This window comes from Chiloscyllium punctatum, chromosome 48 (genome assembly GCF_047496795.1).
Source record: "Chiloscyllium punctatum isolate Juve2018m chromosome 48, sChiPun1.3, whole genome shotgun sequence".
Classification (NCBI taxonomy): Eukaryota; Metazoa; Chordata; class Chondrichthyes; order Orectolobiformes; family Hemiscylliidae; genus Chiloscyllium; species Chiloscyllium punctatum.
Window position 1 is genome coordinate 61,366,597 of NC_092786.1, and position 288,358 is coordinate 61,654,954.

The following is a 288,358-nucleotide window of genomic DNA, read 5'->3' on the forward strand; positions in this document are numbered from 1 at the left end:
GCACACAGAGACAGGGTACAGGGTGCACACAGGGACAGGGGACAGAGCACACACAGGGACAGGGGACAGAGCGCACACAGGGACAGGGAACAGAGCGCACTCAGGGACAGGGGACAGACCGCACACAAGGACAGCCTGCATAGTGCACAGAGTCAGTGGAAAGAGCGCACACAGAGACAGAGTACAGTGCACACACAGGGACAGGGGACAGACCGCACACAGGGACAGGGAACAGAGCGCGCACAGAGAAGCGTACAGAGTGCACACAGAGACAGAGTACAGTGCACACACAGCGACAGGGGACAGAGCGCACACAGAGACAGAGTACAGTGCACACACAGCGACAGGGGACAGAGCACACACAAGGACAGGGGACAGAGCACACACAGGGACAGGGAATAGAGCGCGCACAGAGACAGGGTACAGAGTGCACACTGGGACAGGGGACAGAGTGCACAGAGACAGGGTACAGTGTGCACACAGAGACAGGGTACAGAGTGCACACAGGGACAGGGGACAGAGCACACACAGAGACGGGGACAGAGCGCACACAGGTACAGGGGACAGAGTGCACACAGAGACAGGGGACAGAGCGCACACAGGAACAGGGGACAGAGCACACACAGGAACAGGGGACAGAGCACACACAGAGACAGGGTACAGAGTGCACACAGAGACAGGGTACAGAGCGCACACAAGGACAGGGGACAGAGCACACACAGAGACAGGGTACAGAGCGCACACAAGGACAGGGGACAGAGCACACACAGAGACAGGGGACAGAGCGCACACAGGAACAGGGGACAGAGCACACACAGGAACAGGGGACAGAGTGCACACAGAGACAGGGTACAGAGTGCACACAGAGACAGGGTACAGAGTGCACACTGGGACAGGGGACAGAGTGCACAGAGACAGGGTATAGAGTGCACACAGAGACAGGGGACAGAGCGCACACAGGGACAGGGGACAGAGCGCACACAGGGACATGGGACAGAGCGCACACAGAGTCATGGGACAGAGCACACACAGTGACAGGGGACAGAGCACACACAGAGACAGGGGACAGAGCGCACACAGAGACGGGGACAAAGCGCACACAGGGACAGGGGACAGAGCACACACAGGGACAGGGGACAGAGCGCACACAGAGACAGAGTACAGTGCACACACAGCGACAGGGGACAGAGCGCACACAGGGACAGGGGACAGAGCGCACACAGGGACAGGGGACAGAGCGCACACAGAGACGGGGACAGAGCGCACACAGAGACAGGGGACAGAGCGCCCACAGGGACAGGGGACAGAGCGCACACAAGGACAGAGGACAGAGCACACACAGGGACAGGGGACAGAGCGCGCACAGAGACAGCGTACAGAGTGCACACAGGGACAGGGGACAGAGCGCACACAGAGACAGGGTACAGAGTGCACACAGGGACAGGGTACAGAGCGCACACAGAGACGGGGCAGAGCGCGCACAGAGACAGCGTACAGAGTGCACACAGGGACAGGGGACAGAGCGCACACAGAGACAGAGTACAGTGCACACACACCGACAGGGGACAGAGCGCACACAGGGACAGGGGACAGAGCGCACACAGGGACAGGGGACAGAGCGCACACAGAGACGGGGACAGAGCGCACACAGAGACAGGGGACAGAGCGCCCACAGGGACAGGGGACAGAGCGCACACAGAGACAGGGTACAGAGTGCACACAGGGACAGGGTACAGAGCGCACACAAGGACAGAGGACAGAGCACACACAGGGACAGGGGACAGAGCGCACACAAGGACAGAGGACAGAGCACACACAGGGACAGGGGACAGAGCGCGCACAGAGACAGCGTACAGAGTGCACACAGGGACAGGGGACAGAGCGCACACAGAGACAGGGTACAGAGTGCACACAGGGACAGGGTACAGAGCGCACACAGAGACGGGGACAGAGCATGCACAGAGACAGCGTACAGAGTGCACACAGGGACAGGGGACAGAGTGCACACAGAGACAGGGTACAGAGTGCACACAGAGACCAGGAGACAGAGTGCACACAGGGACAGGGGACAGACCGCACACAGAGACAGGGGACAGAAAACACACACAGAGACAGCATACAGAGCGCACCCCGAGACAGGGTACACAGCGCACACAGAGACCAGGGTACAGAGTGCACACAGGGACAGGGGACAGAGCGCACACAGGGACCAGGGTACAGAGTGCACACAGGGACAGGGGACAGAGCGCACACAGGGACAGGGTACAGAGTGCACACAGGGACAGGGTACAGAGTGCACACAGGGACAGGGGACAGAGCGCACACAGGAACAGGGGACAGAGCGCACACAGGGACAGGTCACAGAGCGCACTCAGGGACATGCGACAGAGCACACACAGGGACAGGGAACAGAGCGCACACAGGAACAGGGGACAGAGCGCACACAGGGACAGGTCACAGAGCGCACACAGAGACGGGGACAGAGCGCACACAGGAACAGGGGACAGAGCGCACACAGAGACAGGGTACAGGGTGCACACAGGGACAGGGGACAGAGCACACACAGGGACAGGGGACAGAGCGCACACAGGGACAGGGAACAGAGCGCACTCAGGGACAGGGGACAGACCGCACACAAGGACAGCCTGCATAGTGCACAGAGTCAGTGGAAAGAGCGCACACAGAGACAGAGTACAGTGCACACACAGGGACAGGGGACAGACCGCACACAGGGACAGGGAACAGAGCGCGCACAGAGAAGCGTACAGAGTGCACACAGAGACAGAGTACAGTGCACACACAGCGACAGGGGACAGAGCGCACACAGAGACAGAGTACAGTGCACACACAGCGACAGGGGACAGAGCACACACAAGGACAGGGGACAGAGCACACACAGGGACAGGGAATAGAGCGCGCACAGAGACAGGGTACAGAGTGCACACTGGGACAGGGGACAGAGTGCACAGAGACAGGGTACAGTGTGCACACAGAGACAGGGTACAGAGTGCACACAGGGACAGGGGACAGAGCACACACAGAGACGGGGACAGAGCGCACACAGGTACAGGGGACAGAGTGCACACAGAGACAGGGGACAGAGCGCACACAGGAACAGGGGACAGAGCACACACAGGAACAGGGGACAGAGCACACACAGAGACAGGGTACAGAGTGCACACAGAGACAGGGTACAGAGCGCACACAAGGACAGGGGACAGAGCACACACAGGGACAGGGAACAGAGCGCGCACAGAGAAGCGTACAGAGTGCACACAGAGACAGGGTACAGAGTGCACACAGAGACAGGGTACAGAGTGCACACTGGGACAGGGGACAGAGTGCACAGAGACAGGGTATAGAGTGCACACAGAGACAGGGGACAGAGCGCACACAGGGACATGGGACAGAGCGCACACAGAGTCATGGGACAGAGCACACACAGTGACAGGGGACAGAGCACACACAGAGACAGGGGACAGAGCGCACACAGAGACGGGGACAAAGCGCACACAGGGACAGGGGACAGAGCACACACAGGGACAGGGGACAGAGCGCACACAGAGACAGAGTACAGTGCACACACAGCGACAGGGGACAGAGCGCACACAGGGACAGGGGACAGAGCGCACACAGGGACAGGGGATAGAGCGCACACAGAGACGGGGACAGAGCGCACACAGAGACAGGGGACAGAGCGCCCACAGGGACAGGGGACAGAGCGCACACAAGGACAGAGGACAGAGCACACACAGGGACAGGGGACAGAGCGCGCACAGAGACAGCGTACAGAGTGCACACAGGGACAGGGGACAGAGCGCACACAGAGACAGGGTACAGAGTGCACACAGGGACAGGGTACAGAGCGCACACAGAGACGGGGCAGAGCGCGCACAGAGACAGCGTACAGAGTGCACACAGGGACAGGGGACAGAGCGCACACAGAGACAGAGTACAGTGCACACACACCGACAGGGGACAGAGCGCACACAGGGACAGGGGACAGAGCGCACACAGGGACAGGGGACAGAGCGCACACAGAGACGGGGACAGAGCGCACACAAGGACAGAGGACAGAGCACACACAGGGACAGGGGACAGAGCGCGCACAGAGACAGCGTACAGAGTGCACACAGGGACAGGGGACAGAGCGCACACAGAGACAGGGTACAGAGTGCACACAGGGACAGGGTACAGAGCGCACACAGAGACGGGGACAGAGCACGCACAGAGACAGCGTACAGAGTGCACACAGGGACAGGGGACAGAGCGCACACAGAGACAGGGTACAGAGTGCACACAGGGACAGGGGACAGAGCGCACACAGGGATATGGGACAGAGCGCACACAGGGACAGGGGACAGAGCGCACACAGAGACATGGTACAGAGTGCACACAGGGACAGGGGACAGGGCGCACACAGGGACATGGGACAGAGTGCACACAGGGACAGGGGACAGGGCGCACACAGAGACGGGGACAGAGCGCACACAAGGACAGAGGACAGAGCACACACAGGGACAGGGGACAGAGCGCGCACAGAGACAGCGTACAGAGTGCACACAGGGACAGGGGACAGAGCGCACACAGAGACAGGGTACAGAGTGCACACAGGGACAGGGTACAGAGCGCACACAGAGACGGGGACAGAGCACGCACAGAGACAGCGTACAGAGTGCACACAGGGACAGGGGACAGAGCGCACACAGAGACAGGGTACAGAGTGCACACAGGGACAGGGGACAGAGCGCACACAGGGATATGGGACAGAGCGCACACAGGGACAGGGGACAGAGCGCACACAGAGACATGGTACAGAGTGCACACAGGGACAGGGGACAGGGCGCACACAGGGACATGGGACAGAGTGCACACAGGGACAGGGGACAGGGCGCACACAGGGACATGGGACAGAGCGCACACAGGGACAGGGGACAGGGCGCACACAGGGACATGGTACAGAGTGCACACAGGGACAGGGGACAGGGCGCACACAGGGACATGGGACAGAGCGCACACAGAGACATGGTACAGAGTGCACACAGGGACAGGGGACAGGGCGCACACAGAGACATGGGACAGAGCGCAAACAGGGACAGGGGACAGACCGCACACAGGGACAGGGGACAGAGCGCACTCAGGGACAGCGACAGAGCACACACAGGGACAGGGAACAGAGCGCACACAGGGACAGGGGACAGAGCACACACAGTGACAGAGTACAGTGCACACACAGGGACAGGGGACAGACCGCACACAGGGACAGGGAACAGAGTGCACACAGAGACAGGGTACAGAGTGCACACTGGGACAGGGGACAGAGTGCACAGAGACAGGGTATAGAGTGCACACAGAGACAGGGGACAGAGCGCACACAGGGACAGGGGACAGAGTGCACACAGGGACAGGGGACAGAGCGCACACAGAGTCATGGGACAGAGCACACACAGTGACAGGGGACAGAGCACACACAGAGACAGGGGACAGAGCGCATAAAGGGACATGGGACAGAGCGCACACAGAGACGGGGACAAAGCGCACACAGGGACAGGGGACAGAGCACACACAGGGACAGGGGACAGAGCGCACACAGAGACAGAGTACAGTGCACACACAGCGACAGGGGACAGAGCGCACACAGGGACAGGGGACAGAGCGCACACAGGGACAGGGGACAGAGTGCAAACAGGGACAGGGGACAGAGCGCACACAGGGACAGGGGACAGAGCGCACACAGAGACGGGGACAGAGCGCACACAGGGAAAGGGGACAGAGCGCACACAAGGACAGAGGACAGAGCACACACAGAGACAGCGTACAGAGTGCACACAGGGACAGGGGACAGAGCGCACACAGAGACAGCTTACAGAGTGCACACAGGGACAGGGGACAGAGCGCACACAGGGATAGGGGACAGACCGCACACAGAGACAGGGACAGAGCACACACAGGGACAGGGGACAGAGCACACACAGAGACAGGGGACAGACCGCACACAGGGACAGGGGACAGAGCGCACACAGGGACAGGGGACAGAGCGCACACAGGGACATGGGACAGAGCGCACACAGAGACCAGGGTACAGAGTGCACACAGGGACAGGGGACAGAGCGCACACAGGGACAGGGTACAGAGTGTACACAGGGACAGGGGACAGAGTGCACACAGGGACAGGGGACAGAGCGCACACTGAGACAGGGTACAGAGTGCACACAGGGACAGGGGACAGAGCGCACACAGGGACAGGGGACAGAGCGCACACAGGGACAGGGGACAGAGCGCACTCAGGGACATGCGACAGAGCACACACAGGGACAGGGAACAGAGCGCACACAGGGACAGGGGACAGAGCACACACAGAGACAGGGGACAGAGTGCACACAGGGACAGGGGACAGAGCACACACAGAGACAGGGGACAGAGTGCACACAGGGACAGGGGACAGAGCACACACAGGGACAGGGGACAGAGCACACACAGGGACAGGGGACAGAGCGCACACAGGGACATGCGACAGAGCACACACAGGGACAGGGAACAGAGCGCACACAGGGACAGGGGACAGAGCGCACACAGGGACAGGGGACAGAGCGCACACAGGGACAGGGGACAGACCGCACACAAGGACAGCCTGCATAGTGCACAGAGTCAGTGGAAAGAGCGCACACAGAGACAGAGTACAGTGCACACACAGAGACAGGGGACAGACCTCACACAGGGACAGGGAACAGAGCGCGCACAGAGAAGCGTACAGAGTGCACACAGAGACAGAGTACAGTGCACACACAGCGACAGGGGACAGAGCGCACACAGAGACAGAGTACAGTGCACACACAGCGACAGGGGACAGAGCACACACAAGGACAGGGGACAGAGCACACACAGGGACAGGGAATAGAGCGCGCACAGAGACAGGGTACAGAGTGCACACTGGGCCCGGGGACAGAGTGCACAGAGACAGGGTACAGTGTGCACACAGAGACAGGGTACAGAGTGCACACAGGGACAGGGGACAGAGCACACACAGAGACAGGGGACAGAGCGCACACAGGAACAGGGGGCAGAGCACACACAGGAACAGGGGACAGAGCGCACACAGAGACAGGGTACAGAGTGCACACAAGGACAGGGGACAGAGCACACACAGGGACAGGGAACAGAGCGCGCACAGAGAAGCGTACAGAGTGCACACAGAGACAGGGTACAGAGTGCACACAGAGACAGGGTACAGAGTGCACACTGGGACAGGGGACAGAGTGCACAGAGACAGGGTATAGAGTGCACACAGAGACAGGGGACAGAGCGCACACAGGGACAGGGGACAGAGCGCACACAGGGACATGGGACAGAGCGCACACAGAGTCATGGGACAGAGCACACACAGTGACAGGGGACAGAGCACACACAGAGACAGGGGACAGAGCGCACACAGAGACGGGGACAGAGCGCACACAGGGACAGGGGACAGAGCACACACAGGGACAGGGGACAGAGCGCACACAGAGACAGAGTACAGTGCACACACAGCGACAGGGGACAGAGCGCACACAGGGACAGGGGACAGAGCGCACACAGGGACAGGGGACAGAGCGCACACAGGGACAGGGGACAGAGCGCACACAGAGACAGGGGACAGAGCGCCCACAGGGACAGGGGACAGAGCGCACACAAGGACAGAGGACAGAGCACACACAGGGACAGGGGACAGACCGCACACAGGGACAGGGGACAGAGCGCACACAGAGACAGGGTACAGAGTGCACACAGGGACAGGGTACAGAGCGCACACAGAGACGGGGACAGAGCGCGCACAGAGACAGCGTACAGAGTGCACACAGGGACAGGGGACAGAGCGCACACAGAGACAGAGTACAGTGCACACACACCGACAGGGGACAGAGCGCACACAGGGACAGGGGACAGAGCGCACACAGGGACAGGGGACAGAGCGCACACAGAGACGGGGACAGAGCGCACACAGGGACAGGGGACAGAGCGCCCACAGGGACAGGGGACAGAGCGCACACAAGGACAGAGGACAGAGCACACACAGGGACAGGGGACAGAGCGCGCACAGAGACAGCGTACAGAGTGCACACAGGGACAGGGGACAGAGCGCACACAGAGACAGGGTACAGAGTGCACACAGGGACAGGGTACAGAGCGCACACAGAGACGGGGACAGAGCGCGCACAGAGACAGCGTACAGAGTGCACACAGGGACAGGGGACAGAGCGCACACAGAGACAGGGTACAGAGTGCACACAGGGACAGGGGACAGAGCGCACACAGGGATATGGGACAGAGCGCACACAGGGACAGGGGACAGAGCGCACACAGAGACATGGTACAGAGTGCACACAGGGACAGGGGACAGGGCGCACACAGGGACATGGGACAGAGCGCAAACAGGGACAGGGGACAGACCGCACACAGGGACAGGGGACAGAGCGCACTCAGGGACAGCGACAGAGCACACACAGGGACAGGGAACAGAGCGCACACAGGGACAGGGGACAGACCACACACAGAGACAGGGGACAGACCGCACACAAGGACAGCCTGCATAGTGCACAGAGTCAGTGGACAGAGCGCACACAGAGACAGAGTACAGTGCACACACAGGGACAGGGGACAGACCGCACACAGGGACAGGGAACAGAGTGCACACAGAGACAGGGTACAGAGTGCACACTGGGACAGGGGACAGAGTGCACAGAGACAGGGTATAGAGTGCACACTGGGACAGGTGACAGAGTGCACAGAGACAGGGTATAGAGTGCACACAGAGACAGGGGACAGAGTGCACACTGGGACAGGGGACAGAGTGCACAGAGACAGGGTATAGAGTGCACACAGAGACAGGGGACAGAGTGCACACTGGGACAGGGGACAGAGTGCACAGAGACAGGGTATAGAGTGCACACAGAGTCATGGGACAGAGCACACACAGTGACAGGGGACAGAGCACACACAGAGACAGGGGACAGAGCGCATAAAGGGACATGGGACAGAGCGCACACAGAGACGGGGACAAAGCGCACACAGGGACAGGGGACAGAGCACACACAGGGACAGGGGACAGAGCGCACACAGGGACAGGGGACAGAGCGCACACAGAGACAGAGTACAGTGCACACACAGCGACAGGGGACAGAGCGCACACAGGGACAGGGGACAGAGCGCACACAGGGACAGGGGACAGAGTGCAAACAGGGACAGGGGACAGAGCGCACACAGGGACAGGGGACAGAGCGCACACAGAGACGGGGACAGAGCGCACACAGAGACAGGGGACAGAGCGCCCACAGGGACAGGGGACAGAGCGCACACAAGGACAGAGGACAGAGCACACACAGGGACAGGGGACAGAGCGCGCACAGAGACAGCGTACAGAGTGCACACAGGGACAGGGGACAGAGCGCACACAGAGACAGCGTACAGAGTGCACACAGGGACAGGGTACAGAGCGCACACAGAGACGGGGACAGAGCGCGCACAGAGACAGCGTACAGAGTGCAGACAGGGACAGGGGACAGAGCGCACACAGAGACAGGGTACAGAGTGCACACAGGGACAGGGGACAGAGTGCACACAGGGATATGGGACAGAGCGCACACAGGGACAGGGGACAGGGCGCACACATGGACATGGTTCAGAGCACACACAGAGACAGGGGACAGACCGCACACAGGGACAGGGGACAGAGTGCACACAAGGACAGGGGACAGAGCACACACAGGGACAGCATACAGAGCGCACCCAGAGACAGGGTACAGAGCGCACACAGAGACCAGGGTACAGAGCGCACACAGAGACCAGGGTACAGAGCGTACACAGGGACAGGGGACAGAGCGCACACAGGGACAGGTGACAGAGCGCACTCAGGGACATGCGACAGAGCACACACAGGGACAGGGAACAGAGTGCACACAGGGACAGGGGACAGAGCGCACACAGGGATATGGGACAGAGCGCACTCAGGGACATGCGACAGAGCACACACAGGGACAGGGAACAGAGTGCACACAGGGACAGGGGACAGAGCGCACACAGGGATATGGGACAGAGCGCACACAGGGACAGGGGACAGGGCGCACACAGGGACATGGGACAGAGCACACACAGAGACAGGGGACAGACCGCACACAGGGACAGGGGACAGAGTGCACACAAGGACAGGGGACAGAGCACACACAGGGACAGCATACAGAGCGCACCCAGAGACAGGGTACAGAGCGCACACAGAGACCAGGGTACAGAGCGCACACAGAGACCAGGGTACAGAGTGCACACAGGGACAGGGGACAGAGAGCACACAGGGACAGGGCACAGAGTGCACACAGGGACAGGGGACAGAGCGCACACAGGGACAGGGGACAGAGCGTACACAGGGACAGGGGACAGAGCGCACACAGGGACAGGGGACAGAGCGCACTCAGGGACATGCGACAGAGCACACACAGGGACAGGGAACAGAGCGCACACAGGGACAGGGGACAGACCACACACAGAGACAGGGGACAGAGCGCACACAGGGACAGGGGACAGGGCGCACACAGGGACATGGGACAGAGCACACACAGAGACAGGGGACAGACCGCACACAAGGACAGGGTGCATAGTGCACAGAGTCAGTGGACAGAGCGCACACAGAGACAGAGTACAGTGCACACACAGCGACAGGGGACAGAGCGCACACAGGGACAGGGGGACAGAGCGCACTCAGGGACAGGTGACAGAGCGCACACAGAGACGGGGACAGAGCGCACACAGGAACAGGGGACAGAGCGCACACAGGGACAGGTGACAGAGCGCACACAGAGACGGGGACAGAGCGCACACAGGAACAGGGGACAGAGCGCACACAGAGACAGGGTACAGGGTGCACACAGGGACAGGGTACAGAGTGCACACAGCAACATAAGAGATCGCACACAGAGACAGGGTACAGAGCGCACACAAGGACAGGGGACAGAGCACACACAGGGACAGGGAATAGAGCGCGCACAGAGACAGCGTACAGAGTGCACACTGGGACAGGGGACAGAGTGCACAGAGACAGGGTACAGTGTGCACACAGAGACAGGGTACAGAGTGCACACAGGTACAGGGGACAGAGTGCACACAGAGACAGGGGACAGAGCGCACACAGCGACATAAGAGATCGCACACAGAGACAGGGTACAGAGCGCACACAAGGACAGGGGACAGAGCACACACAGGGACAGGTAACAGAGCGCGCACAGAGAAGCGTACAGAGTGCACACAGAGACAGGGTACAGAGTGCACACTGGGACAGGGGACAGAGTGCACAGAGACAGGGTATAGAGTGCACACAGAGACAGGGGACAGAGCGCACACAGGGACAGGGGACAGAGCGCACACAGGTACATGGGACAGAGCGCACACAGAGTCATGGGACAGAGCACACACAGTGACAGGGGACAGAGCACACACAGAGACAGGGGACAGAGCGCATAAAGGGACATGGGACAGAGCGCACACAGAGACGGGGACAAAGCGCACACAGGGACAGGGGACAGAGCACACACAGGGACAGGGGACAGAGCGCACACAGAGACAGAGTACAGTGCACACACAGCGACAGGGGACAGAGCGCACACAGGGACAGGGGACAGAGCGCACACAGGGACAGGGGACAGAGCGCACACAGGGACAGGGGACAGAGCGCACACAGGGACAGGGGACAGAGCGCACACAGGGACAGGGGACAGAGCGCACACAGAGACGGGGACAGAGCGCACACAGAGGCAGGGGACAGAGCGCCCACAAGGACAGGGGACAGAGTGCACACAGAGGCAGGGGACAGAGCGCCCACAAGGACAGGGTACAGAGCGCACACAAGGATAGAGGACAGAGCACACACAGGGACAGGGGACAGAGCGCGCACAGAGACAGCGTACAGAGTGCACACAGGGACAGGGGACAGAGCGCACACAGAGACAGCGTACAGAGTGCACACAGGGACAGGGTACAGAGCGCACACAGAGACGGGGACAGAGCGCGCACAGAGACAGCGTACAGAGTGCAGACAGGGACAGGGGACAGAGCGCACACAGAGACAGGGTACAGAGTGCACACAGGGACAGGGGACAGAGTGCACACAGGGATATGGGACAGAGCGCACACAGGGACAGGGGACAGGGCGCACACATGGACATGGTTCAGAGCACACACAGAGACAGGGGACAGACCGCACACAGGGACAGGGGACAGAGTGCACACAAGGACAGGGGACAGAGCACACACAGGGACAGCATACAGAGCGCACCCAGAGACAGGGTACAGAGCACACACAGAGACCAGGGTACAGAGCGCACACAGAGACCAGGGTACAGAGCGTACACAGGGACAGGGGACAGAGCGCACACAGGGACAGGTGACAGAGCGCACTCAGGGACATGCGACAGAGCACACACAGGGACAGGGAACAGAGTGCACACAGGGACAGGGGACAGAGCGCACACAGGGATATGGGACAGAGCGCACTCAGGGACATGCGACAGAGCACACACAGGGACAGGGAACAGAGTGCACACAGGGACAGGGGACAGAGCGCACACAGAGTCATGGGACAGAGCACACACAGTGACAGGGGACAGAGCACACACAGAGACAGGGGACAGAGCGCATAAAGGGACATGGGACAGAGCGCACACAGAGACGGGGACAAAGCGCACACAGGGACAGGGGACAGAGCACACACAGGGACAGGGGACAGAGCGCACACAGAGACAGAGTACAGTGCACACACAGCGACAGGGGACAGAGCGCACACAGGGACAGGGGACAGAGCGCACACAGGGACAGGGGACAGAGCGCACACAGAGACGGGGACAGAGCGCACACAGAGACAGGGGACAGAGCGCGCACAGAGACAGCGTACAGAGTGCAGACAGGGACAGGGGACAGAGCGCACACAGAGACAGGGTACAGAGTGCACACAGGGACAGGGGACAGAGTGCACACAGGGATATGGGACAGAGCGCACACAGGGACAGGGGACAGAGCGCACACAGGGACAGGGGACAGAGCGCACACAGAGACAGAGTACAGTGCACACACAGCGACAGGGGACAGAGCGCACACAGGGACAGGGGACAGAGCGCACACAGGGACAGGGGACAGAGTGCAAACAGGGACAGGGGACAGAGCGCACACAGGGACAGGGGACAGAGCGCACACAGAGACGGGGACAGAGCGCACACAGAGACAGGGGACAGAGCGCCCACAGGGACAGGGGACAGAGCGCACACAAGGACAGAGGACAGAGCACACACAGGGACAGGGGACAGAGCGCGCACAGAGACAGCGTACAGAGTGCACACAGGGACAGGGGACAGAGCGCACACAGAGACAGCGTACAGAGTGCACACAGGGACAGGGTACAGAGCGCACACAGAGACGGGGACAGAGCGCGCACAGAGACAGCGTACAGAGTGCAGACAGGGACAGGGGACAGAGCGCACACAGAGACAGGGTACAGAGTGCACACAGGGACAGGGGACAGAGTGCACACAGGGATATGGGACAGAGCGCACACAGGGACAGGGGACAGGGCGCACACATGGACATGGTTCAGAGCACACACAGAGACAGGGGACAGACCGCACACAGGGACAGGGGACAGAGTGCACACAAGGACAGGGGACAGAGCACACACAGGGACAGCATACAGAGCGCACCCAGAGACAGGGTACAGAGCGCACACAGAGACCAGGGTACAGAGCGCACACAGAGACCAGGGTACAGAGCGTACACAGGGACAGGGGACAGAGCGCACACAGGGACAGGTGACAGAGCGCACTCAGGGACATGCGACAGAGCACACACAGGGACAGGGAACAGAGTGCACACAGGGACAGGGGACAGAGCGCACACAGGGATATGGGACAGAGCGCACTCAGGGACATGCGACAGAGCACACACAGGGACAGGGAACAGAGTGCACACAGGGACAGGGGACAGAGCGCACACAGGGATATGGGACAGAGCGCACACAGGGACAGGGGACAGGGCGCACACAGGGACATGGGACAGAGCACACACAGAGACAGGGGACAGACCGCACACAGGGACAGGGGACAGAGTGCACACAAGGACAGGGGACAGAGCACACACAGGGACAGCATACAGAGCGCACCCAGAGACAGGGTACAGAGCGCACACAGAGACCAGGGTACAGAGCGCACACAGAGACCAGGGTACAGAGTGCACACAGGGACAGGGGACAGAGAGCACACAGGGACAGGGCACAGAGTGCACACAGGGACAGGGGACAGAGCGCACACAGGGACAGGGGACAGAGCGTACACAGGGACAGGGGACAGAGCGCACACAGGGACAGGGGACAGAGCGCACTCAGGGACATGCGACAGAGCACACACAGGGACAGGGAACAGAGCGCACACAGGGACAGGGGACAGACCACACACAGAGACAGGGGACAGAGCGCACACAGGGACAGGGGACAGGGCGCACACAGGGACATGGGACAGAGCACACACAGAGACAGGGGACAGACCGCACACAAGGACAGGGTGCATAGTGCACAGAGTCAGTGGACAGAGCGCACACAGAGACAGAGTACAGTGCACACACAGCGACAGGGGACAGAGCGCACACAGGGACAGGGGGACAGAGCGCACTCAGGGACAGGGGACAGAGCGCACACAGAGACGGGGACAGAGCGCACACAGGAACAGGGGACAGAGCGCACACAGGGACAGGTGACAGAGCGCACACAGAGACGGGGACAGAGCGCACACAGGAACAGGGGACAGAGCGCACACAGAGACAGGGTACAGGGTGCACACAGGGACAGGGTACAGAGTGCACACAGCAACATAAGAGATCGCACACAGAGACAGGGTACAGAGCGCACACAAGGACAGGGGACAGAGCACACACAGGGACAGGGAATAGAGCGCGCACAGAGACAGCGTACAGAGTGCACACTGGGACAGGGGACAGAGTGCACAGAGACAGGGTACAGTGTGCACACAGAGACAGGGTACAGAGTGCACACAGGTACAGGGGACAGAGTGCACACAGAGACAGGGGACAGAGCGCACACAGCGACATAAGAGATCGCACACAGAGACAGGGTACAGAGCGCACACAAGGACAGGGGACAGAGCACACACAGGGACAGGTAACAGAGCGCGCACAGAGAAGCGTACAGAGTGCACACAGAGACAGGGTACAGAGTGCACACTGGGACAGGGGACAGAGTGCACAGAGACAGGGTATAGAGTGCACACAGAGACAGGGGACAGAGCGCACACAGGGACAGGGGACAGAGCGCACACAGGTACATGGGACAGAGCGCACACAGAGTCATGGGACAGAGCACACACAGTGACAGGGGACAGAGCACACACAGAGACAGGGGACAGAGCGCATAAAGGGACATGGGACAGAGCGCACACAGAGACGGGGACAAAGCGCACACAGGGACAGGGGACAGAGCACACACAGGGACAGGGGACAGAGCGCACACAGAGACAGAGTACAGTGCACACACAGCGACAGGGGACAGAGCGCACACAGGGACAGGGGACAGAGCGCACACAGGGACAGGGGACAGAGCGCACACAGGGACAGGGGACAGAGCGCACACAGGGACAGGGGACAGAGCGCACACAGAGGCAGGGGACAGAGCGCCCACAAGGACAGAGGACAGAGCACACACAGGGACAGGGGACAGAGCGCACACAGGGACAGGGGACAGAGCGCGCACAGAGACAGCGTACAGAGTGCACACAGGGACAGGGCACAGAGCGCACACAGAGACGGGGACAGAGCGCGCACAGAGACAGCGTACAGAGTGCACACAGGGACAGGGGACAGAGCGCACACAGAGACAGGGTACAGATTGCACACAGGGACAGGGGACAGACCGCACACAGGGACATGGGACAGAGCGCAAACAGGGACAGGGGACAGACCGCACACAGGGACATGGGACAGAGCGCAAACAGGGACATGGGACAGATCACACACAGAGACAGGGGACAGACCGCACACAGGGACAGGGGACAGAGCGCACATAGAGACCAGGGTACAGAGCGCACACAGAGACCAGGGTACAGAGCGCACACAGAGACCAGGGTACAGAGTGCACATAGAGACCAGGGTACAGAGCGCACACAGAGACCAGGGTACAGAGCGCACACAGAGACCAGGGTACAGAGTGCACACAGGGACAGGGGACAGAGAGCACACAGGGACAGGGCACAGAGTGCACACAGGGACAGGGGACAGAGCGCACACAGGGACAGGGGACAGAGCGTACACAGGGACAGGGGACAGAGCGCACACAGGGACAGGGGACAGAGCGCACTCAGGGACATGCGACAGCGCACACACAGGGACAGGGAACAGAGCGCACACAGGGACAGGGGACAGACCACACACAGAGACAGGGGACAGAGCGCACACAGGGACAGGGGACAGGGCGCACACAGGGACATGGGACAGAGCACACACAGAGACAGGGGACAGACCGCACACAAGGACAGGGTGCATAGTGCACAGAGTCAGTGGACAGAGCGCACACAGAGACAGAGTACAGTGCACACACAGCGACAGGGGACAGAGCGCACACAGGGACAGGGGGACAGAGCGCACTCAGGGACAGGGGACAGAGCGCACACAGAGACGGGGACAGAGCGCACACAGGAACAGGGGACAGAGCGCACACAGGGACAGGTGACAGAGCGCACACAGAGACGGGGACAGAGCGCACACAGGAACAGGGGACAGAGCGCACACAGAGACAGGGTACAGGGTGCACACAGGGACAGGGTACAGAGTGCACACAGCAACATAAGAGATCGCACACAGAGACAGGGTACAGAGCGCACACAAGGACAGGGGACAGAGCACACACAGGGACAGGGAATAGAGCGCGCACAGAGACAGCGTACAGAGTGCACACTGGGACAGGGGACAGAGTGCACAGAGACAGGGTACAGTGTGCACACAGAGACAGGGTACAGAGTGCACACAGGTACAGGGGACAGAGTGCACACAGAGACAGGGGACAGAGCGCACACAGCGACATAAGAGATCGCACACAGAGACAGGGTACAGAGCGCACACAAGGACAGGGGACAGAGCACACACAGGGACAGGTAACAGAGCGCGCACAGAGAAGCGTACAGAGTGCACACAGAGACAGGGTACAGAGTGCACACTGGGACAGGGGACAGAGTGCACAGAGACAGGGTATAGAGTGCACACAGAGACAGGGGACAGAGCGCACACAGGGACAGGGGACAGAGCGCACACAGGTACATGGGACAGAGCGCACACAGAGTCATGGGACAGAGCACACACAGTGACAGGGGACAGAGCACACACAGAGACAGGGGACAGAGCGCATAAAGGGACATGGGACAGAGCGCACACAGAGACGGGGACAAAGCGCACACAGGGACAGGGGACAGAGCACACACAGGGACAGGGGACAGAGCGCACACAGAGACAGAGTACAGTGCACACACAGCGACAGGGGACAGAGCGCACACAGGGACAGGGGACAGAGCGCACACAGGGACAGGGGACAGAGCGCACACAGGGACAGGGGACAGAGCGCACACAGGGACAGGGGACAGAGCGCACACAGAGGCAGGGGACAGAGCGCCCACAAGGACAGAGGACAGAGCACACACAGGGACAGGGGACAGAGCGCACACAGGGACAGGGGACAGAGCGCGCACAGAGACAGCGTACAGAGTGCACACAGGGACAGGGCACAGAGCGCACACAGAGACGGGGACAGAGCGCGCACAGAGACAGCGTACAGAGTGCACACAGGGACAGGGGACAGAGCGCACACAGAGACAGGGTACAGATTGCACACAGGGACAGGGGACAGACCGCACACAGGGACATGGGACAGAGCGCAAACAGGGACAGGGGACAGACCGCACACAGGGACATGGGACAGAGCGCAAACAGGGACATGGGACAGATCACACACAGAGACAGGGGACAGACCGCACACAGGGACAGGGGACAGAGCGCACATAGAGACCAGGGTACAGAGCGCACACAGAGACCAGGGTACAGAGCGCACACAGAGACCAGGGTACAGAGTGCACATAGAGACCAGGGTACAGAGCGCACACAGAGACCAGGGTACAGAGTGCACATAGAGACCAGGGTACAGAGTGCACATAGAGACCAGGGTACAGAGCGCACACAGGGACAGGGGACAGAGTGCACACAGGGACAGGGGACAGAGCGCACACAGAGACCAGGGTACAGAGCGCACACAGAGACCAGGGTACAGAGTGCACACAGGGACAGGGGACAGAGAGCACACAGGGACAGGGGACAGAGCGCACACACGGACAGGGGACAGAGCGCACACAGGACAGGGAACAGAGCGCACACAGGGACAGGGGACAGACCACACACAGAGACAGGGGACAGACCGCACACAAGGACAGCCTGCATAGTGCACAGAGTCAGTGGACAGAGCGCACACAGAGACAGAGTACAGTGCACACACAGGGACAGGGGACAGACCGCACACAGGGACAGGGAACAGAGCGCGCACAGAGAAGCGTACAGAGTGCACACAGGGACAGGGGACAGAGCGCACACAGAGACAGGGTACAGAGTGCACACAGGGACAGGGTACAGAGCGCACACAGAGACGGGGACAGAGCGCGCACAGAGACAGCGTACAGAGTGCACACAGGGACGGGGACAGAGCGCACACAGAGACAGGGTACAGAGTGCACACAGGGACAGGGGACAGAGCGCACACAGGGATATGGGACAGAGCGCACACAGGGACAGGGGACAGGGCGCACACAGGGACAGGGGACAGAGCACACACAGAGACAGGGGACAGAGCGCACACAGAGACAGGGTACAGAGTGCACACAGGGACAGGGGACAGACGCACACCGGGACAGGGTACAGAGCGCACACCGGGACGGGAACAGAGCGCGCACAGAGACAGCGTACAGAGTGCACACAGGGACAGGGGACAGAGCGCACACAGAGACAGAGTACAGTGCACACACACCGACAGGGGACAGAGCGCACACAGGGACAGGGGACAGAGCGCACACAGGGACAGGGGACAGAGCGCACACAGAGACGGGGACAGAGCGCACACAGAGACAGGGGACAGAGCACACACAGGGACAGGGGACAGAGCGCGCACAGAGACAGCGTACAGAGTGCACACAGGGACAGGGGACAGAGCGCACACAGAGACAGGGTACAGAGTGCACACAGGGACAGGGTACAGAGCGCACACAGAGACGGGGACAGAGCGCGCACAGAGACAGCGTACAGAGTGCACACAGGGACAGGGGACAGAGCGCACACAGAGACAGGGTACAGAGTGCACACAGGGACAGGGGACAGAGCGCACACAGGGATATGGGACAGAGCGCACACAGGGACAGGGGACAGAGCGCACACAGAGACATGGTACAGAGCGCACACAGGGACAGGGGACAGGGCGCACACAGGGACATGGGACAGAGCGCAAACAGGGACAGGGGACAGACCGCACACAGGGACAGGGGACAGAGCGCATAAAGGGACAGCGACAGAGCACACACAGGGACAGGGGACAGAGCGCACACAGGGACAGGGGACAGAGCGCACACAGTGACAGGGGACAGAGCACACACAGTGACAGGGGACAGACCGCACACAGGGACAGGGGACAGAGCGCATAAAGGGACAGCGACAGAGCACACACAGGGACAGGGGACAGAGCGCACACAGGTACATGGGACAGAGCGCACACAGTGACAGGGGACAGAGCACACACAGAGACAGGGGACAGAGCGCACACAGAGACGGGGACAAAGCGCACACAGGGACAGGGGACAGAGCACACACAGGGACAGGGGACAGAGCGCACACAGAGACAGAGTACAGTGCACACACAGCGACAGGGGACAGAGCGCACACAGGGACAGGGGACAGAGCGCACACAGGGACAGGGGACAGAGCGCACACAGGGACAGGGGACAGACCACACACAGAGGCAGGGGACAGAGCGCCCACAAGGACAGAGGACAGAGCACACACAGGGACAGGGGACAGAGCGCGCACAGAGACAGCGTACAGAGTGCACACAGGGACAGGGGACAGAGCGCACACAGAGACAGGGTACAGAGTGTACACAGGGACAGGGCACAGAGCGCACACAGAGACGGGGACAGAGCGCGCACAGAGACAGCGTACAGAGTGCACACAGGGACAGGGGACAGAGCGCACACAGAGACAGGGGACAGATTGCACACAGGGACAGGGGACAGACCGCACACAGGGACATGGGACCGAGCGCAAACAGGGACAGGGGACAGACCGCACACAGGGACATGGGACAGAGCGCAAACAGGGACATGGGACAGATCACACACAGAGACAGGGGACAGACCGCACACAGGGACAGGGGACAGAGCGCACATAGAGACCAGGGTACAGAGCGCACACAGAGACCAGGGTACAGAGCGCACACAGAGACCAGGGTACAGAGTGCACATAGAGACCAGGGTACAGAGCGCACACAGAGACCAGGGTACAGAGCGCACACAGGGACAGGGGACAGAGTGCACACAGGGACAGGGGACAGAGCGCACACAGAGACCAGGGTACAGAGCGCACACAGAGACCAGGGTACAGAGTGCACACAGGGACAGGGGACAGAGAGCACACAGGGACAGGGGACAGAGCGCACACAGGGACAGGGGACAGAGCGCACACAGGACAGGGGACAGACCGCACACAGGGACAGGGGACAGAGCGCACTCAGGGACATGCGACAGAGCACACACAGGGACAGGGAGCAGAGCGCACACAGGGACAGGGGACAGAGCACACACAGAGACAGGGGACAGACCACACACAGAGACAGGGGACAGACCGCACACAAGGACAGCCTGCATAGTGCACAGAGTCAGTGGACAGAGCGCACACAGAGACAGAGTACAGTGCACACACAGGGACAGGGGACAGACCGCACACAGGGACAGGGAACAGAGCGCGCACAGAGAAGCGTACAGAGTGCACACAGGGACAGGGGACAGAGCGCACACAGAGACAGGGTACAGAGTGCACACAGGGACAGGGTACAGAGCGCACACAGAGACGGGGACAGAGCGCGCACAGAGACAGCGTACAGAGTGCACACAGGGACAGGGGACAGAGTGCACACAGAGACAGGGTACAGAGTGCACACAGGGACAGGGGACAGAGCGCACACAGGTACATGGGACAGAGCGCACACAGTGACAGGGGACAGAGCACACACAGAGACAGGGGACAGAGCGCATAAAGGGACATGGGACAGAGCGCACACAGAGACGGGGACAAAGCGCACACAGGGACAGGGGACAGAGCACACACAGCGACAGGGGACAGAGCGCACACAGGGACAGGGGACAGAGCGCACACAGGGACAGGGGACAGAGCGCACACAGGGACAGGGGACAGAGCGCACACAGAGACGGGGACAGAGCGCACACAGAGGCAGGGGACAGAGCGCCCACAAGGACAGAGGACAGAGCACACACAGGGACAGGGGACAGAGCGCGCACAGAGACAGCGTACAGAGTGCACACAGGGACAGGGGACAGAGCGCACACAGAGACAGGGTACAGAGTGTACACAGGGACAGGGCACAGAGCGCACACAGAGACGGGGACAGAGCGCGCACAGAGACAGCGTACAGAGTGCACACAGGGACAGGGGACAGAGCGCACACAGAGACAGGGGACAGATTGCACACAGGGACAGGGGACAGACCGCACACAGGGACATGGGACCGAGCGCAAACAGGGACAGGGGACAGACCGCACACAGGGACATGGGACAGAGCGCAAACAGGGACATGGGACAGATCACACACAGAGACAGGGGACAGACCGCACACAGGGACAGGGGACAGAGCGCACATAGAGACCAGGGTACAGAGCGCACACAGAGACCAGGGTACAGAGTGCACATAGAGACCAGGGTACAGAGCGCACACAGAGACCAGGGTACAGAGCGCACACAGGGACAGGGGACAGAGTGCACACAGGGACAGGGGACAGAGCGCACACAGAGACCAGGGTACAGAGCGCACATAGAGACCAGGGTACAGAGCGCACACAGAGACCAGGGTACAGAGTGCACATAGAGACCAGGGTACAGAGCGCACACAGAGACCAGGGTACAGAGCGCACACAGGGACAGGGGACAGAGTGCACACAGGGACAGGGGACAGAGCGCACACAGAGACCAGGGTACAGAGCGCACACAGAGACCAGGGTACAGAGTGCACACAGGGACAGGGGACAGAGAGCACACAGGGACAGGGGACAGAGCGCACACAGGGACAGGGGACAGAGCGCACACAGGACAGGGGACAGACCGCACACAGGGACAGGGGACAGAGCGCACTCAGGGACATGCGACAGAGCACACACAGGGACAGGGAGCAGAGCGCACACAGGGACAGGGGACAGAGCACACACAGAGACAGGGGACAGACCACACACAGAGACAGGGGACAGACCGCACACAAGGACAGCCTGCATAGTGCACAGAGTCAGTGGACAGAGCGCACACAGAGACAGAGTACAGTGCACACACAGGGACAGGGGACAGACCGCACACAGGGACAGGGAACAGAGCGCGCACAGAGAAGCGTACAGAGTGCACACAGGGACAGGGGACAGAGCGCACACAGAGACAGGGTACAGAGTGCACACAGGGACAGGGTACAGAGCGCACACAGAGACGGGGACAGAGCGCGCACAGAGACAGCGTACAGAGTGCACACAGGGACAGGGGACAGAGTGCACACAGAGACAGGGTACAGAGTGCACACAGGGACAGGGGACAGAGCGCACACAGGGATATGGGACAGAGCGCACACAGGGACAGGGGACAGGGCGCACACAGGGACATGGGACAGAGCACACACAGAGACAGGGGACAGAGCGCACACAGAGACAGGGTACAGAGTGCACACAGGGACAGGGGACAGAGCACACACCGGGACAGGGGACAGAGTGCACACAAGGACAGGGGACAGAGCGCGCACAGAGACAGCGTACAGAGTGCACACAGGGACAGGGGACAGAGCGCACACAGAGACAGGGTACAGAGTGCACACAGGGACAGGGTACAGAGCGCACACAGAGACGGGGACAGAGCGCGCACAGAGACAGCGTACAGAGTGCACACAGGGACAGGGGACAGAGCGCACACAGAGACAGGGTACAGAGTGCACACAGGGACAGGGGACAGAGCGCACACAGGGATATGGGACAGAGCGCACACAGGGACAGGGGACAGGGCGCACACAGGGACATGGGACAGAGCACACACAGAGACAGGGGACAGAGCGCACACAGAGACAGGGTACAGAGTGCACACAGGGACAGGGGACAGAGCGCACACCGGGACAGGGGACAGAGTGCACACAAGGACAGGGGACAGAGCACACACAGGGACAGCATACAGAGCGCACCCAGAGACAGGGTACAGAGCGCACACAGAGACCAGGGTACAGAGCGCACACAGAGACCAGGGTACAGAGAGCACACAGGGACAGGGGACAGAGAGCACACAGGGACAGGGCACAGAGTGCACACAGGGACAGGGTACAGAGCGCACACCGGGACGGGAACAGAGCGCGCACAGAGACAGCGTACAGAGTGCACACAGGGACAGGGGACAGAGCGCACACAGAGACAGAGTACAGTGCACACACACCGACAGGGGACAGAGCGCACACAGGGACAGGGGACAGAGCGCACACAGGGACAGGGGACAGAGCGCACACAGAGACGGGGACAGAGCGCACACAGAGACAGGGGACAGAGCACACACAGGGACAGGGGACAGAGCGCGCACAGAGACAGCGTACAGAGTGCACACAGGGACAGGGGACAGAGCGCACACAGAGACAGGGTACAGAGTGCACACAGGGACAGGGTACAGAGCGCACACAGAGACGGGGACAGAGCGCGCACAGAGACAGCGTACAGAGTGCACACAGGGACAGGGGACAGAGCGCACACAGAGACAGGGTACAGAGTGCACACAGGGACAGGGGACAGAGCGCACACAGGGATATGGGACAGAGCGCACACAGGGACAGGGGACAGAGCGCACACAGAGACATGGTACAGAGTGCACACAGGGACAGGGGACAGGGCGCACACAGGGACATGGGACAGAGCGCAAACAGGGACAGGGGACAGACCGCACACAGGGACAGGGGACAGAGCGCATAAAGGGACAGCGACAGAGCACACACAGGGACAGGGGACAGAGCGCACACAGGTACATGGGACAGAGCGCACACAGTGACAGGGGACAGAGCACACACAGAGACAGGGGACAGAGCGCATAAAGGGACATGGGACAGAGCGCACACAGAGACGGGGACAAAGCGCACACAGGGACAGGGGACAGAGCACACACAGCGACAGGGGACAGAGCGCACACAGGGACAGGGGACAGAGCGCACACAGGGACAGGGGACAGAGCGCACACAGGGACAGGGGACAGAGCGCACACAGAGACGGGGACAGAGCGCACACAGAGGCAGGGGACAGAGCGCCCACAAGGACAGAGGACAGAGCACACACAGGGACAGGGGACAGAGCGCGCACAGAGACAGCGTACAGAGTGCACACAGGGACAGGGGACAGAGCGCACACAGAGACAGGGTACAGAGTGTACACAGGGACAGGGCACAGAGCGCACACAGAGACGGGGACAGAGCGCGCACAGAGACAGCGTACAGAGTGCACACAGGGACAGGGGACAGAGCGCACACAGAGACAGGGGACAGATTGCACACAGGGACAGGGGACAGACCGCACACAGGGACATGGGACCGAGCGCAAACAGGGACAGGGGACAGACCGCACACAGGGACATGGGACAGAGCGCAAACAGGGACATGGGACAGATCACACACAGAGACAGGGGACAGACCGCACACAGGGACAGGGGACAGAGCGCACATAGAGACCAGGGTACAGAGCGCACACAGAGACCAGGGTACAGAGCGCACACAGAGACCAGGGTACAGAGTGCACATAGAGACCAGGGTACAGAGCGCACACAGAGACCAGGGTACAGAGCGCACACAGGGACAGGGGACAGAGTGCACACAGGGACAGGGGACAGAGCGCACACAGAGACCAGGGTACAGAGCGCACACAGAGACCAGGGTACAGAGTGCACACAGGGACAGGGGACAGAGAGCACACAGGGACAGGGGACAGAGCGCACACAGGGACAGGGGACAGAGCGCACACAGGACAGGGGACAGACCGCACACAGGGACAGGGGACAGAGCGCACTCAGGGACATGCGACAGAGCACACACAGGGACAGGGAGCAGAGCGCACACAGGGACAGGGGACAGAGCACACACAGAGACAGGGGACAGACCACACACAGAGACAGGGGACAGACCGCACACAAGGACAGCCTGCATAGTGCACAGAGTCAGTGGACAGAGCGCACACAGAGACAGAGTACAGTGCACACACAGGGACAGGGGACAGACCGCACACAGGGACAGGGAACAGAGCGCGCACAGAGAAGCGTACAGAGTGCACACAGGGACAGGGGACAGAGCGCACACAGAGACAGGGTACAGAGTGCACACAGGGACAGGGTACAGAGCGCACACAGAGACGGGGACAGAGCGCGCACAGAGACAGCGTACAGAGTGCACACAGGGACAGGGGACAGAGTGCACACAGAGACAGGGTACAGAGTGCACACAGGGACAGGGGACAGAGCGCACACAGGGATATGGGACAGAGCGCACACAGGGACAGGGGACAGGGCGCACACAGGGACATGGGACAGAGCACACACAGAGACAGGGGACAGAGCGCACACAGAGACAGGGTACAGAGTGCACACAGGGACAGGGGACAGAGCACACACCGGGACAGGGGACAGAGTGCACACAAGGACAGGGGACAGAGCGCGCACAGAGACAGCGTACAGAGTGCACACAGGGACAGGGGACAGAGCGCACACAGAGACAGGGTACAGAGTGCACACAGGGACAGGGTACAGAGCGCACACAGAGACGGGGACAGAGCGCGCACAGAGACAGCGTACAGAGTGCACACAGGGACAGGGGACAGAGCGCACACAGAGACAGGGTACAGAGTGCACACAGGGACAGGGGACAGAGTGCACACAGGGATATGGGACAGAGCGCACACAGGGACAGGGGACAGGGCGCACACAGGGACATGGGACAGAGCACACACAGAGACAGGGGACAGAGCGCACACAGAGACAGGGTACAGAGTGCACACAGGGACAGGGGACAGAGCGCACACCGGGACAGGGGACAGAGTGCACACAAGGACAGGGGACAGAGCACACACAGGGACAGCATACAGAGCGCACCCAGAGACAGGGTACAGAGCGCACACAGAGACCAGGGTACAGAGCGCACACAGAGACCAGGGTACAGAGAGCACACAGGGACAGGGGACAGAGAGCAGACAGGGACAGGGCACAGAGTGCACACAGGGACAGGGTACAGAGCGCACACCGGGACGGGAACAGAGCGCGCACAGAGACAGCGTACAGAGTGCACACAGGGACAGGGGACAGAGCGCACACAGAGACAGAGTACAGTGCACACACACCGACAGGGGACAGAGCGCACACAGGGACAGGGGACAGAGCGCACACAGGGACAGGGGACAGAGCGCACACAGAGACGGGGTCAGAGCGCACACAGAGACAGGGGACAGAGCACACACAGGGACAGGGGACAGAGCGCGCACAGAGACAGCGTACAGAGTGCACACAGGGACAGGGGACAGAGCGCACACAGAGACAGGGTACAGAGTGCACACAGGGACAGGGTACAGAGCGCACACAGAGACGGGGACAGAGCGCGCACAGAGACAGCGTACAGAGTGCACACAGGGACAGGGGACAGAGCGCACACAGAGACAGGGTACAGAGTGCACACAGGGACAGGGGACAGAGCGCACACAGGGATATGGGACAGAGCGCACACAGGGACAGGGGACAGAGCGCACACAGAGACATGGTACAGAGTGCACACAGGGACAGGGGACAGGGCGCACACAGGGACATGGGACAGAGCGCAAACAGGGACAGGGGACAGACCGCACACAGGGACAGGGGACAGAGCGCATAAAGGGACAGCGACAGAGCACACACAGGGACAGGGGACAGAGCGCACACAGGTACATGGGACAGAGCGCACACAGTGACAGGGGACAGAGCACACACAGAGACAGGGGACAGAGCGCATAAAGGGACATGGGACAGAGCGCACACAGAGACGGGGACAAAGCGCACACAGGGACAGGGGACAGAGCACACACAGGGACAGGGGACAGAGCGCACACAGAGACAGAGTACAGTGCACACACAGCGACAGGGGACAGAGCGCACACAGGGACAGGGGACAGAGCGCACACAGGGACAGGGGACAGAGCGCACACAGGGACAGGGGACAGAGCGCACACAGAGACGGGGACAGAGCGCACACAGAGGCAGGGGACAGAGCGCCCACAAGGACAGAGGACAGAGCACACACAGGGACAGGGGACAGAGCGCGCACAGAGACAGCGTACAGAGTGCACACAGGGACAGGGGACAGAGCGCACACAGAGACAGGGTACAGAGTGTACACAGGGACAGGGCACAGAGCGCACACAGAGACGGGGACAGAGCGCGCACAGAGACAGCGTACAGAGTGCACACAGGGACAGGGGACAGAGCGCACACAGAGACAGGGGACAGATTGCACACAGGGACAGGGGACAGACCGCACACAGGGACATGGGACCGAGCGCAAACAGGGACAGGGGACAGACCGCACACAGGGACATGGGACAGAGCGCAAACAGGGACATGGGACAGATCACACACAGAGACAGGGGACAGACCGCACACAGGGACAGGGGACAGAGCGCACATAGAGACCAGGGTACAGAGCGCACACAGAGACCAGGGTACAGAGCGCACACAGAGACCAGGGTACAGAGTGCACATAGAGACCAGGGTACAGAGCGCACACAGAGACCAGGGTACAGAGCGCACACAGGGACAGGGGACAGAGTGCACACAGGGACAGGGGACAGAGCGCACACAGAGACCAGGGTACAGAGCGCACACAGAGACCAGGGTACAGAGTGCACACAGGGACAGGGGACAGAGAGCACACAGGGACAGGGGACAGAGCGCACACAGGGACAGGGGACAGAGCGCACACAGGACAGGGGACAGACCGCACACAGGGACAGGGGACAGAGCGCACTCAGGGACATGCGACAGAGCACACACAGGGACAGGGAGCAGAGCGCACACAGGGACAGGGGACAGAGCACACACAGAGACAGGGGACAGACCACACACAGAGACAGGGGACAGACCGCACACAAGGACAGCCTGCATAGTGCACAGAGTCAGTGGACAGAGCGCACACAGAGACAGAGTACAGTGCACACACAGGGACAGGGGACAGACCGCACACAGGGACAGGGAACAGAGCGCGCACAGAGAAGCGTACAGAGTGCACACAGGGACAGGGGACAGAGCGCACACAGAGACAGGGTACAGAGTGCACACAGGGACAGGGTACAGAGCGCACACAGAGACGGGGACAGAGCGCGCACAGAGACAGCGTACAGAGTGCACACAGGGACAGGGGACAGAGTGCACACAGAGACAGGGTACAGAGTGCACACAGGGACAGGGGACAGAGCGCACACAGGGATATGGGACAGAGCGCACACAGGGACAGGGGACAGGGCGCACACAGGGACATGGGACAGAGCACACACAGAGACAGGGGACAGAGCGCACACAGAGACAGGGTACAGAGTGCACACAGGGACAGGGGACAGAGCACACACCGGGACAGGGGACAGAGTGCACACAAGGACAGGGGACAGAGCGCGCACAGAGACAGCGTACAGAGTGCACACAGGGACAGGGGACAGAGCGCACACAGAGACAGGGTACAGAGTGCACACAGGGACAGGGTACAGAGCGCACACAGAGACGGGGACAGAGCGCGCACAGAGACAGCGTACAGAGTGCACACAGGGACAGGGGACAGAGCGCACACAGAGACAGGGTACAGAGTGCACACAGGGACAGGGGACAGAGCGCACACAGGGATATGGGACAGAGCGCACACAGGGACAGGGGACAGGGCGCACACAGGGACATGGGACAGAGCACACACAGAGACAGGGGACAGAGCGCACACAGAGACAGGGTACAGAGTGCACACAGGGACAGGGGACAGAGCGCACACCGGGACAGGGGACAGAGTGCACACAAGGACAGGGGACAGAGCACACACAGGGACAGCATACAGAGCGCACCCAGAGACAGGGTACAGAGCGCACACAGAGACCAGGGTACAGAGCGCACACAGAGACCAGGGTACAGAGAGCACACAGGGACAGGGGACAGAGAGCACACAGGGACAGGGCACAGAGTGCACACAGGGACAGGGGACAGAGCGCACACAGGGACAGGGGACAGACCACACACAGAGACAGGGGACAGACCGCACACAAGGACAGCCTGCATAGTGCACAGAGTCAGTGGACAGAGCGCACACAGAGACAGAGTACAGTGCACACACAGCGACAGGGGACAGAGCGCACACGGAGACAGCGTACAGAGCGCACCCAGAGACAGGGGACAGAGTGCACACAGAGACAGGGTACAGAGTGCACACAGGGACAGGGGACAGAGTGCACACAGAGACAGAGTACAGTGCACACACAGGAACAGGGGACAGAGCGCACACAGAGACAGCGTACAGAGCGCACACAGGGACAGGGGACAGAGCGCACACAGGGACATGGGACAGAGCGCACACAGAGACAGGGGACAGAGCACACACAGGGACAGGAGACAGAGCACACACAGGGACAGGGGACAGAGCACACACAGGGACAGGGGACAGAGCGCACACAGGGACAGGGGACAGAGCGCACACAGGGACAGGGAACAGAGTGCACACAGGGACAGGGGACAGAGCACACACAGGGACAGGGGACAGAGTGCACACAGGGACAGGGAACAGAGTGCACACAGGGACAGGGGACAGAGCACACACAGAGACAGGGGACAGAGTGCACACAAGGACAGGGGACAGAGCGCACACAGGGACAGGGGGCAGAGTGCACACAGGGACAGGGGACAGAGCGCACACAGGGACAGGGTACAGAGTGCACACAGGGACAGGGGACAGAGCACACACAGGGACAGGGGACAGAGAGCACACAGAGACAGGGTACAGAGTGCACACAGCGACATAAGAGATCGCACACAGAGACAGGGTACAGAGCACACACAGGGACAGGGAACAGAGCGCGCACAGAGAAGCGTACAGAGTGCACAGAGACAGGGTACAGAGTGCACACAGAGACAGGGGACAGAGTGCACACAGGGACAGGGGACAGAGTGCACACAGAGACAGGGGACAGAGTGCACACAGGGACAGGGGACAGAGCGCATAAAGGGACATGGGACAGAGCGCACACAGAGACGGGGACAAAGCGCACACAGGGACAGGGGACAGAGCACACACAAAGACAGGGGACAGACCGCACACAAGGACAGGGTGCATAGTGCACAGAGTCAGGGGACAGAGCGCACATAGGGACAGGGGACAGAGCGCACACAGGGACAGGGGACAGAGCGCACACAGAGACAGGGGACAGAGCGCACACAGAGACAGGGTACAGAGCGCACACAGGGACAGGGGACAGAGTGCACACAGAGACGGGGACAGAGCGCACACAGGGACAGGTTACAGAGCGCACACAGAGACGGGGACAGAGCGCACACAGAGGCAGGGGACAGAGCGCCCACAAGGACAGAGGACAGAGCACACACAGGGACAGGGGACAGAGCGCGCACAGAGACAGCGTACAGAGTGCACACAGGGACAGGGGACAGAGCGCACACAGAGACAGGGTACAGAGTGTACACAGGGACAGGGCACAGAGCGCACACAGAGACGGGGACAGAGCGCGCACAGAGACAGCGTACAGAGTGCACACAGGGACAGGGGACAGAGCGCACACAGAGACAGGGGACAGATTGCACACAGGGACAGGGGACAGACCGCACACAGGGACATGGGACCGAGCGCAAACAGGGACAGGGGACAGACCGCACACAGGGACATGGGACAGAGCGCAAACAGGGACATGGGACAGATCACACACAGAGACAGGGGACAGACCGCACACAGGGACAGGGGACAGAGCGCACATAGAGACCAGGGTACAGAGCGCACACAGAGACCAGGGTACAGAGCGCACACAGAGACCAGGGTACAGAGTGCACATAGAGACCAGGGTACAGAGCGCACACAGAGACCAGGGTACAGAGCGCACACAGGGACAGGGGACAGAGTGCACACAGGGACAGGGGACAGAGCGCACACAGAGACCAGGGTACAGAGCGCACACAGAGACCAGGGTACAGAGTGCACACAGGGACAGGGGACAGAGAGCACACAGGGACAGGGGACAGAGCGCACACAGGGACAGGGGACAGAGCGCACACAGGACAGGGGACAGACCGCACACAGGGACAGGGGACAGAGCGCACTCAGGGACATGCGACAGAGCACACACAGGGACAGGGAGCAGAGCGCACACAGGGACAGGGGACAGAGCACACACAGAGACAGGGGACAGACCACACACAGAGACAGGGGACAGACCGCACACAAGGACAGCCTGCATAGTGCACAGAGTCAGTGGACAGAGCGCACACAGAGACAGGGGACAGAGTGCACACAGAGACAGGGTACAGAGTGCACACAGGGACAGGGGACAGAGTGCACACAGAGACAGAGTACAGTGCACACACAGGAACAGGGGACAGAGCGCACACAGAGACAGCGTACAGAGCGCACACAGGGACAGGGGACAGAGCGCACACAGGGACATGGGACAGAGCGCACACAGAGACAGGGGACAGAGCACACACAGGGACAGGAGACAGAGCACACACAGGGACAGGGGACAGAGCACACACAGGGACAGGGGACAGAGCGCACACAGGGACAGGGGACAGAGCGCACACAGGGACAGGGAACAGAGTGCACACAGGGACAGGGGACAGAGCACACACAGGGACAGGGGACAGAGTGCACACAGGGACAGGGAACAGAGTGCACACAGGGATAGGGGACAGAGCGCACACAGGGACAGGGGACAGAGCGCACACAGGGACAGGGGACAGAGCACACACAGAGACAGGGGACAGAGTGCACACAGGGACAGGGGACAGAGCGCACACAGAGACAGGGTACAGAGTGCACACAGGGACAGGGTACAGAGCGCACACAGAGACGGGGACAGAGCGCGCACAGAGACAGCGTACAGAGTGCACACAGGGACAGGGGACAGAGCGCACACAGAGACAGCGTACAGAGTGCACACAGGGACAGGGGACAGAGCGCACACAGGGATATGGGACAGAGCGCACACAGGGACAGGGGACAGGGCGCACACAGGGACATGGGACAGAGCACACACAGAGACAGGGGACAGAGCGCACACAGAGACAGGGTACAGAGTGCACACAGGGACAGGGGACAGAGCGCACACCGGGACAGGGGACAGAGTGCACACAAGGACAGGGGACAGAGCACACACAGGGACAGCATACAGAGCGCACCCAGAGACAGGGTACAGAGCGCACACAGAGACCAGGGTACAGAGCGCACACAGAGACCAGGGTACAGAGAGCACACAGGGACAGGGGACAGAGAGCACACAGGGACAGGGCACAGAGTGCACACAGGGACAGGGGACAGAGCGCACACAGGGACAGGGGACAGACCACACACAGAGACAGGGGACAGACCGCACACAAGGACAGCCTGCATAGTGCACAGAGTCAGTGGACAGAGCGCACACAGAGACAGAGTACAGTGCACACACAGCGACAGGGGACAGAGCGCACACGGAGACAGCGTACAGAGCGCACCCAGAGACAGGGGACAGAGCGCACACGGAGACAGCGTACAGAGCGCACCCAGAGACAGGGGACAGAGTGCACACAGAGACAGGGTACAGAGTGCACACAGGGACAGGGGACAGAGTGCACACAGAGACAGAGTACAGTGCACACACAGGAACAGGGGACAGAGCGCACACAGAGACAGCGTACAGAGCGCACACAGGGACAGGGGACAGAGCGCACACAGGGACATGGGACAGAGCGCACACAGAGACAGGGGACAGAGCACACACAGGGACAGGAGACAGAGCACACACAGGGACAGGGGACAGAGCACACACAGGGACAGGGGACAGAGCGCACACAGGGACAGGGGACAGAGCGCACACAGGGACAGGGAACAGAGTGCACACAGGGACAGGGGACAGAGCACACACAGGGACAGGGGACAGAGTGCACACAGGGACAGGGAACAGAGTGCACACAGGGATAGGGGACAGAGCGCACACAGGGACAGGGGACAGAGCGCACACAGGGACAGGGTACAGAGTGCACACAGGGACAGGGGACAGAGCACACACAGGGACAGGGGACAGAGCGCACACAGGGACAGGGTACAGAGTGCACACAGGGACAGGGGACAGAGCACACACAGGGACAGGGGACAGAGCGCACAAAGAGACAGGGTACAGAGTGCACACAGCGACATAAGAGATCGCACACAGAGACAGGGTACAGAGCACACACAGGGACAGGGAACAGAGCGCGCACAGAGAAGCGTACAGAGTGCACAGAGACAGGGTACAGAGTGCACACAGAGACAGGGGACAGAGTGCACACAGGGACAGGGGACAGAGTGCACACAGGGACAGGGGACAGAGTGCACACAGAGACAGGGGACAGAGCGCACACAGGGACAGGGGACAGAGCGCATAAAGGGACATGGGACAGAGCGCACACAGAGACGGGGACAAAGCGCACACAGGGACAGGGGACAGAGCACACACAAAGACAGGGGACAGACCGCACACAAGGACAGGGTGCATAGTGCACAGAGTCAGGGGACAGAGCGCACATAGGGACAGGGGACAGAGCGCACACAGGGACAGGGGACAGAGCGCACACAGAGACAGGGGACAGAGCGCACACAGAGACAGGGTACAGAGCGCACACAGGGACAGGGGACAGAGTGCACACAGAGACGGGGACAGAGCGCACACAGGGACAGGTTACAGAGTGCACACAGGGACAGGGGCAGAGCACACACAGGGACAAGGGACAGAGTGCACACAGGGACAGGTTACAGAGTGCACACAGGGAAAGGGGACAGAGCACACACAGGGACAGGGGACAGAGCGCACACAGGGACAGGGAACAGTGCGCACACAGGGACAGGGGACAGATCACAGACAGGGACAGGGAACAGTGCACACACAGGGACAGGGAACAGAGCGCACACAGGGACAGGGGACAGACCACACACAGGGACAGGGGACAGAGCACACACAGGGACATGGGGCAGAGTGCACACAGGGACAGGGGACAGAGCACACACAGGGACAGGGGACAGACCGCACACAGGGACAGGGGACAGAGCACACACAGAGACAGGGGACAGAGTGCACACAGGGACAGGGGACAGAGCACACACAGGGACAGGGGACAGACCGCACACAGGGACAGGGGACAGAGTGCACACAGGGACAGGGGACAGAGCGCACACAGGGACAGGGAACAGAGCGCGCACAGAGAAGCGTACAGAGTGCACAGAGACAGGGTACAGAGTGCACACAGAGACAGGGGACAGAGTGCACACAGGGACAGGGGACAGAGTGCACACAGAGACAGGGGACAGAGCGCACACAGGGACAGGGGACAGAGCGCATAAAGGGACATGGGACAGAGCGCACACAGAGACGGGGACAAAGCGCACACAGGGACAGGGGACAGAGCACACACAAAGACAGGGGACAGACCGCACACAAGGACAGGGTGCATAGTGCACAGAGTCAGGGGACAGAGCGCACATAGGGACAGGGGACAGAGCGCACACAGGGACAGGGGACAGAGCGCACACAGAGACAGGGGACAGAGCGCACACAGAGACAGGGTACAGAGCGCACACAGGGACAGGGGACAGAGTGCACACAGAGACGGGGACAGAGCGCACACAGGGACAGGTTACAGAGTGCACACAGGGACAGGGGCAGAGCACACACAGGGACAAGGGACAGAGCGCACACAGGGACAGGTTACAGAGTGCACACAGGGAAAGGGGACAGATCACAGACAGGGACAGGGAACAGTGCACACACAGGGACAGGGAACAGAGCGCACACAGGGACAGGGGACAGACCACACACAGGGACAGGGGACAGACCGCACACAGGGACAGGGGACAGAGCACACACAGGGACATGGGGCAGAGTGCACACAGGGACAGGGGACAGAGCACACACAGGGACAGGGGACAGACCGCACACAGGGACAGGGGACAGAGCACACACAGAGACAGGGGACAGAGTGCACACAGGGACAGGGGACAGAGCACACACAGGGACAGGGGACAGACCGCACACAGGGACAGGGGACAGACCGCACACAGGGACAGGTTACAGAGTGCACACAGGGAAAGGGGACAGATCACAGACAGGGACAGGGAACAGTGCACACACAGGGACAGGGAACAGAGCGCACACAGGGACAGGGGACAGACCACACACAGGGACAGGGGACAGACCGCACACAGGGACAGGGGACAGAGCACACACAGGGACATGGGGCAGAGTGCACACAGGGACAGGTCACAGAGCGCACACGGAGACATGGGACAGAGCGCACACAGGGACAGGGGACAGAGCACACACAGAGACAGGGGACAGAGTGCACACAAGGACAGGGGACAGAGCGCACACAGGGACATGGGGCAGAGTGCACACAGGGACAGGGGACAGAGCACACACAGGGACAGGGGACAGAGCACACACAGAGACAGGGGACAGAGTGCACACAAGGACAGGGGACAGAGCGCACACAGGGACATGGGGCAGAGTGCACACAGGGACAGGGGACAGAGCACACACAGGGACATGGGGCAGAGTGCACACAGGGACAGGGGACAGAGCACACACAGAGACAGGGGACAGAGTGCACACAAGGACAGGGGACAGAGCGCACACAGGGACAGGGGACAGAGCGCACACAGGGATATGGGACAGAGCGCACACAGGGACAGGGGACAGGGCGCACACAGGGACATGGGACAGAGCACACACAGAGACAGGGGACAGAGCGCACACAGAGACAGGGTACAGAGTGCACACAGGGACAGGGGACAGAGCGCACACCGGGACAGGGGACAGAGTGCACACAAGGACAGGGGACAGAGCACACACAGGGACAGCATACAGAGCGCACCCAGAGACAGGGTACAGAGCGCACACAGAGACCAGGGTACAGAGCGCACACAGAGACCAGGGTACAGAGAGCACACAGGGACAGGGGACAGAGAGCACACAGGGACAGGGCACAGAGTGCACACAGGGACAGGGGACAGAGCGCACACAGGGACAGGGGACAGACCACACACAGAGACAGGGGACAGACCGCACACAAGGACAGCCTGCATAGTGCACAGAGTCAGTGGACAGAGCGCACACAGAGACAGAGTACAGTGCACACACAGCGACAGGGGACAGAGCGCACACGGAGACAGCGTACAGAGCGCACCCAGAGACAGGGGACAGAGCGCACACGGAGACAGCGTACAGAGCGCACCCAGAGACAGGGGACAGAGTGCACACAGAGACAGGGTACAGAGTGCACACAGGGACAGGGGACAGAGTGCACACAGAGACAGAGTACAGTGCACACACAGGAACAGGGGACAGAGCGCACACAGAGACAGCGTACAGAGCGCACACAGGGACAGGGGACAGAGCGCACACAGGGACATGGGACAGAGCGCACACAGAGACAGGGGACAGAGCACACACAGGGACAGGAGACAGAGCACACACAGGGACAGGGGACAGAGCACACACAGGGACAGGGGACAGAGCGCACACAGGGACAGGGGACAGAGCGCACACAGGGACAGGGAACAGAGTGCACACAGGGACAGGGGACAGAGCACACACAGGGACAGGGGACAGAGTGCACACAGGGACAGGGAACAGAGTGCACACAGGGATAGGGGACAGAGCGCACACAGGGACAGGGGACAGAGCGCACACAGGGACAGGGGACAGAGCACACACAGAGACAGGGGACAGAGTGCACACAGGGACAGGGGACAGAGCGCACACAGAGACAGGGTACAGAGTGCACACAGGGACAGGGTACAGAGCGCACACAGAGACGGGGACAGAGCGCGCACAGAGACAGCGTACAGAGTGCACACAGGGACAGGGGACAGAGCGCACACAGAGACAGGGTACAGAGTGCACACAGGGACAGGGGACAGAGCGCACACAGGGATATGGGACAGAGCGCACACAGGGACAGGGGACAGGGCGCACACAGGGACATGGGACAGAGCACACACAGAGACAGGGGACAGAGCGCACACAGAGACAGGGTACAGAGTGCACACAGGGACAGGGGACAGAGCGCACACCGGGACAGGGGACAGAGTGCACACAAGGACAGGGGACAGAGCACACACAGGGACAGCATACAGAGCGCACCCAGAGACAGGGTACAGAGCGCACACAGAGACCAGGGTACAGAGCGCACACAGAGACCAGGGTACAGAGAGCACACAGGGACAGGGGACAGAGAGCACACAGGGACAGGGCACAGAGTGCACACAGGGACAGGGGACAGACCACACACAGGGACAGGGGACAGACCGCACACAGGGACAGGGGACAGAGCACACACAGGGACATGGGGCAGAGTGCACACAGGGACAGGTCACAGAGCGCACACGGAGACATGGGACAGAGCGCACACAGGGACAGGGGACAGAGCACACACAGAGACAGGGGACAGAGTGCACACAAGGACAGGGGACAGAGCACACACAGGGACATGGGGCAGAGTGCACACAGGGACAGGTCACAGAGCGCACACGGAGACATGGGACAGAGCGCACACAGGGACAGGGGACAGAGCACACACAGAGACAGGGGACAGAGTGCACACAAGGACAGGGTACAGAGCGCACACAGAGACCAGGGTACAGAGCGCACACAGAGACCAGGGTACAGAGAGCACACAGGGACAGGGAACAGTGCACACACAGGGACAGGGAACAGAGCGCACACAGGGACAGGGGACAGACCACACACAGGGACAGGGGACAGACCGCACACAGGGACAGGGGACAGAGCACACACAGGGACATGGGGCAGATTGCACACAGGGACAGGTCACAGAGCGCACACGGAGACATGGGACAGAGCGCACACAGGGACAGGGGACAGAGCACACACAGAGACAGGGGACAGAGTGCACACAAGGACAGGGGACAGAGCGCACACAGGGACATGGGGCAGAGTGCACACAGGGACAGGGGACAGAGCACACACAGGGACATGGGGCAGAGTGCACACAGGGACAGGGGACAGAGCACACACAGAGACAGGGGACAGAGTGCACACAAGGACAGGGGACAGAGCACACACAGGGACAGGGGACAGAGCGCACACAGGGACAGGGGACATTGTAAAGTCAGTAACGTGCAGCTCCTTGCTCTCAGACCAGTGTGTGTTTGATAACCAGCTCCAGGAGGGTCCCTGCCGGAATCTGAGCGTCTCTCTGTCTCTCAAACAGCAGAAGCTAAACCCCGGTGTCTGTATTCGCGAGAAATTCCGCCCCAGTTCTCACTGAGCAACTCTCCCATTCCGTACCGTGCCTGCGATATTCCTCCCGCTCCATCTCTCGCTCCGGGATCCGCTACACTCTGAAGCAACCTTTAAATAGCCTCCTACCTCATCCCCACCCTCCCACAGGCTCCACCCTCGGGCGGGTCGCGATGAGGGGTTGGCCGTGCGAGTGCTGTCCCCCAGGGACGGGGGTGTGGGTGGGAGTGAGTGATTGTGGTTGGGGGGAGGGGGTCCGTCTCTCCCAGGACAGGGTCTGGGGGGGTCCCTCTCTCCCAGGACAGGGTCTGGGGGGGTCCCTCTCTCCCAGGACAGGGTCTGGGGTGGGGGGGGTCCCTCCCTCCCAGGACAGGGTCTGGGGTGGGGGGGGTCCCTCCCTCCCAGGACAGGGTCTGGGGGGGTCCCTCCCTCCCAGGACAGGGTCTGGGGTGGGGGGGGTCCCTCCCTCCCAGGACAGGGTCTGGGGAGGGGTCCCTCTCTCCCAGGACAGGGTCTGGGGTGGGGGGGGGTCCCTCCCTCCCAGGACAGGGTCTGGGGAGGGGCTCCCTCCCTCCCAGGACAGGGTCTGGGGGGGGATCCCTCTCTCCCAGGACAGGGTCTGGGGGGGGGTCCCTCTCTCCCAGGACAGGGTCGGGGGGGTGGGGGGGGTTCCTCCCTCCCAGGACAGGGTCTGGGGGGGTCCCTCCGTCCCTCCCTCCCAGGACAGGGTCTGGGGTGGGGGGTCCCTCTCTCCCAGGACAGGGTCTGGGTCTCCTGGAGTGATGCAGACAGCCCCAGCTACTGGAACTCGATCAGAAACAACTTCTCCAACTCCCCTCTGGGTGAATCTATTGCTCACACCCAACATCAAACCCTTGGTTGGGTACAGCTTCTCTCTCTCTCGCCTCCTGCTGGTACCAGTGGGATGCCCATTGGTGAAGAGGGCATCAGATAGGCACCACCCCCCTCCAGCTCTGCCCTTGCTGCCACCAGCTCAGTGCCAGTGCTACCTCGATCAGGGTCAGGTGAGGAGATCACAGACCATGGAAGGAGGCGCATAGTCTCCCCACGGGGATGACGGCACCTCTTCAGGCCGGGGCGAGGTGACCCTATGGTTCTGACAATTGGTGACTTCATGATGTACACAAGCAAACACAGCAGAGGGTGGGGGCACCAGACACTCAAACACAAGGTCTGCAGGATGGCAGCAACATGGTCGGAACTCTGGTGCCAGGAAGAAAAGATGATTCAGCATCTGGCTGGGTTTTGAAAAGTTGAATTTTTGGTAAATCTTAATCATGGGTTTTATCGGACTAGTATTATACAAGGGAAAGTAAAAGATAGGTTAGAGGAAAGAGTTCTAAATCATTGTTAGTTAATTATTTTCTGTTATACTTTGAGAAATAAAGTTGTTACTTTTACTTTAACTAGTTCTTGGTATCTCAAACTTTCACAGATTACAACATGCGGTAAACCCTCCTGCTTAATTTAAACCAGCAACACAGAAAAGATTTATCCCATGCAGTCAAACCCCCAAGTAAGATTTACCAAAATTCAACTTTTCAAAAACCAGCCCAATGTCAAATCTTCTTTTCTTCTTCTTAGGGATTTCTGCTTCACAGGTGCCTAGTGAAGTGCCTTTAAGGTTCCTTTAAGAGAGCTATTCTCCAGGCAGTCTGCAGATGCTAGTAGCTTGGCAGTTCTCCTCTCAACTGTTCAATTTTCACCAGTCTTATACCCCCAAAGCATCAGATTGTGTCATTGGCTTTTAAGATTGTCCAGATACTAAATTCAAACTTGATTGGAGTTTGTTTCTTTGGATGGGGGGGGGGTATAATTTAAACTGATTGGCCTAATTCAAATCTGTTTTGTCATTTCCAGGCAACCAGCTACCCAAGCTACTGAACCACAAGTTAAATTATATCTTGTTCAGAACACATGCTGCTGTCAGGTTGTTCTGCTCACTTTTAACTCTCTTAAAGGTACAGTACACCCACATCTTCATAACAGATGCTATTGGTTCTGATCGTGATCTGGCTTCCTGACCCTATACACACACACACACACTGTCCTCACAGCAATATCGCACTGATTAGAGCAAATTATTCCAAGTGCAGTGTGGAAATGCTAAAGTGTACTGTAAGTGAATCAAGGATATGCCACAATGATATGGTGAGGTTGGTTCATGGCAATACCAGCCTCCATGGCCAATGCTGATGGAGCAAGCCCTGAGATGTGGTCAGCACAGACGAGTTTGGACTGAAGGGTGTGTTCCTGTGCTGGATAACTCTACGATCAAGACTCCTGTGTCCAAGAAGGAAATCCAGAGGAGCAAGAACTGAGCTGGAGCTGTCAGGTACCCAGTCAAACTTCCATTTTGGGAGTCGTCAATGTGTCATTTCTGTCTGACAGGGGTAGACGAAGAGAGGGCATACTCATGGCTTAAGATGAAACAATATTAAGGATAATAATGAGTGAAAATCACAGCTAATAGGCCTCTTACCACTTACTAGTGAGAATCTCATCCCAGTGTCGACTCAGTTGGAAAATGTGACTTGTTAGACTCCACATCTAGAAGAGTCAAGAGGGTGGTGCTGGAAAAGCACAGCAGGTCAGGCAGCATCTGAGAAGCAGGAGAGTTGATGTTTTAGGCAGAAGCCCTTCATCAGGAATCCACATCAAGAAGGACCTTGCTCACTATCTCACATAATTCTCATAAATTTCTCACCATGGCTTCACATGATTCAAGGCTTGGGAAGATTCCACCTTAAACTTTTTAATGTGACTTGTTGAACTTTTTCTAACATTTTCCTGATGACAGATATTAAACTAATTCACCTGTAGTTTCCTGCTTTCTACCTCAGTCCCCCAAAGGGGTTACATTCACTCTTGTCCAATCTAATGGGAAATCCCAAATGGAATGTGGGTCTTCATGTCAAAATAGATAGTTGTCGTGCATCTGGACAAAGTCCTGATTAGACCATATCATGAGTAACTGTGAACAGTTATGGGCATCACATCTTAGGGAGGCTATCTTGGAAGATGTGCCATGTAGATTTACTAAAATGATAGTGGGATTGCATAACTTACATTAAGAGGAAAGATTATTCAGGCTGTGTTGACTGGAATGTAGGGGTTTCAGAGGTGATCAGTATTTGACCGGATTAAGTTTGGACAGCAGAGATAGAGATAAGCTGCTTTGCTGGTGAGGGTGGGGATTGAAAACCTGAGTTATTTATTAGAAATTAGAAATCTATTCTTCACACAAACCTGGCAGCAGTTTGGGACTCTCTTTCACAAGCAGCAATTATTTCTTGATCAATTATAGACTTTAAATTTAAGATTCAGAGACTTTACTGAAAAGTGTGTTTCTGGAATTGGGTCACATCAGTCATGATCTGCAGTGAATGTACGGGGGAAGACTGAGTGACAGAATGACCTTCTGTTCTCCTTATATTCCTTAATAACAACATGACGTCAGAGGATAGAAAACAAATGTTCAGAAAGCTTTCTCTGGAACAAATGCCCTTTTTCCCATCAATGCCTTTTGTGCAGGAGTTTGACAGATACAGGGTGTGGGAATTGTCTCAGGTGGTCTAAATAAGAACCAGCTGGGAATCCATCCTATTTGGAAATGAAAGTTGACTTTATGATGACAAGCGGATATATTTCTTTGTCAGTCTTTGGCTAATCGTCATGGAAATCTATTGTCCTGTCTAAGACATTCTTAACTCCTGAGCAATGACAAATTAACAAGATGAGTTATATTCCACACTGACTGGAGGATTGTTTGGAGCAGGCTTAAGGAAAGAAACCGAGACACCATGCAGTTTTCAGCATGGGTCACCTTCCCCACTTTCAGGTAACATGCCTATTGATTCACAAAGTTAAAATTCACACAACACCAGGGAATAGTCCAACAGGTTTAATTGGAAGCACTAGCTTTCAGAGCACTGCTCCTTCATCAGGTGGTTGTGGAGTGATTTTTAACTTTGTACTCCGCAGTCCAACACCGGCATCTCCAAATCATTGATTCACAAAAACATTGACCTAGGACCAGCAAAGTGAAGGGACAGACTTCCAGACAGGGAAATGTCTCCTAACCAATCATCATCAATCATCCTTAACTCGATTTTTCAAACCTCAATCTGCTGCTGGGATCAGTTGAATTCCTTTTCCAGTGTTAAATATAAAGTTGAAAAAAACACCACGGCTCTTCATTCTCCATACTCCTTAATTATCTTCAATTGTTAAGTACAAGGCAGACAGTACTCAGAAACATGCAGCAAATGAGCAGTGTCCTGCACCATAAGTTTTGAGTACACTGTCATCATCCCCACTATTCAATGATACATGATCATAAGACCATAAGACGTAGGAGTGGAAGTAAGGCCATTCGGCCCATCGAGTCCACTCCGCCATTCAATCATGGCTGATGGGCATTTCAACTCCACTTACCCATATTCTCCCCGTAGCCCTTAATTCCTCGAGACAACGAGAATCTATCAATCTCTGCCTTGAAGACATTTAGCGTCCCAGCCTCCACTGCACTCTGCGGCAATGAATTCCACAGGCCCACCACTCTCTGGCTGAAGAAATGTCTCCACATTTCTGTTCTGAATTTACCTTCTCTAATTCTAAGGCTGTGTCCACGGGTCCTAGTCTCCTCACCTAACGGAAACAATTTCCTAGCATCCACCCTTTCCAAGCCATGTATTATCTTGTACGTCTCTCTTAAGTCTCCCCTTAATCTTCTAAACTCCAATGAATACATACCCAGGATCCTCAGCTGTTCCTCATATGTTAGACCTACCATTCCAGGGATCATCCGTGTGAATCTCCGCTGGACACGTTCCAGTGCCAGTATGTCCTTCCTGAGGTATGGGGCCCAAATCTGGACACAGTACTCCAAATGGGGCCTAACCAGAGCTTTATAAAGTCTCAGTAGCACAATGGTGTTTTTATATTCCAACCCTCTGGAGATAAGTGACAACATTGCATTTGCTTTCTTAATGACAGACTCAACCTGCATGTTGACCCTTAGAGAATCCTCGACTAGCACTCCCAGATCCCTTTGTACTTTGGCTTTACGAATTTTCTCACCGTTTAGAAAGTAGTCCATGCTTTTATTCTTTTTGCCAAAGTGCAAGACCTCGCATTTTTTCACGTTGAATTCCATCAGCCATTTCCTGGACCACTCTCCCAAACTGTCTAGATCGTTCTGTAGCCTCCCCACTTCCTCAGTACTACCTGCCTGTCCACCTAACTTCGTATCATCTGCAAACTTTGCTAGAATGCCCCCATTCCCTTCATCCAGATCATTAATATATAACGTGAACAGCTGCGGCCCCAACACTGAACCCTGCGGGACACCGCTTGTCACCGGCTGCCATTCCAAAAAAGAACCTTTTATCCCAACTCTCTGCCTTCTGTCAGACAGCCAATCCTCAATCCATCCCAGTAGCTCACCTTGAACACCATGGGCCCTCACCTTGCTCAGCAGCCTCCCATGTGGCACCTTATCAAAGGCCTTTTGGAAGTCTAGATAGACTACATCCACTGGGTTTCCCTGGTCTAACCTACTTGTCACCTCTTCAAAGAATTCCAACAGGTTTGTCAGGCATGACTTCCCTTAGTAAATCCATGTTGACTTGTTCTAATCCGACCCTGCTCTTTCAAGAATTTAGAAACTTCATCCTTAATGATGGATTCTAGAATTTTACCAACAACCGAGATTAGGCCAATTGGCCTATAATTTTCCATCTTTTGTCTTGATCCTTTCTTGAACAAGGGGGTTACAACAGCAATCTTCCAATCATCCAGGACTTTCCCTGACTCCAGTGACTTTTGAAAGATCTCAACCAATGCCTCCGCTATTTCCTCAGCCACCTCTCTCAGAACTCTAGGATGTATCCCATCGGGGCCAGGAGATTTATCAATTTTAAGACTTTTTAGCTTTTCTAGCACTATCTCTTTTGTAATGGCAACCATACTCAACTCAGCCCCCTGACTCCCTTTAATTGTTGGGATATTATTCATGTCTTCCACTGTGAAGACTGACACAAAGTACTTGTTAAGTTCTCCAGCTATTTCCTTATCTCCCATCACTAGGCTTCCAGCATCAGTTTGAAGTGGCCCAATGTCTACTTTTGCCTGTCGTTTGTTTCTTATGTATTGAAAGAAACTTTTACTATCATTTCTAATATTACTGGCTAGCCTACCTTCATATTTGATCCTCTCCTTTCTTATTTCTCTCTTTGTTATCTTCTGTTTGTTTTTGTAGCCTTCCCAATCTTCTGATTTCCCAGTGCTCTTGGCCACTTTATAGGATCTCTCTTTTTCTTTAATACATTTCCTGACTTCCTTTGTCAGCCATGGCTGTCTAATCCCTCCCTGGATAATCTTTCTTTTCTTGGGGATGAACCTCTGTACAGTGTCCTCAATTATACCCACAAACTCCTGCCATTTTTGCTCTACGGTCTTCCCCGCTAGGCTCTGCTTCCAGTCTATTTTCGTCAGTTCCTCTCTCATGCCCTCATAATTACCTTTATTTAACTGTAACACCATTACATCCGATTTTGCCTTCTCTCTTTCAAACTGCAGACTGAACTCTACCATATTATGATCGCTGCTTCCTAAGTGTTCCCTTACTTTAAGATTTTTTTATAAAGTCTGGTTCATTATATAGCACTAGGTCCAGAATAGCCTGCTCCCTTGTGGGCTCCATGACAAGCTGTTCCAAAAAGCCATCCTGTAAGCATTCCATGAATTCCCGTTCTTTGGATCCACTGGCAACATTATTTACCCAGTCCACCTGCATATTGAAGTCTCCCATGATCACCGTGACCTTGCCTTTCTGACATGCCTTCTCTATTTCCCGGTACATGTTGTGCCCCTGGTCCTGATCACTGTTAGGAGGTCCGTACACAACTTTAATTATGGTTTTTTTGCCTTTGTGGTTCCTCAATTCCACCCACACAGACTCCACATCATCTTGTTATGGAAAAGTATAATGTTCATTTTGATAAGAAAGGTTTGAATTACAATTAGAGAATTGGAATTAGCTTTATTGTCACATGTACTGAAATTATTACAGTGAAAAGTGTACAAGTCACTGCTTCTGGCACCATCTTAAGTGCAAGGGCCCCTCGGTACAGCTTCTTCAGCTAGAGATCTTAGAAAAATAGAGGAGTAAAAAGACCAGCATTGCAGATTTTAGAAATAAATTATAAAATGGTTAAATAAAAAATTCAATACACTGGTCTTCCAACCCAGTCCATGCCAGCATCACACCGGGCCTTGACATGAGACTGCACCAGACTTCACCGGGATGGGAGATCACTCTGGAATCACCTTGACACCAAAGGTCCAAGCTGAGGCCAAATCAGGCTGAGGGGATGCTTCGTTGGGTCTGCGCTGAGGCTGGGTTGTCAGAGGCCAGAATGCTGAGAAGCAAGAAGAGGAGAAAAGAAAGACAATAGAGAGAAAGAAAAGAAAAAGAACAGATTGAGCAGACAAGCTCTCACCATCCTGACCTTGAAATATATCACCATTCCTCCAATATTGCTGGGTCATAATCATGGAATTCTCTCTCGAAGTGCATTGTGGGTCAACCTACAGCACACAGACTGCAGCAGTTCAAAAGGCAGCACATCACCACCTTCTCAAGGGACAACTAGGGACGGGCAATAAATGCTGAGCCCAGCCAGCGACACTCTCATCTCAGGAAAGTATTAAATTAAAAGGAACAGAGGGATTAAGGAAGAAAATGACACTAAAATGAATTTTCAATTGCTTATGTAAAAAAACCCAGGATAGGTATGATGGATTAAATGGCCACCATTGTTATGATCAATAAAAGATTATTCATTTTGACAGAATATAAATTGTTACAAAAACAAACAAGCTGTTTTTTAAAAAAGTCTTGTGCGATGTGGGCATCACTGACTGGGCCAGCATTTATTGGCTGTCCCTAACTGTCTTTGAAAAGGTGGGGTGAGCTGCCATCATGAACCACTGCAATCCACAATCCCATTAAGGAGGGAATTCCAGGATTCGATCGGAGATACTGAAAGAATAGTGATATATTTCCAAGTGAGTGGCTTGGTGGGGAAGTTGTCGGTGGCGGTGATCCCATTTATCTGCTGCCCTTGTCCTTCCAGATGGAAGAGGTCATAGGTTTGAAAGTTGCTGTCTTTGGTAAATTTCTGCAGTGTGTCACCTGCTACTGAGCATCAGTGGTGGAGGGAGTGGATGCTTACGGATGTGATACTAATCAAGCGGGCTGCTTTGTCCTGGGTGGTGTCAAGCTTCTTGAGTGTGATTGGAGCTGCACTCATCCAGGCAAGTGGAGAGTATTACATCACATCCCTGACTTGTGCTTTGTAGACAGTGGACAGGCTTTGGGGAGTCAAGAGGGGAGTTGCTTGCTGTGGTATTCCTAGCCTTTGTCTTACTCTTGTAGCCACTAGGTTGATGTAGTGAGTCCAGTTTAGTTTCTGGTCAATGGTAACCCCCAAGGATGTTGATAGTGGGCGATTCAGTGATGGTAATACCATTGAATGTCAAGTGGCAGTAGCTAAGTTGTCTCTTATTGGCGATGATCATAGCCTGTCATTTGTGTGGCGTGAATGTTACTTGCCACTTGTCAGGTCAACCCTGGATACTGTCCACATCTTGTTGCATTTGAATGGACCGCTTCAGTATCTGAGGAATTGCAAATGGTATTGAACACTGAGCAATCATAGAATGTCTATAGTGCAGAGCAGGCCATTCAACCCATCAAGTCTGCACCAACCCTCCAAACAACATATCATCCAGAACTACTTCCCACAAGTCTATCCCTGTAATCTTGTATTTCCCATGTCTAATCCACAGCCAAACCATCCTACCTGCATATCTTTGGACTGCACATCATCAGTGAACATCCCCAATTCTGGCCTTATGATGGAAGGAAGGTCATTGATGAAGCAGCTGAAGAAGATTGGGCCTAGGACACTACCATGAGGAACTCCTGCAGAGATGTCCTGGAGCTGAGATGACTGAGGCATAGAAATTATGAAAAGTGTTGATAGACAGAGACATATGTGGGCTGAGGCAAACTAGATGCTAATACTATAAGACAGTCAGATACCAAGAAATCAAATTAGGAATTCAGAATCAAATTTTTCTCTGAGTGATGAGAATGTGAAGCAACCTCCTGCAGACTGTATATGAAATGAACATCGAAGAAACATTTAAGCCAGCGAAAGCTAAAGAAGTAAATGACAGAGAAAGAAAGAGTGTTCTGCTGATTAAATTCGATGGGGAAGGATGCTCGAATGGAACAGTAATGTTGCCGAGACACAATGTGCTTATTTTTGCAAAGTATATTTCTTAAAACATGTTGAAGATTCCAGTGAAGGATAATTCATCCCAAGATCACCTGCTGATTACAAAATTAACTTCAGTACTCAGTCATTTAATTTTGAAGAGAAACCTGCTGTGCTGAAAATGGCTGTCGTGTTTCCGAATTTAACAACAGCCACAGTGTTTCACACAATATTGGAAACTTTTAACAGGTTTTCAGATGAGAGCTGTGGGATAAAAATGAGGTAAAGACATAATAAGTGAGAAATAAAATAAAACAAGACAGTGATACTATTTTCAAATGATGAAATTGAAAATAGAATAATTTCTTAAGAAATATTTTATTAAATACAAAATCTAAGCTTTGTCAACAACTTCATTTATATAATTACTGGGAAAGCCTGAATGGAAAAAAACTATAAAGGTAAGACTCGGGAATTTACTGCAGCTTTTAAGAGTTAATTACATTTGGATTTATACTGATAATGGTGGAAATGAGCTGCTGGAGCTCAGGCTCTCTCTTTCATATTCAACAAATAGCAACGTTTAACATAAACAATATGTCAGCACTATCAGTCCTGCTAATAAACTAGTGATCATTGTGACAACCTTGAATGAAAAGATCCCAACAAAATAGTAAATTAAATCACTGGATATGAGCTAAGAGGCAATTGGCATCAGGACAGGTAACAAAAGAATGAATGGTGCCTGGAGATCACTGAAATGAAATGACCAGCTCGGAGTGGAATACAAACAGGAGGAGAAGTTTACATTTGTAAGTTACAATAGAATGAATTAAGAAAGTTTACGTGCATGCTCTTCCAACAGCCATGCAGCACCAGCAACCAGCACAGCAAATTCACCTTCTGACACAAAAAATTATTGGGGGTGGATTAAATTGAAACAGAATATATTGATGGAAAATTATCTAACCTCATACAACTTGCAGCCAAACATATATCACAATTTGACTCTCTCCACTGTATATTTCAGCATTAGACCTTTATGCTCAGCAATGAAAGTTAATACTTGGAAGATCAATTTCTTCTTACTCTCAGTACAAATCAATACATTATAAAATGAGTATAATTAAAAAAAACAATTATAATGCTCTGCAATACTGGGTTGAAATGTATCCTTGGTATGAAGGCAATGTTCAATGTGAGAATATTGGGGTCTGTATTGGTCAGGTTTGGCATTATAATCATGTAAACAATATAATCTATTACCATTGCCTGAACACAGCATTGCCTCAATATACCACAGTCTCGAGGATCTAAATGGTGGGTATGATTTTGTCATTGAGTAATTTCATCCCAGGAAATTCCCAGTCTTGTACAGTTCCATGTTGAGATGTTTCCTGTTACCTGGGTAACTGACCGGTTGGTCAAAAAGCGAGGGATAACTCAATTATAGACATCAGATAGAAGAATTACAAACACTCATGTTACTTATTATTTTTTGCTTAAACATAGTGAATGTTGTGTGGTTCAATTTAATAGAACATTAACCAGCTTTGTGATGGTCTTTCTTCTCAAGAGTTACTGCAGTTAAATCTCCCCCTTAACAATTCAAGAATTACGATGATGAAGTCATTTCTCAACTTGTGTAACTGAACCTTTAGAACAATTTTAAGGAATATGAAAAGTCTTTGGTTTATTCTCTACAGTTACATTGTTATTTTGAAAGCTTCAATCCCCTCACAGACAGAGCCAGGGCAAACATGGTGGGAGAAAGCTTCATCTGAAGACTAGCAGCTCAGTATCACAGCTCTGAATTGGAATTGGAACAATTTGCGTGAATCTGCCTATAAAATTAATTCAATTTCCAGAATCTTATTAATCCGATTCAGTAACTAACAGATAAGAGGCCATTCAAAGGTAACCTCACAACAACCAGAGCCTGCAACTATATTGACAACAAAATGATTACGACTGACTGATTAGAAGGGTGCAGATTGCTAGCTCTTGCAACAGAATCAAACTTGAGTTGAAATATTTGGAACATGTCTGATCACTCACAGTCTCACCTCTCCTCAACCTCCAATCCTCAACTCATTTTTAGCTATATCCTTTGAGTGCTGTTGGATCACTATCAAGATGTCAACTTTCCCAGAAACAGTCTTCTGATCTGGGTTCAGACCTACATCTCTCTAATACTGGGATTGTTGTCCATGTCATTGTGATCGTAGAAGGTCATCCTTCCCATAGGTTTCACAACTATTGAACTGTTTGTTTGTTGTGATGTTTCTGCCTTTCCATTTCCATTTGACACATTAAAGAACCTTCTTACTCGAAGTCAGATGGCCGAAGGCTTCCAGTTTCTGTCTGTAGGCCTCTGCCTCCTGCTCTTTTTCCAAAAGCTGCTGTCTGTACTTCTGTGCCTCACGGTTTGCTTCTTCCAGCTGTTTCTGTAACACTTCTTTCTCCTGAAACCAAAACACAACTGTTTAGCCTAATCTGAGGTTCAGTAAGTGTGGTTCTGTCACTTATCATCTAGCCATGGGCTCCTCTGGAGATCTCTAACAAACCTGCTGCCTGGTGTAACAGTCACAAACCACGATGCAATCAGCCAGGAACCTTGCTCCTGGTCACTGCCCAGTGATCCCTCAGTTAAAGAGAGAGTGGAGAAATCAGCCAGGACTCATGTTCCTGATAGCTGTCTGTGAAAGATGAGTGTTTTTACCTCTGAGAATTCTGCTATGTGAAGAGTGCAGGTTTCTGGGCCAGAACTTGGTTGTATCTAGTGAGCAGGGTAAAGAAACAACAAATTATAAACTATTCTTTCACAAAATAACCTACAAGAAAAGCAGTGTTATGGAAAATTAGTGCAATTGCAGTTAAAACATTATTTCGGTAAAATCAGTAAAAGTTGTAACTTAGCTCCTTCTCACAAATTATATATTTGTTGCATGTCACAGGAATGAAACAAAAATGCTCTTTAGATTCAGTTAATAGTATAATGACTCTGTCATTATATCTGTTCCTACGCTCCTATCCAGTATCTTCGCTGGCCACATATAGAGTCATAGAGATGTACAGCACGGAAACAGACCCTTCAGTCCAACCCATCCATGCCGACCAGATATCCCAACTCAATCTAGTCCCACCTGCAATCACCCGGCCCATATCCCTCCAAACCCTACCTATTCATATAGCCATCCAAATGCCCCTGAAATGTTGCAATTGTACCATCCTCCACCACTTCCTCTGGCAGCTCATTCCATACCATACCACCCTCTGCATGGAAAAGTTGCCCCTTCGGTCTCTTTTATATCTTTTCCCCCTCACCCTAAACCTATGCCCTCTAGTTCTGGACTCCCGACCCCAGGGAAAAGACTTTGCCAATTTACCATATTCATGCCCCTCATAATTTTGTAAACCTCTATTAGGTCACCGACACTTCCGACGCTCCAGGGAAAACAGCCCGAGCCTGTTCAGCCTCTCCCTATAGCTCAAATCCTCCAACCCTGGCAACATCCTTGTAAATCTTTTCTGAATCCTTTCAAGTTTCACAACATCTTTCCAATAGGAAGGAGACCAGAATTGCACGCAATATTCCAACAGTGGCCTAACCAATGTCCTGTACAGCTGCAACATGACCTCCCAACTCCTGTACTCAATACTCTGACCAATAAAGGAAAGCATACCAAACGCCACCTTCACTATCCTATCTACCTGTGACTCCACTTTCAAGGAGCTATGAACCTGCACTCCAAGGTCTCTTTGTTCAGCAACACTCCAGAGATCATGAGTCCACAACTGGTTGCTGCATCAAACTGTAGTTGGACACAAGCTGAGCGGAGGTACCTGAGCTCAACTCTGACACTTGCACAGCTACACCCACCTGAGGCAGACAGCTCAGCATGCACAGACCCAAGAGTTGATGATTACCAAACAAAATCCATCAGTCAGTCATAAATTTAAACTGATCCCAGCGTTTGGAGCCTTTTCAGAGAGAATTCCAGATTTCCTCAACTCTTGAAGAAATGCTGCTCATTTCATTCCCAAATAGACGCGTTGTGATTTTGAAATCATTTCCTCTTGCTCTGGATCAGCCCCATCAAAGAAAGGAAATAATTTCAGTATCAATCCTTCAAATTCTGTTATTTTAAACAGTTTAATCAGATTTTACTTATTGCCATCTGCTGGGATATAGTGGTGATCTCATTAGACGAGTAATCCAGACCCAAAGCTAACATTACAGGGACATGCTCACGGATGGTGAAATTTGAATTCAGTAAAAAGGGAGACTAATGGTGACCATGTAATCACTGTCTATTGTTGTAAGAACTCAGCTGATTCATGAATGCCCTTGAGACAATGAAATCTGCCATCCTTTCTGGCCTGGCTTATACATGAGGCCCAACCTCCAGCAATATGTGACCGACCTTTAACTGCCCCCTGGGCAATTGGGGATGAGCAATAAATCCAGCCAGAGACACCCACAGCTCACAAACAAATAAGAAATAAAACGTAAACAGAAACAAAGTTCATACAAAAAAACACAAAGAAAATCTTGGAAATGCATGTTAGCCCAACCAAAATCAATCAAGATTTTGTAAGTTGATGGATTTCACCAGATGCATTTTTAAAAATTTTACTTCAGATTTCCAGCCTCTACAGAGTATCACTTTACCAAGGTTATGTAATCTGTGTTGATCCTTTTATTAATTTGCTGTTCCAGTATCACTCAGCAAATCTGCATTGATACACCAGGGTAACATGCAGCCCAGAACTGAACAGAATCATGCCAGATGAGGTCTGACAAGATTCCTTAAACCTGGAGCATTATTATTCCAGACCTCTTAAGGTAAAGAGGTAACATTTTCTTGAGATGTTTAGATTGCATTCTGTACTAATGCATTTGCTTTCAGTAATGAACATGTCTGGGTAGATGCTACATTGAGCTGTTTTTCATTCTGAAGAATATTTTTGGATTTATCTTTGACAGATCCTGACTGGATAACTTCACCTGCTCACACTGAACTCCATCTGTCAAACATTCACCCATTCTCAGTCCTCAGCTACCAAGTTTGGTTGATCAAGGAAACACAAATATTGTCACAAAAAGCCTACTCGTTAATGTGAGCAGATATTTTGTTAACATCTTTCCAATGTAATATTTCATTCCTTACCTCACTATTAATTTGTGTACTGCTGAATGATCAAGATGAATGTTCAGGTCATGAGCCATTGGATAAGGTAGACCCATAGCTGAACTCCTGGCCCATGATGAGCCAGTTGACCTTGACATTGAGGAAGGACAATGAGCTGAGGGTTACTACAGCAACAGAAGATCAAATGGTCAGGAATTCCTCTGCTGATTCCCATTGATTGGACCTCCATGACATTTGAGTTTCCTCAAGCACCAATAAACTGGGTAATTACTATCTAATCTCAACACTTCTCCACTCACCACACCAACCACCATAGCTTGGTCATGAACAGTAGCTGCTCTAATATTTGTAGACATGCAGTCTAAAGTCATCCTCTGATCCCAGTTGTGAATTAGTCTTTATGGTTGTGCCATATTTTGGTCATTAACATTCATAATTGATAGGGATCAAAAGCAAAGTTAACAGAGAGTTGACTATTTTATAAAGCTAAATCACCCTTTCGCCCTATCATTCTTTAATGTACCATATCGATCTGAAACCAAGACCGGTAACAAAATGACAATCATTCTTATCTCCAGGAAAGACACTGCGAAACGTCTTTACCAAGTGCTCAATTTGATGCAGTGTCAACTCTCCTCTGGAAACTGTCCATGTCTCGAAGTCTCATTAACCGATTTAAACACTGAAAAACCTCATCTGGCCATTGCCATTCAGGTGGAGGTGATGAAATCCAGATTAGAACCAATCACTCAAAATCAATGCATCACAGGGGCTGTTCCATTTCTACCTTCCTGTGAGATGCAAGTTTCCAGGATAACTGACTAACAACTATGATCCTCATGAGCAAGCTTACGTTGGAGATTGGAGAATATGCTGAACACAAATCAAGGCTTTGTGAGGTTCTATTTTACACAGGCAAATTACCCTTTGGAACCAGCCACCTTTACTCTTGCCTAAATTTCAAACCAAGTTGAACAGCTGTACAGTACCAGATACAGACCATAACCATTTTCAATACTGGCCACTTGTTCTTCTCTTGCTGTAGAAACCCTCAACTAATTGTCCATCCTCAACTTTAAGGTCAACTGGCTCATCATAGGCCTGGAGTTCAGCGACAGGTCTGAAACCTGAGGAAGAGGAGTTTTGCTTTGGTGGATAATTATATAAACATGTAGGAAGTATCCTTTTAGCATTGGAAGCTGCTGTTAGTATAAACATTGTATTTTCAGGTTTGAATCTGCTGCAACAGCCGTCTTAAAATTATGGAACAGCACAGGATAGATTACACATAATCTTGGTAAATTCTCTGAGGCAAACAGCATAGGGAACAGTTTCAATAAATACCATCTATAGGCACTTCCAAATGGCATACACATGAAAGATAAACAAAAAATTACATTACATAAATTAGAGCCACGTGTCATTGGGGAGACGGAGTAGGAGTTGAGCTTGCTCTGGTTGTTTCCAGTGTTATAAAATTGGGTCGATTACTCCGAGATTGGGAGGCAGGCAGTTAGAATTTGGTGTTTGCAAAGTGGTGGTGGTGGGGGAGGGGGGGAACATCTCTCCTCACAATATATTCAAAAAGACAAAATTATTTACTTAACATTAAATCCCTTGATAGTTATAGAGTTCAGGAGACAGCATTATTTAAGAAAATAAATTAATATCTTGTGAAATTGAAAACGATCCCAGCACTCGAGAGCTAAACACAAAAACAGTAAAGTCAAAATAATACCAGCACAGTGGCTCAGTGGTTAGTACCTCTGCCTCTCAGTGCCAGGGACACACGCTCAATTCCAGTATTGGGTGACTGTGTGTGGAGTTTACACATTTTCTCCCAGTGTCTGCGTGGGTTTCTTCTGGGTGCTCTGGTTTCCTCCCACAGTCAAAAGATGTGCAGGTTAGGTGAACTGCCCATAGCATTCAGGGATGTTTAGGTTAGGTGCATTAGTCAGTGGAAATATAGGGTAGGGGAATGGGTCTGGATGGGTTACTCTTCAGAGGCTCAGTCATGTCCCCACAGTGTGGGGATTCTATGAGAATACTTTTATTAGTTTCACCTTGAAACTGAATGGGGGTCAAAATCTTGACCATTTCTTGCTTCTTCTGTCAAAACTGCACGAGCAGTGTCCCACAGAGAGCTGCAACAACACTGATTGGCTCTTGGGGTAGAGATTTGTATCGCTGCAGTCACCACTACTAAATGGTGGTGTGTGGAGGGAATGTTGTCAAGGGAGAGTTAAACAACAAATACTACTTCAGTATTTCTCATCTAACCAAAACACAAGCTGGACCGACCGATCCTCTACATTGTCGGGACAGACTACCTGAAGGTGCTGGGTATTTGGTTCAGAGGGGCTGGGGCGTCCACCAAGTCTTGGGAGGAATGTGTCACTAAAACAAGGCAGAAACTGGGCAGATGGGGGCACCGGTCACTCTCGATGGTGGGGTAAAAACTTGGTTATCAGGTGTGAGCTATTCTCAGGTCTGGCCTATTCCCTGAACCTGTGCCGCCGCAGTCACCCAGGCCATCTTCCACTTCATGTGGAGATCAAAGATGAACCGGGTCCGAAGGGACACAATGTACAAAGATCTGGACAAAGCGGGGGACAAACACACCCAGTGCTACCCTCACCCTGACGGCCACCTTTGTGTGTGGCTGCATCAAGCTGTGCGTGGATCCCTGGTACGCAAACACCAAGTGTCACTGTGTACTGAGGTTCTACCTATCCCCAGTGTTGCGAAGGATAGGCCTGGCCTCACAGCGTTGGAACACTCCAAGTAGTTGGACCGTTCCGTATCCCTTGTCCTTCATGGAGAAATTTGTGAAGAAAAACACCTTTGACCACAAGCCCATCAGGAAGTGGTCAGCATGTAGTGTCCTTGAGACCCTTCGGGAAAAGGAGAGGGCAGATCCTGTCGAGTGGTTACCTGGGCAGACTGTCAAAGTCATTTGGCAGAATGCCTCATCGCCAGAACTTTCCAACAAGCACCAAGACATGGCTTGGTTGGTGGTAAGGGCTCTGCCTATGAGATCCTTTATGCAGGCCCGGACTCTCCGAATCACCGCATGCTGCCCTCAAAGCTGCTGTGGAGGGGACAAGACTGTCACACACCTCCTTCTGGAATGTGCCTATGCAAAGGAAGTCTGGAGAGGAATGCAGTGGTGTTTGTCAAGGTTCATCCCGAGAAGCTCCGTTATGCAGGACTCCATGCTCTACGGTCTGTTCCCTGGGACACACGACAAGATGAACATCATCTGTGCCTGGAGGACTATCAACTTGGTGAAAGATGCTCTTTGGTGTGCTCGAAACTTGCTGATCTTCCAGCTGAAGGAGCTGACCCTGAATGAGTGTTGCGGACTAGCACATTCCAAGGTCCAGGACTATGTCCTGAGGGATGGGCTGAAGCTTGAGGCAGCTGCTACCAAGGTGCGGTGGGGAAAGACCACTATGTAAGGTCCTTCTGCTGAATAATAACAGGGGGCTCACTCACTAATTGGGCCCTGCTGATGCCTCAGCTAAATGCCAAGAAGTTGTTTGAAAATATAGAGAATGATGAACATCAAGGCTTATTGTGTTCTTTTTAAGTAAAGAGTATAGATCAGAATGGCTTCATTAACTGTACATCTACATAAAGACTTCTTTTTATGAATAAAATATAGTTTTTCAATAAATAAAAACAAAAACCAAAGAAAAGTCACTGTGAGGACCACAAGTCAGGGTAAGAGTGGTCTTGTCCAACTGCAGCTTTCTACAAGGGAGAGAGCAGATTAGTGAGTAGCAGGTGAGTCCTTGGAGCTTCCATCATTTATAGTCCTTTGTTTAGGCTTCAATCTGTAAGAGTAGTACACAGACCAGGAAAGAAGAGCCACAGATAACTGGATTTAATTGAATATAAAGTACTTTCCAAGGTTCAACTTTAAGAGGTGAATCATGGCAGGAGAGCTCAAAGTCTTGGTTTGCTCCTTTTACTCCATGTGACAGGCCCAGGACAGTTCCAGTCCCCCGGCTCAGTACGTGTGCAGGAAGTATCTCCAGTTACAGCTCCTGCAAGCTCGAGTTTCAAAGGTGGGGATACTGTGGAGCATCCGTAAGGCAAAGGATTTCATGGATCACATGTACAGAGAGGGGTGGTCACACCGCAGGCTCAGACTCTGCAGGCAGGAAGAGATTGGGTTACCATGAGATACAGCGAGAGAGATAGGCAGGTCGTGCAAGAATCTCCTGTGGCCATACACATATACTGTTCTGGATACTGTGAGGGGAATGACCTCTCAAGGGAAAGTAGCAGCAGCTAAACTCATTGCACCATAGTTGGTTCTGCTGCAGAGGAGAGGTGTAAAGAGTGTGCCAGGGCAATAGTTATAGGGGACACAATTGTAAGGGGAATAGACAAGGGTTTGTGTGGCCATAAACAAGGCTCCAAGATGCTACATTGTCTCCCTAGTGAGAGGGTCAAGGATAGTTCGGAATGGGTTCAGGACATTCTGGACGGGAAGGGTGAATAGCCAGTATTATGATACACATCATTACAAACAACATCAGTGAAGAAAGGAAGGTCTTAAAAGCAGAGTACAGGGAGCTAGGAAGGAAGTTAAGAAATCAGACCTCAAAAGGGTAGTGATCTCAGGATTACTACTGTGCCACGTGTGAGTCAGAGTAGAAATGACAGGATATGGTACACGAATACATGGTTGAAATGATGTCTCGGGGAGGGTTTCAGATTTTTGGGGCATTGGGCCAGTTCTGGGGAAGTTGGGACTGATGTCAGAGGAAGTATTTGCTAGAGCAGTTGGGGAGGGTTGAAATTTAAATGCCAGGCAGATGGGAACCTATGTAAGGAAGCAGAGAAGGAGGAGACAAAAAAAAAACTGCGGATGTTGGAATCCAAGATAGACAAACAAGAGGCTGAAAGAGCACAGCAGCAAGCCAGCCTTGCTGTGTTCTCTTGCATCCTGTTTGTCTATGTTGGGGGGAGGGGGGAGGGGGGGGGGGAAAAGCAAGGACAAAAACAAAATAGTAGCAAAGGGAATAAGAAAGAAGTGATCAGCATAGAAACCAAGGACAAAATTCAAACATGGTTATTGAGAAAAATATTGGGAGTGAGACAATGTTAAAAAGAAAAGCTTAAAGGCTTTGTACCTTAATGCTTGGAGCATTCACAATAAAGGTGGATGGGCTAATCATGCAGACAGATGTAAACAGGAACGATATAACTGGGATTACAGAGACATGACTGCAGGGTGAGCAGGGATTGGAACGGAATGTCACAGGGTATTCAGGATTGAGGAAGGACAGACAAAAGGGAAAAAAGGTGGTTGAGTGGCATTGTCGGTTGAAGTGAAGATTAACACAGTAGGGAGAAAGGTCTGACAACGTGGAGTCTGTATGGGTAGGGTTGAGAAATACCAAGGGGTTAAAAACTACTAGTGGGTGTTATATAGAGACCCCAAACTGCAGTGGTGACGTTGGGAAAGGTATTCAATGGGAAATTAGAGATGCATGTGATAAGCGAGTATCGGTGATCATGGACGATTTTAATCTGCACATAGTTTGGGCAAATCAAATTAGCCACATGCCGTAGATGAGGAATTCCTACAGTGTATACAACATAGTTGTCTTGACCACTATGAGGAGGAACCAACTAGAGAGCAGGCCATCTTAAGACTGGGTACTGTGTAATGAGAAGGGAATCATTGTGAATCTAGCTGTGAGAGAGCCCTTGGGATGAGCAACCATAACATGATAAAAAAAATTCTATCAAGATGGATAGTGGGATAGTTGATTCAGAGACTAGGGTGCTGAATGATAACAAATGAAACTATGAGGATATGAGATATGAGTTAAAGGGATGACAGTGGATCGGCAATGGCAAACATTCAAGCAACACATGGGGGAACCACAACAACTGTTTATCCCTGTCCAGCACAAGAGGGTAAGAGGGCCAATCCAGGCCTTACAAAGGAAATTAGTGATAGTATCCGATCCAAGGAAGAAGTATATAGATTGGCCAAGAAAGGTAATAGGTCTGAGGATGGGAGCAGTTTAGAATTCAGCAAGAAAGGAACAAGGGATTAATTAAGAAGGGGAACATACAGTACAAAAGTGAGCTTGTAGGGAATATAAAGACTGACTGACACTAAGAGTTTCTATAGATGCATTAAGAGAAAAAGATTGGTGAAGACAAATGTAGGTCCTCTACAGAAACTGTGGAATGTATAATAGGGGACAAAAAGAAAAATGCCTGAGCAACTGAACACATACTTTGGTTCAGTCTTCACAAACAGGATAAAAATCAGATACCAGAATTTGTGATTGCAAGATTTTGTGAGAGGGAAGAACGGACAGAGGTCAAGACTAGTTGAGAAACGTTGCTGGGATTCAAGGCAGATAAATCTCCATGGTTTGATAATCTACACGTCAAAGTACTTAAGGAAGTGGCTCTAGAAATAGTGGATGCATTGGTAGTCATCTTCCAGGATTCTATTGACTCTGGAACAGTCCCTACAGATTGGAGGGTAGCTAATATCACTCCAATATTCAAAAAGGGAGATAAAGTTTGCAAATGATACCAAGTTGAGTGGAAGGGTGAACTGTGACGAGGATACAGAGATCCTTCAGCATGATCTGGACAGAGAGGGTGAGTGGGCAAATCAATGGCAGATGCAGCATAATTTGGATAAATGGGAGGTTACTCACTTTGGAAGCAAAAACAAGGCGGCTGATTCTTCCCTGAAAGGCTGTACATTGGGAGAGGGGAGTGTGCAGTGGGAGCTGGGTGTCCTTGTGCACCAGTTGCTGAAGGTAAGCATGCAGGTGCAGCAGGCAGTAAGGAAGACAAATGGTATGTTGGCCTTCATTGTGAAAGATTACGAGTACAGGAGCAGGGATTTGTTGTTATAGTTATACAGGGCCTTGTTGAAGCCAACCCTAGAACATAGTGTGCAGCGTTGGTCTCCTTTTCTGGGGAAGGATGCTCTTGCTCTCAAGGGAGTGCTGCGAGTGTTTCCCAGGCTGATTCCAGGGATGGTAGGACTGACATGAGGAGAGATTGACTAGGTTAGGATTGTTTTCACTGGAGTTCAGATGAATGAGGTTGGTGGGGGGAGGTGAACTTCAGTGACTTATAAAATTCTAACAGGACTAGACAGGATAGGTGCAGGAGGATGTTTCCCACGGTGAGTGTGTCCAGAATCAGGGGTCACAGTCTGAGGATTCAGGGCGGATCATTTAGGACAGAGATGAGGAGACATTTCTTCACCCAAAGAGGGGTGAGCCTGTGGAGTTCATTACCAAAGGAAGTAGTTGATGCCAAAACATCGAATGTGTTCAAGAGACAGCTAGATATTGCACTTGGGGAGAATGGGATCATAGGTTATGGGGAGAAAGCAGGATGAGGCTACGTAGAGTTGGACAATCAGCCATGGTTGTGATGAATGGTGGAGCAGGCTCAAAGGGCCAAATGGCCTCCTCCTATCTTATGTTTCTATGCTGATTAGAATAATTAATCTTTGAAAAAATAAATTCAGAGAGTGTGATTTTAAAAAATAATCTAAATGTAATTTTCTTTTAGAGTCAGTGACTAAAGTTAGTCTTTACAAGTAAACACCCAAATAAAGTGGGAATTCTGGGCTTATACTGTGTTTATTAAAATAAAATTCAAGTTAAATGTCTTTACCAGAGAAATAAAAATAGATTTTTCCACTTACAAATGGCATTGTAGAACAGCCTAGAGACTAGAACACTTCATATTTTAACATAATTCATCTTTGTGTGTATTACACAAGTGTATAAATTGACGGGGCAGTTCAGAAAATCAGTGTTACACATTTTAAATTACCCAAATAAATATTTTCTATTTTACACAACTTATTTCACAATACATCAGCAATTTGAAATACTAATTCAAATAGGTCTAGTTTTTAAAATGTTTATTATTAGCCTTCCTTTGCTGTGCTTCTTTTGGTAAATCTTGACAATTAATTTCCTCCATTCTTCTAAGTACATCATTGTGTTTGCTCTAATTCATGCTCCTTTTCCATTAGACTAACCAGGAGTGTTTGTTTATTTAACATCTCACTGTGAACCTAAAACAACAACAAAATCACAAATTAACGTCACATATTCAGTTAGCTTTTATAAAAGCGTCACTGGAACAAGACTATGGTCAGTGTATGCACCCATTTCTTGATCCTTTAATTAATTCAGTTGATTTAAATTATGTGTCTTATTTAATTTTAGATAAAAGAAATAATCCAATTGAACTACCAACAACTGAAGTGAGGAGGCTCTCAAAGATTCTTTTCTGATTTATTAATGACTAGTACCAGCAGAAAGTGAACCAATTCATCCAAATTAAACAAACACATTTCTCTTTAAAGATGCTATCAGAATTTAGCTTGGATAAAAACTATTTTTAATTGTTTTAGCTGTAGTATAGTTTCAAAGTCAACTTACTTAGCCCAACTAAGAGTTGCCCTAGGAAGATGATTAAGCAGCTTTTGATTTCAGCTTTATAGAGGTATTTTCAGTGGCTGAGATAAGTGGTCACCTCCTCAGACACATGGAACGAGAAAACTCCCCTCCTCCTCGAGTCCAATGGCCTGCCATAACTTCCTACCAGATTTGCAGCTGGTTCCATGGTACAATCACAAGATGTGGAACTGGAGGAAGGTGTCTCAGGAAAGAATGTTAGAAAAGGGAGTAAAACTGGAGGTAATTCAAGAGACCTTGAACCATTAAGATTTGAAACCTTATTAGCAAAAGAAAAACCTCAGCGTGAAGGACAGCAATTAAACACCGAAAACAGCTTCCCCATCTACTCTGTCCGATGGTGTTTAAGTATTAGTGGATAGTTTTGAATGCTCAGTGTAATGGTCACTACATTTCATTAAATAAACCAGCCAAAAAACAAACTAGATTGTCCAGGATAAATGCACACTGCTCACAAAAAGCAGAGACTCTTTTTTGACTTAATGTCCTAATTAAACGGCACAAACTAATAAAACTACACAGGTCCTGTGGAAAGCTGTGCAGTGTACAGAGCTTATTTATGAAAGGAAGAAAGATGAATATTTGCTATCAAATCAATTATTTTGTTACAGTTTCCATTCCCTGCACAGCTACAGATGGACCAAGTAACAGTGAAAACAAGCAGAAGTATCCCTGAAACTGGCAGATGTTATACTAGCAGCTGTGGCTGATCAAATATGGCTGCTCTGCATGGATCTTCATTCTGTGTAGCAACAGATGGATGGAACCTGTGACAGAGGTTCTAAATGAAATTACTTTAATATTAGACTTGATTGTAATATATAGTATTGTATATCTACATATTAGCTCAAAAGCCTTGGACTCAGATCATGTAAAAATTTCGTCAACTACATCAGGGTGAACTGCTTGACACGTTCACTACTTACTGAACTCTGTGGTGTTCCAACAGAAAACAGAGCACCGAGTACAGGAGTTGGGAGGTCATGTTGCAGCTGTACAGGACATTGGTTAGGCCACTTTTGGAATATTGTGTGCAATTTTGATCTCCCTCCTATCAGAAGGATGTTGTGAAACTTGAAAGGGTTCAAAAAAGATTCACAAGGATGATGCCAGGGTTGGAGAGTTTAAGCTACAGGGAGAGGCTTAATTAGCTGGGGCTGTTTTCCCTGGAGCATCATAGGTTGAGGGGTGACCTTATAGAGGTTTATAAAATCATGAGAGGTATGGATAGGGTAAATAGACAAGGTCTTTTCTCCAAGGTGGGGGAGTCCAGAATTAGAGGGCATCATTTTAGGGTGGGTGAGGCAAGATTTAAAAAGGGACCTAAGGGACAATGTTTTCATATAGGTGGTGGTGCTTGTATAAAATGAGCTACCAGAGGAAGTGGTGGTGTCTGATACAATTACAACATTTAAAAAGGCATCTGGATGGGTACATGAACAGGAAGGGTTTAGAGAGATATGAGCCAAGTCCTGGCAAATAGGACTAGATTAATTTAGGAAATCTGGTCAGCATTGAGGAGTTGGACTGAAGGGTCTGCTTCTTTGTTGTACATCTCTATGACTCTAAATGACATGGAATTTCCAACTTATAAAACTGAATTCTCAAATGGAAAAAAATACTGACAGCACTTGGTTGAGGTCCATTTGCATGTGGAGAACAGCTCAATCAGAACTTTGAACTAAACAAGGCTGAATGACAACCAATGCCCATAGCTCACCCAGTTGGCAAGGTGAAAGAGAGTCAGCCATACACCAGCTGACCACCTATGGAAATGCTCACAGTTGTTCACGTATCTAGAGCACAGCAGCGATGGTTAGCTTCAAACTTTGCTAGTAACTGCTCTTAACGGTGAGCTGCATCAGATGGTAGCTATTCTGGAGGGAAACCAATCAAAATTGATCATAAACCCCTGGCTGAATATTTTACATCTATAATATATGGATAGTTTGAAATATGAGATAGAATGAATATTCTGTAAAATTAACTTTGATTACATTCAAAGAGACAGCTTTATATGGTTTAATTTGAAGATTATCACCCAAAGAAATTGGATGAAATCATAAATATTGGATTCAGTGTGTCCTAGTTATTCAAAGATAAAGAAAATGGAACTTTACATTCTAAGAAAAAGCACAGTTTGTTAGAATCAGAATATTGCAACTTAGAAAGAAGTCATTCTGCCTGTGACAATACTAGCCTCGGAAATGAGCTGTGTAACACTGCCCCTGACCAAACTTGCAACTCCTGACATTTAAGCTAATATTCTGGCTTCAAATACATGTCCAATCACCTATTGATATTTCCAATGGAATCTGCATCCACCAACAAATTAAGTAGTGTGTAGACCATTCAGTATGGCTGATCTGTGTGTTCCAAATTCCATGCTTCCATCTACCTCCTCTGAAGTTAGACTCCTGTGGAAATCCCAGAATTCCTAGGGAATCAATCTGCTGATGTTTTAAAATCAGTCAACAAATCCACCTCCAACATCTTCTGAGGCAGAATGTTCCAAATGCACACAAGACTCAGTATAAGTTACCCCTCAACAGTCTCGAAAGGCTAACAGCTCATTTTGGACTCACTCAAGAGAAAACATCCATGTACACCTTGTCAAGACCATTCAGATCATATAAACTTCAATTAGGTCACCCCACAGTCTTTTAAACTCAATTGGAAACAAGCTAAATTCTGAAGGGTTACCGGACTGAAACGTTAATTCTGCTTTCTTTCCACAAATGCTGCCAGACCTGCTGAACTTTTCCAGCTATTTCTGTTTTGATCCTTTCATGTTGAATTCCTCACAGCAAAGGATGTGAGTCACACACAAACACCTAAATCCCATTGAATTCTGCAGTGATTCTACAGATAGGCTTTGAGGAATTAAATAGCAAGTTGCTGCACAACTCCCAGTCTTGGACAGGTTATTGTAGACATGGTAATTACTATAATTAGTTCATTTAAGTTTTGTCAATGCTGACTTCCATGTGTTGATTCAGTGAGTGATGGTAATGCAACTGAATGTCAAAAGGAAGAGGGTGAATTCATTGTTGGAGACAGCAATTGTTGGGATTTCTTGGCAAAGAAAACCCTCGAGTGAACTCAAGGAGAAACTGATGTGAACGTTTGAAAGAATAAATGAAAAACCATTCAAAATTTCCTTAACAAGCTGCACACAAGACATCAGAAGCACCTGTGCATTAGTGAACTGACCACACCTGCCAGACATGCTGACCCCTGCAATATTATGCTTTATCCATTTGCCTTCAAAATAACTTATTTACCAAAGTGCTTTTCTTTTATTTAAAATCTCAAAAATGTGCAGATGACAAAGGTGAAAGGTTGAGCAATGAGCAGGATGCAGAGATGTTGCAGCGTGATTGCAACAAGCTGGCTGAGTGTACAAATACATGACATACGCAATGTGGATAAATGGGAAGATATCCACTTTGGCAGCAAAAACAGGAAGGCAGATTATTATTTGAATGGTTGTAAACTGAAAGCGAGGTATGTTCAATAAAATGTGGAGTCCTCGTGCACCTGTCACTGAAAGTAAGCATACAGGTGCAGAAGACAAACTGGTCATTGGCGTTTGTCATGAGAGGATTCGAGTATAGGAACAAGGACATCTTGCTGCAATTATACAGGGTGTTGGTATGGACATACCTGGATTTTGTATGCAGTTCTGGTATTATCTGTGGAAGGATGTTCTTGCTATAAAGGAGCAAAGGTTTCCCAATTTGATACCTGGGATTGCAGGACTAATGTATGAGAAGCGAGTGAGTCAGTTAGGATTGTAATCACTGGAATTTAGAACAATGAGGGGCCAATCTCATACAAACTAGTCAAATTATAACAGGACTAGATGGTTTACATACAGAAATGATAGTTGGGAAATCCTGATACTGGATTAGTGGTGCTGGAAGAGCACAGCAGTTCAGGCAGCATCCAACGAGCAGCGAAATCGACGTTTCGGACAAAAGCCCTTCATCAGGAATAAAGGCAGTGAGCCTGAAGCATGGAGAGATAAGCTAGAGGAGGGTGGGGGTGGGGAGAGAGTAGCATAGAGTACAATGGGTGAGTGGGGGAGGAGATGAAGGTGATAGGTCAAGGAGGAGAGGGTGGAGTGGATAGGTGGAAAAGGAGATAGGCAGGTCGGACAAGTCAAGGAGACAGTAACTGAGCTGGAAGTTTGAAACTAGGATGAGGTGGGGGAAGGGGAAAATGAGGAAGCTGTTGAAGTCCACATTGATGCCCTGGGGTTGAAGTGTTCCGAGGCGGAAGATGAGGCGTTCTTCCTCCAGGCGTCTGGTGGTGAGGGAGCGGCGGTGAAGGAGGCCCAGGACCTCCATGTCCTCGGCATAGTGGGAGGGGGAGTTGAAATGTTGGGCCACGGGGCAGTTTGGTTGATTGGTGCGGGTGTCTCGGAGATGTTCCCTAAAGCGCTCTGCTAGGAGGCGCCCAATCTCCCCAATGTAGAGGAGACCACATCGGGAGCAACGGATACAATAAATGATATTGGTGGATGTGCAGGTAAAACTTTGATGGATGTGGAAGGCGCCTTTAGGGCCTTGGATAGAGGTGAGGGAGGAGGTGTGGGCACAGGTTTTACAGTTCCTGCGGTGGCAGGGGAAAGTGCCAGAATGGGAGGGTGGGTCGTAGGGGGGTGTGGACCTGACCAGGTAGTCACGGAGGGAACGGTCTTTGCGGAAGGTGGAAAGGGGTGGGGAGGGAAATATATCCCTGGTGGTGGGGTCTTTTTGGAGGTGGCGGAAATGTCGGCGGATGACTTGGTTTATGCGAAGGTTTGTAGGGTGGAAGGTGAGCACCAGGGGCGTTCTGTCCTTGTTACGGTTGGAGGGGTGGGGTCTGAGGGCGGAGGTGCGGGATGTGGACGAGATGCGTTGGAGGGCATCTTTAACCACGTGGGAAGGGAAATTGTGGTCTCTAAAGAAGGAGGCCATCTGGTGTGTTCTATGGTGGAACTGGTCCTCCTGGGAGCAGATATGGCGGAGGCGGAGAAATTGGGAATATGGGATGGCATTTTTGCAAGAGATAGGGTGGGAAGAGGTGTAATCCAGGTAGCTATGGGAGTCGGGTGGGTTTGTAAAAAATGTCAGTGTCAAGTCGGTCGTCACTAACGGAGATGGAGAGATCCAGGAAGGGGAGCGAGGTGTCAGAGATGGTCCAGGTAAATTTAAAGTCAGGGTGGAATGTGTTGGTGAAGTTGATGAATTGCTCAACCTCCTCGCGGGAGCACGAGGTGGCGCCAATGCAGTCATCAATGTAGCGGAGGAAGAGGTGGGGAGTGGTGCCGGTGTAATTACGGAAGATCAACTGTTCTACGTAGCCAACAAAGAGACAGGCATAGCTGGGGCCCATACGTGTGCCCATGGCTACCCCTTTGGTCTGGAGGAAGTGGGAGGATTCAAAGGAGAAATTGTTACGGGTGAGGACCAGTTCCGCCAAACGAATGAGAGTGTCAGTGGAAGGATACTCTTGGGGACGTCTGGAGAGGAAAAAACTGAGGACTTGGAGGCCTTGGTCATGGCGAATGGAGGTGTAGAGGGATTGGATATCCATGGTGAAGATAAGGCGTTGGGGGCCGGGGAAACGGAAGTCTTGGAGGAGGTGGAGGGCGTGGGTGATGTCTCGAACGTATGTGGGGAGTTCCTGGACTATGGGGGATAGGACAGTGTCAAGGTAGGTAGAGATGAGTTCAGTAAACCAGGGGTCATAGTTTAAGGATAAACCTTTTAGGACTGAGATGAAGAGAAATTTCTTCACCCATTGAATGGTGAGCCTGTGGAATTCACTGCCACAGAAGGAGGTAGATTTAGGTTGTCTCCAAAGGGATCAAGGGATATGGGGGGACAACAAGATTATTAAGCTTGATGATCAGCCAAAAACGGATTAGTTGAGGGTCAAATGGCCTATTCGTGTTTCAAAACCGAAAGCCAATCGCTGCCTCTTTTCCTGAGTGCAGTGAGTTTGTGAGATTGTGTGTGTGTGTTATTGGGATATTTAGAGGGTTAAGTATTTATCCTTCTATCTTGATTGAATTTTTCAGAGGTGGTCACAAGTGTAGATGATGACAATGCATTTGACGTAATCCACTTGGACTTCAGCAAGGCTTTTGATAAGGTCCTACGTGGGAGATTGATAGCAAAGATTGGCTAATTGGCTGTTGGCAGGAAGTGGAGGGTGATGTTTTGGGACTATAAGTCCATGTGTCCTGCACCGGTGAAAGGGCTCTTACTGTTTGTGGTATGTATAAGTAATTTAGACTTGAATGTAGGAGAGTTGATCAGTATGTTTGAGAGATGACACAAATACTGGTCAGATGGTAAATAGTGGGGGAGGATCGCCTTGGATTACAGAGATACACAGATTGGCTGATCAGATGGACTGATCAGTTGCAAATGAACTTCATTCTAGATAAATGTGAGGTGAGTGACTTGGGCAGGTCAAAAAAGGTAAGGGAATACATGATGAACAGCAGGACCCTGGGGATCACCGAGGATTAGAGGGACCTTGGTGTGTCCATCCAACATTATATACCTATACCACTCCATAGGGGTAAAGTGGTTAAAGAAGCATTTGGATTACCTGTTTTTATTGGCTGAGGCAGAGTTTAAGAGCAGAGCAGTTATGCTGAAACTGAATGAAAAGTTAGTTAGGCCAGAGCTAGAGTAGTGTGTGCAATTCTGCAATTCACACGCTAGAAGGAATGTGATTGCACTGCAGACGGTGGAGATTTACCAGAGCTTTACTTGTGAACAGAGATTGGATAGATTGTGGTTATCTTCCTTGAAGCAAAGGAGATGGAGATCCATAAGAGGTACAGACAGTATAGAAATCCCCTCAGAAGGATAAATAATTGGGGTATGGATTTAAGGTAAGGGGCAGGAGATGTGAGGAAACTTTCTTTCAGCCAGAGGGTGGTGAGAATTTGGATCTTACTACCCTATAAAAGGTGGGAGAGGCAGAAAGCCTCATAACATTTAAGTATGATGTGGAGGTGCTGGCGTTGGATTGGGGTGGACAAAGTTAAACATCACAACACCAGCTTATAGTCCAACGGGTTTATTTGGAGGTGCTAGCTTTCAAAGCGCTGCTTCTTCATCAGGTGGTTATGAATCAGAATCATAAGACTCAGACTTTATAAGCAACAGGATTGCACTGTCATAGAATGTAATATTAAACAAATTAAGTTCAAGTCTTTCATCTTTTAGAATGATCATGCTAGTTTCAGTTTCTTCATATGTAAATCCCAGAACTTTTCTAAAGTTACATTCTCAACATAACGTTTACCAATAGGTGCCATCTCAGCTCAGATAATGCATTGAAGATGCGAAGTTAAAGTCTATGTCCCAATGTTATGTCAGACTAATTCTATTTCCAAAGTGGGATTTACAGAATCTTGCATGGATTTATGCAGTTTTTGAGCAAAATAAAATGTAATTCTGCAAGTACAAATTCACCCCACAAACTTATGCATGCTTGCAGGGGAGACCGAGGGAGTGCATGCATGTGCAGGTGTGAGTATAAGAGTGTGTATGTAGGTGTGTCAGTGTAATGGGGGAGAAGTCTGCATAGCTGCATAAATCCAAGAAAGATTCTGTAAATCCCACTTTAGAAATAGAATCAATCTGACCTAACATTGGGACAGACATACTTTAACTTCACAGTTTGAATGCATTATCTGAGCTAAGATGGCACCTATTATTAAAAGCTATCTTGAGAATATAACTTTAAAAAAGTTCTGAGATTTGCATATGAAGGAACTGAAACTAGCATGATCATTCTAAAAGAGGAAAGACTCAAGCTAAATTTGTTTAATATTACATTCCATGATACTGTAATCCTGTTGCTATAAATTCTATGTTTCTGCTCCTTCAGCAACCAGATGAAGAAGCAGCACTTAAAGCTAGTGCCTCCAAATAAACCTGTTGGACTATAGCCAGGTGTTGTGTAATTTTTAAACATTTAAATAGTATTTAAATTTTATGCAAAGGCATAAAAGGCTGTGGGCCAAGTGATGGAAAACAGAGTTAGATTTGTAATGTGGTTGCTTTTGCAGAGAGCAGATCTGATGGGCTGAAGGGCCTTTGGTTTTCCTATGCTGTAGACTTCTATGATTTTAGATGTAGGTTTGCTCGCTGAGCTTGAAGGTTCATTTCCCAACGTTTTGTCACTCTACTAGGTAACATCTTCAGTGGGTCTCAGGTGAAGCATTGTGAAACATTCCTTTCTATTTATACGTTTGGGTTTCTTTGGGTTGGTGATGTCATTTCCTGTGGTGAAGTCACTTCCTGTTCCTTTCCTCAAAGGGTGGTAGATGGGGTCTAACTCAATATATGTTTGTTGATAGAGTTCCGGTTGGAATGCCATGCTTCTAGGAATTCTCATGCATGTCTTTGTTTGGTTTGTCCTAGGATGGATGTGCTGTCCTTCCTCATCCATATGTAAGGATTCTAGTGAGAGAGGGTCATGTCTTTTTGTGGCTTGTTGATGTTCATGTATCCTGGTGGCTACTTTTCTGCCTGTTTGTCCAATGTAGTGTTTGTTACAGTCCTTGCATGGTATTTTGTAAATTACATTAGTTTTGTTTGTTGTCTGAATAGGGTCTTTCAAGTTCATTAGCTGCTGTTTTAGTGTGTTGGTGGGTTTGTGGTCTACCATGATGCCAAGGGGTCTGAGTAGTCTGGCAGTCATTTCCAAGATGTCTTTGATGTAGGGGAGAGTGGCTAGGGTTTCTGGATGTGTTTTGTCTGTTTGTTTGGGTTTGTTGGTGAGAAATTGGCGGACTGTGTTCATTGGATACCCATTCTTTTTGAATACACTGGATAGGTGCTTTTCTCCAATTCAGGAGCTGGATATCGGTTCTTTGCAGTAATCCTTACTATAAGGCTGAAAAAAAAATCAGTTTACTCTTGCTCCACCGGTTGCTGTAAGCTGGAACTTTTAATTAAAAGACAGTGACCTTTCAAAAGCATGAATCAGTTACCATGTTTCTCCTGCAAACTGGTGAGTGCATATGGAGAAGGAATGACACGAAGCAATATTGTGATCCACACAAAACCATCTCAGAAGATCATGTGAACAGAGACCATTGAACTGCGTACCCAGTTTTCCTTCCATCCATAATCCCAAACTTTCTCCCCTGTCTGCATGCATGTGTGTATACATTGACACAACGGGAAGTTTATAAGGAGACAAAAGTTTTAACTAGTAGAATTATATGTCAACTATTCATAATTGTTTACCTGCAGCTAGAGGTAATGAATAGTAATCCTTGTAAAGTACAGAAACATGGTCCATGCTTTCTGTGAACCTGGATCAGAAAATCAGGGGAGTTGAAGAATTGTGTGTATTTTTAAAAAACTTTAAAATTTTTGTGATGACTCCAGAGGTAGCAGGGCTTGTTTCTCAGCGCACTACCCCAGTGAGATATAACAGGATTTTAGACTTTAAATACCATCAGTCATGGTGGGATTGAACTAGTCCCAAGAACATTACCCTGTGCCTATACTACTAGTCCACAGTACATATTAGGTTACCAATACATCACTTTCTCACTCCAATTCCCAGTAAGATTTGTATCCAGGTTTGTCAGGCACAATTATCTTTTCTAATTCTTAAACATTCCCAGTTTTGAAATGATTATCAGACAGCTTGCAGAGACCAAAGAGCTGAATTTTAAAACTAGAGCTCACACTGGTGATACAATTCATTGGTTTGATCAATTCCATTGTGGCTGAGATTTGGGAGTTCAGCAATGTCACAGAGGGGCAAGGAGAACATTTCAGTACTTGCACAGAACAAGGGGAAGAGATGAGTTTTGCTCATTTTTGCTCTGCACTAAACTGGATGCCAGAAAACTGATGCCATTTTCAACTGTTACAGGGGCTAGGAATGGAAGTATAATTATCCATTTCAAGATTCATTTTCAGACATAATGGCATTCTTAAAACTAGGAGCAAGGTGGCTATACAAAAACCATTTGATGCTGGTTCTGGGACCATCACCACAACAAAGGGCCCCTTCACCCTCCCACTGGGAGCCCAACTGTTGGGGTACCTAAACAAAACACAGCATTGCGACTGACCTGACCACAGAACTACCAAATAGGAACAGTTTTGCTCTGCTCCAACTTTACCAACCCTACAAGATCACCCCAGAGGTTTTAGTGTTTACAGTCAAATACACTGAACACAACAAAAAAAAAATGCTGATCCTTTGTTCATGACCCTGCTCACATCATGTAGCAGTTTAATCAGAGACCTGAAGGGAAGTTTGAGAATTACTTCAGAAATGGGAGTTATGGTGCTGGTGGACATGACCCTCTCCTTCACCCAAACCTGTTTTCTCAACTGTAGAAATATATGGAACATCATGGAAATATGCTTTTAATGTATACAATAATTGTCTAGTTGTCAACAGTCCATCAATTCAAGGATGACGCTCTTTTAGGGTCTCTGCTAGGAGTCTTCAGTTGAGTAAACAGACAGATCTAGGGCAAATGGTACAGAACAGAGATAGTGGGACCTGGATGCACAACATTTGCTTCTCTTTCCCGGTCTCAATTTATCACCATAAATAGCAAGTATTTGCAAAGATTGCTTATATTGATATGGTGTCTCACACTTTGATGTGCAAGACAACAATTGACAGAATTTAACAGAGGAAAACATTACTGGCAGCATGACATGAGTCTTGGTAGTGTAAATGATGATTATAGGATACAATGTATGCAGCACAGTAAATGGATTCCAGCCAATGTGGCACCATGAGATAATGGCAGAAAGAAACTGGCCTTTGGAGTGCTTCAGATTATTAATAAAGGATACAGTTTCTCAGATCTGATGTGATTCAAGATTAGAGTTAAGATTATGCCTCAGTCTGAAAAGGTTGCCTTCTTTCTTACCTCAATTTCTGTGGCCTCTGCATGATTTTCAATTATCTCCACATATTGCCTCTTTATCAATGGTTCCTCAGTAACCACTGTCTCTTCAGCAATGTCAGTTGCTGGAACAGTCAAAACTAGAACACAGAAAAAGGTTACAAAAGAGAGAAAAAATACTCAGAAATAATTCAAGACAGGTCGACGATGGTCGAGTAGTGGATATGGTGTACATGGACTTCAGCAAGGCATTTGATAGGGTTCCCCAAGGTAGGCTCATTCATAAAGTCAGGAAGTATGGGTTACAGGGAGATTTGGCTATCTGGATTCAGAGCTGGCTGGCTGACAGAAGGCAGAGTGTGGTTGTAGAAGGAAAGTATTCTGCCTGAGGGTCAGTGTTGAGTGGGGTCCCTCAGGACTCTGTTCTCAGGCCTCTGCTCTTTATAGTTTTTACTAAATGACTTGGATGAGTAGGTGGGGGGGGGGGGTTAATAAATTTGCAGATGACACAAAGGTTGGAGGTGTCATCGATAGTATAGAGGGCTATTTGCAGGCTGCAGAGCTGGACTGAGAAATGGCAGATGGAGCTCAACCTGGATAAATGTGAAGTGATGCATTTTGGAAGGTCAAACTCGAAAGCTGAATATAGGATTAAAGACAGGATTCTTGGCAGTGTGGAGGAACAGAGGGATCTTGGTGTGCAAGTACATAGATCCCTCAAAGTTGCCACCCAAGTGGATAGGGTTGTTAAGAAAGCATATGGTGTTTTGGCTTTCATTAACAGGGGGATCGAGTTTAAGATCCGCAAGGTTTTGCTGCAGCTCTACAAGTCCTTGGTGAGACCACACTTGGAATATTGTGTCCAGTTCTGGTCACCCTACTATAGGAAAGATACAGAGGCTTTGGAGAGGGTGCTAAGGAGGTTTACCAGGATGCTGCCTGGACTGGAGGGCTTGCCTTATGAAGAAAGGTTGAATAAGCTCGGACTTTTCTCTCTGAAGAGAAGGAAGAAGAGAGGAGACCTGATCGAGGTGTACAAAATAATGAGAGAAATAGATAGAGTCAACAGCCAGAGACTCTTCCCCAGGGCAGGATTGACTGGTACAAGTAGTCATAGTTTGAAAATATTAGAAGGAAGGTATAAAGGAGACGTCAGAGGTAGGTTCTTTACGCAGAGAGTTGTGAATACATGGAATGCGTTGCCAGCTGTTGTGGTGGAAGCAGAGTCATTAGGGATATTTAAGCGACTGCTGGACATGCACATGGAGAGCAGTGAGTTGAGGAGTATGTAGGTTAAGTTATTATATTTTACATTAGGATTAAATCTCGGCACAACATTGTGGGCCAAAGGGCCTGTTCTGTGCTGTACTTTTCTATGTTCTATGTTCTAATGTTCAGAAATATTAGCACTTGACTTCCTTTATTTTAAAATGGTTGCAAGTTAGAGTTCAGCTAAACTGAACTTTAAATACTTTATATACTGAAATGCTTAATGTGCAGAGTGATCTCTAAAAAAATTCTCTGAAACATTCAAGTGCATTTTCTCAGTAATCAGCAAGTGTAGCCATAGAATGAACTGGAAGCTCAAGTTCAGGGTGTAACAGTGCCTGCTCTACCCGTTCAATTATCTGGGAATGCCCAGCTTTGTAATATTTACCTTACATATATAACCAAAGAAAGAATACTGGAAAAACAAACACAATCAACTTTTCCTCACACTAGTATTTTATCCATAGAATCCCTACAGGGGGAGGCCGTTCAGCCTATCAAGTCTGCACCAACTGTCTGAAGAAATTCCCATCCAGATCCACCACAACTTCCAAGGGGTTTTTACCATGACTAACCCCCCTAGCCTCCAAATCCATGAACACTATGAGACAAGTTACCATTTCCAATCCACCTAACCTGGACATCTTCTGACTGTGGAAGAAATCAGAGCACTCTGCAGTAACCCATGCAGACACAGGGTGAACATGCAAACTCTACACAGTCACCCAAGGCTGGAATTGAACCCAGCTCCCTGGTGCTGTGAGGCAGCAATGCGAATAATTACTCACCTTGTTGTCCATCTTGCATTGTGACGATGATTGGTTGATTCAGGCCATCACTGGCTGCCTGTAAGTTGCTCAGTTGAACATCATCAGTAACGATGGTAATCACTTGCTGACCTCCACTGCTGACCACTTGTTGAATTGCACTATCCACTGAGTCTGCTGTCACTACTTCTTCTGTGGCAACTGCTGAAGTAAAGCAAAAATAGTATTCATTTATAATCTCAAATTTTGGAAACTGCTGCTTCCGACCTGGAGATTTCAGGTAACAATAATCAAAACCTAGCAATTCTTTTTATTAACTAACTTTGGAGAAACAGCCAAGTAAAGTTTTCAAGAAGACTGGAAACTGTTACTATTACTTAAATACTGCAGAAACCTGACTTGAATTTGTTTTCCTCAGATTCTGGTATCTGTCAATGTATGGCTTGCAGTAATCCAGCTTTGTCAACTGGAAAATGAGAGGGAGAGAAATCACGTTCTGTTCTTTGTCTCGAGGATTAGCCTTTTTTAAGATAAAGAGAAAGCACGCTGTTGAGAATCTTATGTTTTGTGTGTGTGGAAATAAGGGAAATAGTTTTGATTCCAGACCATGACTTAGATGTTAGTAGCAGTTGCCATTTGCTTTAGAAACAACTTTTATTTAATTTGAGTTTATTAAAGAAACCTGATGGATATTTATTCTGGATATTGGTACAAGAGAAGAAATGACCATTTTGATAACTGAATCAACACATTCACACTAATGGTATAACTGGAAGAGTAGTAAATTGGACTAGTCATAAAAATACTGCAACTGCAAAAGCAGGTCAGAGACTAGGAATACTGTAGAAAGAAACTCACCTCCCGACTCCCCAGAGCCTGTTTATCATTTACAAGGCACATGTCAAGTGGGTTATGAAATAGTCTCCACTTGCCTGGACGGGTGCAGCTCCAAAAACACTCAAAATAACTTGACACTATCCAAAACAAGGCAACCCGCTTGATTGGCGCTACATCCACAAACATTCACTCCCTCCACCACTGATGCTCAGTAGCAGCACTGTGTACTACCCGCAAGATGCACTGCGATAGTTAAAGTTAAAATTAACTAAAGTTTTTTCCAACTGCAACATGACCTGCCAATGTTTGTACAGTCCGTTCTTCTATAACGTGATGGTTGCTGTCTTGTGCAAGCCTGCGTTTAGGAAAATCGCGCTTTAGATGTAATATTACAGCCAACACGCATTTTAAAAGTTCACGCTTTAGAAAAAGCATCCTCAATTTGTCAATGTTGCAGTGAAATCATATTGACGAAACATGCATTATAGCAGAGTGACCTGAACCCGGTCTTGACCAACAAAGGCAAGCATGCCGTTTGCCTTCTTCACCACCTTATCTACTCACGTTGACAATTCCAGGGAACTGTACATCGAGATTCCTTTATATGTTAATGCTTTTAAGGGTTCTACCATTTACTGTGTACTTCCCCCTTGTCATATCTTCCAAAATGCATCACAACCAGATTAACTCAATCTGCTATTTCTCTACCAGAATCTCCAGCCTATCCACATTCTGCTGTATCCTCTGGTAATCCTCATTAGTCACACCACCCCCAATCTTTGATTTGTCTTCAAAGTTCCGAATCACACCACCTACATCTCCTCCAGATTATTTAAATATACTACAAATCACAGGGGTCCTAACACTGACCCCTGCAGCTCACCACTGGTGACAGATCTCCAGTCAGGAAAACACCCTTCTGCTGTTATTTTGTTTTCAATTTCGAAGCTAGTTCTGCATTTATCTGACTTCACACTACAGGTCTCGTGTGACTTCACCTTGTGTAACAGCCTGGGAGAAAGTGAGGACTGCAAGTACAGAAGATCAGAGCAGACAGTGTGTTGCTGGAAAAGTACAGGTCAGGCAGCATCCAAAGAGCAGGAGAATCAATGTTTCGGGCAAAAGCCCTTAATCAGGAATTCCTGATGAAGCAAAATGTTGATTCTCCTGCCTCGCAGATGCTGCCTGACCTGCTGTGCTTTTCCAGTACCACACTCTCGACTTCTGTAACAATCTGCATTACGGACCTTGGCACAAGCCTTGCTAAAATCCATATAGACAACATCTATTGTCCTGCCATCAATCATCTATGTCACTTCCTCAAAAAACTCAATCAAGTTTGAAACACAACCTCCCATGCACAAAGCTGTGCTGCCGATCAAAAGTACTTACCCTGTTCTAGGAAATAACCCCACATACACTATGATCTCATTTTCTAGGCTGCCTTTGCCAATCTGACTTTTCCAATCAACATGTTGATCGAAGACACCAATAAGATCACTGTGGTACATTTCTTGCATGGCACAATTACCTCTATCCTGTTTGTTCTACACTGTAACTACTGCAATAATACCTATAAAGGAGTGTAGAAAAGATGTCTTACCTTTAGTATTTCTTATCTCTACCAGAGTCAGATGTAAAATATAATTGAGAACCAAGAACAATTCATAAAGGTGTTGGTGGCAGGCAGCCAACATAAAACATGAATCTTAAAGTATTCTATATGCAAATCAACAATAAAAAGGATGGTAAAAGGAACAGCAGGGACAATTAGTGATCAAAAAAGTAGACATGGAGATAAGAAGTTGGCTGAGGTATTAAATGAATACTCTGCACCAGTCATTTTAAAAAACAAAAGGAGGTAGATGCTACCCAGGCCATGGTGACAGAAGAGGAAGCTCTATCAACAGAAGAGTTAAAAATTGATAAGAAGGATGTGTTGGACTGGCTGTTCGTACCCAAAGCTGGTAAGGGACTGGGACTGGCTGAGATGCATCCAAGAAAATTGAAGGAATCCACAGTCAAAATTGCAGGGGCGCCAGCAATAACCTTACAGTCTTTCCTAGACCTGACAAAGGTGCCAGAAGACTGCAGATTGAAGACTATACATGCTTGTTTGAAAAAGGTTGTAAGAATAAGGTCATTTATTACACACCAGTTTAATTTTGGTGGTGGGGAAGCTTCTAGAAATAATTATGTGGGACAAAATTGGTAGTTGTGTGAAAAACGTTAAGCTACTTTCAGAAGCTGATTGGAGTCAACTGTTTTCAGGTAAGGGGATGACTGACAAGTGAGAGGCTTTCAAAAGTTAGATAACAAGAGTTTAGAGGCATTATAGAATCAGAGAGATGTACAGCATGGAAACAGACCAGTCGGTCCAACCTGTCCATGCCGACCAGATATCCCAACTCAATGTAGTCCCACCTGCCAGCACCCGGCCCATATCCCTCCAAACCCTTCCTATTCATATACCCATCCAAATGCTCCTCAAAATGTTGCAATTGTACCATCCTCCACCACTTCCTATGGCAGCTCATTCCATACCCGTACCACCCTCTGTATTAAAAGGTTGCCCCTGAGGTCTCTTTTATATCTTTCCCCTCCCACCCTAAACCTATGCCCTCTAGTTCTTGACTCCCCGACACCTGGGAAAAGACTTTGCCTATTTATCCTATCCATGCCCCTCAATTTTGTAAACCTCTATAAGGTCACCCCTCAGCCTCCGATGCCCCAGGGAAAACAGCCCCAGCCTATTCAACCTCTCCCGATAGCTCAAATCCTCCAACCCTAGCAACATCCTTGTAAATCTTTTCTGAACCTTTTCAAGTTTCACAACATCTTTCCGATAGGCAGGAGACTAGAATTGCACGCAATATTCCAACAGTGGCCTAACCAATGTCCTGTACAGCCGCAACATGACCTCCCAACTCCTGTACTCAATACTCTGACCAATAAAGGAAAGCATACCAAACGCCTTCTTCACTGACCTATCTACCTGCGACTCCACAAGAAGGGTAAGGCTGGTAAGAATAGGAACAATGACGGAATACAAATATTAAGGCTCTGGTCAAGAATTTTAAAAAATCATATTAGGTATAGACAACTGAGATCAAGTGAATCTCTTGAAGAGTATAAAGAGTGTAGGGGCATTCTTAAGAGGGAAGTCAGGAAGGCAAAAAGGGGACATGACAAAACCTTAGTAGATAAGGTTAAGGAGACTTGACAAGTACATTAAGAGCAAAAGAGCAATTAGGGAGAGAATAGGGCCCTTAAAGATCAATGAGGTCATCTATATGTAGAACCACAGGAGTTGGGAGAGATATTAAATGAATATTTTGCATTAGTTTTTATTGTGGAGACAGACATGGTGGCTAAGGAACTCAGGGATGCCTTGAAAATAGTCCTCATTACTGAAGAGATGCTGCTGGAGATCTTAAAACACAAAGATAGAAAAATCTCCAGGGCCTGATCAAGTGTATCCCAGGACATTGTGGGAAGTTAGGGAAGAAATTGCAGGGTCCCTAGCAGAGATAGGGGGAGGTGCCAAAGGACTTGAGGGCAGTTAATGTTGTGCCTTATTTAAGAAATACTCTAAGGAGAAGTCTGGGAACTATAGACCAGTGAGTCTGACATCAATAGTGGCTAAGTTGTTGGGGAACATTCTGAGAAGTGCTGGACTTTTTACCTCTTTACTTCTCAAATTATTTTTCCTAAGAACCTGTACTCAAAGCATCTAAGACGGCTCCATAGGTGGCAATTTTCACTATACTCCCATCAATGAATGAGACAATAAAACTAATTCAAGTCAATTGGTGGTATAGTCAACTGTGAGGGTGCTTATCTAAGATTACAAAAGGATCTTGATCAATTGGGCCAGTGGCTGAGGATTAGCGGATGGAGTTTAATTTGGATAAATGTAAGGTATTACATTTTGGTAAACCAATTAAGGGCAGGACTTGAACGGTTAATGGCAGGGTCCTGGGTTGTGTTGTCGAACAGAGACCTCGGTGCTCAGATACAAAGCTTTTTGAAAGTTGCATCACAGGTATTTAGGGTTAAGAATGTATTTAGCATGCTTGCCTTCATTGCTCAGACCTTTGAGTATAGCTGTTGACCGTTGAGGTTGTGTAGGATGTTGGTGAGGGCTCTTAGAGAGTACGGTGTACAGTTCTAGTTGCCCTACTATAGGAATGATATTATTAAATTGGAGAGGGTTAGAAAAGATTTACCAGGATGTTTCTGGGACTGGAGGGTTTGGGTTATAGGAGAGGCTGTGACTTATTTTACTGGAGCATAGAAGGTTGAAGGGTGATCTTATAGATGTTTATAAAATCATCAGGGACATTTATGAGATAAATAGCAAATATCTTTTCCCTAGATATGGGGAGTTCAAAGCTAGGGTGACGTGTTTTTTTGTTAAAAAGGTGAGCGGAGGAAGATTAAAAAGGGACCTGAGGGGCAATGTTTTTCCACACAGAGGGTGGTTCGTATGTCAAATTAACTGCCAGAAGAACTCAGATGCAGGTACTACTAAAACATTTAAAAGACATTTGGACAGGTACATGAATAGAAAATGTTTAGAGGGATATGGACAAAATGCAGGCAAGTGGGACTAGTTACCCTGCAGGTCCTTTCAAAATCTTCCCCCCCTCGCTTTAAACTGATGCCCTCTAGTTTTGGACTTCCCTACCCTGGGGAAATAGACGTTGGCTCCTGACCCTATCCATGCACCCCATCATTTTATAAACCTCAATAAAGTTACCCCTCAGCCTCTGACGCTCTAGGGAAAAAAGGCCCAGCCTATTTGCCTCTCCCTATAGCTCAAACCCTCCAAATCTAGACAACATCCTTTAAGTAGTTTCTGCCCTCTCTCAAGTTTAATAGCATCCTTTGTATAGAAGGCCAACTGGAATTATATGCAGTATTCTGAAAGTGGCCTCACCAATGTCCTGTACAGTCGCAACAGAATAGCCCGACTCATTTACTCAATGTACTGACCAATAAAGGCAAGCATACAAAATGTATTGTTCCAAAAAAGGCACACTTTTTAAAATCATGAATCAATCAACACACCACTTCCCTGTGATGTCAATATTTATTTGTTTTCCCAAATAATAGACCCCTAAAGCTGCAGCTATTAAACTAGAACTCCCCTCCCTTTGCTCAGTTCAATTTGAAGAATATAGCCTTATAAACTATAAATGAGAAAACGACCTTACAAACAATGAACAAAAACAAACCAGAAAGTATCTTTGTCCCTCTGCATCAAATTCACATGATGCTCCAAATTTCCAGAAACAGTGCCTGGCTGTGCCTTACTCAGGTATGCTCTCTCCTGACTGCTCATGAAACTTAGTGATGTTCCCTCCTGACTTTTCTATCTATGCTCCTCAATTTTACACATCTCAATCATGACTCCCCTTTGTCTACCCTGCTCCAGGGAAACATGCCCAGTCTATCCAATCTCTTTCTTTAAACTTTCCAGACCAGCAACATCCTAGCAAATCTCCTCTGTCCCCTGTCCAGTGCAATCTTATAATGTGGATTCCAGAACTGCACACAACTGTTTTGGCCTCAACCATTTTCTGTGGTACAGAATTCCACAGGTTCACCACATTTTGGATGAAACAATTTCTCCTCATCTCAGCATTATCTTTCCTACATTTACCCAATCTAATCCTGTTGGAATTCGATAGGTTTCTAGGAGATGCACACTCAATCTTTTAAGCTCCAGTGAATAGAAGTCTTAATTGATTCTTTATCTCTCTTCATAGATTATTTGAATAAAATAGCAGATAAGCAAGTCTGCTTAAAGAAGAACCCCAGTATCTCTCAGTGGGCTGGAAATAGATGAAGCACAGTTTTTAATCTATAAAGGCCATCCTCACTTATTTCTTAAGTGCAGAGACTGCTCATCATATTTACTCTCAAAGTGAGGTCCATTCACTTCTGAATCAGCAGGCATATAGGTGTCCTCATCATTCGAAAGTCTGGTATTCGCAAACGAAAAGCAAGCCCTTCTGTAACTCCTCACTGTGTAAAAACCAAGGGATGGATTAGATCATTTTCAATATGAGTGTGCGAACTAAACTATATTGTTAAGACTTACATTAGTAAAACTTCCTTTCTTAAACTATTTAGTATTTTTTTCAGGTAAAAAAAAAGATAACAATGCTACAATACAACATTTAATTCTCATACCTACTCAGAAAACTACACTATTGAGACTGTCAAATCTAATCTATGGCATATGTGAAATGAAAATTATGTAACTCTAACGGACGGAAGAGAATGTTACACTAAAATAATTTATTGAATATAGCAAAAAAAAATGCAAAAGAAAAACTAAGAAGTTTTACTTTGTGAAGTCTGAATGGTTTCCTCAGACATAGCCCAGGACATTTAGAATCATAGAGATGTACAGCATGGAAACAGACCCTTCAGTCCAACTTGTCTACACTGACCAGATATCCCAACACACTCTAGTCCCACCTCCAGGACCTGGCCCATAACCCTCAAAACACTTTCTATTCATATATTCCTTGGGGCAGCATGGTGGCTCAGTGGTTAGCACTGCTGCCTCACAGCGCCAGGGACCCAGATTCGATTCCAGCCTCGGGTGACTGTTTGTGTGGAGTTTGTACATTCTCCCTGAATCTACGTGGGTTTCCTCCCACAGTCCAAAGATGTGCAAATCAGGTGAATTGGCCATTCTAAATTGCCCATAGTGTTCATTGCATTAGTCAGAGGGAAATTGGTCTGGTGGGTTACTCTTCAGAGGGTCAGTGTGGACTTGGTGGGCCGAAGGGCCTGTTTCCACGCTGGAGGGAATCTAATCTAATCATATATTCCTGTTTTGTTATTTGAATATATGCAGCAGTGTTAAATTTAGTGAGGAAAGATAATTTATTAAATGTTTGCTATCATGGAATATCTGGTTATTTAGTGATCTATATTACGACAAAGAAATTCATTACCCATTTCTAAATACTATTTACACATATGAAGCATCTTAACATTCCATTGGTTAACAGCATAAATTCAAATGTGCCTTTCAACTATATTAAATCTTTCAAAGAAGGAGATTTAAATGAAGATATAGAGAAGGCTGTCCCTTACGCATGTGACTCATCAACTAAAGGTCAAAGATTTAAAAATCATTGACAAATATTCTAGCTGGGACAGGAGGAGAAACCTTTTAGTGTTGTCTGGATCTAGAATGATTTACCCCAGAAGAAAAGCTGGAGGTGACAGATACAGGATCTGAAAAGGGTGAGGAACCAAGGACAAAGATGTCACACCAGGCGTTGCTACTGACTAAAACAGCGAGCGCAATATGTTAAGTAATCGTCTTTATTGCCAATTTACATCATCATACAATTACATTACATCCCTTACAGTGTGGAAACAAGCGCTTTGGCCCAACAAGTCCACATTGACCCTCCAAAGAGTAACCCACCCAGACCCATTCCTCTGTCCTACATTTACCCCTGACTAAGGCACCCAACACTATGGACAACTTAACATGGCCAATTCAGCTGACTTGCACATCTTTGGACTGTGGGAGGAAACTGGAGCACCTGGAGGAAACCCACACAGACACTTGGAGAACATGCAAACTCCACACAGTCACCCAAGGCTGGAAATGAACCTGGTTCCCTGGCGCTGTGAGGCAGCAGTGCTAACCCTTGAGCCACATATGCAAAGCCCAAAAGCTACATTAAAGCTTAAACTTAGCTACTAAAGTGCAAGGATTTGAATAAATTACACCTAAAAAGATATTTAGCAGATATTATTTTCCTCAAGGGGTACTTTTTTCAAGTTTTAAATTGCAGCCAGGAGACAATATAAAGGTAACCATGTACAAAAAGCTCTTACAAATGCTAAAATGGTTCTACATTGCTGTTCTCAGGGAAACATTTCAAGACATGGACACTGTTCTGCACTGTGACTATTAACATGCAGGAGACCCCACTTACTGTACTTTACCTCTGTAAAACGCAGCACTAATTGCTGGCATTAGTTAATAAAAAGACAGACCCCATTGTACTTTAATGGCTAGCAGCACCACTGCAACAAAGCAGCCCTTACAGTCACCTGAGAACAACTAGGAAAAGGTGAACCTGTGGAATTCTCTGCCACAAGAAGTGGCTGAGACCAAAACATTAAATGTTTTCAAGTAGTAGTTAGATAAAGTCCTAAGGGCTACAGGAATCAAAGTGTATGGAGCAAAAGCAGGAACTGGGTTCTCAGCTGAATGATCAGTCATGATCATATTGAATGGCAGAGCAGGTTTGAAGGGTGAAATAGCCTATACCTGCTCCTATTTTCTATACTTTTTTTTAAGATTACTTACAGTGTGGAAACAGGCCCTTCGGCCCAACAAGTCTACACCGACCCGCCGAAGTGCAACCCACCCAGATCCATTCCCTTACATTTACCCCTTCACCTAACACTACGGGCAATTTAGCATGGCCAATTCACCTAACCTGCACATTTTTGGATTGTGGGAGGAAACTGGAGCACCTGGAGGTAATCCACGCAGACACAGGAAGAACGTGCAAACTCCACTCAGTCAGTCAGTCACCTGAAGTGGGAACTGAACCCGGGTCTCTGGTGCTGTGAGGCAGCAATACTAATGACTCGCCAGCCACACCTACATAAGAATTATCGTATATACTCATGTAAAAGTCAATTCCTTAATTTTGGCCAAAAAATCTTGAATTTTCCATATATCTCGTGTAAAGGTCGACCCTACTATATTGCATTATAAATATCTTACAAAGAAAACTGCATGTTCCTATTAACCCACTTAAACGAAACTGCATTCATTCATTCATACCGGTAACTCTACTCATCACTCTTTGTTTACTATACTAAACTGCATCTCTGTTCATTCATAACTCTACTTACTGCACCTGGTTTACTACAGCACGCTTTGATTGATTCATTCATTCAGACCGGTCCTAAGTCTATCAGTACTTATCACACTTTGTTCACTATGTATTCAAACGTTAATATCGTTAAAATGTCAATTATTTTAATTGCACCATCATATCAGAATAAAAGTGAGACATATTAGCTACATATATCTTTAATTCTTTGACAAATGTGTTAATGTTGCTGAGGTTCATAACGTATGAGAGTAAATGGGAAGGAAACAAAAAGAATTTGGCAGGAAAGTTCAAGGTGTTTACACATTCAGAATTTAATAAATGTTTCATTTTAAGTGTGCCATTATAGCAGGCCATGACAATGTTGAACAGTGTGATTTTGCAGGATTTCAATAATTCTTTGGCATGTTAAATTTTTATACTGGTATTTATAAATAAACTTTTACTATCAGCAATTCATTCTTGTTTCTCTTGCTTTTATCCAGTAATTACTTTTACCATAATTCATTTGTGTTTTTCTTCTTTACCCAGGATTAGTTGTGCTTTCAAATTGACTTCTGCAGAGGAACCTCGATTATCCAGCAAGATCACAAGATCCCGATACTCAGCTAAACAACGTTACCTGGCATTCGATTATCCGGAATTCGATTAACTGAATAATATAGTAGGGTCAACCTTTACACGAGATATATGATGTCCTTCGGATAATCAAGGTTCCTCTGTAATATGGTATTTCAACTGCAGCATGAATTTCTGCCTTCAAAACTAGCAACAGTGTATTATTCTACCCTATAAATTGAACCTTTAAAAAAAGTCTTAAAAAATGTGACTTTTACACTAGTATATACAACTGATAAATATCACAATTAGTCACTATAAAATCAGAAAATACTCAAGCTAATGCTAGACTATAAATAGAACACATTTATTGAATTTTAAAAATTCATTTGTGTGATGTGGTCATTACTGGCTGACCAGCATTTATTACCCGTTCCTAAATGCCCTTGAGAAGGTGGTGGTGAGCTTCCTTCTTGAACTGCTGCAGTCTACCTGCTATAGATTGACCCAACAACAAAGTTCACTATCCCGGAATTCCCTCCCTAATGGCGTGGTGGGTCAAAGAAATGAATGAGGGAAAACCAATTAACACCAAGGTGCAGGAATAAAATTAGCTTGGAAATAAACATTTGAATCAAACACAGAAAAAGACTGATTTTCTTTTATTCCACTTCCCTCTCCTGTTGTCACACCCCAACCTCACCAGCTCAGTTAAACTGCAAGACAAGGAATAGTTTAAGATGATACAAAGGAGTGCTAAAAACTGGTGGGTCTTAGAGTCAAGTGAAAAAAAAACAGCTATACGTTAGAATATTCAACCTAGTCAGGAACAAATTAGTTCGATGCTCTGATCATAATTCTTCAAACATGCTCAAAATGGACAACATCTTGCTGGTTTAGCAAATTTGAAACACAATTCCTCTGTTCAAAAAGGCAGGATGGCATGAACCTGTTCATCTATTAGTAATGACAAGCTTTGACAGCATTGCAAAGCAAACTTCAAGTAGATAAAAAAGGTTTGTTGGAAATAAATCCTTTTGAAAACGCAATAGCACATTGAAAGAAATTCAGTGAATGTGTGCAGGGATTTTCAAAAGTTGCAGTATAGGAAGCTCATTGATAATCTTTTCTTTTTATCAGAGCTCAAATGTGTTTAAGAATTTGTGGTAAATGGATAAACACAGAGGTCTGCATTGGGACTGTTACTCTTCAATACTTACTGATACGGGGCACAAACTCAAAATTGCATACAAAATAAGATAGGGAGTACAATTTTGCTCCACCAGTAAAATGTCTTTGTTGCACTAGCTGCACCAGATACAGGAGAGCATGTATAACGTACTGGAAGCAGATTAGTCATATTTGTAGATTGTGATTCTGTAGGGTTTCTTTCTAAATATGGTCAGGTGCATCAGTGTCAACTTAACAGTCTTGCAATCTTTGATTCCACCTTTTGGAAAAGGTAAGCTGAAAACAAAAAGATAATTCGACTGGGGTAATTTTAAATAAATGGAACTTTAGGATTGGTAAAAATAAATGACAAAAGCAAAGATTCTTTAGGCCTGAATGCAAATTATTTTCTACAGACAAATCTTAACCCAATTGTCTGTCTTAAAAACGAGTTAATCCAGTGGTTTGTTATGGAGTGGTTGAGAGGCCTTACATTGATGTTTTTGGCAGGAGGATATGGAGTGAAGTCAACTAGATTTCACTCTTCTTTTCATTCCAGACTGTGCAACAGACCTGATCATGAGGACAACAACCCATCCAGACCTGTGAAATTGATCAGTGTACACATGCATTGTCTCAACTTTGCAATAATTGCAAACATCTCCCTACAAAATTTTAAGTGGAAAGAGTTCCAGCATACACTAAATAAATGATCCGACATTAGAAAAAGCTTAATTGATTTTATCAATGGACTCGGTAACCTGGTACTACTGATCTGTGTCAAAATTTTCAGTTCTAATTTCAGTGGTGATCTGGACTACAGATAGCAAAGCACAATGAAGAATAATAAAATTTAATAATGGTGGTTATTCCTAGATTCCTTCTGAAATCATTAGCCAAAACTCACTATGGTTTAATAAAACAGTGAATTAGCACATTTTTAATGACAGCAATTATGAATTCAATAAACGCCACGTGAAAATGAAGCCAAACTGAGCTAATGCTTTCACAGAGTTCTACTTTTCCAGCAATTCAGCATTACACATTGTTGGACACATTTTTTGGCAGATTTTTATGAAGTGAGCAGGGGATTTCCAATAGAAATAGCAGTTGCAGAGACCAAGTTTGCTGCATCTCCTACTCACATGGAAAGTCATGCCATTTTGTGGTAGGTTTCAACTTGTAATACAATTGCATCTCAAACATACTCATTACATGGACAGTTTGTAATAATACTCAATCCCAACGTTAAGCCAACAGTCTACAGGAATCATGTGGCACCCAGTTCTTTTGTATTTAAGGATGGAGTGTACCAGTTGGCTTTGTGTAGAGGCAGATGTCAGCAGTTTTCCTTGTTGAACTCCATAACACAAGGGAAAGGAGGAGGATGACAGCCACGTACAGGGGCTGGAGACCAGCAGGGCGAGTCAGTGTTGGACTAGTGAACTGGGAGTTTGGGATTGGGGTGACAGGTGGGGAGCTTAGAGGAGTGGGTGAGGGAAGAGATTTGCACCCTGGGTGTTGTCAGTCAGGTTGTGGGACTATTTAGTCAAGGTAAGAAAATGTGGATCCATCTAAGATACTAATAGGCAGAAAGATTATTCAGTCATTTGTTGTGCAGGTAGAGTCTTGTCTGGAGGTTGGGATACCCTAGAGTTTAGATACCGAAACTCTAACAAGGGTGCAGTGAGGGTAGAAGAGGACTAGAAGTGTTGACAGTGATGGAAACAGATTCAAAGTGGACTGATGGCTTTTCCAATTGAAAAATGGCAGGGGTCAGGATAATGGACAGAGATTGGAGGATTATAAAAAGGAAATTGTTGCCAAGTGATGTTGAAAGGTTCAAGGGTGATAAGGACAAGTGTGATAACAAGAGAAGGATCCGGCTGGTTCCCACACAAACCCAGCAACAACCACGTCCTCCATGTCTCCAAAACTGGGAGAAGTGTGAACCAATCAGTATTACTGAAGCTGACAGGGAGGAGTGTGCAGTGAGTTAGCAGACTGAGCCTATGTTTCTGAAACAGAAGACCAGGGACAGCAGCTTCATAAAAAACAGGAGACAGAGAGCAGAATCAAAAACAAAAACAAAGTGCTGGAGAAACTCAGTCAGTAGCTTCACAAACACAGTGTTGGCATACAGGTCAATAGCTTCATAAAGAGAAGAATGAGCCTGCATGAGAAGGGCAGAAGATTAAAACCAAAAGGCAGAGAGACCGAGCTACCTGTTTTTTTCCCTGCAAGAGCTAAAGTGTAACATCACAAAAAAGTATGATTATTTATGGGTATTTCTTCTATGTCCCACAGTTTGACAACTGGTTTAAAACAGCAGACATTATTACAGCTGAAGAGTGGAGTTAGGAAATTCATGTACAAAATATTTAACATCCAAACTGATTCATTTTTTAAAAAAAAACACAATGGAATGGCTGTGTAGTTGATGTATAACAGCTGGAATACATAGGAACTGGTGGACACCACAGTGATAGTATCTGTTGTAGATGCAGGCTGCTTGAGAAACTTCAGCTCAGACTGGAGTTGGAATCTGAGCTGAGGATATTGTGACGAAGGTGTAGAGGAAACTGGAAACTTTAAAGTAGTCAGAGTTATGAATCCTCTGGAGAATGCAGTGAAAACACAGCTGCAGAATTGGGGTGTGAGAGAGGGGAAGAGCAATTGTGAATACGGAAAGTTACAATAAGGGGTTTTAAATTACCCAGAAATAGAGTTGAGTAATGCAAAAGGTAGAGAGAACCTAGAACGTCTTGATGGTGCTCAGGAATTTGCAAAGGCTCTGTCATCATTTTTTCCAGTCACCCTTAAACTCAAACTCAGGTGTTAGAATGCCTGTTATCTTGTCACCTTTATTTTTTTCTTTTACTTTGGAGAGTGAACATGAGAACTGTGAACTGAAGATGATCTTTGTTTTTTTTTAAAAAACACAAACTGCCAATCACAGATCGAAGTTCTGAGGAAGGGTCACTTGACCCTTCTTAATTCTGATTTTGCTCCACAAATGCTGCTAAACCTGCTGAGCTTTTACAACAATTTCTATTTTTGTTTCTGATTTACAGCATCCGCAGTTATTTCGGTTATAGGAAGGTGGATTTGATTCAGCTTTCTGTCTCAATTTCATAATAGCATAAACTTCTAGAAACAGAGTAGTATTAATAGTTATTTGGACAGTGTGGGTTAATTAAGGATTCCCAGAATAATTTTGAGGAAAAGTCATGTCTAACTAATTTGCTGGCATTTTTTGAAGTTCTAACAGAGAGGGCTAATGAGGCAATGCAATTGATGTTAAAAGACGGATGATAAGTGGAGTTAGAGATTAAAAAACTTTCAGCAATTTACAAGGGTCTTATTTTAAATCAGTATGTTACCATATACATCCAGTTTTGACCTTTGCCTTCTGGTCCTTCTCCAGTACAGAAGCCAAACCCTCACTGGGGAAAAACTTAATTGTTTTTATTTTTAAAATCACCCATCACCAAATTACCCAAACATCCATTAACAAATAACAAACACTTCAGACCAAAAAGGATAAATTCAACTTTCAAAAAAACAAAAATCTGAAGTAATCTGTTCAAAGATGTCATGACACACCTCTGGAGCAGGTGGGACTTGAACCTAGGCCTCCTGGCTGAAAAACAAAAAAAGGAGTTCTGAAGCAGGGTCACCAGACCTGAAACATTAACTGATTTTTCTTCACAGGTGCTGCCAGACCTGCTGAGCTTTTTCAGCAACTTCTGTTTTTGCTCCTGGCTGAAAAGGTCACTTTTATTTTATTCTTTTACTTTGGAGTGAACATGAGAACTGTGAACTGATGACCTTTGTTTTTACTGAGCCACAAGAGTCCTCAAGAACCCAATTTTACTTTTTTTTTTTAAAAAGCAAGAGTGAACTTTCTACATTTATCCAATATTAGATATCGGCATGGTAGATTTTTAAATCAACATGACTAGACATGCCATGACATGCCTGAAGCAGATGATACATGATGAGACCTTCTGGCCCAGGGTAAGGGATACTACCACTATCAAAAGGGCATTAATACCTCTGCAGTAACAGGAAGCAAATTCTATATACAGACACTGGGCTAAAATCAAAAATGATGAGAAATATGGTAGGCAGGGTTTGAATCTGCAAAAGACGACCCCAGTGGATTTCAAATCCATCGCCTTAACCAGTTCATCATGGTTGTGTAGATTTCAGAAGAGCCTGAAGTTCTGAAGAGAAGCTATATAGGACTCAAAACATGGACTCCTCTCTCCATACACAGTGCCAGATCTGCCGAGACATGGGTGCATGTGTGCACAAGACAAGAACAGAACAGAACCGTATATAAATCTCAGTATTCTAGGCTTTCTTAAATGGGAGACTAGAGTACAATGCAAGGAGATTATGCTGAACTTGCATAATGATAAGGTAGACCAAAGGTGGAGTACTATACACAATTCCGGGTGCTACACTTCAGAGATTGGAGAAAGAATAAAAAATAAGGTTTACAAGAATGGCTCCAGAGAGGAGAAACTTCAGTTTTGAGAACAGATTGGAGAACTGGGACTGCTATCCTTGCAGAAGAGAAAATTTGATTGAAGTTTTATAAATCATGATGAGTCTGCACAGAATACACAGTGAGATACTGTTCCCACTTTGAAAAAGGAGAACAAGATGGCATAGATGGAAACTAATTAGTAACAGAAGCAAATGTGATGTGAGGAGTTTCTTGTTTTTTTGATTAGAGTAGATTCCCTACAGTGTGGAAACAGACCCTACGGCCCAACAAGTCCACACCGACCCTCCGAAGAGTAACCCACCCAGACCCATTTCCTTCTGACTAATGCACCTGACACTGTGGGCAATTTAGCATGGCCAATTCACCTAGCCTGTACATCTTTGGACTGTGGGAGGAAACCAGAGGAAACCCATGCAGACATTTTCTTACAACAAATAATTAACAGTCTGGAATGCTCTTCCTGGAGATGCGGTGAAGGCAGCTTCCATTGAATCATTCAAGGTGGTACTATATAATTATTTGAAAAACAAATGTGGAGATTTACGAGGAAAATGGAGGAGATTGGCATCAAATTATAATGCTCAGAGAATCTAGCATATATGATGGAATACATAGCCTCCTTCTGAATGTAATAATTCTGAGACTCTGGATTTAATTCTTTGCAGCTAAGAATGTGGACCTAGATTTCTATCCACTTAGTTGGATGTCACTGGAACCACTGCTGCCACCAATGGTCAACTAAGTGAACTGCAAGGATCAATGCCCAGCCTTGTCATCAAGAACGCCACTACACCATGGCATAGGACATTTTAAAAATACCACCAATGTTCATTCTTGTTGAACATAAAGATGTAAATGTGTTGGAAAACTTACTGTCTCACAGTGCATTCAAATGTTTTAATTAGTAGTGTTTTGAAGCAAAACAATCAGTGGCAAGTTTAAAGTTGCAGGAAATGCGTAGCATAATGGACAACAGTGGTGCATCACCATGTGACTGAATGATTCTCCAAAGATAAGCTTAAAAGCTCAGCAGTAAGTTACAAGTGAGATACGTAACACTGCGGATGCTACTCACTGCGCAAGGACTTCCATTTTGAATACAATTTATAGTTTAGTCTGCCCCGAATGATTCAGCAAACTAAATAGCAGCTATTTTCCTAACCTGGTCCATCAGTTGTATGAGTCAGTGGTGCTGATGCCTCTGCCAAAGCAGCTAACGTAGCCAATACTGATGTAGAGGAGTTGCCAAATTGTACTGGAGACTCTAAAATTAAAATATATACAGATAATCCTTGGATAAAAAAGGTTACTGAAAATTTATGCTTATACACATATCATTTAAAAATGTTTTCAAATACAAAGCATAACAACAGAAATCCTTGGAATGAATTTGAATTATATCCAAAGTTAAAATTAAAATAATCATGAACAACCTCAAGTTAATTAGCTTGACAAGTTACATTTATGCATTTGGGTGGATTATTTTAACAGATCAGAATCAAATAAGAAAATGATTTAACATTTTCTATTCCTTACCTATGGTAAAGCTGAGCTAAAGGGAAAAAATGGCATACTCCAATTTCAGGTATCCAGTTGTTCTAGTCTAACACAGGGAAGCTAGTTACGAAGTAAAGCTCCCTCTTCACTGCCAAGCACAGGCAATATAATTATATAGTTTAAAATCAGTCACATTAAGCACAACAATGAGGTTGGTGGGTGAGAGGAAATCACCGATACCTCAGTGAAATGATTCCTGACAAAGCACGTGAGCTCAGAACAAATGTCAAGCAGGGCATAGTCAGGAAATTCAGGACACAGGAGTCTTGATCTCACTGCAAGGTCCCTACTTACCAATGATGTAACTGGGCTCAGATTTTGACTTTGCCTGGGATTTGCCTGTTAAACTGACGTGCATCTTGAACAGAGAGAGAAATTCCCAAACCAATTATACCTTACCACCCATCCCATTCTTGCTGGGGACTGACAATACTGAGGTATACTGTTTCTTTACATTCAACCATCCTTCAGTTGAAGGCTGTTAAACATGTTTTGCTTAGAGCATTTTTAAAATCATGATACTTACTATCGAGAATAAGATGCAACCTCAAAAAGGTGCAGTAAATATTGGGTAATTAAAAGTAGTGATATTTTCCTGGCATGGCTCTGATGGCAGATTTCTATCTTAGAGTCAGAGGGCTGTAGCCACAAGGGCCAATGTGACGTGAACATTGAGCCTTCAGTGCAATATCAGCGACATCATTTTTTAGATAAGTTTGGTTTCATTCACCTAGATAGGTGATCCTATAACACAATCTGAAAGGAGTAGGTATTTTTGTTTGCTGGCTTGGCCAATTTTTCACACTAAACCAGCATCATTAAACAGATTTTTTTAAGCAATCATTATCTTGCTCTGATGGGCACAAATTCACTGCCACATTACCTGCAACAATGCCTGCTCAAAATAAATACTCCATTGGCTTGAATACAACTGGAATATCATCACGTAACAAGGCATCACATAAATGCAGTTTATCAATAACAGGAGCATTTGTCATCAATGAGGTACAATGAAAAATGATTTACTAGCTTCATTGGAAAATTCAGTAATGACTACCTGTATCCTGTGACAAAAACATGTATATCCCAGACATCAATGCCTGAAATTATTCTAAACCTCAGTAAAGTTTACTCACCAGCACAATCTACCAATTACTTCAGTCTAGCAATAAAATCATTCACCTTCAGTCAAAAAAAAATCAGGAAAACAGGAAGTAGTGGGCTTCACAGCAATGAAAAGCTAAAATAGATGTAAAGTGACCAACACACCTGATGCCTTTGTCGTTCCAGTGGAAACTAATCCAGTTAGATTGACCACTCCTCCAGGCCCAATAATGAATTGCGGTGCAGCACCATGAACCATAATCGTATCAGAGTTGTCCAAGTTTGTGTTATTCTGGTTCTGCATTGCCCTCTAGTGCAACAAGAGAGAAAGTTATTGAACAAAAGAAAAACTGTACACTTCAAGTAGTTTATCTTAATTAGACAAATTGTTCTGCCACTTGCATTTCTGCTAGGTTGAGAAATAAATTGATCGTTACAAAATTTACGGCATCACTGACCTCTGCTTAACTGAAGGAGCAGACAATTATGTTGATGACCCTAGCTCCCTGGCCAAGATGACCATTTACAGGCAGTCAAGAGAATGGTCTGCATTTCTTCCATAGTTACATCCACTCCTGGTGTCCCTGGACAGGAAGTACATTCTGTCCATTGTTAGGCTTGATACCTTCTGTAAATAGGTAGGTCCCAGAGGATTGGAGTGCATCATCAGTCCAGGAATTACATTTTAGATTAAGTAAGCTTTCAAATGGGACAGTGGATTCGCAATGGGTTTGTAAAGTGGTAATAACCAGCATCCCAGAAAATTCACAAAAAGCAAGCTGGTCTCTGGTGACAGGAATACTTGAGGAATTTAGCTTGGTCAATCCACTTAACCTACACATCTTTGGACTGTGGGAGGAAATGGAAGCACATGAAGGAAACCCACGAAGACACAAGAGAAATATGCAAACTCCACACATACACAGTCACCCAAGGCTGGAATCAAACCCAGGTTCCTGGCGCAGTGAGGCGGCAGTGCTAACCACTGAGTCATTATGCAGCCCCATCAGTGAATTCATTTCAAAAATAACGTTCAGACATCATTGAAGAAAGGAAAAGTACTGTGCAGCCAACCTTCTTGTTTAGTGATTTCAGACTGGTGACTTTAGCTTCCGTGACTATTATTAATTGCCCCCCTTCACTCAATATTTGTGCTTTGCTTGTTTACCAACTGGGGAGTTGGGGAGGGATCTTTAGCAAGCCATAGGCAAGGCCCCAGAAGACTGGAGAACAGCCAGCGTTACCTTTTGTTTCAGGGCAATAGGGATAATCCAGGATATTATAGGCCAGTAAGCTTATTATGGGCTGGTAAGCACTACATCAAACGGTAGGGAAATTATTGGAGAAGCTTCTTACTCGCATTCATAAAAAGTATGGATTTATTACAGATAGTCAAGCAGGCTTTGTGCAGGGGAGGTCTTGTCTCTCAAATTTGACTGAGATTTTTGAGGAAGTGACAAAGAAGATTGATGAGGGGAGGGCAGTGGAGGTTGTCTACGTGGACTTTACTAAAACATTTGACAAGGTCCCTCACGGTAGACTGGAGCAGAAGATTAAGTCACACAGGATCGATAGTGAGTCTGTAAGTTGGATACAAAATTGGCTTGGTTTAGGAAGACAGAGGTTAGTTGCGGAGGGTTATTTTTCTGATCGGAGTTCTGTAACCAGTGGTGTTCCACAAGGATCAGTGCTAGAATCTTTACTGTTTGTAATATATATGCATTAATGATTTGGATGAAGATCTAGATGATCTGTTTAGTAAGTTTGCAATAACATGAAAATTGATGAGGTTGCAGATAGTGAGGAAGGTTGTCAAAGGATACAGCAGAATATTGATAAATTGGAAAGTTGGGCAGATAAAAGGCATAGGAAGTTTAATTTGAACAAGTGAAGGTTTGATCAAAAATAAGAAGGAAGCATATGTCAGGTACAGACTGCAGAGATTGAGTGAATCCCTAGAAGTATAATGGCAGTAGGAGTATACTTAAGAGGGAAAACAGGAGGGCAAAAAGGGAACATGAGATAGCTTTGGCAAATGGGGTTAAGGAGAATCCATAAGGGATTCTACAAATACATTAAGGACAAAAGAGGAAGAGAATAGGCCCCCTTAAAGATCAGCAAGGATGCTGACAAGTGGAACCTCACGAGATGGAGGAGATACTCTGAGTGTTTTTCAGTGTTTACTGTGGAGAATGATATGAAAGATATAGAATATGGGGAAATAAAAAATGTCTACTTATAGAGGTGGTGGTGCTGGACATCTTAAAATGCATAAAGAGTGGATATATCCCCAGGATCGGATCAGGTGTACCCTAGAATTCGGTGGGAAGCTAAGAAAGTGGCTGCTGGGCCCTGTGCCAAGATATTTGTATCACCGATAGCCACAGGTGAGGTGCCAGAAGACTGGAGGTTGGCTAATGTGGTGCCACTATTTAAGAAAGGTGATAAGGAAAAGCCAGGGAATTATAGACTGGTGAGCCTGACACTGATGGTAGGCAAATTGTTGGAGGGCATCCTGAGGAACAGGATTTGGAAAGACAAGGACCAATTAGGAATAGTCAACATGGCTTTTTGCATGAGAAGGAAGTAACAAACAGGATTGATCAGGGCAGAGTTGTGGACATGATTTATATGGACTTCAGTAAGGCGTTCAACAAGGTTCCTCATTGTAGACTGGTTAGCAATGTTAGATCACATGGAATACAGGAAGAACTAGCCATTTGGATACAGAACTGACCAGAATGTTGAAGACAGAGGGTGGAGGTGGACGGTTGCTTTACAGACTGAAGGCATGTGCGATGTGCCAAGGATTAGCGCTGGGTCCGCTGCTTTTCATCATTTAAGAACATGAACATAGAAGGTATAGTTAGTAAGTTTGCAGATGACACCAAAATTTGTGGTGTAATAGACAGTGAAGGTTACCTCAGAGTACAATAGGATCTTGATCAGATGAGCCAATGGGCTGAGGAGTGGCAGATGGAGTTTAACTTAGATAAATACAAGATGCTGCATTTTGGGAAAGCAAAACTCAACAGGACTATACACTTAATGGTAAGGTGCTAGGGAGTGTTGCTGAACAAAGAGACCTTGGAGTGCAGGTTCATAGCTCCTTGAAAATAGAGTCGCAGGTAGTGAGGATGATATTTGGTATGCTTTCCTTTATTGGTCAGAACATTAAATATAGGAGTTAGGAGGTCATGTTGCGGCTGTACAGGATATTGGTTAGGCCACTTTTGGAATACTGCTCTAGGATTCTTGTTTCCCTGCTATAGGAAGGATTTTGTGAAGCTTGAAAGGTTTCAGAAAAAAATTTACAAGGATGTTGCCAGTGTTGGAAAGTTTGTGCTATAGAGAAATGTTGAATAGGCTGGGGCTATTTTCCCTGGAGAGTCGGAGACTGAGGGGTGACGTTATAGAAGTTTGTAAAATCATGAGGGGTATGGATAGGGTCAGTAGCCAAAGTCTTTTCCCTGGATAGGCAAGTCCAAAACTAGAAGGCAGAGGTTTAAGGTGCAAGGAGGTGGGCAGGTGGATTTACAAGGGCCCTAAGGGGAAACTTTTTTAAGCAGAGGATGGTGAGTGTATGGAATGAGCTGCCAGAGAAAGTGGTGGAGGCTGGTACAATTACAACATTTGAAAGGCATCTAGATGGGTACATGAATAAGAAGGGTTTAAGAGGGATAAAAGGGCCAAATGCTGGCAAACAAGACTAAAATAGTTTAGGATTTCTGTTCGGCATGGACGAGTTGGACTAAAAGGTCTGTTTCCATGCTGTACATCTAAGTGAGAGGTGATGCATTTTGGGAGGTCAAATGCAACAGGAAAAAGTGTACGAATCGTAGAATCCCTATAGTGTGGAAGTAGGGCCTTCGGCCCAGCAAGTCCACACCGACCCTCTGAAGAGTATCCCACCCAGAACCATTCCCCGATTACTCTATATTGACCCTGACTAACGCACCTAATCTACACATCACTGAACACCATGGGCAATTTAGCATGGCTAATTCACCTAACCTGTATATCTTTGAATTGTGGGAGGAAACTGGAGCACCCAGAGAAAACCCATGTAAACACAGGGGGAATGTGCAAACTCCAGAGTCAGAAATTGAATCAGGATCCCTGGCACTGCGTGGCAGCAGTACTAACCACTGAGCCACCATGTTGCCCCAAACGTTACAAAAAGAGCTCAGGACTTCATAGTCAGCTCGTTGCCAAAAGAGCATAGAAGGAGGAGCTCTTGTGTTATAGTGGCAGTGTCCTTACCTAGAGGCCAGAAAGCCCCAGTATAAATCTCAAAATGGTAGAATTCCTAATGATATACAGAGCAACCTTGAGGTGCAAGTTCATAGCTCATTGAAAGTGGCAACACAAGGGGAGAAGATAGTAAAAATATCAACAGCAAACTTGCTTTCATTGGTCAAGGTACTGAGTATAAAAATTGGCAAGTCATGTTGCAGGTGTATAAAACTTTACTTGGACTACATTTGGAATTGTGCGCACATTTCTGGATGCCACACTATTGGGAGGATGTGGAGTTTTTGAAGTGGGTGAGGAAGAGGTTTACCAGGATGTTGCCTGGATTGAAGCATATTTGCCTGGAGTGGGTGGACAAACTTTAATTTATTTTGCTAGAGCATCAGAGGCAGAGGGGTGACCTGTCGGGTATGTATAAAAACTTATGAGACATGAATAAGGTGGATAGTTGGTGTCTTTTTCCCAGGGTGGAAATATCAAATACTAGGGGATATAGATTTAAGGTGAGGGGGGGGGGGGTAAAGTTTAAAAGGAGATGTACAAGGCAAGTTTTTTTTCAAAAGCAGAAGGTGGGAGGAGCCTGGAACATGCTGGCAGAGGAAGTGGGAGAAACAGATATGGTAGCTATATTAAAGAGGCATTTAGACATTCACAAGAACAGACAGGGAATATGGAATTTGTTTAGAATAGAATCATGTTCAGCGTGGAACTGGTGGGCCAAAGGGACTGTTTCCATGCTGTACCATTCTATGTTAAGAAAAACTTTTGAGTTGAAGTATCGTAGGAGTGAAATTTCACAGAAATTCTCCGTTAAAAGATAGTATTGGGAAATAAGTTAAAACCTTTGTTTTGTGTCAAGATCTTCTAATCTAATATATAGCTTTTTTGTTTTTCTTTTCTCTTCTGTGTAATAAATTTAATGTTTTCTTGTTCAAGAACATCTGTAGCCTCACATGAATATATTTCAGTGTCTAACAGCACTTAATCCAAGTGCCCAAATTAAACAACCAAACAAGCAAGGTTTCCCTCAGGGATCTGATTTGGTTCGTATTACAATCAGCCAGGAGCACAGTGATGTTACTTCTATTAATTAATTACCTGAAGCAGTAAAATCAATTCTTCATCCTCATTATCCACTGCAATATCAAAGGCCGTCTTGCAGAATTTACTTGGTGTGTGAACATCAGCTCCATATTTTATCAAGAGCTCAACCACATCTTGGTGACTATGCTCCACTGCCCAGTGAAGGGCAGTCATCTTAAGCATATCCTTTGCATTTATGTCAGCTCCATTCTGTTAAGAAAGAGGAGAATAGATGTCAGGATAAACTACCTCAGTGGGGAAAAAAAAGACATCCATTGTCCTTTTGTTTGTATAATTATCTAAATGAAATGGAATGTGGATGGTAAAAGTATCTGTTGCACCAATCCTAGAACCTCTGAACTTACTTTTTCTTTGTTAGTTCACAATAATTCTTTTATTTGCTGCACTTTTCTACAAGATGCAAATCAGTAAGTACAAAAGGCAATGTACAAACAACATGTAGCTGATATAATGCAAAGTGTCACAATAAGTGTTCCATGTCCATCTAAAAATGGGTAAAGTAAAAGTAAACAAGAAAAATAAATGGATGCTGGAGTGCACTGACAACCACACATGAATCAATGCTCTCTGGAATGTCCAATTTACTGACTGTTGTATGTATATTTGTAAATATTGTGGAATATTTTCATGACAAGAATCTGTGTAAATGGGAAGGGATATTGTGTATTTGATATCACAGAGTCTGCTCTAGTGACATAATTGGCCAGTTTGAGCTGACAAACAGCTCTCTCTAACCTTACTGCCTAAAGAGGGAACATTTCCATAGCAAATCTCTTGCTGTTTAATGCTTTGGCATCGTAAAAGATAACTACAAAGACATGAGAGATCAGCTGGCTACAGTTGTTTGAGAGAGGTACCTAGCAGGGGAGAAAGTAAGGAGTAATAGGAGCAGTTTCTGGGGGTAATTCAGGAGACCCTCAGAAATTCACCGAGGAAGACGACAAAAAAAACCTTAGTAAATGGAGAATGCTACAACTTTCTCCCCAGCTCCCCAGTCCTCCTCCATTTATCTCTCCACCCTGGAGGCTTCCTGCCTCTATTCCTGATGAAGGGCTTTTGCCAGAAACATCGATTTTCCTGCACCTTGGATGCTGCCTGACCTGCTGTGCTTTTCCAGCACCAGTCTGATCTAGACTCTGGTTTCCAGCATCTGCAGCCCTCACTTTTGCCTCATGCTGCAACCATGGCTGACAAGGGACAGAATAAAAGCAAACAAAAGACCACACAAGGTGGTGAAGATTAGTGGGAAGCCAGGATTACATAAACAGAGGGTTGCATGCGTGTAATGAACTGCCAGAGGAAGTGGTGGGTGAGACCACAGTTACAACGTTTTTAAAAAAAAAGCTGTATAAGTACATGAATAGGAAAGATTTGGAGGGATATAGGCCAAACACAAGCAGGTAGGACTATTTTAGTTTGGGAACATGGTCAGCGTGGTCGGTTTCCATGCTGTATGACTCTGACTATACAATTGGAAAGCCATGCAGTAAGCTCTGCAGATGGAAAACGATGTGAACCAGAGTCTGCTGGATCTGCACAAACTCTTCTCTGGCAACACAGTCACTCATTTTTGTGACTTCCTGGAGACATCATTTGGATAAACAAGTAAAGAGGACCAAGAGCCCTTGAGAATGGTATGGAAGAATACAGAGAGTCAGATGTACTGCATGGAAACAGACCCTTCAGTCCAACTTGTCTATGCTGACCAGATATCCCAACCCAATCTAATCCCACCTGCCAGCACCTGACCTGTTTGACAAACTCACCTTGGGGTAGAGAGTGACTGAACTGCAGGGAGCAAGCTTCTTGTGATAAGTGTAAAATGGATGATCCGTATCTTTGTAGGAGTCACCGAGGCCCAGGTACTATCGTGATGTGTACGAATCATAAGCAAATTGCTCAATATCGAACCAAGTAAAAAAAAGAATCAATGAAACGGCTGCTCTGGTGTCCACTTCCATTTTTACTGGTTTGCCATTCAGTAAGGGAATGGCCTACTATCTGCTGTCACCAGCAATGGCCACTGTATTTAATAATAGCTCCTCTGTGGATAGAGAGTCTGGGCTTTTCTCCTGCCCTTTTTGTATTGTGTAGATCTCCCTTCTACTTTTTGTTTCTGTACTTTTGATGTACTGAATGTTGTTCATGTTTCTTCCTTAAACACACCTGTTGAATATGCCCTTTCTTTCCACAGTTTCTGCAAATAGCTTTGCCATACAAGGAAATTATTGCTGCATGACATCAATGGCAGCTAAGTCTGCATTGGTGCTCATCTCTCTACTGCCATTTTGTGAACTCTAATGTTGGAGTATAGCTGTTGAACTTTCATGGCTGCTAGTTCCATCGAGACTGCTACTTTCAGAGCATTCTTCAAGGCTGGATTCCCTTCCATCAGTAATCTTCATACCTTAAACCAATCCGAAACTGAATATCATTTACGTTGTATCCAACTACTTTAAAATTGTTAAAGATATATTCACTATCATGCTGGTTTTACTTGTGGAACCTGGACCTTTCAACAAGTACACTTGGTTTAGGTGAAAAACAATTCTGTATAACTCCCATTTTGCAGTTTTGAAACCTGGCTTCTCTGCACTAGACTCCTCAGGAGGTTAAAAGTTAATCCCGCCATTTTACTCAAACACACGGACGACTCTACCTGCTTCAATGTTATAATATACACAGGAACAGCCCCTTTGTCCCAGCAAGCCTGTATATCGATTCCTTGTCCTTACTTAGACCTGCTACTTATTACCCATACACAGTTTCTATCCCTCTGTTAGCCTCATGTTCATGTGTCTATCAAGATATGCTTTAAAACGTTGCTAATGTGCCTGTTTCCACCACCTCACTGGAAGTGTGTTCCATCTCCCATCACCCTCTGGGTCAAAGATTCTCCCTACACTTGTCCCCTCTCACTTTGAACTGGTGCCCTCTTGTAGTTGACCTTTCCACCCTGGGGGGAAAAAACCCCACTGAGTATCCCCCCCATCTATGACTCCCATAATTTTGTAGACCTCAATCAGGTCATCCCTCAATCTCCATCTTTCCAGTGAAAACGATCTGAGTTTATCCAACCTCGCCTCAATTAAAACCCTCCAGCCTAAGCAACATTCTGGTCAACTTTCTCTGCATCCTTTCCCAAGCATCCACATCCTGCTGGTGGTGTGACGACCAGAAGTGCATGCAACATTGCACATCTGGCCTCAAAGTTCCGTACAATTATAACATAAATGTACCAACTTTTATATTCAATACCCCAGTCGATGAAGACAAGCGTGCCGTATGCCTTGACCATCTTATCCACCACTGTTGCCACTTTCAGGGATCTGTGGACCTGTATGGCCATATTGCTGTGTATATAATTTTTAAAAATTTTCTTAATTTGAGAGATCTGAGTATCACTGGCTGGCCAGCATTTATTGCATGAACTGGTTACCTTTGAGAAGGTAGGGATGAGCCACTGCAGTCCATGTGCTGTAGGTTGACCCACAATGTTATTAGGGGTCTTCAATGCCACTGGGTCAAAATTCCAGAATTTTGACCCAGTGGCATTGAAGAAATAGCAATATACTTCCAAGACAGGATGGCGAGTGGCTTGGAAGGGAACTTGAAGGTGGTGTTCCCATGAATTTGCTGCCTTTTCCTTCTCGATGAAAGTGGTCATGAGTTTGGAAGGTGCTAGAACATGGAACAGTACAGCAAAGTACAGGCCCTTCAGCCTTGATGTTGTGGCAGCCTTTCATCCTACTTGAAGATCAGACTAACCTATATACCCTTCATTATACGAACTTCCATGTGTATAAGAGTTATTTAAAATGTCCCTAATTTGTCTGACTCTACTACTACTGCTGACAGTGCATTCCCTGCATCCACTACTCTGACATCTCCAATTACCTTAAAATTATGCCCACTCAAAGAACAAAGAAAATTACAGCACAGGAACAGGCCCTTTGGCCCTCCAAGCCTGCACTGATCCAGATTTTCTATCTAAACCTGTCACCTATTTTCTAAGGATCTGTATCCCTCTGCCCCCTGCCCCCTGCCCATTCATGTATCTGACTAGATACATCTTGAATAATACTATTGTGCCCACCTCAACCACCTCTGCTGGCAGGCACCCATCACCCTGTGTATATCACCCTTAAAAACTTTTCCCCTCTCACCTTGAGGTATTGACCCTAGTAATTATGTCCCCAACTCTGGGGAAAAAGCTTCTTGCTACCCACCCTGTCTATACTTCAAGATTTTGTAAACCTCAATCAGGTTCAACTTCAACCTCCGTGTTTCCAATGAAAATCCTAATCTACACAACCTCTCTTCATGGCCAGCAAAACATCTGGTGAACCTCCTCTGCACCCTCTCCAAAGCATCCACATCCTTTTGGTAATGTGGCGACCAGAACTATACACAACTGTAACATGACCTGACAGCTCTTATACTCAGTTACCCCATCCAATTAAGGAAAGCATGCGGTATGCCTTCTGACCACTATTGGCCTGCTTGGCCACCTTCAGGGTACAGTGGACCTGAACATCCAGATCTCTTTGTACTTCAAATATTCCCCAGGGCATTTCCATTTTCTGTATAATTTGCTCTTGAATTGGATCTTCCAAATGCATCAACTCCATTTGCCATTTCTATGCCCAACTCTCCAATCTATCTAGATTTTGCTGCATTCTCTGACAGCCCCCTTCACCAATCTTAGTGTCATTTGCAAACATGCTAATCAGACCACCTATACCTTCCTCCAGATCACTTATGTATATCACAAATAAACAGTGGTCCTAACATCGATCCCTGTGGGACACCACTGGTTACAGTTCTCCATTTTGAGTAACTCCCTTCCACTACTACTGTCTCCTGCTGACCAGCCAGTTCTCTATCCATCAGCTAATGCATTCCATGCTGCTTCACTTTCTCTGTCAGCTTACCATGGGGAACCTTGTCAAACGTCTTTCTGAAGTCCATTATTATGACATCTACAGCCCAGCCCTCAATCACCTTTGTCACCTCTTCAAAAGAATTCCATATAACATTTGTAAGACATGACCTTCTATGCACAAAACCATGCTGCCTATCACAGATAAGCCAATTTTCTTGCAAATGGGTATATATCCTATCCCTTAGTATATTCAGCAGTAGCCTCCCGACCACTGACATCAGGCTCACTGGTCTATAATTACCTGGATTATCCGTGCTACTGTCCTTAAACAAGGGGACACCATTAGCAATTTTCCAGTCCTCTGGGACCTCACCAGTGTTCAAGGATATCTGGTAAGGCCCCAGCTGTTTTCCGTCTCACTTCCCTCAGTAACCTGGGGTAGATCCAGTCGGACCTGAAGACTTTAATGTCTTTTTGAATACCCAACACTTCCTCCCACCTTATGCCGACTTGACAGAGAGTAATCAAACATCGATCCCTAATCTCAACATGTGTCATGGCCCTCTTCTCTGTGAAGTACTCATTAAAGAATCTCACCCATTTTCGTACTCCACACATAACTTTCCTCCTTTGTCCTTGAGTGGGCCAACCCTTTCTCTAGTTACCCTCTTGCACCTTATCTGAAAGTATTTTATTCATATATTTTCCTTAACCCTGTTTGCTAAAGATATTTCATGACCCCTTTTTTGCCCTCTCAATTCCTCATTTCAAATTGATCCTACATTCCCAATATTCTTCCAAAGTTTCATCTATTTTCAGTCGCCTAGACCTTAGTGTACACTATCTTTTTCCTCTTAGCGAGACTCACAATTTCACCTGTCATCTATGGTTCCCTAATCTTGCCATTTCGATCCCTCATTTGCACAGGGACATGTCTGTGCTGCAATCTAATCAACCTCTTTAAAAGCCTCCCAAATATCAAATATACCCTCAAACAACTGCTCCCAATACACATTCCCCAGCTCCTGCCGGATTTTGCTATGTTGGCCACCACTGTGTTGCTCCTACATCTTTCTATAAGTCCCTTTGTATTCATCATCTGTTCCCTGCCTACTCTTCCCCTGTGTCTCACAGACTTCATTATCTAGTTTCTTACAAGCTTCAGTTACTACCTGTTTACTGTCCATTAACCTCCTCATTTGGTTCCCATCCCCCTACCACATTGTTTTCAAGCCTCCCCAACAGCATTAGCAAAAGCATCCCCTAGAATATTGGCTCCAGTCCGGCCCAGGTATAGACCGTCCAATTTGTAATAGTCCCACCTCCCCCAGAATGGTCCCAATGTCCCAAACGTCTGAACCCCTCCCTCCTGCACCATCTGTCAAGCCACGCATTCATCCTGCCTATTCTTTTATTTCTACTAATTAACTCATGGCACTGGTAGCAATCCTGAGATTACTATCTCTGAGGTCCTACCTTTTAACCTAACTCCCTACATTCTGCTTGGAGGACCTCATCTAGTTTTTTACCTACATCATCGGTGCCTATATGCACCACAACAACTGGCTGTTCACGCTCCTCCTGCAGAATATCCTGCAGCCGATCGGAGAGATCCCTAACTATGCACCTGGGAGGCAACATACCATTTGGAAGTCTCATTTTCGACCATTGAACTGCCTATCTATTCCCCTTGCAATCGAATCCCCTATGTCTATAGCCCTTCCATTCTTTTTCCCACCCTTCTGTACAGCAGAGCCAGCCACAGTGCCATGAACCTGGCTACTGCTGCCTTCCCCTGGTGAGCCATCTCCCCAAACAGTACCCAGAATGGTATGCCTGTTTTGGAGAGATGATCACAGGGGACACCTGCACTGCCTTCCTTCCCTTTCTCTGCCTTTTGGTCACCCATTCCCTTTCTCCCTCGGCAATCCTAATCTGTAGTGTGACCAATTCTCTAAACATGCTATCCACGACCTCAGCATTGCAGATGCTTCAAAAGTGAGTCCATCACTCCACAGCCATCATGTGATCTAACAAGAGCTGCAGCTGGACACAATTCCTTTACATGAAGGAATCAGGGACAGCAGCTGTGTTCCTGAGCTCCCACATTGAGCAAGAGGAGCATATCACAGGTCTGAGATCTCCTACCATTTTTATTCTTAAGCTTAACTTTGTCCAACTATAATATCAAATAATAGATAAAATGAGAAAAAAAAGGTTTTATCCATCACACTATAAAAAAAGAAATTTTAAAAAATCTCACTATAATCAACACAAGTCTTTTTTTTGTTTAGAGGAGGAGGAAGGGTCTCGGGTTCACTCACTTTCCCAGTCACAATTCGATTGCTCCCACTCAGCTCCTCACCCTCACCACTCCCATCGCTGCTAGAAACGGAGCTGCTGACTCTCGAGCTAAATCCTTTTAGAGGGAAACTTGCCTTCCCAGCAACCCCCAATTCTCACCCTCACTGCTGCTGCTTAATGATAGACATTTATGCCATGGGAAAAAGGCTCTGACTATCCACTCTATCTACGCTATTCATCATCTCATACATCTCTATCAAGTCACCTCTCATCCTTCTTTGCTCTAATGAGAAAGGCCTTCGCTCCCTCAACCTTTCTTCAGAGGACATGCCCTCCAGTCCAGGCAGGATCTTGGGACATGTCCTCTGCACCCTTTCTAAAGCCTCCGTATCTTTCCTGTAATGAGGCACCCAGAATGGAACACATTATGCCAAGTGTAGTCTAACCAGAGCTCTACAGAGCTGCAGTATAACCTTGCAGCTTAAACTCAATCCCCCTGCTAATGAAAGCCAACACCATAAGCTTTCTTAACAACCCCATTAACCTGACTGGCAGCTGTGAGGGATCTATTAGTAGCGCCTTCCATAGATACCCTCAGCATGAAAGGATGATCACCTTATTGGGATTGTACTATAGACCGTGCAGTGGTTAGCAGGAAATTGAGAAGCAAATTTGTAAGGGTATTTCAGTTGTCTGTAAGAACACAGGGTTATAATGGTAGGGGATTTTTATTTTCCAAAAATAGCCTGGGACTGCCACAGCTTCAAGGGCTTTGACAGATTGGAATGTGCTGAGTGTGTACAATTGAAAATGGAATAGTGTAGAATAGTTAGGCTTTAGATTGTTGTGCCAACCTGTGGAACCATCGAGGGCCCAAAGGCCTGTATGCACTGTAATGCTCTACGAACATCAAGATCTCTCTGCTCCTCCACACTGCCAAGAATCTTGCTTTTAACCTTTTAATTCTGCATTCAAATTCGACCTTCTAAAGTGAATGACTTCACACTTTTCCAGGTGGAACACCATCTGCCACTTATTAGCCCAGTGCTGCATCCTGTAAATGTCCCGTTGCAACCCACAACAGCCCCCCCATACCACCAACCACTCCACCAATCTGTGTCATCAGCAAAACATACTGCCCTCCCTTCCACTTCCTCATCCAAGTTAATTATAAAAATCATGAAGAGCAGAGATCCCAGAACCAATCCCTGCGGAGCACCACTGGTCACTGATCTCCAGATAGAATACTTTCCATCTACTATCACCCTCTGAATTCTTTGGGGCAGCCAATTCTGTATCCAGACAGACAGGTTTTCCTGTATCTCATGCCTCCTTACTTTTTGAATGAGTCTACCATGGGGAACCTTATCAAACACCTTGCTAAAATCCATGTAAAACACATCCACTGCTCTACCTTCATCAACACATTTTGTTACATCCTCAAAGAATTCAATAAGGTTTATGAGGTATGATCTTCCCCTCACAAAGCCATGCTGACTATCTCTAATCAAACTGTGGTGTTCCAGATAATTATAAATCCCATCTCCCAGAATCTTCTCCAATACCTTACCCACCACAGACATAAGACTGACTGGTCTGTTATTCCCAGGATTGTCCCTATTCCCTTTCTTGAACAAGGGAATAACATTTGCCACCCTCCAGTCATCTGGCACTACTCCAGTGGACAGTGAGCATGCAAAGATCATCGCCAAAGGTGCAACAATCTCTTCCCCTTGCTTCCTGTAGTAACCTTTGGTATATCCTGTCTGGCCCAGGGTTTATCTTTCCTCATGTTTTTCAAAGTTTTCAATGCATCCTCCTTCCTAACCTGTTTTAGCATATCAGTTTGTTTCACGCGGTCTTCAGAAGAAATGTCAAGTTCCCTCTCGGTAATGAATACTGAAACAAAGTATTCATTAAGGACTTCTTCCACTTCCTCTGACTTCAGACAAATTCCACCCACTATCGACCCTAAACTCACTCTGGCCATCCTCTTGTTCTTCACATAAGTATAGAATGCCTTAGGGTTTTCCTTAATCCTATCGCAAAAGCTCTCTGATGCTGGCTAAGGATCTTTTGTGAATTTATGCAGTGTACCTTATGGATAGTGCACACTGCTGCTACTGAAAATCGATGGTGGAGGGAGTGGATGCTTGTGGAAGTGGTGCCAGCAAAGCAGGCTGCTTTGCCCTGGATAGGGTCAAGCTTCTGGAGTGTTGTTAGCGCTACATTCATCAAGGCAAGTGGGGAGTATTCCATCATATATCTGACTTGTCCCTCATAGATGGTGGACAGGCTTTGGGAGTCAGGAGAGGAGATATCACTGCAGTATTTTTAGCCCCTGACCAACTCTTGTATGCCGCTGCATTCAGTTGAGCTCCTGGTTAATGATAACCCCCAGGATGTTGATAGTTGGGGATTCAGCGATGGTAAGAGTGTCTCTTATTGCTGATGGTCATTGCTTGGCACAAAATGTTACATTCCACTTGTCAGCCCAAGCCTGGACATTGTCCAGATCTTGTTGCATTTGAACTTGGGCTGCTTCAGTATCTGAGAAATCACAAAAGGTGCTGAACATTGCACAATAATCAGTGAACATCCTCACTAATGGCCTCATGGTGGAGGGAAGGTCACTGATGAAGCAGCTGAAGATGGTTGGGTCTAGGAAGCTACCCTGATGTCAATGCTCCTAAGGGTTCTGCCATTTATTGTATAAGTTGCATCTGAATTTGATCTTCCAAAATGCTTCATCTCGCATTTGTCTGGATTAAACTCCATCTGCCATTTCTCTGCCCAAAACTGCAATCTGTATCCTGCTGTATCCTCTGACAATTTTGTTAGCTTGAACAAAATAATGGAATCTCTGTGTAATAGTTCCAGCTCTATTTTCATCATTGGGTGTAACTGTGGTGCCAAATAGGAAGGGCCGACTGAGCACAATGTACCATAAAAAGTTTAGCACTACTTTGTTTCTTCCTGTTTAAAACAAGGTATTCCTTAGGTTGCCAGTTTTTCAGAGTAGATACTCCTCACTGAAGGCATTTCCATCTAATGTAGAGTACTCATTATTCAGTGTTCCTTCAGGGTGGAGCATGTCACAAGCTACTATGACACTGATCCTACTCTCAATGCCAATTTTCTTAGTGTTAAGTTACAAGAAAGACCAGAATGCTGAAGCATTGAACAGCGAGGGTCTTATTATGGAGGTGCTTAATTAGAAGGAAGCAGTCTAGACTAAAGTAATTCCAGCCCAAAATGGCCAAAGAGGTAATCATTATGTCACATAATCAAATTCAAAGTGACAGCCCACTACATAGAGTCAAAAAAGTTTAATAATCTATTTATCAAGAGTCAAGTCCATTTTAAAATACAGTACACAACTAAACAAAAAAAAAACTTTAAAAATGCCAAACTACATAGTGAAAAAATGAATGCTATAACATAACCACAATAATTTGTTCTACTTATAATGGGGATTAAGTGCTAAGTGACTTCCTTGGATGAACCACCTTCACCAGATCACCATGAACAGCAATTTGACAGATTTTAAAAATTCACTGCAAGTCATTAAATATAAAATCTGGTTTGGCTGCTTAAGCACTCCAGATAGAAATCTCCAGAATTAAACTATAAATAACACAAACATTCTGAGAGATGGGATGAAATCAATCAATCATTCTCAATTATACATATATTAGATCACATCCCAAGTATGGAGTCCAGGTCACTTCTGGTCCCAAGTGTGAATATCAAACTTGGGAGGCAGTTCAGTAAATGGCAGTGACACTGGATCTTATGTTATAAAGTAAAGGAAATACTGTTGAAACCTGGTTCAGTCAATGAAGTTAAGTTTACTCACAATGCGGTTATGTTCAAATAATTTAAAATCTGCAATTCTATCATGCCTTGCTTAACCTCAGGATATCCAAATAACTTCAGAAAATTCAGCGCTTTGATGGCTAATTCCTGTTGTAATGAAGGAAAAGTAGCAATCAATTTGCACAGAGCATTGTTCTACTATCTGAGCATCTCATCCCCACTTGATTATTTTTTACAAGAAGATCGAATGAAGGGAAAATATCAGCTTGGTGAAGACTGACCCGGGACATCTTTGCGCACAAATCACAAAAAGGTTGGTTTGCAGATGTAGCACGTTATCAGGATGGGAAATGGAATATTGTCCTTCAATGCGAAGGGATGGAGTTTAAAAAAAAGCAGGGAGGAAATGCTGCACTGAAACTAAAAAACGCTGAAAATTAGAGCTCTGATGAAGAAACAGCACTTATTCTCTCTCCGTGGATGTGACCTGACCCACTGTGATTTCCAGCAGTTTGTTTTCAGTACAGATTCCAGGCCTGTAGCGATTTGCTCCTATGATATGCGACAACTTTATATGGTGCTGGTGAGGCCACACCCGCTATACTGTTTACAATTTTGGTCTCCTTACATGTGAAAGGATGCACTAGCACTGGAGGGGGTTCACTAAGTTGCTTCTAAGTTGAGAGAGTGTTGGCTTATGAGAAGAGATGGAGTAGACTGATTGGAATTAAGAAGAATGAGGGGAGATCTTTGTAAAACTATGAAGGGAATAGATAAGGTAGAAGCAGGGGCTTTGTTCTTAGTGACGGGTGAAACTAGAACTAGGGGGCATAGCCTCAAAATAAAGGGGAGCAGATTTAAGACTGAGTTGAGGAGGAACTTCTTCACCTAAAGGGTTGTGAATCTGTGCAATTCTCTGACCAGTGAAGCAGTTGAGGCTACCTCAATGAATGTATTCAAGGCAAGGAGAGATAGATTTTGTCAAATAAAAGGAATAAGAGAAAGGGAGGACTGCAGATGCTGGAGATCAGAGCTGAAAATGTGTTGCTGGAAAAGCGCAGGAGGTCAGGCAGCATCCAAGGAGCAGGGGAATCGACGTTTTGGGCATGAGCCCTTCTTCAGGGATGAGGAAAGTGTGCCAAGCAGGCTAAGATAAAAGGTAGGGAGGAGGGACTTGGGGGAGGGGCGTAGGGAATACAATATGGAAGGAGGTTAAGGTGAGGGTGATAGGCCGGAGAGGGGGTGGGGGCGGAGAGGTCGGGAAGAAGATTGCAGGTTAGGAAAGTGGTGTGAGTCCGAGGGTTGGGACTGAGATAAGGTGGGGGAAGGAATGAGAAAGCTGGAGAAATCTGCATTCATCCCTTGTGGTTGGAGGGTTCCTAGGCGGAAGATGAGGCGCTCAGTAAAGGAATTAAGGCTTGTGGTGAGTGGGTGGGTAAGTAGAGCAAAGTCCATGAAAAAGAGCAGCCAAAATCTTATTGAATAGCACAGCAGTTTTGAGGGGCCAGATGGCCTACTCCTGCTCATATAAAGAGTTGGGGAGGGGGGTTCTTCCCAAATAGCAGAATGAGACTTTTTATATAATCGGAGATGACTGGTGGAGCCTCCACCAATGTCTCACCCACAATGCTGCACTTTCAACAATTCAGCACTCTCTCAGCACAACAAAAAGGAGCAGGAAATTATGTGTTAATGTCTTTATAGGGTGGAATAGAAGTAATGGACAGAAGTTATAACACCAAGCCAAGGTTGACATTGTTCATTAATTTTCTAACATTACCTTAACAAGCACTTCTACAATGTTGGTATGGCCCTCCGATGCTGCCATATGCAGAGGCGTTCTGTCCACTTTGGTCCTTGCATCCCGACTCACTCCAGCTCGAAGCAGCACTTCTGCTGTGGAATAGTGGCCATATTGGGCTGCCAGGTGAAGAGGTGATGTTCCCAGCTGTAAATCCGAAAATATAAAACAACCCAATAAAAGAATGGCAACACCCCCATCACTTTCAGTTAGAGCAACAAATTTGTAGATGAGATTAAATGATTCAGTATCTTAAGTAAAATGAAACCAAGATTCTCAAAAGATGTATGAAAATTTCAATTTCACACAAGAGGCCTTATTTAATACTGAACATCCACAATAGTCAACTGATTGAATATTTACAATATCTATGGTCTATTAACCCTTGCATTCAACGTTTCAATTTCAGACGCCTTAACATTACCCAAAATCACTAAATATGAGCAATCTATAAAAGTATGAAAATGCTATATTATTTCATAAATTATAGATTTTAATGCTGCTTCAAGTTTACCACTAAGAAATAAGAGAAAACCACAATTCTTACATACCACTCAACACTGAGGGTGCATTTTCAGACAACTTTGCAATGAGTTGGGGACTTCTTACTTATAAAAGGTAGTAGAGGCAGGAGTTCCAGAGCCCTACCACTCAAAAAAAAAGTACTTTTTCCCCATCTCCCCTCCAATTCTTCTACTAAATTACTTCAAATCTATGCCCCTGGTCATTAATGCCTTTAATAAGCTAAGCATGCCCTTCCCATCCTCTCTAACCTATACCTCAAATCAAACCTCCCACCTCTTCTGTTTCAATGGGAATAACCCTAGTCCATTGGGCCGGCACGGTGGCTCAGTGGTTAGCAACGGTTGTCTCAGTGCCAGGAACCTGGGTTCGATTCTCACATGGGGGGGGTGGGGAGGGGGAAAACTGTCTGTGTAGAGTTTGCAGATTCTCCCAGGGTCTGCGTAGGTTTCCTCCAGGTGTTCCGGTTTCCTCCCACAATCCAAAGATGCGCAGGTTAGCTAAATTGGCCATGCTAAATTACACAGTGTTCAGGGATGTGTAGGTTAGCTCAGCCAGTGAAGCCCAGAAGCCTTGAATGAATGAAAACAGACAGGAACTACATGCAGTTGTGGCCTAACTAGTGACTGATAGAGTATCAGCATAATCTCCCTGCTCGGATAGGCTATACGTCAGCTAAAGAAAGGAAAGGATTCCATATGTTCACTTAACCATCTTATTGGCCTATCCTGCTACCTTCTGAGATCGCAAATACACCTTAATATTCTCACATTATGTATTTCATTGCATTGCTTAATTTTCCCAAATAACTCACTTCATTTCACTAGATTTAAATCTATTTAATAGAACAAAGAATACTACTGTGCAGGACAGACCCTTCAGCCCTTGATGTTGCATCGACTTGCGAAACCAATCTGAAGCCCATCTAACTGACACTATTCCATTATCACCCAGAAATTTATCCAATGACTACTTAAATGCCCTTAAAGTTGCCAAGTCTACTACTGTTGCAGGCAGGGCATTCCATACCCTCGCTACTCTCTGCCACTTACCTGTCCACCTGACTAATCACAAATACCTTACTACAGTGTACACTAGGGAGGGAGCCCAGAACAAAAGACAAAAGGGATTGTTGTTGGTACCTTTCCTTTACTACCATTAGCATATGCTTGGTCTTTTCCACTGGGTACACATCATCTGTTCCACTTGCTCCTCCCCTCTCTCAACAGTATATTAAAACAAAAACACATTTTCCAGCCCCATTCAGTTGTGAAGAGTCATATTGGACTCCAAAAGTTAACTTTCTCTCCTGCAGATTCCGCCAAATGTCTGATATTCTACAGCATTTATGAATTTATTACAGAAAAATTATTTTATTGAGAACATGAAGCATAACTTCCCCAATATTGACAGGTAATACTGTAGTTCAAGTAGTTTAGATGGGTAAGTTTTTGTTCAATGTATGCAGGAGGGTTTTCTGACAGTATGTAGACAGGCCAACAAGGGGCAATCCCATAATGGATTTGGTACTGGGGAAGTGAACCCAGCCAGATGTTAGAATTGGAGGTAGGTGAGCACTTTGGTGATAGTGACCATAATTCAGTTATGTTTACAATAGCAATGGACAGGTATAGGTATATACCACATGGAAAGAGGTATAACTGGGGGAAAGGCAATTATGGGACGATTAGGCCAGATTTAGGATGCATAGGATGTGGAAGGAAACTGCAGGGGATGGACACTCTCTTGAAATGTGGAGCTTATTCAAGGAACAGCCTCTGCGGCTCCTTAGTAAGTATATACCTATCAGGCAGGGAGGGAGTTGTCGGGAAAGGAAGCCATGGTTTACTGAAGAAGTTGAAGCTCTTGTCAAGAGGAAGAAGAACGCTACGTGAGGATGAGGTACAATGGTTCAGTTCGGGGGTTTCAGAGTTATAAGTTAGCCAGAAATAATCTAAAGAGAGGGCTAAGAAGAGCCAGGAGGAGATGTGAGAAGTTGTTGAAGCATAGGATCAAGGAAAACCCTCAGGCCTTCTATGGCTATATCAGGAACAAAAGAATGACTAGAGTAAGATTAGGGCCAATCAAAGATAGTAGTGAAAGGTTGTGTGTGGAATCTGAGGACATAGGGTTTAATGAATACTTTTTGTCAGTATTCACATTGGAAAAGGACAATGTTAGTGAGAATATGGAGATACAGACTACTAGATTAGATGGGATTTTGGTTGACAAAGAGGTTTTAGCAATTTTGGAAGATCTCAAAATAGATAAGACCCCTGGGCCAGATGGGAGTTATCCTTGGATTCTCTGTGAAGCCAGGGAGGAGATTGCAGAGCCTTTGGCTTTGATCTTTTGTCAGCATTGTCGACAGGAGCAGTGCCAGAAGACTGGAGGATGGCAAATGCTGTTCCCTTGTTTAAGAAGGGGAGTCAGGACAACCCTAGTAATTATAGGCCAGTGAGCCTTACTTCACCTATGGGTAAGGTGTTGGAAAAGGTTACAAGAGATGGGATTTATAATCATCTGGAAAGAAATAATTTGATTAGGGATAGTCAACACGGTTTAGTGAAGGGTAGGTCATGCCTCACTAACCTTGAGTTCCTCGAGAAGGTGACAAAACAGATGGATGAAGGTAAAGTGGTTAATGTGGTTTATATGGACTTCAGTAACACATTTGATAAGGTTCCACATGGTAGACTATTGCACAAAATACGGAGTTTCGGGGTTGAAGGTGATTTAGCAATTTGGATCAGAAATTGGCTGGCTGAAAGAAGACACGGGGTGGTGGTTAATGGGAAATGTTCATCCTGCAGCTCAGTTACCAGTGGTGTGCCCCAAGGATCTCTTTTGGGGCCACTGCTGTTTGTCATTTTTATAAATTATTCAGATATGGGTGCAGAAGGATGAGTTTGTAAATTTGTGGATGACACGAAGGTAGGCAGAGTTGTATGTAGTGCTGAAGGATATTGTGGGTTACAGAGGGACATAGATAGATGTAGAGCTTGGCTGAGAAGTGGCAAATGGAGTTTAATACTGAAAAGTGTAAAGTAGTTCACTTCGGATGAAGTAACAGGAATGCAGAGTACTGGGCTAATGGAAAAATTCTTGGCAGTATAGATGAACAGAGAGATCTCAGTGTCAAGGTGCATAAATCCCTGAAAGTTGCCACCCAGGTTGATAGGGTTGTTAAGAAGGCATATGGTATTTGGCGTTTATTGGTAGGGGGATTGCATTTCAGAGCCACGAGGTTATATTTCAGCTGGGAAATCCTAAGTAGAAGTGAGAATAGAAAAACTGATGAAGATGCTTCCGAAGTTAAAGTCAGAAAGCTAATGAGAAGAAAAGGCAGGTAAGAGCAAGTAAGAGAATGAGGTAACTGAACAATTAAACTGCACGTGTTTCAGGATTTTGGTTTGCTCGCTGAGCTGGAAGGTTCGTTTCCAGACGTTTTGTCACCATACCAGGTAAGATCTTCAGTGAGCCTCCAGACGAAGCACTGCTGGTGTTTCCGGCTTTCTATATATACACATTTGGGTTTCCTTGGGTTGTTGATGTCATTTCCTATAGTGATGTCATTCCCTGTTCTTTTTCTCAGGGGGTGGTAAATGGGATCCAAGTCAATGTATTTGTTGGTAGAGTTCCAGTGGAATGCCATGTTTCTAGGAATTCTCATGCATGTCTCTGTTTGGCTTGTCCTAGGATGGAGATGTTGTCCCAGTCTATCCTAGAACATACACAGAAGTCTGGAAATTATAGATCTGTGAGTCTACATCAGTAGTGGGCAAGTTGTTGGAGGGAATTCTGAGAAACAGAATTTATATGCATTTGGAGGGGCAAGGACTGGTTAGGGATAGTCAGCACGGCTTTGTGCATGGGAAATTGTGACTCGCAATTAGAACATAGAACATAGAACATAGAACAATACAGCACAGAACAGGCCCTTCAGCCCACGATGTTGTGCCGAACTTCTATCCTAGATTAAGCACCCATCCATGTACCTATCCAAATGCCGCTTAAAGGTCGCCAATGAATCTGACTCTACCACTCCCACGGGCAGCGCATTCCATGCCCCCACCACTCTCTGGGTAAAGAACCCACCCCTGACATCTCCCCTATACCTTCCACCCTTCACCTTAAATTTATGTCCCCTTGTAACACTCTGTTGTACCCGGGGAAAAAGTTTCTGACTGTCTACTCTATCTATTCCTCTGATCATCTTATAAACCTCTATCAAGTCACCCCTCATTCTTCGCCGTTCCAACGAGAAAAGGCCGAGAACTCTCAACCTATCCTCGTACGACCTACTCTCCATTCCAGGCAACATCCTGGTAAATCTTCTCTGCACCCTCTCCAAAGCTTCCACATCTTTCCTAAAGTGAGGCGACCAGAACTGCACACAGTACTCCAAATGTGGCCTAACCAAAGTCCTGTACAGCTGCAACATCACCTCACGACTCTTGAATTCAATCCCTCTGCTAATGAACGATAATACTCCATAGGCCTTCTTACAAACTCTATCCACCTGAGTGGCAACCTTCAAAGATCTATGTACATAGACCCCAAGATCCCTCTGTTCCTCCACCTGACCAAGAACCCTACCATTAACTGCAATTGATTGAGTTTTTTTTTAAGAATGTAACCAAAAGGATTGAAGAGGATAGAGCAGTAGATTTTGTGACATGGACTTTAGTAAAGCCTTTGACAAGGTTCCACATGGTAGAACATTAGTTAGATCACATTGGATTCAGAGAGAGCCAGCTAATTGGATACAAAATTGGCTTGACAGTAGGAGACAGAAGGAGGTGGTGGAGCAGGTGACTGTAAGGACTGCAGATGCTGGAAGTCAGAGTCAATCGATGTGAAGCTGGAAGAGCACAGCAGGTTAGACAGCATCAGAGGAGCAGGATAATCAACGGATTGGGCCAAAATCCTTCATCACAGCTGGGGAAGAGGGGGGGAGCCCACAAGTAAATAGGGGGGTGGTGGGATGGTGATGGGTGGATTCAGGGAGGGGATTATCGTGATTGGTCAGTGAGAAGGCTGGAGAGGATAGGTGAGAAGGAAGATGAGAAGGTTAGAACAAGTCAGGGAGGTGAGTGAGGAGGGTGGGGCTAGACATGCGATAAAGCTGGGGGAAAAGGGGACTTTGAAGGTGGTGAAGTTGATGTTGAGGCAATTGGGCTGTAATCTTCCCGGTAAAATATTAGATGTTGTTCTTCCAATTTCCATTCGGCCTCACTCTGACAGTGGAGGAAGCCAAGAATGGACATGTTGCTGGGCAAGTGGGAAGGGGAATTAAAACGGATGGCAATCAGAAGGTCAGGTTGGTTAGTGTGTGCAGAGTGCAGATGCTCCACGATCCGGTCCCAGAGTCTGCATTTGGACTACCTGATATAGAGGAGACCACATCGGGAGCAACAAATGATATAGAGGAGATTATATAACATGCAGGTGAATCTCTGTCAGATCTGGGCGTTGGAGGGTGGTTTTTCAGATTGGAGGTGTGAACAGCAGCGTTCGGCAGGGATTGTTGCTGGCTCCACTATTGTTTGTCATTTATATAAATAATTTAGATGAAAATTTAGGAGGCATGGTTAGTAAGTTTGCTGATGACACCACAATTGGTGGCATAGTCTACAGTGAGAAGGTTATCTAAGACTCCAAAGGGATTTTGATCAACTAGACCAAGTGGCACATGAAGTTTAACTTGGGAAAAATGTGAGGTATTGTATTTTGGTAAAATGACCAAGGGCAGGACTTATACAATTAAAGGATCAGGTACATAGTTCTTTGAACTCTCTCATTGGTAAACAGGGTGGTTAAGAAGGTGTTTGAGTGGGCTCAAACCACTGAATATAGGAGTTGGGATGTCACGCTGAGTTGAGGACTTTTGGAGTCCTATGTACAGTTCTAGTTGCCCTGAGGAAGGATATTATTAAATTGGAGAGGCTAGAAAAAGATTTACTGGAGGAGTGGTGCTTGGAACAGAGGGTCTGAATTATCAAAACAAAAATAGGCTGGATAGGCTAGGACCTTTTCAACTGGAGTGTAGGAGCTTGAGGGGGTTTATAAAATCATGAGGGACATAGATAAGGTGAATAACAAAACGTCTTTTACTAGGGTGAGGGAGTTCAAAAATCAGAGGGCATATTTTTAAGTTGAGAGGAGAAAAAGTTTTAAAAAGTTTCAGTAGCAAGTTTTTTTTTTAAATACACAAAGTGGTTTATATGTGGAATGAATTGCCAGAGGAAGTGGTCGATGCAGGTACAGTTGCAACATTTAAAAGACATTTGAACAGGTACATAATTGGGCAAGGTTCAGAGGGATATGGGTCAAATACAGGCAAGTGGGACTGGTTTAGTTCGGGAACACAATCAGCATGGACTAATTTCACCAAACGGTCTTTTCCCATGCTGAATGCTGTATTCAAAACACATGAAATATAAAGTGCAGATAGTCTACCTACCCAGTCGGTTGTGAATGGAGCACCATTGGACATTAAGATGCGAACCTCATCATCTTGTCCTGCTCGTGCAGCTTCTAATAGTTTCTTCCCCAAATCCACTAGAGACATCTAGGCAGAAAACACAATGCAATTCCAGCAATACGCATGAATATTCAAACATTTAGCTCACATGAGCTAGTCACTAATCAGTACTCTACTGCTTGGGAAAAACATGGGATGGCACAAAAAGTAGTAAAAAGGAACATTTAATTTTGCAACCATTTGGTTTATTTCCATATGCCATGTCTAAACAATTTTGTGTAAAATGCTATGTTCATTAAATCTCTATTTCAGATTCAATTAGGATAGTATCTGAATGTTGCCACCTTTCATAGGCAATGACTCTGGATGGCAGTCTCATGCAGATCAATAAAACACGCCACTAAAACATTTTACTTTCTCAAGATTACATTTGTCTCGTTTGCAGTATTGAAAGCATATGTAGGCAAATTTCAGGTAAGTGTAACAGTTAAAGGGTAAGGATAGTATAGGATTTCAACATCCCCAACATCATATGGGGTAGTCATAGTGTGAAAGGTTTAGAGGAAATGGAGTTTGTAAAATATATAGAGGACAGCTTTTTAAGCCAGCATGCAGAAGGTCACACAAAAGAGAAGGGTTAGTCCTGAGCTTAATTTTTGGCAACAGAGCTGGGCAACTGGATGATGTACTAGTGGGGGGGAACCATTCTGTGGGCAATCCTAACTCTGTTGGATTCAGGATTGTTATGGAAAAGGACAAGGTTAGGCCTGAAAATCAAAGCTCTCAACTGGAGAAAGTCTGATTTTACTAAGAACAAATATGATTTGACAAGAGTGGACAGACAGCAGATAATTTCATGGAACATTACAGCACAGTACAGGCCCTTCAGCTCTCGATGTTGCGCCGGCCTGTGAAAATAATCTGATGCCCATCTAACCTACACTGTTCAATTATTGTCCATATGGATGTCCACTGCCCATTTAAATGCCCTTAATGTCAGCGGGTCTACTACTGTTCCAGGTAGGCCATTCCTGATATCTGTCCTAACTCTATCACCCCTCAATTTAAAGCTATGTTCCCTCATGTTAGCCTTCACCAGAGGAAAAAAGGCTACAACTGTCCACCCTATGTAACCTCCGATTATCTTATGTCTCGATTAAGACAACTCTCAACCTTCTTCTCTCCAATGAAAACAGTCTCAGTTCCCTCAGCCTTTCCTTGTATGTCCTTCCTTCCATACCAGGCAACATCCTAGTAAATCTCCTCTGAACCCTTTCCAAAGCTTCCACATCCTTTCTATAATCCGGTGACCAAAACTACACGCAATACTCCAGGCGCGGCCTTACCAGTGTCTTGTAAAGCTGAAGCATGACCTCATGGCTCCGAAACTCAATCCCCCTACCAATAAACGCCAAACACCATATGCCTTCTTAATAACCCTACCAACCTGGATGGCAACTTTCAGGGATTTATGCACCTGGACACAGATCGCTTATTTTACACTGCCAAGAATTTTGCCATTAGACCAGTACTCCATATTCCCATTACTTCTTCCAAAGCAAACTACTTCACACTCTTCTGCATTAAACTGCATCTGCCACTTCTCAGCCCAGCTCTACATCTTATCTATGTCCCTCTTTAACCCACTATCCACAACTCTGCCTAACTTTGTGCTATCAGAAAATTTACAAACTCATCCTTCTACACCCACATCCAGATCATTTATAAAAATGACAAACAGCAGTGGCCCCAAGAGAGATCCTTGGGGCACACCACTGGTAACTGAGCTCCAGGATGAACATTTCCCATTAACCACCACCCCGTGTCTTCTTTCAGCTAGCCAGTTTCTGATCCAAAAATCGCTCAATCACCTTCAACCCCGAACCTCTATTTTGTGCAATAGTCTACTGTGTGGAACCTTATCAAACACGTTACTGAAGTCCATATAAACCACACATCAACCACTTTACCTTCATCCACCTGTTTGGTCACCTTCTCAAAAGAACTCAATAAAGGTTAGTGAGGCGCAAACTACCCTTCACAAAACCGTGTTGACCATCCTTAATCAAATTAATCCTTTCCAGATGATTATAAATCCCATCTCTTATAACCTTTTCCAACACCTTACCCACAACCGGAGAAAGGCTAACTGGCCTATAATTACCAGGGTTGTCCTGACTTCCATTCTTAAACAAGGGAACAACATTTGCTATCCTTCTGGCACTACTCCTGTCGACAATGCTGACGTAAAGATCAAAGCCAAAGGCTCTGCAATGTCCCCCTTGGCTTCCCAGAGAATCGGAGGATAAATCCTATCTTGCCCAAGGGTCTTATCTATTTTGAGATCTTCCAAAATTGCTAAAACCTCCTCTTTGTCAACTGCAAGCCCATCTAATCTAGTAGCCTGTATCTCCATATTCTCACTAACATTGTCAGTATTCACATTGGAAAAGGGCAAAAAAGTATTCATTAAACCCTATGTCCTCAGATTCCACACACAACCTTTCACTACTATCTTTGATTGGCCATAATCTTACTCTAATTCTGGATTAGTGGTGCTGGAAGAGCACAGCAGTTCAGGCAGCATCCAAGGAGCTTCGAAATCGACATTTCGGGCAAAAGCCCTTCATCCCCACGCCCACCCTCCTCTAGCTTCACTCTCCACGCTTCAGGCTCACAGCCTTTATTCCTGATGAAGGGCTTTTGTCCGAAACGTCGATTTTGAAGCTCCTTGGATGCTGCCTGAACTGCTGTGCTCTTCCAGCACTACTAATCCAGAATCTGGTTTCCAGCATCTGCAGTCATTGTTTTTAACCTCCTAATCATACTCTAGTCATTCTTTTGTTCCTGATATAGCCATAGAAGGCCTGAGGGTTTTCCTTGATCCTATGCTTCAACAACTTCTCACATCTCCTCCTGGCTCTTCTTAGCCCTCTCTTTAGATTATTTCTGGCTAACTTATAACTCTGAAACCCCCGAACTGAACCATTGTACCTCATCCTCACGTAGCGTTCTTCTTCCTCTTGACAAGAGCTTCAACTTCTTCAGTAAACCATGGCTTCCTTTCCCGACAACTCCCTCCCTGCCTGATAGGTATATACTTACTAAGGAGCCGCAGAGGCTGTTCCTTGAATAAGCTCCACATTTCAAGAGAGTGTCCATCCCCTGCAGTTTCCTTCCACATCCTATGCATCCTAAATCTGGCCTAATCGTCCCATAATTGCCTTTCCCCCAGTTATACCTCTTTCCATGTGGTATATACCTATACCTGTCCATTGCTATTGTAAACATAACTGAATTATGGTCACTATCACCAAAGTACTCACCTACCTCCAAATTTAACATCCAGACAGGTTCATTCTCCAGTACCAAATCCAATAATGGCATCTCCCCTTGTTGGCCTGTCTACATACTGTGTCAGAAAACCCTCCTGCACACATTGAACAAAAACTGACCAATCAGAACTACCTGAACTATAGTATTCCTAGTCAATACTGGGAAGTTAAAGAACCCCATAACAACTACCCTGTTACTCTCAAGACCCATCTTTGCTATCCTTTCCTCTACATCCCTCGAACAATTCAGAGGCCAATAGAAAAATCCCAACAGAGCGACTTCTCCTTTCCTGTTTCTAACCTCAGCCCAAACTACCTCAGTGGAGGAGCTGAAAATGTGTTGCTGGAAAAGCGCAGCAGGTCAGGCTGCATCCAAGGAGCAGGAGAATCAACGTTTCGGGCATGAGCCCTTCTTCAGGGATGAGGAAAGTGTGCCAAGCAGGCTAAGATAAAGAGGTAGGGAGGAGGGGCGTTGGAAATGCAATAGGTGGAAGGACGTTAAGGTGAGGGTGATAGGCTGGAGAGGGGGTGGGGGCAGAGAGGTTGGGAAGAAGATTGCAGGTTAGGAAGGTGGTGCTGAGTTCGAGGGTTGGGGGGGGGGGGGGGGGGGGGGGGATGAGGAAACTGGAGAAATCTGAGTTCATCCCTTGTGGTTGGAGGGTTCCTAGTCGGAAGATGAGGCACTCTTCCTCCAGCCGTCGTGTTGCTATGGTCTGACGATGGAGGAGTCCAAGGACCTGCATGTTCTTGGTGAAGTGGGAGGGGGGGTTGAAGTGTTGAGCCACGGGGTGGTTGGGTTGGTTGGTCTGGGTGTCCCAGAGGTGTTCTCTGAAACGTTCCGCAAGTAGGCGGCCTGTCTCCCCAATATAGAGGAGGCCACAGCGGGTGCAGTAAATGACCCGATTACTGCATCCGCTGCGGCCTCCTCTATATTGGGGAGACAGGCCGCCTACTTGCGGAACGTTTCAGAGAACACCTCTGGGACACCCAGACCAACCAACCCAACCACCCCGTGGCTCAACACTTCAACCCCCCCTCCCACTTCACCAAGAACATGCAGGTCCTTGGACTCCTCCATCGTCAGACCATAGCAACACGACGGCTGGAGGAAGAGTGCCTCATCTTCCGACTAGGAACCCTCCAACCACAAGGGATGAACTCAGATTTCTCCAGTTTCCTCATCCCCCCCCCCCCCCAACCTTGTCTCAGTCCCAACCCTCGAACTCAGCACCACCTTCCTAACCTGCAATCTTCTTCCCAACCTCTCTGCCCCCACCCCCTCTCCAGCCTATCACCCTCACCTTAACGTCCTTCCACCTATTGCATTTCCAAAGCCCCTCCCCCAAGTCCCTCCTCCCTACCTTTTATCTTAGCCTGCTTGGCACACTTTCCTCATTCCTGAAGAAGGGCTCATGCCCGAAATGTCGATTCCCCTGCTCCTTGGATGCTGCCTGACCTGCTGCGCTTTTCCAGCAACACATTTTCAGCTCTGATCTCCAGCATATGCAGTCCTCACTTTTACCTCAGTGGATGAGTCCTCAAACGTTCTCTCAGCCACTGTTAATCAAGGGTATTATTACAATGCCACACCCCACCTCTTATCATCTTCTCTGTTCTTGCTGAGACATCTAAGTCTCGGAACCTGTAACAACCATTCTTGTCCCTACTCTACCCAGGTCTCTGAAATGGCCATAACATTGAAGTCCCATGTACCAACCCATGCTGCAAGTTCACCCAACTTATTCCAGATTCTCCTGGCGTTGAAGTACACACATTTCAAACAAACATCCTGATTGCTGGTGCTCTCTCGTGACCTTGTAAACCTATCCCTGACCTCACTACCCTCAATCTCCTGTACACAGGTACTACAATTCAGGCTACCATCCATCTGCTGCATTAGATAAAACCTCTCCGAAGAGCTAAGCAATTATCCCCCCCATCCCAGGATATTGATACCCCATCTCTCTGTAGAGGTCCCACCTTCCACAGAAAGAACTCCAATTCTCCAAGAATTCCTCCCTCCTGCACCATCCCTGCAGCCATGTGTTCAGCTCCACACTCTCCCCTGTTCCTCGCTTCACTAGCACGTGGCATGGGGAACAAACCAGAGATGGCGAAAGTGAGGACTGCAGATACTGGAGATTAGAGTGGTGCTGGAAAAGCACAGCAGGTCAGGCAGCATCCGACGCACATCTCCGAGACACCCGCTCCAATCAACCCCACTGCCACATGGCCAAACATTTCAACTCCCCCTCCCACTCTTCCGAGGATATGCAGGCCCTGGACGACCTCCACCACCACCCGATGCCTGAAGGAAGAATGCCTCATCTTCTGCCTCGGAACCCTTCAACCCCAGGATATCAAATGTGGACTTCACCAGTTTCCTCATTTCCACCCACCTCCCCCCCCGCCCCCCCCAACCTTACCCCAGTTCCAAACTTCCAGCTCAGCACCATCCTCATGACCTGTCTCACCTGTCAATCTTCCTTCCCACCTATCCGCTCCACCCTCCTTTCCAACCCCTTCCTCCAGCCACCTATTACACTCAACTACCTTCTCCCCAGCCCCAGCCCCACCCCCTCATTTATCTCTCCACCACCGAGGCTTCCAGTCTCATTCTTGATGAAGGGCTCCTGCCCAAAATGTCGATTTTCCTGCTCCTCGGATGCTGCCTGACTGCTGTGCTTTTCCAGCACCACTCTAATCTTGAACAAGCCAGAGATAACAACTCTGTTTGTTCTAGCTCTAAGGTTTCACTGTAGCTCCCTGAATTTCTGCCTTCAATCCCCACCTACCTTCCTACTGATGTCATATTTCAGGTGAGTTTGTCTCAACAGTGGGATGCATTCAAGAAGGAAATGGAATTCAGACCTGCAAATACAGCAAAGTAGAAGAAAGTAGTTGTAGGTATATTATGAAAACTTGTAGGACAAGGAAGGTTGTGATAGTTGATGATTCAATAACCGGAGGGTAGACTGGGGGAAAACATGGAGCATGGGGTAGAGAAGGAGACAAATTCCTGCAATGTGTGGACAACTTCCTGGAACATACATTTTCAGTCCTATTAGGGAAGAAGCTGTAATGGATCTAGTCCTAAAAAAATGAGGCAGGCCCAGTGGAGAACGTCATTGTGGGGGAGTATTTGAGAAATGGCGATCATATTATTGTAAGGTTTGATATTAGGTTGGAAAATAATTTTCTTTAAAAAAAAATCAAAGATTAAGGATTCCAGACTGAAAAAGGACAGGCTTTAAGGGGTCAGATTGATTGGAAGCATTTTGGACGATAAAATAGTAGTATAAAAAAAGGGAGACTTTCAAAAGAGAGATGAATAGGGTGCATGCTAAGTGCAAATTGATGAAAAATAAATATGGGGTATTCAAACCTTGAGTAGCAGGATAACTAAGGATATTGATGAGGAAGATAAAGGAGGCATATGATGCATACCAAAATAATAATCGCAACAGAAGTCAGGAAGAGTATCTCAAATGCAGGATGGGGGCTAAGACTGGAATAAGGAAGGCTAAGAGGAAGCAAAAAGAAAGGATGGCAGGTTATACTAAAACAAATAGTAAAACGTTCTTCCGATATATCAATGTAAAAGATCAGCTAATGATACATTGGGGCCCATAAGGAACAAGCAGGGTAAACTGTTCACTGAAGTAAAGAGTGTGGCAAAGGTACTAAATGAATACTTTGTTTCTGTCCTTACCAGATTAGAAGATTTAAATGGTCCTTCAATAAACATATGGAAAATAATGGAATAGTGCAGGTTAGATAGGTTTTCACAGGTTGGCGCAACATTGAGGGCCAAAAGGCCTGTACTGAGCTGTAATGTTCGATGTTCTATGTGACATTGCCCAGTAGCAAATGTGGGTGTTGAACAACTGAGCAGATACCTGATAAATAAAGAACTGCTAAAAGAAGCTGGCAGCACTCCAGGTAAAGAAGTTCACCAGGCCCGAACGGAGATGAATCCTAGATTGCTGAAAGAGGTAAGGGACCAAATCGTAAAGCCGTTGAAAGAAATTTTCCAGGCCTCTGGATATAGGATTAGTCCTGGCGGACTGAAGGATTGCAAATGTGAAACCATTATTTAAGAAAGAGGCAAGGGATAGCCCAGGAAGGTTGGTTAGCAAATTAGAAGTCAGTCCTTTGCAGCATGGATTAGAGGTTGGCTAAAAGATAGCAAACAGTTGGTAGGTATAGAGTCAGAGATGTACAGCATGAAAACAGACCCTTCAGTCCAACCCGTCCAGATATCCCAACCCAATCTAGTCCCACCTGCCAGCACCCGGCCCATATCCCTCCAAACCCTTCCTATTCATATACTCATCCAAATGCCTCTTAAATGTTGCAATTGTACCAGCCTCCACCACTTCCTCTGGCAGCTCATTCCATACACGTACCACCCTCTGCGTGAAAAAGTTGCCCCTTAGGTCTCTTTTATATCTTTCCCCTCTCACCCTAAACCTATGCCCTCTCGTTCTGGACTCCCCGACCCCAGGGAAAAGACTTTGCCTGGTTATCCTATCCATGCCCCTCAATTTTGTAAACCTCTATAAGGTCACCCCTCAGCCTTTGACGTTCCAGGGAAAAACAGCCCCAGCCTGTTCACCTTCTCCCTATAGCTCAGACCCTCCAACCCTGGCAACATCCTTTTAAATCTTTTCTGAACCCTTTCAAGTTTCACAACATCTTTCCGATAGGAATTGGAGACAAGTTGGGATTGGTACTTGCCTTTTCTGATTTACATAAATGGTTTGGAGATGGGTGTAGATGGCAACATCTTTAAATTTGCAGATGCTAAGTGACGGAGAGTAGCGAATTCTGAAGATGATGCTGAGCGACTTTAGAGGGACATCGACAGTTTGGCAAATGGGCAGACACCTGGCAAATGAATTTCAAAGCAGAGAAATGAGAGGTAATGCATTTTGGCAGAAGAAACAGAGAAATTATACACTTGGTTCAATTTGCTAAAGGTAGCCAGATAAGTTGAAACAGTTAAGGCAGCTTATAGGATCATTGGGTTTATAGAGATATAAAGTAATGCTACACTCTAGAAATCATTGGTCAGACCACATTTGGAGCATGGTGTCCAGTTCTGGGCGTCTTATTTAAGGAAAGATAGGCTTATTTAAAGCCCTGGAGAGTGCAAAGGAGATTTACTAGAACGACCAGGAATGAGAGATTAAAGAATTTGCGCTTGTTTTCCTTGGAGCTGAGAAGATAGAGGTGAACTTATTAAGGTATTCAAAATTGTAAAGGATATTCTATTTCTACTAGTTTGTATGTCAGTAATGGGGGGAGTCACTCTTTCAAGATTGTCAGCAAGATGCTAGGAGTTCTGGCAGGTGGGACTACACTGGGTTGGGACATCTGTTTGGCCTGGACGGGTTGGACCAAAGGGTCTGTTTCCATGCTGTACATCTCTATGACTTGGAATGCACTGCTCAGGAGAGTGTGGGGAGGGTGCATTCAACAACAGGTTTCAAACAAAGATGGATTTTCAAAACAACCTTGATTATCCGAACAAAATGGGCAAGGAGTATTTTGTTTGGATAACTGATCAGATTGTAAACGAAGGAAGCCATATTGAACATAATACATTAAAAAAACCATGTTTACAGTTTTTATTTCATTCAATCTACAAAATATGTACAAACACTAGATACTGCTTAAAAATTCATGATATTTTACAAAAAAAATCACTGTGAATAAAACTCATTGGAGGTAGGGGCCAAACCCCCAAATATTCCTCAAGCACTAATTATTTCCAGAAGAGATTTGTGGATCTACGCTGTGCTCTATCAGTTTCCTAAAATCTATAATTTTGATGAGTCTGCTACTTAAATGAACTAATCTTTGCATTCTGCAAATTGAAGATTTTTAAATGTTTTGTTCAGAAGTATCTGAACAACATTCCAGGCTGCGAGGAGCAAATTGCACAAGTCTGGTTAAACGGAGAAGGACTAAACCCTCCCCATTACATAAACACAAAATCCCAGCATTAAACAAGGTTTCAAACAGCTTCTACATTCACAAGAGTATTAGTCAGTTTCTGCTGAACTCCGCGTGGCGATAGAAAGACAGAAGCACTGCCCTTTCTCTGTCAAATTTTCATGAATGGCCTGGTAAAGTGATGGAAATAAAGTACGTACTTTTGCCAAGGGCTGCGTAACTAACCCTTATGTAAAAAACATCCAGTCGCTGTTGCTTGAGGTGCTGGTGTTTTTGTTTTTGTCAGCATTTTCACATGTTCTTCAGTACAGGTAATCCAAATTCATTTTTAATTATTGTAAACAAAAGATGTGATCATCGCACCAGTGTCACTAACACCCCTTTGATGGAACGTTTCTACAGGACCTTGAGATCTTGTTCGGATAATCAGAAATTCAGATAATTGATTATTGGATAACTGAAGTTGTTTTGAAGATTTGAAAATGATGAATTTAGTGGGCTACAGAGATAGGGCCAAAGAATGGGACTCGTCAGATAGCTCCTTTCTAAATAAATTCCCCCTCATTTATGTCTCCACTCTGGAGGCTTCCTGCCTCTATTCTGATGAAGGGCTTCTGCCCGAAACGTCGATTTTCCTGCTCCTCGGATGCTGCCTGACCTGCTGTGCTTTTCCAGCACCACTCTGATCTAGACTCTGGTTTCCAGCATCTGTAGTCCTCACTTCTGCCTAGCTCTTTCAAAAGCTGATACAAACCTGATGGATGTAATGGGCTCATTATGAAGTTTAAAACAGAGATTAGAGATTAGAGATTAGAGATTAGAGATTAGAGATTAGAGATTAGAGATTAGAGATTAGAGATTAGAGATTAGAGATTAGAGATTAGAGATTAGAGATTAGAGATTAGAGATTAGAGATTAGAGATTAGAGATTAGAGATTGATAGTACAGGGCCAATATGTTCCTATAAAGAAAAAAAAAAGGTTGGACCAGCAAATCCTGTAAACACTGAAAATCAATGGATATACAATATTTGATCGAGAGAGAAAGGGAGGACTATGGCAGATACCAAGAGCACAAAACAGAAGCTTTTGGAGGAGTAGACAATGTGCAAGAGAAAAGTTGAAACGATTAGGAATACTGAAAGGTAAATTTTTTTTTAATCCCAAGTTTTTTTACAAGTATATTAAAGATGAAAGGATATGAGGGAAAGAGTAGGGCCCATTAAGAACCACTGTAATAGAAGAGGAGGTACCAGAGAATGTAGGTCAGCATTCACTAGTGAGGGGGACAATGTGAGTATAGAAATCAGGGAGAAGATCAGTGATGCATTTAAAGAAATTAGCATAGACAGAGATGAGGTTCTAAGTGGTCTGGCAGGCTTAAAAATAGATAATTCCCCAGGGCTGGATGAAATATATCTCAGGTTTTTGAGTGAGGCAAGGAAGGAAATAGCAGGAGCACTTAAGAAAAGCCAAAACAGACCACTATCATTCCAGTGCCAAAGAAAAGTCAAAGTTAAAAATCACAGAACACCAGGTTATAATCCAACAGGTTTAATTAGAAGTATAAGCTTTTGGAGCACTGCTCCTTTATCAGGTCACTTCCCCGGCCCTATACTCATCCTTGGAACATTTGGATAACAATGAGACCTATGTCAGATAATAAGACAGCTATTATCTTAACAAGGTTATTTTGTCCTTGGTTTTTTTTTAAAAATCAAGAGAGATCATAAAGGCAGAGGTGACGAAGTGCCTAGTTTAACAATGGCAGAGGAGCAGCCAGTTCTCCCAGTTCAGGTTTTTTCTAGCTTGTTTTTAGCTGTAGCAGTCGCAAGATGCTGGGGCCTAGAGAAAGGTTCCAAGCTTGAGCAGATGTTTCTTGACGGTTTTTTCTCCCTGAAATCTTGGTGGAAGTTGTTCCCTCTTGCCTGTAAGAACCTGCATTTGAATTCACCTTTTTGCCCAGGGGTATGTTTATGGGATATTACAGGATTGGAACAGTTCCTTAGTTAAGTTTTCCAACAGTTAAGTTGTTCTAAATTCTATTTTATTTTGTTTGTGTTTCAACTGCAGTATTTAAATAAGTTCTATTTTGCTTAAAGCTCAGCGTTTTGACCAGCTGCATCACACCTGGGATATCCAGTACACATATACCTTTAAAATAAGAAAAGGTTACGGTCTAGGCTACCATCTTAAAATATTTTGAGGGGGCCTGGCCTGGTCCATAACAGACTATTTATTGATTTTTGCTCTGCCTTTAACATCATAATTCCAACAAAACTCATCTCCAAACTCAGACCTAGGACTCTGCTCCCCCCTCTACAACTGGATCCTCAACTTCCTGACCTGCAGACGGCAATCACTAAGGATAGGCAACAACACATCCTGCACAGTGCCCCTGCTCCGGCATACTCAGCCCCTCACTATACTCCTTATAGACTCATGATTACATGGCTGAATTCAGCTCTAACTCCATTTACAGATTTGCTGATGACCTTGCCCTAATGGGTCGGATCTCAAAATATGATGAGTGAGTCCAGGTAAGAGAGCTTAGTGACAACAGTGATAAAGATAACAATCTCTCCCTCAATGTCGGCAAAAAAGAAAAAGAAGGTGGCTATCAACTTCAGGAAGCAGACTGGAGGACTTGTCCGTGTCTGTATCAATGGTGCTAAGGTGGAGGTGGTCGAGAGCTTCACGTTATCGGAGCAAATATCACCAATCTATCCTGTTTCATCCACATCGATGCTACAGTCAAGAAGGTACACCAACACCTTTAATTCCTCAGAAGGCTACGGAAGTTTGACATGGCTATATGACTCATCAATTTTTAATACGCTGCTCTCTAGAACATCGAACAATACAGCACAGAACAGGCCCTTCGGCCCACGATGTTGTGCCGAACATTTGTCCTAGCTTAAGCACCTATCCAATTGCCTCTTAAAGGTCACCAATGATTCTGACTCTGCCACTCCCACAGGCAGCACATTCCATTCCCCCACCACTCTCAGGGTAAAGAACCTACCCCTGACATCCCCTCTATACCTTCCACCCTTCACCTTAAATTTATGTCCCCTTGTAACACACTCTTGTACCCGGGGAAAATGTCTCTGACTGTCTACTCTATCTATTCCCCTGATCATCTTATAAACCTCTATCAAGTCACCCCTCATCCTTCTCCGTTCCAATGAGAAAAGGCCTAGCACTCTCAACCTATCCTCATATGACCTATTCTCCATTCCAGGCAACATCCTGGTAAATCTCCTCTGCACCCTCTCCAAAGCTTCCACATCTTTAAGTGAGTACTCCAAACGTGGCCTTGCCAAGGTCCTGTACAGCTGCAACATCACCTCACGACTCTTGAATTCAATCCCTCTGCTAATGAACGCTAATACACCATAGGCCTTCTTACAAGCTCTATCCACCTGAGTGGCAACTTTCAAAGATCTATGAACATAGACCCCAAGATCCCTCTGCTCCTCCACCTTACTAAGAACCCTACCGTTAACCCTGTATTCCGCATTCTTATTTGTCCTTCCAAAATGGACAACCTCACACTTGACAGGGTTGAACTCCACCTGCCACTCCTCAGCCCAGCTCTGCATCATATCTAAGTCCCTTTGCAGCCGACAACAGCCCTCCTCACTATCCACAACTCCACCAATTTTCGTATCATCTGCAAATTTACTGACCCACCCCTCGACTCCCTCTTCCAAGTCATTAATAAAAATTACAAACAGCAGAGGACCCAGAATTGATCCCTGCGGAACTCCACTTGTAACTGGGCTCCATGCTGAATATTTACCATCTACCACCACTCTCTGACTTCGACTGGTTAGCCACTTCTCTATCCAAATGGCCAAATTTCCCACTATCCCATGCCTCCTGACTTTCCGCATAAGCCTACCATGGGGAACCTTATCAAATGCCTTTCTAAATCCATGCACACTACATCCACTGCTCTACCCTCATCCACATGCTTGGTCACCTCCTCAAAGAATTCAATAAGACTTGTAAGGCAAGACCTACCCCTCACAAATCCATGCTGGCTGTCCCTAATCAAGCAGTGTCTTTCCGGATACTCATAAATACTATCCCTCAGTACCCTTTCCATTACTTTGCCTACCACCGAAGTAAGACTAACTGTCCTGTAACTCCCGGGGTTATCCCTATTCCCTTTTTTGAACAGGGGCACAACATTCGCCACTCTCCAGTCCCCTGGCATCACCCCCGTTGACAGTGAAGACGAAAAGATCATTGCCAATGGCTCTGCAATTTCCTCTCTTGCTTCCCACATAATCCTAGGATATATCCCGTCAGGCCCGGGATACTTGTCTATCCTCAAGTTTTTCAAAATGCCCAACACATCTTCCTTCCTAACAAGTATCTCCTCTAGCTTACCAGTCCGTTTCCTACTCTCCTCTTCAACATTACGGTCCCTCTCATTTGTAAATACTGAAGAAAAGTACTCATTCAAGATCAATGGTGCATCTATCATCTATCCAGATGCATCACATCTTAGTACAGCAACCACTCTGCCCAAGACTGCACGAAACTACAATGACTCACCTGCTTTCACAACAATCACCAAAACCAGCCTTCCTCCCATTGACTCAGTCTATAATTCCTGCTGCCTTAGGAAAGTAGCCAATAACATCAAAAGCGTCTCCCACTGCAGTTATACACTGTTACATTGGGCAGAAGATGCAAATGTTTGAAAACACTAACAGGTTTAAGGACAGCTTCTTCCCCACTATTATCACACTTATGAAGAACATCTCATTGATTAGAGTTGATCTTTTTCTGTAGCTGTAACACTATATTCTGCATTCTGTTCTATTACACTGATGGACTGATGTAAAGTTAGATTTGTCTGATGAGCACATAAAACAACATTCTTCAGTGTATCTCAATATATGTGACAACAATCAAACCAAATGTGGTACTATTATTCAAGAGAGCAAGGGTTAAACAAAGAAACTATAGGCCAGTCAGTCTAAACTCAGTGGTGGGAAAACTATTTGAAGCAATTCTGAGGAGCAAGATCAATCTATATTTGGGGTTAATCAAAACAATCCGGCATGGTTTTGTCAAGGGGTTGGAAGGTTATGTCTAATTTGAGAGAATTTTTCAAAGACCAGGAATGTAGATGACGGCAGTGATTTTGATCTAGCCAACTTGACCTTCAGCAAGGCCTGTCATTAGGGCCAACATGGGAGACCAATACTAAGGGAACAGCCCATGGGAATCCAAGGAAAGTTTGGAAATGGGATCCAGAATTGACTAAGTGGCAAAATCAGAGGGTGATAGTTGAGGGGTATTTTGCCTCACATGAAGTTTATGCCAGTGAGGTTCCACACAGGTGTGTTGGCACCCTTGCTTTTTGCAGTTTAATCAATAAGTTTACAATAATCCAAATTTTTGGGATGATAAATAGTGAGGACGATAGTCTCAGGTAACAGGAGGATATATATAGGCTAGTCAGATGGGCTAATCAGTGGCAAATGGAATTCAATCTGGATAAATGTGAAGTGATGCACTTGGGCAGGACAAACAAATAAGGGAACAAATGATCAGTAGGACCCTGGGAAGCACAGAAGATCAGAGGGACTTTGATGTACACTACACCAGTCCTTAAGGTTACAAGACACGTAGATTAACATACACAGGACTAACATATTAGCTGTGGTATGGAACTTAAAAGCAGGGAGATTATGCGGAGACTATATGCAAAGTTGATTAGGCCACAGATCAGAGGATTGAATGCAGTTCTACAATCTACATTATAGAAAGAAAGTGATAACATAGGACTAAGTGCAGAGGTTTACCAGGATGCTGCCTTGGCTGGAGTTTGTTTTGAGGAGGTGACCTGGGGGTTGCAGTGAGAGAGAGAGACACGCACTGAGATCTTTGTAGAGAGAGGAGGCATCCTTGCAAGAAGATTCACAGCAAGGTTAAAATCAACTAGGCGAAATTAGAGTCAAGATTAGAGAAAAGTACAGGAGGTCAGGCAGCATCCATGGAGCAGGAAAATCGATGTTTCCAGCAGGAGCCCTTCATCAGGATTCCTTTTCCAGCACCACTCTAATCTTGACTCAGATCTCCAGCGTCTGCAGTCCTCACTCTCGCCTGGAATTTCAGTTATGAAGTGAGATTGTAGAGTGGGTTGTTTCCTTTAGAGCACAAGGGATTGAGAGGGAGCACAACTGCAATGTATAATGTAATGAAGGACATAGGCAGGAAGAAATATTTCCCCTTGGTGGACTATGGGGCATAGATTTGAAATTAGAGGTGGAATGTTTAGACGTGATGTGCAGGAACAAATTTTCAGAGCAGTATAGAATTTGGAACTCAGGCAAAAATAGAAATTGCTGGAAAAGGTCAAGCATGTCTGGCAGCATCTGCGAAACGTTAACTCTGATTTATCTTCATAAATGCTGCCAGACCTGCTGAGGTTTTCCAAGCACTTTCTATTTTCGTCTCTGGTTTACAGCATCCGCAATTCTTTCAGTGTTTAATTAGAATTTAGAAATCACTGGCTGTAAGGATGGTAGAGGTAGAAATCCTCATTACATTTAAGATGTATGTAGATGTACAATTGCGATGCTAAGGCTAAGTGCTGGAAAACGGGATTGGAAGAGTTGGGCCTTTTTCTGTGCTGTAGATCTTTATGACATGGGAGCCCTGTTGAAACACTGGACTCTTTCTATGCCCTTCCTCATTAACTCCCAGTCCAATGGAGAGGGAGGCAATGGGCAATGCTACTTTCCGGGAGGCCACAACCAACCATGAAGCCACATGGACCGCTTCTCCCGGGGGGGGGGGGGGTCGCCGTTGTTTCCTGGACACCAAGAAACAGCAGCCGCTTCCCTTGGAGCCACAGGAAGCCGGTGGCGAGCGGGCGGGCGTGCGGCCCGGGGCCTTTCCGGGGGAAGTCTATTATCCTTTCAGGCGCCGAGAGAAAGATCAACTTCCACATCCGGTAGGCCACCGCCTGAGCGTGACCTGGAAAAGCTTCAACCGTCTGCTGGCCCTGCGCTACACCGAGAGTCCGGCCTCTCTCAGGCAGCGAGCTCGACTCCACACCGGCCCAGCCCGGCCAAAGAGAGAGAGAGGGCGCGGGGCCTGAGCCCTGCCTCCTACTTCTCCTCCGTAACTCAGTCAATGCGGCGTTCGCGTTTCGCACCTACCTCGGTAAGCGGCTCAGGGAGGCCGCCGTTAGGTCCCTCAGGCTGGGCCGGGCTCGGCGAGGCTCTGGGCCCAGTCTCAGGAGCGAGCGAAAAGCGGACCGCGGAGGGTGAGTGTGTGTGCACGTGACCTGGTTGTGCGCTCAGACTGCTGGCCGCCATCTTGGGTAAGGAGTTAATAACTTTCATTTATACAGCGCCGTTAATGTGATTGGAACCTGTCCCGAAGCACCTCAGCCAGCTGCAATATAAGGGGTAATAGCAGAAGGCAAAAGTAAGTTCTGTTGCAATATTCGTTGACAGCATGGCTCACCTCACCCTGACCTCAGCTCCATTTCCCCACAATTCTGAATTGTCTATTCCAGTTCTGGGGTTGGGAATTACAAAGATACATGAACATTCATAAACCTCAAGAGAACACATCTATTCTACTTATTGAAGTGGGAGTCTGCAATTTTTTGCCAAATCACTTAATCTATCCGTAATCCCTCTACAGATTGTCTGTCCTCCTCACAACTTGCATCTTTTTCTGTGTTTGTTTCAGAAGCAAATTTTGATTAAAGTACATTCTGTCCTTTCACACATTTAAGATAAGTATGTGAATATTTAAAGTTCTACTCGTGATCATGTGGATCCACACTAGTTTCACAACCTGAAAATGAACCATTTCTCCTGACTCTCTTCCTGCTAGCTACCAATATCTTTGGGTCATCCAAAAGGAAGAGAAGCAAAGTGGTTTAGGTTATGAATTCCAAAGACACCAGTGGTGGACTAATAGTAATTAGGAGTGCCTAAGAAGTTCAAATTAAATGACTACATAGATCTTGATGAGATTGCAGAGATCGAACAGGGCATTGATGCCCATGTCATTACACATGTGGAAGCAGACTGTCTGAATCATTACATATATGATGCATAGGGATGCTAACTTGCAGTGTGTCATAACCTTATTCAATCAAAATCCTGAAATGTTCAATGTAAGAATATTGTGTGACTGTTACTAAAGAACAACAGTGGATTGAGGAAAAAAAATCCATCAATGTTTTCTCATTACACTTCTGTATGGATAACATATATGCAGCATTACTTGCTTGTAAGCCTCTTTGAATAGGGGAATCACCATTTGTGTGTCATTGTATTTAAATAATATTGTGCGCCTTTTACAAGTAGGTGTGCCTAAGTCATTGTAGTATCTTGATGTCACAGTCTCAGTTGTATGATTCTATATTTTGAAGGTATGTTGTGAAAATGGCTGCCCAAGTTATGGCAGCATTTCCAACACCCTCTGTTTTGTTTAGATTAGATTACTTACAGTGTGGAAACAGGCCCTTCGGCCCAACAAGTCCACACCGAAGCGCAACCCACCCAGACCCATTCTCCTACATTTACCCCTTCACCTAACACTATGGGCAATTTAGCATGGTCAATTCACCTGACCTGCACATTTTTGGATTGTGGGAGGAAACTGGAGCACCCGGAGGAAACCCACGCAGACACGGGGAGAATGTGCAAACTCCACACAGAGAGTCGCCTGAGGCGGGAATTGAACCCGGGTCTCTGGTGCTGTGAGGCAGCAGTGCTAACCACCGTGTTGAAGTTGCAGCCAAGACACAAAGCATAAGGTGAAACCAATCATTAATAGGATGGCCGTGATGTTTATTTGTGTAGGATTGTCAAAACCTGAACTTAATCTTTTTATAATCTGATTTTGAGGGTGGCAACCCAGTCATTTGGGTTAAATATGGACACTAAATGTTTGCCATCTACAGAAAAAGGAAAAAAAATCTGCTCCTTTCATCATGTTAAGACATCCCAATATGTAAATACGTTAATATGATTCAAATATGCTGAAAGATTCCTAGCCTCTGACCCACTTGTGTAGCTGCAGTATTTATGTGGCTAATTCTGCTCCGTTTCTTGTCAACAGAATGGAGTGGAGAGGAGAAGAGGGAAACATAGAACAACAATAGTGGTATGGGAATTGTTAGTAAGGGGAGTAGGCAGGTGCTTCTGCAGCTGCAGACTTGATTCCAGGGTGGTATTTTGCCTACTGGGTGCTAGAGTTGAGGATATCCATGAATTGTGAAAAGGTGGAGGTCATGGTCTATCTGGGACCAATGACATGAGATGAAAGAGAAATTTGGTCCTGTAAAGGTGAATTTTAGGGAGCTAAATAGAGAAAATTGAAGAACAGGGCTTTCAAGATAGTGACCTCAGATCATTCCTGGTGCCATTCATTAGTGAGTATAAGAATAGAAGGATTGAACAGCTGAATGTGTGGCTAGTTAGATGAATGATAAGGTTTTGGATCCATTTCTTGGGAAGATTGTTAATGCAAGGAGCCTGAGGAATATGAATTGTAAGCTGAGGGTAGGGATAAGAAGAGATGTGGATAGAGGAGATACAAGGTGTTGAAATATTGAAGAATTCAGTAATTAATTATAGCATTGAGGAAGTATGATGTGTTGGAAGAATCACCCAATAGGTAATGAAATAACACAAAAGTGGTAACTACGCCATTGAATGTCTGCTATAACCTACCCCATCCCCCAAAAAAATTGTCAAGGAGAGACAGAGGATCAAATACATAATCCAAATTTCAGAGAAGTATTTCTCCACGTTATATTCCATCGGCCAGTTGCTGCCCACTTGGTCAACCTGTCCATATCTGTTTGCAGCTTCTTTGGCCATTCCCACAGCTTTCTTTCTCGCTCAACGGGGTCTTATCAGTGAACGTCGAACTGTACAGTACAGGAAAGCACCCTTCAGCCCACGATGTTGTGCCAAATATGATGCCAAATTAAACTAATTCTTTCCTGCCTGTTCTTGGTCCGTATCCCTCCATTTCCTTGCATATTCATGTGCTTATCTAAAAATCTCTTAAATGATCCTATTATGTCTGGCTCCACCACCACCCCTGGCACACGTTCCACACTTACTATTTTCTGTGTTTTTTTTAAATGCACCACACATCTCCTTTGAATATTCCCTCTCTGACCTTAAATGCATGCCCCTTAGTTTTAGACATTTCAACTTTGGGAAAAAGATTCTGACCATTAACCCTGTTTATGCTTCTCATAATTTTATTGACTTCTGTCAAGTCTTCACCTCAGCCTCTGCTGCTCCAGAGAAAACAACCTGAGTTTTTCTATCCTCTCCTTATAGTTCATAATATCTAATTCTGGTAAACCTCTTCAGCACCTTGTCCAAAGCTTCCACATTCTTCCTGTAATGTGGCAACCAGAATTGAACACAGTACTCTAATGTGGCCTAATCCAAGGTCTGATAAAGCTGCAACATGACTTCCTGATTCTTGTACTCAGTTCCCTGACCAATAAAGGCAAGCATGCCAAAAGCCTTCTTTACCACCCTATCCACTTCTGTGGCCACTTTCAGGTAGTAACTCCATCTGCCTTTTTTCCAGCCATATCTGCAACTGATCTATATCCCTCTGTATCCTTTGACAACCTCCTATAGTATCCACAGTTCCACCGATCTTTGTATCATCTGTGAACTTATGAACCCACCCATCTACATTTTCATCCAAGTCACTTATACATATCACAAACAACAGAGGTCCCAGTATGGATCCCTGCAGAACACCACTGGTCACAGACCTCCAGTCTGAAAACCTTCCACCACTCCCTCTGCTTTCTATGGACAAGCTATTTCTGAATCCAGACCGCCAAGTCACCATGGATCCAATGCACCTTAATCTTCTGGATGATCCTACCTTGCGCGACCTTGTCAAAAGCCTTAGTAAAATCCATGCAGACAACATCCACTGCTCTACCTTCGCCAATCACCTTCGTCGTCTCCTCGAAAAATTCAATCAAGTTAGTAAAACATGACCTGCCCTGCACAAAGTCAGGCTGACTGTCCCTGATCAGGTTTTGCTTTTCCAAATGCACGTAAATTCTGTCCCAATAGCTTCCCAACCACTGATGTGAAACTCACCGGTCTGTAGTTTCCTGGATTATTTCTATTTTCTTTCTCGAATAGAGGAACAATGTTAGTTAATCGCCAGTCTTCTCGGATCTCTCCAGTGGCTAATGAGAATACAAAGATCTTGGTGAAGGCCCCAGCAATCATCTATCTTGTCTCTCTCAATAACCTGGAGTAGATACCAACAGGCCCTGGGGACTTATCCACCTTAATGCTCTTCAGGCATTAAGGTGAACTTGGAGACATTACACTTGGTCCCTTATCAAATCATTGATATTGATTGTAAATAGCTATGGCTTTCGTAGTTCTCTTTCTGGCAAGCCCACTGGTACCAGCTTACCAAGCTGGAATTGACCCTTTTTCCTGTCCACCAGCCAGTCCTCTATGCTACAGGACATAGCAAATACTCAGTATGCAGTCTGATTTAACATACAATTATAAAATATAGTCAGAGAATGTATTTTACTTGCAAGTTTGTCTCCAATCCACTACTACTCAAATATATTGCTATTCCCTCATGGTTGCTGGGTCAGAATCCTCAAACTCCCTCCCTGGCAGCATTGTGGGCCTACCTACAGCAAATGGGCTGTAGGCATCAGGATAGCAGCTCATCACCACCTACTTAAGAGCAAATAGGAATGAATGATAAATACTGGCTGAGTCAACTATGCTGACGTTCTGCTGTAGACTGGCAGGGTTTGTCCAAGGCTTGTCCTCAATGTGTTTTCAAAGGTGGCGCAAGAGGAAAGAAGTGCATTTGGGAAGAAACCTCAACTGGGCCTTGTGATCCAAAAGTAAGATTTAGCCTTGTGATTTTTTTTTTATTCAGCTTCGAAAAACAAAATGAAGTGGTTTAATGGATATATTAATTATAAATTTCTCTATTTTAGTAATGGACAACATGAACATGTTGAGGATGTAGGTTTGCTGGCTGAACTGGAAGGTTCGTTGTCAGAAGTTTTGTCACCATCCTAGGTAAAATCTTCATTGAGCCTCCGAAAGAAGCACTAGTGGTGTAGCCTGCTTTTGATTTTTATGTTTAGGTTTTCTTAGGTTGGTGATGTCATCTCCTGTGGTCATCACCATAGGAAATGATGTCACCACAGGAGATGACATCACCAACCCAAGGAAACCCAAACATAAAAATTGAAAGCGGGCTACACCACCAGTGCTTCATTTGGAGGCTCACTGAAGATATTAACTAGTATGGTGACAAAAGTTTTAAAACTAACCTTCCAACTCAGCAAGCAAACCTACATCCAGAACTTCAACCTGAACTACAAATCTTCTCAAAACTCATTAACATGTTGAATTTCATTCAAGTGTCTCATCAATCAAAGATAATTGTGGAAAGTAACAGCTCAGAGTAGAGTACAACATAATGACAAAGAAAAATGATTGACTGGCTAACAGGGGGCATAGACTAGGAATAAATGGATTGTTTTCAGGCTAGCAAGATGTCACAAATGGTGTCCCATAGGGTTGATGCTGGGGCCTCAACTCTTTACAACTCAATTCATATAAATTATTTGAATGAAGGAATCGAAGGTATGTCTGCCAAATTTGTTGATGACTTAAAGATAGACACAAAAGTAAGTTCTGAAGAAAACATAAAGAGGCTACAAATGGGTTAAGTGCGTGGGCAAATGGATTATAATGTGGAGAATTGTGAACAACACAAAAATGAGTATCATCTAAATGGTGAGAAATTTCAAAGCTGTGAAATGCAGAGGGATTTGGGTGTTTCAGTGCATTAATTGAAAAACAAAATAGGAACAAGAGGAGCATGTTTGAAGGGCCTACATCATTCAATGTGATCACTGTTATGGACCAGGTCAGACCCCTCAAAACATTTCAAGAAGGTAGCTTAGACCCTACTTATGCCAGTTGTTTTAACATAGAACATTACAGCGCAGTACAGACTTTTCAGCCCCCGATAGTTCTGCAAGTCAGTGCAACAGTCTGAAGCCTATGTATCCTACGCTATTCCATTTTCATCCAGATGACTGTTTGATCCAGATATCCAATGACTGTTTGATTGCCCTTAAAGTTGGTGAGTCTATTACTGTTTCAGGCAGGATGTTCCATGCCCCTACTAGTCTGAGTAAAGAAACTACCTCTGACATCTGTCCTGTATCTATCACTCCCTCAATTTAAAGCTATGTGTCCTCGTGCTAGCCATCATCTGAGGAAAAAGGCTCTCCCTGTTCACCCTATCTAAACCTCTGATTATCTTTTGTCTCAATTAAGTCACTTCTCAACATTCTTCTCAAAATCAGCCTTAGTTCCCTCAGCCTTTCCTCATAATACCTTCCCTCCATACCAGACAACCTCCTAGTAAGTCTCCTCTGAACCCTTTCCAAAGCTTCCACATCCATTCTATAATGCAGTGACCAGAACTGTATGCAATACTCCAAATGCAGCTGCACCAGTGTTTTGTAAAGCTTCAACATGATGTTGTGACTCCAAAACTCAATTCCTTTACCAATAAAAGGTAACACACCGTATGCCTTTTTAACAACACTACCAACCTGGATGGCAACTTTCGGGGATCTTTGTACATGTACACAGAGATCTCGCTGCTCATCTACACTGCCAAGAATTTTACCATTAGCCCAGTACGCTGCATTCCTGTTACTTCTACCGAAGTGAATCACCTCACACTTTTCCTCATTAAACTCTACTTGCCACCTCTCAGCCCAGCTCCGCAGCTTCTTTTTGCCCCACTGTAACCTGCAACTTGCTTCAGCACTGTCCACAACTCTACTGACCTTAGTGTCATCTGCAAATTTACTAACCCATCCTTCCATGCCCTCATCCAGGTCTTTTATAAAAATGACAAACAGCAGTAGACCCAAAACAGATCCCTGTGGTACACCACTAGTAATTGAACTCCAGGATGAACATTTCCCATCAACCATCACCCTCTGTCTTCTTTCAGCTAGTCAATTTTTGATCGAAACTGCTAAATCACTCTCATTCCCATGCCTCTGTATTTTGTGCAATAACCTACCATAGGGAACATTATCAATTGCCTTACTGAAATGCATATACAGAACATCAACAGCTTTACCCTCATCCACCGGTTTGGCCACCTTCTCAAAGAACTCAATAAGGTTTGTGAGGCACAACCTACCCTTCGCAAAACCGTGTTGACTATCTCTAATCATCATATTCCTTTCTAGATGGGTTTTAAGCTGGTGTAAAGTGGATATTCTAGGAGAAATGCTACTGATCAAACCACTTAGTTTTAAACAAAACAGAATTTATTTACAAGATTGCTGAATGAAACACAAACCACTGAAAACAGAATACCGAATAACTTAACTTCTCTGAAAGCAAACAAATCATCCCAACTTAATGATGCTGTTCTAAATAGTTGCAACAAACCCCAGAAATGCCCCTATTCATGTACCTATCCAGATACTTTTTAAATGTTGCAATCGTACTAGCCTCCACCACTCCATCTGACAGCTCGTTCCATACACGTACGACCCTCTGCATGAGAAAGTTGCTCCTTAGGTATCTTTTATATCTTTTCCCTCTCACTCTAAACTTATGCCCCCTAGTTCTGCACTTCCCCACCCCAGGGAAAAGACTTTGTCTATTTATCCTATCCATGCCCTTCATGATCTAGAAGTGAAGGTAAAAGATAGGTTAGAAGAAGGAATTGTAAATTGTAGTTAGTTAATTATTCTTTGTTATACTTTAAGAAATAAAGTTGTTAATTTTTATTCTAACTAGTTCTTGGCCTTTTGCATTTTAATATAATAGTTTTCAGGGATACATTCGGATTCTTTTTCTGTGTATGCCTTTTGATAGAATTGTTTTAAGTTTTCGTCTTTCTGCTGTAACTCAGTTAATGTATCTGAGCTAAAGACGTCTGCTGTGTCATCTATCTGCTCCTGGCCTGTCTCAACTATCTGATCAAACAGGATCTCTGCTAATTCTACTTCAACTTTCTTACCTGTACTCTTTTTGGTCTCTCCTGTATCAGGTGGTGACGTTGTGAACTCGTTACCACACAGTCAGGAAAATCCCAGGCTGTGTCCTGCAATAGTTCAGTTGCCTGAGTTTCCACTGGCTTTTCAACCACAGTAGGCAGCTATATCATTAGCAAGGACAAATTATATCCCTGGTGCTGAGAGTTTGTTCAGTACTCCTACTTTTCTCTGGACACTGTAACCTAACTTTTCATAATTGAGTGCTTCTTGTCTCACTGTAAATTCCCATTACTAGTATGTTTTCTGGCAATAGTCCTTCAGAGGTACATATCTCCTCAGCTTTCAGCATCACAGATTGAGAGGACCATGAGTCTCTTAATATTGTAACCTCTTTACCTGCTGCTCCTGGCCTATGTGAATAAACTTTACCTTCCCATGTATATGGTTTAAGAAGATCTGACACTTGCTCCTTAACCAACTTCCTACCAGCTTGTACATTCTGGTGCAGCTTTCTAGCCTCCACTGTGCTTTCTGTTACCACTTCAACAGAATTGACTGGCTTATCCTGTTTTCCTACGTCTGGCTTCCCAGTGTTTTTCCTAACCCACCCTAACCCACATGATTTCATTTGGCCTATTTTATTGTAATGTAAAAACCAGAGCTGCTTAACTTCTCTGTCCCCTTCAAGGATTTCCTTTTTACCCTGTGCTAAGTTAGCTTTATGATCTTCACTGAGATCTACCTTTCCGTTTCCAGGTGAGGTTTTCTCTTTTTCCCCAATTTCTATCCCTCACAATTGAATTTTATTCTGGAAGCCAAACTTTACTTTCTGGACCAACTCTTAATCATCAGCCATTTCAGCTGCTAATCTTGCCGTTTTAACTCTGCTCTTCTACATGAGTTCTCACTACTTGAGGAAGTGAATTTTTGAACTCCAAAATAATTGTCTCTCTAAGAGCGTCATAGGTTTACTCTATTTTTAATGCCCTTATCCACCTATCAAAATTACTTTGTTTGATCCTTTCAAACTCAGTGTAGGTTTGACCAGGGTCCTCCTTAGATTCCCTGAAATGTTGTCTCTAGGCTTCTGGCACAAGCTGATATGCACTTAAGATGGCTTTCTTCACCTCCTCAAATGTCCAAGATACCTCCTCTGATAATAATGCAAATACCTCACTAGCTCTACCTATAAGCTTTGTTTGGATCAACAAAACCCACATGGTCCCTGGCCACCACATTTGTTTAGCCACTTTTTAAATGAGACGAAAAAGGCTTCCATATCCTTCTCATCAAATTTAGACAATGCTTGAATATATTTTAACAGTTTCTCACCAGGCCTTTGGCTACCATGGGTTTGCTCATCCTCACTCTCTTCCTCACCTAAGCTTACCTTCAACCTTCATCTCCATCCTTTTAAGCTGACTTTCCTGTCTAAGTGCCAATTTCTGAAATTCACATTCTTTCCCTTTCTTCCTTTCCTTCCTCTCTTTTCCCTCTCCCTCTCACTCTCCCCATCTCTCTCTCTCTTTTTGCTTTTGTTTTTAATTGTAATTCAAAGTGTTTCATTTCTGTTGCCCTTGCCTTGTCTTTCGCCTCTAACTCAAGCTGCCTAATTTGCAATTGAATTTTAGCCATTTCTAAAGATTCTGATGGGCCTCCCAGCAAATTTAAATGCTGAGCTATTGCTGTAATTATATCTCCTTACCTCACAGAAGGAGGCAGCTCCAACTCCAGCTTGTCTGCTAATTCCTACAGCTTGGCATAATCACATTTTTCAAAAAGCCCAAAGTCACTTCATCCTCCCCCAGAAAACTCGGTGACTGAAAGAGCCGTTGCACTGTTTAAACTAAACAAATTCAACACCCAGAACAAAAGACACCAGCACATACTATTCACTGCCTTCAAGTCCAACAATCTTAATACCATTTAAAACTATAGAACATCCTCTGGGTGCTCCGGTTTCCTCCCACAGTCCAAAGATATGCAGGTCAGGTGAATTGGCCAGGCTAAATTGTCCATAGTGTTAGGTACATTAGTCAGGGGTGAATGTAGGGGAGCGGGTCTGGGTGGGTTGCTCTTCGGAGGGGTGGTGTGGCCAAAGGGCCGAAGGGCCTATTTCCACACTGTAGAGAATCTAATCTAATCTAATCTAATCTAAAAAAAATCCTGCAAAAGGCCCCCAATCTGTTATGGACCGGGCCAGACCCCTCAAAACATTTCAAGAAGGTAGCCCAGACCCTAACTTTGCTAGTTATTTTTAAGCCAGTGGTAAAGTGGATATTTCAGGAGAAATGCCGCTGGTCAAACCACTTAATTTCAAACAAAACAATTTATTTACAAGATTACCGAATGCAGCACAAACAACAGAATACAGAATAACTTAACGTCTCCAAAAACCCAACAGATGATCCCAACTTAATGACGCTGCTCCAACTACAAGCAACAATCCCCATAAATAGCCCTTGGCACAAAAGGTAAAATCAAACACAGGGTCTTACAGGATAGATGTCAGAAAGAGAGTACTAGCCTCGACCTACTTCTTTGGGTCCAGCAGCTTCAAAACACTACTGCTAAAAACCAAACCAAACTGGAGAAAGCTGAGCTGAGAGAACTGGCCACTCCCCTTTCATTGTACAAGTGCTTTTTTAACTTGAAAACCCTCCACCTGAGGCAGTATCCGTTAACTATTATCAAATTGGCTCTGAAACACTTCAACCCCAGACTTTTCGGAGTGTGTGTTGTTTACGACCTTTCTGGAAAAAAACCAGGAAGGACAACATAAACTTGTTAAAGAGCAGCTTTGTTACATTATGGCTGATCATTCAACTCAATACCCTGTTCCTGCTATAGAAACATGGGAAAGGCTGGTGTGCAAGTATAACAAGTAGTGAGGTAAAATAATAGAATGGTATCATTTATTGCGAGCGAAATTCAAGTCAAGCTGAGGGGTGACCTTATAGCGGTTTACAAAATTATGAGGGGCATGGATACGATAAATAGACAAAGTCTCTCCCCTGGGGTCAGGGAGTCCAGAACTAGAGGGCATAGGTTTAGGGTGAGGGGGGAAAGATATAAAAGAGACCTAAGGGTCAACGTTTTCACGCAGAGGGTGGTACGTGTATGGAATGAGCTGCCAGAGGAAGTGGTGGAGGCTGGTACAATTGCAACATTTAAGAGGCATTTGGATGGGTATATGAATAGGAAGGGTTTGGAGGGATATGGGCCAGGTGCTGGCAGGTGGGACTAGATTGGGTTGGGATATCTGGTCAGCATGGACGGGTTGGAGTGAAAGCTCTGTTTCCACGCTGTACATCTCTATGACACTGATAAGACCACATCATGAGTACTATGGATCTCTGTTGAAACCTACAAGATTCTTCGGGGACTTGACAAGGTGCTGCGGAAAAGTTGTTTTCCCCTTATGGAAGAATCTAGGATCAGAAGGTATAGTCTCAGAATAAGTGTTAAGGCAGAGATAAGGAGGAATTTCTTCTCTCAAAGGGCAGTCAGTCTGGAATTCTTTATTACAGAGGGCTGTCAAGGCAGAGTTAGAGAGATTTTTACAATCAGTAAAGAAATGAAGGACTGTCTTGAAAATGCAGGAGAGTGGAGTTGAGGATTATCAGATTAGCCATGGTCTCATTGAATTGAACAGCAGACTCAATGAACTGAATGGCCTACTTGTGCTCCTACACCTTATGGAATGGGCAGATGTTATGAGGAATGGCTGGTCAGGTTAGACTTGTACCTGTGGGAATTTAGAAGAATATTAGGTGACTTTCTTGAGAAGTAAGCAAGAAGATTGATGAGGTCAGTGCAGTAGTTATTGCTTACGTGGACTTTACTAAAGCCTTTGACAAGGTAGATTAATTAGTAAAGTTAGATCACATGAGATTCATGGTGAGCTTTTCAATTGGTACAAAATTGGCTTAACGTTAGGAGACACAAAGTGATGGTGGAGGTTGTTTTTCAGACAGGAGGCCTGTGACCAGCAGTGTTCCATAGGGATAGGTGCTGCATCTACTTTTGTTTGTTATTTATGTAAATAATTTAGATGAGAATAAAGAAGACTTGGGTTAGTAAGTTTGCAGATGACACCAAGATATATGGACAGTAAAAAATGTTATCTAAAATTACAAAGACATTGATCAATTGGGTCAATGGGCTGAACAGTGGTAGGTGGAGTTCAATTTGGATAAATGTAATATATTGCATCTTGGTAAAACAAACAAGGGCAGAACTTTATAGTATTAAAAGTAGGGCCTTGGGTAATGTTGTAAAGCAGAGACCTAGGGTTTCAGGTACATAATTCTTTGAAATTTGCATCACACGTGGACAGGGTGGTTAAGGTATTTAGTATGCTTGCTTTCATTGTTCCCCCCTTTTGAGTCAGGAGTTAGGACATATGTTGAGGTTGTACAGGATGTTGGTAAGGCCTCTTCTGGAGTACTGTATCCAGTTCTGGTCGTCCTATTATAGGAAGGATATTGTTAGACTGGAGAGGGTTTAGAAGGGATTTACTAGGATGTTGCCAGAAATGGAGAGTTTGAGTTATAAGGAGAAATTGGATATGCTGAGGCTTTTTTCACTGGGTGGATGGGCCAAGGACACTATCCTAAGGAACTTGTGTAAGATTTCCTGGAGCTGAGATGACTGACCTCCAGCAGCTATCTTCCTTTTGTGCCAGGTGTACCTCCCAACTATCTAATCTATCCACTCCACCGTCCTCCCTGACCTATCACCTTCTCCCCTCCCTCACCAACCCCACCCCTTCCCGTTTATCTCCTCCTCCTCCTCCTCCCACGCTGCATGACCCACCGTGCCTTCCCAGCACCGCACGTCGGAGTCTGACCTGTAGCAGCTGTAACCCCCAACTAACAGAGAGATCCCCACTGACTCTAGCTTTGCTAGGGACCTTGATGCTGTAGTCGGTCAAATGTGATGTCCAAAGCAGTCATTGCCACCTCACCTCCGAAAATCCAGCTCTGCTGTCCATGTCTGAGCCAAAGCTGCAATGTGGTTAGGAGCTGAGTGGCCCTAACAGAACCCAAACCGGGCATCAGCGAGCTGGTTATTGCTGATGAAGTGCTGATTGATAACATTCAGTGACCCCTTATACCACTTTATGGATGGGTAAGAAAACACTGATGGAGTGGGAAATGGCTGGATTGTATTTGTCCTGCTTTTTGTGTCCAGGACCTACCAGGATAAATTTCCACATTGTTGCATAAATGCCAGTTTTGTAGTTATACTGGAACAGCCTGGTTGGAGTGTGGCAAGTTCTGGGGCACAAATCGTCAATATACTATTGCTAGAATGTTATCAGGGTCCAGAGCTTTTGCAATATCAAATGCCTCTAGCTGTTTCTAGATATCTCGTGGAATGAATGACAATGGTTGAGGACCGGCATCTATGATGCAAGAGACATATGGAAGAGGCTAGGATTGATCATCCACTCGAACACTTATGGCTGAAGATAATTGCAAGAGCTTCAACCTTACCTTTTGTTCTGATCATAGAACCATACACCACAGAAGGGCTCTTAAGCCCATTGAGTCTGCACCAGCAATAATACCTCTAAATCTACCATAGTCCCACTTTACAGTATTCAGCCCATAGATTTAAATGTTATGACATTTCAAGGGCATAGGTTTAGGGTGAGAGGGGAAAAGATATAAAAGAGACCTAAGAGGCAACTTTTTTTATACAGAGGGTGGTACATGTATGGAATGAGCTGCCAGAGGAAGTGGTGGAGGCTAGTACAATTGCAACATTTAAAAGGCATTTGGATGGGTATTTGAATAGGAAGGGCTTGGAAGGATATGGGCCGGGTGCTTGCAGGTGGGACTAGATTGAGTTGGGATATCTGGTTGGCGTGGACGAGTTGGACTGAAGGGTCTGTTTTTGTGCTGTACATCTCTATGACTCGGAGTGCTCATCCAAGTACTTTTTAAATTTGTGGTTTCTACCCTCCCATGGAATGCATTCCGGATCTCCTGACACATTCTGGGTGAACATTATTTTCCTCAAATTGGCTCTTATCCTCCTTCCTTACACCTTAAAATTGTGGCCTTTTGTAATAACCCTTCAACTGAAGAACAGCTGCTTTTTATGCACCATATCCAAGCTCCTCATCGTCTTATATACCTGAATCAGGTCCCCTTTCAGTCTGCTCTAAGACCTTATCCAGCCTTTTATACCATATCTACTTCATTCAGACACTGAATGTATGTCATTGCATTTTGGTGCCTTATTCATGTTAGCTACCAGCCATTTCTCATAGTCTTGTTTTTTGTTGTTTGCTATAACTTTTTTTATTAAGCCTGATTCATCATGCATAATCAACTTTAAAAAAAAATTATTTTAAGGATTCTCAGCATTTTGTTTTTCTTTGTATAGAGAATATTATCAAAGCATTTGGGATCTTGGGCTTCATAAGTAAAGATATTGGACACAAAATTAACAAAGTTATTCTAAATCTTTGTGACTTTATTTATCGATCTATCTCAAGTTGTGCTGCAACTAGGGTATTGCATCCCATTCTGGACAACACTGTTGCAAAGGATGTGAGAGTCCTTAAGAGGATGCAGAGGAGGTTTACTGGGATCATTCCAGGACTAAGGGAGTTTAGCAACAAGGTTATATTGGAAAAGCTGACTGTGAAGATTAAGGGGACAAGTGATCGAGGTGTTCAAAATTATGATGAAATTGAGATAGATAACTAACTTTCTGTGAGCTTGATGTGCAAGTGTTTGTGAACATGTATTAAGAGTCAGGGACGGGGAAAATGTGACAAGCATTCTTTTTATGTGGTAAGAACGATTTGAAACTGGCTGCCAGTGAGGATGGGAGATGTTTAAGTAGTCATTAGGGAAAGTAAAATTACATGGCCTCTTCCCATACTGTTATAGCTAATCATACTCCTGGCAATACAGAGCGGCTTGCTGCGCGTGCGCGCTGATATTCTCCTGCACCAAAATGTCGGTATGTGAGCGCACTGCTGTTCAACTTGCACCAAGATATATGTGCAGTGACGTTGATCTGCACTAAAATGGCGGGGGCGCAGGCGCACTTGATAATGTCATGTGATGTTGGTGTGGGTAGCACGGGAGTTGGCTGCTGACCTTTTCACCCTACCTCCGGTGAAGGCAGCTACCATCAACCGGGGCCTTGTCACTGCCAGGGTCTAATCGAGCCCCCTCATCCCGGTCCGGGTGTGTCTTAGACCTGGCCTGGGCCGACGAGCTGTGACGGGGCCTGGCCTCGACCCCATGGCCCATTTGGACTTCATCCCGGTACTGGGTTGGCGCGACTGCAGGGGGCTCAAGGCTGGATGGCGTTTGTAGATGCGGTATCTGGAGCCGCTGATTTGGGCTTTCAAGTGTTTCTGCGAATCCGCGATTTTGAGCCAAGAAATAGTTGTTGTAATTGAAAGTAAAACGTTGTGGATGTTGGAAATTTGAAACAAACGCAGATAGTACCGGAGAAACTCGGGTCTGATAACATCTCGGGACAGATCCATCATTTTGAAGAACAGTAATATCGAATTCGAAACGTTAACTCTTGCTTTCTCTCTCCACAGATGTTGCCAGAACTACTGAGTTTCTCCAGTATATTGTGCTTTTTACTTGTTTAACTGTCCGGTTGAGTAACTCTCAATTGGGAAGCTGTTTCCAAGACATATTTGCTCCATGTCTGTTTATAGAGTCATAGAGCAGTACAGCATGCAAACAGAGCCTTTGATCCAACTCGTCCATGCCAACCAGATAGACTAATTTAGCCTAGTCCAGTATTTGAGTATTCATATATCCATCCAGATGCCTTTAAATGTTGAACCAGCCTCCACCTCTTCCTCTGGCAGCTCATTCCAGACATACACCACCCTCTCTGTGAAAAAGTTGCCCCCTCACCGTAAACCTATGCCCCCTAGTTCTGGAGAAACTCCCACCCTGGGGAAAAGACCTTGCCTATTTATCCAATCCTTGCTGTCATGATTTTATAAACTTTTATATGATCACCCTTCAGCCTCTGACGCTCCAGGGAATATAGCCCCAGACTATTCAGACTGTCCTTGGAGATCAAATCTCTGGCCACATCCTCAGTGTTCTATGTAAATTGCAGTTAAAATTGGGCAGTTAGGGCAAGCAGTTGGATGTAATATTAAATCATTGGTTTGACTGAATGTACTGTCTTTCCTGTATACCATAGCTGCCTTGTTTTCACCAAATTTCTTAAACTGTTAGCTGGAAACTGGTAATTCCTCACATAGAGTGAAAATGAGATTTTGTGGATCTCTAAGCACAAGCTGCTGAAGCTCCACTTTTTTTTTTGTGAGTAGAGAAACACCGTGGAGTGCATTGCGTGGTTCAGATGTAAGATTTCTCTGTACCCTCTTCATTCCCATCTCATCCCAGTGTCCCATTGATATAGCATGTTTCCCATACCATTGCATTATCAGTGTTGCTGCTTAAGTCTACAGTCAAGGATATGAGACAACATTTCATTTTTCTTTAAAATGAAATAATAGATATTCTGGAGTTAGGGGGATGTTTAATGCTGCATCTTGATTCCTATTAACTGTTCGGATTTGTTTCATTTAGCAAAATGTTTCTACTGTTGGGTGATCACTGAGCACTACTCCCCTACCAATGGGTAAAGGTGCAGTTGGCTGTACTTTGAGTGGCATCTGTCTAAGTTTTGGGCTATAATATGAATTTGGTATGCTGGCCGCATTATTCTTATGGTTAGAATGTAAAGGTTTTGTCAGTATTTGGCCCTAGCTATGTATGTGAATGATTGTCAGGAAATAATTTTCACCCAAACTATGTTCTTTTTTCTGCATTGTCAGATCTGTTGTGTCCTGATGGATTCAAATGGTGTGATCTTCTTCTGTTTATTTTCCTGCAGACGGTGTATGTGTACATGTGCTGTTAAGAATAAAATATATTGAAGAAAGAATACTTCTCTCCTGAACTAATTGAAAGCCAGAGTTTCTTCAAAATGCCTGCAGTATCGAGTGATCTAAAGGAGTTGTATCTGTCTACATGCTTGGCTGACCTTAACAAGAAAGCAGAAGTGAAGCTTGAAACGAAAAGCACCAAAAAGTGAGTAAATACGAATCTGCTTCAATGTTTGTTTATTTTTAAGTCTAAATATGTGATGAAGCTTGATTCAATAAACTTGCAAAATGGAATTGACTTAAATAATTGGAAGTAGAACACTTGCAGGGTTGTGGAAAAGGAAGTCCATTGAGACTAATTGCATAGCTTTTTTACGAGGCCAGTGTAAGTATGTTTTGTTGGATTGCTCCTTCCTAATCATACGATTCAGTGATGGGTTTGAAGCACAAGCTGTATTTTGTTAGAATTAAATCACATTTTGCATGAAAGTATCATGAAATCTGGAAATTCATAACACAATCTAAATTGATTCACAAGAGGCTTTGATTTGTGCAGCTTGCCTCAGTTGGGTGACTAGAGCATAGTGCAATGTGAAGTGGGGCTAACCTCAAAAAGTATAACTTAATACAAATAAATTCCTGCAGTCTGTTTGCACTGCTGTTCCTTGTGCTGTATAGGAGCATCTCTTTCGCACTTTGTGCTATGTGCTAAAAGTGCAGATTAATAAGTGCTGAAGGCTAGCTGTCTAAAACATGACCTATGGTGGAGACAGTGAAGTTTGGGTAATGGAATACCAGGAGAGTATCAGGAAAGAAAACATCAATACCCGGAATGTGCATTGGAAGAAATAAATAATTGGAGCAAATTTATAACAGAGGCTGAAGCGTAGCAATAGATAATTGGTTCAGGATGGAGATTTGTGTTATTGCCAACCAATGTACAATGTTGTATTGTACCATAATTTCAGATTACAGTAACGTAGATCCAATGTCCTGAAGCATCTAGTCCTATATTATTTAACAGTTCAAAATTGTTGAGGTCCTTCCCATTTTTCTGTAAACTTAATTGATCAGCTTCAACTCCATTACCTTTCAAGCTGGGATTTTGTTTTGGCAATTAGTGACACCATGCTCTGCCATTGCATTTTACTGGAATTCTCGTCAACAAATACTCAATCCCCACAAACTCATGAAACAAATTGGGTGATACAGAATATATGTGTGTGTGTGTATATATTGTGTATGAGCACACTTAAAATTGGGGCATGTCTGAGGTTGCTAAATTTACAAAATAGGAGGGTTGTGTTTTAGCATGATCATTACAATGGAACTCCACCTCTTCTACTTCTACAGTAATAGTTTAAGATTATTCACACCAAAATTAACACAGGAGGGAATCCATTGCAACTTCCTCTTAAAGTTTGTCACTCATTCTTATTGATCATAAACTGCAGTGTGGTTCCACAGCTAATTGTCATGCTGTGATTCCTTGTTAAAGTCACTCTGTAGAATGTTGATGACTGTTCAACCCCAATAATGTCAAATTTAGCCTGTCTTGGTTTTCACTGGTGCATTTGTTAGCATTTGGCCCATTTCACACTCAACTCTTCCTATTCATATACCTATCCAGCTGCCTAGCCTCCACCACTTTGTCTGGCAATTCATTTTTTCCGCACCATCCTTTGTGTGAAAATGTTGCCCATTAGGTCCATTATAAATCTTCCCATCTCACCTTAAATCTCAGCCCTCTAGTTTTGGACTTCACTGCACTGGAGGAAAGTACCGTAGCTGTTCATCCTATCTATGTCCCTGATGATTTTATAAACTTCTCGAAGGTCATCCCTCTGCTTCCGGTCTCGAGGGAAAATAGTCCCAGCCTATTCTGCTTCTCGCTATAGCTCAAACCCTCCAACTCTGGCAACACCCTTGTAAATAATTTCTGAACCTTTTCAGGTTTCATGCCATTGCCTTAACCAACTGAGGGATTTGTTGATGCTTTACTATTAAATGGTGTCCTCTTAAAATTCTTTAAGTGTTTTGTCAACATTAAATTAACAAGAAAGATTGTTTGGAATGTTCAACTTATTGTAATTTATAATAGTTTTCTGTCCAAATCATTTTCTTTCATTTTCCAGCTATGTCACGAGTGCTTGTAAAATATTTAAGGCAGCAGAGGAATGTAGATTGGATAGAGATGAGGAGAAAGCCTATGTCCTTTACATGAAATACCTGACTGTGTACGATCTCATTCGGAAAAGGACTGATTTCAAACACCAACAGGTACTTGGTTATGTTTTCTGCAGGACTGTGTAGCTTATATCATTATTTTATAGGTGCCATCATTAATGTATCTACCAGCAGTATAGCTGTTCCAGTAATTTATAGCTGACACTCTCTCTCTTATGTTTTTTTATTAGGCTAGTTCCTTTGGGAGTTTTTAGAAAACAGCCAAATGTAAACAACTGTACTCAAGGTTGCTTGATCTGGAACTTGTTATGCAGTCTTTTCTTTTTGACCTTGGGGATATATTTTATTGCCAGTTCTTTGTCAAAAGAATTGTAGTTAACACTGTTTTTGTTCTAGCTCTATCAAATTGCATGTTGCTTATCTATGACACACGCTGGGGCAGTTGGTCATGTCACTGATTTTAATAGTACAATCATGAGGTGGTCAATCTTTTGTATTCTGTCCACACGTACCGCAAAAATGTACAACAATAAATTGAAGTTTGTCTCAAATTGGTTGGTGCATCTACAACTAGAATAAAACTTCAAAAATGCTGCGCTGGCTGAAGAGCGCTTTGGAACTTCATCCTCCTTGTCACAACCTAAACACTTCGTGCAAGGAATAATTTATTAGGGTTAATGTGCAGCCATAATAAGCAAAGATTGTTCAGCAAATGAATTGGATGATGAGTTAATCTAATATAAAAGGCAAATTACAACAGTATCTGAAATAAGAGCTCCAAGTGATGGGAAGTATTCAGGTCTGGCAGCTGCAGTGGAAAGAAGAAATAGCATTTTCAGTTTAGTATGACTCTTTAGAATGTTAAATCACTTAAATGTTTATTTTTTTCTTGTGTTGGTTGAAGGAATTTGGTCAAGATGAGGATGAATTTCTTGCTTTGAATTGTAAGACTTTTCTTTCATCTGAGCAGATCACGTTGGATCTCTTTCAAAATGCACCCAAAAGATTATCTCATTGATGTTTTAGTCGAGCTGATTTGAGAGTGTGGGCATCTGGTGAGAGTGCTGCTTACTGAACCAGGCTGACCTTTTGTTTAAGGTGACATGAGAGGAAAAAAAGCTGGAACTCTGGTCTAGCAGCATCTGTGAAGAGAAGCATTTGACATTTCCGCTTGATGATCTTTCATTAGAATTGGAAAAAGATAGAACTGTAAGAATTTCTGTATCAGTAGGAAGAGGAGGGACATGAAGAGCAAATAGTTTATGATAGGGTAGAGGGCAGGAGAGATGACATAACTGAAGATTTCATAATGCAGCAGCCAACAAGAAAGCTAATGGAATAAAACAAAAAACTACAGATACTGGAAATCTGAAAACAGAAATTGCTGGTGAAACTTAGCGGTCAGGTGACATCTATGGAGAGAGAAACAGTTATTTTAGAGTCCAATATGTGTCACAGAATCAGAGATCTACAGCATGAAAACAGACCCTTCAGTCCAACTTGTTCATGTCAACCAGATACCATGGTCAACCATGTTTCCCTGTTCAAGAAAGGGAATAGGGAAATCCCTAAGAATTACAGACCAGTCAGTTTTATGTCTGTGGTAAGCAAGGTCCTGGAAAGGACTTTGAGAGATAGGATTTATGACTATTTGGAAAAATGTTAAAGATAGTCAGCATGGCTTTGAGAGAGGCATGTCATGCCTCACAACCCTTAAGTTCTTTGAGGACGCGACAAGACAAGTTGAAGAAGGTTGAGCTGTGGATGTGGTGTATGTGGATTTCAGTAAGGCATTTGATAAAGTTCCCCACGGTAGGCTCAAACAGAAAGTTATGTATGGGATACAGGGAAATTTGGCTGTCTGGATAGATAATTGACTCGTCAAAAGAGGCCAGCGAATGGTGGTGGGTGGAAAGTATTCTACCTGGAGTTTGGTGACCAGTGGTGTCCTGGAGGGATCTGTTCTTGGACTTTTGCTCTTTGTAGTTTTTATAAATTATTTAGATGAAGTGGAAGGGTGGATTAGTAAGTTTGTCGATGACACAGGTCAGTGGTGTTGTAGATAGTGTTGAGAGCTGTTACAGGCTACAACAAGACATTGACGGGATGCAGAGCTGGGCTGAGAAGTGGCAGATGGAGCTCAATCTTGATAAATGCAAAGTGAGTCATTTTGGAAGATTGAATTTGAATGCTGAATACAGGTTAAAGACAGGATTCTTGGCAGTGTGGAGGAACAGAGGAATCTTGGGGTCCATGTACACAGATCCCTCAAAGGTGCCACCCAAGTTGAGAGGGTTGTTAAGAAGGCTAATGGTGTTTTGGCTTTCATTAACAGGAGAATTGAGTTTAAGAGTCGCAAAACTTTGCAGCAGCTCTATAGAGCCCACGCTTGGAATATTGTGTCCAGTTCATGTTGCCCCATCGTAGGAAGGATGTGGATGTTTTAGAGAGGGTGCAGAGGAGATTTATCAGAATGCTGCCTGGACTGGAGGGCTTGTCTTATGAAGAGAGGTTGAGTGAGCTAGGGCTTTTCACACTGGAGAGAAGGAAGAGAGGTGACTTGATAGAGATGTACAAGGTAATGAGTGGCATAGATGAAGTAGATAGCCAGAGATTTTTTCCCCAAGGCAGAAATGGCTGTCACAAGAGGTTATAATTTTAAGGTGATTGGAGGAAGGTATAGGGGAGATGTCAGAGGTAGGTTCTTTACACAGAGAGTGGTGGATGCGTGGAATGCACTGCCAGCGGTGGTATTAAAGTCAAAGACATTAGGAACATTTAAGCGAGTGCTGGACAAGCACGTGAATGGCAGTAAATTGGGAGGTGTGTACGTTGGATTGATCTTGGATTAAGATAAATGTTTGGCACCATATCATGGGCCGAAGGGCCTGTATTGTTCTACGTTCTATATTCTAAATTAATCTAATTCCATTTGTCAGCATTTGGCCTTTATCCCTGGAAACCTTTCCTATTCATAAACCCATCCAGATTCCTTTAAAGGTTGTAATTGTACCAGCCTCCTCCACTTCCTCTGGCAGCTCATTCCATAAATGCATCACCCTCTACATGAAAAAGTTCCATAGAATTATACAACACAAAAACAGACCTTTCGGTCCAACCAGTCTATGCCCTAAACTAAACTAATCCCACCTGTCTGCTCCTGGCCCATATCTCTCCAAACCTTTCGTATTCATGTACTTGTCCAAATGTCTTTTAAAGGTTTTAATTGTGCCTGCGTTAACCACTTCCTCTGGTGGCTCATTCCACATGCAAATTACCCTCTTCAAAATAAATTTCCCCTCAGTCTTTTTTTTTAAATTTTAAAAAAATCTCTCTCCTCTCCATTTTTAAAAATACCCCCTAGTTTTGAAATCTCCCATTTTATGGAAAAGACACCTACCGTTAACCCTATCTCTACCCCTCATGATTTTATAAACCTCCGTTAGGTCACTTATCAACCTTCTGAGCTGTGGTGAAAGACATCCCAGCCTAGCTAGCCTTTTTATTAATAACTCAAGTGTTTCATACTTGGTAACATCTTGGTAAGTCTCTTCTGAGCTCTCTTTACATTAATAATGTCCTTCCTATAACAGGATGACCAGACCATGATGCATTACTCCAGTAGAGTGACTATGAGAACCTTTATCCACGTATGGAGTCAGCTATTACAAGGGGGCATAGCTTTAAATTAAGGGGTGGTAGGTATAGGACAGATGTTAGGGGTAGATTCTTTACTCAGCGAGTCGTGAGTTCATGGAATGCCCTGCCAGTAGCAGTGGTGGACTCTCCCTCTTTATGGGCATTGGATAGGCATATGGAGGATAGTGGGCTAGTGTAGGTTAGGTGGGCTTGGAGCGGCGCAACATCGAGGGCCGAAGGGCCTGTACTGCGCTGTATTTTTCTATGTTCTATAGAGGCCTCAACAATGTCCTGTACAACCTCAACACGACTTCCCAACTCCTAGAGTTGAAGGACTGAGCAATGAAAGCAAGCATACCAACATGTTCTTTCCAGTCTCTTTTAGTCATTCTAAATTGGCAGACTGGTTCTGCCAGTTCTGCTGAAAGATCACATTCACAGTGTTGACCTGTCTTTTCCCATTAAACACATACTGATCTGCAGCATGTAAGGTGTTCAGTGCAGCATTTGTTTCTGTTTTTAAAAATTGCAGTCCTGACTAAGAATGTTTGCAGTGCAACTTTATTGAGCTAGATCTGATCAACCTTAATGTACTATCTTTCATTTTAGGACTACTACCTTTCCCTCTTGGGCCCTGCAAATTTCCGAAAAGCCATAGAGGAAGCAGAAAGGCTTTCAGAAAGCCTCAAGTTAAGGTTTGTATACTTGCTGTGATCAACGTTTAATGTAAAGATTTGTAGCTCGGGTGCCAGTTGCAATTGTGGGTATGATCGCTAAGTTGGGAAGTTGGTTTCCAGATATTTCATCCCCTTTCTAGGTGACATCCCCAGTGCTGTGGAGCCTCCTATGAAGCACTGCTGTACTTTGTCAGTTGAAATTTATTTGGTTCATTCCCACTGCTTCCAATTACCGATTCCAGTTGTTCATTGAAGTGGTCGGTACATTGGGTCTTGGTCAGTGTTCTTATTGATGCAATATGTGGATAAGTGCAATGTTTCTAGAAATTCTCTGACTATCCTCTGTTTGGCTTGTCCTATTATTGTTGTGTTGTCCCAGTCAAATTTGTGGTTCTTGTCTGTGTGTATGGCTACCATGGACAGCTGGTTTAGTGGCGTTTAGTAGCTAGTTGATGTTCGTGAACACAGGTTGCTAGTTATTTGTCTGTTTGTACTATATAATGTTTTGTGCAGGCCCTGCACGGAATCCTGTACACTATATTTGTCCTGCACAACTCCATTTCTAGATGTGATAGTAGCAAGAACACACAACAGGGAATGCACAAAAGTATACAGAAAAGCCACACATGGACCAGACCCTGAATTATAACTGAGTTGTCTGAGCGTGACAGTTGGTTTGTGTTGTCATGAATCTGAATGGTTGGAGAAGTCTGGCTGTCAGTTCTGAGACACACAAGGTAAAGTGGTCAGTTTGTTGGGTAGTAGCATGTCCTCATTGCGTTACTTATCTGCCAGGCAGCTGCAGGTGAAGTTTGGGGCTATCCGTTCTTGGCAAAGACTTTGTAGAGGTGTTCTTACACTCTTTGCAGATCGGGAGTCCTGCCGTGTGTTGTAAGCCTTTTGAACAGGGTCCTAATGCAACTTCTTGTGTGTGTTTAGATGGTTGCAGTTATAATTCAAGGTCTGTCTGTGTGTGTGTGGCTTTTCTGTATACTTTTGCGTATTCCCTGTTCTGTATTATTTCTACTATCTCATGTAGGAATGGGAGTCGGTTGTTAATTTTCTCCTCTGTTGTATATTTGATCCCTGTTAGCATGGGCTTGATAATCCGGTATGTGCTCTCAATCTCCTCTTGTAGTTATCACAAGTGTTGTCTACCTATCTGATCCAGAGTTTGTGTCAGATTTGTGGGAGGGCTGTTTGTTCTCATCTTTGCATCACTGCTTCTGCTCTGAGCCTGGAGATGAGTGAGCCCATAGGTGTCCCATTGATTTGTTCATACATCTGGTTGTTGAATATAAAGTGTCTTCAAGCACAGGTCCAGTAGTTTGAGTATGCAGCTCTTGTTAATTGGTTCCCCGTTGCGGTGTCTGTTCTGTTTGGTCAGGAGATTGGCTAATGTCAAAACCTTACCCAGAGAGACAGTAGAGGTAAAGTTGCTGTGATTCCTATAGATTTGCAGTAATCGTGACTAGGACAAAATGACTTGGTTGGCTTCATACTTGAAAATCACAGTTCAGGGTAATGTTGGACCCTCGAGTGGTGCTGGAAAAGCACTGCAGGTCAGGCAGCATCCAAGGAGTAGGAAAATCTATGTTTTGGGCAAAAGCCCTTCATCAGGAAGGAAGGAAGGGAGCCTAATCTAGACTCTCTAATTTCCAGCATCTGCAGTCCTCACTTTTGCCTAATGTTGGACCCTGTTAAAATATCCAGGTCCTGATCTTAACAGCCAATTCCCATTCCTGAATTAATAATTAAGGCCTGCCTTCTGTCACCACTAACATGTATTGCTGATACCCCTCCCTGTGCAATAACTCGTTAGTGTTCATCCTGTTAGTATGTTTGGCTTTGTGTTTAACTGGAAATTAATGCAAGACTTTTGGTTTTTCCTCATCTATTAGATATGAGGAGGCTGAAGTGCGTAAAAAGCTTGAAGAGAATGAAAGGCTGCAAGAGGAGAAGAGAAAACAGCAGGAAGAAGCCAAAAGCAAGGGATATGATAACAATTTGAAAACAACAACTAAGAGTTCCTCGGATTGTTTTGGCATTAAAAAAAGAAATTTAAAGGTTATTATCGAGTTGAATACTAAGTCTTGCATTGGAAATTACCACAAACAACATTTTGTAATACTCCGCTTTAAATTCAGGGGTTAGTTTGTCTGAACATTGCATGATTTGAAATAGAGTTAGTTTGCTTTGGATTCTCACTCCAAAAAATACTTGGAATCAGTATTGAATGTTCTGTGCTGCCGAAGCAAAGTATTTGATCCAAGAATGGCACTTGAGTTTTACTTCATTTAATAAATTGTAGTGTTTTTATAAAGTTGATAAAATGGAGACAGTATGTTTGAAATATTAACCAGGTGTTTAAAGGTTTTGCTTTTCTTTTATTTAGGAGGACTTTGAAGTAAATGACAAGAAAACTCATTCTGAGTGCAATGGTGAGATTTTTGTCATTATTGCTTTGAGTCAATTCAATTCCATCTACAATTTGCCTTTCAGAACCAGAATTCTGCTTTCGGCAGAAATCAAGTCGAGTACCAATACTTGTAACTGAGGAAAAAAAAGTTTGGATAGGCAGTCATTGAGGAGCATTCTGCACATTTCCAAATACCTGCTTAAAGTGTAGGAGCAGCTGCTTTTACTTGTTGATCCTGAACTTGCATGTGAAACAGAGACAATTTTGTAGTGGCAGCATTTTGCAGCTACATTGCTTTCCCTGATATTGGATCATTGAATGGTTACAACACAGGAGACCATTTTGTGACTTGACCTAACCATGCCAAATTTTCTGCTAAGCCAATTATATTAGTACCATTCCACCATCCATTCCCCATTGCCCCTTTCTATTTTTCTCAAGATAATTATCAAATCTCCTTTTGAAAGCCATTGTTTATATCTGCTTTCACTATATCCTCAGACAGTATATTTGAGATTTTTAAATTATACTTTCATTTTTTGGGTGGCATGGTGGCACAGTGGTTAGCACTGCTCCCTCACCGCGCCAGAGACCCGGGTTCAATTCCCGCCTCAGGCAAATGACTGTGTGGAGTTTGCACATTCTCCCGTGTCTGCGTGGATTTCCTCCGGGTGCTCCAGTTTCCTCCCACAGTCCAAAAATGTGCAGGTCAGGTGAAATGGCCATGCTAAATCGCCCGTAGTGTTAGGTGAAGGGGTAAATGTAGGGGAATGGGTCTGGGTGGGTTGCGCTTTGGCAGGTCGGTGTGGACTTGTTGGGCTGAAGGGTCTGTTTCCACACTGTAAGTAATCTAATCTAATTTGGATATGCAAGTCACTGTCCAGGTGAGCACTTGTTGCCCATCCCTAATTGCCCTTCAGCAGATCGTGCTCATCTGGACACTTATTGTATTCTATCATACACTTGACCTGTGTCAAGTCAGGAAGATGAGTGGCTTGAAGGGGAACTTGCAGGTTGTTGTGCTCCCATGTATCTACTGCACTTGTCCTCCTAAAATGAAGTGGTCACGTGTTTGGAAGGTGCTGTCTAAGCTACTTGTTGCAGAATTCTTAGCCTCTGACCTTTTGTAATCATATTTAATAAAGCCATTCCAATTCAGGTGGCAACTCCCCAGGATGTTGTCATCACTTTAACGCAACAATCTTTGCTTCCTGCCCCTTCCAACAACAGAGAAAATTCTAATACTAATCTGACAAAGATCCCTCATGAAGTTACTTGAATTAGGTATCTTCTTGGTCTTTTCCAAGGAGATTGAACCCAACTTCAATTTTTTAATTTAGCTGAAATCCATTATTTCTGGATTTCTCTTTCCTCTTTCACATGCTTCCCAACCATTGGAAGACCCTCTAGGCTGAATCAACTTCCTTTTGTAATTTGCTTTTGTTTATAAAATCCCAAATTCTGTCTTTTTAACTGCTCTGCTATCTTCAAGAAGGATTTGTTCACATGTGCCCCCAAATCATTCTGTTTCTGTACCCTCTTTAGTGTTCTCTTCAATTCATATTGTCCTTCGACTTAAATGTAATTGCCAATTAAGTGCCTATTCCAACTATGCCCGTTTTGAAGTTTACTGTTTTCCTTCTCAGTTTGCAGTGCTTCCAACTTTGTGTTAAAGTTGGGCCCTGCACATTCATGTCCGGGTCAATAATATGCATCAAGCGACATGCTGGTCCACTTACTTTCTTATTTAATCATAGCATAAAAACGAGTTTTTTTGTTTTTAGAGATTGCACTTCTCACATCTTTCCCATTTTGATTGACTGAACTACTGGTTGCTTTGGTGATATGACTATCTGCTTTGCAAACAGATTCACTTCAGGGAGCAGTAACTGCAGAAAAGTTGTTTGCAATGATGCAAGATGAAAACACTGAGATGATCATTATGGATGCACGAAGCTCCAAGGATTACCAGGATTCTCATATGCAGGTGGCCAGATCACACTGTATAAGTGTACCAGAGGAAGCGGTCAGTCCAGGGTAGGAAATAGAGTGCAAGTTTGCAAAAGTGTTGATAACTGCTATAACAGTTTGACAAGAAATTAGTGTAATTTAATTTAACTTTATAACAAAATGGCCTGCTGAGAGAAAGGAACTGAATGATTTTAAAACTGTCTTCTACAGCATCACTGTTAACCAGATAGAGTTGAAACTTCCAGAGGAGTCAAAAGAGATATGGCAAAAGCGTCAATTTGTTGATTACATAATTTTGTTGGATTGGGACAGTTCTGTTCACCAGGTGAAAAGAGGAACCATTCTTCAGAGCCTCAAGGATGCACTTTATAAGGTTTAGAATTTTTTTCTCAAGAAATATTCAATTGCATTTCATGTTGTACATGTTACATATGAACATACAAATGAGCAGAAATAAACTGTTCTGCCCTGCCATTCAGTAAGATTATTGATCTGATTGCTCCACATTCCTGACTAACACAATGATCTTTCATCCACCTTGCTTATCACAAATCTAGCTACCTCTGCCTTAAAAAAAACAAAATTCAACAGCTCTGCTTCCAGCTTCTGAGGAATAGTGTTCCAAAGACAATGTACCCTCAGACAACATATCTATTCATCGGTCTTAATTGGGCAAACATTTTTTGTTTTGAACGGTTATGCCTAGCTCTAGATTTTTCCCATGAGCAGAAGTGTTTTTCCAACATTCACTGTCAAGCCCCCTGGATGTTGCAACCTTACCTCAGTAGTTTGGGGAGATTAGTGAAACAAAATTGAAGTTTTCTCTTATTTTTGTTCTCCCTCATTTCATTCTCACAGTAACCCTGTAAACTAGAAGTGCAAATCACAGGATGAGTCACAATTTGAGAGTTTCTAACATAATTAATACAGTACAAGCTTTTTGTAATGGAAGGGTAAGTGCAAGGCCACTTGCCAAAAGCATACTGAATTTTCAACATAAGCTTCTTTAATGCAGTGGGATAGCCAGATAATTCTCCGAAGTGAACCACTAGTATTGGAGGGTGGCTATGACAGCTGGCTCCTCTGCTATCCAATGTACACTACGAATGCCAAAGTGACTGTTCCAAAGAAAGAACCTCCTGGAGCTGTACAAGTGTCCTGTGAGTACCATTACTTAAATAAGCAAGGGTGTGCACTTTCTCAATCATTCTTGCATATCTTTAACAAGAAAGATGAAAAGCATCCACCAAGTGTGGACATGGTTCTTTGCAATATGTGCTGCATGGTAATTTTTTAAAAATATGTGCTTACTGTTCCTCCATGTCCATTTCTGATGGAAACATAAATTAAATTCAGTAATCCTTGTAAAACATTTCCATTTTAGCATTTGTTTTGCAATTTCAGGAAGCTGGGGTGAAATGAGCCATGGAATCTGAATTGATGTTTTGAGTCCAACTTTTAAAGTCAAAACACTGACTATTGTTTTCTGCACAGATCATGTAATTTCTGCTGAATTTCTTCAGAATTTTTTATTTAAGATCTCCACTAGCCATAATAATTTGCCTTTATTTTTAAAAATGTGGGATGATGCAGTATCTTTGTGAGTTTTACTTAAATAAGGGCAACTATAAGTGCATGAAAACAGATATAACTACAGTGGGATGGCAAATTCGATTCAGCATTAGATCAGTGGAAATGCACTGAAGACATGCAATGGGATATATTGGAATAATCAGTAGATACATTCTAACCACAAGTGAAAAATCCTAAGCGGACCCACCATCTGTGATAAACTAGAAATGTTAAAGATAGTATTCGTATCAAGTTTAAGGTAAAAAGCATGTAGTTCAGCAAACATGGTCAGTAGTTCAGAAGATTGAACAATTTTTTTTTAAGAACAAAGAATGTCTGACTAAAAGATTAATCAACAGGGAAAAAATAATCTATGGTAGAAATAAGTACAAATTGAGTTTCCAAAAAAACAGTGACTGTACATCCTATAGAAACTGAATCTGGGAAATTAATAATGGACAATAAGGAAACAACAGATGAACTGAACAGATATTTTGTATTAGTTTTCATCATAGACGATGCAGGTAACATCTCAAAAATGGAAAGGGGAGGTAGGAATTTAAGAAAATTGGGATCTCCATAAAATTGGAGCACACTTCCTCCACCACAGATGCTCAGTAGCATCAGTGTGTACCATTTGCGAGGAGCATTGCAGAAATTCAAAGATCCTTAGATAGCTTCATCTAGGGGTCATAAAAGTTTTTAAGTGGCTAGCAAGATAGTTGACAGATTGATTCTAATTTTCCAAAATTCTGTAGGTGCCAAAAAGGATCCATTTGATCAGATCTAGTGAATGTAATTCTTTATTCGAAAATGGAGGAAGACTGAGAACAAGAAATTACAGGCCTGTTAGCTTGACACCTGCAGAAGTTCCTCGGTAGTATTCTAGGCCCAGTCATCTTCGGTTTCTTCGTCAACGAATTTCCTTCCATCCCAAGGTCAGAAGTAGAAATGTTAAATGATAATTGCACAATATTCAGCACCATTTGGAACTCCTCAGTTAATGGAACAGTCCATGTTCACATGCAACAAGATCTGGACAATATCCAGACTTGAGCTGACAAATGGCAAAGTAATATTTGTGCCACCCAAATGCCAGGCACTGCCCATCTCCAACAGGAGACAATTTATCTATCATTGCTGAATCCCCAACAATTAACATCCTGGGAGTTACCATTGACCAGAAACTCAACTAGAATCTTCACATAAATAGTCACTATAAGAGCCGGTCAGGGGCTGGGAATACTGCGGCACCTGACTCGCTAAAGTGTCCACCATTTTACAAGGCCCAGGTCAGGAGTGTGATGAAATATGCTCCATTTGTCTAGATGGATGCAGCTCCAGCAAAATTCAAGAAGCTTGACACCATCCAGGACAAAGCAGTGTGCTTGATCAGCATCACGTACAAGTACACTCCCTCCACCTCGGAGGCTCAGTAGCATCACTGTGTACCATCTGCGAGGAGCACTGCAGAAATTCACCAAAGGTCCTTCGAGAGCCCCTCCAAACTCATGAACCACTTCAGTCTAGAAGGATTAGGGCAGCAGCCACTCATCCAATCTGAGAAATGTCACTATTCCATCGTTGTCACTGAAGTGTCAAGAGCAAGAGAGGGAGTCGTGCTTGGACAATTCCTGCCAGCTAATGTGGAACGTTTGCTCTTTACCTGTGCTTGAGGCTAGGAGAAGGGGAATTAATTTCAGGTGCACAAAATGGGGGAGGCTTGTCTCTTAACAACTGCACCCTTAAAGAGAAATGTGAAACTACCTCTACCTGACCAGATGAGACAATCGTAATCCTGTAGTTTTTGATGATCTTATAATTGATGGAATGACAGAGTCTGCCATATCTGTGGATCTTGTGTGTAAAACAGTAATTTCTTTTTTATTGCACATTCTCCTCCCTAAACACTGTTATCATACGTTGTCTATTTGCCTTGTCTAGAGACAGTACTATCAGGCCATTTGACCCATTGTGTCTGCTCCACCATTCAATCATGGCTGATACATTTCTCAACCCCTTTCTCAGGCCTTCTCCCCGTAACCATTGATCACTTTACTAATGAAGAAGCCATCTATTTCTGTCCTACATACAGTCAATGATTTAGTCTCCACAGCCTTCTGTGATGATGAATTCCACAGATTCACCAACTTCTGATGAAATTCCTCTGCATCTCTGTTCTAAAGGGTCATCCCTTCACCTGGAGGCCTTGTCCTCAGGTCCTAGTCGCACTTCCTTGTGGAAACATCAGCTCCCATCTACTGTATCCAGGTCTGTTTCAATGAAATACCTCCTTTCATCCAACTTTATAAATTGCATTGAGTACGTACTGAGAGCCTCCAGTGCCTCCTTATATGAAATGCCTTTCATCCCCAGGATCATTCTTGTAAATGGCCTTTGGACCCCCTCCAACACTGGTACATCCACCCTTAAAAACGGGGCCGAAAGCTGCACACTATACTCCAAATGCATTCTGACCAGAATTGTATAGAGCCTCAGCAGTACATCTCTCCCTAACTGCCAACTGAATATATGTGTTAAGAGAATCCTGAACTAGTGCTCCCCTTTTGTGCTTCAGATTTCTAAAGCCTTTTCCCATTTAGAAAATAGTCCATGCCTCTATTCTTCCTATCAGTGCATGAACTTATACTTTGCCACATTGCATTTCATCTGCCACTTTGTCCACTTTCCTAGCCTGTCCAAGTCCTTTGCAGCATCCCACTCACTAACACTACCTGGCTGTCCTTTGTCTAGCTTATTACTTAGAATTCTAACAGATTTTTCAGACATGACTGTCCTTGTTGAGCTGTGCTGATTCGGTTCTATTTTAGGATGTAGGTTTGATATCCAGACGTTTCATTACCTGGCTAGGTAACATCATCAATGGCAACCTCCAAGTGAAGTGAAGCTGTTGTCTCCTGCTTTCTATTTATATGTTTCTCCTGCTGGGGTTCCTGGGGTTTGTGGTGATGTCATTTCCTGTTCGTTTTCTGAGGGGTTGATAGATGGTATCTAGATCTATGTTTGTTCATGGCGTTGTGGTTGGAGTGCCAGGCCTCTAGGAATTCTCTGGCATGCCTTTGCTTAGCCTGTCCCAGGATAGATGTGTTGTCCCAGTCGAAATGGTGGCTTTTTTTATCCGTGTGTAGGGCTACGAGGGAGAGAGGGTCGTGGCTAGCTGGTGTTCGTGTATCCTGGTGGCTAACTTTCTTCCTGTTTGTCCTATGTATTGTTTGTGGCAGTCCTTGCATGGAATTTTGTAGATGACGTTGGTTTTGTCCATGGGATGTACTGGGTCTTTTAAGTTTGTTAGTCAGACAATGTCATCTACAAAATTCCATGCAAGGACTGCCACAAACACTACATAGGACAAACAGGAAGAAAGTTAGCCACCAGGATACACTAACACCAGCTAGCCACAAAAATACAACCCCCTCTGCCTCGTAGCCCTACACACGGATAAAAAAGCCACCACTTCGACTGGGACAACACATCTATCCTGGGACAGGCTAAGCAAAGACATGCCAGAGAATTCCTAGAGGCCTGGCACTCCAACCACAATGCCATAAACAAATACATCGATCTAGATGCCATCTATCAACCCCTCAGAACGAACAGGAAATGACATCACCACAAATCCCAGGAACCTCATCCAGGAGAAAGATATAAATAGAAAGCAGGAAACAACAGCTTCGCTTCACTTGGAGGTCACCACTGATGATGTTACCTAGCCAGGTAATGAAACATCTGGATATCAAACCTACAGTTCAGCGAGCAAACCTACACCTTAAAATAGGACCTGAGCTACAAACCTTGCATCAGTCCTATTTTACCATGCACTTCCAAGTACTTTGCAATCTCATATTTTATAATGGACTCTTAAATCTTATCAAGGTTAACTGGTCTATAGTTTCTTGCCATCTGCCTCCCTCCAGTCTTAAACAGGATTTTACATTTTGGCATTTTCCAGTTCTCAGGGACCCTCCCTGACTCCAGTGATTCCTGAAAGATGGACATCAATGCCTCCACATTTGCCTCAACTATACCCTTCAGAACTATAGGGTGTATTCCATCCAGTCTGGGTGATGATCCACCTTTCAACTTCTCCAGAACCACCTCCTTAGTAATGGCCACTATAGTCACCTCTGTTCGTTAATTCGAAGTTCTGCTGGTGTATCCCACAGTGTATCATCACAAGACTATTCAGCATTGCAAGTCTTAAGTCTAGTTGTATAAGAAGGATGCACTTAGTGTTGATGAGAAGGCTATTAAAAGCTAACTGTTAGAATTGGTGCTGCAACTGATTTCACCTGCTGAATATTACAGAAATCAGACTTGTTGATCAATAATTTGGAGTTCAATTTGTGGACATCACAAAAGGTCGGCGCAGTGGTCGATCTATATTTAATGGCAATACAAAATCAGCTTTTGAATACGGTGTTGCATTCATTCTTTTTTCATAGTGAATTTCAGTTACCCATCCTTGGAGGAGCCCCCACAACCTTCGAAAGACCTTAATGAAAGTAAGGCTGTCCAAGAATTGGAAATTTTTAATGAACACCTATCTTTGCTCGAAGAGACACCAAAAAAGGTCAACCTAAAAACTATCAATGTGCCTAATGGTATCCTTGCCCCTGGGGTTCCAGTCACTGGGCAGCCTGTTGCAATGAAGACCATTCCACAGGTATGTGCGGTATGTTATGTTTGTACAATATTGCCTTATTCCTGCTTCAGTAGTTCTTCTTTCATCTTTGCCTGTGCCCGTTGCCAATTAACTCATTTGATTTTGCTTCCTTTGTCGTTAGTGCCTGTGCAACTGATTTTAGTAAAATGGGCTCTTGCAACATGTTGAACTGATGGGGAAGAAGGAAGTAGAATACTGGGCAAGCTTTCTTGTTAACATTCAAATAACTATTTGAATCAGGTTTGCAAGAACATTTAAAGTTAGTGTCATAACCATACCAGTCGTTTCCCAATGATCTGGGAGCTAAGAACTTGTGTAAGCTCATATGTAGTGCTCCTCGTTTTTCAGTATTTAAATTTGAAAAAAACCCAGCACAGCTTTATACTAGACAAAAGGTTAGTACATTGCATAACTACAGTATTGCAGAGATCTCGGGAGCATTTTTGAAGCCAGGTCCAGCCATCATGCTTGGTATTGCCACATGTCACCTACTTAAAGTGCTAGTTATTTGTTATAATGAGAATGAAATTGAAATCAGTATGCATTACCATTGCAAGTCTCACATGAAGATTCCCTTTCTGAAGTGAAGGGTTCAAAATTTGAAATTTAGATTCAGCTGTGATGGTTTTGTAGTTGAATAGTGAGACTTTTCCTTTGTAGTATGCTGAGTACAGCAGCTTCAGAGAACACATGAAGGCCCTTTTTCCTTTGAAAACTGAGAACACTTGATCACTGTTTGGGTTACTTTGCAGCAGAACAGGATGAAATTCTGGGTGCCTTCATCTAAATCCTGGTATCAGGAAGAAAGACCAATTCTCATGCTGTTCCTAAGTAGTTCATCTGAGCATGGTGACCAGACCTGACTTCACAAATGCTCCTGAGATCTCTACAATAAAATGGCTGTTCAAAGCCACATTTTTAAACCGTTCACAACTTAAGTGGCAGCTATCTCATATTATTGAATTGTCCTTCCATATTGGATATTGGGAATATAATAAGAATAGGCCGTTCAGTCCCATCAAGTTAGTCCTAGAACGGTGTAGCAAGGGACAGACCATTTTGTGCAACTAGTTTGTGCCAACCAGATATCCTAAATTAATTTAGTCCCATTTGTCAGTACTTGGCTCATATCCTTTTAAACTCTTCTCCCAATGCAATGCACCTCCTCTCCCAATGCAATACTACCCCACCCCAATAAATTCATGTCCCAAACATTCCACACCATAATCACTGTAACTGAAGTCCTTTTCAGAATTTATTGATTTGTATCCAATCATTCAGAGGCAGACAGGAGTGGCCAATGAGACTTTGTGCGTTTTTCCTTTTACTTCTGGAGAATCTGCATGCTGTTTTTATATTTTTGAATTGATTGTACAATTTAAGGTTGAAAATATACAGAATCATAAGCTATTATCTACCTAATTCTGTTTAATAAACCTGTAGTTTGTGTCTGGCATATTTTTGTGGGTAGTCACTTGTCTCTCAAGTTAGGTTTGAGGTTCATGACCCTCTCCAGTAGTTGGGTACAGAAAACCAGGCTCTCTCTTCAATACTGAGCCAATGCTGATTTTCAGTTGAATCATGAAGCTGAGAATTTGTATTCCCCTTAGGGTGGATGGTTGCAAGATCGGAAGGCTCTGTTTGCAAGATGAGCAGTGCATTCTCTGGACGTTATCTCTTCGCGGTTTTTGAGAGGTGCTGTGGGCAAAACTGCTTTATCCCTGTATTTCAAAGGTGATCCCACTCCAATGGCTGTAGATGCTTTGAGGTATCCTGTTGTTGTGAAAGGTGCTATATCAATGCAAGTCTTGCTTTTATTTGCTCCAAGTCTCTCTCTCTCACCTTTTTAAATATGTTCACTTCTATTGTATGCAAGTGTTCTAGGTTGCCATGAAAATAACTGCGCTTTTATGTATTTTAAACAGATTGATCGAACTAAAAAACCTTCACTGAAACAGTCAAATCGATCACTGTCTAAATCAGAGGTGGTTGGTGCTGACAGTCTACCTGTTCACAATGGACCAGTGATTCCTGATCGGTCAACAAAGCCCTGTATAGAATCACAGAATTCACTGACTGATGAAGAGAGAAATCAGATTCATGCTGAAGCAGCTCTAATTGGTGAGAAGGCTAGAAAGGAGAGAGAACAGCGTGAACGAAGACAGGAAGAAGAAAGAAAAGAGAAGGAGAGATTGGAGAGACTAAGGGAAGAAGAGCGCAGAGAAAAAGAACAGTGTGAAGAGGAAGAGAAAGAGTTCAAAACAAAAGCTGACCAAGAAAGAGAGCCCAAAGAAAATGAAGAACAGAGAGCACAGGAAATTGAAGACAACCAACAAAAAGAAGAAGCTGAAAGGAAAGGATTGGCAGAACAAAAAAAGACATCTCCAGAAAAAGGCAAAATTGAGAGTCAGATAAGAGATCAAGCAGACACAAGGAAAAGTGGTGAACAGTCGGTCTCTGAGTTGGAAGGACTTCGTGGCACAAACTTAGAGAAGCAGGTACTTAGAAATTTTTTTTTTTGTAAATGCAATAAAGAAGTGCTAACAGAGGCAAGCCATCATCATATTCATTTTAGGAACACAAATGTTGTAGGTATTCGACAATATTGAGTAACCTGCTGAACTGAATTATGTCTGCCCATTTTTATACATCATAGAATCGATAGAAATTAGGAGCCAGAATACGCCATTCGTTATGATCATGATTGATCATCCAACTCAATAGCCATGTCATGTTTTTCCCCACAAATCCTTTTGATCATTTTAGTACCAAGTGCTATATCGCCACCTTGAAATCCTGCAGTGTTTTGACTTCAATGGCTTTTTGTGGTAGCAAATTCCACCCCCTTAACCACTCCCTGGGTAAAGAAATTTTACCCCATATCCTTAGACTGTAGCCCCTGGTTCTGGACATCTGTCCCGTCATTGGGAACACCTTTCCTGCACCTATCCTGTTTCATCCTGTTAGAAATTGAGGTTTCAATTAAATTTCCCCCAACCACCACCATTTTTCTGGACTCAAACGAATCTCATCCTAACTAGTTAAACCTCCCTTCATGTGCTAGTCGGGTGAACCTTTACTGCATTCCCTCTATAGTAAGAACATCCTTCCTCAGATAAGGTGGTGAAAATTGCACTTAAAATCCCAAATGTGGTCTCACCAAGACCCTGTGTAACTGCAGCAAGACATCTGTACTTCTGCATTCAATCTTCTTGCTGTAAAGGCCATCATTCCATTTGCCTCTGTACCTGCATATAACTTCACTGTACATCACCAAAGCATGGCAGCAACATTACTGACAGAGAGCCCTGAAGAGCGTAACCTGTCACAAGCCCACCAACAGGAGAAAGAAAAGCCTATTTGAGTCTCAACTTTGCCATTTTACATTTTGCAGCTGCATCTCTCTACAAATGACATGGTTTCCTGTGATGGTGAAGCTCTACATTGCTGAGGACATCCTCAACTCTCACTACTCTAATTTTTTTCTCTTTGGAATGTACGGATGATTTATTTAAGTGCGAGGAGCCTTGAACTACTTTTGCATGGCCACATCTGTGCAGGGACCTTTTCTGCACATGGTACAGAAAAAAGCACACTTTTGCATTGAGATACTACTACTAACAAATACAGTAAATTCCAGGATATCCCTGCACCTCCATAAGGTACTGTGGGCCATCAGTAACCAAATTGATTCACTTCATTCTCCATCTTATGCAGTAGACCCCTCATTCTACTATTGAGCTCACCCTAACTGTGGCTCATTGTGGAAAGGATAAAAACTTGCAAGAAGTAGTACTGGGCCCACCTAAAAATGAGCTTTACATATGTGCTAAATAGTAGAAACTACCCGGAGTGGACATAATTTCTTGTAATTTAACCCTTCGTGTCCCAGTATTATTCTAGTAAATATCTCACTGCATTCATTCCAAGATCAACACTTCCTTACTGACCTGTCATGCCAAGCACTACTTGGTACTTGGCGATTGCCTAACCAGGGTTTACCTGTCCTTGACACTTTAATGAACCTTTACTTGTATGTTCAAGTTTCAAGACCTCCACTTGTGCTGATGTAGAGTTATCATGCTGTAATTAGATACCCCATCAGTGAAAGTGCCACTGGTAATAATAGGCTTTTACAGAAACAATTTTGAAATTATAAGTATGAACATAGTTAAAAAGGAAAGAAAAAATTCATACTTCAAAACAGTGAGAAAATGCTGTCTTTGGCTCTACTCTGAACCATCCACTTGGTAAGTTTCCTAACTGTTTTTTGGAATCGTGGAATGTATGTGCTTGATTTGTGAAAACAGTTTTATTGCTGATAATTTTTTTTGGTCATCTGCACAAAGCCTTTGACGATCATTTTTATTTAATATAGGAACATAGAGATACATTAACCAGAGCAAGGAGTGAGGAAATGGGCCGAACAGTTCCAGGCTTACCCCAAGGATGGATGAAGGTATGGTAACCAGGTTATGACTTTTGGCCAAAAACACTTTTTCTAAGGAATTAGAAAGAATTTGCATTTTCCCGCCGAACTCTAGGAAGATTGTGGTGTTTTCTCATCAATCTGTTCAGAAATGTGTTATAACATCTCTGGAACAGATGAGACCTGAATTACCCTGACCTTAACAGTTTTGAATACTGTTGGGGGAGATGGCTCACCAGGGGAAGGCAGCAGTAGTCAAGCTGACTCAGCTGTACAGAAGGGCGAGAAAAAAGAATGAAAGGGCTATAGTCGTAGGGAATTCAATTGTAAGGGGAAAACATGACTTCCAAATGGTATGTTCCCTCCCAGGTGCAAGGTTAGGAATGTCTCCGATCGGCTGCAGGTCATTCTGAAGCGGGGAGGGTGAACAGCCATCTGTTGTGGTGCATATAGGCACCAGTGATAAAGGCTAAAAAAAAAATGGGGTGAGTTCCTGCAAGCAGAATTTTAGGGAGTTGGGAGCTAAGTTTAAAAAGTAGGACCTCAGAGGTAGTAATCTCAGGATTGCTACCAATGCCTTGCTAGTCAGTGGAAATAAAAGAATAAGCAGGATAAATACATGGCTTGAGAGGTGGTGCGGGAGAGTGGGGTTCAGATTTTTGGGACATTGGGACCATTTCTGGGGGAGGTGAGACTATTAAAATTGGATGGTCTATACCTAGGCAGGACTGGAACCAATATCCTTGGGGGTGTTTTTGCTAACGCTGCTGGGGAGAGTTTAAACTAACATAGCAGGGGGATGGAAACCAAATGAGGTGGTTGGTGGACAGTAAACAGGTAGTAACTGAAGCCAGTAAGGAGCTAGATACCGAACCCCTTTCTTGATGAAGAGCTAATGCCTGAAATATTGATTCTCCTGCTCCTCCGATGCTGCCTGACCTGCTATGCTCTTCCAGTGCCACATTCTCAACCCAAGACACTGAAGTCAGCATGATTAAGGGGAAGAGTAGGCAGGGACCAGATGACGAACGTAAAGGGACTGGTGGTCTGAGGTGCATTTGTTTTAATGTGAGAAGTTTAGTAGGTAAAACAGATGCACTTAGGGCTTGGGTTAGTACCTGGTAGTATAGTGTTATTGCTATTGAGACTTGGTTGAGGAAAGGCAACTAAATATCCCAGGATATAGATGCTTCAGGAAGGATAGACAGGGCAGTCAAGGGGGTGGAAGAGTTGCATTACTGGTCAGAAAGGATATCGCAGCTGTGCTGAAGGAGGGAACTATGGAAGACTCGAGCAGTGAGGTAATATGGGAAAAAGTGCAGAAGCAACGTTGGGGCTGTACTACAGGCCTCCCAACAGCGAGCGTGAGAGAGAGGTACAATAGATTATGGAAAGATGTAGGAGCAACAAGGTGGTGGTGATGGGAGATTTTAATTTTCCCAACATTGACCGGGATTCACATGGTATTAAAGGTGTAGATGGAGCTGAATTTGTAAGGAGCATTCGGGACGGTTTAATAGAGCAGTAAGTAAATAGCCTAACTCAGCAGGGCTAGAAGAAGCTCATGCTAGACCCAGTGTTGGGGAATGAGCCCGGCCAGGTCGTTGACGTTTCAGTGGGGGATTACTTTGGGAATAGTGATCTCAATTCCGTACGTTTTAGAATACTCATGGACAAAGATGAGTGTCCTAAAGGAAGAGTGCTAAACTGGGGGAAAGCCAACTATAGCAACATTCAGCAGGAGCTGGGGAATGTGGATTGGGAGCAGCTGTTTGAGGGTATATTTGATATTTGGGAGGCTTTTAAAGAGCGGTTGATTTGATTGCAGGACAGACATGTCCCTGTGAAAATGAGGGATAGAAATGGCAAGATTAGGGAACCATAGATGACAGGTGAAATTGTGAGTCTCGCAAAGAGGAAAAGGAAGTGTACATAAGATCTAGGTGACTGAAAACAGATGAAGCTTTGGAAGAATATTGGGAAAGTAGGACCAATCTGAACAAGGACTTAAGGCAATAAGGGGTCATGAAATATCTTTAGCAAACAGGGTTAAGGAAAATCCCAAAGCCTTTTATTCGTATATAAGGAGCAAGAGGGTACCTGGAGAAAGGGTTGCCCCACTCAAGGACAAAGAAGGCAAGTTATGTGTGGAGTCAGAGAAAATGGGTAAGATTCTTAATGTGTCAGTATTCACAGAGGAATACTGACCGAGAGGACATGACGGATGTTGAGGTTAGAGATAGATGTTTGATTACTCTCGGTCAAGTCGGCAGAAGGAGGGAGGAAGTGTTGGGTATTCAAAAAGGCATTAAGTTGGGCAAGTCTTCATGTCAGACAGAATCCATCCCAGGTTACTGAGGGGAGTGAGAGGGGAAATAGCTGGGACCATAATAGTTATCTTTGCAGCATCCTTGAACACTGGTGAGGTCCCAGAGGACTGGAGAATTGCAAATGTTGTCCCCTTAATGAAGCAGGGTAGCAGGGATGATCCAGTTAATTTTGACCAGTAAGCCTGACATCGGTGGTAGAGAAGCTACTGGAGAAGATATTGAGGTATAGGATCTATTTACATTTGGAAGAAAATGGGCTTATCAGTGATAGGCAACATGGTTTTGTGCAACTTAATAGAATTTTTCAAGGAAGTGACAAAGTTGATCGAAGGAAGGGCTATAGATGTCATATACATGGACTTCAGTAAGGCGTTTGATAAGGTTCCCCATGGTAGACTGATGGAGAAAGTGAAGTCGCATGGGATCCAGGGTGTACTAGCTGATGGATAGAGAACTGGCTGGACAGCAGGAGACAATAGTTGTGGAAGGGAGTTTCTCAAAATGGAGAACTGTGACCAGTGGTGTTCCACAGGGAATCTGTGTTGAGACCACTGTTAGTGATGTACATAAATGATCTGGAAGAAGGTATAGGTGCTCTGATTAGCACGTTTGCAGATGACACTAAGATTGGTGAAGTAGCAAATAGTGAAGGGGACTGTCAGAATGCAGCAGAATATAGATAGATTGGAGAGTTGGGTATAGAAATGGCAAGTGGAGTTAAATCTGGACAAATGTTAGCTGATGCATTTTGGAAGATCCAATTCAAGAGCAAACTGTACAGTAAATGGAAAAGCTCTGGGGAGTATTTGATGTACGGAGAAATCTGACTGTTTAGGTCCACTGCACCCTGAAGGTGGCAGTGCAGGTCGATAGTGGTCAAGAAGGCACACAGCATGCTTTCCTTCATCGGACAGGGTATTGAATACAAAGGTTGGCAGGTCATGTTACAGTTGTATAGGACTCTGGTTCGGCCACATTTGGAATACTGCGTACAGTTATGGACACCATCTTATCAAAAAGAAGTGGATGTTTTGGAGAGGGTTCAGAGGAGGTTTGCCAGGTTTTGCCTGGTATGGCGGGCACTAGCTATGAAGAAAGGTTGAGTAGATTAGGGTTATTTTCATTGGGAGGATGGAGGTTGAAGGAGGACCTGATTGAGGTCTGTAAAATCATGAGAACTGTAGACCGGGTGGATAGCAAGAAGCTTTCTCCCAGAGTGGGGGGCTCCATTACTAGGGGCTTAAAGTGAGAGGACAAAAGTTTTTAGAGGAGATATGCATAGAATGTTCTTTACACAGAACGTACTGCCGGTAGAGGTGGGCTCAAGAACATGATTTAATATGTATCTGGACAGGTACATGGGCAGGGAGGAGAGGGATACAGATTCTAAGAAAATAGGCGACAGGTTTAGATAGAGGATCTAGATTGACGCATGCTTGCAGGGCCAAAGGGTCTGTTCCTGTGCTGTGATATTTTTGTTCTTTGTACCCCTGTGACACAAGTGCCCCTCTGGGACAATTCAGTAATTTTAATCACATTTGCCCTCTCCTATCAGCTCATAGAGCACTCTATCATAGGCAGACCAGTAATGAGTAAGTCATCTGTTCCCAATAAGATGCTGCTCAGGATTTCATTTTGTTAATTCTTTGTGGAAATAACTGCAATAAGTAGCTTAACGTATGGACTTCCAGCAGCTGTGCAGCACAATGTGTTGGACCAAAGTGCTTTGTTTCTAGCGAATGGAGGTATAGAACTATTGAAAGGTTGTGGCACAAAAAGACCATTCAGCCCATCCTGTCTGTGCCAAGATGTATTTAATTCCACCAAGATCACTATTGGGACAAAGCAATCGTGGCAATCTAAGTTGTAAACTCTGCTGTAATTTATTTGTTTGTGCAAAAGCAGTAATTTCTGCTATCTGCAACAAGCACAGCCTTGAGCAAACAAAATAACACTATATGGAAGTTTTACCAACTTTTTTCCATAATCTAGTAAGACATATCGTTTAATGTATTTCATTGGAAATGTCAATTTTTGGTATTCCAGTAGAAAAAGCCAAATCTAATCTTTTTAAGTAAACATCCCATCTTGTATTTGCTCCTTTTCAGTTTCTTGATGTGGTGACTGGAACCTACCGTTACTATCATTCACCAACGAACTCTGTGCACATGTATCCGCCTGAAATGGTGCCATCAATTACTCCTCCTGCAACCCCTCCAACTCACAAAGCCAAACCACAAACTGCAAAAGATGTTGATGTTCCTAAGTTAAAGCGTTCATTCTCCTCACCGGATATTGCCCAAGCCATTCAAGAGGAGCAAAACAAAGCAACAACAAAAATAGTGCCCACAGTCAATCGGGAAACCAAGTAGGTTCTTTTAATTATTTTCAAGCTGTTGTCTATGGTTAACAATATAATTGACTCAATTTTCTCAGGTGCAAATTAAGATTTTATTCACTAATGTTCTGTTCACAACTCAAACCAGTTACTTGTTCCTGCATCTTTGTTATTGCCACTGTGGATTTGACACTCTGAGAACTGTGCTTAGAGTCATAGAGATGAACAGCATGGAAACGAACTCTTCAATTCAACCCGTCCATGCCAACCAGATACCCCAACCCAATCTAGTCCCACCTGCCAGCACCCGGCCCATATCCATCCAAACCCTTCCTACTCCTATACCCATCCAAATGCCTTTTAAATGTTGCAATTGTACCAGCCTCCACCACTTTCTCTGGCAGCTCATTCCATACATGTAACACTCTGAGTGAAGAAGTTGCCCCTTGGGTCTCTTGGCAAAGGTTTGTCCATTCTCACAACCACACTCCCAACTCAATCCAAAATATTTTGGTAAACCTCCAGTTTGCAATTGTGATCTGTTGCAATAAGTACTCCATAATTTTGAATTACCGTATCCAAAGTGTACAGACGTTCCTGGAAAACGTGCACAAAATCTGAACTTTCTCCACACTAGTGTGTATTTTCAAACTAATAAATAGTATAATTACTTTTTGAAATGAATATAAATGTGAACCTTCCTAATTGAATAATTAGGAAGTCACTGGTCCTTGCCCTAAATTGCATGGAATGTTTTTAACGTCTTTTGCAGGCCCTCTGGCTACAGCAAAACAGAAATCTCCAGCCCTTCTGCTTCTCAAATCCGAAACCTGAACCCTGTATATGGTGGGATGGGGCGAGCATTGACCGGTCTGCGAAACCTTGGCAACACCTGCTACATGAATTCCATCTTGCAGTGTTTAAGCAACACTCCTCATCTGGCAGAGTACTTCAATAAAAACTTCTACCAACAAGATATTAACAGGTAACAATTACTATTTGTAAGCCATATCATGGTGTGGTGAAAGACAAAAAATGTTGTGCATTTCCCATGACCCCAAGTATTTTCCAGTCAGTGAATTGCTTCTGAAGTCTAGTGGCTGTTGTATACAGGATAATAACTGGATAATTGTTTTTGAAGTAATGTTGATTGAGGGATAATTATTATTCAGGTCACTGGAAATAACTTTTCAAAATACCTGTCATGGAAAAGTTTACATCCAGCTGAGAGGCAAACTGGGTCTTGATTTAACATTGCGTTTGAACGTTGGCACCTCTGATATCCACCACTCCGAGTTCTGCACTGAAGTGTCAGCTTGGATTTTTTTTTGGTGTTGCCCTGGAGAGGAATATAAATCCACAATTCGCTGACTTGACGTTTGAATTCTATAGCTGCAGCTGAAACAGATGGACATAAATGCTATCTGTTGTCCAAATTAACATCCAACATTCAGTACAAACTTTTGGATAGTTGCAGGTAGTGTTGGTTAGAAAGCACAGTATGATGAAGAAAGCCAAGCAGCCAACTCTTTTTCAGAGTCTCTTACTCCAATGACTCCTCCAGGGAAAGGTTAAAAGGCCAGGCAAATTGGGCGTCATACTCCCTTCTCTTCCCCTCCTCCAAAAAAACAACAATGTCTGGAATAGTCTTGATTATCAATTAGATGCAATATTTGCTGATCCTAACCAGCAACAACCCCATCTTTTTTAAAATTATAAGTCTTTTGACCGTCAGTAAATGAGTGATTCTGGTTCGCAATTCATTTTGTTTAGTGCTTTTACCTAGTTAACAATGCTGGAGGCATAAATACAGGCTATTCAAGGCTATCTTGGAAAGAAATGTCACTTGTTTGTTCATTCACTGGCTTTTTCATCTGGAATGAAAAGAATACCCATTCATGGGGCACCACGAAGTGCCGTTCCAGATCGTGCATCATCCCAGAGTTGGAAATGCATTGCTGTTGCTGAAACTCCTAGTCTGATAGTACAAATTTAACAAGTAGTTACCGTTGCCATCCAAGTCAGCTCTGGGTAAGCAATAAATAGCAATCTTGTCAGCAATATCCAATGCCAAGAATAATTACTACAAAGTAAATTTTTTTTAACATTGCCAGAAACAAGTAATGAAACTGTAGCTTCGATGTTACAATTGTTTCTGCAGAATAGGTTTAGTTTTGGAACAAACTATAGCCATGAATCCAAGTTCCATGAATCTACGTTTCGCCCAGTGTGTCAGCTGAGATGCAGTCTGGAAGATTTGACATTGACTTTGTTCGACATATGCTGAGCATGTACAGCTATCTTAAGAACAATTTAAGACAACCATGTACTGAAAACCTGTGCACAGCAGATACATTTTAAAGATAACATTGATTACACTCTACCATTGTAAAGTTCAGGATTCTTCTGAAGTGTCAAATCACTGATGCTAACAAATACCAACCTGGAGCTATAATGTCATTGAATGGCAGAGCAGACTCTCACCGAATGGACTTTGTACTCCTGGGTCTTATGGCGTAGTTAATTCACAATGAAATCTTAGAAATTTAAAGCTGAAATCTCTCTGCTTGTAGCAAGACTATTGCTCTCATTGTCTGTCTTAAAGTGTAATCATGTTGTTGGAAGGCTTGTTGCGTAAAATGAATAATTCCAATTTGTTTTGTTTTGGATAGGTCAAACATTCTTGGTCATAAAGGTGAGGTGGCTGAAGAGTTTGGTGTGATAATGAAGAGCTTGTGGTCAGGTCAATATAAATACATCAGTCCAAGAGATTTTAAGGGACGCATAGGCAAAATAAATGACACATTTGCAGGATATGTGCAACAGGATTCCCAGGAATTGCTTCTGTTTCTAATGGATGGACTCCATGAAGATCTTAATAAAGTAAGAGCTGACAGAATGCAGTGACATTGCAATGTGCACAATTTGGAGAATGTGTAGATTCCCTCCTGCCCTTGCTACCCTCCAGTCCCCTCGCTTCCCCCTCACTCCCTCCTTTCTGTGCATCAGTAAGTGACTTTCTGAATTCATGAATGCCGCTCAGGTTGCGGCTGAGTTTTTTTTTTCTTGCCTGGCCAGTGATGCCAACATTCTCTTGACCAAAGTTTTTAAAAAGCTGCTGCCCTAGTGAATGTATTGTAATTGACTGAAGTTTAGTCACATTGGATAAGAATAGTCTGATTCTGATCTTTCTGACAGCGAAACAATGCGAGGGTCATATGAAGATAATTTGTAGATTGTGATATAGCTCTCACTGTCATTCTGGTAAGGGAATCCTGACCTCTACTCCCACATGCCAGATGCTTAGTCATTGCTAGTGAATGGTTGGTTTGTCCATTCTTTGATCAGCTCGCAGTGTGGGATAAATATATATTCCTAATCTGGAACTAACTTTCTCCTTTCTAATTTCTCTCAGGCTGACCGGAAAAGATACAAAGAGGAAAACACAGATAGCTTGGATGACACAAGAGCAGCCGACCTAGCTTGGCAAAAGCATAAACTTCTCAATGAGTCAATTATTGTGGCTTTGTTCCAAGGTCAATTTAAGTCAACCGTGCAGTGTCTGACTTGTCATAAGAGGTCTCGTACATTTGAAGCCTTTATGTATCTATCTTTGCCACTTCCATCATCTAGCAAATGTTCTCTCCAGGTACGATATTTACAAGAGCATTGTAGATTATTTGTTCGTCCCTTTTGTTCAAAATTTTTCAGTCTCATTTTGTGGTTGGGCTGGGGCTATGGGAGGGAGGGATGATGTCTGAGAGATGGAACAGTTATATGGTTATAACCTTATATGGTTTGGCTCATCTTTGGTCCTGTGGTAGTTACATTTCCTGCCATCACATTTTTAAATGTAAATCAAGGAGAGCCATTTTGTTAAATGATTAGATTGGAAAGAGGGTGCCTATGGAAATGAGCTTTGCATAGTCCACCTTCGGGACAGAGGGGGACATTGTAACTGTGACTGAGCTTTATTGTTAACCTCCATGTCTTACTAGTCCCCAATCGCCCTCTCCAAGAGGACAGAAATATAGTGTTTGAGCTTGTTCTAACTTTGCAGTGATTGAAAAGTGTTAATATCCTTGGTGTTGTTTTCTCTCCCCTCCACAGCTAGACCTTAGCTTGGGAGTATCAGGCACAGCTCTGACAGATTAGGTCTGATTGTGACTTTGCCCCTGGCTGATCTTTGTCCTCCTTGTTCAGGAATTAAGAAGCTGAGTTTGTGGCTATCACATTGTGTTGAATTTCTGTGACTGGGCATAATATAAGTTCCTGCTTTTGATTGTCACCCAGCAATCCTTGTTGCATGTGCACATGTGGTAAAATGTGCTCAGTTTGTAATGGAGATAATAGCCTACTGGCACATCTTAACTTAATCATGTAGGGATGTCATTGCTCATGGCTTCCCTACATTACAATGACCCCACAAATAGTAATGAAGTGAATTACCTGTGGTCATATTTACTGATCAAAAGAGTGTTGGCTGGGAACCTGGAAGAGCTCCCTTCTCCTGGTCAGTACCATGGGATTCTTCTCACGTGGCAGACCAGGCCTTAATGGCTCACTTGAAAATCAGGTCCTTCAGGAATGCAGTACTTTTACAGTGGCGTGCTGTAGTGTTAACCTGGAAAATTGGGTCAGAATTTTAAGTGATGAGGGAGAAAATTGTCAAAATGGATTAGCCTTTAATCAAGAGCTTTGCATGAAATATTTCCGGAGCAGTCATAGAGATTTACAGCATGGAAACAAACCCTTCAGTCCAACCCATCCATACTGACCAGATATCCCAACCCAATCTAGTCCCACCTGCCAGCACCCAGCCCATATCCCTCCAAACCCTTCCTATTCACATGCCCATCCAGATGCCTTTTTAATGTTGCAATTGTACCTGCCCCCACCACTTCCTCTGACAGCTCATTCCATACACGTACGACCCTCTGCGTGAAAAAGTTGTCCCTTAGGTCTCTCTTATATCTTTCCCTTCTCACCCTAAACCTATGTCCTCTAGTTCTGGATTCCCGCACCACAGGGAAAAGACTTTGTCTATTTATCCTATCCATGCCCCTCAAAATTTGTACACCTCTATAAGGTCACCACTCAGCCTCTAGGGAAAACAGCCCTAGCCTGTTCAACCTATCCCTATAGCTCAAATCCTCCAACCTTGGCAATGGCCTTGTAAATCTTTTCTGAACCCTTTCAAGTTTCACAACATCTTTCTGATAAGGAGACAAGAATTGCATGCAATATTCCAAAAGTGGCCTAACAGATGTCTTGTACAGCCACAACATGACCTCCCAACTCCTGTACTCTTTTCTCTGACCAATAAAGGAAAGAATACCAAACGCCGCCTTTACTATCCTATCTACCTGCGACACCACTTTCAAGGAGCTATAAACCTACACTCCAAGGTCCCTTTATTCAGCAACACTCCCTCGGCCCTTACCATTAAGTGTATCAGTCCTGCTAAGATTTGCTTTCCCAAAATGCAGCACCAAGCATTTATCTGAATTAAACTCCATCTGCCACTCCTTAGCCCACTGGCCCATCTGATCAAGACCCCTTTGTAATTTGAGGTAACCTTCGCTGTCCACTACACCTCCGATTTTGGTGTCATCTGCTTACTAACTGTACCTCTTATGCTCGCATCCAAATCATTTATATAAATGACGAAAAGTAGACCCAGCACCGATCCTTGTGGTACTCCACTGGTCACAGGCTCCAGTCTGAAAAACAACCCTCCACGACCACTCTCTGTCTTCTACCTTTGAGCCAGTTCTGTATCCTAATGGCTAGTTCTCCCTGTATTCCGTGAGATGTCATTTCTCACTTTGGTTTTGAGACATTTTTATTTACATTCTCTTTCTCTAATGTTCAATGTTAACTAATAATTTAGATTAAATTGACATTTGAATATATTCTGAAAGGATTATGGGTTGTGAGAGTGTGATGGAGAGTTTACCAGTCTGCAGCTGAGAGGATAGCAGAGGTTCATTTATTGCTGTTATTGTTTTAGTTTTAATGTCTGATTGCATTAACATTTTCATCCCTGAGAGAGACAGTGTTGGTAACACAACCTGGTTCTTAAGCAGTTGAAGAGCGACTTTTAACAGAAATCCACAACTTAATTATTATATCCAATGGATTTACTTTTTAATTTTAATAGAAATTAACATTCTCTTTTGAAGGATTGTCTCAAGTTGTTTTCCAAAGAGGAGAAGCTGACTGACAATAACCGATTTCACTGCAGCAATTGCAAAGCGCACAGGGACTCAACAAAGAAGCTAGAGATCTGGAAACTACCCCCAATCCTATTGGTACATCTGAAACGGTGCGTTTCCTTTAATGAGATGACAGTTCTGACCCATAAGAACACAGATCAGCCTGGACATTTTCTTTGCTATTCTATGACAAGGCCAGACTGGGGTTAGTGCAATCAGACTTCTGTGTCACGCTGGGTTGTGGACAACTTAGCCACACTCTGCATGCTCTTGATCACTATCCAGTCTTAGAAATTGAGATATTTTTCCTGAAGAGAGCAAGGTTGCTGGGACTTTGTTACCATCATTGGAGATGAAAACAGGTGCCTGATGGGTGACTGAGGGCAATGGCTAGCTCATGCTTATGGATTGTAATGTGAGGCACAGCCTTCAAGTGGGAGGAAAAAATGTTCGTTTATTTTTTATCTAGACTTAAATCACAAAGCTGTAGGAAGTATGAGAGCTACTCCTTCCTCACTACAATAAGCGCTATGAGCACAGCCAAAGATTGTCAATTTGCTCAGTTTGTCCTGCTTCAGTGTTAACAAGTACTTGTTTTTTTTCCCCCCACAGATTCTCTTATGAAGGGAGATGGAAACAGAAGCTACAGACAAACGTTGACTTTCCATTGGAGAATCTGGACTTATTCAGCTACCTAATTGGCCCTAGGAGCAATGTGAAAAGATACAATTTATTTGCCGTGTCGGTAAATGGCTAAATTCTCATCTCTTTATAACTTATAAATTTCTTGGGTCGTGGTTAAGCAGCTGTAAGGGTTTGTTGTAAATCTAAAACAAAATATTCAATATTTATCAGTTGAGTGCACTGAGATGAGTTTTACCCTCTCCAAGTTAATGTTAATGGTTTTATCTATTTCACATTAAATCCCAGGAAAATGACAATGAGCTGAAAACCTGCTTTTATCCAAAGCAATCTCAAACTGGCTGATTCTATCATTTTCTTTTTAAACACTAACAATTTGTTATAAGAAGTCCCCACTTTGAGTGAAATAATTTTATTTCCTTTGCCCAAATGTTATGTTGGAAAAGCACAGCAGGTCAGGCAGCATCCAAGGAGCAGGAGAATCGACGTTTCGGGAGGGTTCCTAGGTGGAAGATGAGGCGCTCTTCCTCCATCTTCCGCCTACGAACCCTCCAACCACAAGGGATGAACTCAGATTTCTCCAGTTTCCTCCTTTCCCCTCCCCTCACCTTGTCTCAGTCCCAACCCTCAAACTCAGCACCACCTTTCTAACCTGCAATCTTCTTCCTGACTTCTCCGCCCCCACCCCACTCCGGCCTATCACCCTCTCATTAACCTCCTTCCACCTATCACATTCCCAACGCCCCTCCCCCAAGTCCCCCCTCCTACCTTTTATCTTAGCCTGCTTGGCACACTTTCCTCATGCCCGAAACGTCGATTCTCCTGCTCCTTGGATGCTGCCTGACCTGCTGCGCTTTTCCAGCAACACCTTTTCAGCTCTGATCTCCAGCATCTGCAGTCCTCACTTTCTCCCAAATGTTATGTGCGCATTGACCTTTGTTAACCAATTTTTCTTCCAGATGTTGATTAGCTAATTATAAGGCACCATGGCTCAGTGGTTAGCACTGTTGTCTCTTAGCACCAGAGTCCCAGGTTCAATTTCAGCCTCGGGTGACTGTCTGTGTGGAGTTTGCACTTTCTTCCCATGTCTGCGTGGGTTTCCTTTGGGTGCTCAAGTTTCCTTCCTCAGTCCAAAGATGTGCAAGTCAGGTGAATTGGCTGTGCTAAATTGCCTGTAGTGTTAGGTGCCTTAATCAGAGGGAAATGGGTCTGGGTGGGTTACTCTTCGGAGGGTCGGTGTGGTCTTGTTTGGCCAAAGGGCCTGTTTCCATTCTGTAGGGAATCTAATCTAATCATTCTTTAGTTCATTCGCAAGGTGGGCACTGCAGGTAAGGCTGGTGTTCTGGTGAATGGCTGCAGCTTAATGATGCCCTGGTAAATCCAGCTGGCTCAGTCATCTCATTTTAAAGAACAAATTAGTTATGCAGGAGTTATATTGGTCAAGGGTTGACATCACAAGGAACAGACTGGTTAAGGGGCTTGAATGGGGCAGAATTTGTAAGGACCATTCAGGAGGGATTCTTGGCATAAAATATAAACAGTCCAACCAGGGAAGGATCTGGTTTTGGGAATGAATCCTGCCAGGTGAGTGGAGTTTGTGGGGGAGCATTTCAAAAGAAATGACCACAATTGAGAGTTTTAAAATATTCATGGATAGGGATAACAGCAGTCCGTAGGTGAAGGTATTAAATTGGGGGAAGGCAAACTACAACAAATGAGGCTGGAACTGGAGAATTTGAGGTGGCTGTTTGAGGGTAAGTCCACATTGGGCACGTGGGAGTGTTTCAAACAGCAGTTGATGGAAGTTCAGGAGTGGCATGTTCCTGTGAGAATGAAGGATAGGTCTGGCAAGGTATGTGAACCTTGGATGATCCAGGGATGTTATTGATCTTGGTCAGAAAGAAAAAGGAAATGTACATTAACGTCTAGAACGATGGGAACTGATGAAGTCCTTGAAGTATATAAGGAAAGTAGGAAAGAACTTAAACAAGAAATTAAAAGGGCTAAAAGGAGTTATGAAAAGATGTTTGAAAACGGGATTGAGGAGAATCCCAAGACTTTGTATAAATATAAAAAGCAAGAGGGTAGCCAGGGAAAGGACTGGCCCTGTCAGGGACAAAGGAGGGAATCTATGTATGAAGCCAAAGGACGTAGGTGAGGTCCTTAATGAATACTTTGTGTCAGTATTCACCAAAGAGAAGGAATTGGTGGAGGATGATCTCACTGAAGAGAAGATTGAGTTTCTAAGCCAAGTTGCTCTTAAAAAGGAAGAGATGTTATGCATCTTAAAGTATTAAGGTTGATGCGTCACCACATCATGATGACATCTATCCCAGAATATTGAGGGAGGCAAGAGAACAAATTACTGTATCATTGACAGACATTTTTATATCCCTTTGACCAGATGTGAGGTCCCCAGGGGACTGAAGAATAGGCATTGTTGTCCCACTATTTAAGAAGGGTAGCAGGGATAATCCTGGAAGTTACAGACCTGAGTCTCGTGTCAGTGCTAGGGAAATTATTGGGAAAGATTCTCAGGGACAGGATCTGTATACATTTAGAAGCAAATGGACTTACTAGTGATGGACAGCATGGTTTTGTGCAGGGGAGATCATTCTTCTAACTTGATCGGGTTTTTTGAGGGGATGACTGACTAAGGTGAATGAGGGAAAAGCAATTGATGTTGTCTACGTGGATTTCAATCAAGCGTTTGCCAAGGTCCATCATGGCAGACTGGTACAAAAGGTGAAATCACGTGGTATCTGGGTGAGCTGGCAAGATGGGTATACAACTGGCTTAGTCATAGACAGGGTAGCAACGGATGGATATTTTTTCAGACTAGTGGTGATCCATAAGGTGTTTGTGGTCTACATAAATGATTGGAGGAAAACATAGCTGGTATAGTAAATTTGTGGATGATACAAAGCTTGGAGTTGAGTAGTGAAGAGGATTGTCAAAGGATACAGCAGGATAAATCAGTTGGAACTATAGGCAGGAAAATGGCAGATGGAGTTTAATCTGGGCAGAGGTGAGTGGCAATTATATAATGAATGGCAAAACCCATAGGAGTATTGATATACATAGGATCTGGGTGTGCAGGTCCACAGATCACTGAAGGTGGCAATGCAGGTAGATAAGGTGTTTTTTTTTAAAAAAAAGCTTATGGCATGTTAGCCTTCATTGGAAGAGGCATTGAGTATAAAGACAGACAAGATATGCTGTAGCTTTATAGAAATTCCGTTATGCCACACTTGGATTATTGCATGCGGGTCTGGTCACCACGCTACCAGAGGGATGTGGATGCTTTGGAGAGGGTGCAGAAAAGGTTTACCACAATGTTGCCTCGTATGGGAGATTTTAGCTGTGATGGAAGGTTGGATAGATTTGGGTTTGTATTCACTGGAACGCATAAAGTTAAGAGGCGACTAATAGAAGTTTATAAGATTGTGAATGGCATGGATAGAGTAGAAAGTATGAGGCTTTTTTTTCCAGGCTGGAGGAGTCAATTACTATGGGACACAGCTTCAAGGTGCGAGGGGGGTGGTTAAAAGAAATATGCGAGGCCATTTTTTCCCCACAAAAGGATGATGAGTGTGTGGAACACGTTACTATCCTCCACCACATCTGGCAACGTTGTTGAATAGCAACATTCGAGAAGCACCTGGATGAAATACGTGAATAGGAAGGGAATATAGAGGGATATGGATCCTGTAAGTGAAGACAGTTTTAGTCACGGGTTTTCTCTAAAGGGCAACAGTTCTTTTTTTTATTGATAAATTAACAGCTATTTCCTTCCTATGACTGATAACTTTCAGATTTATTTTGGTAACCAACCTCTGATTCGCAATCTATTGTAATGGAACTTGAAAACATGTGCCTAGAGTTAATCATGGCCTCAATACTGTCTTACTCATCTGCTGTCTGATCTTAGTGAAAACAAAGTGCGGACAATTAGATGTAGTTACCACACTGAAGTCTGTAATACACAGGGTTTATTGTGCCTTTCTGAAAAGAGAAATATTGTTGCATTAGCAAGATTTCATGAAAGCCTGAAAGTGGCCAACTATGCCTTCATAAAGTAGTTGATATTAACCACTAGGTTTATTTTTGAATTTGTATAGAACCATTATGGAGGACTAGATGGAGGACACTATACAGCTTACTGCAAGAATGCTGTGAAACAGCGCTGGTTCAAGTTTGATGATCAGGATGTTTCAGAGATATCTCCTTCTTCAGTGAGATCACCAGCAGCCTACATTCTCTTCTATAGCTCCCTGGAGTTGCGTGTGGTTGATTTGGCAACATAACCGGGATCAGCGAATTACCAAAGTGACACTCCATACGATTGCACCAATATTAAATAATGTTGGACATATGACCAGGAAAATTCACAGCATGTCCAGCTATTTTAAAAAAGACTTGCTGTCTTGCAACACTAGCTTTCCAGATGGACCTGCCCTTTGTACTTTACCAGAAAATGATTTTTAGTCATGCAACATTTAACTACCTATTTAGAATGATGATAATGTCACATATCCTGTTTACTATGATTTTGTAATTACAATGACTTGAAGAGTCAGAACATATTGCCCTTCAAGATCTTTGCTACTCCATGAGGCAAAAATTAGTCTAATTCTCTTAAACACTTTGTTCCTGTTAAAATGGCCTTTCTCTACTATATTTTAACCTTTCTGTACTGTGAGAACCTGGAGTATTCTGAATAGGTGAGAATGTATCTGTACATAATGATTGCAGACTTGTACAAAATGTATGTGTATATAATATATAAATAGTTTTAAAAATAATAGTCCTATTATTTGAGATCAAGTTGTTTAAATGAAGATAGAGCAGATTGATCTCAAGTTATACTGCAAATCAATTATTTTCAGACTTTTGGAAAAGATGTGAAATGTATCAAATATACTTTCCTTTAACAGTTCAGATCTGAACAGCATGTCATTAATGGGTGACCCTGTATCATTGCTGGTTTTGGGTTTCTACATGCAGTTACTGCATAACTGCTCAACTAATTTGATCAATTATTCATTTGCTGTTTGCAATGCCTTTGGCGCATGTATGAAGAAATTTGATAACTCATTTCTATCCTATTTTTGCTTGTCTTTTATGGCACTCCAAGACTGTTGAAGTTCTTGTGTTCTTCAGTTTAGAGGAGCAGAAAAAAAATGAAAACTGCTAATGAAATGTTGGTCTTTTATATCACTGGAATTAGAGTACAGTGTACAGAGCTCTGGTTAAACCCAAGCTGAAGTACTGCACTTTGGGAAGAATACTTTGGATTTGGAGGGAAATCGATGCAGATTTACCAAAATATAGTCATATTGAAGATTACACAGAATAGGTTGGTATTCCGTAGAATATAGAAGCTTAATGGCTGATCTAGGTGAGATGTTCTAAGTTGTTAAGGGATTGATTTTGTAAGTGGCAATGATCATTTTCTCTCAGAATACAGAATAAAGTGACATATAATAGTTTTGTCCCACTTTTAAGCTTCATGTTTTCAAGAAGTGCTTTTGCACTCAAAGGATACTGGAACTTGTGATTAGGATCTATTTTTAAAAACATGCCCAACATTGTAAAGTTGAGATTGGTACATGGCCTTAAGCATTACAAAACTACAGCAGGTGCATGGAACTAAAGTATGGTGAAACTGTCACCAGATTGAATGATGGAACAATCAGGGGTGGAAAGTTCTCCTCTGGTTTCTTGGATCAATCCTGCTCGATTCCCCTATTCTCCAGTCTTTGCTTTAAATCACAATAGCTGAAAGCAGAAATTGAGGTGCGAGATTTCACTCAAAGCATACTTTTTGGTTTTTGGACATCACTGAGAAAGGCCAGACTGTGTGTTGCTTCTAACAGTATATATTAGTACTATCTGTGTGATCTTGCAGTACTTATCTCTGTCCTAAACTGTTCTAGACCAATTCTTCTCAGACTTTCTCTCACCAAAGCCACTGCTACATCACAGCATACCTCAGAGAGGCACATGTGCATTTACCTTCAAACCTGCTTCTATAAAAAGGGTTTTTATTGGATTCTTCCCAAATTGCCATCAAAAATTTCATGATGGTAACTTGCAACTGAAATTAGTTGCTGTTTGGAATTTCCAGTGAGCTTAATGACTTTTCTTACATGTATGTTAATTTCCTTTTACAACCACTTCACCATAAAATGAAATCTAAAATCAGTTTCAATTAACCTGACCAGTCAGTTCCCAAACCAAATTTATAGGTCCTCCTTCATGGATATCTGTTTAGAAATATTGTAGAAGTAATCAGATGTGTGGCTTTGAGAAAATAATCACTTTGTTTTTTTGGTAAAATTTGGAAAATACCACATTACGTTAGTTTCATTGAGATGGTCTTTAAACAGTCCCTTTTCCCCAGGGCTAAATGCAGCATTCCTATACTAATATTACTGGGGAAGATCTGCTGTCTCAGTTAAAGTCTGAAATATTTTGATAATTTGTACTGCAATAAATCTGGCCAGTGTTCCTGCAAAGTTCTGTGGTTATGCACCTTGTCCCATGATAAATATCACATCCGTGTGGATGCAAAATGGATCCACACGGGGGAAGGAAACTGGCTAAGCAACCTAAGTTTCTAAGGAGAAAATTACTTAAGATCAGATCTAAATTTTATTTCACTGCTCCTACTGTTTTCTGTTGATACTGAACCAGTCTTGCATGAGAAACTGTGGCCCTGTGTGATTAACAATGGAGAAATTAAAATATTTCATATACTTTTTAAAAACACTCTGGGATTGTAGATTTTCATTTCCATAGAGGGGTTAAGCAGAATTTACTTTTTAATGTTTTTAAAATTATTTTCATCTGCAGTTTGTATGGTAACATGCACAGTCATATGACTGACTTATAGGACAAACCTTCCTATCTATTGCACATTTTTATTTTTATTTGGAATGCAGTTACACTGTGACAGTAATGTTTAACTTTAGGATTTTTTTAACCTGACTTGTATATTGACTTGTCATTAATTTGGTGATCATTATTTTCATACTGCTGTATTATTTCACATTTCTCAATATTAAACACTCATTTGTTCTTTTGTTATTTTTTATCCCTCTTTGCCAATCATCTTGCTGTTGTACTCCAGCTACAACTGGCAGTTGGGTTTTAAATGAAGTTGCACATGATTTATACACTTAAATTGTGTGGGTTGTTAGTCAATGGGTAGGTAGAGCTTGATACAGTGTGCATTTACAGGTGGCAATTATCTTAAGTTTTTTAATTTCATTTGTGGATTGTACTGCACTGGAGGAAGGCTGAGGAGCTGGCTGACATTGGACTGCAGGCTTGTGAGTGTTCTTTAAGCCATTTAGCCAAGTTGGTGTGTGTTGAGCTGTAGTTTTCCCCTTCCCAGTAGATGGGTTGGTTGTGTTAAATAAAGCTCCAAGCTATCTTGCATTTGTCTCTTTTGTCCCCCCTCCTACTGTTTGATGTTGCCCACTACAAGCTTTCAGATTGACAAGTGCTGTCAAAGAAACCTTGGAACATTGCAAATGATTTATGCTGCAGATATGTTGTGCCTGTAGTGAAGAGTGTTGCATTTCAAGGTGGTGGATGGGGTGAAGACTACTTTGAACTGTATGGTGAGGAAATGCAGTAGTCATTCTTTAAAGTGGAGAATGTTTCTTTCTCCTGAGCTTGCCTTTTTGTACACTAGGCATGTAATTGCAGTTGCATTGTTACTGTGGTTGGTCACTGGTATAACCTCCAGGGTATTGCTAGTGAGGATTTTCAGCCAAAACATAAATGCTGTGTAGCTGGGCTCTAGCTGCACTCCCCAGAGAAACTGCCCCTCACTTTTCCAAAACAGTCTATTCCTGAGAGATGTAGCCCAGAACTTTCCTGACGATGAAGAGCTTGTGCCCAAAAATGTTGATTCTTGTCCTCAGATGCTGCCTGACTTGCTGTGCTTTTCCAGTGCCACACTCTAACTCCGATTTCCAGCATCTTCAGACTTCTCTTTCTCCTATTTCTTCTGTCAGGTAGTCACTCATTCCCTTTCTGCACTTCCTTCAGCTGGAGTGTGATCAAATATAAAAACATGCTGTCCATATAAACACTCAGCTCATGGATTCACTTCTGCTGAAATCTGGTGCTCAAACTGGTCAAACCAGTGGTAATTTTGCAGGATATGGTGAACTAGGTGGCCAGGAGTATCTGAGATTGCCACTTGGTTGTGTAACACAGGCTGAACGCCATGCCTGCCTTCTACTTAAAGCTTTTACCCTAAATTTAAACCAAGTAGAAAATTAGTTTCACTTTTAATAAATAAACTGGAACTCTAATCTCAATGCAGCTTTAAAAGAAGAAAAAAAAAACTTACCTACTACCTGCTATGTGACAGTTGGCTTTGCAGAGGTAAATCAAGCTGCTTTGCACCTTGTGTTTATATCCCACCCCAATGCTGCTTAATAGCAAATACTGTACATTTGATCACACACTGTTCCAAAAGACTTACGGCAGAGGTGAATACCTTTACTCCATGGGCTAGAATCCATTTAGACAACAACAGATAAAATAAAGTTGTGCTGTTAAGAATTAATTACATAATTTATATATTGTGCTGCCCTCATGGGCAAGTACAGAATGAAAACTGGACTATAGGGAAACAGTTTATTGTTGTAGTCTGTCTGAGATAGTATTACTGCGGCCACTGAAAATTGACACAATTATAGAAAAGAACGTAAGCTGCTGGTGACTGGATCTTCTGCTCAGAAATGCTGGTCACTTTTGCATCATTGAATTCATGCCAGTTCTGTGTAACTGGATTCTTGCAGTAGGCAGTGTAGTGACCACTGTCTAAAGTGCCTGTGTGATTCTGTTGAAAGAAAAAGTCAATGGAAATTCACCTGAACTGCATCCAAATATCAGTCTTTGGTCAAGGCCTCACTGATGAACATTTCTAAAATAAACTTCTAGATAATATCTTTTGGGACACTTGTGAGCCAAATTAATAAAAACCAAAAGGTGTAACACCTGTCCATTTACCTCTTCAGTATCCAAGGGTCCAAATATATAGAGCATTAGAGGTCCTTTGGCCCTCGACATTGCACCGACCTGTGGAAATAATCTTATACCCATCTAACCTACACTTCCATTATCATCTATATGTACATCCAATGCCCTTAATGTCAGGAAGACTACTCTGTCGTAGTAGGGGTGTGGAATGAGCTGCCTGCAACAGTAGTAAAGAAACTACCCCTGATATCTGTCCTAAATCTATCATCCCTCAATTTAAAGTTATGTCCACTCATGTTAGCCATCACCATCTGCAGAAAAAAAGGTTCTCACTATTCACCCTATCTAACCCTCTGATTATCTTATACATCTCAAGTCACCTCTCAACCTTCTCTCCAACAAAAATAGCCTTAGTTCCCTCACCTTTTTTCTTGTAAGGCTTTCTTTCCATACCAGACAACATCCTAGTAAATCTTCTCTGAACCCTTTCCAAAGCGTCCACATCCTTCCTATAATCTGGTGACCAGGACTGCATACAATACTCCAGGTGTGGCCTTACCTGTGTCTAGTAAGCTGAAACATGACCTCATGGCTATGAAACTCAATTTCCCTACCAATAAACACCAACACACCATATGCCCTCTTAACAACCTTATCAATCTGGGTGGCAACTTTCAGGGATTTACACACCTGGACACAGATCTCTATTCATCTACACTGCCATGAATCTTACTATTAGCCCAGTATTCTTCATTCCTGTTACTTTTTCCAAAGTGAACTACCTCTCACTTTTCTGCATTAAACTGCATTTGCTACTTCTCAGCCCAACTCTGTACTTTATCTATGTCCCTCTGTAACCCACAACATCCTTTGGCACTATCCACAACTCTGTCTATCTTCATGTCATCCACAAATTTACAAACCCATCCTTCTATGCCCACAGCCAGATCATTTATAAAAATTACAGACAGCAGTGGCCCCAAAACAGATCTTCCCGGCAAACCACTGGTAACTGAGTTCCAGGATGAACATTTCCCATCAACCATCACCCTGTCTTCTTTCAGCTAGCCAATTTCTGATCCAAATTACTAAATCACCTTCAATCCCCAACCGTGTGGAACCTTATCAAAAAAGGTGTTACTGAAGTCCATATACACCATACCAATCACTTTACCTTCATCCACCTGTTCTGACACCTTCTCGAAAAACTCAAGGTTAGTGAGGCACGACCTACCCTTCACAAAGTCATGTTGAATATCCCTAATTAAATTATTCCTTTCCAGATGATTATAAATTCTATCATCTTTTCCAACACCTTACCACAACTGAAGTAAGGCTCATTGGCCTATAATTACCAGGGTTGGCCTGACTCCCCTTCAAGGCAACGACATTTGCTATCCTCCAGTCTTCTGCCACTACTCCTGTCAACAATTATAACAAAGATTGAAGCCAAATGCTCTGCAATCTCCTCCCTGGCTTCCCAAAGAATCAGAGAATAAATCCTATCCAGCCCAGGGGTCTTATCTAGTTTCAGATCTTGCAAAGGTGGAGCAGCATTTTTCCTGCATTTCTCACAAATCTAGTCTACTACATTCGTTGCTCACAATGTGAGCTCTTCTACATTGGGGAAATAAAGCATGGACTTGGTAACTGCTTCATAGAACATCTAATGTTCTGCCTGCAAAGAAGTTGCCTGCCACTTTAACACACTACCCTGCTCAGTCCTCGCTCAACATCTTTCTTGGGTTTACTGCAGTGGTCCAGCAAAGCTCAGTGCAAGCTGGGAGAACAACATCTAATTTTCCATGGGGGGACCCTGCAGCCCTCAGGTCAATATAGAGTTTGATAATTCTAAGGCTTGAATTCTCCCATGTCCTAGCTCCCTCCTATCCCACACATCACACAGTAGCTAGCAATAGGTAGTGTAGCATAATGGAAGACTAACAAGTCTCCATTAACAGCTACTTACCCTCCCAGCCAGATCATTATTGACTCCTTTGTCCAACAGTTCTCTCTTTGGGCTTTATACCTACTTACCCTTTACTCCTTACCCCCTATCTTCCGCACATAAACTGGCATTTACCCAGCTACCATCAGTCCTGAGAAAGGGTCATTGGACCCAAAACATTAAAATCGGATTTCTCTTCACAGATGCTGCTGGACCTGCTCAGCTTTTCCAGCAACTTTTGTTTTTGTAAGCCAAATTAATATCTGTTTAAAAGTTTAGTCTTAGCAAGTTTTGAGAAGATTTGTAGCTCAGTTTGAGATTCTGGATGTAGGTTTGCTCACTAAATGAACACAAACCGCCAATTTCTCAGCAACAAACCCAAACGCGCAGATAAAACACGTCCAGAAACTCTAGCCACTCTCCCCTACATCAAAGACATCTCGGAAATGACTGCCAGACTACTCAGACCCCTTGGCATCATGGTAGCCCACAAACCCACCAGCACACTAGAACAGCAACTAATGAACTTGAAAAGAACCTATACAGACAACAAGCAAAACTAATGTTACTTACAAAATACCGTGCAAGGATTGTAACAAACACTACATTGGACGAAGAGTCAGAAAACTAGCCACTAGGATACATGAACACCAACTAGCTACAAAGCGACATGACCCTCTCTCACTACTATCATTACATACAGAAGAGGAAAGACACCACTTCAACTGGGACATCACATCCACCTTAGGACAAGCCAAACAGAGACACGCATGAGAATTCCTAGAAGCGTGGCACTCCAACCGGTTAGACCTCATGTACCACCCCCTGAGAAAAAAGAACAGTAAATGACATCACCAACCCAAAAAAACCCAAACATATAAATAGAAAGCAGGAATCATGTATACTGCTTTGCCTGAGACCCACTGAAGCAGTTACCTAGTAGGGTGATGAAACATCTGTAAATGAACCTCCCAGCTCAGTGAGCAAAACTACATCCTAAAAAAGTTTAGCTTCCGTGTCTTTTTTTCCTGCCTCAGGCAAAAATGGTACACACTCCCAGCATCAAATGCTGCTTGTTTCTTCATTCCTAGAGAAATGTATCCAGACAGCATTTCCCTGCTCACCCACAGGGATTACTGTCTCACTTAGCACAATGCATAGTGGTTTGCTAAAAGCTTTTAATAAACTATGTCATACAATCAAAACTGACAAAAAAAAGGTTTGTTTTCAGAAGCAATTACAATGCCTCTTCCAAAACAAGTTGCCCTTTTCTACTCATCTACTTACACCACAACACTTCCCTACTTTTATGATGTTATGGCGGAACTGCATTATGGTGCCCAGCCCCTGAAGGCAATGTAGACCCAAATCCTAGTGCACCCTTCCTCTGGGTGATCTGGGTGACTTCTACTGTTCCAGAACAACCCTCCAAAACAACACTTAAACTTTTGTTAAAATGGTCACATAAAAGCCAGTTTTAAACAGTTTGTAATTTGTATTTACAGTAAACACTTTTAGAAATTGAGCAGTTTTTAAATAATGTTTGTAAAACATGAGCATCTTGCTCTGGCAATATTTGAGCACGTAATGAGAGATTTGATGTTTTTATTGACCTGATGTGGCCTCTGTCTTGGTAGAAATAGCAATATTCCTGAAATAGTCAAATTGGATTGGCAAGGACAAGTGAGGTCTAATTGTCAGAAATAGATCAATTAAAGTTACTTACCACAACAGCATAAAGATGGTACTTCAGCTGCTGCATTGATGGATTGGTTGTATATTGGGACAGATCGAGATCTTCAAGTGGAAAGGTCACAGTACTGGTCAGTTTCCTATTGCCATGATCATTAGATTCAAAGCTAGTAAAAGATAGGAAATTCTGGATGATTATGACCAACTAACTTCATATTACAAACAGATCCACAACAGGCAAGCAATTTGTTAGAAATAGACCAGAGAAAGGCAAAGAATTCCTTTCCAGGTAGGAAAGGCCAATAGGAAAAAACATGTGGTGAATATCATGTCATCAGCAAATTAGTTGGTTGATGTTTTCATAAGTTGAGAATGTGTTGCTGGAAAAGCACAGCAGGTCAAGCAGCATCCGAGCAGGAGAATCGATGTTTTGGACAAAAGCCCTTCATCAGCAATGAGGCTTATAGGCCAGGGCAGGGGGGCTGAAAGTTAAATGGGAGGGGGGTGGGGAGAGGTAGCTGGGAATGTGATCGGTAGATGAAGGTGTGGGAGAAGATGACATATCAGAGAGGAAGGTGGAATGGATAGATGGGAGGCACCAACTGGGCACTGACCTCCTCACGTGTCCAACACCTTTCCCATCTACAGTATCCACTCCACCCTCCTCTCCGAGCCATCACCTTCTGCTCCACCTTCATCTACCTATCGCAATCCCAGCTACCTTCTCTCCTCCCCTCTCCCCTCCCCCCCCGCCCCCAAACCCACCCCATCCCCCTCATTTATCTCTCAACACCCCCAGCCCACAAGCCTCATTCCTGATGAAGGGCTTTTGCCCGAAACGTCGATTTTCCTGCTCCTCAGATGCTGCCTGACCTGTGCTTTTCCAGCACTACACTCAACTCTGATCTCCAGTATCTCCAGTCCTCACCTTTCTCCTCCCTGATGTTTTCATAACTTTACCCATAGACAGGGAATAACAAAATAGGATGATTAGTTTGATAGATACTGCCATTCTGTACAGTTGTGCAGATTTCACTGTACCTCCACCCACCCCACACAACCCCGACACTTCAGTTGGGTAAACCTTGTAAGAAGGACTATCAAGAAACTATTGAACTGTATAACCATCACAATCCTAACTGTTACATGGCAGCTCCTGTAAACCTCAGTTCCAAAGATAATCTAAATGAAGAACAAACTAATTATTTTGCATTTCAGCAGTCAGTTTTTCAGGGTCAAGGTCCCCCTCCCAATCAAGACTGACATCAGCTTCTATTCCACTGCACACAGCCAACATTGTAATTTCCCTGAAACAAAGCTGACAGCTGGGGGGAGAGAGAGAGAGAGCAGGCAGGCCGCTCCAGGACTGCAATCCCCGTGTTCATGGCTCCAGGCAGCAGCTCACCATCAACTCAAGCTGGCTCGGAATAATTGTTAAAAATCCAATTTCCTCTAAACAGAACAAAAAAATTCCCTTTATCCAGAAGTATTCAGCCTTTCATTCCTCCTGGTATAGCCAAATGTAATTAATAATTCAGGTTACTTAAACAATATAAATACTGCACTCAAAACACTCCAAGAACCTATTGGGCATAAAAAAGTTAAAATCAAACTGACACTGTAGGAAGGAGTTTATTTTCCTCCGAAGGGTCATAGAGTTAAATAGTGTTTACAGCTCTGAAAGAGATCCCTCACCTGGTCATCCAGCAGCAGTTTATTCTAATCCCATTTTCCAGCACTTTGCCTAAAAGCCTTGTAGGCAGTGGTCTTTCAGGTGTTCATCTAAACAGTTCTTCAATGTCTTGAGCTTCCCGCTTCTATCACCCTTTCAGGCAGTGAGTTTCAGATACTCACCACCCTCTAGGTTAAAATATTTTCCCTCAAATCACCGGTAAACCTCCTGCTCCTTAGCTTCAAACTGCACTCTGATTAATTACCCCTCTGCTCAGGGACAGGTTTCTCCCTATCTGCATATGACCCTCTGAACTTTGTGCACCTCAAATCAGAACACCTCCCCCCCACCCCCAACAACATCCCCAACCGCAGCCTTCTGCTTTAAGGAACTCAACACCAGCTTCTCTAGTTCCACCTCTTCACATCAGAATTGCTCCAGTCCAGGCAACATCCTGGTAAACCTCCTCTGTACCCTCTCTACTGTAATCACATCCTTTCTAGAAGGTGATGACCAGAACTGCACACAGCATTCAGTTGTGGCCTAATTAGTGTTATATAGAGCTCCGTCACAACCTCCCTGCTCTTGTATTCATGCCTCGAGTAATAAAAGCAAGCATCCCATTTGCTTTCTTAACCACCTTATCTAGTTTGCTGCTGCCTTAAAGGATTATGGACACACACCAATGTCCCTGTGATCCTTTGTACCTCCTAAGGTTCTACCATTCAATGTGTATCCCTTTGTTAGTTATGTTGGTCCTCCCAAAATGACCTTGCTGGTCAGTCTGATGATCACAGAGAATGAACATTACTCACCGTTTCAGGTGTATTATAATTATATCTGGGGCTTTCAGCAGTTGGATACTTTCTGCCTGGTCCTGCTTCCTTCCACAAAAGGAACAAAAAGGTTGATCCCTGGAGCTCAGCACCTCTTCTTTAAAGAACAATCTGAGACAATCCTAAGAAACAGCAGCTATGTTTTAGAGTAGAAGCTTTTTTGAAGAAACCAAAAAGTTTGAAAATTAAGCAGTAGGAAAACCCATCGTGCAGATTATAATTCCTTAGGTACAGTTACCAACCACCAAATAAAGCAAGCACCGATCACTGGAGGAGAGGTCAGGAGCATATTTACAAAGTGGCAGCTGGGAGATTGCCTTTTTACCCAGGAGCAGCCGCAGGTTGTCAGGAGAACCCTATGGAAATGAAACATTGGGGTTCTTTTTCCTGCAAACCCTTGTACTGTGCCCAGGCAATTACTTTAACTTTGCTGTTAGGAAATCTTCTAGGAATGCTAAAAATCAACAATATATTGGATGAGTGTGGATTAATGATCCAGCACAGCTTTATAAAGGCATATCATGTTTAATTAGCTTTAATGAGCTTTTGTTGATGAGACAACAGAGAGCACTGATATAAGTGCGGGTCATATGGAGGATATGAACATATTTACTTCCAAAAGACATTTGATAAAGATTTCTCAGCAAGTAAGGAAAACAGTGAGAACATGGATTTATAAGTTGGCTGAAAGACAGCAAACAAAGGAGTGATGAACAGCTTTTCAGACTGAAGCAAAATTTATAATTAGTTTCCCCAACAGTGAGATTGGATCAAGAGAATTTGCAGAGGACACAAAAAAAATGACGCAGGGCCGGTCCAATTAGTAGATAGACAATAGGTGCAGGAGTAGGCCATTCGGCCCTTAGATACAAGACAGATGCAAATTTAATGAAAAGAAATATGAAATGGTACAATGAAACTGGACAGACCACATGGCATTGACCGAGGCAATGGGAAGAAACACCTCAAATAGCCCTGTCGATCCTGCAAATCCTGCCTCACTAACATCTAGGGGCTAGTGCCAACACTGGGAGAGCTGTCTCTCAGACTGGTCAAACAACAGCCTGACATATTCATAGTCTGTAAGGTATGATTCCATGAGTATATCCCAGACCCTTCCATCATCATTCCTGGACATGTCCTGTTCCACTCCACCAACAGGACAGACCCAGAGGTGGTAGCACATTGGGATACAATTGGGAGGGAGTCTTCAATATTGACCCTGGACCACATGAAATTTCATGGCTTCAAGTTAAACATAGGAAAGGGAATCTCCTGCTGGTTACCATGTACCATGCTTCCTCAGCTGATGAATTAGTAATTCAAAATGTTGAATATCACTTGAAGGAAGCACCGGAGGATGGGGAATCGATAATGCCCACCACTGAAAATGTCTCAGCAGCAGCACTACCGATTGAGCTGGTCGGATCCCAAAAGGACATATCTGCTGGACTGGGTCTGTGCTATGTGGCAAGGGATCCAATAGAAAGAAATGACTACTAGACCTTATTTACGACAATCTAACAATCACAGATGCATCATTGTACTATTGCAGAGATGAAGTCACATCTTCACAATGAACAAACATACTGCCCTATTCAAAACTAAACATTGAGTCACTGTGGACTACCAGGAGCAACAAAATTCTCCTCTCTCTCTCTCTTCCCCCCCCCCCCCACAATCTGTAACTGATACCCAGCTTATCCCTGCTCTACCATCACCACCCCAGGAGCATGTGATAAACAGAGCTAAGCAATTCCACAACTAAGGGATCAGATCTAAGCTCCTGCAGTCCTGCCACACCCAGTCGTGAATGGTGGTGGATAATTAAACAACTCATTGGAGGAGGACGCTCCACAAAAGAAAACTTACCAAGGATGTTGGAGAAGTCCAGTACGTTAGTTGGAAAGCCAAAAATGGCAAGTAGATGATCCATCTCAGCCTTCTTTGGGGGTCCACAACAGTCTCTAGTCAATCCAATTCAGTGCATGTGATATCAATAAATGGTTGAAGACACTGAGTACTGCAAATGCTGCAGGCTTCAGTAACATTCTGGCAATAATACTGAAGACAAGTGCTCCAGAATTTGTTGCTCTCCTCACCTGGGTAAGTCCTGTACACAAAGAGCAGGACATTCCAACCCGGCCAATTACTGCCCCATCAGTCCACTCTCCATCATCAGTAAAGTGATGGAAGGGGTCATCAACCATGCTATCCAGCAGCACCTGCTCAGCAATAACCTGCTCAATGACACCCAGTTTGGACTCCCCCAGAGTCACTCAGCTCCTGATCTCATTAACAGCCTTGGGTCAATCACGGACAAAAGAGCTGAACTCCAGAGGGAAGCGGGGAGTGTGACAGCATTTGACATCCAGGAGACCTAGCAAAACTGGAATCAATGGTTATCAGGGGGTAAACTCTCTGGTGGTTGGAGTCATACCTGACATTCAGGAAGATGGTCGTGATTGTTGCATGTCAGTCATCTCAGTGCCAGGACATCTCTGCAGGAGTTCCTCAGGGTAGTGTCCTAGACTTAGCCGTCTTCAACTGTTTCATCAACAAGGAGAAAGTGATGACTGCAGAAGCTGGAGATCAGAGTCAAGAGGATGTTGCTGGAAAAGCACAGCAGGTCAGGCAGCATCCGAGGAGCAGGAGAATTGATATTTCCGGCAATAGCCCTTCATCCGAGTGAGCTTCATTCCTAATGAAAGGCTTTTGCCCGAAACGTTGATTCTCTGGCTTCTCAGATGCAGCCTGACCTGCTGTGCTTTTCTAGCACCACAGTCTCAACTGCTTCATCAATGAACTTCTCTCCATCATAAACTCAGAAGCGAGGATGTTCGCTGGTGATTGCACAAATGTACAGCACCATTCAACTCCTCAGATACTGAAGCAGTTATGTCCAAATGCAATGAGATCTGGATAATATCCAGGTTTGGGCTGAAAGGAGACAAGGAACATTCACACCACACCAATGCCAGGCTATGACCATCACCAATAAGAGACAAACTAGCTAAAGTCTCCTGACATTCAATGGTGTCACTATCACTGCATACCTCACTATCAACATCCTTGGGGCTACCATTGATGAGAAACTCAACTGGACTGGTTATATAAATGGCTACAACAGCAGGTCAGAAGCTAGTAATACTGCAATGAGTAATTCACCTCCTGCCTCCCCAAAGCCTGCCCACCATCCACAAGACACAAGTCATGAGTCTGATGGATTATTCTCCACTTGCCTGGATGAGTGCAGCTCCAACAACACTCAAAAAGCTGGACACCATCCAGGACAAAGCAGCCCGCTTGATTGGCGCTGCATCTACAAGCTTTCATTCCCTCCACCACCAATGCACAGTAGCAGTGTGTATTATCTATAAGGCCCACTGCAGAAATTCACCAAAGAGCCTCAGACAGCTCATTCCAAACCAAATACCATTTCCATCCAGAAGGACAAGGGCAGCAGAAAAATGGGAACATCACCACCTTCAAGTTCCCCTCCAATCCCCTCACCATCCGGACTTGGAAATAGATCACTGTTCCTTCAGTATCACTTGGTCAAAATCCTGGAATTCTCTCCCTAAGGGCATTGTGGGTCAACCCATAGCAGGTGGACTGCAGCGGTTCAAGAAGGCAGCTCACCGCCACCTTCTCAAGGGGCAACTACAGAGGGACAATAAACATTGGTCCAACCAGCATTACTCTCACTCCCTGAGAGAACTTTTAGAATTGGTGAGTTGTTTGAGGTTTGGCGTTACTGCACAAGGGGAGTTAAATAAGAGAACAACTGATTCCTCTTAACCATAGTGTTCACCAAGAGCAGAATTCTCAGAACACTGGAAACAGAGATGTTGTTGGCATTCAAATCAAGTAGGGAATCTTTAATCTATGGGAAGATCTAGCAGGGAGCATAAAGAAAAAACAGAAAAACAAGAGATAAGAAGTATTTTTATTGTCTATTTTGAACAAAAAAGGGAGCCAAGGTTTATTTTTGTTTATATTTTTAAGTGAAGGTGATCCACATTCAGATCAGCTGCGATCTTACTGATTAAGAGACCAAATTTGATGGACAGAGTGGCCAACTCGTAGTTGTTACATTCATAACAAGTTGGTGATAATTTTTTACCTGAATGGAGCATCTGTTATCAGGAGGCATTGGCAGAGACAGACTCAGGAAATTCTCAGTTTGGCTAGACTTGTGGTAACAATTTAGACACAATTTGACATAGTTCAGTTGACCCTGAAACATCTTTGAAATAATTGAAGTTTCCACGTTTCTCACTCCTGTAGACTGATGAGAGAAAAGATCATTTATTCCTTTGTGAAAAATCTGGAGTCTCACACATATCCCATGAGCAGTGCATCGGAGAATTGGAGAATCACCAACTCAGTTACCTCATCATCTTTCCACGAGTTCAGCTGCTAAAACACATAACATTAGTTGGAAAGAGCAGAGTACTGTCACACAACAGATCAGTCCGTCAGTTGGTCTTTTTTTCTTGTTTCTGATAATTGAGCCAAGGGCTTCCATTGAATTGCTCCAGGCTCATCAACAGGGTACTTCAGTCCTAGCTGTTGCCTTCTGCAGGATGACTGACCAGGAAGTGTCCCTGCTCTAACTTCCTCCAATTAGATGTATTGGAAGGACTTACAGGCGGAGGATCAACCTGCTTAGACATATTGCAGATGCACCTTCAATGAATCATGACAGGCAAAGGTAAGGTGAATAGCAAAAGGTCTTTTCCCAAGGGTGTAGAAATTTAGAAGAAGTGTGGAACTAGAGGTCATAATCTTAACAGGAGAGAAGAAAAACTTAAAAAGGGGCCTGAGGGGCAACTTTTGCACAGAGGGTGGTTTGTATATGGAATGATCTCCCAGAGGAAGTGGTGGATGTAGGTGCAGTTACAACACGTAAACCTCACTTAAGTAGATAAATAGGAAAGGTTTAGACGGTTAATGGAACAATAGGCAAACGGGAATAGTTTAGTTTGGGAAACCTGTCAGCATGGATGAGTTGGACTGAAAGGTCTGTTTCTGCAGTGCATGTCTCTATGACCAATAAGTCGTGAAGTGGGACTCAACTCCTGAACGTCAGACTTAGGTGTAAAATTATGAACACTGCACCAGGAGACCTCCCGCCATTATAAAGTTAATTTAACAAAAACAATTCCAACAACTATAGCAATTAGAAACTTCTCAAATTATTATTGCACCCAATAATCATCCCAGAACCAAGCAAATTGTTCATAATTTCTACCAGCAAGTTCTTGGAACATGACAGACAGATCAGTCTTCACCAGGTGAAGATCAGACCTTCCATTAATTAAATGCAGTATTTCAACCAACTCTGAAATGATTCTGTGCTTTCACATATGCACTTTGGCATGGGGATGGGAGATTGTAAATAGGAATGTCAGAACTCATTGAATCATGTCCCCTGTCCATCTCAACACACCTTTTGTTAATTCAGTCTAACACTCAGTTATCTCCAGCGAAGGTTGAAGATGAAAGTTCCCTATTGACCTTTTAGTATCATGTAACAGAGATTGCACTTAAAGTCAGTTTTAATAAACAGAATGAGTATAGATTATTCACCAGTTCCTTTGTATAAAGTGCATTTATGATGGGAGTTATTGTTTAAAACAGCGATGGTTAGAGTTGTTCAGAAATTACTTGTGGATAGGAGCTACAGAAGTCAAATTGGTAGCTTCAGCCATAAATCACAGAAAGCCCCGAGTGAGGTTCAGTAACAAGAACAGTTACAAATGCAAGGACCAGATGTTTTTCCTTCATTTGAAGTTACCAGAGTAGATGTCAAACTAACCCCTCAAATAGATGCTAGCGTAGCCTAACTCGGTTTAAAAGGTGAGGAGAACTCTATGTTAATCTTTAGGTAGTCTGCTTTATTGGAGTTTCAACAAGCAGATCCAAAATTAAACAAGTTTGTATAATCATGTCACAACTCAAGGTTTTGATAAGGCAGTGGAGCTCTCTAGACAAACTTGCAGACAGAGAATGGGCGATTATTCATTAGATAGGATACCACCCAGATATTGTAAAGAAATATTACAGGTAACATTTTAAATTCCCATGGCATGTAAAAATATGGAAAACTCATGCAAAGAAAAATTGGCATTTTTAGTGGCTATGCCTCTTCATAAAGGACATATGATATAGAACGGAACTATGAGTCTGCTCAGCAAAACTTCAATAGAGTTTAACCAGTACCTTTATCCACCAGACTGAATAGTCCAAGAACAGCTAGAGTTCTTACTGCATGTTATCAAAACCTAAAGTTGGACACTGTATCCTTTCAACTATTGATGTAAGAACTCAATTTCCAGAAGCTCCTCCATTGAAGACCTTCATAACTAGTGGTGAAAAAAAAAACTTTATTTGTTATCGATTACAATAGAAATACAAATGGATCAAAGTGCCAACTTCATGTCTAAACCTTTTTAAGATATAAAAAAGTAAATTGGGTATAAACTATTTGACCATAGTGTTTCATTCTTAAACTCAGGGAGCTTTATATTCTCAGGCTCTCAAGATAATGGTCAGATTGTGTGTCCACATTTCTAGAGACTCATAAGAGCATGGAAACTTGCACAGAAACATTTACAAACTCCAAAGGCAAAGATAAAAGAATGGGCAGACAAACATGCAGAAAGCAGAACATTTCAAATGGGAGATTAACTGTTAGCTTTTATTGTAAGTCAAACATTTAAAAGGAGAGATGTAATGGTCCTTAGAGAGTGATTAAGAAAGTCAGTAAAGTGGGTGGTTATCAGCTGTGGCATATGAACATTATTTTCACATGTGAGAAAGAACAGAAAGAGCAGGTGTATCCACTGGTAAAAATAATGCAGGATGACAGAGACAGCAAGAATGAGATAGAATGAGATGTAGACAATTCACAGAACAAATAACCGACAATCAAATTATCCAATACTGAACTATTGGGACTTTATTGTTGTAATTAAAAGGAAAAGAGAAGGATCTACTGGGGTTACAAATAGAATACAAGGAAATTATAGAGATCCATTTGGGTGGAGAATCTTAACCGGAGATGATGGAATCTGTACTGACACTGTAGTATTGTGGGAAATAGTTAAGAATGCCCAATTGGAAAACTGGCCAAATTCTGAAATAATAAGAATTGTGGCAAAAAGTCAAAAAACAGTAAACATGACACAGGCTGAATGCACACAAATTCTCTAAACTTGGCAAATCTTCTCTAATCTTCTCGAAAGGCTCTTTCTATATTTTGTATATTTTGAAATGCAAATTTGAGCCTGAACAAAATGTCCATGTCATGGAATGATGTGTGTAACTCAATATTTTGGAAAATCAATAAGGCAACACAGATCAAAGTTCAGTGTAATGAATGATGACCATCTAATGACAACCTGTCAATTTTCAGCATATTTTAAGTATATAAATGTTATCCTTTTCTCTGTAAAAGTGAAGAAACTTTGAGAATATGAGATTCTCTTGTTTCACCCCTCTCAGGTTTTTAGCCAAAAACTGCATGTGATATTTTTATTAAAAGCATTTTAGCTCAAGGCTGTTTTTGAATTTGTCTAATTTGTTGATTAAGCTCTTACAGATCCCTGCTAATTAAAATCCAATTTGACAATAGACTAATATCTTTATTAGTGAATCATGGATTAACAAACTCAGGTGAAAGAGATTCAAAGCATACCAGAAAACCACTTGATTGATTCTATCCAAAGTAGTTACAGTTCTTGAGTGGAATTAGTTCCTCACCTAATGGATTGACTAGATTCTGTAGAGATTACAGAACAATTAATTGCAGTATCAAATCACAATTGCACAGTTAAACTACACGGTTTGCAGTGGCCCATTCCTTACCAAGGTTGACTCATTACAGAGGAAGAGCCAAGTGTCAGTAACATTAAGAGTGACGGAGATATCATTTTTTACTTCAAACCAAATGGTTTGCATTATTAAATTGTGTCATCATTCCGGTTTAAAATGCTGCAGCTACATTCTAAAGATTTAAGAACCAAGTTGTAATCTCTGTAGCTTGACAATATTAATACATGGAAACAACATGTAAAATAATGGAAAGCCTTATTTCAACAGGTAGAGAGTTAGCGGACTTGTGGAGGTGAGGCCTCGTGGTATTATGGCTAGACTATTAATCTGGAGACCCAGATTTGTTTAAAGCTATTCTTGAAGGAGGACTTTTGCCCAAACCGTCGATTTTCTTGCTCCTCGGATGCTGCCTGACCTGCTGTGCTTTTCCAGCACCACTCAGATCTAAACACTTGTAATAAATCTTGCCAAGATTGAGCTTGCACGCAAATAAGGGTGACTTGCCAAGGACATATCATAGAGCAGGTGCTGCCAAGAACAGCAAAAGTAAAGGCTTTGATAGAATTCTCCATTCTTAAAAGTCATTGGGAAATTGAGATTTTTTGGGGATGCATGGTTTCTATCAGAAATTTTACAATAATGGCGGCCGCTCTAACAGATTTATCATGGAAACAGGCAAAGGTAACATTCACCCAGGTGTATACTACCCCAACTTAACAAAACCTTTTCAAAATGACAAACTGATGCTAGTTACAGGAGGGTGGCTGTAGTTTTATTGCAGGATGACAATGTGGATACCTGCCCAAGAAACTAAATCAAAAGAAGTACTTTAGCTCTAGTCTGAGAAACGCTAATACATGACTGTCATGACCACAAAGAAATGCTAATATGGTCCCTGGGGTCCTGAAGAGAAACTTAAACTCAAAATGCTAAACCTTTTCAACTGAGCTTATTAATTCAATCTCGTAATATAACAACTGTTCATATTGCAAGAAAATATAATGACAGACACATTATCAAGAATATTATGATGTTGGAATAGTTTGGTGATTTATTAAAATGTGAAGTTATACAAGTCCTGTATAAAAGGGTGAGTAAGGATGAATGAAATGGTTCTTTTTATTGTTATATCTGTCATGTTTACACTGTAATGAAGCACATCTGGAAGTGGCATTTATACAAAAACATAAAACAGGAGCAAGACTAGGCGGTTTATCCCCTCAAGCCTGCTCCACCATCTAATCTGATCATGTCTGATCAGAGAGTGTGCTACACTAATCCCCCACCACCACCACTCCCATATCCCCTTTTCCCTTTAGCCAGAGGAGCTATATCTACCTCCTCCTAAAAAAATTAATTTCTCTAGGGATATTAGGAAAACATACTAATGGATTATGAAAATTGGAAAAATGCAAACATTGGACAGTTCCTGGGTTGCAAAGAGTTTATCATGTGACTTCTTGGAAGTCAAACATCAAAGAATTGGGGATTGTCTTCTGTTTACAAAAGTCAACTGACCTTTCAGAGAACACAAGCCAAATCTTTGGAGAGCGCCTCTGGACGGTGTTTGCTTCTGTATATATTTGGATACAACAGTTGTTGGAAGGATTTGCAAGGAAAGGGGTTTGTTATTTCCCTCAGTGAAATATTTGAGAATTTGACATATCAGGATTTCTGTTACCTATCCGAACCTTGTCTGAAGATCTCCCACTGCCCTGTGAATGGTGGCAATTGGATCTCATTGACAGGAACTCAAAAGAACTGCGAGAAATCAACCCATTCTATCTTAGAATGGAGATAAGAAGAAACTTCTTCTGCCAGAGAGAGTGATTAATCTATGGGATTCACTTGGAGGCTAAGCCATTGAGTATATTTAAGAATGAGATAGATAGGTTTTGACTGTCAAAGGGATCAAGGGTTACCAGGAGAAGGTGGGAGAATAGAGGTTGAGAAACTCATCAGCCATGATTGAATGGCAGAGTAGACTCAATGGGCTGAATGGCCTACTTTCTGCTCCTATGTCCTTATTTCTGCACTTGAACCTTTAACCTACATAGACAATGCTCTTTTTTTATCCTAGAGTCAGAATCCCTCCACAGACCAGAGTTGTCTTATCCTTTGGGAACATATTTTTGTAATAAAGAGGAACTTGGTTTAATCTTGCAAAGTAGCTCAGTTAATTACTGGTTTTGTCACATATTGGAAGAATATACATTTTCCTTTAATGAATTTCTTTTGAGTTTAGTGAGAGAGACTTGGTCTAAATCTATCTTGTTTTAGATTACAGTAATAAAGAGAAACAAGTTGACCATTTTGGTGATTAAATAAAGGAATTACAGTTTTGGTGCAGCTCATTGAATAGTGCAGCTTTATTTCCAGCACCCTCTTCCTATCAGATTGGCAACACATCTGTCTTACACCCAACTCCTAACCAGTAGCCATCATTCATCCTCAAAGATAGCTTAGAGTATTGATTTTGCGATTTGCCTTTCGGCTGTTCAATACTGACACTTGGAGATATGTCAATTTAATATACACCTCACAGTGAGAGCTGTAAATCCATTACATTGCTACTCACAGACTGCAATGCTCCACCTGCTGGTGTTACTCATTAACACAGCCTTTAATTCATCTCTTAGGCCTGAATGAAGGAGAAGGTAGGGGACAGGACTCTTAAATGGGACTAATTACCAAATCACTCCTTGTGATGGGCTTTTGCAAACATGGCCTATGAATAACTCTGTACCCTGCCTTTTACCTGTAGCCCTGAATATTATTTCTATTTAAATGATCATCCCTTTGAACCTGCCTCCTCCTCCATATTTCCAAGGAATATATTCCAAAACCTAACCATTTGAGAGAAAAAGTTCTTTTATCACTTGTACTTGCTTCTTTTATAAACACTTTAAATCTTTCCCTTTTGTTCTTGATTCCGTTATGAGCAGGAGCAGGGTAGCCCTATCTTTGTTGTCCAAGTGCCTCTAAAATTTGTAATCTTTTATCAAATCACCTCAGCCAAGAAAAAGTGCCAATCTTTCTAAACCATCCTTGTAACTCAGGTGATTGAGAAACAGTTAACAGTTGAAGCATATAGTCAAAAGGGGAGAATAAGAAATCAAAAGTTGTTATACACTTTGGTAAAAAGGACATGGTTAAGGAAAGGGTTAAGACTTTGCAGAGTGAATATAGTACGTTAGGCAGAAGGTTAAAAAGCAGAACCTCAAAAAAGGTCATAATTGCTGACCACATTCTAATGAGAGCAGGAACAACAAGCGAAGGCAGATATATCGATGGCTGAAGGAATGATGCAATGTGCAAGGATTCAGACTTTTGGATCATTAGGACTTCTGCTGAGGCAGGAAAGTTATTCAAAAGTGACAGGTTTTACCTGAACTGAAAAGGGATGGATATTCTGGTGGGGAGATTTGCTATTTCTATTTCGGGAGCCTTTTAGTTGGGGTGGGGGGGGGTGGTTTCTGGAGTAGCAGTGAAACAGCAAGACAGATGAGGATGGTGCTGAAATCAGAAGACAGATGAGGATGGTGCTGAAATCAGAAGACAGATGAGGATGGTGCTGAAATCAGAAGACAGATGAGGATGGTGCTGAAATCAGAAGACAGATGAGGATGGTGCTGAAATCAGAAGACAGATGAGGATGGTGCTGAAATCAGAAAGGAGCAAGTTAATTAGAAAGGACAGACAAAAGCAAGTCAGAGGATGAGGTAACTCTGAAATTAATGCAGTTTAATTTTTCAATGCAAAGGGGTCTTACAGGTAAGGCTGACGAACTCAAGGCAATTATGGGAACATGGGACTGGGCCATCCTCGCCATTACAGAACCATAGCTAAAAGGGAAGGACAGGATTAACAGTTCAGTGCTCCAGGGTGTAGATGCTATAGGAAGGATAAAAAGGGAAGCAAGAGAGGAGGGGGAATGGTGTTATTCATCAGGAAAAACATTATGCCTGTACTTAGAGGATACTCCTGAGGGATCGTCCAGTGAACTACATTGATGGAACTGAGAAATAAGAAGGGGATGATCACCTTGATGGGTTTGTACCATAGGCCCCGTCTCCAGTGGACAGAGGGAAACAAAGGAGAAAATATGTAGAGAGATCTGATATATATAAGAATAATAGGATTGTAATTGTAGGAGATTTTAACTTTCCAAACATAGATTGGGACTGCCATTGTGTTAAGACCTTGCATGGTGAGGAATTTTGTTAAATGTGTTCAAGGTAATTTTCTTTATCAATGTAAATGTACCTACTAGAGAAGGAGCAAAACATGACCTTCTCTTGGGAAATAAGGTAGGGCAAGTACTAGTATGGGACAGAGATCATAGTTCTATTAGTTTTAAAATAGTTATGGAAAAGGATAGGCCTTCCAAAGAAGCTAAATTTCTGGAGTATTTTAAATGATAGGAGACTGGAACTTGCAGAAGTTGATTGAAGTAGACTGTTCACAGGTAAAGGAGTGACTGACAAGTGGGACGCTTTCATAAGGGAGACAATGAGAGTTCAGAGGCAGTTATGTTCCTGTTAGAGTAGGGAAGAATAAAGATATCGAAACTCTGGTCAAGAATAAGAAAGAATCACATGTTAGGTGTAGACAACAGCGATCAAGTGAATCTCTTGAAGAGAACATTGAGTGTAGGGGCATTCTTAAGAGGGAAATCACAAGGGCAACAAGAGGATATGAGAGACTAGGCAGACAAGGTTAAGGATAAATCAAAGAGATTTGACAAGTGCATTAAGTGCAAGAGAGCAACTAAAGATAAAATAGGGCCCTTTCAAGATTGTCTAGGTGTAGAACCACAGGAGATGGGAGAGATGCCAAACAAACATTTTAGATTAGATTCCTTAGTGTGGAAACAGGCCCTTCGACCCTCTGAAGAGTAACCCACCCAGACCCATTTCCCTCTGACTAATGTACCTAACACTACGGGCAATTTAGCACGGCCAATTCACCTAACCTGCACATCTTTGGACTGTGGAAGGAAACCAGAGCACCTGGAGAAAACTCCCACAGACACAGGGAGAACGTGCAAACTCCATACAGACACAGTCGCCAGAGGCTGGAATCGAACCTGGGACCCTGGTGCTGTGAGGCAGCAATGCTAACCACTGAGCCACCATGCCACCCCAGTTTTTACTGTAGAGAAAGAAATGGAGGCTGGAGAACTCCAGGAACTAAATATTGATGTTTGAAAACAGATTACAAATGAGAAAGTGCTGTAGTTCTTAGAAAATGTAAAAGTGGATAAATCTCCAGGACCTGATAGAGTGTATCTCAGGATCTTGTGGGAAGTTAGGGGCTCTGCAATTTCTTCCCTAACAGAAATATTTGCATCATCTATAACCATAGGCAAGGTGCCAAAGGACTAGAGGGTGACAACTGTTGTGTCTTTATTCAAGAAAGGCTGTAAGGAGAAACCTGGGAACTATAGACCTGTGAGGCTAACATTGGTAACAGGTAAGTTGTTGGAGGTTACTCTGAAAGATAGGGCTTACGTGCATTTAGAAAGGCAAGGAATGATTAAGGATAGTCAGCATGGGTGATTCAATTTTTTGATGAAGTAACCAAGATGACGGATGATGGCAGAGCAGTAGATATTGTTACTTGGACTTCAGTAAAGCCTTTGACAAGGATCCACCTGTTAGACTAATTAGTAAAGTTAGATCACATGGGATTCAGGGAGCGCATGCCAACTGGTTTGAAAATTAGCTGGACGATAGGAGACAGAGGGTGATGGAGGGGGATTGTTTTTTGGGACTGGAGGCCTGTGACCAATAGTGTTCCACAGGGATCGGTACTGGGTCCACTTTTATTTGTCATTTATATCAATGAATTGGCCAATGAGACATGGTAAGTAAATTTGCAGGTGACACCAAAGTTGGTTGTATTGTGAACACTGTTCACAATAGAGGGATTACATAGAGATCTTGATGAATTGGTTAAATGGATTGAGGAGTTTAATTTGGATAAAGGTGTAATTTGGTAAAACAAACAAGGACAGGATTTATAATTAAGGGTAATGTTGTAGAACAGAGAGACCTAGGAGTTCAAGTACATAATTCTTTAAGATCTGATTGGATTACAGATCACCCCCTTCACTTACTGTTCATTACTATTACTTTTGACACTTTATTCATTCCATTTGAGAGTTTCGATCACCTGCAGAGATTTATTATTCAGCTTATCGACACTCCACTGGTACCATTTGGATGATCCTTTGATCCCTGTTTATAAACTCTGTGCCTGTGTACTTCTCTCTCAGTTCACCTGAAGGGGCAGTGCTCAAATAAACCTGTTGGACTGCAACCTGGTATCATGTGACTCTTTACTTTGTCCATTCCAGTCCAACACCAGCACGTCCACATCATTGAAAATTGCCTCACAGGTGGACAGGGTGGTTAAGAAAGCATTTAGCATTCTTACCTTTGTTGCTCAGAGCTTTGAGTATCAGGGGTTGGGACATTGTCTTGTACAACCTCAACATATTGGTGAGGCCTCTCCTGGAATACTGCATGCAGTTATAGAGTCAGAGTCATACAGCAGGGAAACAGATCTTTCAGTCCAACCAGTCCACTTGCCATAATCCCAAACTAAACCAGTCTCACCTGCCTACCTTTAGTCCATATCCCTCCAAACATTTCCTGTTCATGTACTTATCCAATGTCTTTTAAACGTTGTACTGTAGCTGCATCCACCATTTCCTCTGGAAGATCATTCCACTCACGAACAGCTGTGTAAAAATAAAAGTGCCCCTTATGTCGGATTTAAATCTTTCCCCTCTTGGCCACTGGTCACAGCGTGTCACTGAGCAACAGCTTCCAGCCGGGAGGGACTCGTCATTCTACTGTACCCTCTCGCTCAGTGACACAACCAGGCAGGAAAACTGATGAAGCAAACCACTATCAGTGAATTATTTTAAATCGGGTGCAGGAACAGAGCGCTATTGGGAAACAGTATACCAGGTGACAAACTGATTAAGATCATCAAAAATCTAAAGATCAATGTTTCACACAACCTCTAACATTGTCTCAGGGAAAAGATCAAGAAGGGAATTGGAGACACAGTCCCAGTTCAAAGTTTCTGATTGAAGAGGCTCATCAATTCCAATCACCAAATTAATCCAGACATTTTCCCAAGGAACGAAGCTGGGATTTCAGACACAATGGTGACCTCACTCCTATTGGGGCAATCACTTGGAATCCAGGAATGGTGTTCATTTTTTCTTTTTAAATACCATTAAGTAAAATGTTACCATTGCCTCATCTTCCAAAGTCACTCAGACCCGGAGATCTCCTGAGGTGACTTTCCAAATTCACCATCTCAGGAGTATTCACTCACTTTACTCCATCCATAATGGCTCCCAGAAGCCAATCAACACAATCCCAAGGCCAAATATTAGCAGGAACTGAATGATCGGGGATTCTCAATGCTGAGTGCCAAATGAGGTCATTCTCAATCATTATGGACAGTGAATCTAGAGTCAAGAGTCTGCTGCTGGAAAAGCACAGGTCAGGTAGCAGAATTTTCCTGCTCCTTGGATGCTGCCTGACCTGCTGTGCTTTTCCAGCAACAGACTCTGGACTCTGATCTCCAGCATCTGCACACCTCACTTTCTCACGGTCAGTCTAGAGCAGAGGCATTTGACACAGTGACAGGTTACTCAGGGTTTCAATGAGATTACTGAAGAAAAAATGAACAGGAAGATAGATTAATATTTTAAATCAACTGAGGGGAAAAACATGGTCAGTGTCATTAGTGAATTCAACGTCAACCTCTCCTCCTCGTTTTCTGTTCCCTTTTGGGAGGTTTCTGTTGCAACTTACTCGCTTAAGGTCATTGTGGAGGACATTTAGGAAAAACAGCAGCAGTTCCTGAGCATCCTGTTGCGTGCCGTCAGAAAATGATGCATGCAGTTTACCAAGGACTCGCTTCACTTCATCAGGAAACACATAAACGCAATCTCCGAGCCACATGTCCATGACTAAAGCAGAGAATGCATTGGAGAGTTCTCCCCGACCTCTACACAAGGAACAAAAACCTCCATTAGAACAAAAACCCAAGTTTTAATGACATTTATTTATTTTACCATCTCCTCCATCAGTGAGCCCATGTCCTGATGTTTTTAATGTAAGGTATGATTCCACAGGAATAGAAACAAAACAATACCTGTCACTCTATCACAGTACATGTGGTAATAATAAGACCATAAGACATAGGAGTGGAATAAGGCCATTCAGCCCGTCGAGTCCACTCTGCCATCCAATCATGGCTGATGGGTATTTCAACGCCACTTACCTATACTGTCTCCGTATCCCTTAATTCCTTGTAAGATTAAGAATTTATCAATCTCTGCCTTGAAAACATTTAACATCCCGGCCTCCATTACGCTCCATGGCAATGAATTCTACAGGCCCACCACTCTGACTGAAGAAATGGCTCCTCATTTCCACTTTAAATTGACTGACTCTAGTTCGAAGGCTGTGCCCACAGGTCCTAGTATCCCCGCTTGACATAAACAGATTCCCAGGGTCCACCCTTTCTAAGTTTCTATTAGATCTCCCCTTGACCTTCTAAACTCTAATGAATCCAATCTCAGGATCCTCAGCTGATCATTATATGTTAGGCCTACCATTCCAGGGATCATTCATGTGAATCTCTGCTGGACATGCTTCAGTGCCCAAAATTGGACACAGTATTCTAAATGGGGCCTACCTAGAGCTTTATAAAGTCTCAGTAGCACATTGCTGTTTTTACATTCCAACCCTCTGAAATAAAATGACAACATTACATTTGCTTTCTTAATCACAGACTCAACCTGCAAGTCAATCTTTAGAGAATCCTGGACTAGCACTCCCAGATCCTTTTGTACTTTGGCTTTAATGAATTCTCACTTTTTTTATTTCAAAAATATACTTTATTCATAAAATATTTTGATAATCTGTACAATTGGTGCTGCCATTTGTAGGCACATCTTGCATTTCTTTAATTCAGATCAGAATTAATCATTCATAGACAGGTCTGTACATTTACCATCCATATATTTAGCTGAGGTGTCAGCAGAGCCCAGTTACTGCGTGGGCCCCCTGTTCTCTTAGGCAGGCAGACGTTACACGGTGGTCTTTCCCCACCACGCCTTGGCAGCAGCTGCCCCAAGCTTCAGCGCATCCCTCAATACGTAGTCCTGGACCTTGGCATGTGCCAGTCTGCAACACTCCATATACTCCATCCCTATATTCTATTTTTTTTTTTCCCCCCCCCCCAAAGTGCAAGACCTTGTATTTGCTAATAAACCAAAGCAAATCCCCTTTAGGTAAATAACACATCAGGACAGCCCCAAAGTCCTCAGTGTCTTTCCTGGAATGGAGGGGATTCTGGAACTGAAATGGCCATTATTTGAGCCTCATTTTCTTGTTACTCTGATGCTATTCTTACCTGGGTTTTCTTACCTGTTTAGATCATCTGCATAAGCTCCGGTTATGAAGTATTCCACCAATGGAGTAGTGTTGCAGAGACATTGCAAGATGCAGTTCAGGTAGCAGGTGTTCCCAGAATTTCCCAGCCCAGTCTGGCCTGCACCTCCAGAGTGTCTCTCAATACCAATATTAGACACGCTGGATTCCAAGGAGCCATTGCTATATTTAGGAACAAGATGGTAGTATCGAGCTCTGAGAGTTGTAGGTTGGGTAAAAGGAGAAAATTGAAAGAAACTAAATTATTACTAACTTCCAAGTAACAGGAGTTGAAATCTCTCTGGCTCTGGGATACAGTTCTCAATCTAATAGAATTGTCCCTGACTCTGAATCCCCATCCTGTAATTCCTTTAGTCAAGTTAAAGCTATATTCTCTGAAGATTGTATTAAGCAAAGAGAGAACATGGCTGCTGAGAGAAAGGGATGAGGGGTGAGGGACGGCAACTCAAATCACCTGGACCTCTACTCACTCCGTGTACCCCACAACTTTTGTAGAACTGAGAAATCCTTTATTCTGATGTTACATGGACCTGGGCTCATTGCAGACAGTGCAGTGGTGTTGTCTGATCAAAATACCATGAAGAGGTAGAATAATCTGAAGCAGAGCTCATTGTGAAGCTCAGAAATTGCTGTGGGCTGTTTGTGGGAAGGAGGAAAGGCAGGCAGCAGGGTTAAACACACCCACTTTTTCATTGATTCCTGTCCAATAATAGCCCAAAGTTCAGTCCATAAGGCTGTGCCCAGCACCAGCTCAGCCCAAACTGGAAGAGCTGTGCAAAATGCAATGATTTTGAAGGAGAATTGAATCAGCCAGACATGCACATTGACAAATCTCCAAAAGGTGACTGGGCAAGTTAATGAAATATCAAAGGAACATGAGATAGTCAACCGAGGTGTTGAAGACAAAACCATATCATACTTTTCTGAATCAATAGACAGGTGTTAACTGGTGTGGTATGTACAACTCCAGGCATCACACGTTAGGGAGGACATTGAGGTCTTGGAAAGGGTACAGATTGGTTTTACAGGATATGACAGTTCAGTTTCAGGGAGATTAATAAAGCCAGAATTCTAACTTCTACAGCAGAAAAAGATTTTGATAGCACAAGTCGGGTTAAACTCTCTGCTGGCAAGTTAGTCAGAAACCAGACACCACAAACTTAAAGGGGTTCCTCAGGGGAAGTCTCTCCCTGAAAGGGTAACGCAATCATATCCCACAGGAAAGCAGAGGGAACATTTAAATGGGACTGGTTTCTGGAGAGAAAAAAAAAGTTGGAGTCTGTCCACTGAGTGAGGTTTAAGCAGTTCAGGGCAATAAGAGGAGTGTAATAATTTGTATTTCTCTGCTTTCCAGAAAATTCCAAGGTTGAGTGACTTTTGGAGTAATGCTCACCTGAAAGTCATTTCCTCAAAACCTGAGCATAGAGTGTGGAGTGTGAGAAACTGCAGCTGAAATGACACTGTACCTCCCAGAAAAGGGAACGGTTCATTCTCACAGACAGAGTATTTAACTCTGCACTCAATGCAGGCAATCAGGTCATTGACACACACTGTTCCTGCCCAGGCAAATGTCCACAAGATATCAGCGTCACTGACTGGGCCAACCTTTATCATTGATCCTTAGTTGCCTTTGAGGGGTTGGTGGGGACCTGCCTTCATGAGTCACTGCAGTCTGTGTTGTATAATCGATCCACAAGGCTCTTAAGGAGGGATTGTTACCAGGATAGCATCAACCTTGGAGTGTTGTTGGAGCTGTCCCCACCCAGGCAAGTGAGGCTTATTCCATCACTCTCTTGAGTTGTTTATTGTCAATGGTGGACAAGCTTGGGGGGGGGGGGGGGGGGGGGGGGGGGGGTGTCAGGAGGTAAGTTACTCATTGCTGTATTCCTAGCCTCTGACCTGCACTAGTAGTCATTGTGTTTATATAGTGAGTTTAGTTGGTTAATGACCTCCAGGATGTTGATAGTGAGGAATTCAGTGATGGTAACACCATTGAATGTCAAGGGAAGGTGGTGTAATTGGTGATAGTCATTGTCTGGCGTGAATGTTATTTGTCACTTGTCAGCACAAGCCTGGATATTGTCCAGCTTTTGTTGTATTTGAACATGGACTGCCTCAGTATAGAAGATGTTGCAAATGGTGCTGAACATTGCACAGAGAACATCCTCACTTCTAACCTAATGATTGAGAGGTAATTGATGAAGCAGCTGAAGATGGTTGGGTCCAGGACACTACCCTGAGGAACTCCTGCAGAGATATCCTGGAGCTGAAATGACTGACCTCCAATAACCATGACCATCTTTCTTTGTGTCAGGTATGACTCCAACCACTAGAGTTTACCCCAATACCCATTGATTCCAGTTTTGCCAGAACTCCTTGATGCCACACTGCTGTAGCCTTGATGTCAAGGGCTGTTACTCGCACCTCACTGCTGGAATTCAGCTCTTTTGTCCATGTTTGACCCAAGGCTGGAATGAGGTCAGGACTGGATAAAGCCCTGGTTGAACCTAAACTGGGTGTCACTGAGCAGGTGATGCTTGATAGTACTATTGATGGCACCTTCCATCACATTATGGTGGATCAAGAGCAGACGGATGAGATAGGAACATTTGTCGTTGTTCCACTCTGTTAACGGCATAGCAGTAACCAACTAATCAATTTCTCAGAGACATTTCATGAAGTGTCCGAACAATTAGCCTACACTTCCACTGCTCTTTCACACACTCAGAATAACATTGAGACAAAAATTTCACATAATTCTTCTGAAAGTTATGGGGGTTCAGAAGCTGCTCAATGAAACAAACATCTTGAGAATACCCTCTAACTAGAAGCTTCCTCATTGATTAATTCTCCTAGCTGCAATGTTTCAAGTAACAGAGTCACACTGGATTGACATTTAGTCACTCATGAGTTTTGAGGACACCAACAGCTATTAGAATTAGATTTTATCATCATATGCACTCAAGCTACAGGTACAGTGAAAAAATGTATAAAAACAACATTTTCTGGCACCACCTTCATTACAGAAACCAGAATTTTAAAAATAAACAGCAGAAATAAAATAAACCAAACCAGAAGGTAAGAAAAATCTCCAAAAAGGTCTTTGGAATGCTCTGCCTCCAAAACATAGGAGATATTTCAATATCTTTTGCCTTGAATGTGCTGGAACTAAGATAACAAAGAAAAGCAAGCTCATGGAGAGAAAATATAACAGAATCAGAACACAGAACGTTCTGTGGAAGGTGAAAACGTAAGAGATGTAGAGAGGGAAGATGAAAACATACTGACTCCTCACATAAAAGGATATCCCAAAGTCTAAGGGCACAAATATTAAAAAAAAGGTTAGTAAAAGGAGGAGTGGGGGGCAATTAGGAACCAAAAAGGAGAGTTAACCATGGAGGCAGTAAACATACAGAGATACAAAATAAATACCTTGCATCTGTCTCCACCAAGGAAGATGTTACTGAGGTCCTTTGGCCCATCAAGTCTGCACTGGCAAAGGTTGCTCTAAATCTACATTAGTCCCACTTTTCAGCATTTGGGCCTTTAGCCTTTAATGTTATGACATTTCAAGTGCTCATCCAAATACTTTTTAAAAGGTTGTGCGGTTTTGCGCCTCAACTCCTCCCCCTCACCCTGGCAGTGCATTCCAGATTCCCATCATCCTCTGGGTGAAAAGGTTTTTCCTCAGATCTCTAAACCTCCTGACTTTCACCTGCCCCCTTGTTTTGACCCTTCAATTAAGGGAAAACAGCTGCTTTCCATCTGATCTGTTCACACTCCTTAACCTCATACACCTCAACTCACCTCCATCCTCAAATCTTCTCTGACTGAAGAAAACACCACAAGATTATCTAGCCTCTCCATCATTAAACTGCTCCCTCCCAGGCAACATCCTGGTGGATCTCCTCTGCACCCTCTCCAGTGCCAACATATCCTTCCTATAGAGCAGTGACCAGAACTGCACAGTGCTCCAGCGGTGGCCTGACCTAGATTCTATACAACTCCAACATGGAGCTCTCTGCTCTGATAATCTTATGACTGACAAAAACGAGTATCCCATATACTTTCTTAACTCCTGCTGCTTTTGGGGGTTTCTGGGCAAATATACAATAATCCATTTGTCCCTGTCTGCTTCCTAGTTTCCTTTCATTCATTGAGTACTCCCTTGTTATTCCTTCAAAAGTGCATTACCTCACAATTATCAAGATTTAAATTCCATCTGTCACTGATCTTGTCAGTTGTAAGCCCTTTCAGTGACTGAGATTTCTCCTCTTTCACCAAGAGGGTGGTGGGAATCTGGAATGCACTAAGATAAGGAAATGGTATCAATCCCTAAACAGCAACCAAAAAACAAACCACCAAACACCAGGCTGTTTCTGTCAGGGTACAAACTCATTGTTCTGGTAAAGGACACCAAACTCAACTGGAAACATGGAAAATAGAACCTTTCAGCAGATCTGGCTGTTTATTGTGACTGTATAATTTTTAACAACAAGAACAGGTTTCTGCTGAAAACCCACAGTCAGTGAGAGGAACCAGTGTGCCAAGGGGGCACTGCACTATTGGCATATCAACATGGATGGGAACTTGCTGTGCCTCATGTCTTTCCTCCAATCCAATAGTGACAACACTTGACACTGGTTGTAAACTACTTTGAAAAAAAAGAGTCCTTATGAATGAAAATGTAAGTCATATTTTCACCAACAAGAACCCTGCCACATGGTCCACAAATAGGAACAGTCAAAGGCAACTGAATAGAAAGATCCCAATAACAGAATGGAAGTAAGCTCCCCAATTCCCCCCCACACACACCTGCCAAGCCCAATGACAATAGTTACTCCAATGTACATCAACTTGGCCACATCTAACTAACCCCCTCCCCTGTGTGGGACACACCACCTCGACTCCCATTTGGGAGCAGCCTCCTGCTATGTCCCCAGGTCAGGGGATGTCCCAATGTGTTGGTGCCCCAGTCAGAGAAACTCTCCTGCTCCCAGTGCAGCTCCTGTCCATGGTCTGGGGCAGCCACTCTCTCCTCAGTACGACACATCCCACCCACCTCATTCCTCCCCTCCATCCTGAAGGGCAGAAATGAAAACAGGTCAATGATAATTGGACAATAACTTTAGATAATTGAACTCTCTAGCCCAGTCTTTGTATGGTTTCTGTCAGAGTTTTAAGCTATCTTTTGTTAAATCATGTTTTAAAAAATTAAAAATTCAAAACATTCAACTTCATTTTTAAAAATATGTGTTAGAATCATTCCTTCACAAAAGGAGGCTATTCAGTACATTAAAGTTCATGCTGTTCCTGCAGAGAAGACTACTCAGTATCACTCTCCCTACATGACCCCTGAAATACTGCAAGTTCATTTTCCTCAAGACCAGTTTTCAAGCAGCATTCTTGAAAATTCTTTAACAATTGCCCAATAAACTAAACTGGAGAGATTCTGATCATGAAAGCACTGATAAATGTACAGACTGGCCTTACCTGCTATTGTTACCCTCCATAAAGATGTGTCATCATTACAAAGCTAAAATTGTAAGAACTCTGTGACCCAATCTCTTCCCATTACTCTTCAGTAGCCACCAGATCCCATGATATCACTGCATGAAATGACATCACAAAGTAACAACAACAGTGTGCAATCAAAATGAAGAGTTTGTGTTAGCACCCAATCCCCATCAGGACAAACTCACTCTGTAAAGGTTTTTAAAAGAGTGGCAGTTGACAAATTGATCAGTGAAGTTGCAACAAACTCCAGGAGGAATGGTCCAAGTTTTTGGCCAGACAGAAGAGGCCATTAATGGATATTCATTTGGTGCTGCTTAACTCAACCTGTCCTTCTGATTGGTTGTACTCAAGGACATTCATGTAGCCAATCACCACAATCTTAGCCAATGGGGTTACCAATCAGGAATCATGGCTGAGATTATTTCAATATCTTCAGTTTAAGGAATTTGCTGCTGATCCAGTGAGCTCATAGATGTGCCCTTTGACCTCTGAGATCTGCAGTTTAAAATCTCCCAGTCTGACCATTAATCAGTTTCTTGTGATTGATTATGTTCAGAAAGTTTCAGCTCAGTAGTTTATTGACAGATCTGAGATTAAATTATCAGGTGAGCATCAAAAACAAGAAACGTCTCTGAAATAGCCCTCACCCTGGCTCTGTCTTCTCAATTTTGTGAAGGGATCTGATCAGAACCTACCTCTCCCTCCGGCACCAGGACAGGTCCAGAGAGAGACAGCTTGTCATTCAAAATAGTGGATGGTACGGTGGCTCAGTGGTTAGCACTGCTGCCTCACAGAGGCAGGGATCTGGGTTAGATTCCAGCCGCGGGTGACTGTGTGGAGTTTGCACATTCCCCCTGTGTCTACGTGGGTTTCCTCCAGATGCTCCAATTTCCTCCCACAGTCCAAAGATGTGCAGGTTAGGGTGAATTGGCCATGAGAAATTGTCCATAATGTTCAGGGATGTGTAGGTTAGTTGCATTAGTTGGAGTAAATGTAGAGCAATAGGGTAAGGGAATGGTCTGGTTGGGTTACTCTTCAGAGGGTCAGCGTGGACTTGTTGGGCCAGTTGGGCTGTTTCCAATACTGTAAGGATTCTATGAAAACAAAATACTACAGGGGATCTGAAATAAACACAGAGAATGCTGAAGAAACTCAGCAGGTCTGATCTGTGGAGAGAGAAAAATAATTTTTTAGATTAGATTTAATTACAGTGTGGAAACAGGCCCTTCAGCCCAACAAGTCCACACCGACCCACCGAAGCACAACCCACCCATACCCCTACATTTACCCCTTACCTAACACTACGGGCAATTTAGTATGGCCAATTCACCTGACCTGTACATCTTTGGACTGTGGGAGGAAACCCACGCAGACACGGGGAGAACATGCAAACTCCACACAGTCAGTCGCCTGAGGCGGGAAGTGAACCCGGGTCTCTTGGCGCTGTGAGGCAGCAGTGCTAACCACTGTGCCACCGCGCCACCCACTAATGTTTCAAGTCCAGTGACCCTTCTTCAGAACATCAGAGAGATGGAATTGTGATCTGATACGGTTCTGTATCTGTAAAATCTTTCTTACTGTCCTGTTTTGACACCATCACCTTGACATCTTGTTATGAGCTCTTGACCTATGCCTTCAGCCTCTCATTAACACTTTTGGGTGGGGCGAGTGATCAACACTGTCCTCTCTCATTCAATCATTAAACAATCGAATGGCTACAGAGCAGGCCAGAGGCTGGAGATTCTAAGGCAATTAACTCACTTCCTGACTCCTCAAAGCCTGTCCACCATCTACAAGGCATGAGTCAGAAGTCACATGACGCCATGTTATAATCCAACTGGTTTATCTGAAATGCTAAGCAATCAGCATGTTGCTCCTTCATCAGCTGATGTGGAGGGGAATGCGCAGTCACAGAATTTATAGGCAGGGAGATAATTGCAAAATAATTCTAGGTACTGAAGAGCGTCAAAAATAGAACAAAGGGTGTGAGTGGAGTGTTGACAAGCTGAATAATAAGTCTCTGCAGGTGATCGAGGGTGTCAGATGGTGTGAGTAAAGTGTCAACAACTGAAAGGCCTATTTTGGTGCTATAAGACTCTAGTAAACCATATGAAGATGTCACCAAACCACAGTCAGAGCGGTAAATGTTCGGGAGTAATTGAAAAAGGAGATGGAGAGGTTTAGGGAGGGAATTGCAGAGCTCGGGCCCAAGCTGGTCATGGTATGACTACTGACAGTGTAGTGCTGGGAACCAGGAATACAATCCTCTTGGCACTTTACCAGCTGCAGACTCTTGCCCATTCCCAGTTTTCATTAGACTTGGAAAAGTCTCCAGAGAACAATCTCAGTGTCTCTTTGTGAGGTTTTGTGTCAAATTTTGATTGCTAACATTTCTTGAGACAAGGATGCAAGTACTTTGGGACATTACACAATTGTTATCAAGAGAAACAGGAAGTTACATTACAATCAGGAAAAATCTGCATCAGGTTTTTTCTTGTGGTTTCATTTACATGAATATATCAATTCTCAGGAAATTATGAAATGTTGCGACAGAATTTTACTGTCACAAGGAAATAAGTTTTGTTCTTGGTATTTGCATTGTGATTTTACTGTTTACAATGAATGCTTGAGTCCTTTCACACACTAACTGAAAAATACATCACTGATTCCAATCAGCAACTCAATCTTTTGCATATGTTAATTTATTATATTGAATGTCCCCTTGTCTTTTGAAATATTAAGGAAATTAACCTTTTGTTCTGTTTCATGAGCTCCCATGGTGGGGGAATACCCACTCATCCACCCACATAAACAATCCCTTTACACATACAGCCACACCTACACACACTTACTCATACACCTACACACACATTCACATGCCCATATGAACAACCCCCCACATCCACTCCTACCTACACATCACCCAGGTGCACAGACTCACAGAGATTCACAAAACACTCAGACAGAGCTACATATATCTGCATTGACACAGAGCAGGAAAACAAAGTATTGGTCAAATATTTCTTGGGGATGGCATTATTAGAATTTTGTTATTTGCTCTTTCTCACCTTCAGAAATGATTTCGATGAGAACTTTCCCCAAAATGTAACTGATGCCACAGTCAATCGACACACAGCATTCTCCCCTGAGCAGTGTGATAATGAACAGATCATCTTGTGGTGCTGACAGTGAGTCGGAATACATAGTGGCAAGGACTACTGGGATGAGGTTCCATGTTCTGTTTCAGAGGTTTGGCCTTGAGTTTAATGTCCTTGTGTGACACTCCCCCAGATGACTGAACCTAGAAGCTACTGATTCAGAGGTGACAGCGTACACTGAGCCAGACTGACACATAAGGATCGGGAGAGGAAAGTGAGGACTGCAGGTGCTGGAGATCAGAGTTGAGAGTGTAGTGCTGGAAAAGCCCAGCAGGTCAGGCAGCATCGGAGGGGCAAGAGAATCAGTATTTTGGGCAAAAGCCCTTAATCAGGAATGAGGTTGTGAGCCGAGGGGGTGGAGAGATAAATGGGAGGGGATTGGGACTGGAGAGAAGGTAGCTGAGTGTGCAATAGGTGGATGGAAGTGGGGGTAAAGGTGATAGGTTGGAGAGGAGGGTGGAACAGATCGGTGGGAAGGAAGATGGGCAGGTGAGACATGTCATGAGGACAGTGTTGAGCTGGAAGGTTGGAACTGAGGTAAGGTGGGGGGGGGGGTGGGAAATGAGGAAACTGTTGAAATCCACATTGATGCCCTGGGGTTGAAGTGTTCCGAGGCGGAAGATGAGACGTTCTTCCTCCAGGCGTCGGGTGGTGAGGGAGCGGCGGTGAAGGAGGCCCAGGACCTGCATGTCCTCGGCAGAGCCGGAGGGGGAGTTGAAATGTTCAGCCATGGGGAGGAGGGAGTTGGTTGGTGTGGGTGTCCCAGAGATAATCCCTGAAATGCTCTGTGAGAAGGCGTCCTGTCTCCCCAATGTAGAGGAGACAGCATCGGGAACAACGAATACAGTAAATGATGTGTGGAAGTCCAGGTGAAACTTTGATGGATGTGGAAGGCTTCTTTGGCGCTTTGGTTAGAGGTGAGGGGGGAGGTGTGGGCGCAGGTTTTGCAATTCCTGCAGTGGCAGGGGAAGGTGCTGGGAGGGAAGGGTGGGTTGTTGGGGGGCGTGGACCTGACCAGGTAGTCATGGAGGGAACGGTCTTTATGGAAGGTGGATGGGGTAGGGAGGGAAATATACCTCTGGTGGTGGGGTCCGTTTGTAGGTGGCGGAAATGGCGGAGAATGTTGCGATGTAAACAGAAGTTGAAGGAGTCCACATCTGGACTACACCTCCTCCTGCCCTGCCTCCTGTAAAAAAGCGAACTCTTATTTCCAATTCCTCTGCTTCTGCCGCATCTGCTCCCAGGAAGACCAATTCCACCACAGAACACACCAGATGACCTCCTTCTTCAGAGACTGCAATTTCCCCTCCAATGTATTTGATGATGCCCTCCAGCACATCTCCTCCACTTCCCATACCTCCGCCCTTGACTCCCATCCCTCCAACCGCAACAAAGACAGAACGTCTCTGGTCCTCACCTTCCAGCCCACCAACCTCCGTTTACATCACATCATCCTCCGCCATTTCTGCCACCTACAAACGGACCCCACCACCAGAGGTATATTTCCCTCCCCACCCCTATACGCTTTCCATAAAGAACATCCCTCCGCGACTCTCTTGTCAGGTCCACATTGCCCACTAACCCACTCTCCCATCCTGCCATCTTCCCCAGCCACCGCAGGAAATGCAAAACCTTCATCCACACCTCCTCCCCACCTCCATCCAAGGCCCCAAAGGAGTCTTCCACATCCGTCAAAGTTTCACCTGCACTTCCACACATGTCATTTATTGTATCCGTTGCTCCCGATATGGGAGATATGGGATATGCCTACTTGCAAAGCGCTTCAGAGAACATCTCCAGAACACCCGCACCAACCAGCCCCACTGCTTCGTGGATGAACAATTTAGCTCCTCTTCCCACTCCACCAGGAACATGCAGGTCCTTGCTCCTTCATCGCCAAACACTAACCACCCGATGCCTGGAGGACCCTCCAACTACATGGGATCAATGTGGGTTTCACCTGCTTCCTCATTTCCCCTCCCCCCACCTTATCCCAGATCCAACCTTCCAGGTCGACACTTCCCTCTTGATCTGTCCATCTTCCTTCCCACCTATCTGCTCCACCCTCCTCTCTGACCTATCACCATTAACCCCACCTACATCTACCTCATATATAAGGAGTAAGAGGGTAACTAGAGAAAGGGTTGGCTCACTCAAGGACAAAGGAGGAAAGATAGGTGTGGAGTCAGAAAATGGGTGAGATTCTTAATGAGTACTTTGTGTCAGTATTCAAAGAGGAGGGGGATATAATGGATGTTGAGGTTAGGGACAATTGTTTGATTACTCTATTTAAAGTCAGCATAAGGAGGGAGGAAGTGTTGGGTACTCCAAAAGGCATTAAGGTGGATAAGTCCTCAGGTCCAGATGGTATCCATCCCAGGTAGCTGAGGGAAGCAAGAGAGGAAATAGCTGGGGCCTTAACAGATATCTTTGCACCATCCTTGAACACGGGTGAGCTCCTTGAGGACTGGAGAATTGCTAATGCTGTCCCCTTGTTTAAGAAGGGGAGCAAGGATAATCCAGATAATTATAGAGTGGTGAGCCTGACGTCTGTGGTAGGGAAGCTGCTGGAGAAGATACTAAATGATAGGATATATTACCATTTGGAAGAAAATGGGTTTATCAGTGATAGGCAGCATGGTTTTGTGCAGGGAAGGTCATGTCTTACAAACCTAATGGAATTCTTTGAAGAGATGACGAAGTTGGTTGATGAAGGAAGGGCTGTAGATGTCATATACATGGACTTCAGTAAGGCGTTTGATAAGGTTTCCCATGGTAGGCTGATGGAGAAGGTGAAGTCGCATGTGGTCCAGGGTGTATTAGCTAGATGGATAGAGAACTGGCTGGGCAACAGGAGACGGAGAGTAGGAGTGGAGTAGTGTTTCTCAAAGTGGAGATCTGTGACCAGTGTGTCCCACAGTGATCCGTGCTGGGACCACTGGTGTTTGTGATATACACAAATAATTTTGAGGAAGGTGGAGGTTGCCTCATTAGCAAGTTTGCAGATGAGACTAAGATTGGTGGAGTAGCAGATAGTGAGGGGGATTGTCAGAAAATACATCAGAATCTAGACAGATTGGAGAGTTGGGCGGAGAAATGGCAGTTGGAGTTCAATCTGGACAAATGTGACATGATGCATTTTGGAAGATCCAATTCAAGAGCGAACTATACAGTAAATGGAAGTGCCCTGGGGAATATTTGATGTACAGAGAGATCTGGGTGTTCAGGTATATTGTTCCCTGAAGACGGCAACTCAAGTCAGTAGAGTGGTCAAGAAGGCATGCGGCATGCTTTCCTTCATCGGACGGGGTATTGAGTACTTGAGTTGGCAGGTCATGTTACAGTTGTACAGGACTTTGGTTCGGCTACATTTGGAATACCGTGTGCAGTTCTGGTCGGCACATTACCAAAAGGATGCGGATGCTTTGGAGAGGGTGCAGAGGAGGTTCACCAGGATGTTGCCTGATATTGAGGGTGCTAGCTATGAGGAGAGGTTGAGTAGATTAGGATTATTTTGTGGTGTTAAAAGGAGCTGTGAGCACAGAGAGGTCCCAAAAGGAGACAGAGCAGGGATTGGGGATCTGGTTCAATAAAACGGACAAGCAGGTCAGTCATTGGTGGGTGGTTCTTCCTTGTCTCCTCAAACTATCGAAACATAGAAATGTTACAGCATAGAAGAGGCCATTCAGCCCATTGTACAAGAACTGATGAGGTCTCTTCAACAGTACTGTATCCAATTCTGCTCACCCTGCTATAAGAAGAATGGTATAAAATTGGAGAGGGATGGATTTACAAGAATATTACTGGGATTGGAGGGTTTGAGTTACAGGGACAGGCTGAATAGGCTGGGATTTTCTTTCCTGGCACATAGGAGGTTGAGGGGTGACCTGATAGAGGTTTATAAAATCATGAGGGACATGGATAGGGTAAATAGCCAAGGTCTTTTTCTCAGGATAGGCAAGACCAAAACTAGAGGGTCATAGGTTTAAGACAAGAGAGGAAAGATTTAAAAGGGACCCAAGGGGCAGCTTTTTCATGCAGAGGGTGCTGTGCATATGGAACAAGCTGCCAGAGGCAGTGGTAGAGGCTGGAACAATTACAAGATTTAAAAGACATCTGGACAGGTACATTGATAGGAAAGGTTTAGAGGGATATAGACCAAATGCAGACAAATGGAAATAGTTCAATTTAGGAAACATGGTCAGTGTGGATGAGTTGGGCCGAAGGGCCTGTTCCCATATGACTCTGTAATTCTTGTCCATGCCAACCCAAAGACACCCAGATGCTTTTTCTAATCCCATTTCCTGAACACAGCCACAGTCCTGCAAGTTCCAGCATTTAATGTGCAGATACAGGAACTTTTTAAAAGAGTTTAGTGTCTCTGCCTCCTCCACCACCAACTCAGGCAGTGAATTCCAGACACCCACCATCCTCTGCGGAACAAAGTTTTCCCTCACATCCCCTCTAATCCCTCTGCCACTGAGCTTGAATCTAAGACCCTTGATCTTTGAATTCTCTGTCAAGGGAAATAGGTTCCTCTTGTCTAGTCTATCTCTCTCCCTCACAATGTTGTATACCTCAGTCATGTCACCCCTAAGCCTTCTCTCTTCTAAGGAAAACAACCCCAACCTTTCCAATCTCTCCTCATAGCTATGATTCTCCAGCCCTGACGACATTTTAGTAAATCTTCTCTGCACTCTCTCCAGAACAATTACACCCTTATTGTAATATGGTGACCAAAACTCCAGTTGTAGTGTCACCAGCATCTTATACAGTTTCATCATTAAAACCTTAATTTAGTATTCTGTACCTATGACAATAGAATGCATCCCATATGGGTCTTTCCATCCGTATTGACCCTGTCCTGCTACCTTCAGGGATCTGTGCATTTCTATGCCAAGATCTCTCACTTTGTCTCCCCTTCTCAGTATATTCCTGTTTATTGTGTATTTCCTTTTATTGTTTGACCTCCCTAAATGTATTACCTCACACTTTCAGCATTGAACTCTATCTGTCACTTTCCTGCCCATTCCACCAACCCATGTATATCATTTTGGAGCTTACAACTATCCTCTACAGTATTCACTACTCGGCCAATTTTTGTCTCTTTTGCAAATTTTCCAATTGTAGCATCCCAGGTTCAAGTTCAAGTCATTAAAATGTAAAATGAACAGCAGGGCTCCCCAAACCAAGCCGTGTGGAACACCATGTGAAACAAGTTTCCATTTGCAGGTTAGACATCATCTATCACCCTTTGTTTCCTGTTACTAAGCCAACTTTGGATCCAATGTGACATATTACTCTGTACCCCAAGAAGTTACAGGCCAGTCAGTCTAACCTTGGATGTTCTCAGAAAGTATTTTCAGGAACAGACTTCATCTCCTTTTGGGGAGACCAGAAACCCACTGGAGTTACCACAGTGAGGACAAGAACATAGAACATAGAACCTAGAACATTACAGCGCAGGACAGGCCCTTCGGCCCTCGATGTTGCGCCGACCTGTCATACCAATCTGAAGCCCATCTAACCTACACTATTCCATGTACGTCCATATGCTTGTCCAATGACGAATTAAATGTACTTAAAGTTGGTGAATCTACTACCAATGCAGGCAAAGCATTCCATACCCTTACTACTCTCTGAGTAAATAAACTACCTCTGACATCTGTCCTATATCTATCACCCCTCACTTTAAAGCTATTCCCCCTTGTGCTCGCCGTCCCCATACTTGGAAAAAGGCTCTCCCTGTCCACCCTATCTAACCACTGATTATCATGTATGTCTCTATTAAGTCACCTCTCAACCTTCTTCTCTCTAATGAAAACAGCCTCAAGTCCCTCAGCCTTTCCTCGTAAGACCTTTCCTCTATACCAGGCAACATCCTAGTAAATCTCCTCTGTACCCTTTCCAAAGCTTCCACATCCTTCCTATAATGTGGTGACCAGAACTGTACACAATACTCCAAGTGCGGCCGCACCAGAGTTTTGTACAGCTGTAGCATAACCTCCTGGTTTCGGAACTCGATCCCTCTATTAATAAAAGCTAAAACACTGTATGCCTTCTTAACAACCCTGTCAACTTGGGTGGCAACTTTCAAGGATTTGCGTACCTGGACACCGAGATCTCTCTGCTCATCTACACCACCAAGAATTTTACCATTAGCCCAGTACTTTGCATTCCGATTACTCCGACCAAAGTGAATCACCTCACACTTGTCCACATTAAACTCCATTTGCCACCTCTCAGCCCAGCTCTGCAGATTATCTATGTCTCTCTGTAACCTACAACATCCTTTGTCACTATCCACAACTCCACTGACCTTAGTGTCGTCTGCAAATTTACTAACCCACCCTTCTACGCCCTCATCCAGGTCGTTTATAAAAATGACGAACAGCAGTGGACCCAACACTGACCCTTGCGGTACACCACTGGTAACTGGACTCCAGGATGAACATTTCCCATCAACCACCACCCTCTGTCTTCTTTCAGCAAGCCAATTCCTGATCCAAACAGCTATATCTCCCACAATCCCATTCCTCCACATTTTGTACAATAGCCTACCGTGGGGAACCTTAGTGAATGCCTTGCTGAAATCCATATACACCACATCAACCAGTTTACTCTCATCTACCTGTTTGGTCACCTTCTCAAAGAACTCAATAAGGTTTGTGAGGCACGACCGACCCTTCACAAAACAGTACTGACTATCCCTAATCAAATGATTATTTTCTAGATAATTATTAATCCTATCTCTTATAACCTTTTCCAACACTTTACCAACAACTGAAGTAAGGCTCACTGGTCTATAATTACCAGGGTTGTCTCTACTCCCCTTCTTGAACAGGGGAACCACATTTGTTATCCTCCAGTCTTCTGGCACTATTCCTGTAGACAATGACGATTTAAAGATCAATGCCAAAGGCTCGGCAATCTCCTCCCTGGCTTCCCAGAGGATTTTAGGATAAATCCCATCCGGCCCAGGGGATTTATCTATTTTCACACTCTGCAGAATTTCAAATACCTCTTCCTTGTGAACCTCAATCCCACCTAGTCTAGTAGCCTGTATCTCAGTATTCTCCTCGATAACATTGTCGTTTTCTGGTGTGAATACTGTTGAAAAATATTCATTTAGTGCTTCCCCTATCTTCTCTGACTCCACACACAACTTCCCACTACTATCCTTGATTGGCCCTAATCTTACTCTCGTCATTCTTTTATTCCTTAAATACCTATAGAAAGCCTTAGGGTTAACCCTGATCCTATCCGCTAACAACTCATGTCTCCTCCTGGCTCTTCTGAGCTCTCTCTTTAGGTCTTTCCTGGCTACCTTGTAACCCTCAAGCGCCCTAACTGAGCCTTCACATCTCATCCTAACATAAGCCTTCTTCTTCCTCTTGACCAGAGATTCCACTTCCTTCGTAAACCACGGCTCCCGCACTCCACAGCTTCTTCCCTGTCTGACAGGTACATACTTATCTAGGACACACAGGAGCTTTTCCTTGAATAAGCTCCACATTTCTAATGTGCCCATCCCCTGCAGTTTCCTTCTCCATCCTATCCTTCCTAAATCTTGCCTAATCGCATCGTAATTGCCTTTCCCCCAGCTGTAACTCTTGCCCAGTGGTATACACCTATCCCTTTCTATCACTAAAGTAAACATAACAGAATTGTGATCGCTATCACTAAAGTGCTCACCTACTTCCAAGTCTAACAGCTGGCCGGGCTCATTACCCAGTACCAAATCTAATGTGGCTTCGCCCCTTGTTGGTCTGTCTACATACAGGGTCAGGAAGCCCTCCTGCACACACTGGACAAAAACTGACCCATCTATAGTACTCGTACTATAGTGTTCCCAGTCAATATTTGGAAAGTTGAAGTCCCCCATGACAACTACCCTGTCTCTCTCACTCCTATCCAGAATCATCTTTGCTATCCTTTCCTCTAATCTCTGGGACTATTCGGAGGCCTATAGAAAACTCCCAACTCTCCTTTCCTGTTTCTAACCTCAGCCCATACTACCTCAGTTGACGAGTCCCCAAACATCCTTTCTGCAACTGTAATACTGTCCTTGACCAACAATGCCACACCTCCCCCTCTTTTACCATCTTCTCCGTTCTTACTGAAACATCTAAATCCTGGAACCTGCAACAACCATTCCTGTCCCTGCTCTATCCATGTCTCCGAAATGGCCACAACATCGAAGTCCCAGATACCAACCCATGCTGCAAGTTCACCCACCTTATTCTGGATGCTCCTGGCGTTGAAGTAGACACATTTCAATCCAACTTCTTGCTTACCAGTGCCATCTTGCATCCCTGAAACTTGATTTTGGACCTCCCTACTCTCAACTTTTTCTATACTCAAACTACAATTTTGGTTCCCATCCCCCTGCTGGATTAGTTTAAACCCACCCCAATAGCCTTCACGAATTTCCCCCCTGCCCCACGATATTGGTACCCCTCTGTTTCAGATGAAGACCATCTGCTTGTAGAGGTTCCAGAGCAGGTCAGAGACTAAGAATGTTGCAGAGTATTGTTCTATGTTCTAAGAATATTGCAGTGAGTAATTCACCTCCCAACTTCCTAAAGCCACCCACCATCTCTATAAGGCACAAGTCAGGAGTGTGATAGAGTACTTCCCACTTACCCTGGATGGTGCAGCACCAATAGCAACACATCCCTGCTCCTGCAGTCAAACCTGTCACTGTGAAAACAATTCACTGCCTGCTGCATCTGCACCTGCTTCCCTTCATTTCGGGAACTCTGACCACAATGCCATGTTTCTTCTCCCAGCCGACAGGCAAAAGCTCAAGCAAGAGACCCCCTCGTGGATACAGGCCCAGTGCTGGTCGGAGGAGGCAGACGATCAACTCCGGTGCTGTCTGGAATTGGCTGATTGTACCATGTTCAAACAGTCTACAGGTACCTGGACAAGTATGTCACCACCGTCACAGACTTTATCAGCAAGTGTGTGGAGGACTGGATACTGAGGAAGTCAATCTGGGTGTTCCCCAACAGGAAAGCCTGGATGAATCAGGACATACAGAACTTACTAAAAACCAGGCGTGAGGCCTTCAGATCAGGAGACCCACTCAGATATAAAGAATCCAAGTATGACTTTCATACAGCCATTAAGACAGCCAAGGGCCAATACCGATCTAGAGACCCAGACAGACACCCTGTGACAATGGCAAGGACTGAATGACATCACAGGTTCTAAAGAGAGACAGTGCAAGATAGCACACGATGACTCATTCCTCCCAGATCATTTCAGCTTCTTCTATACTCACTTGGAGCAGAACTTCAGCAGAGAGGTAACACCTATTCCGACAGGTCCTGATGAACCTATCCCAACAGTCACTGCATCAGAGGTCAGATTAGTTTTCCTTCGTGTGAATCCAAGGAAAGCGATAGGACCAGACAGCGTACCAGGCCATGCACTCAGAGCATGTGCAGATCAACTGGCAGAGGTCTTCTTGGACATCTTCAACCACCCCCTGCAGCAGGCCACTGTCCCGGCTTGTCTCAAGAGGGTCAACGTCATCCCTGTGCCTAAGAAGGCTCATGCAGCATGTTCAATGACTACCACCCAGTGGCCCTAACTTCGGTGGTCATGAAGTGCTTTGAAAGGCTGCTCATGCCATTAATCAACTCCAGCCTCCCCACTACTCTTGACCCACTCCAATTTGCCTATCTGACAAACTGATCCACGTCAGATGCCATATCACTTGCCCTTCACTCCTCCCTAGAACATCTTGACACCAAGAACAGCTACATAAGAATCCTACTCATTGATTACAATTCAGCCTTCAACATTATTATCCCTTTGAGATTGACTAACTAAACTTAGTGATCTCAAACTAAGCCCCACTCGCTGCAACTGGATCCTCAGTTTCCTGACCCACAGGCCACAATCAATGAAGGCTGGGGACAATATTTCCTTCTCACTAACACTCAACACTGGAGCTCCCAGGGGTGCATACTCAGCCCCCTACTGTACTCACTGTATACCCATGACTGCACCGCCAAATACCAGACTAACGCCGTTTACAAGTTCACTGATGACACCACGATAGTCTGTCGAATCTCAAATGGCAATGAAACAGTCTACGGATGGGAGGTGGAAGACCTGGAAAAATGGTGCACTGAGAACAACCTAGCTCTCAATGCCGGCAAAACCAAGGAACTCATTATTGACTTTCGGCGGGATGCTACTCATACCCCCCCCCTACACATTAACAGCACAGAGGTGGAACGAGTGGAGAGTGTCAAGCTCCTGGGCGTGGTCATCCAAAACAAGCTTTCTTGGACTCTTCATGTGGACGCACTGGCTCACAAAGGCCCACCAATGTCTGTTCTTCCTCAGGCAGCTGAGAAAATTTGGAATGATGGTGAATACTCTTTCCACTTTTTATAGGTGTGCCATTGAGAGCATTCTGTCTGGATGTATCACTACCTGGTATGGCAATTGTACCATTCAAGATCGGAGACGGTTACAGAGAGTGGTGAACTCGGCCCAGACAATCACAAAGGCCAACCTCCCATCTATGGAATCCATTTACCAGGCCCGCTGTCAAGGAAAGGCCACCAGCATTCTCAAAGATCCATCCCACCCTGGCAATGTATTTCTACAACCTCTACCATTGGGGACTAGGTACAAACACCTGAACACATGGAGCCACAGAGTCACAGAGATGTACAGCATGGAAACAGACCCTTCGGTCCAACTCATCCATGCCGACCGGATATCCCAACCCAATCTAGTCCCACCTGCCAGCATCTGGCCCAAATCCCTCCAAACCCTTCCTATTCATATACCCATCCAAATGCCTCTTAAATGTTGCAATTGTATGAACCTCCACACTTCCTCTGGCAGCACATTCCATACACGTACCACTCTCTGTGTGAAAACATTGCCCTTTAGGTCTCTTTTATATCTTTCCCCTCTCACCCTTAACCTATGCTCTCTAGTTCTGGACTCCCCGACCCCAGGGAAAAGACTTTGTCTATTTACCCTATCCATGCCCCTCATGATGTTACAAACCTCTATAAGGTCACCCCTCAGCCTCCAATGCTCCAGGGAAAACAGCCTCAGCCTCTCCCTGTAGCTCAAATCCTCCAACCCTGGCAATGTCCTTGTAAATCTTTTCTGAACCCTTTCAAGTTTCACAACATCCTTCCGAGAGAAAGGAGACCAGAATTGCACGCAATATTCCAACAGGGGCCTAACCAATGTCCTGTACAGCTGCAACATGACCTCCCAACTCCTGTACTCAATACTCTGACCAATAAAGGAAAGCATACCAAACGCCACCTTCACTATCCTATCTACCTGCGACTCCACTTTCAAGGAGCGATGAACTTGCACTCCAAGGTCTCTTTGTTCAGCAACACTCCCTAGGACCTTACCATTAAGTGTATAAGTCCTGCTATGATTTGCTTTCCCAAAATGCAGCATCTCACATTTATCTGAATTAAACTCCTTCTACCACTTCTCAGCCCATTGGTTAATCTGATCAAGATCCTGTTGTAATTCGAGGTAAACTTCTTCGCTGTCATCAACAAACTTACTAACTGTACCTCTTTTATGCTCACATCCAAATCATTTATGTAAATGATGAAAAGTAGAGGACCCAGCACCGATCCTTGTGGCACTCCACTGGTCACAGGCTCCAGTCTGAAAAACACCCCTCCATCACCACACTCTGTCTTCCACCTTTGAGCCAGTTCTGTATCCCAATGGCGAGATCTCCCTGTATTCCATGAGATCTAACCTTGCTAACCAGTCTCCCATGGGGAACCTTGTCGAACGCCTTACTGAAGTCCATATAGATCACATCTACTGCTCTTCCCTCATCAATCCTCTTTGTTACTTCTTCAAAAAATTCAATCAAGTTTGTGAGACATGATTTCCCATACATAAAGCCATGTAGATTATCCCTTATTAGTCCTTGCCTTTCCAAATACACGTACATCCTGTCCCTCAGGATTCCCTACAACAGCTTGCCCACCACCGACATTGGTCTATAGTTCCCTGACTTGTCCTTACCACCCTTCTTAAACAGTGGCACCACATTAGCCAACCTCCAGTCTTCCGGCACCTCACCTGTGACTATCGATGATACAAATATCTCAGCAAAAGGCCCAGCAATCACTTCTCTAGCTTCCCGCAGAGTTCTAGGGTACACCAGATCAGTTCGTAGGGATTTATCCACTTTTATGCATTTCAAGACATCCAGCACTTCCTCGTCTGTAATATGGACATTTTTCAAGGTGTCACCATCTATTTCCCTACAGTCTATATCTTCCATGTTCTTTTCCACAGTAAATACTGATACAAAATACTCATTTAGTATCTGCCCCATCTCCTGCGGCTCCACACAAAGGCTGCCTTGCTGATCTTTGACGGGCCCTATTCTCTCCCTAGTTACCCTTTTATCCTTAATGTATTTGTAAAAACCCTTTGGATTCTCCTTAACTCTATTTGCCAAAGCTATCTCATGTCCCCTTTTTGCCGTCCTGATTTCCCTCTTAAGTATACTCCTACTGCCTTTATACTCTTCTAAGGATTCACTCGATCTATCCTGTCTATACCTGACATATGCTTCCTTCTTTTTCTTAACCAAACCCTCAATTTGTTTAGTCATCCAGCATTCCCTATACCTACCAGCCTTTCCTTTCACCCTGACAGGAATATACTCTCTCTGGACTCTTGTTATCTCAACTCTGAAGGCTTCACATTTTCCAGCTGTCACTTTACCTGTGAACATCTGCCCCCAATCAGCTTTTGAAAGTTCTTGCCTAATACCATCAAAATTGGTCTTCCTCCAACTTAGAACTTCAACTTTTAGATCTGGTATATCTTTTTCCATCACCATTTTAAAATCTAATAGAATTATGATTTGCACCAGCCGGTTTCGCAACAGTTTCTACCCTCCTGGTGTTAGAATACTAAATGGACTCACAACCTCTTAACATTCACCTGTCCCTGTGTTTTTGTTTTTGCTGCTGTTTACCTATTATTTACTATCTATGCTACTTAACTGTGTGATCTGCCTGTATTGTTTGCAAGACAAAACTTTTCAGTGTGCCTTGGAACATGTGACAATGAATTCAATTCCATTCAATTCTGCAACTGGTGTCGGAGGACAGCCTAGTCCTATCGCACATTCCTCTCAATGTACAGCCATTTAGATAAGAATCTGCTTCCTACTTTTGCTCCCAACTGGATGATCTCACATTTATCCACATTATTCTATATTTACTACCTCAGCCTGTCCAAATCACATTGAAGCATCTCTGCATCCTCCTCACAGCTCACCCTCCACCAGCTTTATGTCACCTGAAAATCTGGAGATATTATTTAGTTCCCTCACACAAGTCACGTATTGTCAATAGCTGGGGTCTGAACATTGATCCTTGTGATATCCCACTAGTAACTGCCAATTATTCAGAAAATTACGTATTTATTCCTTCTCTGTTTCCTGTCTGTCAACCTGTTTTCTATCCATCTCAAACACTACCCACCATCCCCTGTGCACATGGATGTTACACACTAATCTCCTGTGTGGGACTTATCAAAAGCCTTCTGAATAAACCATATCCACTGTCTCCCCTCATCAACCCTAACAGTTACATCCTTGAAGAATTCCAGTGTGTGATTTCCCTTTTCTGACTGACCAATCTTGTTCACTGTTATCCAAGTACTCTGCTATTAAATCTTTTATCTTGAACTCCAGCATTTTCCCTACTACCAACATCACGCTAACTAGTCTATAATTCCCGGTTTTCTCTCTGCCTCCTTTCTTAAATAGTGGGGTTACATTAACTACCCTCCAATTGGTTTCAAACTGTTTTAGAGTCAGAGAATCTTGGCGAGTTGGGGCCAAACCTACAAACAGCAGGTGAGTGCAGCTTTAAAGAGAAATTCACCAATGCCTTTCCATTTGTTTCTCTCGGAGAAGGTGCCACTGATGGACCATTCTCATCAGGTACAGGGTCAACCTTATCTGATTGTCCAGTCATTTGTTCGTATGGGACCACTTTCAGAATCATTTGTACTTGTATGATGAGAAAAACCTGCAGGTATTTTAGTTACCAGTGCCCTGCAGACAACAGACAAGCATTTTGTTGTAAGTCCATGAAACTCAGATGTTTACTTCTGGAGTAAGCGTTGCTGTCAGCAATCTGAGACTCCCTTTCAGGTGTTTGGCCAAATGTAAATAAAGGCAGTTCCTAGTATCCACAGCATCTGTTTATAAGATAAATTTGGTCCACAGCAGTTAGGTTTGAGCCTGGTTACTAGACACCAGCTGGTTGAATATTTAATATTGTTCATAGAAAAGTACAGCACAGAACAGGCCCTTCAGCCCACGATGTTGTGCCAACCACTGATCCTCATGTATGCACCCTCAAATTTCTGTGACCATATGCATGTCCAGCAGTCTCTTAAATGTCCCCAGTGATGTTGCTTCCACAACTGCTGCTGGCAACGCATTCCATGCTCTCACAACTCTCTGTGTAAAGAACCTGCCTCTGACATCCCCTCTATACTTTCCTCCAACCAGCTTAAAACTATGACCCCTCATGTTAGCCATTTCTGCCCTGGGAAATAGACTCTGGCTAGCGACTCTATCTATGCCTCTCATTATCTTGTATACCTCAATTAGGTCCCCTCTCCTCCTCCTTTTCTCCAATGAAAAAAGTCCGAGCTCAGTCAACCTCTCTTCATAAGATAAGCCCTCCAGTCCAGGCAGCATCCTGGTAAACCTCCTCTGAACCTTCTCCAAAGCATCCACATCTTTCCTATAATAGGGCGACCAGAACTGGACGCAGTATTCCAAGTGCGGTCTAACCAAAGTTTTATAGAGCTGCAACAAGATCTCACGACTCTTAAACTCAATCCCCCTGTTAATGAAAGCCAAAACACCATATGCTTTCTTAACAACCCTGTCCACTTGGGTGGCCATTTTAAGGGATCTATGTACCTGCACACCAAGATCCCTCTGTTCCTCCACACTGCCAAGAATCCTATCCTTAATCCTGTACTCAGCTTTCAAATTCAACCTTCCAAAATGCATCACCTCGCATTTATCCAAGTTGAACACCATCTGCCACCTCTCAGCCCATCTCTGCATCTTGTCAATGTCCCGCTGCAGCCTACAACAGCCCTCTATACTGTCAACGACACCTCCAACCTTTGTGTCGTCTGCAAACTTGCTGACCCATCCTTAAATCCCCTCATCCAAGTCATTAATAAAAATTACAAACAGTAGAGGCCCAAGGACAGAGCCCTGTGGAACACCACTCACCACTGACTTCCAGGCAGAATATTTTCCTTCTACTACCACTTGCTGTCTTCTGTTGGCCAGCCAATTCTGTATCCAGACAGCTGTTCCCCTGTATCCCATTCCTCCTGACCTTCTGAATGAGCCTACCATGGGGAACCTTATCAAATGCCTTGCTGAAGTCCATATACACCACATCCACAGCTCGACCCTCATCAACTTTTCTAGTCACATCCTCAAAGAACTCGATAAGGTTTGTGAGGCATGACCTGCCCCTCACAAAGCCGTGTTGACTGCATTTAATCAAGCCATGCTCTTCCAGATGGTCATAAATCCTATCCCTCAGAATCCTTTCTAACACCTTGCAGATGACAGACGTGAGACTGACTGGTCTGTAATTGCCAGGGATTTCCCTATTTCCTTTCTTGAAGAGAGGAATTACATTTGCCTCTCTCCAGTCCTCAGGTGCGACTCCAGTGGAGAGCGAGGATGAAAAGATCTTTGCAAGTGGCGAAGCAATTGCATTTCTCGATTCCCAAAGCAGCCGAGGACAAATCTGGTCTGGGCCTGGGGACTTGTCAATCTTAATGTTTGACAAAATTTTCAAGCACATCAGCTTCCTCTATCTCTATCCATTCCAGCATGCACACTGGCTCTTCAAAGGTTTCATTCACTACAAAGTTTGTTTCTTTCATAAAGACAGAAGCAAAAAACTCATTTAGGGCTTCCCCTACCACCTCAGACTCCACACACAAATTCCCTATGCTATTCCTGATCAGCCCTACTCTTTCTTTGACCATTCTCTTATTCCTCACATAAGTGTAAAATGCCTTTATGTTCTCCCTAATCCGTTCTGCCAAGCCTTTCTCGTGCCCTCTCCTGGCTCTCCTCAGACCATTTTTGAGCACCTTCCTCACCTGCCTCTAATCCTCTAGAGCTGAGCTTGACCCTAGCTTCCTCCACCTTATGTAAGCTACCTTTTTCCTTTTGACGAGAAGCTCCACCGCTCTCGACATCCAAGGTTCCTTTATCTTACCCCTTCTTGCCTGTCTCAGAGGGACATATTTATTCATCATGATCTCTTATATTAATTTTTAAAAACAGACAGGCATTTGGTGTGAAAATAATATTTATTTAATTGTGGTGTGTTCAGTCCAGAAATGAAAGCAAAACTAATCAGAAGTAAAAAAAATAGATTCTGTCTCTATTGCTGGACATTATCAAATATTTATGATGCCAATTAAATAGAAAATAGTGCAGATATGAAAACTCTGAAACAAGCACAAAGTGTTGGAGACATTTAGGAGGGTCTGACACTATCTGTGGACAGAGTCTGATATTCAGAAATCTACAGCAGAGAAAAAGGATCTTTGGCCCTATCGGGTTTCAGTCATTGGGAAGAACCACTTCTTCTGGTTCCATTTTCTGGCACTTTGCCCAAAGTCTGAGCATCACAAGGTGCACATCTAATTACTTCTGAAATAGCGAGTGCTTCTGCCTCTATCAATTTTACAGGTAGATAGGATTCTTCAATTGGACTCAAACCATTAAACTTTCTCTCTCCACAGATGCTGCCAGACCTGCTCAGGTTCTCCAGCAAGTTCTGACTTTTAGTTTGGGATATTTAACAGCCCACATACACTGTACTCCACAGGGAATAATGTGAAAGATGGGCCACTCAGCCCACATTCATAATGTGGTCTCTCAAGTGCCTACAGAAAAGCCATGCTCCCATTCAGGAAGGTTTTACATTGTCAGCCTTTGATGTTATAAACTTGTGACATCGGCTTTAACAGCAAGTGCAATTCGACAGATTGACCTCAGCACTGAGCTTGAAGAGATTCCTGAAGGTTGAGGTGGAGCCCAGAAGTCAGTTGAGCTGAGTGGCCTGGCTGCTAACTCTGAGTGATCTTAATAAGACGTTGAATCATTTCGTTTTCTGCTTAACATGAGAACAGGATGAGAATGATTAGATAAATACAATTTAATTGTGATGATATTAAACCAGTTTTTCTCTCTGTAAAAGACCGACACCTGAAAAACGAACAGATTCCAAATTAGGAAAGCACACCTTCTGATGTTTCATCATGTTTTCACCGACAACTTTTGGGGAAAACAGTCATGAACAGAATGGTGCTTCACTATTTGAAAGCTGTCAGATTATATCAGGGGTTTAATCATCATTTGGTTTCCACTATATGATGACACAGCTTCGCTTCTCAGTCCGGGTCTGCTCCTCGCAAGTTATTTTCTCCACAGTCGCCCCTTGTTTTGCTAATTTTACTGCTTCAATGATCTGATGGAAATAAACCAAGATGGAAAACACAAGCATCAGTAAGTAATAAAAGTTCATGTCAGTTGCTAGAACCTTGCACAACAGCACGTTATTAATATCCATATTACTGCAGTCAAGAGTTGACTATCTCCTCCCTTTTCCCATTTAAAGTCTGAGATAATCCAGTCCTACACTCTCAGAATGATCCACATGTTTGATAAGATCAAGCAACTGGTCCCACCTTCACCCAAGGTTGGTGGAAACAGGGGGATATCTGTTTAAATTATGCTTCCAGGCCCTCAGGATCCAAGTTTACTGAGAAAGCTTCCTCCTCCACCAATTCAATCGCTTTGCCTCATCGCATCTATACCTCAGAATGAATTTTTACCATAATTGCTCTGGCAAGGTATTTTGTTTTAGAATGTCTAACAGGTCATTTATATAAAACATGGACTGTGTCTCCACCAGCGTCGACTTTATTTTTGCCGGATGGATGGATGCTGATAATGAGAAAGTAAGAAATAGGAGCAGGGGTTGGCCAATCAGCTCCTGCAACAGGATTAAGGCAGATACCACATTTTGCGCATTCACTTTCCTGCCTTTCCCCATAACCCTCAATTCCCTACTGAGCAATAATCTCTTTCAGCTTGAAATATATGTAAGGATTTTACCCCCACAGCTCTCTGTTGGCAAAGAGTTTCAAAGACTCTTACCTCTCCAAGAGAACAAGTTCCTCCTTGTCTCAGTCTTAAATTGGTGTCCCTTTATCCTGAGGCTATGTCCTTTGGTCTGACACTTTCTCATGAGGGGAAACATCCTCTCAGCATTTACTCGGTCAAGCCCCTTAAGAATTCTATATGTTTCAATAAGACAATCCCTCCATCCCAGGGATTATTTGAGTAAACCTTCTCTGAAATCATTCCAGCACCTGGTTCTGCCCTCCAAATGTTTAAAAATTATTTCAAAACAAATGCATTCATTGATCAAGAATCAATTAATCTACCAATTTAATTATTTTATAAGCTGTTCAATTCTCAAGAAACATTGTGGTGTATCATTCCTTTCTTAATGATTTATTTCTGACACAGGCTATTTATCTCATGTCTTCCTCAGATAAACAATCTCATTTCACTCTATTGTGCAGTAGTAGATGGAGCTGTGGCTTGTCCTCAATTTGAGGATGGCATCTGGGAGGGGGAGGGTTCTGCTGTGAAAAGGCCAAGTCCAGATTTTCAGGCATCATGGAGCACACTGCCCCAAGAAGTGATGGAACCTGGCATTCAAGGTCTGAGTGCAGGGTCAGAGGGCATTGGAGGCAGCTGGTAATTATCATGACTGGATCATAATGTTTCTCTAGTTTTGAATCTCTACAAAAAGCTTTCACACTTACATCTTTATGATAAGGAAACCCATTCGATTCCAGCTTCGAGAAAACCAGTTTGTTATTAATTGAAACCTCAAAACTTCCTGAGAAAGAATGAATAAGAAAAGTAATGTTCAGAAGTTATATGAATCAGTGCAACAACTGCGAACTTGAGACAAGCTGCAGGTACAAGTGTATTTCAACAAATGGAAATGTACCATTTTGTTGTCAGCTGATCTGGGTCTGAGCCGAAACACTGATGGACAGTTTGAATGCAATAAGCAATGGGTCCTTTGAAAGACCTGCTGTATATAATTGGCTCATCAGCTGAGAGTCTGGTCAGGCATCAGAAATGAGAGTGGTAACTTGGTACTTGGATACACTCAAACACAATTACCTCAGTGGGTACATCTGCTACTTATAAAAAACGAAATATATATTCACAAGAAGGTATGGATATTGGAGAACATGCACAGCGCGGTTTTGGGGTAATGTAGTGAAGAGATGCAAATAACCAAGGAGGACCCATACAGAACATTTTATGAAATTATGACCATGACAAAACATTAGCGCAAATAAAAACATGGAAAATGCTGACGAAATTCAGCAGGTTTAGCAGCATCTGTGAAGAGAGAAACAGACTTAACGTTGCGACTCCAATGATTTACTGGAAAGCTGCCAAACCTGAGTTTCTCCAGCATTTTGTTTCCACCATCTGCCCAAAATCTGAACAAATTCTTGTAGAAAGACCTCCCTCACCTGTTTGCCCAATAAACCCAGTAACGTGGACACCAGGAACCTGCTCCCTGATTTCATCAGCAAGAGTCAGGAAATGGGCGAGAAAACCTCATCCAGAACTGGGGAGAAAGTGACAAAAGAGCGTCAGAAATGTGTGAAGTGGGAAATATAAACTGTTCTGTGCCCGGTTCCAGCTGATTCTGTTCACAGTTTGAAATCGAACATTAAAAACATTAAACATTTTGATCAAACATTTAACACATGGATCCTGAATCCCAAAACGAAAGACTAAAGTTTTATTTCTGATGTTTCTCTGCGTCTTCCCCAAATCCTGAGTGTATTTGGAAAGTTGAAAGATTTTTCTTGATGTTTAACTTGGTTTTTATTAAATTCCGCGCTCGGTCATTTCTGGAGCCGAACCCGAGACTGACTCCGGGACAGGGAGCTCCAGCTCAGCCCGGTCCCCCCCCCCTGGTGCCCGGTCCCCCCCCCCTGGTGCCCGGTCCCCGGTCCCCGGTCCCTCCCTCCCCCCGGTGCCCGGTCTCTCCCCCCGGTCCCCGGTGCCCGGTCCCTCCCCCCCCCTGGTGCCCGGTGCCCGGTCCCCGGTCCCCCCCCCGCCCCCGGTCCCCCTCCCCCGGTCTCCCCCCGGTCCCCGGGACTGACCAATACTCGATGCTGACATTCACCGCCATCCCGGAATCCTCCGGCGGGTTCTCGCTGTGAACCGGCTCCGCGGCGGCTCGATGTGAAAACTCCGACGGAACATTCTCCGGATCAAAGCCGCAGCGACAGAGGAGACACCTCCCGGAGCAAGTCATCACCGCGGGGCGGAGCCGGGGCCAATCCACCCCCCCACCCCCCCACAACCTCCAAATATACACCCCCCTCCCACCCTCCCTCCAGCCCCGGGGGCGTGAGACCCACCCCCTGCCCCACCGTGTCACCGGCTCCCCTTGTGATTCACTCCGACATCAAACTGACGCCACTAACGCCCCCCCACCCCCAAACCCACCTTCACCCCCACCCCCCAAACCCACCATTCACCCACACCCCCACCCCCAAACCCACCTTCACCCCTCACCTTCATCCAAACCCCCATTCACCCCCATCCCCACCCTCACCCCAACCCACACCCCACCCCCCAAACCCACCATTCACCCCCACCCCCACCCCCCAAACCCACCATTCACCCCCACCCCCACCCCCCAAACCCACCATTCACCCACACCCCCACCCCCCAAACCCACCATTCACCCCCACCCCCACCCTCCAAACCCACCATTCACCCCCACCCCAAACCCACCATTCATCCCCACCCTCACCCCAACCCACACCCCACCCCCCAAACCCACCATTCACCCACACTCCCACCCCCCAAACCCACCATTCACCCCCACCACCACCCTCCAAACCCATCATTCACCCCCACCCCAAACCCACCATTCACCCCATTCCCACCCCCACCGCCCAAACCCACCATTCATCCCCACCCCAAACCCACCATTCACCCTATCCCCAAAACCCACCATTCACCCCCACCCCATCCCCACCCCCAAACCCACCATTCATCCCCACCCTCCAAAAAACCCCATTCATTCCCTCCCTCAAACCCACCATTCACCCCCCAAATATCCCATTCATCCCCACCCCCAAACCAAAACCCAGCATTCACCCCCATCCTGCAAACCCACCATTCACGCTCAAAATAACCCACTCCCACCCACACATACATCCCCACCCTCAGTTATCACTATAGATTCCTTACAGTGAAGAAACAGGCCATTCAACCCATCAAGTCCACACTGATCCTCTGAAGAGTATCTCACACAGGCCCACACCCTTACCCATCCCCACAGCCCCGCAGTTGCCGTGGCTAATCCACAGACACAGGGAGAATGTGCAAACTCCGCACAGACAGTGACCCGAGGGTGTGATCAAAGTTGGGGTCCCAGCACTGAGAAGCAGCAATACTAACTACTGAGCCACCGTGCCACCCAACACTCAGCAGAATATATAGACAAAATCACAGTATTGTTGTGGTGAGTGATTTTAATATTGTCTCTCTTAAGTGGAACTCATTTCATGCCAGGGGCTAGGATGGGCAGAGTTTGTAAAGACCATTCAGGTGGGTTTCAGGGAAGGGGTTATCCTGGACCTGGTTTGGGGGAAATGAGCCCAGCCAGGTGAGTGCAGGTTCAGTGGGGGAGCATTTCAGGAATATTGACTATAATGCAGTGAGTTTTAAAATACTCATGGATTGGAATAATAGCAGTCCTTAGCGGAAAGAGAACTACAACAAATGAGGCTGGAACTGGAGAATTTGAGGTGGCTGCTTGAGGGTAAGTCCACATTGGGCACGTGGGAGTGTTTCAAACAGCAGTCGATGGAAGTTCAGGAGTGGAATGTTCCTGTGAGAATGAAGGATAGGTCTGGCAAGGTATGTGAACCTTGGATGATCCAGGGATGTTATTGATCTTGGTCAGAAAGAAAAAGGAAACGTACATTAACGTCTAGGACGATGGGAACTGATGAAGTCCTTGAAGTATATAAGGAAAGTAGGAAAGAACTTAAACAAGAAATTAAAAGGGCTAAAAGGAGTTATGAAAAGATGTTTGAAAACGGGATTGAGGAGAATCCCAAGACTTTGTATAAATATAAAAAGCAAGAGGGTAGCCAGGGAAAGGACTGGCCCAGTCAGGGACAAAGGAGGGAATCTATGTATGAAGCCAAAGGACGTAGGTGAGGTCCTTAATGAATACTTTGTGTCAGTATTCACCAAAGAGAAGGAATTGGTGGAGGATGATCTCAGGGAAGGGAATTTCGAGTTTCTAAGCCAAGTTGCTCTTAAAAAGGTGTTATGCATCTTAAAATGTATTAAAGTAGTAAGTCCACATGTCATAGACTCAGAGAAGTACAGAACAGAAACAGACCCTTTGGTCCAACTCATCCATGCTGACCAGAAATCCGAACCTAGTCTAGTCCTATTTGCCTGCACTTAGCCCATATCCCTCCAAACCCTTCCTATTCATATACCCATCCAGATGCCTTTTAAATGTTGCAATTGTACCAGCCTCCACCACTTTCTCTGGCAACTCATTCCATATACACACCACCCTCTGCATGAAAAAGTTGCCCCTTAGGTCTCTTTTATATCTTTCCCCTCTCACCCTAAACCTATGCCCTCTAGTTCTGGACTCCCTCACCCCAGGTAAAAGACTTTGTCTATTTACTCTATCCATGATTTTATAAACCTCTATAAGGTCATCCCTCAGCCTCTGACGTTCCAGGGAAAACAGCCCCAGCCTGTTCAGCCTCTCCCTATAGCTCAAATCCTCCAACCCTGGCAACATCCTTGTAAGTCTTTTCTGAACCCTTTCAAGTTTCACAACATCTTTCCAACAAGGACACCAGAATTCCAAGCAATATTCCAAAAGTGGCCTAACCAATGTCTTGTACAGCCGCAACATGACCTCCCCACTCCTATACTGAATGCTCTGACCAATAAAAGAAAGCATACCAAACACCTTCACTATCCTATCTACCTGCAACTCCACTTTCAAGGAGTTATGAACCTGCACTCCAAGGTCTCTTTGTTAAGCAGCACTCCCCAGGACTTTATCATTGGAGTGCATCTGGGAAAATTATCAAACAGTGAAATTCACAACTGATCTTGAGGAATTGTTGGGCGAAGTCCACAGCACAGAATCAGATAAGTTAATCATTGTTTTAAGTGTGGCCTACAGAGAATCTGCAGTAATAAGTAGAGTTGGTTCTTTCTTGATTATATGTTTTTGGAGATATGTCTCTTGATTAAACTTAAAATATAAGCCGTAACTATTAATTTAACCTGGGGCAGTGTTTGTAGAGGAGTAAGACGGTGTCATTTCTGGGTCTGTAGATTGTGAAGGAGCAAAAATGGCCTTTAGTACAGTGATATGTACTTCTTGTCAGATGTGGGAGTTTAAAGAGAGTTGAAGGGTTACTGCAGATTATATCTGCCACAAATGCTGCTGGCTGCGAATCTTATCAGATCGATTCGGAGAGACAGTTAGAAGCGATGAGGAATTTGCAACAGCGGCAGTATGTGATGGATGGCAATTATAGGAAGGGTGGAAGTCTCAGATACAGTCACATAGATGGGTTAACTCCAGGAAAAGGTAAGAGAGATAGGCAGCTAGTGCAGGAGTCTTTGTGGATATACCCATTTCAAACAGGTATGCTGTTTTGGAAAATGTAGGGGGTGATGGATTCTCAGGGGAACATAGTACAAACAGCCAAGTTTCTGGTATTGAGACCGGCTCTAATGCAATAACGGTACGTTGTGTTAGGGGATTCTCTAGTCTGAGGTACAGACAGATGTTTTTGTGCCCAGCAGCGAAAATTCATAATGGTATATTGCTTCCCTGGTGCCAGGATCAAGGATGTCTCAGAGAGGGTGCAGAATGTTCTCACTTTTAGGAGGTTCCTGAGAATAGTAAGACCTGGATTACTCCTGGTGCTACGAGCTAGTGAGGGCAGGAATAGGAGGATAGAGCAGATGAATGCATGGCTAAGGAGCTGGTGTACGGGAGAAGGATTCACACTTTTGGATCATTGGAATCTCTTTTTGGAGTAGAAGTGACCTGTACAAGAAGGACGGATTGCACCTAAATTGGAAGGGGACTAATGTACTGTACTGGCAGGGAGATTTGCTAGAGCTGCTCGGGAGGATTTAAACTAATAAGGTGGGGGGTGAGACCCAAGGATATAGTGAGGAAAGAGATCAATCTGAGACTGGTACAGTTGAGAACAGAAGCGAGTCAAACAGTCAGGGACAAGGTAGGACTAATAAATTAAACTGCATTTATTTCAATGCAAGGGGCCTAACAGGGAAGGCAGATGAACTCAGGGCATGGTTAGGAACATGGGACTGGGATATCATAGCAATTACAGAAACATGGCTCAGGGATGGACAGGACTGACAGCTGAATGTTCCAGGATACAAATGCTACAGGAAGGATAGAAAGGGAAGCAAGGGGGTGGGGGGTAGGGGGGGGCATTTTTGATAAGAGATAGCATTACAGCTGTGCTGAGGGAGGATATTCCCAGAAATACATCCAGGGAAGTTATTTGGGTGGAACTGAGAAATAAAAAAGGGATGATCACCTGATTGGGATTGTATTGTAGACCCCCTAATAGTCAGAGGGAAATTGAGAAACAAACTTGTAAGGAGATCTCAGCTACCTGTAAGAATAATAGGGTGGTTATGGTAGGGGATTTTAACTTTCCAAACATCGACTGGAACTGCCATAGTGTTAAGGGTTTAGATGGAGAGGAATTTGTTAAGTGTGTACAAGAAAATTTTCTGATTCAGTATGTGGATGTACCTACTAGAGAAGGTGCAAAACCTGACCTACTGTTGGGAAATAAGACAGGGCAGGTGACTGAGGTGTCAGTGGGGGAGCACTTTGGGGCCAGTGACCATAATTCTATTAGATTTAAAATAATGATGAAAAAGGATAGACCAGATCTAAAAGTTGAAGTTCTAAATTGGAGAAAGGCCAATTTTGACGGTATTAGGCAAGAACTTTTGAAAGCTGATTGGAGGCAGATGTTCGCAGGTAAAGGGACGGCTGGAAAATGGGAAGCCTTCAGAAATGAGATAACGAGAATCCAGAGAAAGTATGTTCCTGTCAGGGTGAAAGGGAAGGCTGGTAGGTATAGGGAATGCTGAATGACTAAAAGAAATTGAGGATTTGCTTAAGAAAAAGAAGGAAGCATATGTAAGGTATAGACAGGATAGATCGAGTGAATCCTTAGAAGAGTATAAAGGCAGTAGGAGTATACTTAAGAAGGAAATCAGGAGGGCAAAAAGGGGACATGAGATAGCTTTGGCAAATAGAATTAAGGAGAATCCAAAGGGTTTTTACAAATACATTAAGGACAAAAGGGTAACTAGGGAGAGAATAGGGCCCCTCAAAGATCAGCAAGGCGGCCTTTGTGTGGAGCTGCAGAAAATGGGGGAGATACTAATTGAGTATTTTGCATCAGTATTTACTGTAGAAAAGGATATGGAAGATATTGAAAGAAGTGAAATAGATGGTGACATCTTGCAAAATGTCCATATTACAGAGGAGGAAGTGCTGGATGTCTTGAAACACATAAAAGTGGATAAATCCCCAGGACCTGATCAGGTGTACCCTAGGACTCTGTGGGAAGCTAGAGAAGTGATTGCTGGCCTCTTGCTGAGATACTTGAATCATCGATACTCACAGGTGAGGTGCAAGAAGACTGGAGGTTAGCTAACGTGGTGCCACTGTTTAAGAAGGGTGGTAAGGACAAGCCAGAGAACTATAGACCAGTGAGCCTGACGTCGGTGGTGGGCAAGTTGTTGGAGGGAATCCTGAGGGACAGGGTGTACATGTATTTGGAAAGGCAAGAACTGATTAGAGATAGTCAACAGGGCTTTGTGCATGGTCACAAAAAGTGTCTCACAAAAAGTTTTTTGAAGAAGTAACAAAGAAGATTGATGAGGACAGAGCGGTAGATGTGATCTATATGGACTTCAGTAAGGCGTTCGACAAGGTTCCCTATGGGAGACTGGTTAGCAAGATTAGACCTCACAGAATACAGGGAGAACTAGCCATTTGGATACAGAATTGGCTCAAAGGTGGAAGACAGAGTGTGGTGGTGGAGGGTTGTTTTTCAGACTGGAGGCCTGTGACCAGTGGAGTACCACAAGGATCGATGTTGGGTCCTCTACTTTACATAAATGATTTGGATGCGAGCATAAGAGGCACAGTTAGTAAGTTTGCAGATGACACCAAAATTGGACAGTGAAGAGGGTTACCTCAGATTACAACAGGATCTTGACCAGATGGGCCAATGGGCTGAGAAGTGGCACATGGGAGTTTAATTAAGATAAATGAGAGGTGCTGCAAATGAGAGGAAAGCAAATCTTAGCAGGACTGATACTCCCTCGGACCTTACCATTAAGTGTGTTGCTGAATAAAGAGACCTTGGAGTGCATGTTCATAGCTCCTTGAAAGTGGAGTCGCAGGTAGATAGGGTAGTGAAGAAGGCGTTTGGTATGCTTTCCTTTATTGGTCAGAGTATTGAGTACAGGAGTTGGGAGGTCATGTTGCGGCTGTGCAGGACATTGGTTAGGCCCCTGTTGGAATATTGCATGCAATTCTGGTCTCCTTCCTATTGGAAAGATGTTATGAAACTTGAAAGGGTTCAGAAATGATTTACAAGGATGTTGTCAGGGTTGGAGGATTTGAGCTACAGAGACAGGCTGAACAGACTGGGGCTGTTTTCCTCGGAATGTCGGAGGCTGAGGGGTGACCTTATAGAGGTTTACAAAATTATGAGGGGCGTGGATAGGGTAAATAGGCAAAGTCTTTTCCCTGGGGTCGGGGAGTCTAGAACTAGAGAGCATAGGTTAAGGGTGAGAGGGGAAAGATATAAAAGAGACCGAAAGGGCAATGTTTTCACACAGAGAGTGGTACATGTATGGAATGTGCTGCCAGAGGAAGTGTGGAGGTTCATACAATTGCAACATTTAAGAGGCATTTGGATGGGTATATGAATAGAAAGGGTTTGGAGGGATATGGGCCGGATGCTGGTGGGTGGGACTAGATTCAGTTGGTATATCTGGTCAGTATGGATGGGTTGGACCGAAGGGTCTGTTTCCGTGCTGTACATCTCTATGACTCTATTTAGTGTGTAAGTCCTGCTCTGATTTGCTTTTCCAAAATGCAGCACCTCATATTTATCTAAACTACATCAGCCATCCCTCAGCCCATTGGCCCATTTGATCAAGACCTTATCGAGCTCTGAGGTAACCCTCTTCGCTGTGCACTACACTCCCAATTTTGGTGTCATCTGCCAACATACTAACTATAAGTCCTATGTTCACATGCAAATAATTTATATAAATTACAAAAAAACTGATCCTTGTGACACTCCACTGGTCAGAGGCCTCCAGTCTGAAAAATAACCCTCCACCACCACCCTCTGTCTTCTATCTTTGAGCTAGTTCTCCCTGTATTCCATGAGATCTAACTTTGCTTACCAGTCTCCCAAGGGGAACCTTGTCAAATACCTTACTGAAGTCCATATAGATCACATCACCATTCTGCCCTTATCAATCCTTTTTTTTACTACTTCAAAATTTCAATCAAGTTTGTAAGACATGATTTCCCACGCACAAAGCCATGTTGACTATCCCTAAATTAGTCCTGGCTTTTCCTTACCACCTTTTTTAAAACAGTGGCACCACGTTTGCCAACCTCCAGTTTTCTGGCACCTCACCTGTGACTATCGATGATACAAATATCTCAGCAAGAGGCCCAAGCAATCACTTCCCTCGCTTCCCACAGAGTTCTAGGGTACACCTGATCAGGTCCTGGGGATTTATCCACTTTAATGCATTTGTGATGGGACCTATCCCAGAATATTGAAGGACGCAAGAGGGCAAATTCCTGGAGCATTGACAGACATATTTGTATCCTCTTTGGCCACAGACAAGGTCCCAGAGGACTGGAGAACAGCCAGTGCTGTCCCATTGTTTAAGAAGGGTAGCAGGATAATCCTGGAAACTACAGACCTGTGAATCTCATGTTGGTGGAAGGGAAATTATTGGAAAAGATTCTCAGGAACAAGATCTATACACATTTAGAAGCAAATGGACTTATTACCGATAAGCAACATGGTTTTGTGCAGGGGAGATTGTGTCTTATTAACTTGATCGACTTTTTTGAGAAGGTGACTAAGATGATTGATGAGGGAAAATGGCTGATGTTATCTATATGGACTTCAGTAAAGCCTTTGCCAAGGTCACTCATGGCAGACTGGTACAAAAGATGAAGTCACATGGCATCAGGGATGAGTTGGCAAGATGGATACAGAACTGGCTTAGTCAGAGGAGACAGAGGGTAGTGGTGGAAGGATGCTTTTCAGAACAGAAGTTTGTGACTAGTGGTGTTCCAGAGGGATCAGAGCAGTTCGTAATTTACATTAATGATTTGGAGGGAAAAGTGCTGGTCTAATTAATGATTTTACAGATAATACAAAGATTGGTGGAGTTGCAAATAGTGAGGATCTTCAGAGGATAGATCAGTTGGAGGCATGGGCAGAAAAATGGCAGATAGAGTTTAATCCAGACAAATGTGAGGTGATGCATTTTGGAAGGTCATATACAGATGGAAATTATAGTGAATGGAAGAACCCTTAGGAGTATTGATATGCAGAGGCATCTGGGTGTGCAGGTTCACAGATCACTGAAGGTGGCAGCGCATGTAGATAAGGGAGTAAAAAAGGCCAATGGGTATGCTTGCCTTCATTGGAAGGGGCATTGAGTATAAGGATAAACAAGTTATGCTGCAGCTTTATAGAACTTTACTTATGCCACACTTGGAATATTGCACACAGTTCCGATCAGAGGATATGGATGCTTAGGAGGGAGTACAGAAAAGGTTTACCAGGATGTTGCCTGGTATGGAGGATTTTAGCCATGAAGAAAGTTTAATAGACTGTTAAAAATCACAACAAAAGGTTATAGTCCAACAGGTTTAAGATGAAGGGCTTTTGCCCGAAACGTTGATTTCGAAGCTACTTGGATGCTGCCCGAACTGCTGTGCTCTTCCAGTACCACTAATCCTTAATTGGAAGCACACTAGTTTTCGGAGCACCGCTCCTTCAGGTGATAGTAGGCCACTACCGCCTGACAAAGGAGCAGCGCTCCGAAAGCTAGTGCTTCCAATTAAACCTGTTGGACTATAACCTGGTGTTGTGTGATTTTTTAACTTTGTACACCCCAGTCCAACACCAGCATCTCCAAATCATAGATAGACTGTGTTTGTTTTCACTGGAAAGCAGGAGGATGAGGTACAACCTGATAAAGATTTATAAGATTGTGAATGGCATGGATAGAGTAGAAAGTATGAGGCTTTTTGCCAGGGTAGATGGGTCAATTACTCAGGGGCTCAAGTTCAAGGCTGTGTGTGTGTGTGTGTATGGGCGGGGGGGGGGGCTTTTTTTTTTCTTTATTCATTCATGGGATGAGAGCATCGCTGGCCTGGCAGCATTTATTGCCCATCCTAAATTTCCCAGAGGGAGGTTAAGAGTCATTGCTGTGGATCTGGAGTCAATTGTATGTTATACCAAGTAAGGATGCCAGTTTCCTTCTCTAAAGGACATTAATGAACCAGATGGGTTTTTCAGACAATTGACAACAGACTCATAATCATTAGATTCTTAATTCCAGATATTTATTGAATTCAAATTCTACCATCTGCATGGCATGATTTGAACCATCACTAGCCATCACCTCCCCCTGAATGGGTGGAAGCGTTTGGAAGAGATGTGAGGCAATTCTTTCTCACAAAGGGTGGTGAGTGCCTGGAACGTGCTGCCAGAGGAGGTGGTAGAAGCAGACACAATAGCAGCATTCAAGAAGCACTTGGATGATTCCATGAATAGGAAGGGAATAGAGGGATACAGATCCTGTAAGTGAAGACAGTTTTAGTATGGAAGGGCAAAATGTGTCAGTGCATGCTTGGGCCTGCTCTTGTGCTGTATTCTTCTTTGTTCAGTGTGACTCCCTTCCCCATTCTCCCAATAACCACACCCTCAATTATCAGCCCATTCACCTGTGCAGTGGCAGCATCCCTACCTCTGATCCAGACATGGGTTCAAGCCTCACCTGTTCTAGAGATGTCATAACATCTTAACACGTTGATTGGAAAATATCTAACCATCGTTCCCTGACAGTTATCACCCCCAAGTCACCTCAATAACCACACCATTCCCCTCAATTACACCCACACACTCTCTCAATAATTCAACTCCCAATAACCACTCAGCCCCAAATCTGTGCCACAAAAACTACTTGCCCTCAATTATACCCCCATTCACTACCCCAAAATCTTACCCATCCCTACCTCACACCCTTGCCCTCACCCCATTTCCCCAATTCTATATCGACATGATAACACTATAACTACCAAAGTTCCTTCAAAATAGATTAAATAGATGCTCCAAAAGGTCACAAATATTCAAAATATTCACAAAACATTTTGAGCAACTTCCAAGACTTTCAGACTTCTCAAAGCAGCAGCTAATTTGTATACAGCAAAGCTCCCATAAGCAGCAAGATGACAATGACCAGTTGATGTTGGTGTTGTTGGTGGTGGTGTAGGATGAATTGACAAGATAGTAATTGACCCGCTTTATGCCAGGGCCTTTGCAAACCCAGGATAATTGTAGCCAGAGCTGAGATTCCTTGAAGTTTGTGAATGTCAGTATGCATCACCCAGATCATCAAGCTGAGCCAGGAACCTACACGCACACAATGGGCTGGAAGGGCTGAAGATGCTGGGAGGAATTGTCAATGGCATCAGGCAATTTTCAAGGAACATCTTGCAGGATGTAATCAGAATATTCCCGATAATCAGCAAGCCCAGAAGCAGAGGGTCACAGTCTAAGGATATGAAGTAGGCCAACAGGATCATCTGGAATAGTGAAATCGACTTGAGGGCTAAATAGACTTTTATTTTCTGTTTCTTTCAGAGGGGCTTTTAAAAAGGAAAATTCTGACAGTTGAAGACAGGTCCAAATAATGGATTACAAAGTTAAAAATCACACAACACCAGGTTATAGTCCAACAGGTTTAATTGGAAGCACTAGCTTTCGGAGCGACGCTCCTTCATCAGGTGGTTGTGACCGGTGCCATTATCTTCAAATAATGGGGACAGGAGTAATAAAACTCAGGAATGGACACTTTAAGGTGGAAGTTTTAGGGCCAGAAGAGGTTACATATACGATATATCTTTGGGAATTCTGTAGGCTATCAGAAGTCATTGCCAGAGATACTCTGGTTACCATCAGCTCCTTCTACTTGTAACTAAAGCTGCTGAATAATATTCAGCAGAAACATCACAGACTTCTGATTTTATTTTGTATAATCTTCCTCTCATTGGTACTAATCTGATGTGATCTATAAATCTCTCAATATACGTATTAGGCTGGTGCTTGCTGTTACTAAGAGAGACCAGTTTGGTAAATGATGAGTATTGGTATTTAAACACCAGAAACCAGAGCCTAATGAAATTAATGAGCACCTGCTTCAAGATGCTGCATGTACCTCAGGCTCTTTTCACCAGCTGACCATGGCCAGTTATCGGAATACATCTTTAAAATGCTTCACAAGTGAACTCGAGACTGTGTTTTTGTGATGTATAGAGCACACATTAAGTTTATTTCAAAAATCTTTTATTAGATTAAATGTACAAAATCTATGCAGCATGATCCCACTAACTCTTGGTTTGCACCATCCAGCCTTTGTAAAACCAGTCATATTTTATTACAAGTTGTATTCGTGCCTTAAGAATAGTATCTATAAGATACATTAGATTAAAAATTATACAATTCTTCATATAAACACCCTTTTTAAAAATGACAATAGTACCTCTTTGTAACATAGAAAAGTTGCCCAAGTGCTACCATTTACATAAATATTTAAGGTAGACAGAGCATCTTCATGTTGACAATTCAACAGATTTGGGTCTCATTTCTTTGCATAAAGATAGATTGCAATCTGCCCATTACCATATTTACAAGGATTTCAATACTTTTTCTTTTAAATTCAATCTGCATGTACCACAATACTAGTATTACATCAAAGTGTCTACACAATTGAAATTCATTAAAAATCAGGTCACCAGAACATTCTTTTGACACCACTGGACAATGATCAGATATTTAGCATTCTTTTTAATTGATCGGCCTATTAAAACCTGTCTGATTGTCAGACAAAACATACGACAAGGATTTTTTGTAGGTAACTATGGTTTGAATAAATATTATTTGCACATTATGCGGCTGAATTTTACCAGTTTACATGGCTTTTCTTAATAAATTGATTAAAAAATTAAAATGCACGAAGATTTAAAAATTGGACATTTAACTGTTTAAAATGTTGACACTTCATTTAATTTTGCTTTTTATAGATTACTTCTGTGAAATGTATCTTTCTTCTATTGCTATCTGATCACTACTGGTCATTAACAATGTCAGCATATACTGCTTGTGTCATTGCTGGAATCTTAAGCAAAGACAGGTACAAAATAGTCAATTAACATTTCCATTGTACTGTCAACACATGATACAAAACTAGAGATATGCCACAAAATCTGTTACCATTTTATCTCAATGTACCATTCAAAGTTAGATTTCAAAGTTCCATCCACAAAACTCCTTCTGATCCAGTAACAGGTAACATTAGCAATTTCAAGTATCCAACTGGAGGAATCTCCTCCCTGTACCGTTCTCCTAAATCATCAAGTGGATTGAATTTCTTACATCTTTGGTACCACTGCCCGACTGGATTGCAACTTCCACTCCATCTTGAGACAAAATCATTTTGTCTGGTGTATAATCATTTCGCCTGATATCTAAGGGAAACACAGAAAATAAGATGGTACGTCTTATTGTGCGCTAATGCATAGCTCAAGGTAAGTGAAATGGAACTGGGGGGGGGGGGGGGGGGTGGGGGTGGGGGCGGGGGCGGGGGGAATCTGTACTGATGACGCAGTCTCCTGAACTGATTTGGAACCAGTGTTCTAGCGAAAAGGATAAACAAGTTTGTCACTAGGACTTTACACTTGTGAGTCCGGGGGGGTGGGGGGGAGAAGAGGGAAAGGGAAAGGGAAGTATGATAGTAAATAGCAGTGGGAGGTGTGCAGGAGGGATTAAGTACAAGGTAGGCTATGAAAGAAGTAAAAAGGAAGAATAACTTAGGAGATATTATTAGAGATGTTGGAAATCATGAGGGTAAGAAAGCTAGCAAAAGGGCACTTTAGCTGAATGCTCATAACAATCATAACAAGGTTAATGAGTTAATGGCACAAATCATCGCAAATGAATATGATTTAGTATCCATTATGGAGACATTGGTACAGGATGGTCACAACTGGGAGTTAAATATCCAGGGATATCAGACTATTCGAAAGGAGACAGGAAGGTAAGGGAGGTAGTGTAACTCTGATATTCAAGGACGACATCAGGGTGGTGCTGAGAGATGATACAGCTTCTATGGAGAATAAGGTTTAATCCATTTGGGTGGAAATTAAAAATTCTAAGAAGAAAAGTCGCTGATAGGCGTAGTCTATAGACCACCAAATAATATTACATTGGGGTGGGTAAAAAACAAGGAAATAACTAATGCCTGTAAAAATGGCATGGCAATTATCATGGGAGTTTTTAATCTACATGAAGATTGGGTGAACCAACTCTTTAGGGTAGCCTTGAGGAGGAGTTTGTTGAGTGTATCAGTGATAGTTTTCTTGGACAGTATGTAATAGAACCAATGAGGGAGCAAACTATCCGAGATCGGGTCCTGTGTAATGAGGGCAGGAATAATTAATGACCTCATAGTTAGGGATTCTCCTGGAAGGAGTAAATCACAGTATGGTTGAATTTAGAATACAGATGGGGAGTGTGAAGATAAAATCCAATACCAGTGCCCTGTGCTTAAACAAGGGAGACTACAATAGAACGAGGGAGGACTTGGCTAAAGTAGACTGGAAACAAAGATTTTATAGAGGGACAGTTGATGAGCAGTGGAGTACTTTCAAAGCGCTCAGCAAAAGGGTATTCCAGTGAAAATGAAGGACTACAAGAAAAGGAGGAATCTGCCATGTGTGTCTAAGGAAATAAGGGAGGCTATCAAATTGAAAGAGAAGGCATACAAATTGGCTAAAAACAATATTGAATTAGAAGATTGGGAAAATTTAAAGATCAACAAAAAGTCACAAAAGGAACTACAAAGAAAAGTAAAATAGAACATGAGAAAAAAAAACTAGCACAGAATTTAAAGACAGACAGTAAAAGTTTCTATAAAATGAAAATAAGTGGCTAAAGTAAATATTGGTCCTTTAGAGGACGAAGAGGGGCATTTAGTTATGGGAAAGGATGAAATGGCTGAGGCATTGAAGAGGTCTTTTGTGTCAGTCTTCCCAGTGAAGAACACTAATAACATGCCAGTCATTGACAAAGAGACAAAGGTAGGTGAGGACCTGGAAACAATCGTTATTACAGAAGAGGGAATGTTGGGCAATAATGGAGCTAAGTTTAGACACGTCTCCTGGCCCTGATGGAATGCATCCCAGGGTACTAAAAGAGATGGAGGGAGAAATAGCAAGTACACGGATGGTAATTTTCCAAAATTCGCTGGACTCTGGGGCAGTCCCTGTAGATTGGAAAACAGCAAATGTGATGCCACTGTTTAAATAAAAAGGAGGTAGACAAAAGATGGGGACTTATAGACTGGTTAGCTTAACCACTACAGTGGGGAAGATGCTCGAGTCCATTATCAAGGAAGAAATAGCAAAGCTTTGAGAGAGAAATTATCCTGCCGGGCAGAGGCAGCATGGGCTCATGAAGGGCAGATCATGCTTAACTATCTTTAGGAATTCTATGAAGACATTATGAGCACAGTGGACAACAGGGACCCAGTAGATGTAGTGCACCTAGATTTCCAAAAAGCCTTTCACAAGATGCAACACGAGAGACTGCTGCATTAGATAAAGGTGCATGGTATTATGGATTGGTTGACTAACAGGAAGCAAAGAGTGGGGATAAATGAGTGCTATTCTGGTTGGCAATCAGTTACTAATAGCATACCTCAGGGATTGGCTTTGGGACTGCAATTATTAACAATTCACAGAGATGATTTGGAGTTGGGGACCACGTGTATTGTGTCAAAGTTTGCAGATGAGTGGCAGAGCAGTGTGAAACTTTGCAGAGGGACATAGATACTTTGAGTGGGCAAAGGCCTGGCAGATGAAGTACAATATGAGTAAATGTGAAGTCATCCATTTTGGTAGGATTAACAGGAAAAAGGATTATTACTCGAATGGTAAAAAGTTGCAACATGCTGCTATGCAGAGGGACCTGGGTGTCCTTGTGCATGAATCACAAAGGGTTGGATTGTAGGTGCAACAGGTAATTAGGAAGGCAAATGGGATTTGTCCTTCAATACTAAAAGTGATTCAGTTCAAAAGTAGGGAGGTTATGTTGCAGCTGTACAGGGTGCTGGTGAGGCCACACCTGGAGTACAGCATGAATTTTGGTTTCCTTCCTTGAGAAAGGATTGACTGGCACTAGAGGGGATACAGAGGAGGTTCACTAGGGTGATTTGGAGTGGAGAGTGTTGGCTTATGAGGAGAGAGAGAAAGGATTATATTCACTGGAATTTAGAAGGATGAGGGGGATCTTAGAGAAGCATAAAATTATGAAAGGAATAGATAACATAGAAGTAGAGAGGATGTTTCCACTGGCAGGTGAAACTAGGGTAAGAGGTCATAGCCTCAAAATAGGGGGAAGCACGTTTAAGATTGAATTGAGAAGGAACTTCTTCACCCAGAGGATTGTGAATCTATGGAATTCCCTGCCCAGTGAAGTAGTTGACACTACTTCAGTAAATGTTTTTAAAACTCAGGTAATTTTATTTTGAATAATAAAGGAATTATGGTGAGAGCGTGGGTAAGTGGATCAGAGTCCACAAAAACATCAGCCATGATCTTATTGAATGGTGGGGCAGGCTCAAAGGGCCAGATGGCTTCCTCCTGCTCCTAGTTCTTATGTTCTCTTGTTCTGTCCTTTGTACAGTTGATAAGGAGTTGGCAGGTGGGGTGCCCAAGAGAGCAGGGGGTTTGCAATTCTTCACTCTGAAGTGTCATAACTAGATTTGAAATGTTAACTGTCTGCCTCTCCAGAGATGCTGCCAGACCTCCCAGATCTCTCCAGCATTGCACTGTTCCAGATTTCCAGCATCTGCAATATTTTACTTTTATGCAATTGTGCAACCCATCCTGGACAGTTTTGAGAGTTTTTCAACCAGTCAGTCAGTCAGAATGTTGCTAGCAGTGAACAGCCAAAAAAATATGCTGTACTATAACTATAGCCTTCTCAGCAACTATGTAAGTAGGGCGCTGAAACATGTGTACCATTTGAGTTTAATACAGAATAAAGGATACCTTGATCAGATCATTTCTCTCTACATTGCACAAATCCATGCATAGGCCAAAGGTTCTGAAAAGTGCCAGATTCCCTCAGATAAGGTTTCTCAAAAGTTTGAGCATGGTAAAGCTAGCTGCTTCATTTTGAGACAGTGTAGTAATGATCTTAGTGGTGTTTGGCACTAACAGGATGCTGCCAGTAACCACAGCCTGTCACAAAAACAAACAATGAGGTACCTGAATGTCAAAATTGGCATAACGCTAGGTATACAGGCCAGATATGCAAAAGGCCAGTGAATGATACCAAACATCATATCCTATTTAAAAACAGAAATAACTGCAGATGCTGTAAATCAGAAACAAAAACATGAGTTGCTGGAAAAGCTCAGTAGGTCTGGAGCATCTGGAAAGAGAAATCAAAGTGATGTAGCTAGGAAAGTGTTGGTTTATGTGCAAAAGATGGGGAGGTGGAGGGGGTAAGGAATAAACGATAGGTAGGGATTGAGCCCAAAGAGAGAGAAGAACAGTTGGACAGACAAAGGAGTCAATAACGATCTGGCTGGGAGGGTGAATCGCTGTTAATGGAGACTGTTAGGGGCTAACAATAGGTAATGTGTAATGGCACACCATGTGGTAACAAGCTAAATATCCTATTAGCTATTTGCAACAACTATGATACTGATCATATGTAACCAGTCCTTAAATGGAAAACTCTCAGACGCACACACACTGCAACTGTTTAAAATCAACAAAATAGATGAGAGCCATTCTCTGGTTCAGGTCTTAAAACAATGCCTTCACCAATCACTGTGAACCTGCCTAATTTAAATAAAAACAAAGTTTGGCAGTTAACTGTCAAACTTCATTAAATAGTGCATACTCCATGACAATGCCTCCACCAATTAGAAGATAGTGGGGACTGCAGATGCTGCAAAGTCAGAGTTGATAAAGTGTGGAGCTGGAAAAAACACAGCAGGCCAGGCAGCATCCGAGAAGCAGTAGAGTGGACATTTTGGACGGGATCCTTTATAAGGACCTTGTGGAATTCGTGGAAAAGGATTCATGGAATGTCTACGAGGTAGTTTCATTTGGAACAGCTTGTGATCGAGCCCACTAAGGAACAGGCATTTCCTGGTTTGGTGATGTGTATTGAGGCAGACTGGATTAGGAATGCATAGAGGGTAGTGACCATTAACTGGTTGAATTCAGCCTGCAGTTTGAGAAGATGATTAAGTCAGATGTCGTGGGATTACAATTGAGTAAAGGTAATGACAAAGACATGAGGGAGGAGCTGATCAGAGTTGATCAGGAAGGAGGCGCAACAGAAATTCATCCCAAGGAAAGAGAAATATATCAAAAGAAAAGACAAGGAAACCAAGGCTGACAAGGGAAGTCTGGGACAGCAGAAAAGCTAAAGAAAAAGCATACAATGAATGTTAATGGCAAGTCAGAGGATTGGGAGGCCTTTAAAAACCAGGAGTGTAACTAAAAAAAGCAATAAAGGTGGAGATGATGAAATAGGAGGGTAAACTAGTTAGCAATGTAAAAGATTAAAAAGTTTTTTGTTTAGATATATGAAAGGTAACCAAGAGCAGCAAGAATGGACAATGGATCACTGGAAAGTGAGGCTGGAGAGGTAATGAGAAAAAAGGAAATGGTGGAGGTACTGAACAGTGCTTTGCATCAGTTTTCACAGAGGAACATACCAACGACACACTAGAACTTTGAGAGTCAGGGACAGAGGTTAGTCTAGTGGCCATCACTGAAGAGAAGGTGCTGGGGAAACTCAAAGGTCTGAAGGTGGATAAATCACTCAGACCAGGTGGACTACATCCCAGAGTTCTGAAGGAGATAGCGGAAGAGATTATGGAAGCATTGGTGACGATCTTTCAGAAATCACTGGAGTCAGGGAGGGTCCTAGAAAACTGGAAAATGGCTAATGTAGTGATCCTGTTAAAGAAGGGAAGAGAGGCAGATGTCAGGAAAATACAGACTGATTAGCCTGACCTTCGTCACAGTTAAGATTTGAGTGTCCACCATTAAGGATGAGATTACGGAGTACTTGGAAGTGCATGGTAAAATAGGGCTGGGTCATCAAGGGGAGGTCATATCTGACCAAGCCAGTTGTTATGATCTACTTGGATTTCCAGAAGATCTTTGACAAGATGGGGCACAGGAGGCTGCTAAATAACAGTCCGTGGTATTAGGGCAGGGTGCTGCATGGGTATAGGGTTGGTTGATTGGCAGAAGGTAGAGAGTGGGGATAAAGAGGTCTTTTTCAGAATGGCAACCAGTGACTAGTGGAGTTCCTCAGGGGTTGGAGTTGGCACCACAGCTATTCAAGTTATACAGTAATGATCTGAACAAAGGAAATGAGGGCATTGTTACCAAGTTTGCAGGTGACAAAAAGATAGGTGGAGGGACAGGTAGTGTTGAGGAAGCGAACAGGCTGCAGCATTACTTACATAGGCTAGGGAAGTGACAGATGGAAAACACTGGCAAAGTGTGAGGTTATGCACTTTGTAGCAAGATCAGAGATATAGACTACTTTCTAAATGGTAAAAAGCTTTGGAAATCTGAAGCACAAAGGGATTTGGGAATCTTAGTTCAAGATTCTCTACATTTTAACATGCATGCTTAGTTGGCAATTAGGAAGACAAATGCAATGTTAACATTCATTTCAGGAGGTTTAGAATACAAGAGCAGAGATGCACTGCCGAGGCTATATAAGGCTCTGGTCAGAGTGCATTTGAAATATTGAGAGCAGTTTTGGGCTCCATATCGAAGGAACTATGTGTTGGCCTTGGAGGGGTCCTGAGGAGGTTTACAAGAATGATCCCAGGGAAGAAAGGACTTCTCATAGGAGGAACCGGTGGAGGTCTCGGAGGTTAGAAAGGCTAGGGAAAAGATGGAATCTCACTGAAGTTGATACAATACTGGGATTCCTGGATAGAGTGGACATGGAGAAAGTGTTTCTATGAGAAGGAGAAACTAGGGCACAGACTCAGAGTTGAAGGGATGACCCCTTAGAACGGAGATATGGAAGAATTTCTTCAGTCAGAGGGTGGTGAATCTGCGGAACTTATTGCTGCAGAAGACTGTGGAGATCAAGTCATTGAATGTGTTTAAGACAGAGATAGATAGGCTATTGATAAATAAGACGATCAAAATTATGAGGAGAATGCAGGTGTGTTTGAGAAACATTAGTGATGATCGAACGGTGAAGCAGACTTGACGGCCTGAATGGCCAGGTTCTGCTCCTCTCTCTCATACGCAGTCACCGTCATCTCAGCACAAATTCGGCTCTCAAGTCCATGTTGGGATCAATACAATGAAGAGTGATGTTGAAAGAACTAAAACTGAGTCCTGCTGAGCAAGTTATTGCCGTGTAAGTGTGCCACTTCATAGCACAACCATGCAATTCCCATGTCTTTATTGATGATTGAGAACAGATGGAAGGGCATGGGGGTGGAAAAAAGACACAATGAGTTGTCAAGATAGAATTCAAGTCCCACGAAGGTGGTAGAAATAATTTCAAAGTAACTTTCAAAAACCAACTCAATATATGCAGGAAGAAAACTAATTTTCAGATTTTGAGGGAAATAACATGGAAATAAAGTGGACTCTTTGAAGAGCCATTCTAGATATTACAGGCTGAAGGGCATGTAAGATTTCATATTTCTAAGTATGTCCACTCAAGAGGTCTGTATTTGGTGTGAAGGTGCCACACCACAGTCTGATGGAATGTGGCTCTGCAACAATGAAGCAATAAAAACACTTCCTTAAACTCAGTTCTTCAACAAGTCACACGAGGTGTCAAAAACAAAAAAGTTCATTTTCCACCAATTTGTTCAGATCCAACAACTTCTAGTCAGATCAGCAATGAACTCTTTAACAGATGTGCAATCTTTTCTTTGTTTGCACCTAGTCTCCAAAGTTTAAATCTTTTGTATGGTTGATAAATTAGATTCAATTACTGATTCAAGAGAAACTGTTTTCACCCATGGAATGGTCAGATTGTGGAGCTTGCCACCATGTGTAGTAAACAACTTCATGGCACTGGTTCTTTGTATTTTAACTTCCATTTGGGAAAAGGTCAAGTGTGATATTTGGGATACCAACTGTAAAAGGGCAAGTTTAAATAGGTGGAGGATATTTTCTCTTTGAACAGAGAGATATGTATAGAAACTGACATAATTAGTAGGGTTAGGAACTGTACACGTGTAATGCTTCACTTTGGAATAAATCTGAACTGAAAAAAAACAGAATTCTGGCCTTGAATGTTAATATGAGGTATGGGGATGGATCATATGAAGGACCTAGTTGCACCCATGGAATATATTCTTGTGCACTTATCAGTTTCTCCAGAGTAACTTGATAATAATGAATAGGAACCCCAGATTAAGCAGAGGGCAGTGGGACTGCAGTGAATGCTGATAAAGATCGCCAAATGTCTTGTTCCAACATAAACCTTAAGCCAAGAAATCTGTGTTGGCCTACACTATCAGTTGGAGGATTTGAGCTATTGGGAGAGGCTGAATAGGCTGCGGCTGTTTTCCCTGGAGCATCGGAGGCTGAGGGTTGACCTTATTGAGGTTTATAAAACCATGAGGGACATGGATAGAGTAAACAGACAGGTCTTTTCCCTGACGTGGGTGAGTCCAGAACTAGAGGGTATAGGTTCAGGGTGAGAGGGAAAAGATATAAAAGGGAAAAGATATAAAAGGGACCTAATGGGCAACGTTTTCACCCAGAGGGTGGTGTGTGTGTGGAATGAGCTGCCAGAGGAAGTGGAGGAGGATGGTACAATTACAACATTTAAAAGGCATCTGGGCTAGGTACGTGAATAGGAAGGGTTCAGAGGGATATGGGCCTAGTGCTGGCAAATGGGACTAGATTAGGTTAGGATATCTGGTCGGCCTGGATGAGTTGGACCAAAGGATCTGTTTCCCTGCTGTACCCCTCTATGATTCTACGAGTAACTACTTTAATCATTCTTTTGTTTCTGGTATTTACCCAATCTCCCACACAGACCAGGAATCTTTCAGATTCAATCATTGCATTGAACAGTTCTGGATACCACATCATTTTGCAAGCATAGACTAGTCTTGGAGGACTCTTGTGGTGCAGTGGTAATGTCCTTACCTCTGAACCAAGAAACCCAGGTTCAAGTCCCATCTGCTCCAGGAGGTGTGTAATAACATCTCTGAACAGATTAAAAAATATCCTCAGTGCTTGGGAGCCTCCTGTGAAGCGCTTCTCTGATGTTTCCTCCAGCATTTGTAGTGGTTTGAACCTGCCGCTTCCGGTTGTCAGTTCCAGCTGTCCGTTGCAGTGGCCGGTATATTGGGTCCAGGTGGATGTGCTTATTGATTGAATCTGTGGATGAGTGCCATGCCTCTAGGAATTCCCTGGCTGTTCTCGGTTTGGCTTGTCCTATAATAGTAGTGTTGTCCCAGTCAAACTCATGTTGCTTGTCATCTGTGTGTGTGGCTACTAAGGATAGCTGGTCGTGTTGTTTCGTGGCTAGTTGATGTTCATGGATACAGATCGTTAGTTGTCTTCCTGTTTGTCCTATGTCGTGTTTTGTGCAAAACACTACATTCAATCAATCAATCAAGCAATTCAATCAATCACATCGACCTGGACCCAATATACCGGCCACTGCAGCGGACAGCTGGAACTGACAACCAGAAGCGGCAGATACAAACCACTATAAATGCCGGAGGAAACATCACAGAAGCACTTCACAGGAGGCTCCCAAGCACTGAGGAGGTCACCTAGACAGGGGACCAAACGTCTGAAACACAAATTCCCAGCTCGGCGAACAGAACCACCACAACGAGCACCTGAGCTACAAATCTTCTCACAAACTTTAAAAAATATCTAAACTGTTCCCAGAAGGAACGCAGTACAGTTTAACAGAATGAGAGCTCAACTTCAAGAAGTAAATTCTGAGAATAGATTATACAAACTAAATTTCTTAAGATACTAGGGGTAACAGGTAGAATAAAAAACAAAACTATTTCTGCTGGTTGGGGAATCTAGGATTCTGGGTCACAGACTACAAATGGTAGCCAGAACTTTCAGAAGTGATATCTGAAAATATCTCGAATAAAGTATGTTTGGGAAAAAAAAAGACTCATGGCAAAGCCCAACTGAGATGGATACCTTTAGACAACTAAAATCCAACAAAGGGGTTAGGTCACAGATCAGCAACAATCTAATTAAACAGAACAGACTTGAAGCTAAATGGCTTCCTCCTGTCTGTTTTTTTTTTGTTGAGTTACTTAAACCCAGGTGAGTTAAGCTCTACATAAAGGTCTATACAACAGACCAGAAGTTTGCGAGAGAATCTAATAGTCAGAGCTCCTGCTCCTTCCCGTTGATGCTGCTGGAAATTCGAGTTTGTTGCACATGATCAAATGACCCATTACTACCAGGGCCCATTCACCCACTGGGTGAAGTATCGTGTCACAAAGTAACTGCCCAGCACATGTCATGGAAGGCAGGGGGGAAAGAAACTGGGGGAGAGGGGGTGGAGGCAGGGGAAAGGGGAGGATGGTGTGGGTGAAGGGGAGAAAAGGGGAAGGGGTACAGATCAGAAAAATCTTACCAGGAAGTTTGAGCCTTCCACAGCACGAATTACAACGATGTTTTGTTCTAAAGTTTTTAACTGCATCTTCTCCCAAATTTGCAGGTCCAAATACCATGTCATGTGACCTGAAAACAAAATAATAAATGCGACTACATTGGCCACTCTGGTGATTTTCTCACAGTGTATACAGACAACTGGATGTTTGAAGCTTGTCTGCAGAATCAAGGAAATTCAGCTACATTTCATGATACAGCCTTCTCTGAGTGGCAAAATGTTCAATGACTATTAAATCTGTCAGTAATGAACACACTGAAAATGGTTTCCCTTCTATCAATTGTGATAAAACACAAGCAGTACCTCAAGTGGATAAAGCCATAAACCAGATCTTGTAATAGACAGTCTATCTGCAACCATTTTAGTCAGGTCATACTAGAAAAGCTTTAAACAAAACGGAGGGTAGGGGGTTGCAATTTTGTTCTCTGTACAATAAGAGTGTCATGTTGAGGCAATAGCATGTGGCAAAATTCATGAAAACATTGCTTTGTTTCAGCAAATGTAAACATAAAGCAACTTTCATTAGAACAATCAAATTGAGGAATTCGATTTGCATTTAAAATTATGAAGGCATAGGACAGGAGAACAGTAACAGAGTACAGAGAGACGTCAAGGGTGGTCATCCCCACCTTTTGATAATCACACCAGACCCAGATAAGGGTCACACGTTAACAATCATAAGCAGAAGTCAACATTGGATCTAGTAACGTTTCAGTAAGTGATGTGGAATGGACTAGGCCTCAGGAGGCGCTAACTGCTTCCATGCAGAGTATGCTACTTTGGGAGAAGGACTGGTTTCCTTTACGCAGGCATGAGGGCGGCAAACAAAAGCATCTCATCAAATTTATTCATTAAAAATGGGAAGCTCTTGATAGTAGGAAGTTAAATACAGTGAATGTCCAAGCAGACTTGGGAATTCAGGTGCATACAATTTTAAAATGCCATGACAGGTGCAGAAAATAATCAAAAAAGCTAATGGAACGTGGACATTTGTCTCCAGATGTCGGAGTATGAGCATGCAGATGTTACCCTGCAGTTATACAAAAGCCTGGTTAGTCCCCACTTGGAGTACTGAGAGTAGATCAGGGCACCACACCTTAGGAGGTATGTACTGACCTTGGGAGGGAATACAATGTAGGTTTACAAGAATAATACCTGGACTTATGGAGTTAAAAAAAACAGGAACAGAAGGAAGTTATTCAGCCCCTCAAGCCTGTTCTGTCATTCAATGATATCACAGCTGATCTGTGGCCTAATTCTATACACCTGCCTCGGGGCCCTTATCACTTCAGAATGTGCTTAGCAAACGATCCAACATCCATTTTGTGGAAGAGAGCTCCAAAAATCTAGAAGTGCTTCCTAAAATCTCTCCTGAATGGTCTGGCCCTAGTTCTCAGACTGTGCCCATCACTTCTAGAATCTCCAATCAGAGGAAATAATTTTATCTTTATCTATGCTCTCTCTTCCCATTAATATCTTGAAGATTTTAATCAAAACACATTTAAATGTTCTAACTTCTAGAGAAAACTGGCCTAATTTATATAATCTTCTCTCATAACTTAACCCCTGAAGTCCAGGTATCATTTGTGTAAACCGATGCTGTACTCCCTCCCAGGCCCGATAAATCCTTCCGAAGGCAGGGTGCCCACAGCTGCTCACAATATTCCAAATGGGACCTAACCAAAGTTTTGTATAAATGCAGCACAACTTGTGTGTGCTTAAATTCAGACATTCAGAGATAAAAGTAAGCATTCCATTAGCTTCCTTGATTATTTTCTGCACCTGTGGCATTTTAAAGAGCTATGCAACTGAACTCCCAAGTCTCCATGGATATTCACTACATTTAACTTGTTTATCTTGCTTGATGGTATGAAAAGCACAGGAGAACAAGGAGTGGTGAAATCAACAGAGGACTTACCCATTGGCAGATCACCTCTGCAGCACACAGGAATAAGGAACTTGTATTTTGCAACACCTTTCACAACCTCAGAGCAACTCAGTGTATCATAGCCAGTGAAATATTAGTAGAATGTAGTCATTGGAATGTATGAAAATGAGAAATCAAGTTTGCAGATTAGCGTCTCAAATAAGAGCAATGAGCTAAATTATCTGTTTTACGGATGTTGGTTCAGAGGAAACCACTGGATAAAACAGAAGTCTCCCTTGTGTTTTTCAAAAACAGGATCTTTCACATATGAAAGGGCAGACTGCACCATGGATTAATTGTTCAGCTGAAAGCCTTTGATGCTGTAGAACATAGTACTGCACTGAACTGTTAGCCTAATTGGTATGCTTGAGGAGTGAATTACACAACATTCTGTCTGTGGCAAATATTACTGATGTGTGGCAATCTCCACCTGTGGGGTAAACTTTCCAGTGATTAAGAAGCTAGATTTAAATTTAAATGCAAGGCATTTAGGACAGACACTAGCAGGAACCTTTTTTACATGCACAGAGTATTGGAATACATTACCAAAAGGAGTTAGTGAAAGAATCAGAGACCACGTCAATTTAGAAAAAAAAATTAAACTGGGGCTTGAAGGAAATGAAGGGATTGTGGGAGGACAGGCAAGACAGACTGTTGCACATGAGGAAATGAAATACCTCATTAGTTGGGCTGAACAGTCTCTTCTGTATTGTCACTTTAAGCTTTTATAAATTGCCTCAACTTAGAAACATATACTATGGATCTTCACAGGATTGTGGAAAACAGTATTGTGAAACAAACAATAGCTGCAGAAACTCAGGTCTGGCAGCATCTGTGAAGATGGAAACAGAGTTAATGTTTTGAGTTTAGTATAATTCTTCTTCAGAGTTAACACGAAACAAGATTAAGAGAAGAGACCAAATACCCGATCAAACAATTGGCTTTAGGAAGACAGACTTAAGGAAGGAAATTCCAGTGTGCAATTGCTGCCAATTTGGGAGAACTGGGAATGGTGGAGGTAGACAAAATGTTGGGAGTGCACAAGAAGTGAGAGTCAGAAGAGAAATGGGTAAGTTGTAAATCTGCAAGAGGATAGAGAGACAGGGAGAGGGACTCTAAGAGTGTTTTAAGTGCAAGGATAAGAACATTTGTTTGGGGCAGCAGGGATCAAATGCTGGTCAGCTTTAACTAGGTGATGCAGAACAAACAGACAGGATTGTATATGAACTAGAGTTCTTCAAACTTGGTAAACTATTGCACTCTCTCCAAAACTTGGATTTCCTTTCTAAAGCTCAGAATTGGACACAGGATTCTAATTAATTCTAACCAGGTTTTCAGTTGTGTCGACGACATTTCATCTAGTTTGCTGTGAAGGAATAGGGAAAGGTTCCTATCAATACTGAGAGAGCCAATGGTATTGATACAGACCTACATTTAAAAAAAAGATGGAAATGGGCTTCACTGGCTGGGCCAGTATTTATTGCCCATCCCTAGATGCACTTGAGAAAGTGTTGACCTGCCTTCCTGAAATACAATAGGCCATTTGGTGTAGTTACACCCACAATAACATAAGGGAAGGATTTCCAAACTTTTGACCCAGTGGCACTGAAGAATGAACAGAAATAGATTTCCAAGTTAAAATGGTGACTAGGTACTGCACCCTATACGAGATCCATCTTATAGTCTTTAGGGAAAAGAGGTCACATTTGAAGTATGCTTACTGTTTCTCCTCCGACTTTATTACTGAAGGATCAGTCAAATTTTCCCCAACACCTACAAGAAAATGTACAAAACGATGAATACCCTTATCTCTTTCACAATACAAAGTGCCTGGATTTTGTCATCAGACTTTTCCCCAAGCAGCTGTTATCTCGAACTACTGTAACCTGCCTATTTACCCACTTGTTAAATTTACAAAATATTTGAGCAAAACAAATCACATTTTTGAAACTAGCACTTCAGGTTTTATGTTGTTCAATGGAAGAGGAGAGAAAAAGGCTCTTCCATCCAAGTATTGGTTGTTTCAGAGATCCAAAAGTCTGGACAGGATCCAAGCAAGTTTCACTGACCAGCTGTTGATCTGTTTTTTTCTCTATTCGATCAATAACTCTATAGAGGAGCATTGTCCTAATTCCATTTAATGTTTGTTAACTATGCATGCAAGCAATTTAGTGTAAACGTTCACTAGTTGCAATGTACCATTCTTTTTGGCAAAGACTTTAATTTTGCTCTCCGTGTAGCCGACATAATACAATTTCTAAAGTCAAATATGCAGCCATGAGGATAACCAATTACAGACCAAAAGAGCACATCTCGCTACATATTGACACAAGACTGCCTCACTTTAACACAGAGGTCACATGCACTCACCCTGCAGGTCCAGAACCAATAGTTCACCTCTAGTGTACTCATAGGTCCAGTGACTAAAAGCAAGCATGGTCTCCTCCAGCATGTTGTTTGGACGGATCTCATCTCCGCTGTTATGATTGAATTTCCGGAATTCTCCAGTCATACACTCCTCAATTGCAAACCATTGGCTTGCTGAGTGACAGTACAGAAGGAACACTTCCAGGAATCTGAGGATAAAGCAGACAATCACGAATTATTTTGGGAATTCAGGTTAGACACATCTCTCTTCAGATTCAGCTGCAGTTTATTAAAATATCACACTGCAGCCAGACAGGTTCGCACGACAACACCAAATGATTCAGAGTGCACAAAGCCTTGGTACTAAACATTGGGCGGCACGGTGGCACAGTGGTTAGCACTGCTGCCTCGCAGCGCCGGAGACCCGGGTTCAATTCCCGCCTCAGGCGACTGACTGTGTGGAGTTTGCACATTCTCCCCGTGTCTGCGTGGGTTTCCTCCGGGTGCTCCGGTTTCCTCCCACAGTCCAAAGATGTGCAGGTCAGGTGAATTGGCCATGCTAAATTGCCCGTAGTGTTAGGTAAGGGGTAGATGTAGATATAAATGTAGGGGTATGGGTGGGTTACGCTTCGGCGGGGCGGTGTGGACTTGTTGGGCCGAAGGGCCTGTTTCCACACTGTAAGTAATCTAATCTAATCTAATCTAATCATGTTACCTTCAGGTGAAGTAGGGTTCCAGTTTGAGTGATAGAACAGAGGACACATATCACTCAAATCCCATTTTAATGTCACTTTTTAAAAAAAATTCTTATTTTTATATGACCATTATAAATTCCTACATCCACAATGATTATCGAAGCTGCCTGTGTAAACCATTGCATTTTAACTACAAGATGTCTTCATTCAACTTGTCCTCTTTTAGCACTTTCCCTTTGCAAAGTTACTGCAGCCTGAAGTCTTACTGAATGTCATGAGACTTATTTTAAAATCGTTTACTGATCCTGACCCAAATGGCACCATTATGACACATACTCTCCTACTTGTAACCCCTCCCTGTGCTTCACCACTGTCTACTGTTCGCCACCAGGGAGCACACCCCTTCTTCCCTACAAAGTGATAGGCTGCCCAGTGAAGCCCCCACTCATTTGCAATGGAGGGTATGCAATGTGAGAAAATAATTTTTTTCATGTAGAAAATAATTAGGGTCTGGAATGCATTTTTGTAAGTGCATTGGAGCTGGGTTCAAAGAGTATTCAAGAATGAATTGGATAATTATGTAAACAGAAGTAATATTGGAGAAAGGACGGAAGAATGACACTAAGTCAATGTTCATTCTGAGAGGTGGTGTAGGAACAAATGGGTCAAATGGTCTACCTCTACACAGTAACAATTCTGTGAAATTTCAATTGAAGCAAATTCATAAATGGTACACAGAAATGCAAAGATTTTAGAAAGCGATCAATTATTTCTCCTCACCTTGGAGAATATGGAATAGTCTTTGGTTTCATTTGATTGAAGGCAAAAGCAAGCTTCTGTGCAGCTCTTTGCTGCTGGATCTCCTGTGAACAAGAGACCAGGAAAATAAATTCAAAAACACAGAGCTTCTGTCAGACACAAATATATTGCAGCTTCCACTCAATCAGCAATTGTTTGAGTTAGCATTTTGCATTTAGGGCCTGATGTATTAATACCCAATTTCTTAACCAGAGAAATTTTCAGTAACTGATGATTCTAACAAGAAAAAAATCCCATGTGAAAACAAAAAGAAGTTACCTTCTAATTTACCTCAAGTGTATCATTTTCAGTTATTAAGCAGTGCTTTTGCAATGCTACAAAGTCCAGCCACTGCTGAAAATGAGGCTGAATATTGACTATACACACTTGCTGTGCAAGTGTGAGTTTTTTTTCAGCAATTCCTGTTTTTGTTTAACATTCTAGTAAATCTTCCCTTCACTCTCTCTAAAGCAATTATATCATTCCTGTAATATGGTGATCAGAACTACGTACAATATTTTAATTGTGGCCTCGCTAGCTCTATTTCGAATAGTGCCATAGAATCCCGTGCTCAAAGAATAAACTGGGCTCAATTTTAATGACAAATCAAAAGACAATCTAGAATTCCCTCTATATTGCACTGAAATTCCAGCCTCAAAAGTTTCTGGAGTGAAGCTCTCTGATGTGACAGAGCTCCTTCAAAGCTCTCATTGACAGCAGCCTCAAACCTCACCAATAAATCTCACCATTTGCAGACATCACCCTTAGTTGCTGTTGCAAACTGCATACATTTTACAACATTCTAACATTTCAGAACTATCCAAAGCAACAGTGTCTTGGTAACTCCACATGCTGCCTGACAGTGATTACACCAGTGTTTTAAAGCATCCTAATGTTCAATATTCCACAAATGAGTTTGCTTGGATACTTTGAGTTCAGCAATGTCCTAGTAATTTTGTTTAAATCATTCTCTACTAGTTTTTCACAAGTGAAGTTTGGAAAGGTTCCAAGCACTATTATTCTTTATCAACATTCAAACTAATTTATTAATTGCTCTGTAATTATTTGTATACATTGACATTTACTATGTACAGAATTGCACTGACCAATAGAAAAAATTAACTTCTTCGTCCAAATCCATAAGTACCTCTTTTACATGAACACTCACCCAATAAGCAACAGATCTTTAATACTAGACTCATTGATAAACTACCTTCAAACAATCAACAACTGATGCCATGGACATATCCTAGATCTTGCAGAACAAATATACAACAACATTTAGGGTGTGCTGCCTGGCTGGATCACACTTTCCAAGAACAACTCCAGGATCATTTGGTGCCTTTCTTCCAACATTTTCAAACAAACTGAAATCTACAACCTTTCCACAAATAAAAAATTGCAATTATAAAATAGAGAAAATATCATTTTAATTGATACAACAGGGTCAGCGGTTTTTTCTGTAAATTGACAAACATCAGATTGTAGTATACTTTGAGTTCAGCACTGTCCTAGTAATTTTGTTTACATAATTCTAGACTAATTTTTCACCATTGGAATATTTACAAATACTACAAATTTATAAGGCAAAATTAGCAACACTGTTACAAAACAATTCCTGAAGCATTAATTAATATTTCAGCATAAAATAAACTTACCTTCAAACACAGATGTAACACAGTATCTTCCTTGTAGATTCTTTTCCATGTATTCACAACTTCAGGAAGAAAAGACTTCACAATATACAGTTGACCTGGTTTCAGAATATCGAACTCTGCCCACGTGCATTCCACCTTTAAAGCTCGCCTCAATCCCCCTCCCATTTCTTCTTTACTTAAGAACTCAATCTTGGCACATCGTCCTTGTTGGGACCAGGATGACATGCTATTGTTCAAACTGATTGGTGAGCTCTCCTCCAGCCTATATATAGTCACAGGTTCACCTTCAATACAAAAGAAATGTGAAGTAGTTTAGATCAGATCCATAATAGAACAGCGAAGCAGCAGGCAGCAACTTCCTTTGTCCATTGTATCTCTCAAATACATTATGTGATCATTAGTTGCCTGAATGATCTACATTTGCTCCTCTGAACTGCAAGAAAACACACTTGAAAGAAAAAAACTCCATCACATCAGTGCTACAGTGTTGAAATCAAGAATTTGCAGTGTCTGACTAAAACACATATTCCTCAGTATCCAAAAATCTGAATTTTGCATTTTGCTTCCAACACTGGCATGTAAACTCAAACATGATCCGTACTGTCTTTCCCCTATTCTTTTCACCTCTATGATTTAACACCATGACAAACAGGAGCAGGGCACTACCACATGGCCCACAATCCTGTCCTGCCATTCAAAAGCACCATTGTTGACATTGTCAACATGTTACTTTGTTGCCTGACTGTCATAACCCTTTGAGACTTTAGTGGTCCAAAATTCCCACTCTAGGAAACTGAAGATGAGATTAAGTTGAATGCATGGCTAGGAATCTGGTGCAGGAGGCAAACCTTTTAGATTCTTAGAACACATAACCAGATTTGTGGCAAGTCAGAGTTATCAAGACAGCTTCTTTGCAAGCGAACAAAGCAGAAACCAATATTACTGCAGCAAGTTACAGATAGTTCTGGGATAATGCACGTTTTGGCAGCATGACTTGGCTATAACGTTGCAGAAAAATTAGGGAACAGTATTTTGGAGAATGCTTATCTCCATTGGCAACAGCATGATTCCAATGGAGTTCGGTTTGCGCGTTTGCTCTGCACATGCACCAGTGTCCGCACATGTGCGATGTCAGCACCAAAGTCTCTCTGCCATTCTACGCATGCGCCAATGTCAGCTGCCAACAGAGCAGTTGTCTGAAATAGGTACTGTGCAGACAGCAGCTTTCTTACATTTTTAAAACAAAAGTACTGTGTTAAATTTACTTTTGTTTTGTTAATAAATATTTCAACCTTCATTCAGTCTGTGCAATACTTTGCATTTGACTTTTGGGTGATTTTTGAGCGATCATGAGTGATATTTTTTGCTAATCTGCCCCAACCCCACTTTTCCCTTAGGTCTCATTATTTCTGTCAAGCAATTTTCTATTCAGCGAGGTTTCGCTGGAACGCAACAATAATGTTGCAGGACAACTACCTGTAATCAGCACAATGGGACAAGATTCAAACTAACGTCACGGTGTTAAGCAACAAGATGTAGGGCTAAAAAGTAGAAATAAGGTGTACATGAGCGGATTGATCATAATAATCATAATAGTGTGGCAGGGGGCAGAACAGTAGGTCAGCAAGTGCGAAGACAGAGGAGGAGTCAGATACCAAGGCCAGCAAGGCAAAGAGGAAGAACAGATGGAGAGGTTACAGAGTACTGCAGGACTAGTGGTCTGAGGTGTGCTTGTTTTAATGTGGGAGTATGACAAATAAGGCGGCTGATTCCAGAGTTTGGATTAATGTATATAACAATGGTGTTGTAGCTCTTTCAGAGACTTGGTTGAGAGGAGGACATGGCAGCTCAACATTCCAGGATTCAGATGTTTCATGTATGATGGCGGGGGCTGGAAAACAGGCCAAAGAGTTGCGTTACTGATTAGGGAAATGATCACAGCTGTACTGAGGGAGGATACTTGGACACTGGGCTCATTCAGTGAGGCCATATGGGTAGAGCTCAGGAATAGGAACGGTGCGATTACTTTGATGGGATTGCACTACAAGCCTCCCAACAGCCTGCAGATGATAGAAGAACAGGAGTGTGGACAGTCTATGTATTAAAAAAAGGTTATTGTGGTGGATGGTATAATTTCCCATATATTGACAGGGGCTTGACAGGGAATGGATTTAATACTTAGTTGGAGTCTTTTTTTCCCCAGGGTAGAAATGTCAATTACTGGGGGACATACATTTGAGGTAAGAGGGGGTAAAAGTTTAAAAAGGAGATGAGAGAGGAAAGTTGTTTTTTTTTACACACAGGGTGGTAAGTGCCTGGAATGCACTGCCAAAGAAGGTGGTGGAGATGGATAGAATAACAACATTTAAGGATTTGGAGGAGTCAGTGTTGGACTGGGTGGATAAAGTTAAAAACCACATCAACCTCCTGAAGAAGCAGCAGCGCTTTGAAAGCTAGTGCCTCCAAATAAACCTGCTGGACTATAACCTGGAGTTGTGTGAATTTTAATGTCTATAAAGCACCTTGATAGACACATGAATACACAGGGAATAAACAGAAAAGCATGGGTAGAGGCAAAAGGTTTTTAGTTTAGAAAAGCATTTCATGTCAGCACAGTCTTGGTGGGCTGAAGGGCCTGTTCCTGTATGGTACTGTTCTAACTATAGAATTTGGCAGAGATGGAGGAGCAGATTCACAAAAAATAACTGAGGGGTGAAGGAACGATACTTTAGAAAGTCCTTCTAACTCCTTTTCTTCTGACAGGAGAACGTTTTAGCCATGAATTAATGTGCTTGAAGCTTTGTTGCCTCTATTTTTCCTACTTCTCCCTAACAAAGTTGATAGCTCCACTTTCCCCACATTATATTAGAATTGTTACCTATATGTCCACTCACCTCTGCAATTTGTGGACCAGGGTCCTCCTTACACTGTACTTTCCTCTTTAGTTTCATATTATCAGCAAATGTGAATGTCAAACTCTCCAACCCCAAATCTAGCTCATCAATACAGATTATAAACCATTTGTAAATAGCTGAGGCCCAAGCACTAATTCCTGGGACACTCCACCAATAGTGACTTGCAGCCTGAAAATTAGCTACTTATCCTCCTGCATGTTCATTAAATGATCCTCACATATTGCATCATGAGTCTCTGTTCCTCAACTATATTTTTAAAAAGGCTTCACTTGTTAAAAATTGCCCACATTTCCTTATTTCTATGAAGTGAACTTAAGTTTTAAGATATCAATGAATAAGGATAAATCAGGACCTTGTAGGAAGCTACTAAATTGGGGGAGGGCAAATTACATCAATATTAGGCAGGAGTTAGGGAGTGTTAATTGGGAGCGGCAATTATTGGGCAAGTCTACATGTGTCATGGGCAAGTTGTTTAAAGATCTACTGATCAGAGTTCAGGACTGGCATGTTCCAGTAAGAAGAAAAGACAAAGATGGAAAGGTAAGGGACTCTTGAATAACAAGGGATATTATGAATTCAGTTAAAAGGGAAAAAGAAGCACATGTAAGGTTTAGGATGTCAAAAACTTGTCAGGGTCTGTGAAGAATATAAAGAAAGCTGGAAAGAACTCAAGCAGGAAATTAGGAGAGCAAGAAGGAGCCATGAAATAATCTTGGCAAGTAGGTGAAAGAGAATCCCAAGGCATTCTGTACATGCATTAAAAACAAGAGGATAACTAGGGAGAAGGTTTCTACCTCCTGCCCAAAATCCACAAACCTGACTGCCCCGGACGACCCATTGTCTCAGCCTGCTCGTGCCCCACCGAACCCATCTCTGCATACCTCAACACAGTCCTGTCCTCCTTAGTCCAAGAACTCCCCACCTACGTTCGGGACACCACCCACGCCCTCCACCTCCTCCATGATTTTCGCTTCCCCAGTCCCCAACGTCTTATCTTCACCATGGACATCCAGTCCCTGTACACCTCCATCCCCCATCACGAAGGACTCAAAGCCCTCTGCTTCTTCCTTTCCCGCCGTACCAACCAGTACCCTTCTACTGACACCCTCCTTTGACTGACTGAACTGGTCCTCACCCTGAACAACTTCTCTTTCCAATCCTCCCACTTCCTTCAAACCAAAGGAGTAGCCATGGGCACCTGCATGGGCCCCAGCTATGCCCGTCTCTGGACCATCTCAGACTCCTCCCTCCCCTTCCTAGACTTTTCCATTTCTATCTCTGGCGACCGAATCAACACGGACATTTATTCTAAACCGACCGACTCCCACAGCTACCTAGACTACACCTCTTCCCACCCTGCCCCCTGTAAAAACACCATCCCATATTCCCAATTCCTTCGTCTCTGCCGCATCTGCTCCCAGGAGGACCAGTTCCAAAACCGAACAACCCAGATGGCCTCCTCCTTCAAGGACCGAAATTTCCCCCCAGACGTGGTCGACGATGCCCACCACCGCATCTCTTCCACTTCCCACTCCTCTGCCCTTGAGCCCCACCTCTCCAACCGCCACCAGGACAGAACCCCACTGGGTCCTCACCTACCACCCCACCAATCTCCATGTACAGCGTATCATCCGCCATCATTTCCGCCACCTCCAAACGGACCCCACCACCAGGGATATATTTCCCTTCCCTCCCCTATCAGCGTTCCGAAAAGACCACTCCCTCTGTGACTCCCTCGTCAGGTCCACACCCCCCACCAACCCAACCTCCAACCTCCACTCCCGGCACCTTCCCCTACAACCGCAAGAAATGCAAAACTTGCGCCCACACCTCCCCCTTACTTCCCTCCAAGGCCCCAAGGGATACTTCCATATCCGCCACAAATTCACCTGCACCTCCACACACATCATTTATTGCATCCGCTGCACCCGATGTGGCCTCCTCTATATTGGGGAGACAGGCCACATACTTGCGGAACGTTTCAGAGAACACCTCTGGGACACCCGGACCAACCAACCCAACCACCCCGTAGCTCAACACCTCAACTCCCCCTCCCACTCTACCAAGGACATGCAGGTCCTTGGACTCCTCCATCGCCAGACCATAGCAACACAACGGTTGGAGGAACAGCGCCTCATAGTCTGCCTAGGAACCCTCCAACCACAAGGGATGAACTCAGATTTCTCCAGTTTCCTCATTTCCCCCCCCCCCCAACTTGTTTCAGTCAAATCCCTCGAACCCAGCACCGCCTTCCTAACCTGCAATCTTCTTCCTGACCTCTCGCCCCCACCCCACTCCGGCCTATCACCCTCACCTTGACCTCCTTCCACCTATTGCATTTCCAACGCCCCTCCCTCAAGTCCCTCCACCCTACCTTTTATCTTAGCCTGCTGGACACACTTTCCTCATTCCTGAAGAAGGGCTTATGCCCGAAACGTCGATTCTCCTGCTCCTTGGATGCTGCCTGACCTGCTGCGCTTTTCCAGCAACACATTTTCAGCTCAGAAGGTAGGACGACTCAAGGATAAAGGAGAGAACTTGTGCTTGAGATCCTAAATGAGTACTTTCTGTCAGTATTTACCCAGGAGAAGGACGATTGAGAGGTTTGTGTGGATCGTGCTAATATGCTTGGACATTTTGAGATCAAGAAAGAAGTGGTGTTGAGTCTCTTGAAGAGCATTCAGGTGGATAAGACCCCAAGGCTCAACGGTCTCCCTCAGGTTTTAGATTAGATTTTCTCCAGTGTGGAAACAGGCCATTTGGCCCAACAAGTTCACACCGACCCTCTGAAGAGTAATCCACCCAGACCCATCTCCCTGTGACTAATGCACCTAATACTATGGGCAATTCAGCATGGCCAATTCACCGAACCTGCACAGGTTTGTGACTGTGGGAGGAAACCGGAGCACCCGGAGGAAAGCCACGCAGACACGGGGAGAATATGCAAACTCCACACAGTCACCTGAGAATAGAATCAAACCCGGCTCCCTGGCTCTGTGAGGCAGCAGTGCTAACCACTGAGCCACCATGCCACACCTAACATTTATATCTAACTTTCACATTTCTCTAAAGTTAAAATGTTCCAACTTGACATCACAACTATTAGCAAATTGCAATAGCTAGGGCAACAGAGGAGACCTGAGGGCCAATCTGTGACATCACCCTCTAAAACGTCAATGGCTCATAGTTCTCTCAGAATGAAATCATTCCAGGGATCATTAATCTTGTAATGCCTCTTTTCCAATTTAGCCAAGGCCTCTTTGTCCTTATTGACAGAGGCAAGAGGGGATTGCTGGGGCCTTCTCCAAGATCTTTGTATCCTCAGTAACCACTGGAGGGGTCCCAGAGAATTGGTGATTAACTAATGTTCCTCTATTCAAGAAAGAAAATAGGAATAATCCAGGAAACTACAGACTAGTGAGTCTTACATTGGTGGTTGGGAAGCTACTAGAGAGAATTCTAAAGGATAGGATTTACACACATTAGGAAAAACATGGCCTAATCAGGGACAGTCAGCATGGCTTTGTGCAGGGTAGGTCATGTCTTAGTAACTTGATTGAATTTTTTGAGGTGACAAAGGTGATTGATGAGCAAAAAGCAGTTGTCTCCTTGGACTTTCGAAAGGCTTTCAACAAGGTCCCTCATGGTAGGTTCATCCAGAAGATGAAGGCACATGGGATCATGGTGACTTGGCTGCATGGATTCAGAATTGGCTTGCCTAGAGGAGATAGAGGGTAGTGGCGGAAGGGTGTTTTTCAGGCTGTGACTAGTGATGTTCTGCAGGGATCCATACTGGAACCTCTGCTGTTTGTGATATATGAATGAAAATGTAGATGGATGGGTTAGTAAGTTTGCAGACGATACAAAGATCAGTGGAGTTGGGAACAGTATAGGAGGTTATCAAAGAGTACAGTGGGATATAGATCAGTTGCTGAAATGGGTGGAGAGATGGCAGATAGAGTTTAATCTGTGTGAATTGCTGCACTTTGGGGAATCAAATGTTAAGGAAACAGTATACAGTTAATTGCAGGACCCTGAACAGCATTGATGTATAGAGGAATCTTGTGGTTCAAATCCATAGCTCTCTGACAGTGGCTGGTAAAGATGATATATATGGCATGTGTGCCTTTATCGAATTGTGTACAAGAGTCAGAATAATATGTTGCAGCTTTATAAGACTTTGGTTAGGCCACAATTAGAGTACTGAGTTCAATTCTCATCACCGCATTCCAGGAAGAACGTGGAGGCTTTGGAGAGGATGCAGAAGAGGTCCACCAGGATGCGACCCGGATTAGAGGATATGAACTAAAAGGAGAGGCTAGAAACACTTGGCTTGTTTTCTCTGGAGCAGCAGAGACTGAGGGGAGACTTGATAGGAGTTCATAAAATTATGAAATGCATAGATAGTGTTGACAGTCAGAATCTTTTTCCCCAAAGTTGAAAGGTCTAAATTCAGGGACATACATTTAAGGTGAGAGGGGAAATGTTCAAAGGAGATATGAGAGTGGTCAGAACATGCTGCCAGGGGTAGTGGTGGAGCCAGATACGATAGGATTGTTCAAGAGATTTTTAGATAAGCCGATGAATACGCAAAGAATGGAGGGATACGGACCAAGGGCAGGCAGAAGGGATTAATTTAATTTGGAGTTATGTTTAGCACAACATCATGGGTCAAAGAAACCCATTCCTGTGCTGTACAGTTCTATGTTCTTTGAGATACATTATTTAAATAGATCTTGTACAGTGTGTACACTTCAATTCCAGTAGATGGTGCTGTAATCTGAATTTGTACAGCACTGGCTGGTAAGGCTAACTTAAATAAAATGATAGACCGACCATCCACACGTTTTCCACATACTCTTGAACCATGCTAATCACATTTCACAATACTCTGTTTGAAATTCAGTTCAATTGCACAAAAAAATATTATTTTCATAACTCAGATCTATTTTGTCCAATGTCTCAGTGGGATCACCCTATGAACAAAAGATATCTCTAACCTCACCTGGTATAAACAAAGAGCTGATTAAGGCATTCTATGAAGTAGATGCTTTAATTTGAATAATTTATTCCATAATTTAAATATTTGCATATCTTGGTCTCCTGCACATTTAACAAGAGTGTAACATGTATGACTTCAGGAAATTGAAAACAGCTCGAGTTAGTACAGAACAGTCAAACACACACCAGAAAGAGAAGCCCAGACATATGATAGACATAAGTAAATGGAAGAAATATGAAGCAATGGATTTTAATAGAAATAATGAGATGACAGTAACAAATTCAATAACTGAAAAGGGGTGTGCCTCAGCTGGAGTCTGCACAATTCTATATATTTGGAGCACATCAAAGGCTTAGAAAAGAGGGAAGAGAGGTTTTATTAGAATAACACCAGGGGTGGACGTCAGTTACATGGGTACTAGAAAAGTTGGAGTTGTTCTCTGTATAAAAAAGGTCAAACAGAAGATTTAACAGAAGGGTTCAAAAATCATGAAGGGTTTTGAGGACAAACTATTTCTCCCGACAGTACGGGCAGTAATCAGATGAAACAGATTTAAAATATTCAGAGGTGAGGGGACTCTGTGCCAAAATTCCATGAGTAGATCTAAAACTGACAACATACCGATAAATAAAATGATACTACAACCTAGACACCTGTATACTTCTCGAAACTGCACACTGGGTTTACATTGATTGCCTAAATATATTTGTCAGTCTTTTTAAAGAGAGATGTAACTCCTAGTACTACAGAGGATAAAATGTAATATTTTTGACTAACAAGGGAAGTTGCAAGACATTACATTCTGTCCTGAAACTACACAGATGCTGAGTGGATTGACCGTCTCAGGGAAAAAAAAACTATCAGCATAGTGTAAGGCAAACAATACTGGCCTTGATGGTAATACAGTGTACAGCAATGCTTTGGAGAGCTCATGTGCTATACTTTGAATTGTGAAATCAAGGGATTCATATCTAACAATCCTTACATATTGAAGGAGGTCTCTGTGCATTACTGGGAGTGAAATCCGACAAGATCCAAGAATGACTAGGGTTGGAATAGGTCCAGTCAAGGATAGTAGTGGGAAGTTGCGTGTGGAGGCTGAAGAGATTGGGGAGACACTGAATGAATATTTTTCGTCAGTATTCACTCTGGAACAGGACATTGTTGCCGATGTGAATACTTAGTCACAATTAATTAGAATGGACGGCTTTGAGGTATGTAGGGAAGAGGTGTTGGAAATTCTGGAAAGGGTGAAAACAGATAAGTCCCCTGGGCCTGATGGCATTTATCCTAGGATTCTCTGGGTAGCAAGGGAGGAGATTGCAGAGCCATTGGCCTTGATTTTTATGTCCTCGTTGTCTCCAGGAATAGTGCCAGAAGACTGGAGGATAGCAAATGTGGTTCCCTTGTTCAAGAAGGGGAGTAGGGATAACCCTAGTAACTATAGACCGGTGAGCCTCACTTCTGTTGTGGGCAAAGTCTTAGAGGGAATTGTAAGGGATAGGATTTATGAACATCTGGATAGGAATAATGTGATCAAGGATAGTCAGCATGGTTTTGTGAAGGGCAGATCGTGCCTCACAAACCTTATTGAATTCTTTGAGAAGGTGACTAAGCAGGTGGACGAGGGAAAAGCGGTAGATGTGGTGCATATGGATTTTAGTAAGGCGTTTGATAAGGTTCCCCATGGTAGGCTACTGCAAAAAATACAGAGGTATGGCATTGAGGGTGAGTTGGAGGTTTGGATTAGGAATTGGCTGGCTGGAAGAAGACAGAGGGTAGTAGTTGATGGTAAAGGTTCATCATGGAGTGCAGTTACGAGCAGTGTTCCGCAAGGATCTGTTTTGGGACCATTGCTGTTTGTCATTTTTATAAATGACCTGGAGGAGGGGCTAGAAGGTTGGGTGAGCAAGTTTGCGGATGATACGAAAGTCGATGGAGTTGTTGACAGTGAGGAAGGATGTGGCAGGTTACAGCGGGATATAGATAAGCTGCAGAGCTGGGCAGAAAGGTGGCAAATGGAGTTCAATGTAGGTAAGTGTGAGGTGATTCACTTTGGTATGAGTAACAAAAAGGTGGGGTACTGGGCTAATGGTCGGATACTTGGTAGTGTGGATGAGCAGAGGGATCTTGGTGTCCATGTACACAGATCTCTGAAAGTTGCCACCCAGGTAAATAGTGCGGTGAAGGAGGCATATGGCGTACTGGCTTTTATTGGTAGAGGAATTGAGTTCCAGAGTCCTGAGGTCATGTTGCAGTTGCATAAGACTCTGGTGCGGCCGCATCTGGAGTATTGTGTGCAGTTTTGGTCGCCATACTATAGGAAGGATGTGGAGGCACTGGAACGGGTGCAGAAGAGGTTTACCAGGATGTTGCCTGGTATGGTAGGAAGATCGTATGAGGAAAGGCTGAGGCACTTGGGGCTGTTTTCCTAGGAGATAAGAAGGTTTAGGGGTGACTTGATAGGGGTGTACAAGATGATTAGAGGTTTAGATAGAGTTGACCATGAGAACCTTTTTCCACGTATGGAGTCAGCTATTACGAGGGGGCATAGCTTTAAATTAAGGGGTGGTAGGTACAGGACAGATATTAGGGGTAGATTCTTTACTCAGCGAGTCGTGAGTTCATGGAATGCCCTGCCAGTAGCAGTGGTGGACTCTCCCTCTTTATGGGCATTTAAACGGGCATTGGATAGGCATATGGAGGATAGTGGGCTAGTGTAGGTTAGGTGGGCTTGGATCGGCGCAACATCGAGGGCCAAAGGGCCTGTACTGCGCTGTATTTTTCTATGTCCTATGTTGTAATAAAGACGAGACAGCAATTGCCCACTATCTGGTCACCGTGGTGATGCAGATTAGAAAGGGTGTCCATTGCATGTAACCACTACACATTCCAGAGTATAAAAAAAAGTTACAAATGGACTACAAAAAAAAAGTTATAACTAGTAGCAGCACACTGCAAACTAATAAATGAGCAATGCAACTGAAGCCTGCTTGAGAAGGAGAATTAGAAGGAAATAGAAAACTAACAGATCATATTTAATATCTTAAGAGGAACTAAGGTTTGCTATGTAGAAATCTTAAGACTGCAGTTGATTATTCCAAGATACTTTGATAAAAGTTATTCCCATGTAGTACAACTGAGAAGAATAGTTAATTTTACAATATATTTAACAGAAGATGTTGAATATGGAGCAGTAGAATGTATTAGCTGAACAAATGGCCAAACACAATATAATCTCGTTAAAACATTCGTTCTGACTGGATTCAATACTACCTATACTCACCTCTGTTTGGGAGGGGAGTAAATGGAATGCTCTGAGAAAGCCTCATCAAATTATTCCTCTCAACAGCTGTTAAAAAGAAAGATACACGTATCTCATTAGCCAATTTATTGAGGCATCTTTCATGAGATGTGTTTTTAAAAATATTTATCTAGCAATTCTGACCTGAGTAATAGTAATTGACATCCAGTACAGGCTTGAAAGGAGATCCGATCACTGAGATAGAAATTAAAAATAAGATTAAATCTTTTGAAGTAAAATTAAACGGAATTCTTACAACAGAAGGGAGTATA

General features: G+C 44.7%; 3 protein-coding genes and 1 long non-coding RNA gene across 19 annotated transcripts in view; 1 reads left to right on the forward strand and 3 right to left on the reverse strand.

The window, feature by feature from the left end:
• Positions 1 to 48,516: 48,516 nt before the first annotated feature.
• Positions 48,517 to 135,190, reverse strand: gabpb1 (GA binding protein transcription factor subunit beta 1). 8 transcript variants are annotated; one of them, XM_072565426.1, is made up of 13 exons: positions 135,054 to 135,184; positions 126,644 to 126,793; positions 124,699 to 124,774; positions 118,548 to 118,655; positions 111,539 to 111,706; positions 98,745 to 98,939; positions 93,558 to 93,702; positions 91,894 to 91,995; positions 81,516 to 81,623; positions 74,775 to 74,957; positions 72,742 to 72,857; positions 50,880 to 50,936; positions 48,517 to 50,622 (listed from the first exon to the last, which is right to left on the reverse strand). In XM_072565426.1, exons 4-13 carry the CDS (start codon positions 118,653 to 118,655, stop codon positions 50,470 to 50,472), a joined length of 1,335 nt encoding a protein of 444 aa, XP_072421527.1. In that variant the 5' UTR covers positions 124,699 to 124,774; positions 126,644 to 126,793; positions 135,054 to 135,184; the 3' UTR covers positions 48,517 to 50,469. The 8 variants fall into 8 exon arrangements, with proteins under 8 accessions (XP_072421527.1, XP_072421528.1, XP_072421525.1 ...); XM_072565427.1 differs by lacking the exon at positions 124,699 to 124,774 and having other exon boundaries at positions 74,775 to 74,954; positions 135,054 to 135,190; XM_072565424.1 differs by lacking the exon at positions 124,699 to 124,774 and having other exon boundaries at positions 135,054 to 135,190.
• usp8 (ubiquitin specific peptidase 8) lies at positions 135,004 to 192,388 on the forward strand. Of its 6 annotated transcripts, none has more exons than XM_072565420.1 (19): positions 135,004 to 135,160; positions 151,847 to 152,043; positions 153,974 to 154,118; positions 158,274 to 158,359; positions 160,243 to 160,408; positions 160,737 to 160,782; positions 162,629 to 162,797; positions 162,942 to 163,104; positions 163,747 to 163,891; positions 168,767 to 168,996; positions 170,913 to 171,485; positions 173,366 to 173,446; positions 177,855 to 178,114; positions 178,857 to 179,069; positions 180,757 to 180,967; positions 181,500 to 181,733; positions 184,270 to 184,412; positions 184,915 to 185,047; positions 189,066 to 192,388. In XM_072565420.1, exons 2-19 carry the CDS (start codon positions 151,940 to 151,942, stop codon positions 189,249 to 189,251), a joined length of 3,288 nt encoding a protein of 1,095 aa, XP_072421521.1. In that variant the 5' UTR covers positions 135,004 to 135,160; positions 151,847 to 151,939; the 3' UTR covers positions 189,252 to 192,388. The 6 variants fall into 6 exon arrangements, with proteins under 6 accessions (XP_072421521.1, XP_072421519.1, XP_072421524.1 ...); XM_072565418.1 differs by having other exon boundaries at positions 135,056 to 135,217; XM_072565423.1 differs by having other exon boundaries at positions 135,056 to 135,217; positions 168,767 to 168,987.
• A 52,666-nt stretch (positions 192,389 to 245,054) lies between these two features.
• Positions 245,055 to 246,563, reverse strand: LOC140469125 (uncharacterized). The gene is made up of 3 exons (XR_011955967.1): positions 246,429 to 246,563; positions 245,787 to 245,884; positions 245,055 to 245,131 (listed from the first exon to the last, which is right to left on the reverse strand). It is a non-coding gene; the product is annotated as an uncharacterized lncRNA (long non-coding RNA).
• An 11,440-nt stretch (positions 246,564 to 258,003) lies between these two features.
• The window catches only part of trpm7 (transient receptor potential cation channel, subfamily M, member 7), a 191,139-nt gene continuing 160,784 nt past the window's right edge, over positions 258,004 to 288,358 (reverse strand). For all 4 annotated transcript variants that reach the window (XM_072565434.1, XM_072565433.1, XM_072565435.1 and 1 more), the window contains 8 exons: positions 288,231 to 288,281; positions 288,069 to 288,134; positions 276,866 to 277,149; positions 275,190 to 275,272; positions 273,718 to 273,923; positions 273,069 to 273,120; positions 269,385 to 269,491; positions 258,004 to 259,201 (listed from right to left, as the gene is read on the reverse strand). In XM_072565434.1, coding sequence (XP_072421535.1) covers positions 259,080 to 259,201; positions 269,385 to 269,491; positions 273,069 to 273,120; positions 273,718 to 273,923; positions 275,190 to 275,272; positions 276,866 to 277,149; positions 288,069 to 288,134; positions 288,231 to 288,281 — 971 coding nt within the window. In that variant the 3' untranslated portion in view covers positions 258,004 to 259,079. The remainder of the gene's footprint in view (positions 259,202 to 269,384; positions 269,492 to 273,068; positions 273,121 to 273,717; positions 273,924 to 275,189; positions 275,273 to 276,865; positions 277,150 to 288,068; positions 288,135 to 288,230; positions 288,282 to 288,358) is intronic.

Excerpts from the sequence above, each read along its gene's own strand:
- usp8 (XM_072565420.1), top strand. The coding sequence starts at position 151,940 with ATGCCTGCAGTATCGAGTGATCTAAAGGAGTTGTATCTGTCTACATGC. Across the intron at positions 160,783-162,628 it reads AACTCATTCTGAGTGCAATG|ATTCACTTCAGGGAGCAGTA; the intron begins GTGAGATTTTTG and ends CTTTGCAAACAG. Across the intron at positions 168,997-170,912 it reads CCATTCCACAGGTATGTGCG|ATTGATCGAACTAAAAAACC; the intron begins GTATGTTATGTT and ends TATTTTAAACAG.
- gabpb1 (XM_072565424.1), bottom strand. The coding sequence starts at position 118,655 with ATGTCTCTAGTGGATTTGGGGAAGAAACTATTAGAAGCTGCACGAGCA. Across the intron at positions 81,624-91,893 it reads TCATACAACTGATGGACCAG|TGAGGAGTTACAGAAGGGCT; the intron begins GTTAGGAAAATA and ends GTTTTTACACAG. Across the intron at positions 74,958-81,515 it reads GAATGGACCTCACTTTGAGA|CAGTTGCCACAGAAGAAGTA; the intron begins GTAAATATGATG and ends GCTTTACTTCAG.